Source organism: Cottoperca gobio, chromosome 14 (genome assembly GCF_900634415.1).
Source record: "Cottoperca gobio chromosome 14, fCotGob3.1, whole genome shotgun sequence".
Lineage (NCBI taxonomy): Eukaryota > Metazoa > Chordata > Actinopteri > Perciformes > Bovichtidae > Cottoperca > Cottoperca gobio.
In genome coordinates this window covers 19485540-19773897 of record NC_041368.1, presented here as the reverse complement: position 1 = coordinate 19773897, position 288358 = coordinate 19485540, and the positions used below count along the sequence as shown (strand labels likewise).

At 40.9% G+C, this 288358-nt stretch overlaps 2 protein-coding genes across 3 annotated transcripts in view; one reads left to right on the top strand and one right to left on the bottom strand.

The window, feature by feature from the left end:
• The window catches only part of rapgef6 (Rap guanine nucleotide exchange factor (GEF) 6), a 103420-nt gene extending 65859 nt beyond the window's left edge, over positions 1–37561 (top strand). The window contains exons 7-18 of one of the 2 annotated variants that reach the window (XM_029448110.1): positions 12975–13106; positions 17144–17324; positions 19049–19185; positions 21001–21159; positions 21906–22058; positions 23325–23489; positions 24719–24826; positions 25010–25213; positions 26321–26429; positions 26536–26779; positions 31563–31717; positions 37317–37561. In XM_029448110.1, the coding sequence (XP_029303970.1) occupies positions 12975–13106; positions 17144–17324; positions 19049–19185; positions 21001–21159; positions 21906–22058; positions 23325–23489; positions 24719–24826; positions 25010–25213; positions 26321–26429; positions 26536–26779; positions 31563–31717; positions 37317–37561 (1992 nt within the window). Of the gene's footprint in view, positions 1–12974; positions 13107–17143; positions 17325–19048; positions 19186–21000; positions 21160–21905; positions 22059–23324; positions 23490–24718; positions 24827–25009; positions 25214–26320; positions 26430–26535; positions 26780–31562; positions 31718–34530; positions 34852–37316 lie in introns of those variants that run through there. The other variant, XM_029448111.1, reaches the window with a different exon arrangement.
• Positions 37562–48452: 10891 nt separating this feature from the next.
• On the bottom strand, positions 48453–233145 carry fstl4 (follistatin-like 4). The gene is made up of 16 exons (XM_029449037.1): positions 232888–233145; positions 217620–217773; positions 207333–207366; positions 156001–156243; positions 110894–111084; positions 105171–105291; positions 74914–75080; positions 71972–72092; positions 68900–69061; positions 65121–65255; positions 64518–64544; positions 63294–63412; positions 60401–60550; positions 54810–54917; positions 49513–49622; positions 48453–49273 (listed from the first exon to the last, which is right to left on the bottom strand). The coding sequence occupies exons 2-16, from the start codon at positions 217761–217763 to the stop codon at positions 48571–48573; spliced, it is 2535 nt and encodes an 844-aa protein (XP_029304897.1). The 5' UTR covers positions 217764–217773; positions 232888–233145; the 3' UTR covers positions 48453–48570.
• Between the last annotated feature and the right edge of the window lie 55213 nt (positions 233146–288358).

Below are 288358 nucleotides of genomic sequence, written 5' to 3'. Positions count from 1 at the left end.
GCCTCAAAGCTTCGCTTTTTTTCTTCAACAAGGTACATGTTCAGATGTCACTATGACGGAGGAAGATAACACCTCGAGTAATTACCAAACTGATTTCAATTCCACGATGAAATGAAGTGATTGTTGCAGTTTAATTGGAGGAACAATTGGTAGAAACCCTGACCAAGAAAGATGATAACATGCAACACATACGGTATGTGGTTAGAGAGACTTTTCTCATACTGAGCAGGTCCAGGTTTAACTTTTAGAATTGCATTCGTTTTTAACAATATAGCAATAAGTCAGTATATTGTCAGTGAAATATCTGAAACGTGATTTGTTTAGTTTTGTAACCAAGGCTTTAGTAAACAGTAATCATACCATTCACATAAACGAAAAATCTAAAGCATTTAAATGTTTTCTCAACTTGGAAAACATATTTGTTTCTCATTACTTTGACCAGTGGTCCATATAAAGTGGAACAAAAACAAGAAGGTGACATTTAAATGCCGTCAGAGGCCGGTGCACTCGTGGTAATTGCTGTGTGTCATCAAATAGTCTTGTTTTGTCCGTCCAAAACCCAAATATATTCAGTTTAATAAGATCTCTCAGGCTTATGTTTGCATATATCTTCTTGTTTAATGTGTTTTTTCCTCTCGTGTCTGGTCTTGATGCAGCAATTTCCCTTTCTCCAAGACATTTTTTCCCCCATTGGAGACCATAAAAGTAACCTTTATATAAAACAGAGAGAACCAGGAAATCTCCATATTTGAGACACTGCATTTCCTGCCAGTCAGAGTAGCTGTCGGTCATAAAATGGGCTTTGTACTGTAATCCTCTGCATCATCAGATCAGCAGATAGAAACTGCAGCCCCATTGAAAGAGTATTAGATAGTTGCACCGTGGCTCCCCTGGTACCTGAATATGTCGACAGAACCTTTCTGTACACTAAGAGGATGACCTTTGCCAGGTGATATAATGCCAAAGCCTCTTAACATTGGCCTTGGCCGATTTACTCTGACCTCAAGCCCACAGACGAGCGACGGACTGACAGAAATCACACAGGGTGTCAAGGTAATGTGGCCTTTGAGTCCAGAGAGATGGGGGGGGGAGGGAGGGTGTCCAGATAAGAGCACGAGGAGAGAGAGAGTAAATGAGTGAGAGACCAAGACTGAAAACAGAGAGAGAGAGAAAGAGAGAGGCAACAACAGAGAGAGGGCTTTTAGCCTGCCGAGGGAGGTCTAGGATATCATATGCACAGGAAGTCGGGGTGATAAAGATCGATATGGGTTGCATTAGGCCAGGCCATGCCCAACTCACCTCCCATAAGTCATAAATTACTATTCAATCCTTCTCAACAAAAACATGCATTGTTGTTACATTTCTTTCCCTCCTTTCGATGCGCTTTTCTTATTTAAATATCAACAATTTCAATACCAGCTATGGTGCAGACAAAAGTCACAGGTTTAACCCCTTTTTGATGTCAAACTAGGAAAAGAAGAATGCAGTGTTATTTGATTGCTTCACCGGGTACAATGACACACAAGAACCAGTGTGTTGTCCCGAATGGTCTTATTGCTGTTCATTAGCTATGATAGGCTGACATTTCAGAGAGAAAAGCCCACTCAGGCCCTGGAAGCATTAACATGCCCAAGCTGGTTAACATTACTGGGCTAAATGGACTGAAAGTGAGACTGCTCGTGTGGAGATGCACTCTAGCCTTTGTGCACAAACCAACACACACACACACACACACACATTCATTGTCTTTACAATTATATACACCCATGCATGTGACCTATGATGTTGCTGGCATGTCACTCAGATGCGGTTTAACACCCACAAATATACACACACACACACACACACACACACACACACACACACACACACACACACACACACACACACACACACACACACACACACACACACACACACACACACACAGGCCTACATACTGGCACTCTGCTATGGTCATAACATAATACCCACATGCATATAATGCATGTGCACAAACACATAAATTACTCCCCCACACTTTATGCATGCAGAGCTCAGTCAGATATGAGCTGCAACCCCCACCCATATACACACACACACCCTAGTGCTGATATTTCAACCCACACTCAGACACACCCCCCCCCCCCCCCCCCCCCCCCCCCCCAATTTCACTTGCTCCCATTATCTCACTGATATTGATCCACCTCCCCGTTTCTGCCTGCAGAGAGCCTTTACTGGATAATTTTCAAGGGCATTTATAAATACAAGATGGGATGGATGGCGATCGCTCTGTGGGTGTTTGTGAATTTGTGAGAAAAACAAAGAGAAGGAGAAAGTGTGTGTGGGAGAAGCAGACAATGTGTGATATGAAAACAAAGGTTATCAGGCAAGAAGATGTTTGTTGGTCCGTTTGGCATTGCAAAAAACACTAAATGCTATTGATTAAATAATAAATTGTTCTTTTTTTTTTTTATATGCCAAATGACCAACCGACCCCTGAAGCCATGTGTCGTGTCTAAAGGGCAGTTTGCACATTCTTACAATAACACTTTGACTTGCTTCAGTGGAGAGAAAAGTCATTCTGGTCTTTCTTTGGGTTTGAATTCCAGTTTTTTCTCTGCTTTCAACTATTATTATTATTATAACCACATTTCAGCGTTCACATTTTCACACTGAATATTCATTAACACATTTAACTCCTTTTTAAATACAACAACTGTAGACTGTCACACTGAGACATCTTGGCATCAGCATGGAACATTCACACTAAAAGCAGCCAAATGATTATAAATTCCAACCATAATGGAAATAATTGCTTTGTTCAGCCATGCTAGCACCAGTTTAGGCTCATATCTAGCTCTGACTTTTATTTGTTCTCAGGAATAGTTTTTGTCAGGAGAAACAATAAAGTGTCCGATAAACGTTGGAGTTCAGGAAGCAAAGTTAATTTCCTGTCTGATACTGAAATTGTAGCGAGGTCTGTCTGAGCTGACGTGAATGGAGCACAAACCAAAACACCACGGGGAGAACCAACGGGTGGGACCGCCCCTAACACCCGGCCTCTGGGTTAACCTGTAGGGGTGCCAGGGACGTGCTGCATGTGTGTGTGTGTGTGTGTGTGCGCTTGTGTTTTCTGTATGTGTGAAATAGTGTGGGCTGGGCTGCAGGGCAGGAAGCATCTGTTAACAGAGGGGAGCCAGGAGGTACTAAGGTGTGTGTGTGTGTGTGTGTGTGTGTGTGTGTGTATGTAGCCTGTCTGTGCTCATGCATGTGTGTGCATGCACAAGTAGTGGTGTCGGTATGAAAGCCAAGTGTTTAGCCTTCCCTCCTGTATCCGGCAGACCTGGCCGTGGCCCACCTTCCTCGGGGGCCCAGACAGAGACGCCTTGCAGTTTCCTGTAGCACACACACACACATACACACACACACACACACACACACACACACACACACACACACACACACACACACACACACACACACACACACACACACACACACACACACACAGAACAAAAGAAAGAGTTGGTAGTGTACAACAACCCAGTTCACGGTATTAGAAACCCTACATACACACATTTGATTGGACCAGATGGACACATTCATCATCCAGTTCTGTAGTTGTGGGTGCCATCATTTTAATTAACATTAAATCAACCCCATCAAACACACACATATAGATTATTTATCGGAGCCGGGAAGATAAAAGAGGGGTTGCAGAACATAGAGGAGGTGGAAGGCAAGAATCGGCTGAAATAACATCAAATAAATCCCATTTTTTAAATGCACCTGGAGGAAAAGATGGAGGAGGTATGACCATAAGACAATGTGGACAATATTTAGTTTTTCACTGCTGATGGGCTTGAAAATGTCCTCACAGAGGCATTAAAACAAGTAGAGGAGGAGGGCAGAGGGGCTGCGACAGGTCGAATACTCCTTTCAGAAACATCTAACACTGTTTGGCAGCAACTAGCGTCTGCTACCCGCTGCCACACACTAACACTCTCTCTAGATGCCAACTGGAAGGAATTTCCGCGAAAGCCTGGCTGTAATACCTCCAGTCCTCCAGAGAAGAATACTTGACTCTGCACGGGTGCTGACCCATGCTAATTACCTTATTCACTGTATAAGCCACCAGAAAACTGAATGAGTGGTAAAGACTGAGAGGGATGAATGAGCATGCAGCCAATTTCAAGCCATTACTCACCACAGAAATCCAGACTGGGATAGATTATTCTGATGACTGCAGGCAGGCTGAGACATTATTTAATGTTTCGCGTTATTACATTAGCATGTTTTCTGTACAATCTATTTAACGATCACTTCGCTTCACAATCATGTTGTACAAGCATGAGGTAAAGGTACATTTGGCAGTGTACGCCAGCAGACAAACAACATAATGAATTGTTTAGAGAGCTTGTGGCGGAAGGTATAGGACTTTACTTGGAACTGGTTTCCTGTTTTGAATGTCTCGACTTATTTCAAGATTTGTCATTTTTCTGTGGAAATGTACACATTCAGTGTCATTTCCAGTCATATATTATGATTCAGTGGGCTTTTCCACTATGACACACACACACACACACACACACACACACACACACACACACACACACACACACACACACAGTTGTCCATTGTTCCAGGGTTAATCCCTTTCTTTGGTGATACAGTAATGTGAACAGCATTTTAAAACGTGTGGATGATTCATTAAACATTAAACGAGGGCAAAGAAACCCCACACACATGCACGCACGGTCTCTCTTTTCCCTCTTTCATTCCATGTCTATTTACTTCCTGTTGTTTCTCTTTCCTTCCTCCCCGCGTGTCTGTCTTCTCTGCATCTCTCTCCTTCATCACTCTCAGACAACTGGGGCTAAAGTCACAGGTCTTCGGCAGTACTGGTGACAGGGGCCATTCAGCATCCCGTCCGTCACAATACTGGCACGACGCAAGTGTTGAAACTGCCAACTAATGGCTGTTTATCAACGGTAAAGCCTTTGCCAGCCCACTGCCTATCCAGGCTAAAAAACTTGCCATCCAATTATTGTTGAACCTTGTACCTCGCGAACTAGTGCCTGCCAAATCACAGGATTCAGTTGTTTTCCATAACTGAGATTAAAATGAGTTTCAGACAGATTTCCAGGTAATGTGTTGCTGTGCCGAATCTCCTTATGTTGGCAAAAAATTATTCCTTTTAGAGCTGCCACACTTTCAGGCTCCAACCATCGCTGTCTCATTTTCTCTTCCAAAACAATTTGGAAGCGTATGTTGCAGAGAAAGCTACCACAGTTATGTTTTCCCTTTTTGTCACTTCACATAATGCAACCTGATAGCGACTCTCTCTGCCTGGTGTACCTCACATTTCAAACTCCATAACCTCAGTTTGTAACACAGACGTTCTGTTATCAACTGAGATCGCCCTGATGACGTCACCAAGCTTCCTGCAGAAGCACGGGAGACGTTCTTTAACCATGTAGTGCTTCTCATGACGAGGACAAGGATCTTTACAAAGAAGCAGAAGCACCACATTGACCTTGTGCTCCCTGAACTAACTAATAGAATAATTCTTCTCAATGCATCATCAAGGCTTTATTCTTTAGGAAAGTGGTTTGCAGTCCGGTATGAGTGCAGAAATAAATTTGTATTTTGTTCAAGGTTTTCAGTGAAAGTAGAGCTGGTTGGACATGGATGTAGTGAGGTGTGTGTGTGTGTGTGTGTGTGTGTGTGTGTGTGTGTGTGTGTGTGTGTGTGTGTGTGTGTGTGTGTGTCTCAGTGTCTCATTCTCCTTCCTTTTCCCTGCCTTTGCAGTTGTCACCTCCAATTCTAGCCTCAATTCATTACATCTCCCCTTTTCCCAGCTGGTACACACACACACACACACACACACACACACACACACACACACACACACAGTCACACACACAGTCACACTGCCATGTAGCCAGAGATATGGTAGTCTGGACTAAGGTAGAATTGGATTCTTAAGCGAATATTTGAGACTTTTTATCTTCATCGGGTCCCTCCCTTTCACTTCACCCGCATTCCACCTCTCGTTGTCAGTCCTATCTTTATTATACGCTATTCCCCACTTCCCCTACCTTTGCTCTCATATGCTTCACTCTGCCTCCCTCACTGTCTCCTCTTACACTCTCTCCATCTCAGTCATATTCACTTCTGGTCCCTCTAGTTTCTCCCCATCTCCATCTGCCTCCCTTCACTGTATCTTAATCCAACCGTCTGTGGACTTGCCAGTAATAGGGTGGAGCATTGCTGTGTGCTGCTCCTATTCAGTAAGCTTAGTGGATGTTTTACTGACTGAAGCCCATTGACTCATGCAGTTCACGTATATTATACTCTGTCTGTGTGTAGGATGCCTGGATGTTTTTGTTGTGTATTTATTTGTGGATGTTTTTGTCGGAGGCATAAATGTGAGTGTGTACCTGCGTGATTATATGTTTTCCTTTCTGTATCATGAATGTGTGTTTCCCGACATCGTCACCCTCTTATGACATTAGCCAAGCCAAGAGTGCCCTCGATTGATCAAAGCTTTCTGTACCGCCACAGAGCTAAATCTGGAGCTTCAAAATGGGTGTGTGTGTGTGTGTCTGTGTGTCTGTGTGTCTGTGTGTGTGTGTGTGTTTCCCGTTCCAGACAGCAGTGCCAATATTCTCACCTGGCTAGTCTCTGATGAGGCTACTTGCAGTCATTTCACTTTGCCAACTTGCTCCCTTTGATCCAGGATTGCGTGTGGGGGGGGGGCAGAAATGGATGTTTGATGTAGTCGGGAAAGAAATGCAAGAATAGAGAGAAAGGGATGAAGGCCGAAAGAGAAGGTGACAGAAAGTAAAGCTGGTGTAGTGACAGGGACACTGGAGAGCTGAGGCTGTATTGAGGGAGTGAACCATTGGACACGGAGATCGACTGCAGACCGAGTTAATAACCAAGACGATCTAAGCGAAGAGGTGAGATCGGGCGGAAAGAGACGATGCAAAGCACCTCAGACAAATGAGAAAACCAGCGGAAATCAAATTCAGACATCAAGTTAAGTTTTGCATCAAAGGAAGGATGCAACGTTTGTGCTTTGAGACTCCATTGTGACTTCTGCGCGAAGGTGGACTGCTGCTGTCTGTGGTGTAGCAACCTGCTCTGAAAGCTAACTCAACACATGGCGACAGCTGTTATGAGTGAAGGCATATGCTAACCGCTCGGGTTTCCTGTTTCAATGTGTAATTATTGCTATAAATGCGCAGTGGGAAGGCATTGCATGGTTCTCATGAACACCTTTTTTATTTATGAAGTTACAAATTAAAAAGCTGTTGCTGGAAAACTCTTGCTCTTTAACACTTCACACCTCACACACTTGCATAGTGCAACATGCTCATTTAGTTTGGATTGTATTGCTCTGCCTACCACTCGAGTCATGTCGAGGCAGTTTGTCACTGCTGACCTCTACAGGCCGGCCGTGCTCATGTCAGATACCCCACCAGTGACCTCACTGTCCATGCCTGCATTGTGTTTACTCAGCTGCAGGGTTATGAGCAGTGAAGCCAATAGAGTTATACACTTAATTGGTATTATTCCCTATGCACATTATACGTCAGTAGAAATGACCTGGCAACTTATCGTTTTAGGATATTCTTTTTGGGGGCGAGTAATTGAATGAGTCAGCGCGAGCCCTTTTGTATCTGTACCATCATAATCCCTTATTTTCCCAAAGGAATTGCGTTTGTGTGTTTTTTGATTGACTTGTTTCTCTCATTTCTTCCACCTTATTTCCGCTGTTCATCCTTCAGTATAGTAGTGCACAACTAAAGATATCTCTGTGATCAACCTTCACATATTCTTGCCTGACTACACTTTATCATTCGTTGACGAACAATACTTCTTTATCTATGATACTGTCATTTAGTTTTCTCCTGCCAAACACAACAACACTGCCTTTAAATATTCATGGAAGCTTTGTTTGTGTCATTGTTTGTTGAACCCGCTTTAATTATCATCCTCATCAGGATTCATCAGCCTCATCACATTTTCTTTAATTACTTAGCCAAGCCATTTGTCCTCTTTATTATTCATCTTAATGTGTTGTTCTCTCTCTTTCTTCGGCTCCTCTTTGTCTCATTGTGAATGTCGGTGCTTACGTCTCTGTCACGCTCCATCTCTTCTGATAAATCTTCTTACTTATCCTCCTCTGGTCTCTAACTGGTCTCTATTTCTGTCACTGTCTAGGTATCTGCCTGCGTAGATGTCTCTCTTTGTCTCTGATTAGCAGTGGTGTAGTGAAGTCTCACGTGTGTTTTGCCATTAATGCTTTCTCTGCATCCTAATGGAGCCTACGCTTCAACAATATTGGGTCACAAAAACTATTAACTGATAGTTAATGTAAAACATAATTCAAGGTGAGGTAGCAGCACTGTTGTCCCCTTCTGGGACCCTTAACCAACCGATTCCAGACTACAGTTCTGGACAGACCAGCCTTCATCCATTAATGTCTTCAAGGTTTCCCAAAACATCTCTGTGGTATTGAACTACAAGGTAGCAAAGATTGTCTTAGCTCTAAAATGCCTTTGGGAAACTCGGTCTCTTGTCTGTGTGTCCAAATGGCTAGTCTGGGCTTTATAGCACATTTTGTCACTGAGGAAATAGCGGGAGCAGAGCACTCAGGCCCACAGCTAGTTAATCTCATTGTTAAAATTGGATGCAGTAAGTGAAACAGAGTTAGGTTTTATAGAAGGTAAGAGAAGATACCTCCCTAATATGTCTTGACTGGCTTGTTTTGCGTCGGTCTGCAGAAAAACAAATGTCATAAAATGACCCAAAAAACTGCAGAGTGGCCGTTTGTATGTCGGTTAATGTGCTGCTCTCCATAATTGATGGATAGGTCGAGGGCAAGATCCTTATTTTAGCGGTGAACTTCCATTAACTATATGGCATTGTGTTAGCTTGTTGGTCTCGGACAACACAGTGAAAACACACAAATGAGAAATCATATTAAATGTGCCCTTTTTTTAGATTTGATACCTGAATGAACAAATACATCTAAGCACACATCATTGACAACAGTATTATTAACATATAGGGATTATATTACTAAATATTGCCCAACCCTACCAGTTGTTTTCTTTGTTAACCTCCATTAGCCAATTATTCATTTATAAGTCGCCACACTAGGGAACATCTTGATGTTCCTCTGACGGCTCCAGGCCGGTTCCTTGTGGATTTTCGCCCCCTTTGGATGTTGCATCTTTCTTGTATTTAATCTTTTCTCACCATTATTCTAATAGAGTTCATATCTCTGGAGTTGACCAGATTACTTGAGTGATTGCTGTTGCAAAGGCTCAGTATGTTTGACTGCGACATAACATTTACAGGCTGCTTGATCCCGCCACGATTGTGCCCTCTCGTTGACATGATAGATTTGTACAGCTGAAGGAACCTTCCACATTTATATTTAATCTCATAACTCTCATCCTTAATGCATGAGGAGAATGGGAGACCCCCCCCCACCGCCCCCTAAACCCCCACGCCACTGCGCCCCACACCCTCCCCACACCACCACGACTCAGAGGGAAAGAGGAGGATTAGAGCAGGATTAAGACTGTGGTGTGAATATGAGCCACGAGACCGCCACAATTATTCACTTCTCCCATCACTCCCTCACCCGACTTCCCTGTTCCATCCTTCCCTTTCTCAAACACTCTGTCTTTGCCCTATTTCATTCCCTAGTATCTCCAAAAACGCACACTTTTAAGGATCGTCCTCTCTCGTATCTAACCGTAACCTTATTGTATATAGAAAACACATCCAACAATCATCCAACAATCATCCATGCAGCCGGTGAGAGAACATTATTCTTCCTGGCTACTTTGAACTCACCACTTTTGTGTCTCTCTCTCTCTCCAGGCGTCAAATGTTGCACAAGCACGGGGCTTCTTTTTTTCTTCTCCATTTATGTGCTTTCATATTTGAATGAAGCCATTAGGAACATTAATGTAAAAGTCACTACCTGTCTGAATGACAAAAAGCCAATACTTTATCAGCTAGATGGAGCCGTCAATGTTGCATTTTATACGTCTGAAAAGGGCTTAAGTGTATTTCCCAAAATGTCAAACCTTTCCATTACCTCCTGAGTACCCTCTTTCTTACAGTACCTCTTTGGTTACCAAATATCAGTTTCAGCAACATTCAGCCGATAGAAATGTTGCTGCGGGATTTCCAAAGTTCTTCGTTTTCTCTATGATCTTGGCGATTAGAAGGTCTGTCTGTCCAATCATGTGCCATGTGTTCATCCTTTCAGTACCCTCTCTGTGTGTGTGCTTCTCTTCCCTGAGTCCTGATCGACCCAGCAGTTTGACACATTCATTTCTGTCTCTCTATATGTGAATTCGGGGGTGAATGTATTAAATGGATGCACGGTAGGAGCTTCATCATCGCCGGTGTAGAACTGCTCCATCACACAGAAATCAATATGTATTTACCTGCGAAGAAATTAGCAATCACTCTCTGTCTCCCCCCCCCCCCCCCCCCCGCCTCTCGCTTTTTCTGCCTCTTCCTATTCACAGACAAACACAACAAACTAGTTGTGATGAGTGTTGGTCAACAGTAAGCACTAGGGACGAGTGTAAAGGATTCTGTTGGTGTATATGTGTGATTTAGTCAATAGCAGTCTGGGATTAGGTGTTGCCTGCGCTCCAATAAGTGATACGCACAATTCATTACATTGCCCTACCTAATGGGAAATGGATTTCACTTAAATACTTAGTCAAACTAAATCTAATGCCAGAGGTGTGTGTCTGTGTGTGTCTGTGTGTGTCTGTGTGTGTGGATGTTGCTGTGGGCTAAAGAAGGCAGTAGATGCAGATAGTGTTTCAAGTTCATAGATGCTAAACTTACTGTAGTTTCTACAGTGAAGCATTTCCCGATGTCGCGTCTGTGCGAGTGAGTCTGTCGGGCTGTTCTGCCAGACTAAACAAAGTCATAAATTCAGTCGTGTAATGAAATGAGTCCAAATGAATCCTCAGCGATTGGATTACGGCTCCTCTTCTTAATTTCCTCCCATGGCCAGGGTTTGGTCAAAACAGAATGTACCGTAAATGACATGGCAGCTGATGGTATAAATACATAATCAGTTTGTCCATAACAAGTCAATCTCTGAATTGCTTTTGCTTTCACCGCAGTGTGTAGCTTCACATATCACATCTTATAGGCTTGAGTCTCATTTCTATGCACTACGTTGCCCCAGACTGTAGCAATAACATGGTCCAAAGTAAAGGTAGTGTATATGTAGCACACTCTGTATGTACTACTTTAAAATTGGCAACGCTTGTGTGTATATTCAGTTTACATTAATTCCTTACATTGAACTTCTTAAACTCCACCCCTTAATGCTGTGTTTCCCTGTGGGTTTGGGGAACAGGGGAGTGGGGGGCGGGGAGTTAAGTGCTGATGGGGTCGTACAGTACAACAGGCCTATTAGAAGAGAGCACTAAGGGGGCAGCACCCCCAGACTCTACGTCTTTAATATTGCATGTTGGCACCGCAGTTCCTCGCAACCTCGGCTAGCTTCCAAGCTTCAGTTTGACTTGGCGTGCGTGCGGGAGTGTTGGCGTGAGCGCATGGAATGGCGAACGCTGTCTGATGAGGCGATGGAGGAAGTGTGCTGTAGGCTTGCGCGGTGTCGCAGGAGGACATCTTCTCTCACCCTGACACTGCCCCGATGCAAATTGGTAAGACTTGAGAATTAGAGGTTTGCCTCCTTTGTCCACCTGCCATGGAAATAGAGATGAAAACCAAGCCGCCTCACTTTGTAGGCCATCCCTATAACTCTTTCTTTTAGTTTTCCTTTCGCCTTAGGGTGTCCTGTGCTGTGTATTTGGGGATTCATAATAGTGAGTGATGCCCTGTCTCTCTCTCTCTCTCTCTCTCTCTCTCTCTCTCTCTCTCTCTCTCTCTCTCTCTCTCTCTCTCCATGGTGCTGAAACATTCAAACCAAGTCTCTCTCCATCTCTCTCGCTCTCTTTTTATATCCTTTTTCAATTCACTCAAACACACAAATACAACTAAAAATAACTGTAACAACCTAGCAACGTCTTTGCAACCACTTACAGTGATCTAACAACTATCAAGTATCTTCTTCACAAAAAGTTGCTTTTATTAGCCATAATCATTCTAATGAGTAACCTAGCTTTATCTTTTTGAACTGGACTTTGAAATGAGTTAAGATTACATTATTGAGGTTATGTGTGGTCTGTTGGCGTGTGCAGTAATTGTTCTGGTGTCACTGGTTCTATGTCTTAGTGAAAGTTTACAAGTTGGCCTCCCCCCCTCTCAGATCTCAGAAGTCACATGGCTGCTTGACTGACAACTTCATCTCTTTATGAATCTGAGGGCTTTATTTGAGAATGAGCTCGAAGCCGTTCACATTTTGGAGTGTGCAATTTTCTATAAAACCAAAAGTGATAACAAAATATAAACAAATGAATTGTGTTTGTGTTGATGCTCAAACGTCGCCTCGTGCAAATTGTCTTCTTATCCTGAAGTAAACAAACTGACTGCCCATGAACAGATTTGTGTACGGAAGGAATTAATTTTCTTTGTGGCCATCTTGAAGTATTTTCTTATTCAGTTGTCAAAATGAAAATGGATCTTGATCCGAACGGGTTTGAGAGTTCTTGTATGATATATATGTTTGTCTATTTTATTCAGTGCAAACACATAACATGTAAGCTGTCTGCGCAAACGAAAGCCCGCTGTGTCATCCTATTAAGAACAAAACCCTCCTTTTGTCTATCAGAAATGATATCAAGCTTCAGCCCTGGATCATACTGTAGTATACATCCGTCTGAAAGTGTCTTCACCTCCGTCCTCTTCATGTTGGAGTACCAAACCAGCTTTGTGTGTGTGTGTGTGTCTGTGTCTTAGTTGAACTTATATCATTCTCTCTGTTTTTCTCCTCCTGTCTCTCTACCACTTCCTGTCTGTCTGAACAGCTTCCTGCTGACCTCAATAAGATGCACCTAACAGACCACGCCCATCAGCAGGTGATGCACATGCCTCCCAGCCAATCGGGATGCAGCATCGCCAGCGACTCGGGGAGTAGCAGCCTATCAGATATTTACCAGGTGGGAACTTCATTGCTTGTTTCAAGAATTCTCCCTTAGTTTTTTTACATTTACATTTACATTTTTGTAGGTCTGCACTCACAACTGACACATTTGTCTCTACATGTTTGTGCCAATGAGCCAACCAACATTAAAATCATGACATATTGATGATCTCTTTCAGTTCTATGAAACCTCAAGTTTTTCTAAGTTTTCATTCTTTCCCCCAGTTTGACGTATTTTAAGGTTTTTTAATTACATGAAGTTGAACATCGTTACAATCTAAAATATACAGAGCCCAGGCTGTAAAAGTGAAATGCTTCATCAGTTTGTTCGGCTGCCTCTTGTCTCACAATTAAATTTTTTGGAATATCCTCTAGCTTTTACAGTCAGTAAAAAAAGAAAGAAAGAAAAAGCTTTTGATGAATGAAACAAAAAAGTTTTTCTTACCCATGCCACCATTAATATATAAAATTAATGAAGCCTGCTCAATCCAGTGACAAACCCCTACTGTGCATTGCAGCGCGTCTACCACTGCACTGCGACATGTGGTCTGTGGCAAAAGTGTTTTAACGATGGTAGATCGTCCCCTCTTTGATTTGCTCCAATTCTGTCCACCTGTAGCATATCTGTCAACCCTTTGCCCTCCATCCTTGTAATCCTCTGTATCTCGCTAATTATTGTGCATCAGTTGTGCATCCTGGTGATCCGTCTCCCTCTGTACTTCCTGCTGCGGATGAAAGGTCACATGCAGGAAATTAACCTAACCTTTCAAGCTCTGTCTATACCTGTTCTGCAGGTATAAAAGCTGCAACATTGTCAGAGTCTCTGGCTTTATAGTGGATCATTTTCGCAGGTATTTTCCTTTGGGATGTTTCCATAGGTAGTATGCAGCAAAGAGTGCCAGGGAAATTGAGAGAGTATGACTTTGAGCATACTGGCTTGTTATGCAGATGATGTCAGACTTAATGCTCGATTTAGGATTTCTGTAAACAGGAATGTCAGGAATCCTTGTGCGTGGGACGACTGTAGGAAATTATTCACATCAGGAAATGTCCAATTTCCTACCAATCCTCTCAAACGATGGCGATATGTAAACATACATATCACCCAAAACAGGGCAAAGCTCTGGAAACACTTGATTGTGTCCTTTATAAATGTAAATTCATTCATTTAAAATCAGTTTTATTTGTGTGTCTCTGACCCTTGCACTTCTTACTGGCGGTTGCTTTTAATGTCAGCAAACTAGAAAGCTTATTCTGCGGGTGCACTTATTGCCAACAGTCATTTTATATTTTGCTCTCTCCTCTCGTAGCGGCCTCACCTTTTACGTGACATTTCTGAGCGTTCAATAGCTCAGTGTGCTTTGAAATGAAACCACTCTCGAGTGTAGGGTATTTAAATGGCTGTGGATCAATAATCCATAAAATGGTACATGACAAGGCTGTCATCTCATCATTGTAATCCCTCTAACCTCCTAATCTCCCCTCTTTACACAGAAAGTCGTACTAAATCCAAGAACCTTTTGATATTACTCTTCAGTCCTGACTCTTCTTCACAGGGTGCTGCAGTTTCCTTCACACATGTGTGTGTACGTGTGTGTACGTGTGTGTACGGGTTGGGAGTGGTCCTTAGCATTGTTGGCATTCATCGGGGGAACTGGTGAGGTCCATTAGCTACAAACTAATGAGCTAGTACCAGTTAATGAGCTGGTATGATCAATGGGTGCTGCTGGCCACACAACTAATGTTTCATTGAGGAATCTTAACAATGTTAATATCCCGATTTTTATTTTTAAAGAGTGTGTAGATTTTATTTCACTCAACAAATACACCTTACACAGCACAATCAAGAAGAACTTAAGTACACTTACACAGATTAAACTTGAGTTTTTTTTAAGGTACATATGTTTTCAGCCATTTATTTGAGTATTTAGCTGCTCTCAAAGGTAATAGTGCACAGAGCTGATGAATAATAGAATCCATTAGTCAGTGTCAGCAGAATCTCAATAGAAAACTGACGACATTCAGATATTTGAACGTCCTTATCTGCCACAACCCTTCCTCCCTCCTCAGCCTGTTTGTGAGCGTTTGCAGATTGATGTAAGTCAGGTCAACCTGGGCTTGTCGCTATTCTCTGTGTTTGTTTACAGCTGTCTTAAAGCGCAGACCCTCCAGTGAGCTTTTGTCCTCGGCTGTCAAGGCAACAGACTGTTTTTGTTATGGCTTTCTCTCTCGCTTACCTGAAGCTGGCTCGCAAGACGTTCACTTTACTCCAACTCTTGTCCTTGTCCTCTCCTGTCAGTCACCCTCTTTTTCTCCTATTATTCTCTCTCCCCTCCTTTCTTTCATCTCTTTATTTATTTATATATATATCCTGGACCTCTGCATTTCTTTCCTCCTTTTCTGTCTCTGGTATTCGTCTACAGCAGTGTAAAGTGCGGGGGTTCTTGGACAGATCGGATGTCCCTCGACTCTAGGAAATGTCCTCCTTGCTCAAACTCAGTCTGAGACCAAGGGGATTTGGACTGAAAGGGCACATCCTGCATTCTGAATGAACGGGCTTCTCAAAAGCCTTGGAAGATATGTCAGTGGCAGAGGGCGAGAGGAAAGGCGAGATGTTATTGTCTCAGTGATTGCACCGCCGTTCTTTCCTGCAACCCTGCAATCATTTTCCAACAAAGTTGTAAATTGAAGGCCACTTTTGTGCAAGATTTTTTAACAACCTCTATGTCAGCCTCTGACAATATGGACTTTTTTTTGTTGGGAACAATAAAAGATATCGCTGCACTTTTTTTAGCCTTTGTCTTGTTCTGCACAGTGTTGGCCTGATGAATACATGAGACACAAGACTCAATTAATCAGAGATGAAGCAAAAGAAGAAAACAAACGTACGCAGGTTAATACAAAAGGAGTATTTATCCCTGCATGTCAGTTCCATTTGAGCTGCAGTTCCAGGCAGGAGGCCAGTCAAATGCACTAAATCATTACATTTACATGCAGATGCTATTATGTTAGTCATTTATTATTGGAGACAAAGAAATCTTATTCTTGCTTTGTCTGTTCTTATATGTTAAGCCAAATGAAATGTACCCGGTGCAGAGCTGAGTGACTGCTCCTCTAAAGAGCTTGTCCAACGTAATTTATGAAAACAAGAGTGAACCTGCGCCTGAACTCGGGATGGACTGTTAGCTTAATCCCTATGCCTCCAGAGAAACCTATAAAACCCATTGGCCAGGTACCAAATCTCTAAAGAAGCCAAGAGCTCCATAGCATTGTTGGTTAGGGAGTTCATCCTGTAGTGTGCAGGGCAGGAAGTTAACTTTTCCCCACTAGCTTCATTCCACTGTTCTAAATCAACGACTGTCCCTTGGTCGCATTTGACTTTTAGACATGCTCCTTATTCCAAAACAACGCCTCAAGGAGGATAAAGGACAATTTTATACACACAAAAAACAAAAGTGAAAGTAAATGGACAGCAATGCTTGTTATCGTTCACTTATTAAAGATGGAAAATGCAAGAGTGAGTAAATGCACATTTATTTTAAGAGTAGACAATTGTCTTTGAGGCCTACCTGCAAGAGCTAACAGATGGCCTGCAATGCTGCAACGTCCACCGGGGAGCTCCTCTTTCCACCTCCAGGTTGATGGTTCAATTCCCACCATATCCAAAAGTCCCTATGCCCCATAAGAGCCATACTCTGCCAACCATCTGTCTGCCCCGCGCACGGGAAATATGGTTGAATATGAATTAATACGGCTTGATTTAAATATTTGGTTTCTGGTTTGGGACCTGGTGCCAGGGTTTTACCTCAGGGTCACAGCTACAGCTGCTCTTTCCAAGGTTATTCTTCATCTACACATCACTACGCCTATTCTAAGGAGAATGAAACCCAATCGAGTATTATTACATATCCTGATACATAAGATGCATTTTCTATATTTAACACGTAACACAATTCATACAATGCTGTTTTCTTCCGTTGAGCAACGACAGACGTCTTCCTTCAGTGACTGTTACCAACCACTGTGCTGCCTTCTCCTCTGTCTTTGCTGCAGGCCACAGAGAGCGAGCTGGGAGACGTGGACCTGTCTGGACTTCCAGAGGCTGCGGTGGACAGCGAGGAAGAGGAGGAGGAAGATGAGGACCTGGAGCGAGCTTCAGACACTCTTCTGGGCCGAGACCTGGTCCGAGAGTGTCTGGAAAAAGACCCAGCCGACCGCAACGACGACGACATCGGTGAGTCCCCACTAGTGTTTTTCAGCCCAATCTTTTTCTTCCCTTTAAACGGTATTTAGAATCGTAGAACAGCTTGTGAAGGGTATTAATCCTGCTCGTCTGTAATCAACAAATGAATAGCACTTTTAATAAAATTGACGTCATTGTAATGAAATAAGGCACTTACTCAGTGTGTGCCTGCACGTCACTGGATACACTTGAGGGACTGACAGTTGCTATTTTTAGATTTCATGTACTCTAACATACAGTCCTCACCATCTATCATTCAGTAAGCACAGAGGAGATATACAAATCTACCCTCTCGCAAGACACCAGTGCCCTTCCACTATGTATTTTAAATCAGGCAATCAGAGAGACAACCTCATTAGCGGGGGGAGAAGAGGACCACATCAGAGAGAGGAGAGTTGTAGAGGCCCGGTCTGCTCTGTGCCTGCTGGGAGGCTGGCCTTCTCATGGCCTTCACCACTGACTGGTTCACACTCATTTAGAGGAAAGACGTTGATATGAATACATAGATATGATTTTCTTCATCAATAAAGTTCAATTTAGTTGAGTTTTGCATTTATGAAACATTAGATTTGACAACACCAGTGAGAAGTACCTTCAGGGCGGAGGATCAGTGCGGCCAACATGATGGCGTGTGTGCGTGTGTGTGTGTGTGTGTGTGTGTGTGTGTGTGTGTGTGTGTGTGTGTGTGTGTGTGTGTGTGTGTGATGGCATGTGGCACCTTGTACGGTAGCCTCTGACTCTGTATGAATGGGTGAAAGATTGGAAAAGCGCTATATAAATGCAGTCCATTTACTCATGGAGGAAGTCATTTTTCCTTTTTTTTGGCTTTTATTCCATTTTATTTCCTGGAAGTCTTTACCTAAATAAATGGGCAGAGATATTTCCAGTTGGCTATCCCCCAAGGTGCACCCGAGGGGTGACTTCATAAATCTTAAAGATTGCACGATGGTTAAATCGCAGAAGAAATCCAGAAATAGGGTTATGTTTCCAGAATGTTTTCTATCCTTTGCCTTATTAATTAACGGACACTTTTCACCTCTCGTTGCTTCTAAAAAGTATTTAAATGAAACAATCTTGGAGAGGAAAAATCAGTGTGTGGTTGAATTGCTCACAAACTATAAACATATGCAAAGTGATGAAGACATTTGTTGGGTCACAATCTGGAATACTGTCAAACATAGGAATAGATTATGTTACTGCCTGATTAATATCATTGTGCTGGTTGAGCCAATGCACTATAGTCCAACACGAGCCTTATATGAGAAGTGTTTTCTTTCCTTTTCCATATATACTGGAGCCTCGTGTGGCTTTACTCTGCGCTGCTCAGCAGATTGTTGATTTACCACCAGAGGACACTTTCCACTCACAGTAACAACATGCACTAAAGTCAATCTAAACTTTCTCTGTTCCTTCTCATCTATAAACATCCAAACATCTGGCGCTTTAAACTGTTTAAAAACACTAAGTTTTCTTTTTTTAAAGAGCAGAAGGAAAGGGACAAAGAGGAAGAGAGGGGGGTGGGGGTGATGTATGTGAGAATAAACATTTAAAAGTCTGTTCTGTTTTCAATAGAAACAAATCAATGAGTGTTTTACCCGCACACATGGGAGCTAATGCTTTGCTTCGGTACATGCTCTTTACAGGTTTCACAAAGAGCTTATGTTTTTGTTTATTGACTTGCTTCTCTCTCTCTTAATCCTTTTTGTTCCAAATAGAGCAACTGCTGGAGTTCATGCATCAGCTGCCCGCCTTTGCCAACATGACCATGTCTGTGCGCAGAGACTTGTGTAGCGTCATGGTGTTTGAGGTGGTGGAGCAGGCTGGCACCGTCATACTGCACGACAAACAGGAGGTACGGATGAACTAAGAGCATTTGTAAAGTGTTACTGTGAAAGAGCTCAACCGGCCTCTTTTGCTCCATGTCCCACTTAGATGTGTCACTATGAGGGTAATTATGATATGCAAAATATGTTTGTTTGATTATGTCTTCTTCATTAACGCACTAACTCTGAATTCCCTTAACAATTAAATTGGTGTTTGTCTTTATTCAGTCAGACACCAGATTTGTTTGCTGATTCTTAATTGAGTTGTTAATATAATTACATTTTAAACATCTTAAATGTGTCTGTCCATGGCCTGCAAAACAGTACACACACAAACATGAAGGGAGTCGTGGTAGGCAAGCATGGGTCAACGTGCAAAGGTTGGTCAAATGGAGAATACAGAAAGGATGGAAGAAACACACACACACACACACACACACACACACACACACACACACACACACACACACACGTACACATAGAGCATACAGACATGCGAGTACAGACACCTCCTCGCCATCGTCCCGTCTATCTAGAGCTAAATCTAATACAGAAACGTGTATGTGCAACATCACTGCAGAGTAAAAGCACCATACACACACATATACATGAGGTGTGTGTGTGTGTGTGTGTGTGACTCCATACTGTCTGTGTCGAGTCAGGTTGATGAACAGGTCTCCGCCACTCTCTGTGTCTCTCTGTGGACTCCTGTTGAAGGTCAAAGAGAAGCACTTGGCTCCTCTCACAAATGAACACGACCGTGCTAAGTGAGCGAGGGAGGGAGAGGAAAATAAAAATAATCTAAAGTGGTCCAACAGAAGCTAAGAAAATAGGTGAAGTGCTTCACGAGACAGAAAGGAGGAGAGCATGCAGGTAGAGGGGCGAAACCAACCTATTTGAGGAAGTTGAGAAGTAATAATAGTTTACCCCCCTTGATATATGATATATATGATCATGATATAAATTCATAGTGTATATGCAATGAGAAGTGTTGGATTTATGCAAACTTTATCCAAATAGCCTCTCGTGTTCAATATATACTGCATGTGGTTCATTGCCTTACCTCCCCTTACTTATTAGAATAGCATAGAAAATACTTTATTGTCTCCTTTTTGTATGAAAAAGATCTGCTATTAAAAAGGGGGCATTAAAACACCCAGACCACACACATTAAAGGACCTTTTATATAAATACTCAATACACTATAGAAGCTACATTTGAAGCACCAGCTACTCCATGTTGAGGGCTGAATCGAGGTTAAATAAATAGATATAAGATGCTGTGTGTTGAGGGAGCAAGCTGGCTTCAAAGACAAGTGTCTGTCCTTACTGATTTAAGATATGTTATGGCTGTAGGGACAAACGTTTCTTTCATAGATAACCGTTTCATCATTGCTGAGAAATAAGGAGAGTGAGAAGCTGACTGCAAGAAAGAGAAACGGGGGAGGCACTGAGAGAATTGGAGATTTGCAGGCTGAGAAACAGTAAGAGAACGAAAAGGCAATGAGGAGGACATATCAGTTATAGCTGCGGCGGGAGCCCAGGGGCTCGTTCATCATCCCTCCAGCCGCTCACACGCGGGATGAATGGCTTGTTATATTATGCCTGCTGGCATTTCCTTTTCAAAAGCCACCACTAGAGACACGAAACCTCTTCACCGCCGTACTCGTACCTCACACAAAGCACATTATGCTCACATTACAATAAATGTCAGTTTGTAACATATAGCCATTTCAACCATCGTTGAAAAGCAATAAGAAGATCCACAAGCCTGCATTAGTGTTAGCATTACACACACATATGTTTTGATGGTTGATGATGTTGTGTCTGTGCGTCTGTCTGCAGCTGGACCTCTGGTATGTTATCCTGAACGGGACAGTGGAGATCAGCCATCCAGACGGAAGAGTGGAGACTCTTTGTATGGGCAACAGTTTTGGCATCTCGCCCTCTTTGGACAAACAGTACATGATCGGAGAAGTTCGCACCAAGGGGGACGACTGCCAGGTAAACATTTTTTATGTTATACCTTTTTTTTTTTAAATACAGAATCTTGCTTGTCAATTAAGCCGCAGGCCTGTTGTGCATCGTAACGCAGAGGTGTGCTTCTCAGACGTGTGCTTCTCAGACGTGTGCTTCTCAGACGTGTGCTTCTCAGACGTCTGCTTCTCAGACGTGTGCTTCTCAGACGTGTTTACAAATAACCACGCCGGTTTCTCACAGGAAGCCAGTCGTGATGAGCACAGATGTGCTGATATTTAGTTTACGAGGGTAAAAGTAGCCTAGCGTCTACTTGCGGTAACTTCCCCTCTGTCCAAATTGCCCGGTTCCTCCACTGCACGCATCATTTCCTGTCTTCAGATAGACAGGAAGTTACAGAAGGGGTTTAGCAAGACAAATGCAGAAATTGGTGATTTAGTGTAGGGAAGCGCACGGGGTGACGAGGCTGTAGGGTGGTGAAGAGTCACGTCTTGTCACTGTGATAATGGAAAGTTAGTTTAGCTCCAGTGCCAAATTTAAGTAAAGGATGCTTCTGCAAAATGTCTAGTATCTAGGATTGTGGACCACTATAGGTACTTAGAGTGAGCCTTATTGAGTTTAGTCAGAGTAATAGTGCTATTGGACCTCCCATGCCTCTCTCTGCCCGCCCTCATGCTGCGTCTCTGCTGTTGTTCGAGTACCCTACTGTGGTGCCGAGCAGTGTTTTGCTCTACTACAAGTTCACCCGCGTTCCCCATGTCATCCTCGACCAGTTCGTCTGCGTCGCCCAGGAGGACTACTGGCGCATCCTCAACCATGTGGAGAAGAACACGCACAAGGTGGAGGAGGAGGGGGAGATCGTGATGGTGAAGGAGCACCGCGAGCTCGACCGCAGCGGGACCCGGAAGGGACACATTGTCATCAAGGTCAGGGATTTTCAAAATGCTAAAAGTGTTGTGTTGAGCTGTTCTGAAAGTGTTCACAGAGCGTCTTCTAGTCCCAGAGGTTTCTGTTCTGTGTCTGAACACGACCTCTGACAAAGATCAATGAAGTAACACATTATTAGTGTCTCTTTAAAATGCAAAGGCTTGGGGTTCAAACGTAAGGTCAAGTTAGATTGGGTTCACTCAGAGCTCGATGTTTGCTAACTGACTCCATATACAGTATAAATACTTTTAACCTTGTTCAAGAATGTATCTTAAACAAGATGAGACGGGCACAACAGGAAGATTAGAGGTGAGGTTAAGATGCGAGGCATGTTTAATCTCACCGTACACTTAGCTTTACATAACTCATTTAGGAAATTATCATCCTTTGGTGTTTCTTTTCTTCATCGTTTTGCACTAACAATGCTGAAATGCCTTGAGTACCACCTCATTATTTATCGACCTCCTTAACAGTATCTTCCAAAAGCATCAATGCAGCTGCTCTGTGTTCGTAGTTGATCATTTAGAGGCACCGTTAGCACTATTAGTGTTTGCCGGAGCATTTCCTTGTACGCTACATTGCAGCGCACTCCAAGGCCTTTTGATGCTTTTCCCGAGCCTCCAGAGGCAGCCAGGTATTGATCCGATAATGAGCCTGAATGATTCTTTTGGCCACCGCTCCGAGGAAGGCTGTTGGCTCCAAAACATATCCAGTGGAGATGAGTCAATTCACAAGTGTTGGCGTTTCCTCTTCTGTTTTTGGCTTTGTTCTTTTTTGTGTCAGACAAAAGTGGAGGCCTTTCTACTTTCTGTTCCCTGTAAAATGAATCATTTCCCCAAGAAACCACCGCTCTGATGACATTAACAAACTCTCTGAAACCATAAGAGTCGTGGACGTCGTATATCTGACGCTTTAATAACAATTCAAAGTTGTCAAATAATACATTTAGATGTGGGTTCATACAGAAAAGATGTGATGCCTCAGTACAGTGTGTGTGTGTGTGTGTGTGTATGTGTGTGTGTGTGTGTGTGTGTGTGTGTGTGTGTGTGTGTGTGTGTGTTTATTGATAGGTGACTGACAGCATCTTTATGTCCTTGTCACTTTTATGATTTATTTCGACATGATTTATTGAAATTGGTGTGTGTGTGTGTATAGATTATGTGTGCCTTTGTGTCAGTTCAGCTGTCTTACATGTGTATGTATGAGTGTGCGGCGTATATTTTTTATCTCTATCCTTATGTGTGTGTGTGTATTTTTCACCCTAGGGCACCCCGGAGCGTCTGATCATGCACCTGGTGGAGGAACCGTCCGTGGTGGACCCCACCTACATCGAGGACTTCCTGCTGACCTACAGGACCTTCATCTCAAATCCCATGGAGGTCGGCAAGAAACTGCTGGAGTGGTTCGATGTGGACAGCCTCCGGGACACGGTGAGCTTTTGTTGTGTGTGTAGTTTGTACACGTATGTAGATGGATGTGTGTGTGTGTGTGTGTGTGTGTGTGGGTGCGTCCAGTGGGTTGCTTGGCTTTAGTGGGAATGTTTAGGTGTTTCTGTGGAAGTAAATGTTGCAGGGTAGTTGTACTGTATTGTAGGATAGTAAAACTATATATATTCTTCCACTCTACTATTTTATGTGTGCATTTTTTTAAATGATGGTCCTTACGCTCCGCTCAGCACTCCTAATGATTTTAATTCATGCATGTCGATGAGATTTGTTGTCGCACACATGCCGATCGATACAAGTTCAGCCAGCTCAGCTGTCCTTGAGCCCAGCAGCAATTTGTTTATGCGCGACACTCCCACTGTCCATAACTGCTTTAGCCTAAGATTAGTCTTGTACTGTCAATAGTCTTTATGTGGTTGTCATTCAGGCTTATACTAATCTTTAGCTCCATTAAACAGGATCTAATCCTGTACAGAACAAGCAGGGACAGAATGTAACAGAATGTGGGAAAAGAGGAAAAGAGATGGCGTGAAATGAAAAGAGAGAGTGGGGGAGTGGACATTGATTGATGCTCTGTGTTGAGGTATTATTTGTCACTCTGACCTTTTGCAAAGGTTAGAACAATGGTACCACGGGTGTATATTTGCAGAAATAATTGTTTCCAGATTCCTCTAAATTTTTGAGGGTGAAATGAAGCAGTCAACCTTCATTTAAACATTTTCTCTGGAGCACATGGTCATTATTTAGCCTCCCTGCTGTTTCCCATGTTTTACAGTACTAACTACTAAAGAGTTTTTTGTTTTTTTAACGTAAAACGAAGACAGATCTATAATTGAACGAACCCTTTTTAATGACCATAAGGTGTGCATAGTTTGGCAGCAATTCTAGGTATTGTTAACTGATTTCAGCATTATATATAGATGAGACAACATGATGAGTAAGGAGGACTGCACTAAAAGCTCATGTTGTCAAGCATTTAGACTTTGAAAGTGTTCCTGAGTAATTACCAGCCCCCGAGGTCCCGCAAAGTAGTTCAATAAAACCTCTGAACCCAACACCTACAACACAAGCACTCTGCGAGAGCTCTCGCCACGTTTCTCGTCAAAGCAACTCGTACTCAAATAGTGTAAGAAAATAAATTGTGACCGGAACTGTGCGAAAAGAAGTGTACGTCCTGTGGCGCCGCTAAATAAAGCTGTCATTGTGTCTCACAGGTAACGAGGATAGTGCTGCTGTGGGTCAACAACCACTTCAATGACTTTGAAGGTGACCCGGCCATGACACACTTCCTGGAGGACTTTGAGAAACATCTAGAAACCGCAGTAAGATCAAATCAGTCTTAGTTTTAACTTCCTTTTCTTTAAGTCATACCGGCAGTCCATGCCTGGTAAGAAACGCAGCTCAGATCAAACAATTATTGTGTTACCGTTCAGATTCACAGGAAAGCTGATTTAAATCTTTTAAATAAAGACTTCTCACGCTCATCATTTTCCCGTCCTTGTCAGAAAATGAAGGGCCATTTGCGGCTGCTGAACATAGCATGTGCAGCTAAGGCTAAGTGGAGACAGATCACTCTGCAGAAGGCATCCAGAGAGTCGCCGCTCTACTTCAGCGTAAAGGGCGGCAGTGAGAGAGGATTCGGCATCTTTATTGAGTCGGTGGAAGTAGGAAGCAAGGCTGCCGAGGCCGGACTCAAACGAGGAGATCAGGTGAGAAGACATAAAATACTAATTCTGCTTCGAGTACGAGAGTATTGCTATATCACGATCCTAGCATATATATATATATATATATATATATATATATATATATATATATATATATATATATATATATATATATATATATATATATATATATATATATATATATATGTGTGTGTAGATATATATATATATATATATATATATATATATGTATATATATATATACATACATATGTATATAAAAACATATGTATATAAAAACACAGGTATCCCGGAGCAGTAACATCACAGCATAATAACCTTTAAATAACAACAACTCCTAATGTTTCCCCCTTGTTTTAGTGCAAAAAGTACAAGTACATTCTGAAACGGTTCTAATTTAATCTTTTTACAAAACATTATGAACAACCTGAAATTTCTTAAGAAACAAAGGTACAATTTTAACAATATTATGCCTCAGTTTATCATTTACACATGTGCATTACAACGCACAGATCACAGTGTATCTGCGAAGGCACAAAGCATTTTATCACAGGTATCTGGAGCTGTATTTTACTTTATGATCAAAACAACAAATTTTTACACTTTGCAAAGTCATCCCGCGGGCCGGATCGGACCCTCTGGCGGGCCGGTTTTGGCCCCCGGGCCACATGTTTGACACTGCTGCTGTAGAGCATTTGTGACCTCAAACCGGCATAAACATTCAACTCTCTGCAGAATATGGATCTCATCAGTGGAATGTCTTTGGAAACAATCTCCTTGTTTTGATGCAACTGCTTTCCTTTTTATCATTTCTTTTTAAAAACAGTATTTCCTTATATGGCACTATTTCTGACTGCTTCTTTTATTATATTTAACTATTACAAACAACAGACTCATTTCTTCTAAAGGCTCCTTGAAACAACATCCAGCTCCCCAGCTGTCACTCTGCACGGCACACTTCTCTTTTTTGTGTCATTTAGAGACTGGAACCACATTTCTTACTCTTTGCATTTGGTTAACAAATATGCTGAGTCAGGAGAGTCTGGAATAACATCGTGACAGAAAAACCAGAACTAATGTTCTTCAGATTTCAGTCCAGGATAAAAGATATTTGTTTTCTTTTTTCAGATCATGGAGATCAATGGTCAGAACTTTGAGAACATCTCCTTCTCCAAAGCTGCTGACATCCTCCAAAATAACACACACCTCTCTCTCACCGCCAAAACCAACATATTCGGTGAGTGAAGTCAGAGTATTCGCACTCGCCCCACTACATGCTCATAGAACGCAATGTGCTCTAACACACATCAGTGACCTCCTTGTCTCTCTGTTCCTCCATCTAGTCTTCAAAGAGCTCCTTAGCAGGATCGTGCACGAGAAGAAGAATGGCGGCCCTCACATTCCCAAGATCCAGGAGAAAAAAGGCAATCGCTTCTCCATCCCCAATCTCCACGGAGACGTGGAGTTCCCTACAGACCACAAGAGCACCAGGAAAATGAAGGCCAACACTGTGTCAGGAGGACGAAACAAGATCAGGAAGATGCTGGAGAAGACGCGCTTCAGTATACTGCCTCCCAAACCGTTCAGGTAAGAGGACTTCTGTAAACTGCTGTCTTTATGGACGCAGGCTGTGCTTGAATGGGAATCAAATGGATAGAAATACCAGGCAGAAGGACACCAGGTGGCCAGAAAACACTGGTTATGTTGCTAACATGTTCTCCATAATAATTTAAAAGGTCGTGATATCAGTGTTGTGTTCACATCTGGTTTTCAATGCCCTCAAGTGGCCAACAAAATTGGTTATTGCAAGGGAAAAGATCAGCGTTGGGGTTCAGGTGGATTTACCTTCGAGCCGGCCCACAATCCTCTCTAACTGGATACGTCTGCTGTCTCTGCGTCGGTATTGTAGCAAGCTGTGACCATCTGCTGACAGAAAATGTTGGAGTCGTGAGCAGAACTCTAAGCCTCGAGGTTTACCGCTGAACTGAACCACTTACTGCACCTCAGGAATAGAGAAGCACATTTCAGCCTCCTCCTCGCAGCGTGTGTGAGTAGTAAACGGAGAGACTTCATGCAGCCTAAACTAAAATGCTCACCAACATTTTGTTTTCAAATTGGTGGTATACGCAGAAATAAATGAAAGTCCATCCTCATTTCACGCCGTGGTTACAGGAACGTTGCACTGAAAATGTGCCGTTTACTTGCTCTTTGTACTCTTTCCCTTGTCTTCAGATGTCGATTAGTTCCAGCCAAATCACCAAATTGTAAAAGGCATCTTCATATAACTATTGTCGTTGTCATCCATAAACAGCCGTTGCATTCGCAGCATCTGGAGCAATTGAACGCAATTGTGCAGATGGAGGCTCACACTCAATACTCCAGCCGTAACGTGCTGATGCAGGCTTGATTTCATTTCATCATTTTATGCCTCTCTAGGCCTCATTATACTCCATACTGTGTCAGTGTGTGTGTGAGAGAAGACGCTGTTCTCGCCCTGTTAATTACAGAGCAAACCGTCAGCCCTCACGCACTGTAAACTCACACACACACTGTCATCTCTACGTCCCCTCCCTCACTTTTCTCTCTCACCGTCTCCAACTCGACAGTCATTATGTCCACACAGTTTGCATGAAAACTGATTGTGTGTCCGCCTCGTAACGCGACACGCTATCAGGCGGCCATTGATCTGACTCTGTGCACAGCTTCCAAAGGCTCTGTGCCGCGTTCTATTTATCGACCAAACAAGCACTTTCATTGCTTTTTTTCTCTCTCTCTCTCTCTCGCCGGTCGGCACCATTCAAACCACTCTTTGGTTCAAAGGAATTGGCTGATTAAAGGGACTGGAGACGAGAACAGAGATGAGGCGGATGTTTTGGGTCAATCGGGATTCATCAGTGCCTGTTGTAGGATGAAGATGTGATGGGAGGCAACATTATAAAGTTGACTACTGGGTTTTTTGAGTACAAAAGGTACAGGCTGCTCTTTGGACAAAGATACCATGCAGTTTTAAGTATACACACACACACATACACACATGCACACACACACACTGGTCATTTTGAGGTAGACAAGGATGCAACCTGGGACCACCGTTGCCATGGTGCAGTCTCTTCCTCTCAAAATAAGGCTACATACATTCAAGCTTATGCTCACTTCTTAAACACCTGGCTAGTAACCGAGTTTAACTATTAAAAATCCCATTCGGCTTCCGCGCATACACAAACCCACCAACGCTGCTGCTGCCGCCGCCTTTTTCTGTTCTTGGCTGACATTGCGCTCCACTTCAGACGAGGATTTTATACGACAAGGACACGCTGGCTATAAACGGGTCGTTTTTCTGCCAAATGAAGATGTCCGGGCCTGTGCATGCATCTTAACACACATCCCATATTGACCAGCCCAGTTGATTTACATTCCACGGATTGGAAAGCAATAGAGCGAGGTTTTAGCCTTTAGTCAGTTTGTCTCAGAAGCCTCTGTGATTTAGTGAGATGGCGATTAAGTAGTAACCCTGCGTCCCATGATGCCATTTTCAACCTCTCTACTTCTTTGTGATACAGCCACATGCACTAAATCACGATGCATATCAATATAGCTTTTGTGTTATTAGGTTATGCATCTCGACAAGATGTCCACATTTTACTGCATGCTCACTGCAATGCTGCTGCAGCTCCGCCTGCCAGGAGAAGTGCTCAGGAAGCCAATACTCACTGACACTTACTTGAGAGAAGTGAGGAAGACGGACAGTGATGGCGACCAGGGCAAATGCCCTCATTAGTATGCGCACGTTTGGTATGTGGTCAAAGTTACAGTTGATCTTTCTGTTTCTTAATAGAGGAACAAAACTTCTCCTGGCCTTGAAGGTCTCCGACTGAAAGCTCGCTTATTAAAAAGATCTTTTCAACAGATTGTGCGGATGTTCTTTTTCATTAAGTTTAAAATGATTCTTCAAATATAATCCGTATGTGCTTCCTGCTTCTCGCTGACGGAGCATCTCACAAGTATTTTTTGTGAATAGGATCAAATAGTCCAGTTGGATTTCCTCACAAATCCTGCAATTTCCTGTCATGTGCTGTGTGTGACTCTGGTGTTATGGAATGTCTCTGCTTGTTTCTTCTTTGTATATTCTGTCAACCTACATGTATGTTTCTGTGTGTGTGTGTGTGTGTGTGTGTGTGTGTGTGTGTGTGTGTGTGTGTGTGTGTGTGTGTGTGTGTGTGTGTGTGTGTGTGTGTGTGTGTGTGTGTGTGTGTGTGTGTGTGTGTGTGTGTGTGTGTGTGTGTGTGTGAGAAAAGAGAAGCCTTAACACTCTGCTGCACTTGTATCGCTGTATCACTCCAGCAGAGCTCTGCTTCAGTTTTTTTGTTTTGCTTTCTTTTTCTTTTTCACGCTTTTCAATGTCGTCTCTCTCCCGTTTGTCTCCGCTGCTTCAGGGGCCTGTTTCGGTAAGATCTCTTGCGTAACTCCCCACCCTCCAACCCATTTGATTCAGTATCCATCTGCAGACCTGCACACAGCAGGCAGCCACACACACACACACACACCACTGACCTTCAGCAACATTACTAGAGGACTGCATTTGAGGATTTCATGCTAATTCCTGACTCCCACTGTTCTGCAAAGTCAAGGTGTTCCTTTCCTTCCTTTCTCCAACTTCTTCCCGTCTTAGATGTTCTGTTATTCAACCAAACGTACCGTATTCTGCAGGGATGTTTCAGAAAACGATATCAAGGAGACCTTGAACACCTGCCAGCTTAAGTAAATCAGATAACTACCTGTATCCATAAAAACTATAGCAGCTTGAGAAATGAGCGTTTATGCTTGTTCCTCTGCTGGACATCTTTTCTATCTCATGTTTAATGGACTAACTCTTGAAAACAGTATCAAACTTACCTCAAACCAAAAAGCATCTGTGTAATTTGTCTGTGACAGTCGGGCTATTCTCCAATCCCATGTGCTTGTCATCATCAGGTGTAATTATGTCCGTCATTGAGCTGCAGTCAAGTGAGAATAGCATCAGACTTGATGCAGTCGAGATCTTTCAGTTTCGTCAATAGTCTATCCTTATTTTCAATTCTCCTTTGCCTTGTTCTACTCCTTTGTTCACCACTCTCCACGTTATTTAATATTCTTAATAGTCTTTCCTTTTCATTATGTTTCTCTGTCTGTTGTAACTGCCTCGTGCATCTTGTGGGTGCAGAAGATTACAGAGGCTTTGCTTCAGCAGCACTCGGCTGTGTCAGTGGAAGCCCTGCATTACTGCACCGTGTCGAGCACATGCTGTGCAGACACACACCGAGAGGGAGCGACCATTAGTATGCAGGCAGAACGAGATGAACTCTCAGACACTCAATTACGGCCTGCGACTCAAACTCACCGAGACATCGTATTGAAATGTGGCAATGTGTATTTAACATCAATAAATCATCGCAGCTATCAAGTGGCAATTTTCTTTTATTCTGTTTCTTATAATGTTTAGTTGTAGACACTTTAAATCGATGAAGTCAATTCTAAAATCACAATACCTAACCTATCCGTCGACGAGTTTGTCTCACAAGAGTTGCTATTTTCCATCACATGCTTGCAGATCCAGGCATCTAATGAGGCCATTAATGTAAAGGTTAATGTTTGCATGTCCCTGAACGCAGCTGAGGAGCTGACAAAGGCGCCCGTCTCTCAAGTCCAGTTTCGCCTCATAATGTGGCCAGCTGCTGGACACCTCGAACTCCAACTCGCGTGTTCAAAAGGGAAGAGCAGGGACACAAATAAAAACACACACATCTGAATGAGCTCAAATCCTCATGACTTATCATTCCGTCTCATAAGCGCTCTGCTGTTTGTGTCTCTGTTGGCTCGAGGATACTCGTCTCCTTGTCCGGTGTCGTGCGTTTGGTGAACTTGTGTGTCTCTAACCCGTGAATGCTCCTCATCAGTTCCTGCCATTCATGAAACCGCCTCCTGGATTGAATTTCAGCCGTGTTACTGCTGCACATTAAAAGACAAATATAGAGATGTTGAGATTCTGTGTTTCTGCAAGAGTAGACATTTTGATGAAATCTCCTGATATGTGTTATGAGTTAGTATATGTTGTCAGGATGAAGGGAACTGCATTCAGTCTAATGCTTGTGCTTGAAACTCGTACAACAAAAGGGAAAACGCATTCAGACGGCTTTGAAAAATGTCTACTGCTGCAAAATAAAAGCCTTTATTTCATTTAAGAACATTAAGATATTATTTGATATATAAAATCTAAGTTTTCTGTTTCTCTTGTAATACCACCCTCTCCAACCTTCACCCCCTTATCCTGTCCCTCCTCTCTCCTACCGTCCCTGCTTTCCTTTCCTTTCCTTTCCTTTCCTTTCCTTTCCAGCGATGGGGGCATGGGTCAGTCTCAGGATGACAGCATTGTGGGTACCAAGCAGTGTCGTCACAGCGTGGCAATCATGCCCATCCCCGGCAACCTGTCGTCCAGCAGCCCCGACCTGCTGCACCCGGCAACCAGCGTCCTCGACTTCTCCAACCAAGGTAAGACCGATCGTCCCAGAGGACAGCATATGAACTCTCGTCTTTCTTAATATGTGCATTTGATGGTTGATTTATCTTTCTGAACATTTATCTTGAGGAAAACAACAGAAACCAAAGCAAATACATGCAAACACATTTCACATCAGGCAAAATCTGAATTCCTCCACAAAATCTGCAAGCACTTTGGATGTGAGGATGTAAAGGGAGCAAAACTTTCATCACACTCAGTCACATTTGTTCGTTACGGCCTCGTTCAAACAACTCAGGGCTTATTTCCCCGAAGCTGTTTGCCGACCTCGGCCTCATTGAACAGGAAAGCCACTTGTTGAGTAAAGGACTCCGAGAGACGCTGTGTAGACAACCTGTCATCCTTGAACATAATCATCTAAAGCAACCGTACGAGAGCGTATTGTGTGCACACTGTCCGGGACGAAAGCTCTCCCACTTTTCTTCTTTTGTCTTGTTTCTCTCCTTGAAATACAGACAAACTCCTCAAACATACTTATGCTCACTTGACGCTGACAAAGGGACACACACTCACTCTGAGCAAGAAACCTGGAGCCTTTTAACATAGGTGTACACACACACACACACACACACACACACACACACACACACACACACACACACACACACTCTGGGGTCTTTCTTTTTGAAGTGCCACAGAGCCGTTGCAGAAATGTGTCCATCTGAAAAGTATTAGCCTCGTGCACTATAAAACTTATTTATTCTTTTCCTGTCAGACGGGTTTCTGCACCCATCATTATGTAAACTAACATGGAGCACTTCCTGTGTGTGTGTGTGTGTGTGTGTGTGTGTGTGTGTGTGTGTGTGTGTGTGTGTGTGTGTGTGGGTGTACACGTGTGTGTGTGGGTGTACGTGTGTACACGTGTGTGTGTGTGTACACGTGTGTGTGTGTGTTGTGTGGGTGTACACGTGTGTGTGTGTACACGTGTGTGTGTGTGTGTGTGTGTGTGTTAAGGAGAATGAAATATTGAGAGAGGGGAGAACAAGAAAGAGAAAGTGGAAAGGTGAAAGAGAGCAAGGGAGTGAATATGGTCCTGATATATTCCACTGGCCATTTGTCAATGAGCTACACACACACACACACACACACACACACACACACACACACACACACACACACACCTGTATGTAGAGTTTGTAGGCCTATACATCTATGCCACATTAATCATCCAGATTAGATCAGGTTTCCTTCACCTTATAGTAATAATAGTGTTTCAGATGTAAGTCCTACCTGTAATAACATTAACACATTAATATATATATATATATATATATTAAATCTTTATGTTTATCTTAAATCTTCTGATTGTGTGGCTAGTGTTGTCGGTCTTGTGTTGTCTGTAACTTGCCAGCATTGGTCGGGATGAAAAAGAGATTCTTAATCTCAACGAGGCTTTAGTCAGTAAAGTTCCTGGTTAAATGAAGTGTGACTGATCCAGTCTCACTTTATCAGTGAAAAAGTGATAGTTCGATACGTGTCTCTGTTTTATGTCACTTTAAATGAATTATTCCTGGGTGTTGGCCGTTATTTGAAGACGTCACACTGAGCTCTGGAACATTGTAATGGGCTCAAACATTTAGAGAAGTGCAGCGTGGACGTGAATGCTGTGGTGTTCCATGAGAGGTAGAGCAGAAGCCTTCTCTTTGGTGGCTGCCGTTTAAATGTTGTCTCTTTGTTTGCAAAGTGTACTCTCAGATCTTTTCTCTCTCTTTCTATCTGCTGTTTAGTTTTCTCTCTCTCGTCCTCTCATATCTGTCTTGCTGTGATTCTAAGCAGATGTTGTAGTGTAGACATTATGAGTCACACTCCACCCCTCTGGTTTCCCATGAACAGATTAAGGATACACTAGAATCTCTGCTCTTCCCTCATTTTCTCTGATTTTGTTTGACTGCTGTCATGATGTTTCCAGGCACTATGTGTCTTTGTACTCCTCCCCACACGCCTTCTTTCTCTCATATTCACTGTGATTTCTCTTTCTCTTTTCTGCTTGCCAAAGCCCTGGGACTCTACTGTAAGTATACAAACCTTCAATGCAAAAGTTTGATTTTGTTTCATTGCATATTGCTCTTAGTTCCCAGTCTACATAGATGGAGAACTTCTTCTCATATAGCCAATCCAAGTGCTTCATTTTAAACCATATTTCCATGAAGCAGCAACTTCACCGTTCTATCGTAAGCTGACTAACAGCCAGACAAACAAACGGTCACCGGGAAAGGTTCCCTGCTAACACTGCTGCTGCAGGCTACACAGTCGGTTAGTTACTCAGCTGCAGCACATTTAACAGCAACAGTGGTTCTAACTCTTCCATACCACCGACACGTTGTCGGCTCGTGGTTCGTGAGCTGCACAGCAAATGTGTTTACTTGTTCCAACTTTGTCTCTTGTTCCACTACTGCGAGTAGCAGAGCTCAACCCGCAGGCTGCTGTCAATCAAACACAGCCACTGACACATCCTTCCAGCCATTGAGACGAGGAGGAATCTGCCACCTAATGAGACGATATGGATTCATTGTGTGTTTTTGGAAGACAGATTTCATCACATGGAGTAAGACATAAGTCGTGTCGAGCTCGGGCTACTGAGGCAAAAGCGTGTTAGTAGCATAAATCCATTGTTGGATTTAGTCTCTTCAGGGGGGTTGGTTCTAATGAAATAAAAACTTAAAGAAACGCTGAGGCTTCAGCTTTGGAGGATGAACATCCTCGTCACATGTACACGCGGAGACATTGTCTCATTCGTGTTGATTTATCAGAGCCCTGGTGGTAACTCCAGCTACTCTCCTCTCAGCCCCTGGAGCCACCGTGCCCTGCCCTCTTCTGCTTTGTACGCTTTCGCGACTGTATGATGGAGTGACTGGGAAATGCTTCGGCAAACGGTACAAAGGAGGACGAGGAATAGACTGAGGCTTGTGAGAAGTGTGTAGCCTATTTTAGTGCTGTATTTGCACAAAACAAACCCCAAGAAGACTTGTTCTTTTTCCTCCTGTGTGGAAAAAGCTCCTTGGCTTCAGGCCATGAATATATTCTGCGGTGTTGATGAAAATGAATGATACCTTTTAGTAAAGATGATAATTGATTGTTTGGCTAGATGGGCAGCGATTGTCCTCATGTGTGCAGGCCAGGTCGCAGCTCGTCCAGAGGATTAAACATAATTAAGCCCCCCGGATATTATAGCCAGCTATTTAGCCGAGAGCCTCCCACTCTTTAATCACAAATCACAGCTAATGAGACACAAAGCATTTAGCCTCCACTCAGCCCCCCCCATCACCACCCCGCTGCACATAAACAGAGAGGAGACAGCATCAACGCAGAACGCCACACATTAAACCTCTGGTGCAATCTTTATGCTTTTGTTTCTGCACTTATCGCCTTCTTCGGGATAAAAGTCAGCAATCATTTGACTTGTCATATTACAGTAAATGCACACGTCATGGGATTTTAAATCTATAAGCTCAGAGTCCATAGAGAAGTCGTTCATAACCAAGATTGGCCTCCGACATCAAAACATCAATATATCCACATTCCAGGAACCAATGAATGCAGAATAGAAAAAAACTCAAAGTAAAAATGCGCCACATTAAAGAAAGCAGAACAAACATCTGGATGCATAATAATAAGCCAGAAATATAACGATGCATTCAAGATGCACGTATAAATGTACAATATCCATCTACAATACATTTCTTTCAAAACAGCATCAGCAACATGGAGACATCCAGATTGATGCAACTTCCCTCAAAAAATGCTCACTTCTTAATTCTGATATTAAATACACAGTGAATCCTGTTCACACACGGTTCTCTTTAACCAATCATGAGCATTCACTCCAACGTTGTTGTTGTTGTTATTATCTCTGACTGCAGCTATTTATGTCTGCTTATTGTGCTGCTGCTCTGCTCCAGCTATTGTCATCTAACACACACACACACACACACATAAAGAGCCCCACAGTCAGGCCAGAGATCCGTGTTAATAAAGGTGAAGGTAATGACTTTGTGTCTGAGCACGCTTTACCCTTTCCTGCTTGGTAAACAAGAGGAAGCAGTGTGTGTGTGTGTGTGTGTGTGTGTGTGTGTGTGTGTGTGTGTGTGTGTGTGTGTGTGTGTGTGTGTGTGTTATGAACATTCACTTGAACAAACGCATCAGACACCTTTATTACTTTCTAGTTGCCATGATCTCCTTTCATTTTCAGTTAATGTGATCGAACTAAACCACATAGAACACGCACACACACACACACACACACACACACACACACACACACACACACACACACACACGCAGAGCTGTATGACCGCTTCATCTGGTCTGTCGGACTCCCTGTCCACTTGTCACCGTGCAGCGTTTATGACTCATTGTTTTAAAGCTCTCTGGCTGCCTGTGGCTAATGGGCCGTGCCCTCTTCCTTACTCAAACACGGGGCCCTTTAATGCAGTGTTTCACTCAGGGGGGAACGTTTCCATTATTTAACGCCTTGTGAGTCGCGTGCAGCTGCTCCAGCATCGCCGCTAACATTCAAGCTTTTAGTTTGGCCTCTTTCTATTGTTCTATTGTCTCAAATAAATGAACAATAATGTAGCATGGCATGTAACACATTACAGAACGTGGTGCAGGTCATGATTCAAGTTTAAATGATTCATTATTAATTGAAGAAATCTTAAATTCCACTTTTTTTTCTATTACTTTCTATTCAGGAAAAGATGCAAATGTGATTATGACATGGCACTAAACTCAAACCTTCGAAAGTTAGAGATGTGTTGACCCCACATGCGTGTTTGCTTCCGCCACCATTGTTACGCAGCTTCAAGCACACTAATGTTCCCTTGTCCTCTCTAAGTGCATGTGTCTGTATCTTGCTCAGTAACCTGATCGTGCCGCGTGTACACATTTCTTTGATGCACAGTATAAGAATATACTGCGTGTTCTTCCGTACTGTAAACATAAGCATCGCCCTGTCTGAGTAAATAACGTTATTAAACTAAACGTTAGCGTTGGAAGACAAATATCCTGACAGCCATGTGTGGCATCGTCATGACGGTCCATTAGCTTCACACTGACTGACTGGATTTACAGGAAAGAAGATGAAACAGTGTTTGTGATTTGTTTTAATAAGTAGGAGCATTTAGTCCTGCTTTTGGTGAATAGTTCATTTTATTTATAAGTTGCTGTAATACCAGAAACCGTTTTGATTCTTTGCCCATTTGGTTTTACACCAAAGACATCTTGGCGGGAGAGTAGCCAGCTCAGCAGATCTGTTCAGAGTCCAGGACATAAGTCTTGTCACTTGAAACCCTCAATAATGTAATGAAAGTAAAATATGGAAACCATAACCTGACGGCATTCCATGCATTACTGGCACAGCACACATTTCATCATGATCACATTATTGGTAGATTACTCAGACAAAGATAAATGTCTGCAAAACTGCTTTTTAATTACACTTTTATTGCCGTAGACTTCATTCCTTTTAGTTTTATTGCATTATTGGCATTTGTTACAGTATTGGCCTGCGCATACTGTAACAATCAATTCAACCCTTATTGGTCACTGACGGCTCTTCTCTTTCTCCTCCAGACATCCCAGACCAGGTGATACGGGTGTTCAAGGCCGACCAGCAGAGCTGCTACATCATCATCAGTAAGGACACTACCGCCAAGGATGTGGTCGCCCACACAGTCAATGAGTTCGGCCTCGTCGCAGCACCCGAGAACTACTCCCTGTGTGAGGTATCGGTTAGCCCGGAGGGAGTCATTAAGCAGCGCCGCCTGCCCGACCAGCTCTCCAAACTGGCCGATCGGATTCAGCTCAACGGCAGGTAGGAAATCCAAGAATCACACTGGAGAATGTAACACTGGGGGAGTGGGGGACTTTACAGTTCATTAAACTTTAAGATGATTTAACTGTTGATGATGGTTGTCGGTGGCTTTGTTTCTGATACCGAACGATGAGGACAAAAGTGTGTTTCTGTCTTTGCAACCTAAAGCACACAAGGCAACAAACAAGGAGGCCAAGAACCAGAAATCGTTCACGCTTAGGGAAGCATATTGGAAAAAAGGTCAAGGCCGACTTGAATGACTGCTGTGCTTGAAGTCAAATCCCAGAATCCTGAGACATGGGAGGATTCTCTTTCTTTGCTTTGTCAAATTGTATTAGGCTGCTTCAAATTACGCATAGGCCACACAGTGCTCAGTACAACTACTGTGAGCATTATTCTGTTAAAAGATGTCCAACACTGCACTGTACAAGAATTCAAGCTGATAGCACATCGTTCCCAACTCTCTACTAACAGACTTCACACCGTACAGCTGTACAGCACATATATATTGATCAGCTTATCCGAGAGCAGTGGTTCTCAGTCCTGTTCCTGGGGATGCAGGGTACCATACTGTGATGTAATTAATTCACTTTTCTGAGGTGTAAATCTGCTTCTGAGTAAATGGCTGGAATGAAAGCCAGCAGAGCTCCAGGCGCTGAGCAGCAGGATTCAGAGCCCACTGTCCTAGTTCAGCGGGATGATAAATCTAGTGGTGTTCCCCCTTAAAGGTGCTGGAACCTTTTTTTTTTTTTTGTTGCTACTCTGAGCAGAACACAAGCTGCAGTTAGTCCCATTAACAAAGACAAACAGCTTACTGCAAGTGATGCTGGTTAAGTGCTGCAGTGATATATTACAACTCCAAAGGATCAGGGACGCTGAATTTATTTAGTTTCATCTTGAAATCTTTGACTTTTTTTGGGTCAACACTTGTGAGGGGCATCTTCGTGTGACGATGTATGTGTGTGTGTGTGTGTGTGTGTGTGTTTGTTGCCTCATTGCCAGTATGTTTTTTGTCTGTCATCTTGATGTCAGACATGCTCCCTTTTTAAGATGAAAGTTAGTGGGACATCAAGGATAATTGCACCTCGGCCGTAAAGTCATTAAAGCAGCTTCTCCGTCACAGTTCTCTCCTTGTCTCCTGTGGTCCCCCATCAGTCCTCTCCCAACTAGGTTAGCATAAATATTTCATCCTCTGTCAGGGGCGGAGGCCTCAGCAGACAGCATGTCTGGAATTATTCATAAACACACTAAAATGCAACACAGGCACATACGAAGATATAGACGCAGACAGTCCCCTTCTTATACACACTCCCACGTCTGTACGCATATAGAAATGCAAATGCGTATATTTGAAGTCACAGATTTTATCTATACACGCAAACTCTTACCAAGAAAGTCTGCGACATGTTTGGACACGCATTCAGAGACGCACTCCCTCACTTAGAAGACGCTCACGGTAACACCTTCCCCGTGTTTTTGATGGATGGCTGAGCTGCAGCGGAAAGAAATTGCCATACTGTGAGATATTGGGTGGAAAAAAGATGGTCGATGGCTCCTCTCTCTAATACTCATTTCTTTACTTTCCACTTTTCCTCTTGTGGCGGTGACATTACTGGCATGTCATGTTTGGCAGTATTGTGTTATACATGGTGCAGTGTCAGCAGGATGTACATGTATGTATTCAGCACAGTAGCTGTATCGTTCAGGAGCAGGAGACAAATATATTTCCGCCCGTCTTCTCTTTCTCTGCATCTCGCCTCCTCCGTCTCTCCCTCACTGCAGCTGATGATTGACAGAAGGTCTAACAGGGGACAGGCCAAGCCAATAGCAAGCCTTGTTCACACCGCCAAAATACATAAAGATGCAGCTGGGGGAGCCGATGCTCAGCACGCACACGCACACGCACACGCACAGACAAACCAGTCTCTTCTCCTCTCCATATATGCAGGATTATTTATTATTTTCATGATGACAATTTATTAATGTCAATTTAATTAAGGTGAAAAAAAGTGAACAATTAAAGGCCTTGGTGTCCTCTTCTCTTTTGTGTTGTTTCCTCTCCTCTCCTCTCTCTCTTCTCCTTTCCTCTCCTCTCTTCTCCTCTCCTCTCCTCTCCTCTTTTGTGTTGTTTCCTCTCCTCTCCTCTCTTCTCCTTTCTTCTCGTCTCCTCTCCTCTCTTCTCTTCTCCTCTTTTGTCTTGTTTCCTCTCCTCTCCTCTCTTCTCCTCTCCTCTTTTGTCTTGTTTCCTCTCCTCTCCTCTCTTCTCCTCTCCTCTTTTGTGTTGTTTCCTCTCCTCTCTCCTCTCCTCTCCTCTCCTCTCCTCTCCTGTCTTGTTTCCTCTCCTCTCCTCTCCTCTCCTCTCTTCTCTTCTCCTCTCCTTTCCTCCTTTGTCTTGTTTCCTCTCCTCTCCTCTCTTTTCTTCTCCTCTCCTCTCCTCTCCTCTTTTGTCTTGTTTCCTCTCCTCTCTTCTCCTCTCCTCTCCTCTCCTCTCTTCTCCTCTCCTCTTTTGTCTTGTTTCCTCTCCTCTCCTCTCTTCTCTTCTCCTCTTTTGTCTTGTTTCCTCTCCTCTCTTCTCCTCTCCTCTCCTCTCCTCTCTTCTCTTCTCCTCTTTTGTCTTGTTTCCTCTCCTCCTCTCTTCTCCTCTCCTCTCCTCTCCGTCTTGTTTCCTCTCCTCTTCTCCTCTCCTCTCCTCTTTGTCTTGTTTCCTCTCTTCTCCTCTCCTCTCCTCTCCTCTCTTCTCTTCTCCTCTTTTGTCTTGTTTCCCTCTCCTCTCTCCTCTCTTCTCTTCTCCTCTTTTGTCTTGTTTCCTCTCCTCTCTTCTCCTCTCCTCTCCTCTCCTCTCTTCTCCTCTCTCCTCTCTCCTCTCTTCTCTTCTCCTCTTTTGTCTTGTTTCCTCTCCTCTCTTCTCCTCTTTTGTCTTGTTTCCTCTCCTCTCTTCTCTTCTCCTCTTTTGTCTTGTTTCCTCTCCTCTCTTCTCCTCTCCTCTCCTCTCCTCTCTTCTCTTCTCCTCTTTTGTCTTGTTCCTCTCCTCTCTTCTCCTCTTTTGTCTTGTTTCCTCTCCTCTCTTCTCTTCTCCTCTTTTGTCTTGTTTCCTCTCCTCTCTTCTCCTCTCCTCTCCTCTCCTCTCTTCTCTTCTCCTCTTTTGTCTTGTTTCCTCTCTTCTCTCCTCTTTTGTCTTGTTTCCTCTCCTCTCTTCTCCTCTCCTCTCCTCTCCTCTCTTCTCTTCTCCTCTTTGTCTTGTTTCCTCTCTTCTCTTCTCTTTTGTCTTGTTTCCTCTCCTCTCTTCTCTTCTCCTCTCCTCCTGTTTTGTCTCTCATCTCAGTTCTTCTCAACTTATGATAATTAATTTAGCCTACAAGTTCTACAAATGTCTCAAATCTAAATATGTTACTACAGCCTTCAATAACTTTAATATTCATATTCAATTCCACACATCTTGTGCTGTATCTTAGATGTACATTCAGCTTGCTCTTCTCACCTCACATGTATAGTTGATCTTCTCACAGCTCTTCCTGCAGAGTAACGGAGGACACTTTAGAGTCACAATCCATGCCAGCACTTTGCACTTATGGTGTGTGTGTGTGTTAGATTTACAAACACTGAAGCACATAACGAGCTAAGAGAGATGGCCTGGTGCCTGTCGTTTGTCTTACCTCTCTGTTGCCGAGAGCTCATCTCTCCTCTCTCACTGTGTCGCTCTCCTTCTCCTCTCCAAGGTAAATTATGGCTGTAATCTATCAATACCAGCAGAGTATGTTTCTCTTTTCCACAAACTAATGTTCATCCTTCAGGTTTCGTGGTTGTTGACCTTTTTTCTTTGGCGTGAGATTAAACTGGTGTTTATCTCTGAAGCAGGAGTCCTTTAAGAAAAGTGTATCACTGTAAAGCCCGCTGAAGTCTAGGGAATTGTTTCCCCCCCCTCAGAAACAAACAGCAGCCCAAATTAAATATTAATCATCATCTCCTAATGTGTAGTTGTGCCTGTAGCGCCCCGATGCGATGCGATGTGTAGGGGTAGACAGTAAGCTGTGTGAGAAAAGAGGAAAAAAAGAAAACGCAGGAGTCGAGCCGATTTGTCGTTCTTGTTTGTGATTTAGTTACTTGCTGCTAATCTGCCATGAAAATAAACTCTGGCATGAAATAACGTTTTGAAGGCAATGACTTAATGATAGACCACTGTTGCACTGAGGAGAGAAATCTTGACATACATTTATGTATATTGAATGGAAATTTGTCAAATTGGTAGCCCAGTTTTTTCACTGTATCAATGAAAAAATAATGTTAAAAAAAAATAATATTTAGGCTCTGATGCTTCCTGAAGTCACTGTCCCACCCAAAGTCACTCCCCTGGGGCTCCAACTGAGTCCTCTACAGTATTGGACAGCTCTGAGACATGCATGTGATGAAAATAGACCTTCAACATGATCATCATTGACCTCTCACATTCACGCACGCTTTACTTGTGAAAAAGTCACTTTCCCGCCCTCTCATCGTCACGTCCGTCAGCTTATCTCTTAAGGTCGATCCAGCAGTATGACATTGCTACTAGAGCCAAGGAGAGCAAGAACAAAGAGACTGCATCTGCGCTTGCTGATATAAGTACATTATCGGCTAGCTCATGTCGTTTGTTTGGATCTTCCTTCAGTGTCACATGACTATTCCCGTACCTCTCCTCTCCAGAAAGGGGCTGCAGAGCTGAACCGCTTGGTGTGATAGACATTGATAGGAACCACTGTTGTAGATAACATTGTTCATGTTTAGAACACGTTCAGACATGACTAAACTGACTGTACAGTTTTCTTTATGCATTTTGTGTGTTCTGGTTTATGAGGGAATTGTTTTGTAAGAAAAAATCGAATTAAATATATTGTTAAAATCAGTTGTTTCGCTGTGTCTTTCAAATGTATTGCAACAACTGAGTGTTGTCCATATCGATTAGTTGGCAAATTACTTTCTTGATTCATATTTAAGTATTTAAATGTCACTAAAAATGTGGGAAAAGAAATGCAACAAATCCACAAATTTGAAAGCGGTACGCCATGAAAATGTCACAATATACTATGTCATACAAAAAATCATAATAAAGACATAGTATAATATGCCATACAAAGTAATAATGGTATATTATGCCATAACAAACGTCATAGTATTGTATGTCATAAAAAAAGTTAGTTTAGTATGACATAAGAAATGTCATAGTATAGTATGTCATACAAATAATAATAATAAAAGTCATGGTAGGAGAAATGTTTCTATCACTGTCTGCATATGTTACAGTGAAATTAAAAGATGTTACAAACCATTATTACAAAGTTACTTTTACTTCACTACATTTCAGACATTAGATTTACTGCACTACATTTATTTAAGAGCTATAGTTACTAGTCAAATGAGCTTTTACATACAAAACATGTGATTAGTTGTGTACATGTTGCTGCCACACTTTAACTGAAGGGAAGTTTTGACGTTTACCTGCAATTATATGTTTTTATAATGTGGTTTTGCTACTTTTACTTGAGTAAATTAATTAAATACTTCTCCTGCAGAAGTCAAACTAGCCATTTTATAGTATGCTATAAAAAAGTCATAGTATAGTAATAATAATAATACACTTTATTTGTACAGCACCTTTCACACAAGAATTGCAGCTTAAAGTGCTTCACAGCAAAAATGTAACAATTAGTACAAAGTTAGACAGAAAGTATAAATAGTATGTAATAAAAAGTCTTAAAAAGATTCTTAGTATAGTACATCATATAAAGTCATAGCATAGTATGTCATACAAAAGTCATAAACAAAAAAGTAATTGTCTCGTGTACTATGACGAGGTGAGACGCAGTGACTTTACGATTACTGAACATTTGCGACAAGTCCCCGTGTGCGATGTGACCTCCATCCCCCGCCCACCTCGCAGACATTGTCATTAAAGGTTTCAGTGCACTGATGAGCATGCATCGAGCTGGCCTTCACTCCCGTAGAAGTTAATGTAATCTATTGTCTTTCTGCGCTCAACGTGTTTCGACAATCCATCGCCATTACTCGCTCTGCTGAAGGACTCTGTCAATACGCTCTCGGTCAGTTTCAGAGTGACGGAAAAAGGTGAGCGGCAGAATAAAAGACTTCCTGGAGCCAAACACCAGCGAGGGAGGAGAATCCGATCGCACACATAATTACCATCCTGTTCACCCCTGCTTCAATTTCCAATTAATCACATCAGGGTGGAGACAGGAAGACACCCACTTTCATCCGGTCTGCACAGCTCACTGACATATCCGTGAGAGACGGTAACATGATCCGCTTCTCAAGCTGCAAACAAACAGGTTTGAATTTCAGTCGGAGCAGACAGCAATGTGGAAGACATGCCATCACTTGTTGTTTCATTTCAACAATATGACTTTCAACTATTACTTTTTTTAAGACTTTTTTAATGGAATACTTTACTATGACAATATATTACTTTTTTTCTGACATACTATACGACTATTTTAAGACTTTTATGACATAATATACGACTATTAGGACATAATATACTATGACTTTTTTATAGCATACTATACAATGGCTAGTTTGACCTCTGCAGAAGAAGTATTCAATTCATTTACTCAAGTAAAAGTAGCAAAACCACATTATAAAAATACTTAATTGCAATAAATAGATGAAATATAGATGAAAGTGGATCAAACGTAGCTAATCTTCAATGTTTAATGAGGAACTTAGTAATAATTGTTTGTAAAATCTTTGACTTTCAACATGTAAATATGCACACAGTGATTTTTTTACTCTTCAGTTACAAAGTAAAAACTAATTATGCTGACTATTTAATATAAAATGTTGACTTTTCTACCATTTCTACTCCTTTTTCCAAACTTCAGTGTTGTTTACCTCGACTGTCATGCATATCAGTACATAAACACAAACTCTGAGAGGGATTATGCGTAGTGGATTAAGCGATCATCTAATTACTCCAACTTTAAATGTGATAAAAGCGAGAGCTGGGCGAGCCACTGTCATTTGTTTGGCGCATAAAAAGAGTCAAAAATATGTTTATTTTAGTGGAAATGATCTTGGTATTAGATAAGAATGAAACACTCAGACATGCATTCTTGTTCAGATGTGGTGGGAAGAACAGCTCTCTTAGTGCGCAGAGAATGTGTTTTCTTTTTATCAAGATCATCTGAGACTTTTAAAGAAAAACTAAAAAGACACACAAAATGTCCTTTTGCACCTCAGAAGACACGAGGAAGATCAAAACACCTGACAACAGAATTGCTGTAGTATCTTAAACACAACGGCGCTTTGAGCTAATGCTAACAACAGCATGCAACGTTAACATGCTGATTTTTTGAGGCCAGTTTTGTTGAAGTATTGCAGAACTTTAAGGGCGCTAGAGGAAAAAATCCGGGTCCTCTGAGCTTCATCCATATCTGTAGCGCATGTGATGTAATCCATCCAGCAGTCGTTGAGATATTTCAGTCAGGATGAAAGCAGTGAGCCGACTCACCAAGACAAATGGAAGCGCAGGAGGCGGTGTCCTCAGCATCAAGTCTGATACTGCAGGCCGACTGTTGTGAACACAGCACCAGAACACTCTGTCATGTATCATTCACAGCGTCCAGAAAAAGAAAAAAGAAAAAACCCCCAAGGTATAGTAACAAGTAAACACACGGAGAGCTGTCTCACAGCCAGCTCCCGTGCACCGTTGCTGTGGGACGTTGACACATTCGATACATTCAGAAAGGAAAACAAGAGTGATGTTTTCATCATTAGGGCTTCTCACGATGCAGAGCGTCAGAAATCCAGGTGTGTTCTGTTAGGAAGCTGTCGTCAATGCATTATTTATTGCAATTTAAGAAATATATACAAACGACAGTGCTGAATCTGAAAAGACGTGGAAACAGAAGCATCCCTGAAACATTCCTTTGCAAAGCCACAATGATCAGAGCAAAGATGCAACAAGGGAAGTGTCACATATCCAGGTACAGTATATTCTATTCAATAACAGAAAAGCAGACAAACAGCAATGCATATAAATAGACATATCAGCAAACATCATGATCAAAATTCAGGGTAACGGGGAAAAATCATGTGTGTGTTAATCAAAGATCTACTTTGTCTCCATTATCGAAGTTAGAAGCAATCCACCATCGACACAGTGACACCAGTAGAAGTCAGGTCACTTTAAGGTGTTTGAAAAAGCAAACTAAGCGTCTTTTTCTCTGGAGAGGACAGTTGCCTGTCTGGACAAAGCGTCTCTCATCATTGTGCAGGAGCCAAAACCAAATATAGACGTCAGCTATAAGTGGTGGCAGCAGCCCGACTATAGTGTTGAATGAAAAGTAGAGGAATCACAAAGTTGTTACAATTCATCTTAAGGGAAGAATGACAAAGTCTGTACCAAAGTTCACAGCAATCCATCCGATAGTTGTTGAGAATTCTCCCGCTGTAAGCCAATTAAAAAGTTAAACGGCTACGTACTCTGTCGACTCGATGTTCCTGAAGAGCTCAAAGTCTCTCATGGACAGCTGGGCAGCGACCTCCATGGTGCTGAGCTGCAGCAGAGAGATCTGACTCTCTCTCAGGAGATCCTGGGCATCGTCGTCTGAACACAACGTCTCCGTCTCCATATTGTTCTTCAGATAGTACCTGGGGGGGGGGCAGAGGTAAGAGGTTAAGAATGAACAATTGTTCTTAGTTTATTAACAGCTCAGACGAAGGAAGTTTATTTTATAGATAGTCCTGCTGTGGACTCAGACACATGAAAACTATATTCAATGAAAGGTGTTAAGAAACTGTATTTACAGTTATTCTCCTCAGAAATTGTCTAAAAAGTGTATATGTTTTGGATTATTAACTGCAAATAACAACAAAGAGAAGAGGGATAATTATGTCTAAGCCACCGCAGTGTGTCTTTAGAGCTGCAGTCTCCTCAGATGCTTTAATATTGGCTGCAGAGACAGACAGGTTGGTGGACAAGATCTAGTTTATCAGCCAGATAAATAAAGCATAAGCATAAACCAGATAAATCTCACATTTCATCTTAAAGAGGCACATGTTTATGTTCAATTGTATGAAGGCTGTGAGTATTTGTGCAGCGAAGAGCTTCCCAGGAACACATTTTCTCTTGCCATGCAGGGACTGAACACTCATGCTACTCTTTCTATTATCCACTACTTTAAGTTGACATTGTTCTCCTTCTGCAATATGTCTTCATATACTTATTTTGTGCCGGCTACACAAGTTCAATTGATAGATTTTGACGGGCAAATTCAAGAAATACGATTTTCTTTATCATATTTAGTGAGAATGCAAATGTAGCTTGCAATGTCAATCAGCTTATTGAAAGACAGAATGTAAAATCCTCTGCCAGATGGTGAAGGATATTAACAGCTGAATATCAGAGGACGTTCATGTTTTAGTTGGAGGCGGGGAAGCTCACAGCAGAGGCTTTGCTGCCGGAGAGAAAGAAAAAGCCATTTCCTCAAGACCGGCATTTATTCTAGTCCAATTTCTAGCAGCCATCAAGTGTCAGCGCTACTGTCAAGAAGCAGAGATGTTTAAGAGACACTACGATTCCAGATAACATTATTACATCTGCGGAGCAGCGGCGGCATTGTCACGCTGCTAATGAATCATCATTATGATGATTAGTGCAAATGGCAAAAGCAAATTACACAGAAGACGATTTAACCACAGAGAGAACACACCTGCTATTGTGAAGGACGAAGAGTTGCTGGAGTTTATTCAGTTACCGCCTAGAGACAGATAATACCGGGGTTTTCATAAGTACGGCATCGTTAACGTCTCCGTACTAACACGCAGCTGTTTTCATATGCAGCATCTTTATGTCCTGTGCGTATGTGGTTACTATCCAGATACTAATGGCCAATCCACAAAAGTTTTTTGCTGCCGACTAGACAGAACTAATGGAACTATATTCTCTTTGTATTACATTTCTTTGAGTACAGCTGAATAACTACCACATGGCAAGTCTAGTCTACCTACTTTGGAGTTAGCTGTTGATGCTCGGCTCTCTGGGAGAGGAAGTATAAACGCTCACAGCCAGCCGGATAGCGTGTTGATACCACTTTGGCGGCCTCAGCACGGTGGGTCAGAGTAAACTGGAGTCATCACCCAGAGGAAATCTGCTAAGTGGCATTTTCAGGCTCCACAGATCACAATTGTGCTGCAGGTGCAGAATAAATGTGAGAGACAGTAGGAGACAGATTATACCATCGCAGGAGACCACAAGATGTACTGTTCATTTCTGGTTAGGCTTCCTCGGCGAGCGAAACATCCAATGGAGACGGCTAATGGACCAATCGTGCTCTTTGGATAGACGATGTAAATAGAGGGTATTACACATGTGCATAAAGCCAACCTCTGCCGGCATGAGAAGGATGAGAGCTTTCAGAGGGAGGATACAGTACAATACCATGACAAAGGCAAAACAACAGATGGGCTGGTAGCTTTTATAAGGACTCAGAACACACACACACACATACACACACACACACTAAAGGCAGACAGGACAGACGGACAGTTTGTGGTGATTATATGCAGCACTGGTGAAAACAACAAACATTGTTGAGATAAACAAAATCAGAAAGCTTTTTACTCTAAAAAAAGTGAGCATTGTGCATAGTTCATAGTTCATTAATAACCCCTCTTCAGGTACCTATTTGCTGTGATAACATGGTAGGAAGTGCAATAATGTACAATTCTGTATAGTTAAGTGCACATAGATCACTGTTGCACTGAACGGCATTGACACTTTCTCCCAATAGAAATATCACAACAGGGTTTCTTAATGTTTTTCTCGATTACTCTATTTTTAAGTGTACTTTTGTTACAATAAACCTGGGCATGTATCCCTCTCGCTCAGTCCCAGGGTTGAGTCCACAACTTATGTTCACATAAATCTTTATAATAGGTCATTTGGCCTGATCTCTCCTTTTTTTTTCATTTACGTCTGTCCCTAATCCTACGGCTTTCTTTTCTCTCTCTCTGTTTTACTCATACCTCGCCGACCCAGACAACTGTGTTCCCTCTCTTGATGTCAGACACCTCGCAGTGCGGCGTTCTCTGTTTGCCATTCAGGACAAAGAGGGACTCGGCTGACGGTGTCACCAGGTACTGTCCGAACAAACCGCTGGAGACCACTACTCTGTTGGGGCCTCCCCAGGGCCAGGCTTTGGGGGACAGGGGCTCCTTGAGGCTCCGGAGAACCTCAGTGCGGCCCGAGGACAGATCGGCAAACAGCAGGTCCGTGCCTGAGCCTGAGGTGGCGACAACCACATGCTGGTTGGACTCCGTGAAGGAAGGCTGGAAAGCCAGATCAGAGACAGCTACAGGCTCGTCCAGTTCCTGGTTCAGACCCAGCTCCCCCTTGAAGGTCACGGTCTGTACTCTCAGCTTCGAGCTCTGCGGGTCAGGTGTCACAATGTAGCGGCCGTCCGGCGACACAAACGGCTGCCCTGTGATGTTCAGGTTCGGACCGATCACTGCGTCCGTCACGCTGTCGATGAGGAGCTGGGGCGGGGCTTGCAGGTGGCTCTTGCTCTGGCACTGGACGAAGTAGAAGCCGCTCAGGTGTGTGTAGGCCATGCTGACCGGTACGCAGCTGAAGTTCTTCAGGCTGATGGTCTTGACACGGTGGAAGGTCTCCAGGTCAATCTTGTGTACCGCAGGTTCGTTTTTGAGGAAGACAAAGGCAAACCTAAATCGACACAGTTCAAAGGAAAGGTTAATAGCCTTTCTAGATTTTTGGGGACTGTGATTAATACGCATCAAGATTCTCATTAAGCTTCTCATTTGCTCTTTTCTCCTTCACTTCAGAAGGACAGCCGTGATGGGCGAGCAATGAGGTCGTCTGCGTTTTAAGGTCGGTGGTGGATGAATGTGGTGTGTGTGTGTGTGTGTGTGTGTGTGTGTGTGTGTGTGTGTGTGCTGCTTTACCTCACGTGGGTGATGATGAGGTTGGTTGGAGGAATGAAGAAGTCGCTGACCCTCTGGAACGTTGTACGAATGGCATGATGGACTTCCCCCACACTGGCTTGAGGAATTACCTGAGGACGATGCACAAACAAACATGGATATTAAATAAAAAGATTAGAACCATGATGATGATCAGAAAAATGACATTAAATTACTTAAATTATACAGCAATCATTTTTACAAAAGAACAATCTTTGTCTTCATTGACCAATTTTCAGAAAATAATTGCAGATGGATCTGAAAATAACCTTTTTAGAATATATGCGGCACTGAATCATTTTAAAAATGTGTTAGTAACACAAAGTTAAAGTCCAAAAAGCTACATCTTTGCTGCCTCAATATTATAATGTTGCCTGAGACATCTTCTGTCTGCATAGAGAATACACCACCACAGTACTGCTGTCCATTCATACACATCTAACTACAGCCACACTCATTTTGAGGCAAATATAAATATCAAATACAATTTTTACCTAAACACATACCACATTACCGATATTGCAGCTGAAAATTTTTTGCACATATGACACAGAGACACTGTTTCTGAATAACCAGAAACAAGTCTTTGGCATCTTGCTACCTGAGCTGAGCTAATGTAAATCTTACATGTGTGTACAAGAAGAGGGAGAAACTGCACCGTGTGCCTCCTATTAGTGGGACCAAGACAAAAGAGTCACTTTTACTTGTTTTGTCTTATACTAAAATAACTAAAAACACATTTTACTCAGCTGCGAATCAATAAATGAGACATCATTTCAACCACTGTTGCATAAAGATTGAGATTTAGTGCCAGGCTGACATTTATCCAAGAGGAATCAGTATTGGTGAAGATGCCAATAAGTAATAAATTGCTGTGCGTAAATGTCAAAGAAATGTTAATTAAATGTAAATTTAGAAACAGTATGTCAATTATAAAGTTGTCCACCACAGAGCACTGACAACTTCATGTTCCAATATTAAAGTAATCATACCGATCCTTATTAAAATCCCTCAAAACTCCAGTATTGGTTGAGTGTCCTGCTCAAAACAATGCGACTGTTGTGATTGTTAGACCCGTGACTTTTTAGCTTCATCACAATAAAGGCTCATATCTCAGGATTTAACAGCCGGAGCTTGTCTCGCTGACATGCCCATAAATCCTGGAACAGATAAACATCTGTAGTGCATGACTTGAGCTGATGCAACGCGGCCCGACCTCAGTTCTCTGATAAAGAATCTTCCTCAAAAGATGGTTGTCTCGGAAAGCAACACCGCACAATAAAAGCCCCATCTCTCATGTCGTACACCTGCCACTGAATCAGCATGTTTGTAAAGTGCAAGGGGAGTGCGTACACTTTTTGATGGGCTGCCGATGCACCGCCTTGTCTCTGACACATGCTTCATCGTGCATGCCTGCATGATCAGGTCACAGTCAAGGACAAGTGAGGCTGTTTATGGGACCTACACATGTGAGACTGTGCATGTATTAAAAGCAAGCAGTCAACTCCTGCTCCTGCTTCCAGAGTAGAACCAGCTCTTTCCCTCCTGAGTTTTTAACCCACTTCAGAATGTCAGAGAAACTCGGCTCATTGAAGTGGCTGCAGGTTTAGACGCTCAGGCAAATGTTGCTGGAGAACAGAAAGAATATCAGATTAAAAGGAAAGAACTAAGCGTAAAATATATTTTGATGTCTACGGCTACGCATCTATAGCTGAACCCATCTACCTGATGCCCGGTGGGGGGCCAGACTCCTCCATCAGAACTATCACATGCAGGAAATAAAAATAGCTGCCACTTTTGTTGCAATACGTCTCAGAAGCGCTCTGTATCTCATCCATTTTTAACAAAAACATAGATCTGCCGGTTTCTCTCTGCTTGTGAGACATGAAACAAATCCTCATTAAAAAAAATAGTCATTACAACGGTTGCGGAATACAATGACGGAAGTTAATGAGGTTCAATGTAGTATCACTCATGTATTATTAGGCAGCCGCTGCGGTCCCCAGGGCTGCAGGTGCTCTCGACTTAATGCCACTGGCTTCTCTTTGTCATCGCTTATGCTTGGATTTCATATCACACACTCGGCAACGAGGCCCAATTGAGTTTTACTGTGCCCTTGCCTCGCTGGCTGCACTAATACCTGAGGGGGATTTGGAACTGACTGAGTAGCTTTTGCTTTTCAACAACATTCACTCAGCTTTAAAAAAAAAATGTTTTACTTTCCCATCTAACTACAGAACACCCATATAAGATGGGGCTACTCGAAAGATTCACTGTATTTGTGGAACTTAAATTCAATAAATCTTACAAAGAAGTGTAATATTATCCAGTGCACCACATGTTACATGTTTCTTTGTTGTATATACTGTCAGGATAACTCATCGTGTAGCTCCTGGGGAGCAATAAAGCACGTTATGGATTCCCTGGAAGACTCAAAGGTGTGTTTCTCAAGATCAGTGCAGAATTTAAAAACTTAAATGAATACTTTGTGTGTTTTACTCCCCGAGGCGTTTATCATTGATTTATAAATGCATGCAGACGAAAGAAAGAAGGAGGCAGATGTTTGCTGATATGCAGATCAGATATTCATGTCTTATACCCCGACACTAAATTCATTTCATTAGTTGCCTTCCAATGTCTGCTGTTAAATGTCCACTAAGCTACCAGATGCTCCTGATTTAAATGATACATTTGATATTGTAAGACCGTTTTATTTAGCTAGTTAAACAAAAGAAGTTTGGCTTAAATTGTGACTTGATAAACTATATAAAAAACGTTTTCATATACACAAATAAATAAACACACTAAAGAGTGACGGACAATAGGATAAATCAAATAAAACCCAAAATGTATTAAATTACTTTGTTTTATTAAGAGATTTAAAAACTGTTGGAGATTTTAAAATGATTTTGCCAGCAGGAATTAAGCCCATGTGGCTTCCTGTTGTGACAACGAGTTGTCGTAATAATGATTTAATTGCGAACCTAACAGAGAGATGAATTGTGAGAGAGCAGATGGGAAATACCGTGTCCTCGTGTGCGCAGAGAGAACAACGAAGAGTTAATGTCTTCTTGGCACGTAGCTGCAGACTGGACTGACAGTCTGAAAGGCCACGTTTCTCTCTGCCCGGCAGAGATTCCTCCATTTGTCTTCTCTAATGAATTGACAATCACACTCCCTCTGATGTTTACACAGAGATATTGAGCCATCCTAAAACTTGGCTGCTTAAAGATAACACACACACACACACACACACACACACACACACACACACACACACACACACACACACACACACACACACACACACACACACACCGAGCTGAACGCACGTCATGCGCAAACACAGACACACTCAAACACATGTATGATCCGCCGGAGCGAAGCGGTGCCTCTGCTCGTGACATGCTGCCGCCGAACGGGTCAATTACTTTCAGTCCAAATGATAATGACATCATCAACCCATTTATTTGTGGTGTGATCCACGCGGCCTGCAATCTATTATGCAGTTTCCCTACAATTGCATTTTTGAGTGATTCATCCCCTGCTCTATAATTATTCATTAGTACTGAAGAAGTGCAGGAAGTGGGGAAATTAATAAAAATAATGAAATGAATGTGTTTTCTGCAGTTCAGGCAGCAGCTACAAATGTTATGCAAAGCTGCTCTCTGTCCTCTGATAGTTACAAATTATATGAGGTGGAAATGGTTTTGTCTGTGATGAAAACCTCGGTTCATAGAATGTTCTGATTCATTTAAGACTGTGACCTCTGAGGAAAGTTAAAAAACAACTCCAACACACACACACACACACACACACACACACACACACACACACACACACACACACACACACACACACGTCGTCTACTTGGCCATGCAGATTGTAGATCAGTAGGAAACTGTTACAACCCACACACACAGGTGGTCTTTTCACTACTTTCTGTTGCCAGACCATAGTGGCACCTTCAATACAATCTACCGTTAAAGTTGAAAAACTCTGGAAATATTCGTGCAAAATGAAGCGTTATTTATAGGACCATTTGATAAAGACTGCAGCACCATAAACAGCTACACAAAATAAATAATTAAGTATTAAAGATGTACATCAACCACAAGTGTCCAAAACCAAACAAGGCAAACGACACCGAAAAAAAAATCATTTATGCATTACATTATGCAAGTGATTTCACTCCAAAGATCCTCTGAAGCATCATAAATTTGAGGGTTTATCATCCCTGTGCAATCCCCATAATGAAGAGACACGGCACATCCCCAAACAGTAAAGATGGAACACAACACCTCACATGGTAATAACAGGATCCGTCCCTCCAATGGGACGAAGCGGAATAATAAACATGTTTGTGTCTATTACTGAGATTACAATGGGATCCCTTGGTGGCTTTACTCATGGCAGTGTCCTGCACATGCACACACACACACACACACACAACACACACACACACACACACACACACACACAGACACACACGCAGGCCCTATAAAAACAGCTTCATGCCTCTCCCCCGGGCACCAGCTCTGTTCCCCTTCCCCTCCCCTCCACGTCCTCGACCCTCTCTGCATCCTCCTCTCTCTTCCCTTGCCTCACCCAATCCCCCGAGGTGGATTAAATACAATCACACCTGTGATCATTTCTCATTTGTGAAGCCTCCAACACCAGTGGTCCAAAGGGACGCCATGCACAAGCCGACAGCGCCACAGCTGTGAATAGCTGTTTTGCTCGGCTTAGTAAATGCTCTCAAACATGCATAGATTAAATCTAGTCACGTAAATACTTACAACATACGCAGGTACACAAAGGAGCTCAATTAGTTATTAGGCGCTGTTTTCCTCGCTTGGTGAACTTTCTACAGTTTATATTATAGATGATATTCTTTCAGGAAGATAATCGGTCATCAGAGTTCACAAATACACACACAGCGAAAGTAATAATAAGTAAAGAAGGGGCTATTTTGTACTTTTAAAGCTGCACTCGGCTGGATTCTATGTAAATAATCACCAACGTGATTTATAAATGAGGCTGTAATAGAGATGGATTTCCTGTACTTTAGTCACATTTATTAGATTTTCTAACATGTGATCCTAGAACACACTAACACTAACACTTTGCATACAGGAACACAACATATTGTCTTAACAGTAAACAGTAAGCAGTCAGACCAGTAGTCTGTTGTCTAGTGGAGGTAGTGGAACTACTACAGCAAAACTAAACTGCTGTCACACACACACGCACACACACACACACACACACACACTTACCTGAAGTGTTGGGTGTGTTCTGTCCATATCCCCCCATGTTAGGACCCACACCTGGTCATGTGACTTGTCATAGAGCATCTTCACTGGAAAAGAATCAGTCGTTACTGCCTAGAAGAGACGGACAGAGTGAGGAAAAGATTAAACAATGAATCGTTCTTGAGCTAAATAGAATCAAAGTTCTGTCCATTTGGGCTAAAATGTTTCAAAAGCTCAGCTGATATTTATGTAAAAGCCACAGAAACATGTTCATTATTGCCACATGTTACACTGAATATCGTATCGCTGTCCTACTAATTGATACGTCATATTGTTATATACTTATAATTCAAACAGGAACCAGTTTCACAGAATGGATTTGTGAATGCTGCTTAACGCACAACACAAATAGGGCCAGCATCCCATTTCACAAATGACTCGATTGCAAATGTATCTGCTATTTGCTACAGTCCTCTTGTATGCTCATGAGTGGGCTGCACTAACAGAAGCTTGTTTTAATTACTTCTACTTAATGTTTGCATGTTTCAAATGTGGTGAAACGGGCCGCAGCACATTACCCAACAGTCCTTTACTAATAATGAAACAAGCTCAGGGGTGAGGAGCACGAAGTACGTGTGTAAACGGCAGAAAGTAAAACGTTGCTCTCAACATCTTTCATACTGCCGGAGAGGTTTTTAAGCGAGGATATCTGACACACATCAGGCGAACGAACAGAATAACCTGCAGAAACGGTGAAAGGGAGAAAGGAAAGAATAGAACAGGCAGAGAGGAAAAAGAGGGAGATGTGGGGAGGGTGGGGGGGGGGGGGGGGTGGGGTGTGTTCAACCTCAGGTCTGCTGCAATGTCAACAACGAGGAATAACACAATCCATTACCCTGCTTCTGGCTGGGTGGACAGGGAGCTGCTGACACCTTCGCCAGCGGAGCGAGACCACAAGCTCTGTGTTCAGTAATGGGAGGTCCAGCCCTCTGCTCTGCACTGGTCAGCCAAGTGTCAACTCAGCATGTGTGTATGTACAGTATGTGGACTGCATGTCTGAATTTCTGCTATGCTTTTCCCATCAGCTGCTCCCGGGCAGAATGACCTCCCGTCCCCACATTAAGTCCTGTTCCACCATTGACAATTTAAATCAAGTTTAAAGACCCACCTTTTCCGCTTGCTTTTAGTTTAGTTTGATGCTGACCGCATGGCTTTGGTCAAATCCCCTCTTAACTTATTTCACTTCCAGTTGTTCTTGATTTATTTGCGTTAAGATGTGTTAGTAAGTTATTATTTTGATTATATTATTTGTATTATTATTAGTCTTATTTGTGTTTCTTGGTGCCTGTAAATGAGTTCTCTTCCTTTCTGTATTTCTGAGTCAAAATAAAGGGAGATTATTCTATATCTCCTAACTTCATTTTATTTGATCTCTCTATTATTGTTTTCTTGTGTTACTGCCTTTTATGTCTTTAATTATGTACACCTGTAGTGAGGCAGACACTAACCCATCTGGGTGAACTCGTGCCTTTTAAATGTGGCGTATAAATAAACTGACTTGAATTTGCCTTTGGGTGCGTTGAGCTTCCTACATGATGGGATCAGAGGTGAAGCCGAGGCCACGGACTGGATGTTGTTTCCACCTCCAAAAGTGCAACATACTTTAACTGTTCAGTTGGAAGTAAGAACATATTTGTAACAAATGATTGTTGGTTATCACGCCAACATTCATTTGTAAATTATGTTTTTATAGCTGGTTTAATTTGAGCTCAACGCAAACACATCTCTTATCAAACTTTCTTTTCTCGCTCTTTTATTATCAATGAGGAAAACATTTTGATTGCAGCTTCTTGTCTGTTGCTTTTGCCCGTTAAAATGACAAACATCATCAGATTATATCAGCTGGTGCCAACGCTGAAGTTTAATGTTGTCGTCTGGTTAATGTACTCTTTACAAGCAGGCAGGTGTCTGTACTCAACCAAAGAAACATCACGACTGATGACTGCGTCATTCTGTCCCTTTGAGACTGAGCGACTGAATCCATTGCAAATGCATCCAAAAGTTTCCTTTTAACGTCAGAACTGCAAATAACTAAACAAATACAGGCTCAAGAAAACTGTGTGAATCCATGGCAACATTATAATTCCTGTCCACTAAAGCATTATTGAAAATATAGTACACTATCGTATATGCACACTATCATATATGCACACTATCATAGATGCACACTATCGTATATGCACATAACATATATGCACACTATCGTGTATGCACACTATCATAGATGCACATATCATATATGCACACTATCGTATATGCACATAACATATATGCACACTATCGTATATGCACACTATCATAGATGCACATATCATATATGCGACACTATCGTATATGCACATATCATATATGCACACTATCGTATATGCACACTATCGTATATGCACATATCATATATGCACACAATCATATGCACATAACATATATGCACACTATCAGATATGCACACTATTGTATATGCACACTATCGTATATGCACACTATCGTATATGCACATAACATATATGCACATAACATATATGCACACTATCGTATATGCACACTATCGTATATGCACATATCATATATGCACACAATCATATGCACATAACATATATGCACACTATCAGATATGCACACTATTGTATATGCACACTATCGTATATGCACACTATCGTATATGCACATAACATATATGCACATATCATATATGCACATATCATATATGCACATATCATATATGCACATATCATATATGCACATATCATATATGCACACATAATATATGCACACTATCGTATATGCACATAACATATATGCACATATCATATATGCACATATCATATATGCACATAACATATATGCACATATCATATATGCACATATCATATATGCACACATAATATATGCACACTATCGTATATGCACACTATCGTATATGCACACTATCATATATGCACATACCATATATGCACATATCATATATGCACATATCATATATGCACATACCATATATGCACATATCATATATGCACATATCATATATGCACATATTATATATGCATATTATCATGTCATACAATGCTATCAATCAATCCAGCTCCGATGAGATATATATATAATAAAGATAGTTTGATTGTCAAGAGATACAAAACAGAAGTGAAAATACACATGGGTGCCAAAGATTATCAATTTCATCCTTCAGGAAACCCGAATATATTTACCTTCAAAGAACAATTTGTGTTTCTGAAACAGTTCGCGACAAGATGGGCTCAGAGAAAAAAAAAAAGCACAACTGAAAGCGAGATGATAACTGCATGCCGCCTCACCACTGAAGAGCGTTAAAAGGACTACTTAACCAGGGATCTTTGCCATCTTGCGTTTTAATTGGCCGATGCGCCGTTTGTTTTCGTACCCAACGGGAGGCTTACCTGGCGCAGGTCTGACACATCTGAGACAAGGTTGGATCCCTTTGTTGGAAACGATAACAAAAAAGGTGCAATTTCCTGACGTGCAACAGCATGAAAAACCATGAAAGCCTTTATTAGTGCAACTTCTCCGCATGTTTACGGCCTTCATCTAGTGCTGTTGGAAATCATGAAAGGATTAAACATTTAAACATTTTTAAAAAGGTGAACTTTTTCTAAAGACAACTTTTGCTTACACTGAGCAAAACCAGTTTTTTATACAGATCACTGACAGCAATCTGCTTCTCTAGGGTCTACTCTGCTGCTTTTCTCTGGATGCAGCGAGTATTTTAGGAAACATCTATTGTGTTTCACTCCAACACTTTCCCTCTTTGTTACAGTGGAAGTTTAGACAATTAAGTTGGGTGTATATACACAAACAAATCTTGGTGCTTTAATCTCATACTGCCCGCCGTCTTTCCTTAGAATATGTCAATCTAGTGTCTGGACATGTCCTACATACGCTTCCTGATCACTGTGTTTGTTCATTTCTGTGAGGATAATAACGGCAGCATTCTGACTTTACCATTAAAAGATTAAAGTAATGGTTTCGTCAGTGGATGAAGTGCATTCATTGTAGTCTGCCATCTTCTCTCTTATTCCAAAGGCCATTGTTGGAAAGAAGCTACAAAAGTGCTTTGTAAAAAAGAAGCTTTGAAATAAAGAAAGAGCAGAAAAGAAAAAAAGAGAGGACGTATTAACCTGCTGCACCCACAGGCCAGGGAGGGTCTTCAAAAAAGAGAGGGGGGGGAGGCAAGAGAGCGGAAGGGTGATCAAGGGGAGGAAAGACGTTTTACAGTGTCGGATGGAGAGAGAGAGAAAGGGAGGCAGCTTCTGCGCTACAGAAAGGTCACGACCTGGACTGTCCTCTGAAAAAATCTTGTGTGCATTAATTATATCACTTCTGTCTTTTTAGTGATAATATTTTTGTATTTGTATAATTAAGACAAGTGGAGCTGATATCGCTCAGTATGTTTTTTAACTAAACTTCTCAAAGGTGCATTGGTAAATGACTTTCACTTTAAACTGAAAACAAGGTCACGTTACAGGTTTATGACACTTTTTCACCGCTGCCTGCTCACTTTGCCGTCTCTCTCATTCTCTCCACTCAGACTTTCACTTATCTCCTTCTCCTCTCACACTTCCTTCTCCTTCAGTTAGGCCTATTTCCTCATCCTGTACCTCAGTATAAATGATGTTGACCCTGGGAAGAATCCCTGAGGGATTCAGTCTCTAAACAGCCGTTACAGGCAAGATGAATGGCGAGGCAGCCAGCACCCACCTGGGCACCATATTGTTTCAGGCGCTTGAGGTGCATTTGATTTATTTTCCCTTGCATGTGGTCTTCTTACATCTGTGGCAGTTCTAAAGCACGACAAGTTAAATCGGATGCATCTAACGTCGGCGATGACATACGCATGGATGCACTGTATATATCGACTGGATGTGTATTCTTTAAGTTGTGCAAAATGACTGATGCTAAAGCTTCGCGTTGTGTTACAAAGTAGGCATCCTCAACAGTTGATGATCCATGTAGAAGACATGGCAATAAATAAACAATATGCTCTTGTGTCGCAGTGTAGAGATAGTTAGGACTAACATTACAGGTTAGTTATTGTGTTCTAAGCCTGACTGATGCTTACTATAGAAAAACTAACTTGGCCCTGTGACACAGAAGTTACATTTGTGTTTCCCTTTTACCACAAAAAGACTAAGAGACTAAGCTGCGTGTAAACATAACGCTGTCTCGGGGAAAGAGTTTAGCTGCAGTATCAACAGTATAAACTTCTCAAAATCCAATACATAGCAGAACAGAGACACTAACGTTACCCTAAAGTCGGGTTATGGTTCCACAGGGGGTCGGGGATAGAATCGCCAACTAATGATATTTGTTTAATAATTGGAATATTTTGAGCCCTTATAATACTCGGTATGTACTGAGTCCAATCTGAAACTTGTATTTACTTCAATGTAAGAAATAATAGAGATAAACAAAGACGTTTTCTACAGAAGCTTTGTAATGTCAGTCCCTAACTGATAGATGAATAATATTTGAGATGTTCTGAGACTTTGGTTGTGTTTGACAGGCCTGATATCTGCTCCACCCACCTGCACCACCTTCTGGGCTTGTACATCGACAATCAGCAGTCGGCTCAGGAGGGGCTGGGTCACGTAGATGTACTTATCTCTGATGTTGACTGCTGAGGACCACACGCAGTGCTGAGGTGACACCCCTTCACCTTTAGGGCACATCTCCTCCTGAGAAGAACCAACAGAGAACAGAGAGGATGATGGGAGGAGAGCAGCAGAGGGAGGAGAAGGTTGGCAGGATTTCCTGGTGTGTCATATATCAAAAATCAGGGATGCAGCCTTTTGCAATTATGCACCAAAGCTATGGAACACTTTACCTGCAGACATTAGGGAGGCAAGCTCTCTCAATATCTTCAAAAGTAAGCTAAAAACATATCTCTTTACTTTAGCCTTTTAATGGTGATCTTTTATACAATCTTAAATGCTTTTATTAAAGCTGCTAATTTATCTCTTAACTATTAGCCTTTTCCACTTTTACTATATTTATTCTGCTATTTAATGCTATTTTTAATGCTATTTATTATTTTTATTCTGCTATTTAATACTATTTGTAATGCTATTTCACATTTACTTCAGCACTGTGATTATTGTACTATAAATGTATAATTTTGTGCAAATTATTATGTTTTTGCTGTGAAGCACTTTGGGCTGCAATTCTTGTATGAAAGGTGCTATACAAATAAAGCTTATTATTATTATTATTATTATTATTATTATTATTATTATTATCAGCAGTGTGATGCATTTTACTCCACTAAGCCTCACCAACGACAAGCACCGGCCGATAACTTTAAATGTTGGGTGATCTTCTTTCATGTGAATCACGTTGGGATGATAATTATTTGCAGGTTACATGGTTACATGGTTACATGGTTACTTTGTTACATGGTTACATGGTTACATGGTTACATGGTTACATGGTTACGTGGTTACGTGGTTACATGGTTACATGGTTACATGGTTACTTTGTTACATGGTTACATGGTTACATGGTTACGTGGTTACGTGGTTACGTGGTTACGTGGTTACATGGTTACATGGTTACATGGTTACTTGTTACATGGTTACATGGTTACATGGTTACGTGGTTACGTGGTTACATGGTTACATGGTTACATGGTTACGTGGTTACATGGTTACATGGTTACATGGTTACATGGTTACGTGGTTACATGGTTACATGGTTACATGGTTACATGGTTACGTGGTTACGTGGTTACATGGTTACATGGTTACATGGTTACGTGTCTCAGCCTCAGGAACATCTTGACGCCCCATTTGATGTATTATTAAGCGCTGGAACAAACATCCTTGAATTGAACAGCAAGTTGATAATTAATATATTCTTTTGCAATATCAGAGTAAGAGCTCTAACCATCGGGACGTTTGATTATTCATTCATCTGTTGACTATTCTTTTAATTAACAATTAATTGTTCAGGCCAGGAGATGAAAATCCAAAGATGAATGATATCAAATGGAAAGAAATCTACAAATTATTGATAAATGACAAAAAAAAGAGAGAGTACAATTTGAAAAACAGTAGCACTTTGAGTTTTGTTTACACAAATGAAAAGTGCAGCTTATAAATAAAATGTATTATTATTATTATTATTATTATTATTATTAATTTACTGTGCCGTGCATGATATACATAAATAGTCCCAAATTTAATTTAATAAAAGGTTTTAAGTCAAAAGGATTAAACTATTAATACAATAATGTTGCATGTTTCATTCCAATAATATTGTATTGTTGCTACTAATTACTAGTAATAATATAATTCTTAAGTCTTTTGATCTTAAGATTTTGCATCAGTTGGAAAACATCAACAGATTCTAAAACCTCGACTGACGCAAGAAACAAACCGCATGTACAAACTCTGCAGGCGGCAGTCTTTGCTGACAAGACATATATGTACACACTCCCTCACACACACTGTATACTGGTATGTAATCACACACACACACACACACACACACACACACACACACACACACACACACACACACACACACACACACACACACACACACACGTTGTGTTGCAAGAGTTTTCACCTTCTCTCCACCTCACCAAAGTGGATAAACTGCTGTTTACAGCAGGAACTGGCTAACACATGGCTTATTGAGTTTGTATTGATCTCTAATGCAATTACAGGCTCCTGTAAAACCCAAATCCCTCAGAGGAACAAGCAACTTTTACCATCTAAAGCCCATTGCTCCGGGAGAGGGATGTTCTCCGGTGGATTAAAAACCTCTGGGTCCGCAGTATAAACTCTATACAGTCTATTGGTGCATGCTGTCCACTAATGGACACAGGTAATCCCATTACATAAGTAAGGTGAGGAGCCCCACTCTGACAACAGGAAGGGTATCGAAGGAAACATGGCCTTCATTTTGGTGGCAATTTCCTTTCACACTGAGACCCGAGTGAATAACTAAAGGACATAATGTAGATATATAAATAGAACAGATTGTGTACATGGTGTCAGTGAGCCGAGCAGAGATGTTAAAGTACAAAACCTTCCATTTCTAATTCGATTATAATAGATAAATATTTTCCCCCTTGAAGAACAAAACAGCAGTTCTTTTTTATATTAAGACACAACAACCTAATTACTGAGAGCTATTACTAAGATGCTCTCCCTGATGTGTCATGATTGTGTGTCTGCATGCCTTTCTTAATGTACAAAGTCACATCTTTCTGCCTTGCGCATAATTTGATTTTGAAAGACATCAGCTCAGCAGTTACAGACGCCGCCATCCTGAAATCTATTTAGTAATATATGGATATAAAATATTGGCTACTAATTACCTGAGATGGCCATTTTTTTTAATGTACTTTAATCTTATTGAATCTATTACACCATTAAATCTTGACAGCAAGAAAATGGCATAACGTGCACTTACATAGGTAGCAACAATCCTCTCTGTCCGCTTCATGTGTCTGCGTATCTCACATTCACTGGGCTGAAGGACAGTGATGCCCTCGTCAGAAAACACGTAGAACATATTCCCCACACTCAACCCTGGAAGAGGAGACAGGAAGACAGAAACATGTTGACAAATGTACAACGCAAATTAAACAAACAGCCGAACATGCTGCTCACATCTTATCTGACATTTGTGATGGGCATTTCAATTCCCCTGCTGCAGGACTACTGTTAGCATGCTATGGTGTTAGCGGGGATGGGCACTGTGTGTCTGCCAGCCATTTTGACAAAGCCTACAAAGGGGCCAGTCAGCAACATGCCCACAACATACCGTAGCAAGAAGCATCACATTAAAAAGGCAGTGCCTCCGAGAAGAAACATTTCACATCTCGTGGTGTAAACAGCTGCTGATGAGTTAGCAAGGATGGCAGTCTGATGTTGAGGCATTTTGGATGAGCAACAGGCCATTACTGCCGTCAGCGAAACATCACATGAGCAGAGATGAGAAGCTCAAACACACTTGCGGCATGGACACAAACTGTGACGATGATTGATTTGTCAGGCTGTCATAATGCTGTGAGATAACCACACTCCATATACATGCACGCAATTCATGTATGAATACAGACACAAGAAATTGCTCTCACACACAAACACACTGTGTTAATGAGGCAACTCCGAGCGCTGGTGAGTGCACACTGTCGTCTTTTGGTTTTGTGGTAAGCCTGACGTGGTGATGATGTATATACAACAGATTGTGTTTGTATTGCACTCTACACCGCAGTGGCTTTTCCACTGCAAAGGGAAAGCTGTACTTGTGGTAATAATAATAATAATATATAGTATAAAGACAGGATGGGTTCGTATACTGCTGAAAAAACCCCCCACAAAGTAGTTTTCTCGTAGCCACCACACTGGGGTCTGTGGTATTATGTGCAAAATGCATAACAATCCTGCCTGTGTGTAAATGTCTTCTCCCCAGGTGATCTGAAAAATAGATTACAAAGCACTCCAGCAAAAGGATGAAACACCTTGGGCACGCAAGCGAGGAAGCAAGTAAAGCTTTGCTGGAGAGAAAACAGCGTTGTGATTCTTCTGGACAGTACGACAAACATTTGGGAAAGTGTAGATATCCAGCTGCAGGCTCTGAAGAGCCACAACACATGCACACAGTAGTTTCATAAGAACTGTAATGCTTTACCTTCTTCTCTCCACAGAATGTTTGCAACTGCAGATTCAGCCATCCGGCAATGGAAAGGAAAAGAGGGGGGACAACATTAAATCACGTGATTTATCTCACGCCATGCCAAGAGCAAACAATGTTTGACAGCGACACAATGTCACTGCTGTTGACAGGAACGTATTTCCTCTTAAATCAAGAGATCACGCAGCGATCAGAGATTATTATGCGGTTTACTCTCCACTGGCCCCCGTAAACTCTTTTCTAGGTGTTTCACTGTTAACTCTTCACGATGATGCAATCTAATGAAAGAGCACATATCAAAGACACATTAAATATGTGATTTGGGGGCTTGTCCCCCGCTATAAAATACGAGATAAAATGAACAACTGTGCTCCCTGCTGTCACTTGTGGTTCTCACATCTGTGAGGTTGGGACGACATCGAGGCTGACATTGTGTGGGCTGATTTGAGCGTTTCTATAAAAGGGTTATACAACTTACATCACTTAAGTACTACTTACAACTGTGTCTAACAGACATGCCATTAGGATTTACGCAAAAACAAACCAGCGAGGACTTGTTTTTGGCTTTATCTTTGACGGACATAACGTTCTTTGACTTACGGGTCTTCTTGGCCGAGTCTTCAACAAACAGAGAGGAGATATCCTCGTCCACTCCCACCTCGTTCTTGGCGATGCATGTGTAGGCTCCGGTGTCCTCGTATCGGACGCTGCCAATGAAGAGCTCGCTCCCATTTGCTACAGAGGAAACAAAAGGAAAGGAAGTTACTGTAACACTTTGATGTGGATACATTATTTGAAATCTTTACGGGGTTCATTACATACTTTTACGTTTGAAAAAGAAAACCGCATAAATAATACAAGCATGTCTTTCGTTTGGGACTAATTATCAACCTTAGAGGCACAACATGTCTGCACCAGACTCACTGAAAGACTCACTGCACACACACACACACACACACACACACACACACACACACACACACACGCTTTGGGTTAGTGAAATATTGCTTAATCTTGTCTCATTAAGTTGCTATATCAGACTCTTTTTGGTCTTTTCTTTAAAGTGTGATAAAAGCAAACTCATACTTTGTTAATGTGACTTTGTGAACTCATCGGCAGTTAACGATATTGCAAACAGATGTCTGGTGTTCCCTCCCCTCTGCCTCTAAAAAGTCTGGACTGTAAGAACCTTCTTTACACAAACATATGCAGTACACACACACACACACACACACACACACGCGCCTACACCCTCTCGCTACTTTATACAGAACACTACACTTACTCATCTTGTGCAAGGCATATTACTTGCAAATCTTTTTCATCTCTATTTGCACTTTTATGTTATTGTTTTTGTTTGCGTTGAAAGGAGCCAGTTGAGGTGGTTCATCTAGTAAGGATGCCACCTGGGCGCCTCCCTAGGGAGGTGTTCCAGGCACGTCCAGCTGGGAGGAGACCCCGGGGAAGACCCAGGACTCGGTGGAGAGATTATATCTCCTCACTGGCCTGGGAACACCTCGGGATCCCCCAGTCGGAGCTGGAGGATGTGGCCCGGAGAAGGCAAGTTTGGGGTTCCTTACTGGAGCTGCTGCCCCACTTTGTTTGAATACTTGTAACACCGTAGTCTGAGAGAAACTGTATTTCATTTATCTTCATGTTCTGTGTCAGAATTGACAATAAAGTTGACTTTGATAAACAACTGAACAATGACTGAGCGTGTTTGACACACAAGTAAAGCACATTTCTGTAAGCACACAGAGCTGCTGAATACTTTACTGTGCAGTAAAACATGATGCTTTTACATCAACATGACAATAATACTCAATACTTAACATTTCTTACATTCTACGTCAACATCCTGCATTGCTTAGTTACACTTTCCCCACATGCAGTACAATGCTGCATTGTTTGTTGCAGCTGATAGTGACGTTAGATGGAGGTGACAGGTGATGTTGGATGTTCGGACACAGAGGTCGGAGGAGGAGGACGCAGACTCTCTGATGTTTGCTGTAGCATCAATCTCTGTGATGTACAGCTGCACTCTGATCCTTCCTGTCCTGTATGCAACTCTACAGTGAACACTTTACAGCATTGGGGGAGTTTGTCTGATGTTGGGTATCACAGCGGTGCTCTTACAGAACATGTTGTGTAAGAACATAAAAGAAAGCTTCACTTTTCATCCCTTTCTGTACGTCTATGGCATCTATAGCATCTCTTCTCTCTCTGTCCTCTCTTCTTTTATACCTAAAACTTGAAGCTTACACACTGTAAATGTTTGTCTTTCTGCAGGAACAATATTTACCAAACGGCAATAAAGACTACGTTTGCAAATGATGATGTTGAAAATGAACCTATGTACTAATTTATGCCTACTGGGTTGTACAAGACGTTACAGGAGTTGACGCAAAGCTTTTCATATTAAGTGAAATGTCTTTTGGATTCTGATAATAATTCTCTTTTATCAGGAGAAAAGTGGAAAATGCTTTGAAGTGAAAAGTGCCTTGAAGCAGGCTGTCATAGAGTAAGACACCACTTTAATGACTTCTAATTCATAATTATGTTCTGATCAATTCTTATTGAAAACCACTGGCTCAACCACTCATTAAATTAGCCTTTTTATCCTTATTCTGCAGGCGTGTAGCAAGTTCCTGATGACAGGGATTTTCAGTTGGAGTGGTCTTTTCCTTTTAGTCTTCTTTACTCAAACCCATGGGCTTGTTACTGCAAGGGCAAAAGGGGCAAATGCCCGGCGCCAAGCATTCAATGAGGGCATAATCAAGCCCTCAGTTTAGAAATCAATTTAGCAGCTACAGTGAAGAGCAAGATATTTCCCTGAGGAGTTAGCGGACATACATTCGTCAGGTGTCCAGATGAACACGACTCCAAACGAATGCAAATGTTCCTCCGTACGTGATGTGATGTTGACAATATGTCAGTGTTGTGTTTACAGATTGCTTACGCTGACCCGAAGTGGAAACAAGTCGGTAGAATCGAGCGGAAATGAGTCATGTGTCCACCGACACTTCAACGTTAAAAAGCACAAGTGTAAAGTTAATCCTCTGCCATCTCCAATACATGATCTGATGATTGACTCCTGTCCTGTGTTACCCTCTATGTCACACACAATTGTTTGTATTTCTTTGGACACATCACAGTTCGTCTTGGGCGGCAGTGCCCCGTGTAAAAAAATGTGTTGAGCCTTCTTCCCACAATGCATCTGGATCAGAAAAATGAACCATAAAGTCACACGTCAGGGTATCCCTGTAGCTGTGTTAAGAGGTTTGCTCTGTAACAAACTAAACAACAGGGAATATCAGGCACAGATCAGGCTCGAGTTGTTCCAGAACACGGTTTCATTCATTCAGCAACACAAAGCAGTTTCTGTCTTTACTGTTCAACTGTGGCTTACAATCAATACTCCTCACGATCAACTGTCAGTGTGCGGCTCAGATCTTACAGAAGCCACATATGAGGATAGAGGCAACACTTTTACAGTGCTTTTATTGCCCTCCTGACATTATATGTGATGTGTGGAAACAAAACAAAATAAAATCGCACCTTCTCTGTGCTTTGAGCTCTTTTAAGCCTGGCGAGATACAAGCGGTAATCTAAACTACTTTTCACGTAACTAAATGTTTTCCAATGAAACCAACGCAAATAATCCCTGTAAGTAGGACTCCGGCCTCTTGCCTATATTAGTTAGCAAATCTGAAAGCGAAGCCGCCGCAGTGTTTATGTGTTGGTGAACCTTGCAGAACCTCCCATGTTTGAGTGTCTGTGGGTTGATAACAGGCTATTACCACAGGTAATGACCCACACACAGCCAATAAACTCTCCCTTAATGAGAACTAGGACATAAAACGAAAAGTCGTGCTCCACTCTGCTCTTTCTCTCTTATTGAGAGTGTGTCTTTAAGAAAAACCTTCTAGCCTGGATAAGTAGCTGCCATCGCCTCACACACACACAGCATCTTATGTGCACTCTCTTTATCTCCCTTTATCATTGGACTTCTAAACAATAAATAGATTTTTCTTTTTTCGTCAGAGGAGCAAAACAAAGAGAGTTGAAGAGGTTGAGCGTTGTCTTGGTTTCATCCCCTTGGTATTGGATGCAAATGAAATTAAAGCCCAACAAAGTATTACCTACATGTTTTCAATAAAGAAGGAGTTATTTGGACAGCACACCAGCTCTGTTTTCACTGTCCACATGCTTTGCCTGGGTTTATAAAAAGGTTTCTGCAGTGTTGGCATACTGCAGTGCTGTTGGAACGTAACACTGTAATGGAAAAAACACTGCACCAACGAGATGTGACATACAGTATCTGCTACAAATGCATAATATGCTGACAGCACTTTGCAAAATAATCAACAACTCCTCACCTATGAGAGAGAGCTGTGTGGAGGATCTGGGCAGCAGGTCCATGCCGTTCTTCAGCCAGAGGAGTTTGGGATTTGGGATGCCGTCGGCGTGGCAGTGGAGGCTGGCAGATACGCCGGGCTCCTGGGCCTGCGTCTCTGGGTACACCAGGATCACTGGAGGGACTGGACAAACAAACACAAACAAAACCCAAGACACAAACATGGAGAGAGGAGAGGCGCGAGTGAAAACCTAATTACACACTGTTTCATGGTAACTCCTGCGGGAATATAGCACAAACACCCACACACGCAGTGGGCAGACAGGAATTTGTCTCACCCCAGCATGGAATATATTCACACATAACAAGAATCCAAGAGCTCTGCGGCTGCTTTATTATAGCTCGAGTCCTGCATGAAATAGATGTTGGACGTATCTACCACTTACCACCTCCTCCGGGGAGAAGACGGCAAATGAATGTGGAGGAATCGAGAGGGAAAATGATGTATGAGGTAATAGTTTACAGGAACAGGTAAGATTTCGTTTTTTTGTGGTTTAGATGCCGGGCACATTTCAACAGTGGGGCTGCTGCCAGAACACTGAATCCCCCCCCCCCCCACCCCCTCCAGGAGTTCAATCACCTCTAACATTCAACTTACAACCTTCCACCTCATGCCATATGAATGGTGCTTACGTCTGTCTTTCCCCATTACTAGTATTTCTAAGTGTATTATATATTTCTTTCATTATTAAATGGTTGGAATGTAACTAAGTTATACTTCTACTCCTTTACATTTCACAGGAACATCGCAGTACATTCAGAAATATAGTTACTTTCCAGATTGAGGTTCAAATAATGATAAGCTTATATAATTTAATGCATTTTTCAAGGTTCAACCAGTGGCTTCTAACCTGTTTGATAGATAAACAGCGGAGCTCCTTGTCAGGTTTCAAACTTTTTGTGAATTTGCCCTTCAACTTGAAAATCGTCTAAACTTTGGCTTATTTGTAGCTAATGGTTGAATTCATATTCTATTGTTTCCGTATGTTGCACTTTTGTTTGGCTTATTTGAAGCTACTGTTCTGCACTTAAAGGATCTCACCTGTTTGAAGCTGATTCTTGCTGTTGAGTTGTATCCTCATGAGTGTTTGCACTGAGTGTAAGTCGCTAAATGAACTGTAATGTCATGTAAACTACCTAACTGCGTATAAAAGGTGTTATCTACATATATCTCGTACACACACATTAGCAAATAAAGTACACAAGTACTTCTACTTACACCTACGCCTCACATTTCCTGTTGTTCTATCAAAACAGTATTTTTGTTTTTGATACAGAAACTCTTTCTTCCATTCATTATTAAGTGCGTACTTCACGTTGCAGAAAACATTCATCAACAGCAGCGACGCCACACTCGGGGCTAATATAATATCATAGAAAGAGTACTTTCTATCCTGCGACTGTGGGTACCGCAGTGCCGTCATTCCTCTCCTCACAGTAAAAAAGAGGAGCATGTGTGTTATTCCTTTAATACGACACAATGCAAACCCGTCCACTTAGTTTAATGTGGCTCTTGGCTCCCTTCCATTCCACCTTATCTCACCTCGCCCTATCTCGCTTGAAATACCTCCAATCCCCCACACAAACATTTGGTAATTGCCCTCTCCTGATAACTCGCCCTTCAGGGCCTGAGTCTGTCTCCATGACTCCTTTCCCATCAGCTCCTCTCCCTCTTTAGTTCAAGGTCTAAAATTCAGCAGCATTAATTTTCAATTAGCATCTCAGAAAAACAAAAGATTTACACCCATTGTCTCTCTTAAAGGGATTTAATTGAATGCATTTCCCTTCCTCGTTTGCCACCCTGAGACAAAAGAGCAGAAATTGGAATCTGTATCTTTGATTTGTGATGTTACAGGTAGGGGGGGGGGGGGGGGGGCTTCTTCCTCCCTGGCGTTTCTTTCTAGAGAGATGCACAATAATAACTCTCAAGTCTAAAGGTAGTCCCTTATGCAGGTGATTAATATGAGTAAGAGGTTCTTTGCAGTGTGAGCGTAGATGTATTTTAGCTTAAAGTAGCTTTTGTCCGCTGAATAGAAAGAAGTGAAAGTGCCGCATGCACACGTGGTTCGTTCCCAGCCTCACGTATGCAATGATGTTGTTTTTTTTCATGGCAAAAGTCCCTTTGATGCAATGCTTTGAAAGCTGTGATCCTGTGAGCCGTGTGTATGAACAGCTCAGCTTTGTGGATGCTTTTTTATTTGTAGGGAAACTAATCCTTTAGACAAGCAACGTCTTCTACATCAAATCATAGCTTAAGCATAAAACAAAATCTGCACAGTACGGAGAAGCTGCATAAGGATAAAAAGAGTTTCCATTAATCGATTACTTGATCGCCAGAGTTTCACTGGTTTCAAATGTGAGGATTTGATGCTTTTCTTTGTCATATATGATTCATTAATTGTTTTTTAAGTGTTGGTCACACATCATCTCAATATAATGGACATTTTATAGACAACAGATATTTAATTATTCGAGAAATATTGGGCAGATTAGTCGATAATGAAAGTCGTTGTTAATTGCGTGTTTTAAAGAAAGTTTACCAACTTGACTTACTATTATGTATGTGTACGGTTACACAGGGGGTACGTGGAGAGATTGTAATTGTAATTGATCCTTAGTATATTTAACTTCAACATCTAACATGACATGCGGATAAATGTGGACGTAATATGGCGGCCAAATCTACTGAAAGAAGAGAGAGACCAAGCGTTAACATTGCCAGTTGCAGAATGACTGTGCGTGGATGTACATGTGTTTTATATGTGGAGGGGGGCAACGTGAGGGCTGCTCGAGGCCTTTTGAAAAGGCTGTGGTAGCACGGCGGACAAAGAACATGTTGGGAATCACGTAAGACAATGCTGCACATAATATCTATGGTTTTGTTTCCAGACATTTCAATCATCAGCATGTTAGCTTAACTTAGTTTGTCCTTGTAATGCAATAATTAAACCTTCACTGGGGAACCACAGAGTAACACAAGCAACACCAAAGCATTTTGTCCACCACTGTAAGTAAGAAATGAGCCACTACTGACCATTCACCTGCAGCACATGTGTCTGATAGAGGTCTTCATAGCCGTAGGCATGGCAACTGTAGTTCCCCATGTGGATGGTTGTCACCTTAGTGATGTACAGGGAGCCATCATCCCCAAAGTCCTGTAATACAGGAACAAGATGAAGGAGGACATTTAAGTAAACAAAGAAGAGGCTAAGGGGGTCGTGAAATGGCACAAAATAGGAAAAAGAGAAGGAGGGAGGGAGGGAGGAAGAACACGATGAAAGAAGGGAGAGGAAGAACAGGAGAGGGAAAAGTGGTGAAGAATGGGGTGCAGGAGAGAGCCACAGGGAGTGAGGGAGAAATGAAGGTAGCGTGATAGAATACATAAGGATGCTTGGAGAGAGCAGGGAGAGGAGGCGCACAACAGCAGGGAGTGATGGGAAAAGACAAGAGAGGAGAAGAGTGATGTGAAAGGGAAGAGAGACCATGAATCAATGGTTTCCCCTGTTGAGCCGAAGCAGGCGTTGGGGAATTTGATCCTCCTCTCTCCCCTCATCACGCTGCCTCAGCCTGATAAATGGCAAGGGTTAAAAATATAAAGCCCATTAGGTTGATGAATGGAGCTGGTTGTTGTTGGTGCAGCATGCAGCAGTCACCAGGGGGTTCCAGCCACAGCTTAGGGCGGATTAAGGCATTAAATAGTTTGCTGTCCCACCAAGTGGCAGAGCAGATGTCCTGATGCGGCTCTGTCGTGACATGGAAATCACAAGCGGCTGCTTTTGTTCCGAGGGCTCTAAAAATGAATGTGACCTGACAGAGGGTCGATGTGTGACAGGGACATGCGAAAAGACTTTCTTGTGAGATAGATGTGGAGTTTAGGAAGCCTTTAAAGTGAAAGATACAACTATACCTGTGAGGGCAATTAAAACTGAGCAGGGCCATTAGGCCTAGAAAGTATGCCTTTCATATATGTGGCAGGTTATGCCTAATATATATATTTTACTTTGAAATCTTAACTCTCAGTTGTGGTTCCTGTGAGAAAAGAATGATCAATCGAGGTGCTGTCGATTCTAACTTCACATTGTGAGCTGGATCATCTGACTCCTTTGACTATGTGCTGATCTGAAGTTTTTATATCACAGACGATAAAACGAAAAGTTAGTTTTATGGTTAAAACATAAGACTTGATATGCAGAAGTGTGGGGCGGTTAGGTGCACTTGACTGTTGTGGTATATCTCACATTGACGGCAAACTAAACGGGCCACTCAGAATCGACAGCCCGAGCATCCAAAAAGGCAATAAAATATTTAGACATTTGCCAAATTTGACCAATAATGAAGTTGTCTTTCACTCTGCTCACCGAGTAGCATCGTGTCTGGTTGGCTGCGCTCATTAGTGACTGAGAAGACATGCAATGGTAGACTTTGGTCTGCACAGCTCCTCATAACTTAATGGGAATAGTTGTTCACTTTATGCACTAATGGTCTTAAGAGTAAAAAAAGAGAAAATGACAGGCTTTTATTCCTATTCATGTTAAATCATATGCTTTTCTAATGAAAAGAGCAGGGGACAAATTATATATGAACATGGCTACATTCAAATGAATACAAATACAATGCATTTCAGATGTCTCCTTTGACCTATTCTCCATTAGTAGTAATCATTGCTTTTGCAGAACAATGCTGATTCAATAAACTTCAGCCTGCATATAAAGAGCCACATTCATGTTATGTTTACCAAGTGGTAGCAATGCACAAGCAAATAAAAGTAGCTGTGTAGTAATTATTTTTAATAAAGAAATATACATTATTCATTTCATTTTTGGAGAACCAGTTTCCAATCTCACTCGAGTCTCTTTGGCCGATGGTCGGCGGTAGCTGCAGTATACGCCGCTGTGGCAGATTATATTGCTGTTCTGTCTGCGTCTCTTTGTAGTACAGCCTGTGCTTTGTTTCGCTCTCATGCAATCAAACGTGGTGAAACAGGTCAGAACCCTCCAATATACACAGTGCAGTTATCTTTTGGAGAGCACAGCTCCACTCAAAATGTAAAATACCCAGTTTTGATTGAGCGTAAAACAGAGAGAAAGAAACAGACAGACGGAGAGAAAAAAAGAGCAGAAAGAGACTTTTGCAGCAGACGGATGGGATTGATTGTAATGGAGGCTCAGCTCTCAGGTTTAGGGGTTATATGCAGAAAGATCTCCGTCACTGTCGCATGGAACTTCCAAAAAACCAGCCTGGGTCCACTCGACACACTCGACACAGGAAAATGGTGGGCTGAAAGGACTGTGATAGGAAAGTAAGGTCTCCTCCCTCCTCTCACTCTGTCGCCTCGTTGATCTGCCGTCGACTTGTAAAAGTGCTGTTATCTTTTCTCAGTCAGCTGTCTGTCGCCCTCTTCTTCACCCTTATTTTGGTGAAATGTTACTATTCTAACAGATGAGGTTGCATAGACTCATCATAGTAAGTTTGAAAGAGAACTGTATATATATATATATATATATATATATATATATATGCTTCATCTTTGTTACGACTAACAGAAGGTCGAACACAGATGGGGCTCACTGTGCTGTGTGGAAATGCATTATTCAGGGTCAAGAGCCTGAGGGACTTGTGTTGCCATCGCCTCTCCTCCAGTCTCCACCTTAACGCTTGACATTGTTTATCGGCTCGTCATCACAGCAGACCAACAAGGCCGCTCATTAACATGCAATTAGTGAATTGTGATCTGGTAGTGGGGAAAGCAAGGCCAGTGCTGCGCTGTCACCTGTGCACAATAAATGTGTCTAAACAGGAGCATGACCACGTAGTTCATTAAGCACCGAGAGAACTTTAAGTCCACTGTTTCATGGAGAGAGCGAGGGAGTATTGTATTGGACCGCATATGTGCTAGAAAAGTGTTTTGTGCACTTTATGCCATCGCAATCAACTCCAGCATCCACCATGACCCAGAAAACTAAAACATGCACTCACGTTGATATCCTCCAGGTCCAAGAAGTTCAGTATGATGCCATTCCTCTTCCAGATGATTGGCGGACGCAGAGTCCCCTGGATGGCACAGGTAAGGACGGCACTAAGGCCCACTGTTACTGTTGAGACGCTGATCCACTGGTCCTCCGCCAGGCTCAGCTGGACAACCTCTGTTAGAATCAGAGTATGAAGGGAAATGATTAGTGTTGGTGAAATAACAGATTACAGCAAGAGGAAAAGATTTAGAAATATTTAAAGATTGAGAAAGACAGGGGGGGGGGGAGGGAGGTAGAGAAAATCACAAATCAAATTGAGTGTGCTGATGTAGTGGAACTGTAGCCAAGCTGCAAGCATCCATCTCATTACTAGTGGACTAGGGAGGGTAAACAGCTGTCCGGGAGAGAAGGATATCCTGTATGAAAAAAGACCACGTGTCCGAGGACATACAGCTAGCCAAATATCATTCTTCTCATTAAGGGAAATTTATGTTCATTGAAATGGCCATCCAATTCAATTCACCTTTACAGCAAATTAAGAATTATTCTTCACTGGCTCTCCCCTTGGCGCCATAAATAGTGGCTGTCGCCTAGCTGTATGGCCAGGCACCATGTCTACAGTTAAAGTTAAAGTCTGGGAACTTTGTCATCTACTGGGCTATGCAATATTTACAGTATGTGCCACATACTTTTTGTTTTTTCATCTTCTCTGTACGCACTATGCAAATGATGTCAAAATATGCTTAACTACTTCTGTTTTCATTTAGTAGAAACAACTGGGTATGAAGTTGCATAAATATGATGACAGTGAGATGTTGTGTGGATGTGGAGTTCAGGCACGCCGGCACTGACATGATATATGTCAGTGTGTGACCCTGGGTCGATATTGGCAGGGGACAGAATACACTTGGCTCAATAAATAAGGAGAAACAGAAGCCTGATGGAAATCTAAATGGAGCCTCCAAGCAAATCTCACACGGGGCATTTACTGGACTGATACCCTTAACTGCCCTTGATGCATGACCTTCCAGTGCCGAGATACACAAGGATAATGTAAGGATGTAATTAGAGCATTATCAAAAGAGAGGGAGAGAGAGAGAGAGAGAGAGAGAGAGAGAGAGAGAGAGAGAGAGAGAGAGAGAGATAGAGAGAGAGAGAGAGAGGGAGAGAGAGAGAGAGAGATAGAGAGAGAGAGGGAGAGAGAGATAGAGAGAGAGAGAGAGAGAGAGAGAGAGAGAGAGAGGGAGAGAGAGGAGAGAGAGAGAGAGAGAGGAGAGAGAGGAGCAGGGGAATTAAAAATGGTCATGATGATTGGATATGAACATTCATAGATAATAAAAAAGCTAAAACATTCACAAAGAAAAAGCACGAGATCAAACAAAGAGGAACGCAGACTAATTCACTTCTTCAAGTTTGTGAGCAAAAACCTGAACACAAGAAAATCCTAAACTTACATATTAATATTTAATATATATATATTTATATGATATAATGTGTATTCATATCAAATCAATAATGTTCTACTTAATGATGGCATCACTTTACTTATGTGGTTTCAGATGTTATAAAGAAATAGAGCTTAATGATGCACATTTACTTAAACCACAAACCATGTGAACCAGTCATCTTGTTGCCGTCAGATTTAAAACCTGTCCTTCTATAACAGGTGTTGTTTATTTCTTTCAGCTTCCATAATTAGCAAAGCAGTGCCAAACATGGCAGCTGTCCAACAGGAAGCTGTTCTTAGATCACAAATGAAGATGCAGAGTATGAGAATAAACTACACTGACTCCATTAATATAGGTTTGATAGAGTTTACATGAATCCACCACCTGCGTGTTTGTGCTGAGAAAAGCTTTTAGTTTCCCGACTTGTGCTTCCCCTCTCACCTATAATGGCACACACATCGTTATGAGCAAACAGATCTAAACATAAACGTTGGGCTCTAAGACCTGCAGTCGGTGATCGAACGATAGTGATTATACCAGAATGACAACAAAGTTTCATCAACCAGCCACGTGGAACAATATTTCACTGTCAAAACGAATTTCAAGTAGATGGCTAGTAGACTTTGAAATGTTTGTGGTGAACTTCCTATCCGGATGCGGAGTTTGACAAACGCTGTTGTAAAAGACTGCCGGCTATTAGCTGTCTGTTTCGCATAGCTCTCCAGGTGATAGATGCATCCGGGATGACAGCTCGTTCTGCCACAGATATTTCAGAATGCCTTGGGTACAGTACACTGCCAGGTTCAACAAAGTTATAATTCAGCAGAGCAGTAATTTGGGTGGCAGAACAGGCTTTGAGTGCCATGTGGACAGATGAGGGATGAAGCACATTGATCCGACATGGCTTGGAGGAGGTGGTTCCAGGGTGGTGCTGTGCATTTCAACTAGAACACAGCTGACATTCAATTGAAGTGCATTGGTTGTAAGACGTGTGTGGTTTGTTATGTCTTTCTGCAGCAGCTGACATTTTCAGATGGACATCTAGTACGAATGAATATAGATTATTTAAAAAAGGTATAACACGTCAAATAACTGCTACTAAAAAAGAAAAAAATAGCTCATTACAACTTCAGTGTAACGTTGTGTTTTTGAGGTGTGACTGGAGTTTAAGGTTGAGATAGCACAGTATCTATCTGGTGGAGAGATACTCTTCAGCTCACAGCTCCTAATGCAGGGATGTAACACAGCTGTCTACACACCAAATTAAAGAGAAAAGCTGTGTTTAAATATTTCCAGGAACAGCCTGCCAAACCTTTCATATGAGGTCAGTGTAAACGTTCAAACTTTCTACTGATAGTCCTCACTTTTAATGTCTTTCAGAAAGGCCACACACACACACAAAAATAAAAAACTTCTACCTTCCTCTTCGTGAAAGATGGAGCAGCAGAGAAATTAATCCTGACACCTTGAAATTAATCCTGATGCCGTCCAAACTCGACCCATTGAGGCTCCAGTTATGAGACCGAGAAAAAAGAGAAACATTTTCTGCCTTTTTTTACGTGATGAAAAACATGTTTTGTTGACGTGTTGATTGCTGTTCATGTCACTTTTCTAGGTCTAAGTCATTAAGGGACATTTTAAATGTTAAGATAAGCCTGCTGTTCCATTAAAAACGGCCATCTGGTAATCGCAGGTTGATATCCTAATAAGTGTTAAAGCTAACAGTCTCCTTTAATAAGCGGAAGATGATGATAGTCACACCTTTTCAACATTCCCTTTAAAAAAGAGGCAACATTGATCCTTATCCACAACATCAGTATCCCATATTATAAGCTAGCTGGCTCTCTAACGTACCATGAGCCAGTAAGATGCCTGGTTTGGTACCAACAATGCAATATTTTTAGATACGTACTTTGAGTTTAATGCTTACTTTTTATCCTATGTTGTGGAATCACCAGCTGTTCTGGAAACAGAACAGTTAAATTCAAGGCTTACATTCTTAAAAAGCACAGGGGGGCAGCCAGATAACTTTAGGTGTTTACCAGTTGTTCATTTAGGTTGTGAGCGTATAATGTCAGATCAGCTCTCTCGTGCTTTTTTTTTTTTTACATTATACATTTAGATGTATGTCTGAGACGACTTTATAAGTAACAGCAAGTACGTTTTTGTGATTAGCGCGTTTGGTCATTTTAACTCAGGCCATGTGTTAGTTTTATTGTGACATGTCTGGCTTTTGTCCAGCATATCTGTTAGTGCGGGAGAATTCTCTTTAGCAGGAGACAGAAATGTAATCAAAGAGCCTAACTTTTCAAACGCACCAGTGCTGAATCTCCTCTTAACACAAACAAGCCACAAAATAATGACACAAATCTATCATATCATATCATTCAATGCCAGCTTTTGATAGTAGCTCATCCACACAGATTACTTCCACTTTATGTAAGAGCAGCTACATATATATCTGTTAAATATACTTTCATGTTCTGTGCCATTCTCAGATGGCCCTGACAAATTACATGACAACAGGCAACTCCTGCTCTGCCCTGACTGGCTGAGGAAGGTTGTCATGACATTATCTAGTTAATGATTCCTACAGTTTCCCCTCTTTCCTAAAATAGCTCCACCGTGTAAGTTAGTAATTGACTTTCAGGGGAATTCAGGAGCTCCACTGATCGATCAGCCCTGCTAACTGAGCTATGGACGGGATGACAGGGCCACCACGGAGGTTTCTGTATCCAGCTGTGAAGGGATATACAGTAGAGTGCGAGTAAAGAGAGGACGAGAGAGGGAGAAAGAGATAGAGAGGGCCGAATGTGGGGAGAACGATGTAAAGACAGAGAGACAAGAAGAGGACTTTTAACGGCAGGAAATAAATAAATGAATGGATAAAACATGTGCGGTGGAAAGAAAAGACAGGAAAAGATCAAATGCGAGAGAAAAACAATGCGAGACGATGAGCAAATGAGAAAAAGAAAGACATGCTAAAAGATGGACGAATGCAACACAGGGGCATAAGAGAAGCGGTAAAAATGTGTGTGCGTGTGAAGACAGGAAGAGAGACACATTTGATGCAGAGCACGTAGAAGATCTCCCAGGGAATAACTAATGTGGCGAGCTCAAGACTGCAGCCGAGAGAGTTGTTCCTTTACACTTTCATGAGACCAACCCCTCGTGAGCTGGAGTAAGACATCAAGTCACAAAGCAGAGGAGCAGAACACAGTGACTTTTTTAGAGGGTAGGACAGATAACATCCTGACTGCAGACTGGAGGAGGGGAAACAGAGAGGCAGTGATGGGCACAGACTGCGGAGGAGATAGAGAGACAAAGACGGATGGAAAGAGGGCTAAAGTTGAAGGAGTGGGATGTGACGAGTCATGTGACCGGGGCCAGGTGGCAGGAAAACAAGCTGGCAGGCTTCATCATCAGACAAACCATCAATCATCTAGATTGCTGTATTGGGGAATGTATTACATAAGAAAACTGAATATCATTGGACTCTTTGATTGAACCTCCCTGTATAGGGACATTGCAAAATGTTACATAATATGATACATAGTAATTGTAATGTATGTAATTTAAAGGCACAGTGAGCAGGATTTTTACTATGTATACAGAATTATGGGATGTTGAGGTTCGTTGTCTCTGCGGTGAGAGCTGGAGCAGTAATATTTACGTGTTTCTGTCCAGAAATGGAAACAGAAGAAGTCAGAGTGACAGGTTGAGAGAGAGACTGACAACATTTAAGTCATAATAGATTACATTCTTCTTTTTTTTTCTTAATCAAGCAGTTCAACCTGCACATTTTAAATTGTGACACCCAAGAGAAGCGGCAATTCACAGGGTTAAAGCAAATCATTAGTTCACCACAACTATGTTGAAAGAAAGTCAGTAAAACTTTATTACAGCCCTGATGTGACACATAAAAAAGAGCTTTACAAAGGCTGTTTCCCAAAGCTACGTTTTAATTATTGAGCGAAGAAACTGGCCAGACTTGTTGTTTCTGTATGAATAACATTTTCATATTTTAATTCTCAAACTTAATTCATAAATCACACACCAAGAGTTTGATAAAAAGCAAGCTGGTCAGCCACTCTGCGTGTAACTAAATATATTATTGCTCTCCTTAGATCAGTTTCTGCCTGAAGATGCGTGTGATAAATCTCGAGCGAGCAACATTACTTAATATGGCAAATGCGCCTGTAGCAAGAGACCCTAGCTTTAGACATGTCTTCATAAACCAGTCCCAGAGGGCAAAACAACACTTTGCATGTCAGGAAACATCCTGTCCTCAGCCCTCCTCAGGTAAGCCTGTCTCTGTCCACTGATTTATGTGCTGTGCTCTCCGGTGACACCGCCATTACTGTGATGGCATCGTCGCACTGAAGTCAGTGAGACTGACAGTGAACTGCTCGTTTGGATTGGTCACGATCGGCGGTTACCACCTCTGACAGATGATGGTGGAAGTTATTTAGTCTGAAATTGGTTATGTTATATATTACCAGCTTTGGGAAAAGAAAAATACAATTGCTAACATTACCACTTTTGACCACACAATGGATATGAGCTTTAAGACATTTGGTAGAATGGGATTGAACATGATATAGAGTATGGTTTCAGACAGAACATGAGGATTTAATGGAGCCGAGGCTTGCACATTTTGCATCCCCTTTTTTGTGTTTCAAATGTTGAAGTTAGCCCAAAACAAAAAGATGTTTCAACATGCAACCTGCTTCTACAGGAACGCCAGCACATATTGGATCACGCTGTGATAAAGAAAAACGCGCACAGGTGACAATGATTGCTTATTTACTTACACCTTCTTGCTTGGATTAGTCTGTAGGTTCAGCAGAACTCTAGATGTGTGTTTGAGCACAACTGACGCCTCTGGCTACAACTGAGAGGAGACACACACTAGAACATGTACACACCGACACACACAGAAAAAGCCACACACATACATCCCACATTACAAAACCAGAGTGCTCTCTCTCTCTCTCTCTGAATATAAGCCTTAGTGGGGGTTTGTGTGTCACTCACTCGACAAGTACATCCTCCTCCCTTCAGTGTGTCATGTATGCAAATATATGCACGGCACACTCGATTATTCATATTTAACCCTCATGCAAAAAAATATAGTTGTTCAGTCTCATTTGATAAATGAAGATTCAGGCATTAATCATTAAGCTCATCACTGAGTGGAAAGCAGCTGCTACAGGAAGTGGACTTGATTTCCCAGCCTTTATATTTCCTACATGTTTCTACAAAGCTGCCAAACTACAGTACTTAGCAGGGGAGACTTGTGCGATTCAGAGTAACTCATGACGTTTTTGCACTTAGGTTCGCCCTCAACTAAAGGCACATTTTAACAGACAACAAAATGGATTTTCTCATTGTTGCTATGCAACTACTCCAAAGGCATGACAACAGGCAATCTTAGACCACCAGGCAATGCAGCACAATAGTACTGTGTGTCAGGTTGTGGTTAAACACAGGTTACACACCACAGAGTGCACTTCCAATCACAGGGACACATGCTGGCATCTGTCATCATCTTTCACTGGATCGTCACATCAGGAAAAATGCTTGGAAGCCATTAGGGCTGGCCCACACTTTTGATACATGTTACAGTTTTGATCTTATAGTACGTGGAGAGCAACGATTTGGACAAAACAAAAAACCACACACAAGTAATGGCGACGGCGTGGACTGTTGAGTGAGAACATATCAAAAGTACAACTTTATGCTTTGTGTTTTCAATGGTGTGGCTTAAGTCCTAATGCTTCATAGTGTGATGCATGGGGACGCCTACAAAGGTAGGTCGCATTTATGCATCAACTTCAGCTTATATAAGTGAGAAAGATGCAGGTGTACAAATGCATATATAAAGTACATCTACTTACTAAAAGAATACTTTTAAACTCGAGTTTCAAAACGTTTTACAATGTGCCACTAATTTACACACACACACACACACACACACACACACACACACACACACACACACACACACACACACACACACACACACAAATCGCAGTGGCGATGGAGATAGGGTATAGGTACAGTGTATCCTGCTCAAAGACACTTTGACATGTGGACAGAACCGACCCTGTGTTTAATGGATGACCTGCTCTACCTCCTGAGGCGAGAGAGAGAGAGAGAGAGGAGAGAGAGAGAGAGAGAGAGAGAGAGAGAGAGAGAAGATAAAGAGAGAGAGTGAGAGAGAGAGAGAGAGATAAAGAATAGAGATAGATAGAGAAGATAAAGACGACAGAGAAGTGATAGAGAACAAGATAGAGAGAGAGAGTGTGAGATAGAGATACAAAGAGAGAGAGAAGAGAGAGAGAACAAGAGGAGAGAGTGAGAGACAAAGAGAGAGACAGAGCAAGAGATAAAGAGCGAGAGATAAAGAGAGAGAGAGAGAGAGAGAGAGAGAGAGAGAGAGAGCGAGATAAAGAGAACGAGAGAGAGACAGAGACAGAGCGAGAGATAAAGAGAGTGAGAGAGAGAGAGAGACAGAGCGAGAGATAAAGAGAGAGAGAGAGTGAGTGAGAGTGAGAGACAAAGAGAGAGAGAGAGAGAGACAGAGCGAGAGATAGGGAGAGAGAGAGTGAGAGAGAGAGCGAGAGAGAGAGTGAGAGAGTGTGTTTGACGTTTCAAACACTGGGTATTAAGAATGTATGTAATTTAATATTACAACCTCTATACAGTGTATTGCTTTACAGAAGTATCCCAGATGTTTGGGAACATTGTATTGAAACTGTATAGATGAGATAAGCAGAGAGTCATGTCACTTTTCTGGCTCATCCAGTGAATTAATTACCTGTAAAGGTAGTACATCACTTTGAGCAAAAACCCTCACAAACCAATATTAGCATTGAGCCTGCTCACTGATTTGCATCACTGCCCAAATTGGTTTAATAAAACCACAGATATTAAAAGGACAGCTACCTCAATACAAACAGTACAGATAAAGCTCTGCGTGTGTGCTCAAGCAGAGACTAACTCAATTTAAAGATGCTTAGTTTACGTAATACAACTGATTTATACTGAGAACGTGATCTCTAATACTGAACAGTAGTACTGCACGACTGCTAATGTCGTGTGGCGGGTTTGTACAGTACATGTAGGGAGACAGGACTCCCACTGAGAGCCCACAGTGTGTACAAATGAACTCGGTGTGTCACTCACTGTGCATTCAGTACGAGGACTGCTCTCTACATCATCCATGTTTCAAAACACACTGACACGCTGAATTAATGTCATGTTGTATATCATAGTGGACATGCACTCACATGTTCTTATTCAATCAATAACTCTGCACTCTTGGGCAGTTAATTCTATACATATCACATCACATATTGTACATACATACCCGTTTACTGTCTCTCATAAACACTCATGTCTTATCCGTTATGTACGCGTATGCACTTATTATCTCACTCACACACACACACACACACAGACGCATGGAATAACTTAAGCCCTCTCTCAGAGAGTGCCGGGGTGGTGATTATTCATGGGAGGGAGATGGGGATGAGCAATCAGCGGCCAGCTCATTAATCACACTGGATGCAGACCCTTAATCTCCTCCACAGGTACAGTCTGCCTCTTTCTCTCCTCCACCCACCGTATCATCTTCTCTCTGATGCTTTGTTTGCATTCTTGGCTATTTCTCCGTCTTTGTCCTTCTCAGAGTCTCTCTCTTTTTTTTTTTGTATCTCTGTGACTCTCTGACTGACTGTCAGTCTTCATTCCCACTATTTGCTTTTTTACCCTGGTCTTAATCTGCCTCTCTCTCTCTCTCTCTCTCTCTCTCTCTCTATCTCTCTCTCTCTCTCTCTCTCTCTCTCTCTCTCTCTCTCTCTCTCTCTCTCTCTCTCTCTCTCTCTCTCTCTCTCTCTCTCTCTCTCTCTCTCTCTCTCTCCACTGTTGTTTTACTGAAAGTGCTTCCTTGCTTGGCTGTCTCTCAACTTGCTAGCAAAGCCACGATGGTGCTTCTTCTCCAGTAGGGCCCCTTAACTAGGCAGCGAACAGCCCTCGTTAGGATCACAAAGACAAGCCAGAGAGGGAGCGAGTTGAGGAAGTGCATCGGAGGAGTGTGTGCAGGAAGCCGTCTTCTAAAACAACGTGTTCCATGCTGTATTAATAAGCGAGGAGCAGCAATTTGGCAGGAGATCTGGCTCCCTGACTCGGCTTCTGCGGCTGCATACGCATTTAAACAATAAGGTTGAGAATACTTCACTTCACAGCAGCTGCATCGTTATTTGTGAAACAATCTGCCCCTGAATTAAAATAAAATAAGAAGCTAGTTTATGGTGAGTGGATGATAATGTGGTACCTCTTTGCTTTATGAAAAACAACTTCGAGCATTTCCCAGAACAGAACGACAGTGAGACACGATGGACAGATAAATTGCACTCCTGTCTTTTTGGAAAATCGCAGGTTTAAAAAGCCAACAAAAATGTAAATGCCATCGGCAGACTATAATAACATACTTCTCCAGCATACAGAAATAACCCTGCTGTTGTCAACAATATGTATCAATCAGGATATCTACCAGTCATCCTAGAACTGCAGGCTTCCCAGGCCATTTAAAGGGAACAATTGTCTCCCCCTGCATAACTTAAAGACCAATTTTGCAGGAACAGGCTGCTGACATTAGAGCTCATTTCTGAGGTGGGTGTTGCTGCTAAGTACCTGAGCTTATTGCAAGGTGGCAGTGGATTTACAGAGGGCGAGGCTCAATAATAAGCATCAGTTTGGTAACGACAAAGCAGAACACTCTTTACTGTGTCATCCAATCCCTAAGGGCAGGAGTAACCTGTGTGGAAAAGGAACACATTTAATTTCCTGGAGGGTTCACAGGCATGTTTACCAAAGTGGTAGACCTCTAAAATCTGCAGATACTAACTTTTACTATACATTGAGTGTTATTTTGTCGCTCACAGCCAGGTTTGTCATTTGAAAACAGAATCATTAACCTTTTCTGCAAAGTCGCGTTAATGCCAAGCCTAAAGTTACAAATAATTTCTTCTAAGCGTGTCACACTGCAAGTCATCTCTTTACAGCGTTTTCAATATTTCTTGCTTTATGACTCCTGAAGGTCAAAGATACTGCGACCCTCTGGCATTATCAAATTGCATTTAAAGAGATGAAAGAAAGCTTGTAGTCCATCATGTTTTATATAATAGAGCTTCAGGACCAATACGAGAAAAAGCCTTTGCAGAGCACTTTCAAAATTCCTTAAAGTTGAAATTGTATTTGCTGTAAAATATCTAAAGCATGTTTAACAAAATGTTTTGTTTTGACTTTCATTTTAAATTGTATAAGCATTTTTTTTCATCTGTCGATGAGCTAATTAGCAACTTTGTTTGGTGTTAAAGCTTGTCCATGCTCCAAACTAATAAGTATAATTAAAGGTGTATGGTATTAAACATTCTAAATAAAGTTAAAAACAAGATTTGCTTGCAGGCACAATCGGCGGATCGTATAACCTCCATGTGGCGATCCATTTGAATGTATTCAGTCTGAAAAAAGATTTAAAATTTAAAAAAAAAGAATAGATATGATAGAAAAAAATCCAGTTCGAGACTCAGCTTGGATAAAATGTGATCTTCACACCCTTTGGTTTGATAAAACATTTTAAGTCTCAAAGGCCAAAAAAAGTCATCCTGCACCGAGAGGCTTAATGGAAACAAGCTGACGGTCTGGAGCTAATCTCGCACACTTCATTTGGCCGGATGACCCAATTCATTAAAGCGATACTCTCATCTGATAGCAGCATAAGATCTCTGACAATCTGGATAATCTTTCATCTTTAAGGAAACAAAAAGGAGCCCCCCATACTCCGCCTCTATCTACTGTAAACTACCAAAGCATTTTCTGACGGGGTTGTCTAAGTGGTCTTTCAGCTTAGGAAGGAGGAGGGTAAGAGAGATTAGTGGTCTGCAGCAGAACTCTGCACTGCAGGAGCCACAGCTTGACCTGACCTGAGGGCCCGGCTCGATAGAGACAGAATGCTCAATGAGACTGAGAGCTGTATGTGCGTGAAGGACTGGATGCAGGAATGTATGTGTAAAGATAAAAGCATCTCAGTTTATGTGCAGGAAAAATCTATGAAAATGTTCTGCTGCAGACACACGCACGCTTTAAACAACAATAGTGTGAATAGAGCTGCAGGACAGAGGAATAGAAAGACCAATCATTTTCTTTCATGAACCTCTCATGAGAGTTCATTTCCCATGAACACCACTCCAAGGTTAAAGAGGTCAATGGAGTATCTGCTTCAGAGTGGTGAAATGGTGAAAGCAAAATGATAATACTGTATTTAGAATTTGTTTTTGATTCAGTGCAATTTAGAGAGGTTATCTTTTTTGTTTCTTCAGAGAGAAAGAGAGTTCAATGTTTGACAAGGCTAAATGTGAGATAAAAGCCCAAGCTAATGAGACTACATCTGCAGAGACAAAGGAAGCGGTCAAAGATCGTTTCTATTGTATTAACTCTCAAAGAAAGTGCCGGAACGAAGTTCTATGTTTGCGTTGACTGAGTGCTGTTTTACAGTGTGACACATTAAAAACACTTATCTAGCCTCACAGTCCTGTGCATGCTACTAAAGTTCAGAAACTAGGTTGTCCATGTGAAGCTCACACCTGTTCCAACAATCCACGTTCCACATAAGATTCCAGAGGACAAAGTCGTACGAATGATGTTCATCTGTCCTGCTTTGGTACTGCAGGAAGGTCACCGTTTCATAAAGTGATGAATATCACCATTTGTGCCATCAGTTAAATACATTTCAAGAATAGGAAGATATAATAATTCTAAGTGGGTTAACACTTGGAAATTGCAGCTGAATTGCTTAACAACACCTCAGGGTTACAGCATGTATCACTTCAAATCACTAAAACACACGGCAGCTCCAGCACCGTGTACACTGTAGGACAAGTTCCCAGACATCGGGGGGGGGGCAAGTATCGGAGTCACTTATAATCCAAGCTAAAGATCTCTGATGTCGCCACCTTTGCAACCAAGTAGTGTTGGGCTATATCTGGGGTGTCAAACTCATGTTAGTTCAGGGGCCACATGCAGCACAATTTGATCTCAAGTGGGCCGGAGCAGTAACATCAGAGCATAATAACCTTTAAATAACCACAACTCCAAATGTTTCCCTTCGTTTTAGTGCCAAAAAGTACATTCTGAAACTGTTCTAATTTTATCTTTTTACAAAACATTATGAACAACCTGAAATTTCTTAAGAAAAAAAAGGTGCAATTTCAACATCAGTTTATCATTTACACAAGTGTGTTACAACTTACAGATCACAGTGTATCTACAAAGGCACAAAGCATTTTGTCACAGGTATCTGGAACAGTATTTTACTTTATGATCAAAACAACTACTTTTTACACAAGTCATCCCATCGGGCCGGATTGGACTCTCTGGCGGGCCGGTTTTGGCCCCCGGGCCGCATGTTTGACACCCCTGGGCTATATGATGACTAAGCTATCACTTGGGTGTAATAAGCTATTATAGGTAATGTTACAATATTGGATTTTTCAATAGCAAAATATATCTGTTACACCCTCCCTGCCTTATAAAACACCCACGTCATCTTGTGATATCCAAGCCCAAACCAAGACAAGTCTGCTCTAGTGATATAGAAGAAATGTAAAAGTGATGTGCTCTTTAAAACAGTTATTATGAGCGTGAGTAAAGGAGGTACTACATAAATATATAAAACAAACATTTAACCATGAACCCGACAGTTAAATACTGAAGACCTTAAAGATCCTAATAAATACTTTCCTTTAAGAGAATGTCCTTCAGAGTGTCACTGAAATAAAAACATCTACTTGGCTCTGATGTTGGGATTATTTATTATCTAATGAAAAGCCCTTGACTTTGTAGAGTTATGACTCAAAATATGTAGATTAATAGAGTTGAGTGACAGTTCCTGCACATTTCTGTGAGGCTCATTTACTTTAGTCTTACACGCAAGATAATTGGAAAAAGCCTTTTATTTTTTAAATAACAACTGACTCATGTTAAAACCTGAATATATGCATATGATGTAAAACATGACCTATTCTTACTTTATAATGCTGGCGTCTCTGAACAGATTTAATAACACGACTGCTCTCATACCACAAACCTTCATTAAATCTTAAAAATACACCAGTTTCACCAGTGTGAAATATATTTCCTTCTTTCTTTCACACCTTAGTAAAATGTCGGCTGATTAATTAGCAGGAAAGTAAACCAACCAGGCATTGTAACATGGCACCATTATAACCACTAACAGAGTTTTTTTTAAAAAGCCGCTGATGAGTTGATGAAGTTGATTAATTGCTCCGTATTTTCCCCCGGAGTACTCTCACTCTGCCTACTGTGCAATGAATTATGAGAGAATAAGGTTTGTCTACCACATGCACACACCACCACACTATTAAATTATTATGGATCCTCCAAGCATGGCAGGAGTTTTGAAAATAATTATGAAAGTTTTCAGGCTAAATTCCTGCAAGCTTAATGATTACATTATATATGTGCAGCACAGACGCTGGAGACGCAAAGCGAGAAGGACGTGGACTTGATCCCGAAATGGAACCTTTACATACGGATCTGACCTCAAGCAAACCGTGACAGTGTGTGTTCACGGAACTTGTTATATGTTAATGTTTGCCCCGCACACACACACACACACACACACACACACACACACACACACACACACTAACAATGCATGTGTGAGCAGTTTGACCACAGGTATAGTTTTTTATCCAACAACTCTGCATGCTGCAAAATGATTGCATAATATAAGCTCGCCCAAAAAGCTGATTCAGACCTTTGTGTCTATTATGAGATGTAAACAATATTTTAAAAAGCATGACACCTCTGAATTTGTCCAAAATTCTCTTTCTGGCTTTTCTCTTTAGCGTCTGATCTTTCTCTTGAACGTGTGGGGAAAAGTGCTGGATCCACATGCCGTCAGCACAACATGTACTACAGACGCAGCTAAGTGTCCGTCAAAGACCTTCATCAGGCGGTAAACTTTATATATAGTCACAGGCTGCAACAGCTCATCACAACTGTTATCCCCTTACTTTACTTTAATATACAGTATGTTCTCCGCCTTCTTGTGTTCATTGTGTGGCCCGACACGCACACATGTGTGTGTCATCTCAGTGTGTTCCTTGCTCACGGCTGGAGCATCATTTGGACCTCGGTTTATAGGAGGCCATAGAGAGAGCTGCATTATTTGTGCCCTGTTAACTATAAATGTTTTCAGAATTGAGTCAAAGTGACTCGTTTGTCACAGACATTGAAATTTGGGAAAGTAAAAACCCTTATTGGATTCTCATCTCTCGTGCTTGAGGGCAAAGCAGTCATACTGTAGCTGTGTTCATGACATGGAGGCATCAAACTCAAACGCCTCTGAATGTCTGCTGTGCAGTACAACATCACATCAAGGTGTTCCACGTGCACAAAAACAAAAAAAGCACGCTGCATCATTTTGTTACAAAAAAGCCTGAGTATTAACCCTGAAGCCAGCTCAGCGCATGTTTGTTTAGAAGGCTGGGTTGTGTTGCCACAGGAGATATTGTGCTAACACAACCACTCTGCTGGGAGAGAGCAACACGGAGCTGAGCCGCAGAATCAGACCTCACCCCTGAGAATAAGGACTTGAGAGGTTTGGGATTACCTGCTCCTCCATCTTCACCTAATCTCTCCATCGCACTCGCATCTCAAAATGTTTGACTGTTTCAGCTTTCTGAAGATGTCAAAGTTGCACTTTCAAGGTCTGCTGAACAATGAACTCTGGGTCTCGCTAAATGATATTGGCTGCAAGTGTGGCTGCTTTTAAAGGAGCAATGCAATTCTAACAGATCAGGAAGGTTCAGGCTTACTGCATGGAAGCTGTAAGAAAACTAATCGAAAACTAATCTCTTGGTTTTCCATTAAATCCCCAGCAACTCAACCACACAGGATCTTACACACAACGCTTCAGTTGTCACTTCTGAGCTGTCTCAATAACAAAGATGATATTTGTAATTAAGTGAGAAATGCTATTGGTAAAACTTGCTTTTTTTTTTGCAGTTTCCTTGTGCTTGGTGTTTGTCGAGTCATGCTGTTTGTTGTGGATTTATTTCCTTACAAATGACATGTTTGAATACCTGCAGTGTGCCACAGATCCTAATATGAATGATTACGTTTCCTTATTGAATCTAGACCTTGAAGTAAATAAAGTAAGAAGGTCTGCTTGCTTGTTGGAGTGCAATATTTACCATATAAGACACATTCACAACAGCCAAATGCTGCCAACATGACAGTCCAGAGGGAGTGTGACTCATTCACTCGAGAGTTACTGTTGCTGTGAACGTGTGTAAAGACAGTGAAAGGGTGTGCATGTGATCTTCCGTGTCCATCCCACCTGCCGTTCACCCTTCCTCTTCCCCCGCCAGTCCCAGCTTTGTGTTTCTACCTTACGCACTCTTCATCCTCTCTTCCACCTGCCTCCGTCCTCGTCATCTCTCAAACCCTCCACATCAACTGCGTATTACCTACTCTTGTTTTTCTCCTCTCTTTTCGCTCCACCCCCCTCGTCTCTTCCCCTTCCCCTGCTGCCTTACCCCACCTGTGTACTCCTCTTGCACTTGACAAACGTGTGGAAACATGTAATTATGCATCATCTGCTCTTCTAAACCCTCTCCATCTCTGTCTGACTCCTTTTGGCTTCTCCCAGAATCCCTTTCTCTCTCCTGCAGACACATGTAAACCGGCTGCATCACTAAGCTAACATCAGCGACTTTTCTGCAACTCCTTTGCATTTGTAGTCCTTACTCTAAAACACAGTTTCATCCTTTTGAATATGGAGGAACTGAAATGAATAGCCCCCTGAGGTGTTTGTTTGGGTTTTGGATGTGTGCAATTTAGCTGTTTACAATATAAGCATTTCAGCTGGGAGCCACCACTCCTCACTTGTACTCTCATTCTTTCCCTGCTTTACCCGGTTCCACTCTTTCATCCCTTTATAAGATGTGAGTGTGTGTCGCCTTGTTTGTTGAGTTGAGCTTAGTGACGTCAGCCCGTCAGTTCCACGGCACAAGCAGGAGACAAAAACAACTCTTGTTAAAATATAACCTTTTACTATAACCAAGCCATCTGGACCCCCTCGCCGATGATTTACACAGAACAGATGTTGGCCCGAAGAAGACAACACAACGCTCCCCTCTGAGAGCATCTATGGGAAATATTTCTTACTGCTAACAGCAGAGCACCCAGAAGCTGAGGTTATCCAGCCAAAACGGATTATGTGGTTGTACTCTAACCTTGTTGGGGTGTTTTTTTTTGTTTTTGTTCTATGAATCTGCTGCTCTATTCTTTTTTTCCTTTTCCTGCCGTGTTTATCTCCTTTGTTCTGAGAGAACATTTTCAAAGCTGATGAAGGTGGATGCTGGAGGGGATTTCGTTGAGGAGATGAGGTGGGGGGGGGGGGAGAAAAAAAAAGGAGGAATCGTACGACTCCTCTTCGAGCACACACAAACGATGAAGCAAACACACATCTATATGGACACACACTTGAAATTCAACCAAGAAGAAAACATAGGGAGAAAGTAGGGGATTGTTCCACCAAAGAGGAAGGAGCAAGAACAAATCAATGGAGGCATGATAATTAATTATTTCCTCGCCAGAGACGGAGTTAGAGGAGGGAGATAAAAGCAGACCACATGCTGCGCCACTAACAGCCTGTGGGCTGCTGCCTGTGAATTATGAAGCGTTGGAACACACTTGCTGCCCTCGGGACCCGTCGGTTGCAAAAGAAAGAGAGAGGGGGAAACATTGAAGTAAGAAAGCTGCAAAGAGATGGGGGGGGGGGGGGGAGGGGGGGGCAGAAAATAAATGTCATAAAGGGTAATAGGTCAAAGCGAAGCCCCTTTTGAGTCCCTGCAGAGCATGGATTTACATCTCTATGGCTAATTACAGACGTAAAGATGAAATTAAAGTGGTGGAAACGAAGGAAGGATAGACAGATGAGGGAAACTGGAGAAGCGGGAGTTGGATGGGATTTTCAGCATATGTAATTATGAGTGATATTAGATATCAGGGAGAACAGTGAGTGTGTCACCAATGAGAAGCTACGTCTTAATGAGACTTAAATGAAGTTCCAGATGTACCGTGACACTTTTCCCCCATTACAACACGATCTGCACTTAGAAGGCTCAGATTACTCAGCTTCTGCGAGTCGCACAGTGGAGTGAATTACAAGTGCAACTACTGCTTTATTGCACCATGTTTAACATACCCAAGGCAGGGCAGGCATTTGTCTAACTCTCCCTCTTTGTTCTTCCTCAAAAAAGACATCCTGCTGAGAGCGTCCCAATTTAGGGGCTTGATTTAGATTAAGTCTTTTCCAACTTACTAAAAGAGTCATGTGAAGTATATCAATATATACTCGAAATGTTCAAATATCCTGTTGGTGACTACACAACGGTTAACGTTTTTAAATGATGAGATACATTAAGGCCCAATCTGTGGCTGCAACATGCTCGCGGCTGATTATTTTTAATTGATCTTATTGCGCGAGAAGTACAATGGTAACCTCAACTGCACTTCAGGATTTAATGAATATACTTTTTAGAAGAGAAAATGTGTCCGCAACTGTTACAGCTTTATACATCATCCATCTGTGACGTTAAACACTTTTTGCTTTACTCACTGTTGTAATTTAGATTTTTGGTGCAGCGACTTTCCTTCAACTTGCCTCATCTACTTCATTTATTAATTCACTATGTTTCCTAAAATTAGTTTCAATTTCCCTCAGAGAACATGGCTTAATTCAAAACATCCAGCTGTTGTTTTTACATTTGGATGGAGCGAGCAAACGCAATAGAGCGGTAAGAGAAGATATCAAGCTATAATTGCCCTCATCTTTATAAACGGATATCTGCATGTGAATGAATTCTAAAGGCAGATGAAGGATTCTGGTTTCAGTTTGTAGTCCGAGTAGTTTTGACCAATCACGTTCGAGCAGTCTGTGGTTGCAAGCAGGTGGAGTGTTTGATTCACCTTAACCACTCTATACTTCTTCAGAACTAATTAAAACATTTCTGTCGGTTACATTAAAAGACAAGGACTAAAGGAATACCATGACATGTCTCTGTACACCTTGGAGCCAGAGGGGATTCGATCAACCCAGAGTCTCTGCAGGCTCACGCTGATGACAAGATTCCACAAAGTAACAGCCCATAATATAAATGAATGAGCTGAAGTGTTGGTAGAGAACAGGGCTAGCTGTTACCACCGCTAAGCTAATCGCGTCCTGGCTCCAGCTCCACGCTAAATGCACAGACACACGAGAGACACATTGATCTTCTCCTGCAACTCAGGGAAAGCCTATCTCTCGAACTATCGCTTCACTTACACTTACATATAAGCACAAGGATCAAATGCATCTCCCACGTTAACAAGATTCTGATAATGACGGCAACAAAGTGAACCTCTCGACTGCGGTTTGTGTGACTTCAGACGTACGGCCCTTTGTTTTCTATCCCACCGTTGCACTCACAGTATATATACGTCGACACTGGCAGATGTTTACAAAGCCTGGATGTCTCACTGGAGGGTTTCACTGAAGAGTGCTTCATAGTTTCTCTGCGCACATTAAGTGTATTTGTATTATCATAAAGAACAAATGTATGGCCCACTGTATGGCTAGATATCCTTTGAGGAGCACTCATGTTTTTCCATTTGGATACAGACGGTTCTTCAAGGGCCTCAACCATCTGACTGTTTTCATTGTTGCTCTCCGCTTCTTATATGTTTCCCCCTCGTATGTACTAAAGATTTCTACCTGACTGTAGTGTTACACTCTGGGATTACATAGTCTATATCTCACACCACACAAATCACATCCTTAATTGTTGTTTGTGCGCAGGTTTCATATGGCTTATTGTTCTGTAGCTCCCCTCCTCCAGGGAATTACCTGCATCAGCTAAGTGTTGTAATAATAAACGAGTCGGGCATTAAACAAGACAGCCATAGTTGCCATGACGACTCACTGGGTACCTCTCACTATTGTATTCAGAACGGACGGATGACCACTGGCTGTGAGGTGGTATGTGAGGGTACAGTGTGTGCATGACTGCATGTGAAATGCATATGTATGCGTGCATAAGTGTACACTGTGTGTGTGAGGTAATACTCCAGACCTGGCAGGACACATGTACCAGCAGGTGGCTTTACATGAATGATGAAAGCTGAGCGATGAAGCACTTATATAATGATACATTTGTCAAATTACAGGTCAAAATAATCCAATACAACAGCAGATCAAATATTTGCAAATGTTGCCACTTTTGTATTGCTGATCGAGTTAACATATGATTACATTTGCTGCGTTCAACAGATGGCAAAAACCTGTACAACATGTGTTGTAATATGTGTAACGGCCGTGGTTTCTATGTTTTGATTACAAAGAAGATCTAAGCGGTCACCGGGAGCTGCAATAAGGCTGAATTTACATTTATTCACACTTTGTCTGATCAAAGATTCCTTTAATTTCTTACTTCCTAGAAAACAATACTGCAAATAATGCTATCGACTAAAGACTGAAATGTTACCGTTCACAGTTTGCTTCATGTGCCATCAAAATATCTAATTTCTACAGGAAATACATCTCGTTAAAGATGCAACATACTGTTAACATGCTGTTTTAATCATTTCATGTGATGAACACACAGTAGATCAGACGCAAACCAACCGCGTATCACAACAGCAATACATCTTTTCATCACACACAATCCATCTCTCTCTCAGTGCAGCATGGAAAGGTGCGACCAAAGCCTCAACAGTCCCTTGCCTGTTACTACAGCTACCTGACTCTGGGTAATTACCCAGGAACAGACACGGCACTTGGAAGGTGCCAGAAAGCCCCATATACACACACACACTGGCAATTAGCTGTAAAGGTCCATTGAGCGGTAATGAGGCATCAGACACTAGCTAGGGGAGATTGGGCTGGGGTGAGGGAAAGAAAGGAAAGGAAAAGGAAAAGGAAGGACAATGAACAGTAAAGAGAGATAAGGGCCAATGACAAGTGTTCAAAGCAGTAAAAAAGTAAACGATAAATGGAGAAAAGACGAGGATATGGTCGAGATAAAATGGACAGGAAACAATAGATGGCACAAGGGAGGAGACAGTGGAGGGAATGCTATGTTGTGGCTGCGGTGGGAACTTCCAAGATCTCCAGTTCAAAGTCACTTTGTTGTTAAGAGCTTAGCTGGAGGTCTCTCACCCACTTGGCTGTACGAGAACAGCAGGTTCTCCTTGTAAAAGATATCTGATCTCAGCAAGATCATTTGTGCAGATTAAGGGTAAACTTGAGAAACATGAAAGATGAAACCTTGACGGGAGCCGCCAGGCAGTAACACAAAGATATTATCTTGATGCAGAGGCATCAGGGCTTTCTTAGAGCTTCATTGGATACATACAAGAGGTGTAAAATGGAGACCGAGCCCAGCGGGAATAATATATAATATATTGCTGTTGCACCAGCTGTATGTTTGCATTTTACGTAACCTGCACTGAAATCAAATTAAATATTTCAAATACGATTTCAAATTAATCTTTGTGCAAGTGTAGGCGCTGAAATGACAAGCATCTCTCCTACAAATGATGTTTATATGGCACAACTCATTTGCAACAGTAACAACACATCCTGACATGGGTGTGCAGTGACTTGAAGCATGAGACACAATATCTTTACTTAATTAGAAAACCACAATCTTTTCCTAACCTTAATCTCATATCTAACCACACCGGGGATTCAGGATTTAATTCCAGTATTTTGTGCACGTCTACCTTACTACTTCTGTGCAGTGCTGAAACGTTGCACTGCCTGTGAAAATAATTAGGGCAGCGATTACATTTATTCCCACAATGTTTTTGGTAAAACAAATTAGTACTGTAATTTCTAGGAAGTCATAAATTGATTCAGCTAAACAAGACTAGGAAAACTGGAAAACTAAAATAGAAAAAGTTCCCCTCTGCCATAGCAACTCAGAATACCCCACTGATGACGGGGATGCACTTATACCCACCTAACACAGTGCGTATGTAAGGACGTAAATAGATGCTTTGGCGTGTGCATCTCTGAGTCCGAGTAGCGTTCAGGAACATCTATGTCCCACAGGCACGGGTAATGCTCACACACGGTAGAAACAAATGTGCCCCCTTGAGGTTGATAAAGTTTTACTATGACAACATTATCTTTTATTACCTACTAATCTTTAATACCATGCCATGTGTGAATAATATAACATGGATACTTTGCTCACAGTGTGGTCAGAGTTCCGTGCATTTGCTTGTTTTTCTCTGTTTATAATCAATGTGAGCCGACATCTTTATGTATTATTTCTTGTAAGGCCACACAGCTCCTGTTCATGGCCACATGTCTGTATTTGACATTTCACTGAATACATCATTTATTAAAAACTAATCATTTAAACGAGCCTGTTTACTGTATGTCGTTTCATTTAATGTTGCCCTATACAGATATGCAGTACATACACATTATACTGCTTGTCCACTCACACTTGTATACGTCCCTCTCTTCGACCAACAAACCCGTTGACCTTTCTCTGACACTTGCTGCTCTTTGTGTCTCACCCGCAGACCAATTACAAACAACAGCCCTTTCCCCTCCTGTGAATCAGAAGAGGCTCTTCTCCCTTCTTCAACCACTGGCTTTTAGCTCCTCGTCCTCCATTCCATCCCCTCTCCTCGTCCTCACACCAGTTCTCCACTTTCCTCACCATTTCTGCTACTTCAGTATCTTGATTAATCAGATCTGCTGAGCGCCCCTGCCAGAGCAGCCCAGCATATCCACATAATTCTTCTATTAATAGGAGTCATGGGAAACAAATAGACTCAGAGTGGAGGAAGTTGAGAAAAGATTAAGCGAAGAACAAGCTTGGAAGGAAGAGAAATGCATGTGTGAGAAAGATGGAGGAACAATAGGGGGAGAAAAAAAAGCCTGGTCCTAATTAGATGCTCACCAGCTGTGTGTTTTTGCAGTCAAATTAAAAGCAGGACCACTGGCTCATTACGTGGCACCTGAACAACTAATGGGTTTTTTAACGTACACTAACAAGGTCTACGACTCTATGTGCTCAAAAGAAATCTCCATTAGTCCAATAAAGAAAGGTACACTTTATAAATCTATCCGATAAGGACAACGGCAATCTTGACATCCATTTTTAAATACTTCAATAAGCATTTTAATTTGTAGCGAAAACGGTCAAACTGAATAAAATCATCTTTCAATGAAGATACAGTGAACAGTAAAACACTGCTCCCACATCGGTAACCCTACAGGAAGACGCAGAACCACAAACTGTTCAGTAACATTACAAGGGATGCGTCACAAAATAAAACTAATATTGTCAATGTAAAGACATGATGGTGGCAAACAAAGAGATTAAGACACATTTCTCCTTCAGCTGTCTCAACCCCGTCTTTAAAACATTCCACCATCTTCTTCCTCCTGCGTACTTCTACCACGTGCTCTTTTTTCTTCTGCTGTTTTCCTACTTTACTCCTCTGTTGCTCTCCCAATTTGCTGGCTTGATGACCCAGAGTCAATCATGAAGGTTTAGTGAAATAATCAAAGCCAGCGGTTCAGATATTTGAAAACGGCTTTGGGGCGCATCAGTTTGAATTCATGACCATCATTGTTTTATTTTTCAGTTTTCATGCTGATCTCTGCAGGATCTGGAGGGTCTCCAGCAGTCCCAAAAGTGTCTGCATCAAACACAACTACTTCAAAGTTTTTCAACATAATAACATACTAAGGCCACGAGTTTAATAGCGGTTAATTAAAGTGTTAAGAGCTCTGTGGCGGTGTGTCCATCCTGACACGGGTGTGTAATGAATTCCACTTGTGATTCACAACTAGCAGATAAGAGCCTTTCTAGAGCCTCTAGATAGGACACAAAGAGTCCCTATAGAATTATACCGGTATAGTACAGCACATGTGGGCCGGGGACACGATGGTGTTTGACAAGTGAATAGTAATATTCATAATTCAAGCTTTACATCAGATAAAACTCAATAATGTGAAACAAAACTTCCAACAAGAGATTCTTCTAGTTTGCTATTACACTTGGAATCATTTCATTTGAACAGCTGCATGTTTTGAAATGAAACAAACATTGTAATACCAAAGCAAGTCGATGAGTTGTATTGAATTCTCATGCTGCATTGCTTTCCAATGGCACCGTCCACCTTGCAGCAATAAAGGGACACATGATCTACTAAAAGTTTATTCAATGAACGCATGTTCTGTACAGTCGGGTTGGGCTGTATGTCAACTTTCTAAAAGGTATAGGTGAGACAATACCGTTTATATTGATATAGTTTGACGTTGGGTTACATGCAGGACTCCTACAGCTGGAGGTACATTAGATTCAAAACTTTATTAATGCCAATGGAATGACATTTAAGACAAATTGAAGGGCAAAATCTTTCCCATATCCAGATCTGCGTGAGGTTAATATGCGAGAGGCATTTGCTGAATTATAATTCAAAAAGTAGATGTTACCAATTATTTAGAGATTTTACAATGCATCCTACATCCCATGTCTAAGCATTTGTAAAACTTGAACATTTGATTTAAGACATTCTAATACCAATTAGGGCTTTATTTTTAGATTACTTCATTCACTGGCTTTCCGCAGAACCCCTGTACATACAGTATATCTCAAAAGTGAGTACACCCTTTAGATTTTTGCAAATATTCTGTTATATCCTTTCAGGGGATAACATTATCCTACTGAAACTTTGATATAACTTAAAGTAGTCAGTGTGCTGCTTGAATAACAGTATAGATTTATTGTCCTTTGAAAATTACTCAGTACACAGCTGTTAATGTCTAAACAGCTGGCAACAAAAGTGAGTACACCCCATAGTGAACATGTCCTAATTGTGCCCAATGATGTTGTTTTCCCGCCCTGGTGTCATGTGACTCGTTAGTGTTACAAGGATTCAGGTGTAAATGATAAGCAGGGCTGTTAAATTTGGTGTTTTGGGCACAATTCTCTCTGAATGCTGGACAACATGGCACCTCATGGCAAGGAACTCTCTGAGCGGCTGAAAAAAAGGATTATTGCGCTTCACAAAGATGGCCTTGGCTATAAGAAGATTGCCAACACCATGAAAATGAGTTGCAGCACAGTGGCTAAGATCATACAGCGGTTTTCCAGGACAGGTTCCACTCGGAACAGGCCTCGCCAGGGTCGACCAAAGAAGTTGAGTCCACGTGCTCAGCGTCATATCCAGAGGTTGGTTTCCAAAAATAGACGTGCGAGTGCTTCCAGCATTGCTGCAGAGGTTGCAGAAGTGGGATGTCAGCCTGTCAGTGCCCAGACCATACGCCGCACACTGCATCAAATCGGTTTGTATGGCCGTCGCCCCAGACAGAAGCCCCTTCTGAAACCGATGCATAAGAAAGCCCGCAAACAGTTTGCTGAAGACAATGAATCCAAGAACATGAGTTACTGGAACCATGTCCTGTGGTCTGATGAGACCAAAATAAACCTGTTTGGGTCAGATGGTGTCCGGCGTGTGTGGCGGCACCCTGGTGAGGAGTACCAAGACAAATGTGTTTTGCCTACAGTCAAGCATGGTGGTGGCAGCATCATGGTCTGGGGCTGCATGAGTGCTGCCGGCACTGGGGAGCTGCATTTCATTGAGGGACACATGAATTCCAATATATACTGTGACATCCTGCAGCAGAGCATGATCCCCTCTCTTCGGAAACTGGGCCGTAGGGCAGTTTTCCAACATGATAATGACCCTAAACACACCTCCAAGATGACAACGGCCTTGCTGAAGAAGCTGAAGGTTAAGGTGATGGACTGGCCAAGTATGTCTCCAGACCTAAACCCAATTGAGCACATGTGGGGCATCCTCAAGAGGAAGGTGGAGGAGTGCAAGGTGTCCAACATCCGTGCGCTCCGTGATGTCGTCGTGGAGGAGTGGAAGAAGATTCCAGAAGCAACCTGTGCAGCTCTGGTGAATTCCATGCCCAGGAGGGTTAAAGCAGTGCTAGATAACAATGGTGGTCACACAAAATATTGACACTTTGGGCACAATTTAGACATGTTCACTATGGGGTGTACTCACTTTTGTTGCCAGCTGTTAAGACATTAACAGCTGTGTACTGAGTAATTTTCAAAGGACAATAAATCTATACTGTTATTCAAGCAGCACACTGACTACTTTAAGTTATATCAAAGTTTCAGTAGGATAATGTTATCCCCTGAAAGGATATAACAGAATATTTGCAAAAATCTAAAGGGTGTACTCACTTTTGAGATATACTGTAACCCGTGTCTCCCATGAAGCCGTGCTGGTATTTGCATCTCTCCTCCCTCACTCTCTCTTCAGAACCCCGTCCCCCCTCTCTGTTAGCGTCCACACTGCCGAAGGTTTTTAATTGTTGATGAAAACAACTGCAGGAGCGTTCTCAGAGATAAGCCAAATTGTTATTTAATACAGGCTATTTATACCGAGATACATCTTGTATCGTAAAGCAGCCTTAAAAACACTGAGATATGATTTTTCGTCCACATCGCCCAGCTCTACTGTACAGGACACCACGAGTCCAGTAATGGTGTTAAAGATAATATTATGAAGTCGAGCTCAGATATTGCAGACTGCACACTTACGAAAGGTTACTCTCCATACGTAATGCAGTCCATGTATCACCGCAGGGCACCTTTATATACGACACATGTACCCACAGTGGAGCTTTGACATTGTGTGACCGTATATATTATATCTGCAGGCTTTAGATATCTCCAATAAGCCTGCTCACCTATCACCTCGTTCACTGTTGTCTTTACCGAACGGTTAATGTGAATCACCTCGCGTCGGGAATCAGCGGCAACGTCCTCCAGGCAAATTACTGCACACTTATTATTGTGTAATTACAGTGGTTCTAATTCGGATACAAAGGGCACGTGTAAAAGCAGTCCCATCTTTAATAACGTTGACAGGAAACAGAGCCCTGCGGAACCATACAGTGTTAGGGAACTACAGCTGATCTAAAGCCAGTATGCTGTTTTCTCTGCCCTGTGTTCTCCTTCTGGAGAATAAAACACTGAAACATTAATATATATATTATATATTAATATAGAATATAAGGTTTTGGGCTTGTCGGATAGAACAATCGGAGGATGTCACGTTAGGTTCTGGGAACTTGTGATAGGAATGTGTCACTAATTTCCATCAAAAGAAAAATGTTTAGAAACTCCCAACTACCATCATCAAGTAGAATTCAAATCGCTTTTACTTCAAACGTATAATGAATCAAACACACCGTTAATAAACAGCAAGTATATCTGTCTCTGTCTCTCTCTCTCTCTCTCTCTCTGTCTCTCACTCTCTCCCTCTCCATATTATTCTACCTGCTCCTCATCCCTTCCCTCTCATTTCTCACTCTCTCTCTCTCTCTCTCTCTCTCTCTCTCTCTCTCTCTCTTCTCTCTCTCTCTCTCTCTCTCTCTCTCTCTCTCTCTCTCTGTCTCTCTGTCTCTCTCTGTCTCTCTGTCGCTCACTCTCTCGCCACAATAAAGGCAAATAGAGCCAAAAAACGAAAGAGATTGTGAATTCCCCATCAGTTGATCTAGAGGCGCCAACATTGTCACATTTGCCAACCCTAGAGGATAAGATGCTTTACAAGAACTTTTTTCTACGATATTAGATTTAGAGAAATATTTTCTGAATCTCTTCTCATCATTGTGTGACTGTAACCCCACACTGCTGGTTACTTATTAAACTGATCATTTAGGAATTAAAGAGTATTCCATGGTTGTACTGATTACAACAACATCTAACTGTCGGAGACACAAATGTAAATGTGATTGCCGTCTCCTGGTAATTGCTAGTAATCCTTGAGACTACATCAGTAACATTCCTTTAGCATTATTCTTTAAATGTAATTGTAAATACTTACTCTTGGAGAAAGAAAGAGGTGTTTAAGTAGAATCTACTTAACAGAGGTGCCAAGGAGGCAGTAGAGAAAAGTAAAAAGGTACATATAAACAACCTGCTGGGCTTGTAAAAGGTAGACTAAGGAGGATAAATCAATAAGAATGCAATCATCTCAGGAGTATTCTCCCAGCATATATATATATATATATATATATATATATATATATATAAATAGAAATCCTTTGTGTGGCATCAGAACAGCGCTTTGTCTAGAGGTGTGCATGTTGGGGTTTATACACTAAATAATGCAAAGACAACAAGGCAACAAAAGCAACACAATCAGCGTTCCTTAACAGCACAAGTGACTGTAAGAGCAACAAGGATGCTGGAGTCGTCTTTTTATGGAAACAGCCAGATGGTTTTGATTCTTACATCAAAGCTGCAGAACATAAAGAAAGTCAACAGAGGAGAATCAGGAAAACTAAAGAAGGATTCCAGAGTACATTTTTAACTGTGTTTTGGGTTATAGCGCTTCCAAAGCATGACTAAGGATTAATCTCCAAATGTATTCCACCTGAGATCAGACAAATGCATCATCAATGGAATATGTTCCAGAGAAAAAACACCTTCTCACATCATTTAGGCCGGTTATTAATATTGTATTTCCCAAACTAATGACCATAATGTAAATTTCCACCCTACTAAACACACCTGTGATTCCTGGCTTCTCTGCTTCCCAGACGGCTCACTGGGGAGAGCACTGACTGCATCCCAGGAAAACACACACACACACACACACACACACACACACACACACACACACAATCTTACACAATTTAACACCATCAACATTATCTAGAACACCAGATGCACCGCTCAAACACAATGACTCCCACTTGGTGATGCCTTTCTGCAGCCTAACAGTTAACCTTGAGCGTCATCTGATCAATAGCTTGTTTTATTGGTCCCAACCCATTTTTTCAACTGCTTGTCAAACATAAAACGCATTGACAAACACGGCCTATAACCCTGCAGGCAGGCCTGTAGGTAGATAAATACCGTGCATCGTCTGCTAACTGCCCATCTGGAAGGTGAGGTGAGTCTAACGGAATAATAGCGGGATGCTTCCCACTAAAACCAGTCATTAGGAGGCTAAATTACTGGTGAGGCTTAATGGACCTGCACAAGCTGAAGGTAGAGCCTTCAAAATGGCCACCTGCCACAGCTAACTGCTGGATGAATCAACTTTAGCGGACTTTAATCGCCATTTTGTTTTAAGATTTGGGTTATTTCACTGCAGTTTGACGTAAGACAAGTGGAGAAATATATATATATATTAATTAAAGTTGCAGCAGGTTGCCATTGTGTCCAGCAATTTTGATGCTACGGAAAAATTAGTAGCTGAATTGTGGTTATTGGTCTTCATAAGGTGGAGCCTGTTTGTGCTCTCAGCTGCCGCTCAGCCGAAACCCCAAAGGCTATTATGGCTGTTCCAGATGCTATAATCATGGCTCGGTCTGGGCACATGGGCGAGTGTGCAATTATCAATTTATCTGTGGCTGAAACCCTTTTTATCCAGATGGCTGCTGTGGAGAGGCTGACTGCATGGGAGGTCAACAGGCTCTACATAGTGGTGACAGAAACTGTGTGTTTGTAGTTGTTAAATGCATGGGTGACATATGTTTTGCACGGTTTGTCAACAAAAGCAAACTAATTAACAGAACAGTGCACACTGGGCGTGTAGTGTTAGCAGACAATGTAGATAGGCTTTAATGTAAGTGCACTGTTTTTAAAGGGGACAGAGTATGACGTATAGTTTTACACAGTGGGGCCGTGCACTTCACACCTAGGCTTTCAGTGATGTCCTACACAGTCCTACCTGAATTATTCCCCCTCTTAATACCATCATTATGACGCCATGGCTCTAGAAACTATACATGTAGACAGAAACGCAGTATAACCGGGCGTTGCATCACCCTAACAACAGAGTTATATTAATATGTACGAAACATTTAGTTGTAAATAGCAGGCATTCCCAGCAGTACAATGTGCAGTGCCTCTCGGAGGCTGTGAGCCGGGGGCACCGCTCGTAGTTAGTCATTTGAAAGTGGCGGACAAACTCTTTTCCCGGCTGTGATAGGCTCGCTAGCGTTGGGAAAAGTTAGTCTTGAAAATGGCGTTGTAATTATATCTGCGACCAAATCGATCTCTTCTCCTCCTTCAGCCATTGTGGGTTGAAAAAAAACAGCTTGTAGAAATCTACACAAATTAGCTCGTTCAAAGTTTGCTAGCTCTGCATAGCTCTGCCTCTCAATAGTGCGTATCCAATCAAAAGACGTGGACGTGCTGACGTTATCGTACGCCTTCTAGCTGGCCCCGTGTCCCCAACTCGAAATCTGATTGGTTAACGCCACAGTTTGGTCTCCATTCACTTTAAACTACAGGCGCCCGCACTGTTGATTCTGAAGGCCTCAGGGCAGATCTCTTGGACCCTGGCAACACATTACGACTGACATATGATTGGATAAAAGCTCTAACATAAAGGCCAGACCTCCAAATCTTGATCTGAGGCTGGAAGCAGCGCAACCAAGAGGAAAGCTATGAAATGAAGAGAATAGACTATGGGGAATAATTTAATACATATTTGTGGAAAACATATATAAAAATTAAATAGTATATTCTGATGATATTTAGGCCAGCAGAGAAGGCCTTGCTGGCCCTGACGGCCCACCACTGGTTTTACAGGATAACATGGTCTCTGGGACAAACACTTTGTATCTCTGTTTTCCGACAGTACAGGGAAGGGGAAGAAGACTCACGGAAAGCTGTGTAGAACTCATGCAGGCTGAGGTGTCCATCGTTGTTGTAGTCATCGTAGCGCAGAAGGTCCTGCATGGTGCACTCCAGCAGGCTGTCCTCCAGGTGCTCCTTCATGGAGATCTAACACACACCAACACACACGCTGTGTTCAATCATATATCTGAAGAGTAAAAAAAACACTGCAGAGAACTTGTGGGGAAGCCAGTGATGTAGGCAACTATCATCCACAGCTACACATTTCTCACAACTTATCATAGCCTTTACTCATCATTCCTCTCGTGCCTTTATCAATTTTATTCTAAGCTATCTGCTGGGAGATAGAACCACATTATGAACATTCGGTGAAAATGGAAATCTGACATTTGTAAAGGGGGAGACACCACACACATTGAACATTTCAGTATTCTTCTAATTGGTTTGACTGCACTCAGCTGCCTGTGTGTTGGAGCGTTTTCACACCCGTAGTTCAGTTCATTTGGTCCGGACCAAGAGAAAGAAAATGATGCATTGTTGCATTTTAGTTCTGGTCCGGTTTCTGGTCACACTGTGTCTATTACAAACGGACCAGGAGGAGTTAGCGTTAGGACAGACCCAGGCCGAGAGGTAACTTGTTGATTGGACAGTTTTGACCAGTATCACCCTGCATCATTGAACCCCACATGGAAATCAAATTCCGGTGACTGAGAAGTTGCTCTTTGGTGTCACAAAGAGCTCCCGAAGAAATGACTGACAATCATCATTATTGTACTGCAAATGGACCACATGTTATGAATAATGACTAACAGGTAGAGACCGTTATGATTCGGGGCTTATTACTGTGGGATCACTGTCGCGCACTTTTTAATGCACTTAATGAACTGACTAAGTACAACGAGTCGGATACAAGCACAGCAGTCTTAACAGCTTTTGACCTATTAATTAGGTGACATAACCGGGTTGATTTGCGCACACATGTTACCATGGTTGCCAAATTATTTGCATAAATAGGTTATAAATGTGGCCTTATACACATCATTAGATCACTTCACTGAACAGACTAGAGGATCAGCAGATGTTTTAGTTTAGCTTTAGATATGTGCTATCCTGAAATCCTGAGGTTGGTTTTTCTTTTTGTACCAGAATCGAACCTCACCAGAGCCAGAGTGGACAGAGACCCACCATTTCAAACCGTCTTGTTTTGGTGGTTTGTTCCGCACCAGGGTTTGATTGACAGCTTTTACACCAGACCAAATGAACTAAACTAACCAGGCAAAACGACCTGAGTTTGTTTCAACTGAACCAGAAAACACACTTAAAGAGCCAAAGTGAAGAATCGTTGTGATTAAAACTATACACTTACCGACATTCTCCCTTCAGGAAAGCTTTTAAATGTTGCTGTGTGCTACAAGAAAGTGACCATTTGCGTTTCCAGCAGAAGCAATAGTGATTTGAAATAAATTGCCCCCCTGAACACAGTTAGAATTAGAAGGAGTGTTTTTGAAGTGGACTTTTCATTCCACCAATAATGAGAATAAGATTTCCATCAGACGGAAAATGCCTCATGTACATAAACACCTGAATCACAGAAAGTGACTCATTCTGAGAGTGATTTAATTCCGTTAAATATTTAATCTGTTGTGTAAGTGCTCTTTCTGATTGCTTTCCATTTTAGGAATATCTTTACTGTTTACGCTTGTGCACCTCAGTTAATTCAAAGATGTTCCCCTGGGAAGACGCACCACTCACTCCTCTATTGTTTGTCATTTACGAGCCCTCTCTTCTACTTTAGCGGTGCATCTTCCTCAGGGGAACCATCTTTGAATAGGTGGTGTTAAGCAGTTTTAGGGAGATAAACAGAAGGCTCAGCTTCTGCTCAATAACTCAAGTCGCAGTATATTCTGTTAATGCTGCTGCTCTCGTACAAAGGAATAGCAGTAACTAATAAAAGTGACAAATGCTCAATGCAGACCCTCATTTATCAAAAGACTGCCCATGCTGGACAAATGAATTCTGCATTTAAGTCGTTATGAAGCATGTAAACAGGACACTACACGTTATCATTTGATTTAAGAGTCTGTACTTTTGTGGTTTCAAATCATTCAATTACTTTTTCAAAGTGAAGAATGTCCTGACTACACATTGAAATACAGTATACAGTTATCTGAGGTAGTACTTTTCACTTTTCAACCACACTTACTCTGGTTTTAAAGACTCACACTCGCAGGCGTTTTTTTATTACTTTGACCAATTAGACCTCTAATCTGGTTGAAGCTGGGCGGAGCTATGGAGGAAATGATATGTTGTCACTAAACTCTATTAACTAAATGTGTTCATGCTGAGGATGTAAATCATCCTGCCCTCATAAGTGATACCACTAACGAGGAGGGAGCTGACAACACTTCGATTTGTGAATCATTATATTGATGCGATATCCTTTCCTGTTTTAATTTAAAATGGTACGGTCCAGTTAGTTGAGGTTTGATGTCTATATTTAAGCAAGCATGTGTTGACAGGGAACTTAAAGCTTGTACTGAGTTTGACTTTTGATAAACTGTTTTCCAAACTGGTCAGTTTCAGGTTAATTTAATAATTCATTGATTGATTGATTTGTTGACTGTATGCCTTTAAACTATTTATCAAAAACACAACTTTTTCTACACACTGAACAAAGCTCAAATCTCAGGAAGCGTTATATTTGACTTTATGTGAGTAAGTTGGACGTATCTAAATCAAAGTAGACCCGTGGTAACTAATAATCTAAGACACGTGATGCTACCTTATACGTTTTAATGATGCGACTCTACGCGACCGTCTTTATTTTAGTCATTAGGATTCTTTCATTTGAAGAAACAATTAGATTATTTTCTGTTAAGTGTTCTTGACATAAAGAGTGTTTTTAGGCCAAACTTTTAACACGACTATTACGAGGTAATGCAAGTTCAATGTTTAATTCCTTCGGCTATGATTTCAAAGCCTAAAAATATATCTCCTCCAATTGATTCTGTATGGAGCTGCACATGTGACATGGCAGATTAAGGGATGTGACAAACTGTTTCTCCTCTTGCTGCCTACAGCAGACTGCAGCCATGTGTTCACTGACACAGACTGATCTGTCCTTAAGCATTTAAGTAAAATATTTCAAACCCAAAGTACAGAACTTTACTCTCTAAGACCCTCTGTGACAATAAATCCCAAAATGGAGACAGTTTGGATGGATGACACAAATTCATCTTTGAATTCCTTTGGTTCTAAAAAGCATCATCTCTGTGAAACTGTATTTATGAATTCCTACAGGATAAGAATGTCTCATCTAAAGATTTCCTGGCAACATGTCAGCATTTGTAATTGCCAGCTGTGATTGACCAAAATCTTTTGTTAGATCTTTTAGAGCAGATCTGCCAGAGAGGGATTTGATTATTTATATGTGCTGCTAGAACCAAAAATCACTCAATCTTTTTAATTTTAAAAAGGGGACAAAGCGTGTTGTCATTTACAGCCGCAGAGAGATGACAGAAGATTAATTACTGTGGCATTTTTGAGACTACATTTAGTTGCACTTATTATTCTTCAGCCCCTAATTTGCTCTTTTCTCTGCTGCATCATACTGCCACTCTCTTTCAATTTCGACATAACGATAAGGAGCCGCAGCACATTAAAATGTTAAGACATTAGACCGTAAAGTATTTGACAATTTACCCATCGGGTCCCAGTCTGCAGTCAGGAGTGACTCTAGCATGGTTCACTGCATTCTGGCAGAAGTCGCTGAGATCACAGCATTGGTTGGAAAGAGTCTAATTAACATCCAACTCTGATGCCATTTCCTGATACCAGATGATGCCCACAATAATTTAATTTCCTCACACTGCTACTGTCAATGCCAATCCTTTCTACAGTTCCCCCATTAGACCCGGGTGGTAATATAACCCCAGTAAACATCTTTCTTTGTTAAACTAACTGATTAAATGTTCCAGCCAGATGTCGCTCACTCTAGTTTATACTTTGACCTCGTGGTCTTTAACGTTCAATAATAACTATGGATGTCACAATACCAGAAATCTAGTTGATACTGTATTAACTGTATTTATTCAAGATTTGTTTGCCCAAAACTACATTTTACAAGATTACATTTGAGCACATTATGATAACTTTTAAATGTACCACCGTCCAATACTATTTTTTTCTGAATAGAACTTGAACACATCATAATGTGACTAAATGGAACCTCGCTCTGTTAACGTTAGCTCTGTTGAGCCAAGCAGGACTGTGCTGCAGTCGAAAGTTAACTAGTTTTCCTGCTGCCGATTTCAACACAGATCTGTTTTTCACGACAGAGCACTATCAGGAAAAAAATATAGTGCGTCCCCAGGAGGCGTCGATAGTGAGTTTACTGCATCCTATCAGATTTTAACTCGTCTCCGGGTACCAAAGTATCGGTAATCGTGACATCCCTAGTAATAACTCTGGTGGGGAGACACACAAAGAACAAGATATCTGATTGATTGTCATCCAATGTGAGCAGAGATGGGTTCATATCTTCCTGTAGACCAGGGGGTGGGGAACCTTTTTCCTATCAAGGGCCATTTTATTTTTTACAACATCCTTCGAGGGCCGTACTAATTATTGAACTTATAACCTCTGCAACATTTTTTAAGACGCAGCCCATTCATTTAACCTTTCTTTTATGCTGTGCAAAAAATAAACTTTTATATCCATGTATCTTTCTGTTTTATCAGAAATCAACAATCCTTTATTAGTCCCACAACGGGGAAATGTATCTTGTCACAGCAAAAGAACATATGAAGTAAAAAGGCAGTACACAATAATTAAATAGAATAAAAAATAATATAAGTACCAAGTGGCTGATAGAAAATAAAGTGAGTATTGCACATGGCAGTGATAATTGTACAGCAGTGGTGGAACAGTCTGTTCTTGGTGTGGTGGTCTACCTCTCTATCTCTCCATGTGTGTATGTTCCGCTCTGCAGAGAGCTGCTTGTTGGGGCGAACTCCACCGAAGAGCGTTAACTTTATCCAAACGCACTCGTCCTTTCAGCTCGTGCAGTTCGGCATGTCTCGTGGTGTAATGACGCTCGAGATTATTTTTCATCACCGCAAGCGCGTCCAGACAAACTAGGACACACTGGCCTTTTACTTCCACAAAGAAATAATCATTCGTCCATTTGTCCTGGAAAGTGCGACATTCCAGCATCCACCTTTCTCTGTTTTACACTCGCCACGCTGCGTTCACTGATGTCAACGACAGCCTCGTTTAAAATTGAAGTTTTTTGACAAGGCGTGACCATGTGATGACACGTTCCGCTCATGTTGTGAGCTTGGCCAGAAAAAACAGTCAATTGCCCGTCTATTGCTGTCTGGATTTTTTATTTTATTTTTCTAGTGGATTCTTTTGCGTGTGTTTATGAATTACCTCGAGGGCCGGATCAAATGGTCTCGCGGGCCGTATACGGCCCGGAGGCTGGAGGTTCCCCACCCCTGCTGTAGAGGATCTGTCTTCAGAATTCTGTTTTCAAATGAGTTAAAATAACATTCTTATCCCCAATGTCTTGAGCGAGGTTTTAAATCTGTGTTTCTTCACACTCTTACATAATCAAACTAAGGTAATACATTTCCTTAAATTCAGAAAAACTGAATGAACGGAAAAAATGTCTTTCTCAATCAGTCTTAACCGTTCATCTGCCAATCCAAACAGCTATCCTATTAATCCGGCTCAGCTTGGTACACACCTTTTCCAGCTCATCACTGACCAGCCGGCCATCTTGGTCCACATCCAGGTATTTGAACATGGTGTCCACCAGTGCTCTCTTCTGCTCCATATCTCTTTGCTGGCTCTTTTCTCCAGTTTTCAGCACTTTCGGTTGCATATCCAGCAGCATGCTCTTCAGCCTGTTGTACTCTGACATGGTGCATGCATTGCCTGCAGAAGCAAACACACAGATATGGGAGAAAAGACATTTGATTAACCTCAATTATACAAGCCAAAGCCTTTGAATTATAGCTGTGAATTGCATTTAATGTGTTTGTGTGTTTTATAGAGGGAGGAGAGAAAAATAGGGCAAGAGGGATAGATAATATGTGTATTTGCGCATATATGCATGTGTGTGTCCTTGAGTGTTTACTCGTTTAAAAAATGTTAGTTTTTTGTTTGCATAATTAGTTTGACAGCTTTTCGGTGCAGGGGGTCCAATTAATTACAAGTAATCCTAGGATCCACATGAAAACAAAAGGTAAACATCCTCATTTAGAGCCTCTCAAGCGTCTTGTTCTCTTTTGCTATGGGATTAGAGCTCATGTTTCAAACCAGACTGGGCGTCTCGCTCCTGATTTGCCAGCAAGGCTTTGCCTGATGAGGATGTGCCGAGGAAATGAGAGACCACAAATTAATCAAGGGCAGCACTCAGCATTTTTTTCTTCACACTTGAAATCAATAATTATGCAAAACACGACTGTGCCATGCTATGAGGGATTTGATAATAATGGAGAGCAGAGAAGCAGGTTTTCCTTTTCTTTTCTATCATGTCCCTCCTTCGCTTTGGTATCAACTGAGCCGGATGACAGCAGGAGAGGTGCTGGCAGGAGGGTGGGAGGGAGCGAGACCTACGTGCAAGTCAGAAGCATGGCGATGAGAACAAAATGTGAAAAAACTCTCCGTATGAATAAATCATAAGGTGACGTCCTTGCCCTATCACGACAGAGTAGGAGACCACTCTCTGAGAGTACACGGGAAGGGATCTCATTGCCTAATTTACTCCGGCAACGAAACAGCTATTAAAACTAACGAATGCAAAAAGAGGGGACAGGATGGACCTAAAAGAAATAATTAATCCCAGCATCTCCTTTTGGTTTCAAACTCGTAGTCGTGGGGAGTGCTGGCAAAGCATATCTACATTTGTTAGCACAACTGTCACTGCAGGGAAGTCAACACGGGTTTCAACTAGGCTACAGCAGAAATACAATATCTCCTGCTGGGGTACTCTATGTTAAAGTGCATATTAAAGATGCACATATGTTCATGCGTATGCATATGCACACACATGGACAAAAAAAGTTTCCTGGTGTGCAAAATGCCTCCACAGGAAAAGCTCAGGGTGACCCGTGATAAAGTCTTCTATGACCTCTGAGACTACATGCTCTCCATTCAGCTCAACTGTTCGACCTGACACTGGGACAGCGAGCTGGGCTTTAGTGAAAGAAACAAAGTGACTTGATGTTATAATACATACAGCTCTACATGTATGAACATTGTCATCTTGTCTAAAGTCTAAAATGAAAAGACAAAAATTAGATTTTCAGGTCGGTGACAGATAAAAAAGGAAAATCCAATAACCATAACATAAGTGTGAGTGCTCATAACCTTGACCAAGTTGTATTAGTTATTTACTTGATACTTCACCGGACCTTAAACTCAGAGATGGAAGATCTCAAACTCATGTGAGTCGTTTTGGTGAGAGCTCTGCCAGCGAGCTCCTTTGTAGCTCTGTTGGAAATATCTTAAAAGATGAGGCTGGAAATGTTCTATATTTTTCTCACAGGCCTTGGTTACAAGTATAAAGCAGTTGGGCACCGTAGTTTTTAAGGAACGTCGTTAAAACGGGAGTAAATATTCACTTTGTTGGGGACTATTTTGAGGCAGTCCATTGCTTCATAAAGAGTCAAAAGACAATTTCAAGGCCGTTGGAACAACAACTTTTGGGCCATCGCTGCTTTGATGAATTGCATACAGGAGCGAGTGACAGCAAATATGAAATTATGAGAAATAGTTTAGTTTAGGTCAGGAAGGCTTCTAATCTGTAGTACTCAGACTTGGTAATCAAGTACATCTATCAAAGTGTTGGGATGTTGAGCTTGGTGGTTGAGGTCAACGCAGAAAACAGAAAGTTATAAAAGGAAGTCATCAATCCAATAAATCTCAGTTATCTTCCGTACATTTCTGGGAGGATTGCATGATATTTGACAAGAGCTCACAGTCACACATGAATGCACAAGCAAAGACAAAAAGCCAAAGAAACAATGACACACACACACACACACACACACACGGGCCTCAACACTGGCTACCCGTGTACTCATACGAGGACGCATCCACACAACAGAGACAATGTGCACTCTTCTCTAAAAGCAGGCAGTCAAGTCAAGGTCTTGGCTAAATCCTTGCTCAATGTTATTCCTGCGGGGGGAATGAGGCGTGAGTTGGATCCGACATGAGGGATCATCGCCTAGCTGTCATCCTTGTCCCTCCTCTGGAAGGACAGAAACAAATTAACACCCACACACTGATTTACATCTTATCACATATGGAGAGAACTATTTTCTCTTTGCTCAGACTTACTCTGCCCCCACAAGCGGGAAGAATGTAATGAAAATATATTAAAAAAGCATTTGGAGACACGCTGTACCAATGTTGCTGCACTGACAGAGGTGAAGGTCATAAATGACTGTAATGCCCTCCTTATTCCTCCAGGTAAACCTTCTGTCCTCTGGCCATGGTGAGAAAGTGAACGTTCCACCTGGATGTTACAGTGAATCACGCTCTCTTTCTTTGCTGCTGCAAATGTCCTTTGATTCAGTCGCTCTCATTCTGCTGAGCGCAGCAGCTGCGGCAGTGGCAGAGAAATATCTGTCTGTATTACAGTGCATCCACCCCTGACTCTAACACTGTTTTATTGTTCTAGAGGGACCAGGACTCTCTTTATTGCCAGTTTGAAATGTAGCTGTTTAAGTGAGTGATCCGAAGCTGCTCGCACCATGGACGCCCAATGTCCCGGAGACGGAGCTCCTCTCCACCGCTCAGAGCATGCTCCAAGCTCACACTTTATAAATGTCAGGCTGGGAAAAAAAACAAACAGAGGCAGGAAGAACCAGAAAAGAAAATGCCTGCCATGCTGAAGGGAAGGGATTGTATGAGAGGACAGAAAGTCAAGGACATTTAAAGGGCTGGAATCTCTCAAAGGTAAAATCATGAAACAAAAGCATGTGGAGCTGACGTGTGCAAGTGTTCACTCTGTCAATTTCTTTTGAAATAAATTCTAGCAGAAACAGATCTTTAGATTTCCAAATGTTGCCAATGTTTATTTAAAGATTATAGATGACAGATACTTTCTGGGATAAGAAATGACACAATTACATTTCCTCCATATTGTTCTGTTAACCAGAAGCATTTTCCTTCATCTTGTTGTGAGCAAGAAATACAACAAAGCAATACATCTGGGTAAAATAACAGTTAAAAGCGATCTGATTCATTAAAAAATAAATCTGGTGTATTTCTTTGCTCAAATCTATAAGCAGCAAATAATATGCCTTTAAAACATGTAAGACTCAAAGGAAAGATAATGTTTTTTATTAACAATCTAAACACTGTGTGAAACACTTTTTCCTCCCTGGAAGTCCTCCGGGTCTGACTTGACAAAAGGGCTTTTCTTAATAGCTCAGCATGACCTGCTGCTACTGAGGCATCACAACTGATTTGATGTTGGTCTGCTGTAAATTGTTGCTAGCCAGAACAATTTCTTCAGGATTCCAGTGGATCCACTGCAATTCAGATGTGAATGAATCAAAAAAGCTGTACTTATTGGATGACTTCTTGTCTCCGGCTAAAAAATGGTGAGAGGAAAAGGGGAATCCGAGGCATCAATCCTTCAGATGATGAAACCTCCCTACAATGCCCTACAGGATGTAAAAGTGCTCTGTGCTAAATTTATGTCTGCCTGACCTCCTCTGGCTGAAATGATGGGATTATTTACTGCCATGCCGTCTGTGTGCTGCTAATATGTGATGGTGATGGACCTCCCTTCCAGATAATTATGAATATGATGGATACTCTTTGCTCCTGAGGGAACTGAGCCAATCTTGCAAAGGTGACACGAGTCACAGGGGAGCCTCATATTGCATAATCTCTGTTGGCAGCTGTTTTAAAACGGCTTACTTTAAGCTTCAGTCTCTCCAGACTTTCTTCTGTAACTTAAAACAAATCTAAATTTACTACCAATATTCCCCATACTGTATATATTAGTATGTTTAACTTGTACTTCACGTTACAGTCTCTTGTATGACAAGTGAGGAAGACAAGTTACCACCCTAACTACCACCACATTACCCTTCAATATTAGCAGGTAAAGGGTGAATTCAGGTAATGCTGAAACAATTAGTCTACCGACGGAAACTTGGCAACAATGTTGATGATGGATTAGCTGCTCGAGTGATTTATAGGAAGAAACGCCAAATATGTGCTACTTCAAGCTTCTTTATTGTGAGGGTTTGCGGCTTTGCTCCATTTTTATTTCACTGTTATGTATTTGAATATCTTTGCATTTCAGGCAAAATAAACAATCACAAAATGTATTTTGTGTTCTGTGAACCTGTGACATTTTATAGAAGAAATAAGTAATAAAACAAACTGACTTTTGCCTTGTTATGCGGATGCATTTTTAGTGATCAATGGCAGTTAGTGTTAATCTTGGTGATGGCACTTCCTGTGGGTGTTTCACAATAAAAGCAGTAACTTAACACAGCTTTGAAACAACTCTAACTGCCTATCAATGAACTTTTATGAGTGAAATAAGATTATGAATAGTAACCAAAATTGTAATCCTGCACAGGAAAGGCGTAACAATGAACAATACTATATTATAAGCTAACCCTAAAATTCAGGAATATGCGTCAAAGAATGTAGTCGCATTTATTGCTGCAAATTACATTAGTATTTGACAGAAAAGACTGTGAGGACGCCCCGCAGATAAATCCAAGTAGCATGAGAGATATTCTGCAGGAAGAGCAATAAAAAAAAAAAACTCAGACATATATTTCCATAAATATGAAACCATGGCACAAAACCAACCAGCCATTATTCAGAAACAGCTTGCGCAGCATCCATCTACGAAGAACAGCAGGAGGAGGCTGGGGAGGTGGAGGGAATGTGCAGCAACCTGGGTCAACAGCAGCATGAATGATCAGCAGAGTAAGAGCTGTCAAGTTATTAAGACCTCGCTGGCTGTTTGGATGTGGCTGGGGATTGGATGAGTCAGCTGATAGGATCAGCTGTTCGCTGACCATGTGTGATATATCATGGTCAGAATGATGGGCTGAACAACATGTGTCCTTTCTAAATGAATGTTCCATATGGGACTGTTCTTGGGAACTTGTTTTTGATAGTGTGAGCAATAATCCCGTGTCAAAAGCAGTAAAAAGTGACGATTCACATTAAAGTGACTCCTGCATTTCTCAGCTAATACATTACTCCCACTGATTTAAAATGACATCTCTAGATTTCATGAGTACAGGCAAAGCTGTCTGCCAGTTTGCCTGGCCATACATTCAGCAAAGTGGATCAGTGTGTGCTCGGGAAGCCTTATCAGAGTCTGTGCAGCTTGGCACTGACTAAATGAGAAACCCATTGCAACACCAAAGCTATTGGCAAAGCAGTGAAGGAGAAATAGTACAGTAACATTCACTCACCCTGTCTGTCTGCAAGCCTATCGTCTCAAACTGCACATCAGCAGTATACACATCCGCCCTATATCTCTTCCTCTCTCTCTCTGGATCCGACCCTCTTTCACTCTTACTTACTCACTCTCACAGAGAATCCCGTCAGTCTGAGGAGAAGTATAACTGACAGGGAAATGCAGACTTTCGTAGCTACACTAGCTGCCCTATTGCCTTCTGTGGAGGATGTTCTCCTCTGAAACACTGATTATAAAAATGACAAGCATTATTGTTATTGTTAACACTGCTGCTGCTGTTCTTTTGCTCAAGTGAAAAAGCTTGCTGAGCCCCATTTTCCCACGTAACATTATCTGCCGTGTCTCTTTACACCTTTCCTTTCTTTGAGCGTTAATGATCACATTGTAAGTGGTTCTTAATCATACTGTAGCTGATTTACTCAGCAGGTACAGAGGTTTTTTAAAAGGGTTGCCTGAAAATAAGGTCGTAAGACTACTTTTTTTGTTCCTCATCAGTTCTAATTAATCACTTAATTGGTATAAAGTGCACTGTACGGAGGCTGTTCTGGGTTTGGTTATGTGTTAATGAGTTGTAGCTGTTTGCTTTGAATAATTTCTGTGATTATTTCAATAGAGGTTTGCATAGCAACGATTTAAAACTCTTTATTTCTGGTTTCAACTCATTGTAATAGATATCTTGGAGCTTATAAATAAGACTTCATATCGGGTGATGCATATTGTTCACAATAACAATGGCTTGTGAAGAGAGGCAGTGGCTGGGAAAGAAATAGCTGAGAGAGCGGTTTTCAAAGCAGCAGGCACCCAATAGGTGAGTCATAAGGACTGAAACATCAGTGTCTCACTTTGTCTTACTTTTTCAGTCTCCACGTATCGGGTGCTTCTTTGTCTTTATTTAGACTGGGGAACACACACCTTGTTGGGAGGTCCAACAGTGGGGACAGTGGTGCGTGTTGACTGACAGAGAGCTACTGAGCTCTCAAAACCAGGCGAAAGTCAAAAGTGTATATCTATAGTATAGTTTCCTCTCTTTAAAACAGCAGAACACTTTATATTTATCTATGAAAAGAACTTGCAGGAGTCTGCTGCATTTTGGTGTGGTGACATTGCTAAAAGGTCCGATGCTACATGAAAGGATTAAGGTTTTAAACAAGTCAGCCAGACTTATTTGGAAGAGAAAACGAATCACCATTGAATCTGTCCGTAGTGTACAACATTATCACAACAGATAGAAACAAAGACCGAAGTTGTAAGCAGAACTGGAGAACGAACCATATTCAGTCCCATCCAACAGCCTCCATTAGCTTCCTTCTGCCTGGACATTTTGAAAGCTTTTTACTGCAGAAATGTACAATGCCATAACCGCAGTTATTGGAATTTATTATTATTTTCTGCTCTACTTATTTCATGCTCAATAACACAACATGTGGTTTCTCACAAATTGCGGTCCAGTCAAACAGCAAACTGTCTCCTACCTGCATGCTAGGTTTGGCGGTAATAGAAACAGAGTACTGCTTAAGTGGCTTTCAGAGTCATTAACTATATGATGACCTGTTGGACCCATAAAGCACATAATCACAGAGTATGTTTGGTGCAGGGTCAACAACAATAACACAAAGAATAATCAGGCCTGGAATATAAATACAGTTGTTCATGCACCCTCCGCCCTGGTGAAGCGGATTTAGCGAGAGAAAATAATTATAAAGCCCGTCTCCTACTAATAGATTGAGACAGGAAACATGCTCAGCCGTTGATTACACTTTTAGCATCCATCTTCCTCGTTCCCCTACAGCTGCAGTGTAAATTACAGTAATCTCAAGGCCTTTCACAGCCTTTGCTGTGGCCTGCAAACTATTGCCTGGTAATCCCAAGAGTATACAGCTTTTAAATTGCCTGGGTGTGGGGACTGGAGGAGACTGCTGCCCCGGGCCGTATGTGGCCTAACTGAACCCCTCTGGCGACAGAAAAACCTGGACCAACATCGGGCATTACCCTGCCCAAATAGCACAGTGACCTTGCAGGGAAAGTTTCAGAGGCACAGAAAGAATGACACATTTTAAGTAACTCAAAGTGAGAGCTAAAGTCAAACAGGTGAACTGTTTGTGCACGTCTCCATTCGCAGACATACTTTTCGATTTATGATTAGGTTTTGGTTTTAGGGGAGAAAGTGTTCATTTTGCCTTTATGTCCATCCCTACATGACAAGTTCATGTCAGTTTCCCCTCTGACCCAGCATGACTTATTTGGGTGTGGTCAAAAGTGTGTAACCACACCCAACAGAGATGACACAAGGTCCTGGAGTACCCCTGCACATCACTGGAGGTGGGGGTGTTAAATGACTTTAAGTTTCAACAGCGTCTTGACGGCTCTGTCATTTTCTACTTCTTGGTTTTAAGCTGGAATTTAGAAGATTATTTTCGAATATGTCACCGCTGATAGCAGGTCATTAGTCAGTGTCCTCTAAAACAGTTATATATAGTGTACATAAAACACATAAAATCCTCACCAGAACAAACACTCTGATGCTTGGTTAAGGTTGTGAAACATTAGGTTTAGGCACAACACTGTATTGTGAGGGAAAGGACACAATCATTTTCAAAGAAAAACAATTATGTGCTCTAGTAAACAATTTAGTCATAAGCACAATGGTTGTATATATATGAATGGTGATTCGGAAAAAAATCCCGACCACAAAGCTCGGCAAAGGAGACGTGGTGGGTCTTTTAAGAATAGTCGAGTGGGTTGGCAAGTCCACGGCCCTGGGAAGAGCTGGGAAGGGTGCTTGGCAAGGGCCAGCCAACACATTGGAGAGGTCCAATCAGGGGAACCTCTCACACAGTTACACAGAGAGGCTTTCACTAACCTGCTGAGAACTGGGCAGAGTGCGCAGACCCCACCCGTACAGAAGTGCTAAAAATATTTCCACTTCATTATGAAACTGTGGCGGGCCTAACTAGATGGTGGCGGACCAAAACAGTTATTAATGGGAAACACTGAGTAGGTTATTAGTACTTTAGTGATGCAAATTCTACGACAAATTAGCAATTAATCAAATTACCAAAACTAATTGACATACAGTGAACTTTTAGGGCACCCTAGGGTAGCTTACTGCCATATCCCCAGTTGGTAATAAAGCCTTGGATCATATATTTAAATGGTATGCTAATCAACAAGGATAGAGGCTAAGGATTCTGGGGATGAGTTTGTTCTGTATAGTCAGCTCCAATCTTTGTATCATCCTCACTACACCATCATCAAGTACTTGTTGAAAAGAAAGTCAGTTTCAAAGCTACAAACCTCGGCTTAGACACGGATTACTGATATCATTACAAAGACAAGACAATTCATGGAATGACAAGTTTAGTTTGGCATTTAAGAGAAAACCATGCATCGTATTCAGTACAGGAAACAATTCCACAGAATTCTAAAGATAACTGAGGTGCAAGAAATTGCAGCAAAAGAAGAAACTCTTCAAATGATTATCACCATGGTTAAAATAATAGCGCTGTATGCTGTCCTTGCAGTTTCACTAAGTATGTTCCAGTTGGCAGGTGCGATTTCTTTTTCCCACTTGAAAAAACACCGAAAAAGGAACAAAAAGGAAGACGGGAACGTACGCCGAGAACACGGCTTTTATTCTTTCTCCTCCGTCAAAGAGAAAGCGATTCTTCCCTTTTATCTGCATTTTATCTTTCATCTAAATTCTGCCTGTGACGGTATGCCCTAAGAAGACTCTTCATCTTTCATTCTTTATTTTCTTCTCTATAGGTCACAACTTTCCTTCAGTGGCAAAGGGTGAAGTATTTTGTGTGGGCGTCTCTTTTGACAGATGTTTTTTTCTTTTTCTTCGCATAAAAGTAGCAACTTCAACATCTAACTACACATCAACTGATGCTGAAAGTGCAACAAGCCGTGAACACTATGACTCTGAAGTGTCATACGTCAAGTTTACTACAATTTTCTTTTTAGATGTCTCTTTGTGCGAGAAAGGTTCTGACTAGTTTGGGGGGTTATGGGAGATTTTCCAGTGAGAGGTGGCCGGTTTTACCCCAATTTCTATTCATTCATTCATTTAGGTGGGATGCCCATTCCAGTTTTGAGTTAACCCCAAAATATTAATAGTTTCCATCGGCTGAAGGCTTGGCGCGCCATGCCAGGTAAAATACTGGAAGGAGAAATGGATAAACAAGAGTATAAGTTTGTGTACTCCAGTGCTGTGTAAAATGGGAATTCAATAATGCTATCAAATATTCCAAGCAGAAGATTTCCTGCAAACAGGAAGTGTGTGACTTTTAACCGCATTTTCATCGAACCACTGCATGAAAAGGGAAATTAATATAGTCTGGGATGTCTACCAAGAGGCGAGTGAAATAGATCTCTACAATCATGACGTTTTCATTAGCATTAGACGAAGCAAACATAGGGAGGCAATTTCAACTTTGATGACAGCCCTCAATTATAATGACTATGTTTCCCCCTGAGCTAATGAGAGACAATGCAATCAGTTGATAATGTGGTCATTCATTTCCCTCCCAATAATTACAGTACAGTCATTTACTTGTTGGTACATAAAGGTTAATATATGTTGTCCCCTCTTTTCATTCTTTAAGTTCATTAATGGCTCATTGGGGAAGGTTGATTGCACGTTCAATTGAGAAACAATTTTTGTAGGTAAGACCTCGTTCTGTGTCAGTGTTGTTACATTAATATGTTGGTGTGTTGCGTTTCATTGTTTGATGTGCTGTCATATGTTTTTTCTTTGCATAATATTTGCATTCCTGCTACATTGAACATTTTAACTTTAATAGTGTAATACTTCCCACAATTGTTATGAGTGTTGAGATTGTTAGATTTTCAAAATCCTGAATCAAATTCCTTTCTGTTTAATGACCTACTGTTCAGACCAATTATTTTATTTTTTTAGGGGAGAGGAAATGGATAACTCAAACAGAACAAGGAGTCAGAATGCATGATTGCACTGCATACCAAATGCTTTGCCCCAAGGTACATTGACAGCAGTGGACTGATATTGACTCATTTGAGGTTTACAACTGGAGTCCTTTTCTCTGCCAGCAGGTACAAATAGTAGCAGAGCAGGCCATTAACCAGAAAACAGAACTAATGAAGGGGGAAATGAAGAAAACACAAACAAATAACAGGTATTTCTGAATTCCCTGCCTTGCTTCCGTTGATATGGCTTTCCTGTTTGCACTTTGCCTCTTCAGTTCATTATGTAAAGCTATCTGGGTCACACACATTTGCCACCGTTGGAGGAAATCCTCAAAGCAAAAGAAAACAACAAAAAGCAGTAACGTGTTTTTGTCAGAGTTGTAGTTGTAGAGGTGACCTGGACGGACAATGAGTTATTCTGATCTATCCGCTGCACACTATTTACAGAGATAACCACAGTACAAACGCAGGTCAATTTATCATCGGAGGCTAGGCAGTTAAAAAACATTTGTCCCTTCAGAGAATTTGCTTCGAAAAAATGTTTTGATGACTTTTAGTCTGTGATATTTATTTATTTATTTCCCCAATTGAACCCTTTCCTAACTGTGCTCTTTATGAATTCATACAGTATCCCTATCAGGGATGAAGAGCTTTCCGACATAACAATTTCATTACAGTGGGAGCCAGTCCTTCAGTCAGCAGCTTGTCAACTGAAATGACATGTTTCAAAGCCTTGGATCTACAGCTATTTAAATACCCATTGGCTTCCTGCCCCCTCCGGATCCTGGGCCAAGCCTCCATATCCCTCCTCTCATGCCAAAGACTGTCACTCACCACCCAAAAATCCAAGACGAGCTGTCTTTGAGCTCCAATGTGTTGCTTTATTTCATGGCATGCCAGGCCATTCAATTCTCAAAAGAAATTGCTACTCCAGTCTAGTGATAGTAGTGTCTTTTTACTGTTATCCTTCAAAAAACAGTTGATAAGATATTTCAACAGAATGAGGGAGTGGGTTAAGCTTTGTTCATAATAAAGACCTTCATGTTCAATGCTACTGCGACTTCCTGTTTATATCAGACTGAAATTAAAAATGTAATCTAGATGCAAACTTTTACTTTTCACACTGATCAGGAAAAAACAAGTGACATGCTCTTAATGCAACTATACAACATATGACTACATCAATGTATATGTATGTGAGTGAGTTATTTTTAGAATCCATGCTTCCTGTGTAAAGTGGAGTAGCGTGTTCAGGTACATTTTTAACAAATAGCTAAAGTCGGAAATGGGAGAATTAACTGGCAGGGTGTATTAAAATATGGGGAAGCAGATTTAGGCCAGTCGGTCACATGTACAGTACAGTATTGTGTAACACAATGTACCCTGGAGTACTCCTGCAGTGACTAATTTGAGAGCATTTGGGAAACACAGTTCAGCACTGTTCCTTTCTTTAATTACCAAAGTCCCTGTGTTTGGTGAAAGATGGTGGGTCGGCTCAATTTCTCTAGAAGAATGTCAGAACAGCAATGTTAAAGAGATAAATCGTGTCGCAGTTTATATTAAATAACTTTGGTCGGACAAAACAAGCAATTTTGATAGATTTATAATTAAAATAATTATTAGTTGCAGCATGTTACTTTCTCATTTCATTTCTCATCATTGTATTTCTTTCTGTTCTTCCCTTTCTTCCTATATCCTTCTGTTCTCCCATCTATTCTTTCTTCTTTCCTATTCTTTCTTGTGTGCCTTCCTTATTCCTCTTTCTTCCTCATTTCTTTTCTTCCATTACCGTTCTTTTCTTTTGTTAAGCGATTGGAAAGCATTAAAATACGACAACTACACACTTATTCACAATAACTACTTTGACTTAAGTACAGGATCTGAGTACTCCCGTATGTCATATAGGCATTTCACTGTATAATTTAGGGTATAATACCACTAGACACACTTAGAATAATTACAACATATATTCACTTGTCAGTAAACCTACAGTAGGACTACAGGCAGAGAGAAACTATGAAAAGAGGTCTCATTTAAAGTGGTTAGTGGCATCCTGGCACCTACAGTAAGTCCAAACGCAGCAGCAGGGAGCAGTCTTCGTTAGCAGTCTATTGCATCATCTGGAATAACTAATCTACAGGGATTAATGAATGAATAATGAGGAAGAAAATTCTAAGCAATTACTATTCCAAACAGTGGATTAACTGCCATCATCTCAAGGGGAGGAAGACAGAAGTACATATCGACAATTATGTGTTCAAAAGACTGAATAAGATGAGAAATGATCTGCCAGGTGTGAAAACATCATTTGTGGCATTAGTGAGTAGCAGGAAGTACAAGCGTTCAACACCTTCAATATTTCCTGTTAACATTTAAACAGGTAAACGTTAATATAAGTGTTTTCCTTCTAATTAATACAAATGTAAGGTCTTTGTCAGCTTTGCTTACTCAGCAGCATCTATCTTCATATTGCTTTAATTAAATACACAAAAAAAATAAACCATTAAAGCGCTGCTCCAAATTTGATCAAATTTCCACTGTATCCTACACAAACAGACAATTATAGATTATGTTAATCCAACACTCGATGCTGATACTTAGGTGTTCTCAGCCGCTCTAATCAAATTACAGTCTTAAATCAGATAAGCTTTGAATGCAGGTGTAAATAAAAATAAACGGCCTACTTATTTAAACTGAGTATTTATGATATTATTCCTCAAAATAAATGTTTATTTATAAATTAGAAACATATTTAATAAATGTTACTCTTTTATTTGTACTTTCAATTGAATGAATGTATTCAATCTACGTTCATTCACAATGTTATGTGTAGTTTCCATCCGATTTAAAATGCCTTTGTAGATGAGTGTCAGGCATTTTAGTATGCTGGATGAATCAAAGAAGTAAAGTTCACAGTTGGGAAGACTTAATATTTTAAGATAAGAGTAAAAGACTTGTTAGATGAGGCAGACGAGGAAGTGAGAAAAAAATGTTGAGTTTGAGAAAGTGAGAAAATCGTATTCCCTAAGAACTCTAAAAATCTTGCTGACACCAGTTAAAACCTAATTGGCAGTACTCTGCCTGCCGAACCACATTTTACATGAGATGTGGAGTCAAATGTGTAATTTAGTTGCATATCAATTTAGCTTCCTGCTGAGAAGCCTCTCATCCGTCTAAATTAATGGATTTGCCAACAGTGGTGGCAAAAGGAGAGCACAGTAACAACACTGTGGAATATGTACTGTAGTCATACCTCATTAGACATGACACACACACATGGAGAGGGAGAGACAGAGGGAGAGACAGACAGAGACACACACACACACACACACACACACACACACACAGATAGAGACAGAGAGAGGCAGAGAGAGAGAAAGACAGAGAGAGAGGAGAGAGATAAAGAGAGAGACAGAGACAGAGACAGACATACTCACACACACAGACAGAGAGAGAGTGACACACACAGAGACACAGAAAGAGAGAGAGAGAGAGACACAGAGACAGAGAGAGACAGAGACAGAGACAGACATACACACACACACAGGCAGAGAGAGAGCTGACACACACAGAGACACAGAAAGAGAGAGAGAGAGAGACACAGAGACAGAGAGAGAAGAGAGACAGAGACAGACAGACACACACACACAGACAGAGAGAGAGCGACACACACAGAGACACAGAAAGAGAGAGAGAGAGAGAGACACAGAGACAGAGACAGAGACAGACAGACACAGGGCTGAGATCAAGAGGTGGCATTACTGTCAGTGCCAGGACACAGTTGTTTCAGACCAGTGAAGGTTACATCAGGACAACAAATAAGGGACCACATGAGACTAATGTACAAACTAGACCTTAAAACAACTGTCTGTAATATTGTCGTATCAATAAACATGAGATTCCCTGCTATTGTCTCGTGCGTGTAAGGGAGACGTTATCGTTGCTGATCTCCATCGTCCTCTGACACAACAGTTGTTCAGCCTCCACTCAGCCGTCTCGCGTTTTGCATTTGTTTCTACACTCTCATAGGAATAATACTCAGCCACAGGAAATTATGCGTTTGATTGCATTTTCTGCAGCGTTTTGTTTGCAATGAATACAAGAACTGGTTGCTAACAGGAGCAGATAGAGCCGTCGTGGTGAGGATGACAAAGAGTGAGAGTGCCGAGCACCACAAACAGAAAAAAAGAACATCGTGTCAAGTTCAGTGCAATGACGTTGTGGTAATTCTGGGTTAATCAATGCTACAATCCTTTACTAATAATTAATTGTAAACTGTGCTATACAACTTTTGACCAACACTGAATCTGTTTGATGCCATGTGAAGTTAGAAATATCAAAATCAGGTCAACGGGAGATGAACTAGAGCCATCTGTATTTCCTTAATTGAGTCCAATAGAAAAAAGAAAAAACTGCTTTGTTTGACATAAAGCGGGCAGACAAAAACTCCTTAGAAACCAGATGGTACTGATGTTTGAGGTAGACCTGCATGTCAGCCTGCCTGTGTTTTTAGCTGCCCCTATATTGGGTCACTTACAACCTGCATCTGGAATCGCGGTCTGTAAAACTGCCCCTAGAATTGCTTTATTCTGGGTTTGCATGGAGAGTTTATTTGCCTCGTGAAAGTTTAAATGCAGTTTGAGAGACTTATCTGACCAACAAGAGGCAAAAAGAGAGAAATCATTGCCTGTATTAAATATTGACAGCTGTGAAAGAAGATATAATGTCTATATCCCCCAAACATGTGTACTGGTTGAAACAAATTGACTTAACTCAGTGCACTAACATCTACTGCTAATACTGTACCGTAAAACTGTAGAGTAAATAGACTGACGGATATTATGATGGCAACAAACAGCGTGTATCAGCTGCTCGACCATCATTGACGTGTGATGCCTATGAGAAACTGCATCAATTGCTCTTCAGTGTACTTCCATTTGAATCCAGTACAACCTCAAACATTTGCTTTCTCTCCACCCTCCAAAATTACAAACATTAAAACTGTATCCTCACCAAATGCTTTCTACCATTACGAACACACCGAGATGTCAGTCATTGTCAACAGGTCCCGGGGCCTTAATTTTGGTTTTTATCAAGCCTTAAAACACTACACCTCTGTTTTAGCTCATTGACTACAAATCATCTATGTTTCACATTACCGCAAGCTATTTTTCAAAGTATGCCATTAGTTTTTAGATTGATTTCTTACCTTCCAGGCAGCTATTTGTTTCAGTTCATTGCAGTATGAAAATCTACTTGCAGAGTCTCCATTTTGTTGCATTTATTTTCTTTTCAACGTTACATAATCATTTTAAAAACACAAAAGACAAACTATAACACAGTGTTCTGTTCTGCTGCACACTCCAAGTCTTTGGTTCATAAGTGTCCTTGAATGCATCAGCAAGGGCAGTTTTCTTTTTTCTTTTTTTTACAACAGGTTTAAGGACCGGGCCTTTACACACCTGTTGCCATTGTTGGCAGCTCACAAAAATGAAAGCTTCCTCCACATAACTAGAGGGAGGGTAAACATATGTCTGGTTAATAGGAGTTACAAGTGGGGGCCATATGATGTATTGCTGTGCTTGTTACAACATTAGCAGAGTGGAGTTTGAGTGATTCAGCCTGAAAAACACCTCATTTTTATAAACATACTGTCCTCACATGGTCAAAGCTGCAGGAGAATTAAGGTTATAGAAATAAGGATACTGGTGCATATCCACAACCTGGTCGGGAAACTCTGAGCAGGAAACCGAATGAGAAACAAGATTGTGATGAGATGGTTTTTCAGTATAAATTCCCTGGACATGAGCAGGAAAAATTGGTTGGTTGCAGGACATAATGAGTAATACTCCCCCCTTTCTTCAACCAGTGCTGTCAAGGTGTCCTTGTGCAAGGCGCTTAACCACCCACCTGTTCCACTGGAGCCGTTTAGTGGATCCAACGGAGATTGTACTGAGCGCTTCCCGAGGGGGAGTGTAATGATAAATAAAGGTTAAAAAGAAAAATCGTCCATGTTCAAAAGGCTACAGAGTCCAGAGCTATTAAAGATGAAGACATTTTAATAACAGTACATCCTCCCCGTGTATAAAATCCCTCAAAATCAATATCTGCTAGACCAATTTGTTTGTTAAATGTTTTACTAAAAAGTCATTTTCACTGACCGGAGGCCAATGAATAATACAATAGGTACACAACCTTTTCAACTACACCCAGATTCAGTTACCACCGAGAAAATTGAAGCTGTAATTCAATGACATCAATAGAGGACAAAATAAAACAGCAAATTTTATTAAATGCGTCGTCAAAATGGAAATGTGCAACAGTGTCTACAGGATTGTGGGAGGCGTGAGATGAGATAGATGATAAATCAGCTTTTGTTTGTTTGCTTTTGATGGAGTGCCACTTGGAACAGATGAGAGACTGAAGATGGGAGAAATCAGACCTATGAAAACACACACACACACACACACACACACACACACACACACACACACACACACACATTCTTTTCACAGCATCTCTCTATTTATCTGTCTCCCTCCCACCTCTAATTCTCATTTCCATTTCTTTCTCCTCAGTGTAATGCAGTGCTCGTCCATGATTGGGCATATGCCTGCGACTGCTTCTGCAGCCACTTCATGACTTAATCAGGAAGTCATTGTCTTCCTCCCTACCTCCCCGCTGTTGTTTCTTCATCCTATTGCCCCTTCCCCAAATTCCATCTGTGTTTAGTACCGAGGCTGCTGGCAGACGTCACTCGCATCACTGTTCACACACACACAAACATGTTTTAGCATGGGGCCCATCCAAACACACACACACACACACCTCTAACCCTTTAGGGAATGACACAGATGTCTGGGCACATGGTGATTCATTCTGAATGTTGACAGTTACCATGCCCAAGATCTAATTTACAGCCCAGGTAAACAGTTTCAAACCCACTTTGTTGGGGGGTGGGGGGGGGGTGGGGTGAGTGACATCAATCTTGGGTTAATTGTTTGCTCTTTCCTCAAGGTGTCCAGTCATGTTTAGTGGCCGTCTGTGTTGTGCACTGAACAACAGCGTGACTGTGGAAGCCAGAACTCAGCTTACATGGATTACTCTTTAAAAAACACACTTCATGTACGTTGTCGTTGATCATTGTTCATTCAAGGGATACTTTGCCGATTTTTACGGCCCAAATTGCAAGAATACAAAGTCAGTGGAAATTCGGCAGCTCTACTATCCAAAGAAAATGAAATAAAACGTGTTGCAATCACATTAGTCAGCCTGACGGGTGGTGAAGAAATGTCAGGGTTGCACAACTAGACACTCAAATACAAATATAGAACAACCAGTACAAGTGATGAGTGTAAGTCCCAAAAAGTAAATGTGTCTTTATTTTAGTAAACTCTGAATACCTCCCATGACTTTGCCAGTTGAATCCATGCTTTTGTGGGTAGACATGCACTTTGTAGGCAATCTCCATCACATGTTCTTCTACTGTGCAAGAATGTGAATTTTAAATGTGGCATTGTGATTGATGAGCAGTTTTCATGAACGCAAGGTTTCCCTCTTAAAATGACCATATAATCGACATGAATATATGCAGATTGATCAGTCCTAGAATCCCAGATCTGATGTCTTCCGAGGAAACATTAATACTAAATGTTATCAGATGATGCTTTCAAGCTCATTTTCCATGCACAATGCAGGCTCAACTGTTAGCGATTAATGGAAAGGGGGGAACCTTTGGCCCAGGAAGGAACGCACAGTAGTGGTAACAATGAAAAGGTGGCAGTGTAATTTCCTGAAAGTTTCCTGACTTCCACATGAAATATTTTGGAATCATTTCTTTGACGGGTTAATGCTTTTCTTAAATAGCCGTCTGTAGAAACTAATCCGTGTCTGCTCTTGATCACAGACAAAATTGATTCTGGGGAAGTAACCTTTAGAAACCAAAGAGATTATAAGTGAAAAAAGTGAAAAAGCCTTTATGCTTTATCGTTTTATTTTGTAGCTATTCATTGCAGTGTTGTAGCAAATGCATCAGGACAATCAGGAGTTTTTGAAGTTTATATATTAGGACTAGATTTCTAACTAGTGCAGCTCACAAAAAAAGTAACAAGTAACAGTCATTACTGAGAAAATCTGAGCAAATTCACTCAACTCCTGTGACCAAAGAGTAATGAACTAAAAACTTGATTTATTAGAGTTTGAAGGGGAAAGGAGATCTGACGTAGCTCGTGGTTAGTGATGGTGATATGATCAGCTTTTTAAAAACGTGTCAGCCTACAGTGGAGGATGGGGTGTGACGCTGCGGTTTTAATGGAGATGGAAGGTCACTTCATCATTGGGGACCGAGTGGCGTGACAACAGGCCTTTGTACTGATGGGAGGGCTGAGCTGCCAGTGGTGACAGAACGTGGCAACACATAACTAGGGTTGGGGGTCGTTTGGATTTTAACGACTCCAGTTCTGATTCCGGTTCTGCTTATCGATTTCGGTTCTTTGAGGGGGTCAAAAGATATCGCAAGCTTATTTCACAGGGGCAAAAAACGTTTTTATGAAAACCTTTAGAGAGAGAGCGCCAACGTGCGTGTACGAGAGCCGATAAACAGAACCGGGTAGCTGGCACTTTGTATTCGGTTGTTACTTGGAAATAAATGTTGGTTCCTGACCCTACCAATATCCATTAGCAGGCAAGGCTTTTTACTTTCACAGACCCACTTAAAGGGCACCTTGTATGGGCCAACTGGAACACCAGAACGTTTACTCTAGTTCATTTAGGAAGGTGAAAACATGCCATTTAAACTTTGATGGCAGCAAATGATTGTACTGAGTCTCCAAAATCTTGACCAACTACAGGAAGCAATCCCACAGAGCAAGGGTTGAAAAGCCTCGTATAACAATGGGAACTGAAGACAAACGTAGAGTTAAGACAAAGTGCCTACTTATAAATGCAAAGCACAATCACAATACGTTGAGATTCAGCTTTAATGTTTCAGATATTACAACCTATTAATTCCTCATGCTGGGTCAAGGTTACAGGTGTGGAACCTGAGTATTGCCAATGCTATAGTTTGCTTTCCTGACACCTGGGACAAAGTAATACATGTACTTTAAGAAGGACAAAGTGAACTTGTCAGAGCTGCCATCCTTCTTTGAATCCAGCCAACATTAAATGAGTAAGAATACATTTGCCAAAGTAGCTTTGCTTTTAAAATATCACACTTTAGAAGAAATATGACTCTAAAGGTAATATTAAACCAATACTATTATTGCACCCTGTCACTGCATAATGACTTTGCTCAATTAGTAATTATAATGAAAGTCTTTCAAATGTCATATTGGCAATACACTGGAAATAGGTGTGCATATTCAACTCAAAGAAGTGTCCTGGTATAAAAGTGAGTCATATGTATTAATAAACTACGTGATCAGATCCCAGGCAACACATGAACAATAGCAATAAAATATGAGGAGATGGTTTTAATACCATAGTGAACACACAAACACGCCTACACACACACCTGAACCACACAAAGGCTTAGAACATCAAAGCCACAACTCAGTGTTTTCATCATGTGGAGAGCCAGCTGCTATCCTATAACACCACCACAGAGCTGAGATGGGGGAGAAACAGTGAGGAATATTAAGAAATATCCCTCTGAACTACTCATTTTTGCCGTAATTCTCAGAGAGAGTCGAATGAAGCCCCCTCCATGTTCCCCTGCTGACCTGAGATTTAATCCTCCCACGGCTCCGTCTTGTTGCTTCTTCCCCACTGTCTCAATAAAAATATAATTTAAGAAAAACACAAAATACGGACCTCGACACTAAAACTCAGACAACCACAACAAGCAAATGTCTGGCAGACTTTCAATTGTAGTTTTTTCTTTTTTTAAGAACTCAAGGATTGAACATTAAAACCAGCTACTTGTCCTTACAGACCTGTTACAGAAAAGAAGCTCCTGTGCCAACACTCACATAAAATCAATATTCAATGACGATATGAAGATGGAGAAGCAATCACCATTAAAATTAAGAAAGCAGCTTCCTCAAAGATATTGGTCTGAGAGGGTTTTTAATTTAATTTCTTGGCAAATGATGTGCTACAATTCAACATCTTGAGACAATATTGATACACTGCATCCTTCAATGTTTTTTTAAATGTCCAATTGTACGCATCGCTTTGTGTTCATGGGTTCATGTTGGAGGCGGAATCTGCCAGAAACAATGACACCTACTATAGAGAGGAATGCACCCCAACGTTACCGTTTGTCATTTTAATCAGCATCAGTCTATTGGTCGCACTCTACTGCAAAAAAAAATAGAGAAACATAAAGTAAAACTAAATACAAAAGGAACAGAATGAAAATATAAGCTGACAATTGTAGTGTCATTGACATCAAGAAAGGGAATGTAAAACTACAGCTGCATCTTCCCCACTGAGTACGAGCTATCAACTTAACAGCAACACAAATCTCACCAAATGCATAGCGGCAGCCTTTTGGGAAACACAGCATTTGAAAGAAAAAAAAAAAAAAAAAGGAGCAGCCCTTTGGAAAACATGGGTACACTAACAAGCACTCTCCATCACACACACATACAAAGCACAGACTGTCCAGAATAACGCTTTCCAAATATTGTCCCAGTGCTCTATCAGCTTGCCAGCGGGTGTGTCATGATGAACAGTGTTTGCCTAGTTGAAGGCCATCATTAGCTACCTGGGGAAGTGTTCCGAGCTCAGATAGGCTGCGTCCTGGAGTCCCACCTGATCTTTGGGAAGAGACATCCTCAGGCGTAAACCACCACTGCCTCCTCTTCCACCCAAGCGGAAATCTATTCATCAGCTGCTGTAATGAGCTCATGGCACTGCTCACCCTGCTGTACATGTTGACCAGTGCACACACATATTTCTGGGTAGGTATATACACACAGACCAGCACTGAACGGGTAGTAAGGTGCAGGAAATGGCTAAATTTAAACGGTTAGGCTGCAGTCAAGTCAAAACAATACATTTCCTACACAGAAGAGAAATTAGGTTCAACAATCAACAGTTTTTGCCTGAGAGCAGTTGTCACAGCTGGTATTTTTGCAGTGAGCAGACAAGTTTCCCTCACAGATCCGGAGAAGCACGGCTATTTTAGGCTTTATCTGCACCGCAAAAACTGTATTTATTGGTGTGACAATCTTATATTTAGTTCAAATGTGCTTTGAGTATGGATTGGATTATGCAAAACTGTAAATGTCTCTCGCCTTGTTTCAATTACAAAAATGTATCTTTTATCTTGGGGGTTATTTTTAGCGATAAGGAAGGGACATGATTTTAAGCTCTGTGTCAAAACAAAAATGTCTTATTTCTGGTCCTCTGGCTTGCATGAGAGGATTTACTGAACTTTCTTGGAGGGAAAAATGTGACTTTAAGCTTAAGTCTTTTATTGTTCACAAGTGACATTTTAAAACCACATTCCACTGATAACAATAGTGGATTCAGATGGTTTATACGCATTAAGTTTTAGAATAAACAAAACTGTAGAGACGAAGAATAATCATCCTTCTCTGATGTTGACAATATTAACCAGAATGACGGCAATCTGTTCAATATTTGCTGAGATGTTTCCGTCGGCACCTAAGTGGCGGGTGGACGACTTTGCCGTCCCTAGAGCCGCAACGCATTAAGATCGGTCTTCAGTCTCTTTTTATATTGGGCGGCATAAAACTTGACAGACAGTTGTGTCTGCACTAATAAAACTGTGTGAACCCATAACAACACAATGAAAAAGACTGGTGTAATGAAAGATCAAAGAAATGTCACATGAAATTCTTTGTTTTTATGAACAGGACCGTCTCAGTGGACTCATCCCAACCTACACCAAAGCAGCCTCAAAAGAGGACGATAAAGAAGGGCTCCACATGTGGTGCTGATGGCTTTTAGTGGCGTCAGATACAGCATGGCTGATGGTTAGATGATATTCTCTGTACTCCTGCAGTGCCCGTGCTCGGGATGCTCTTGTGCCGCTTCCGGGCACCTGTACCGTAACGGTACAGAACACACGCACACACACACACATCTTCATTTCCATCACCGGTAATGGACAGGAGCGCTATTTTGTAAAAAGAAATGTCCCATAGTGGCCGTTAGAGAACTTGCTGTTGTGTGGATTTTGATGCACGTCTATTTGTAACTTTATGGTTTGATGAAAGCTTTGGAAGGAAAAGTCGAAGTTCAGACCGACACCATAGAGTAGGGCTCGTCAACTATATTGTTCAGGGGGCCACATTTTCAGAAAGCTAAGGGGACGCCTGGTTAAGTTTTAAAATAGGGGAGCATACTTGTAAAGATATATAATGGTGGGGGGTGACTGGAGGTCTTCGCCTAGAACATTTGAATTGTAATTTCAAACAAATTTCCTGCATTTCAACAGAACTAACCTCTTGGATTCACGATTCTGTCAATATCACATACGTAGTTTTATGTGTGTTATGGTAAAACAGCGCCCCCCGCATCAGTGCATGCACAGAGTGGTACTGCAGCACGGGAGACGGCGGGACCCTTTCAAATAGAATGATAATAAATTCAGTTCTGTGAGAAGTTGATGAGGGAAAAGCTGCTAGAATAAGGAAAACACCACAGTAAGTGTAGTAAGTGCTGTAAGTAAGTTTCTGTCCATTTCACATTAACGAGAAACGCGACTGTGAAGAGATGTGAATACCTGGATGGAATTAAAATAATACTTTAACTGGTGCTCTTTGGGGGATTACTGTAATGCTTGGACAGATTCAGAAAAACATGGAGAATGTAATTGTATTGGTATATTTAGTCGGTAATTAGAGAAACATTGTTATTTCCTTGTTTCTTGTAATGGAGCTGAAACAGCTGGCGAGCTGAGAAATAGAGAAGGGCGGCTTCTGTCAAGAGAGCCGGGAACATGGAAATAAATTACAATGTAATAGATTTGTGTATATTTCTGTTTTTCCCCCTAATGGTCTTTCGCTGCTGCACGGACGCTGCGGGCACCCGTAACATAACGAATAAATGTCTAACGTGTTCCACACACACACATATATATATATATATACTATATTCCTTGAGCTGGATTCAGTTTTCAAAGAGTTTTCCCAGGGATAAAGATTTTTCTGTATTTGGCACTCATTGTAAATCCTCCACAGGGGTCTTGAACGACAGGCCGCACAAAGGCTGACTTCCAGATAAACCACATATCGCTGGACTCCTGCAGAGATAGATTTAACAAGATTACACTGATGCAACAAAGGAAAAAGTCTTGGCCTAAGTGCATAGAAGTCAAGTTTAATGTGATCAATTCTTGATTTCTCTTTCACCCAACAGCACGTTTTTATTTTTCTGCAGAAATGGGTTAGACGTCTTCGGCATGTTATAAATGCTCTGCACACTTAACTCTCTTGCTCGTATGGCCTTGATAAATCTGCATTTTAAATGCAATGTTTCATTCAACAATCTGCCATTTCAGAAGGGAAATTAACATTCCTTACACAACGACAAGCTTGGCCTTTTGCAGTAATTGAAGCTTTAGGGAGGGTAATGGAGGACGAAAGAAGACCCCATACATGTTCATTAGGAGCATTGAGACTCGTCTTATCTTTGAAAAAACGTAAAACTGTAAATATAGAAATACAGAGCAATTATTCTAGCTTGTTATTCGAGGGTATTCAATGCACATTAAGAACTGGAAAAGGCAGACTTGCTACATGCTATGCTATGGTTTCAGTATAGTGTGAAAAGGGTAATTGATATATTATGTTATTTACCAATAGGACAACCAAATAGTTTTACTGTAATGCATCAGGTATTGGTGTGACATCAGGGACAGCAATTAACAGAGTGTCTTTCCATTGAACAGGTTATTTGGGGTTATTATACACACAAGATGAAATGTCACAACACAGCAGAAACCCTAGAGCTTTACTGTATCTATACTTAAACACAATACACAGATCAACCATCAAAATCAATGCCCCAAAATAATTAACTCAAGAAAGTCTAGCCTATCAAGTACAGAATCTCGCATCACTCATTCCTGCTAATTGTTTCACACTGCTCCACTGAACTACAGGTAGCACAGCGGTGCACCAGCAAAGGCCAGGAAAAAGAAGACATGGATGCGACAATGCAGGTTTCAAACTTTCCGACAAATCGGCTTTGCAATTAAGGAAATAAATGCATTCAATATGTTCGTCAGGCATCAAGGACACAGACAATGCAGAAAAGAGTGAAAAGAAATGCGGGTAATTGGTTTGTTAAAGATAAAAGTGTTGAAAACTTAATTTAACTGTTCACTACACAGTGAATATTCACTGTTTTTGGTGATTATGACAGCAAATGTAATACCTCTCACATTTGTATTTCAGTATTCAGTAAGTAGCATGGCCAGTTACATGCACACACAATTATCTCCCAAGCCTTATACATTTCCATATTAATGTAAATTAAATACCACACTTGCCGTTTTCCCCACACTGATGAATGCAGTACATACTGTATGGTGCGTATGCTCTATGCACGTGCGTCTCCCATACACCAAGTGTGCACGAATAGATACCATATTTGTGGAGTATTTTAAAGAAAATGCAAGGTGTTCCTTCCTTTTTGTCAATTGCATCTGTTCCCATGGCAACAAACCCACAGTAGTAAAAGGAACATGTTGGCCGTTGGATATCTTCCTGAGCAGGGAACCATTTTATCATTGCCCTTAAACTCTGTCTACATATAGCAGAAGTACTAATTCTACATAATTACTTTCATGAGCTGTGAAGTAGAATGGTCTGTTTGTGTTTTGAAGGATGCAAATGATTTTCCTGAGTGGCTGTTATGTGTTTTTGTTTTCAGTGTGAACTCCATCTTCTACCCACTTATCACGGTATAGGTCGTGGTGTGTCCATCTCTACGACCATGTCCTCCAGCTCTATTTCTGGGATTGCAAAGCATACCGAGACAACATAATATATGTAATCCGACCAGGGCATTCTTGGTCCTCCTGGGCTCTCCGGGCAGACCCCGGGGAGCAGGAACATATCTTGGTTGCATCCTGATCAAATGCATGAAGCACCTCCACTGGCTGCTTCCAACACAAAGGAGCAGTGGATATAGCCCTGTCCCAAAGGGTAAACGCAGACAATGAATGAAAAAGTTTGTTTTTGGCACTTTATATCTACAATATCCTTCTTTTGGTCACTACTTAGAACTCATGACCAGAGGTGATGGATGGAACTTGTTCTGGTTCATTCAGCCTCAGTTCCTACTTCACCACAACAGTCTAACACCTGCATCACTGCAGATTGGTGCCAATCAATCTCACACTTAACTGTCCCTCATTAACAAAACCCAGACAATGCTTTCACTTCAGGCAGAACTTTACTTCCAATCCAAACGGGGCAATTTGCACTGAGTGTGTGAACTTTGTGGAGTCTGATGATGATGATGATGATGATGATGAGACGGACAGACAAAGGAGGTTTTCAAACACACACTCACAACCCAAAGTGTCATCAACATGACTTTTTTTACAACTTCACTCTCCAAGCAAAAAAAAAGATTAGGAAATAAGGCGCAGTTTTGAAAAACGTGTCCTTTGTCCACATTAATATCCACTTTATCCTATGAGGTGAAAGCTGTGAATCTGCCAGCTAGCAGGTCTATGGTTCACACCAGCGGGGGAGCCGCACCATGAGGCCAGGCTTCTCCAGAAGGAGGTCAAACGGGAGACAAAGGCAGGGCTTTAGGGTGCTCTGGGCCCTGCTGATCAAATACCTGCAGCTAAAAGAGGCCCTGCAGGCCCTCTGCAGGGGTGGAGATGGGTTAAGAAATAGAATTTTTGGAGAGGCTTCAAGGTCTAATCAATGACCTAAAATAAATATTATAATACATAAAATAATATAGTATGAAGTATAAATTGTTCTATGTTTAAACTAATGTTCTATGAGAGGGAGGACCTTTTCCTCACAATGTAACATTTGGTTTTTGGCAAGAAACCTGAATAAATACAGTTGTTTGAAGGAAATGTTTTCAGAGCAATATGAAATAGATATTAGAGGGAATTATGACCTGTTGAACTGACAAAAACCAGAATACAAACTATATAAAAGGTGTTTTTTTACTGTGGTATCAAGAATCGTGGAATTTCACTGGTATTGGTATCGACTACTACATTTCTGGAATGGTGACATCTCTACTATGGACCCTGAGAGAACCCAAGGTAACACAGGGATGCGTTGAACACAGGACCCTATTGCTCGGAAGGTATGAGTTATTTAAGAACAGCTCTACCCACTGAGCCACTGTGCCGTCCCACAGTGTGTCATATTGAAGAGTTGATAATATGAAGCCTGGAGAGCACTAGCTTCTCCTCTATATGTCTTTTTGCCTAAGAAAGACTGACTGTAGGCTGCCAGGCAGAGCTGCACTTCCCACACACATAAATCTGACAAATGTCAGCAGCAGTTTATTGCATCCACGCTGCCATGTAGCTAGGCTTAAAAGGAGATTTGTATATCTGGATTTTTATTTTGGTTAGAGATTTCATGGAGAAAAAGGTTGTTCAAAGTTTGCTTCTGCATTGTATTCCCTTCCAGAGTAATTGGTTTAGAAATGTAGTTTGTCCACAGCCCAGGTTTAATTGGAATTAAACACACATGTATGGAATGGTGCACCGCTCTTGCCGTTAGATTAACTGGGTCTATAAATGTCTGGCGAGGTAATCGCATTAAAACATTTTTGCGTAGTTGTGTTAGTGTGTTCAAGCATTGGCATGTAGATGTGTATGCAAGTCTGTTTGCTGGCTGAAGGTTCCCATTCGTGCACATCAGCTAAGGTTAACCCATTCCACACAAGGTCAGTGCAAACCTGTAATTAGCTTCAGGACAGGGGACATTATCCCCCTCATTTTTCTTCCTACCTGCAAATGTCAATCAATGTCTATCATGTATGTGCTCTGCTAAGAGAGTCATGACAAAATGTGACATATTAATATGATATAAGTAGCTATAAGCAGCTTAAGCCTAAGCCACACACCAGAAAGTGGTAAAAGCACATGGAGTTGTCGTTCGGAGAGTATGGGATAAATGAATCACACCAGATGCTCACATTTATTTCCGATGCCCCTACCTTCTTGTAAACCTCTAATTAACACTGTTGATCCTTGTGTGTTGCTAAATTAAATCAGAGGAAGATCTAAGGGATGATTCACAGCCTGTTATTGATAATGGGCTTCAATTAATTGAGTGCTCTTGAGGCATCAATCCTGCCTCAGTGGCAAGCACCTGTTTGAGTAATTAAGCATCTTGTACATTCAGTCGTTGCTCTGCTCCCCTACTGACTGCATCAAAGATGAGGAATAAAAACTGCGTGTGCAGCGCAGGTCAGATTACCTTTTGGAAAGAAGAAAAAAATCATGCTGAGAAGAATGGAGGTGAAAGCATAATTCAGCATTAATCTAAATACTAGGGGTGTGTAGATTAACCTTTCAAGTACTACCAGATCAGAAAAAAGTAACACCAGTCAGAGATGCAGGTCCATTAATACACAACCACAGATCCAACCCTAATCTAATATGCTGGTGAAACCACAAACCTCACTACTAATTTACCAAGGCACTGGTGCATTACCAGTAAAGTCCCAAACAGAAACAATGAACCCGAGGAGAATAAAGATAGCGAGAGCAACGCTACAGCAAACTGGCCCCTAACTCATTCAGACATTAGCGGTCTCATTTGCAACAACGTGCACTCTTACAGCGCTGTTGAAATGACAAAGTTTAAAAAGGCTGACACTGACTCAGAAACCAGGGTATATATAATATATATAATACCTAACCAGGACCCCATCAGCATTTTGGTGAACATATTTTCTAAAAACAAATACATTTTAATTCATGAACAATGATTCAAAAAGTCTCAATAAGGCTTTAAATAAAAAATACAATCTTTCCAAAGTTCCAAACTTTCCATATTCACACATTTAGTATAATATTTAATACATGACTCACAGAGAGGTATTTGAGGTTAATGACACTCTGTTCTCTTCAGCTGTGAACCATTTGGGGAAGCAACGCAGTGGCCTGAATCACCGTCACAGAGCTCTGGAGACGGAAAGTGTCTCTCTGTGTTAGACACATTATTGTAGGCTCTTTGGAGGGTGGTTTTGGGTGTAACAGAGGGACAGTCATATTAAGCTGGGTTGGAACATGAGGGAGGGAGGGAGCACTCAATGCACTGACTTATTACAGAGGGCTCGCCTTCAGGGTGTGAGGGGAAGAAGGAAAAAGGGGAAGGTGAGAGAAAGAGAACAGTAAAGTCAGGAAAGAGGAGGAAAAGTAGAGCTGAACTACTGTATGATAGGAGTAGAGGTGTGAGTAAAGGCCGGGACGACAGAGGTAGAGACCTGCAGGAAAGAGTCGATGCAAAAGAGTGGGGAGGAAATCAAAGGGAGAGAGATTTCTTGAAGCAGATTAAAGTTTTTGTAATACAAACATTTGGTGGAGGCAGTGCTGCTCTGAAGGCACAAACAATCTCAATGGGTGTAGCAAGAAATTCAGTGTTTCCTGTATAAGTAATGATAGACCGAAGCCTGATTAAAAAGCCACAGGAGGAAAACAAACACCGAATAAATGAAGAAAAAAAGTTGTTGCCATTTGCCCAGACTTCCTACTTTAACATTGAAGTTGGACTGCACAGCGAGGTTTAACTCTCTCTAATAAAACAAAAGGGACCGATGTGGGTTGACTGGGTAAACGGGTGAGAGGACGAGAAAAAAAAGGAGAACATGGACTAGCAGGATGAGGCCTCAGGGATGTAGGGTGGAGTGGATGAGTGAATAACAGAAGGAAAGGAGGAAGGAGGAGTAGGCAAAAGAGGAGGATAAAGCAAAGGAGCAGAGGGGTAAGGAGATGAAAGAGTGGAGGGATTGGAAGCTAGGTTGGGGCTCCGGGGACACAGGAGTGAAGAGGCTGAGAGAGACACGGGTGTAGCTGCAGGGATCGTTGCTCCATTGCTCCGTTTGTGCTAGAAAGAAGGCAGAGATGGAAGTCACTCTGCGAGCTCAGGGGCATGGACGCAGCGTGCAGGTTTGTGTGTCACGGGAGGAAGAGTGCATTTGCCCTTTCATTGAAGCTCCCAAGCCAAACACCAGTGCAGCGTTCCATGGCAAATGACCCTGCAGGAAAGAGCTGCGTTTGGGATTTATTTATTTTTTTCCATGTGTGTTTAGTGCGTGCGTGTGCGCTTTCGCAAGGGTGTTTGCATTTTTCCCAGACTACTGCTGTATCCACTCTTCAAAAGCAATTACTGAAGATAAAGTATGCAGTGCTTGTTTGCTATGAAAGTGACCTGCCACTCAGGATTTCAATTATCATCCTCTCTGACTGTGAACTGGAGCTTACACACAGAGCAGAAGGGACACCTGAGGAGAATAACATTCTGCGTCTCGCACAGATAAGGTAGCAGACAGCAGCTCTGTCCACAATAGATACGACTACATCCAACTAGATAACAAGACCATTAAAACATTTGAAGTGATCACCTGCAGTTGCTGTTATCATCGTATCCTATTCTTTTGTTTGTATCGACAATGCTGGGAACTCTCCCGGTACAGAAGTTTGCCAGAAGGTGTTATGCAGTATCATCAAATACTTTAGTGCTCAGGTTGTGTAGTTTTCTAAATGACCTAAATGGGTGAATGAAACAATTATTATTATTATTAGTATTATTATTGTTGTTGTTGTTATTATTATTATTATTATTATTATTATTATTATTATTATTATTATTATTATGTGTTAGACTTGAAGTTTTTTTTTTTAAGCCAAAAACTGAAGTGAATATGTTGCGCCAATATTCAGTATAATTATTATTGTTAACCATAATATACTACTTCTACAAACAATACCTATTGTTACCAGTATAGAAAACACACACACACACACACACACACACACACACACACACACACACACACACACACACACACACACACACTACATACATACATACATACATACATGCATACATACCAGTAACACTTACTTACTTATTACACTTAATTATAACTCGTGCGTTATGAGCACACAGCATGTCTGCCTGTCCTGGAGGAGAGACCGCTCCTTTGTTACTTTCGCTGAGGTTTTAAAAGTTGAAGTGTTTTTGTTTTCTTTTTCCTTTCCTTAAAATGAAGAGGGGGCTCATATGTTGTAGCGCTCTGAGACACTTTGGGATATTTATTCTATTTAATTGAAATGACAATCAAAGTCTAACACTGGACAACTAATAACACACAGAGAAAGTTATGTTATTGGGAAAGACATTCACTGTCATCCTGAAAACCAGACAATGTCCACACAGAAGAAATCAATGTTATGTGATTCACTTTTAATCACAACAACACATCCCCGACCATCCAAATACACTGCTGTATATTGCCGTCGACATCAACAATTGTTTCATTCAGAATTCTAATTAAATCAAGCAATTGATGTAACTTCTGTACGAACATGCTGTGTGGATTTCAGAATTGTATTGTTTACTAAATATTCCTGAGTTATGAGCAAAACACATGATTGATTTGACATGATTTGTGAACACTACAAGCATCCCTCATTAAAGCTGGGGATTACAAATGTTTGCCTTCCTGCATTAGAAGTAGACCACATTCTCAAGAAATGGTAATGATGCCAATTAACAGTTTAGCTATCAATTACATGCACGTGCACACACACACAGACACACAGACACACACACACACACACACACACACACACACACACACACACACACATAAACAGATGTGGATCTGTGTTAAGTCTTAACTAAGGGTCTGCTACAAACAATTTGTTTTGAATAGAGTTGTGTGGAAGAGCAGAAGTCATTGGGTGATTAGAGAGTCATTTGTCACAGTAAGGTCACGGGTTTGACCACTCGAGTGAACAAATGTTCAATAAAGTGGCCTTTGGTAAGACACCGCGCCTCTAATCACTTGCTCTGACAAATGCTTAAAATGTAGAAAATGAATGCAGATGAGTAAGCAGCCAAAGTCGTGAAGCAAACAAACTGCGGCATTACTAACATGAGTAATAAGCAGCCATCGTCTTCCACCCAGCTGTAAGTAATTCACTTGAAGTGCAGTGACTAATTCATATGAAATAGTATCCATCACTGAAAAGATCTCACATCGGCATGCTGCACTCTTGAATAATGCGACTGTTTTGCATGATAATGAGCGAGGCCAGGGATCGCACTTCATTCCCCTGCAAACTAAATGTGTAATGTTACATAAAGAATGTAAGAAGATCTGGACTGCACAGGTTGAATGTAACTACAGCGGTGAAGTGAGGCCTGCTCAACAAAATAACATGTTTTTAATCCACGCACACTTCACGTAGTACAAAGAGTATTATTTAATAATGTATTATTTTAGTTTTCAGGATGTATTCTATTCTATTACTCCATCTTTAACACTGTAACTGCAGGGCTGCTGTTGTTTGTGATACTCTGATGTGTACATTTAACATGTGAGCTATGAGAAATTCAATGAGCGTGTTTGTGTTGGAGTATGAAGGGTCAAGGATAAGAAGTAATAATGTATTGGCAGATTGGCGTATATGGTTAAGCCACTAGTTATGGCTTTGAATGGTAACGTGGCTGCTGAAATGTTTCCACATCGTCTACAAAAAACTAACACCAACTCATAATGTAAAGGTCTAAGTGTCAGGCTTTTACATAACTGGTGCAGTGAAATGCCAAACCATAAACACTTAACTGCCAAACTTCGTTTTAAAAAGGTCCCTTTTATAAGCTGTCAGTTAGTTATGTTGTACAATTAAAGCATTCCTACAACAACCACTTTTGGTTAAATGTGAGAATATCTTCCCTGCGCTGACGAGGTGTAGCTGTCAGCAGTAACGAGCACGAGGAATGAAATCACTCATATGGTCACAAATGTGTAATTTATCACGTACATATGAAAATATATGGATGAAGAAGGTGAATGACCCTGATGATGTTATTGCCAATCTCCGTAGTTATGAATACTTTAATTGTTTATTCAACTTTTTTTTTTTTTTTTTCAATCTTTGCAAGACACATAGAGCATTAATGAAACACTATGTGACAACGTCAGACAATAGAAATCTGCCCGCAGGTACAAACACTCAATCTAAATGAATTACAGTAACTGAATTGGCAGCACCGTTGTGCATCATGCCAGCAGGCACAGCCACAGCAGCGGGACTCTGACCAGATGGAGTCTCACCTCAAGAGAAAAACACATCGGTCCCTGCTCGCGTCAGTGACACCTGTAACGCAGGCGCTAAAAACAAAAAGGTCAGCAGAATCCATCCATACTGATACTGTTCTCTGAGGAAATCATGTGGGATGAGCTTGAAAACAATAACACGGACTGATAACTTCCCTGAGGCAGCTGTTGAGGTTGTTACTCCCTTTGGGTCTTAGAATTACAGCACTCTCCATAGTCAGCGACTTATAGTAGAACGGCGACTCGATGATGCAAACAGGCCCTGCGGTGCCGAGATGCGGTGCTCTCTAATAATCGGCACCAAGGGCACAGTGTCACTCAATATATTGAAGCTCTAGTAACTTCTATCTTGTGGACGTCACCCCGCCTTTCTAAAACAGGGTGTGTATTTGTCATCATTCTTGTAAAACTCAGCTAAGTTGTTCATAAACACAAACGATGTGCCAGCATTTCAAAATGGCTGTTTATTGGGCACAGCAAAAGTCAAATAAAGATGTTGTCTTTACGAATGGCCTCTGATGTTGCTCCACGGTAGTTTGTCCCATCAGATATTAAATCAGCCATTCATATCGGGAGACTGACTCACTTTTTAGAGCCATTTTATATGAACAACCAATAAATAAACTCATAAAATGTGAGATGCCTGAGCCAGTATTATGGAAATACGCCGACTTCCCTTGTTTTCAAAGGTTGTGAAACAAGACAGGGATCTTATTTGAAAATACTTTAAAATACTTCTAAAGTAGTGATTTAAGTATAAGAAGCTCAAGTGTTTTGGTTGGATAATGTAATATTTGAGAATCTGGGCAGTCACTGAATTTATCATTCAGTCAGCTAGAGAGATGGAATATCAGTTGCGACAGCATATTGAGCTGCGCTAGTCGTCAATCTGGGCTCATTCTTTGCCCTCTGGTCAAACTGTTCAGCTGGCAGAGTGGAAATATATAATCTGACAGCTCACATTACAAAGGACAGGGGAGGGACTGTTCAGCTTCAAGATCAGGAGGAAGCTCAGAGGCAGAGAGGAAAAAGCGGGAAAAAATATGAGCCGAGCAAATGAAAACGTACCGAGTGATATTTAACTTGCTAACGTACAACCATGCACAAAGACGGGAAAGCAAATGACTAAACGGTGAATTAAATGTGCCGACTGTGATTTTCGCGTTATTAAAATGTAAATTAGCCGATGATTGCGTGCCAATGGCAGATCGACGGCGTGGCAGCTGCCACTCCTCAGTTAGTTTTGGAAAATCTAATTAGCCTAAAAAAAAAAGTTGAGGCTGGTCTGAGATTCACACGAGTGTCACCCTTTTAAGTAAATGCAGCATGAGATGACGCTCCCAGCATGTTTGACTGTGAGAGAGAAGATAATATCCAAATGTTCACCGGTGCTTACGAGTGTCTCCTGATTGCCTGCAGCTACCGACATGTCTGAAACTCATTCTGCAGACAAACTCCAAGTCACACAACAGCAACATACAAAAGCACCCAGTTTTAAATGCACTAAAATCACCGTCAAAACACATACTGGATAAACACTGGACATGTTGGATCGTTGGTAACATGTGTGTATGAGACACAATTGTTGAATATCGTCTTTATATATATATATATATATATATATATATACACACACCTCTACCTGGGAGCGAGTTGAAACCCTTAAAGAGAGCTTGCGTTGACATAATTACTGATCAATTGTATTCATTGAGGGGCATGCAGGAGGTAGGACTGTGAACATTAGATTTAGCATTCTTTTAGATTGATTTTAAGAACAACATGCTAAAAGCTTATGTTCAATGGAAAAGACAGGTATCGTTTGGTGTGTACTTTACAGGTGTGTAGTTGAAATCAAAATGAAGGACGTGTTGGAAAATGGGTGTAGTCGTATTCACAGTATACTGTATATATATATATATATATATATATATATATAGACATTTCTGCCACCACTTAACAGTCTCCATGCCACACCATGAGTATTTCTCGAGACTCGCCCCTGCTAAGTGCATAAACAGCAGGAAGCTTGGCTAAAGTCTTTTCTCTGGAATAGTTCTGATTATGAAATGGAGGTGCTGATTATAGGGTACTCTGAGTATTGCAATTTATTTCCTCGGCTCTCTTTGCTAAGAGTAGCTCTTTGAGAAGTCCAATTCAAAAAGGCAATTTTGCCAAATTATAATTTAGGGGGATTTAACTTGGATCAGCTTTTTGTACAGGTATCTTTTAAAAGTTTCAAAAGGGTTAGAAAAGAACTAGACGTGCGGTGCTGCACGGAAAGATAACTGTTTCAGTAACTGTAGTTCATATGGAGCAAACTGGTGTGCTCGGCCACAGCCCCATCAAATCTATCAGTGCACATCTTCTTCACTGCCATCATTAAATTACATCAGGCTGTCAGATTTCTGAAGGTTTGCATCACAAGCATACTTTGACTGTGATGACAGCTACCTTGCCTAATGGTAACGTCCGCCCCTGTCGTTTGTTTCTTTTCTGTCTCCACTCTTCCCGTGTGCATGTCGGGTTGCATAATATTCATTATGCAACATAAATCAAGAGTTCATTGTTGGCTAAAGAATACATTTCTAAACATAAGGTGGAAAGAACACATTGCATACAAAGCAACACATTGTGAATAAAAACTGTATTTGCATTGTTGAACTGTAACATTGCAGCAGCTACACAAACTCTTCAATGTGGAAGCAAAGATCTTTAAAGACGCTGCGATGGATTAAGAGTGAACACAGCTATACATTTTAGCCTCAGTGTGTGTGTGTGTGTGTGTGTGTGTGTGTGTGTGTGTGTGTGTGTGTTTTCTTTTCTTCCCAGGGTCACTTTGCCTTGAGGTGATGCTTGTATCTTTATTTTTTATTTTTCAGGCTCACACTCTACTTAAGCTCTGAACCAATTTAACACAGACCGGGGAATGTAGAGAAGCTTGACAGAGGCACTCAAATCCCCGTCTGCACCATATTGTGGGCAAAGTGAGAGAAAAATGAGGGCAAAAGATAGAGGAGAGGAAAATGGTCTAAAAGGGGGGGGGGGGGGGGGGGGGGGGGGTGGAACTGGAGAGAAATAGATCTGCATTGAGACTGAGCAATGCATTTCCATCTTGTATAAAAGGCAATTAACCACGAAGCTAGAGTTTCCTGGCAGAAAGTAAATGCATTACTTGATTACAGTCTAAAATGCTGTTGCAGTGAGAGACGTTAATAATCTCACTTGTTAGTAATTGGATCCCAACTTTGACAAAAAACGCACCTGATGAGCAAAGTTTTCACAGTTGGGTCCAGAAGCTCTGGCAGCCACCGTGCGCTTTCCTTTAATGCAGCCATTAAAGTGATGAAGGAATTGGGAAAGGAAGGGTCCAAAGACATTCATGTCACTTTCAAGTTTCTTAGTTGTTTGCCAACAGCTTTTAAAGACTGGTGATATGAACGGTAATAAAAAGCACACCATGTAGATAGAGTGCTCCAGAAACGATGCAGTACCACCTGTTAACTCAACAAGAGACGAGACAGAGTGCAAAATGGCTTCCCCCCGAACAGAGTTAACATTAGCGATCCGTTCAGAACGAGGAAGCTAATTTGTTTGTGTTTGTGCGTGTGTGTGTGTGTGTGTGTGTGTGTGTGTGTGTGTGTGTGTGTGTGTGTGTGTGTGTGTGTGTGTGTGTGAGAGAGAGATAGAAATAGAAATAAAGAAATGACATTCTAAATGGCACTGCAATTTCAATCTATTCATTCACAGCTCACATTTCAATTATCAATAAAGTCGTATGCGCCGGGCTGGGCAACATGCGTCAAAAGCTAAAGCCCTGCAGCTGCTGCAGTGCGCCGCGGAGTACCGCTCACCCCTGGAAAGGCAAAGTGATAGGCAATGCCAGTGTTGTGACAAGGATGTCAAAATCATTTAGGCATGAATAAACATTCTCTTTCAGAAGAGATTATTTTGTTTTCGTCATGACAGAAATGGTGTGTCTTCATCGCTGTGAGTGTGTGTGTGTGTGTGTGTGTGTGTGTGTGTGTGTGTGTGTGTGTGTGAGCAAAAGGATGAGTAGGCAGTCTATGTTAGAGGGGTGAAGAACAAAAGAAAAAAATGCATTTATTTCAGAGTTTGCAGAAAGAAAGCGACTGGGATGTGAGTGAATGAGGATCAGGACGACACATTGTGATCGCTTCTGCCATTTCAATTATATAATACATTAAAGATGCAGCTTATAAAACGTACCTTTAAATAGGTGCTTGTGAATCAAAAAGGGATTTACATACAAAGCTACAAACAAACAAACAAACAAACAAAACACTGGTATCCTACAAATTCACAAAATCTGCTTTATTGGTCAGAAAAGAGATGAATACGCAACAATACGCAACAAGCTTTGGCTTCTCCACCGCTCTGCTAGAGATTGCTGGCTAATTGTAATCATGTGTAATTTGTCCAAGCTTGTTCATCCAAAAGATGACAAAAGGAGGCCAAATAAGATTTCATTCTGTGTTCTTTCTTCTGTTGTCATTTGGGTTCATTCTTGTTGTTTTGTGAGGAAGCCAGAGTGGGAGAAAACCGATTAAAACGATACAAATATGTTTTTTACAAGTGACAACAAAACAAATGTTAGAGATTAGACATTTCTCATCACTACAGCGAGATAAATACGGCAAATAAATGAAGGATTTAACTGTTTTCTTTATTTGTTTGCAGTGTGGGGCTTGCTGAAAAAATATATTATAAAATAAATAGCGTAACGAAACATTAAAAAAGTTATATTATGGGCGTCCCCGGTAGCACAAGCGACCCGTATACTAAGGCTAAGTCCTTGCCACAGAGGCCGACCCGTGGCCATTTGCTGTATGTCGTTCCCCTTCCCTCTCTCCCCCTTTCTACAAGTCTCTCCATCATAAAGGCATGAAAAGCCCTAACCCTGAAAGAAGAAATTGTTTTTGTTTTCTGAAACTTAAATAACATTTATCCAATGCTTTGGTACCTAACCTTATTAAATACTAATCTATCACACTAATGGTACCATATGGCGGGCATCACAAATCCTACATTTCCTTTTCCTGAAGTACCACACAAGGTGTGCGCAACATATAGGCTATTGCCTTATCCATGGCTGATAGGAAAACGCAGTTCTTTTGGTGCAGTATCCTTGACGATGTCCCACAACCACAACAGCGGGGGACCTCAGTGGACAAAGAGAGCTTTCTATTTTCATAGGGGAGACTGATGTTTATGAGGCAGGGGACCCGAGCTGGACCAGGGGACATCTCTATCTGGGACAGGGCATCCATTTCATACAGCAAATACTTCCACCCTAATGAATCTGTGGGGAGGAAATCAACTTAATGAGGTAAGACCCACGTGACCGTTGAGGAGAGAAAATGCGGAGAAACATGTTGGGGAGAAAAAGCGTGAGAAGAAAGATGAGGATAGTTGGACTGCTCATTAATAAGCCCACTGTAACAAATAAAGGGCTGTCAGGGGAGGCCTGGAGGGTGTTTGGTGTGTGTTTATGCGTGTGTGTGCGGACGTGTCACACCTGGTAGCCCAGCCCGACTTTAGTCCTTATTAACCTAACAGAGAGTTGCACGGCAACTTCCGATCCAATGGATCATTATGTGACCTGGACAACTTTGCACCCTGCTGAAAACTGTTTAGTTCAATTGTGAGCATTTATAAAATGTGTCATTGTGATGTAGCGCTGAATGGTGTCACTGTATCGGGTGCAGCAGGATAAATGGGGGTCATTTTACATGAATTAAAGAGTCCGCACAATGAAAAACGGAGAAAAGTCTTGATGAATTGAAGTCAATGGAGGCCGCGTTTAACAACAGCAAAACTATGTCAAAAACATCCGTTCAAAAACTTGTGCAGTACAATCCAACTCCCATTTATCCAGTCATATGCTTACGACTTCCAAATACAAGTGGATAAAAGAGACTTTCAAGTTTAAGTTAACTGTAATTTTGATTACAATTTTCCGGATTGTATAAATAACACCAGACACATTTCATTTTGACAAAGTGATATGGCAGAGATGCAACCCACGTTTGTGACATAGTTGGTAAAGAAAAAAAAAGTGTATTTCATAGCAGTTCTCATATAAAAGTCAGTTTTGAGAGAATAGCACCATACAACAAAAGTTTTGCATGTCTATGAAAGCACAATAAATATTTTAGGCATTCCAGTTTTTGCACAAAAGGAGCTTGAAACAAAAAATAAAAAAACATCCTGCGAGCGCCCACAATTGGCTGGTATGTCTGCCATATTTTAAAGCCTCTTGCTGTGACCCTATCCAGCCTCTGTGTATACAACTAAAGCTGCAGGGCTAGAGCTCACGTCAACGCGGACCATCCTTATGTGAGCCGTGTGTTTGTGTGACCGAGTTAACGGCCTCAGTCACAGGAGGGTTAGCGAGCAATAAGATGAACGGCGGAGGCAGAGTGCTGCCACGGGCTGAGACAAGGGGGGGGGTGAGCTGCTTTGATGGCTAATGCAATAACCACAGCTCCCACAGAATGAGGTGGGATGATAAAGAATAATCAGAATGGTTGAGGAAGCTCTTAAAGTGAGAAATACGCCAAAGACTAAAAGATGATGGATGGCTAAAAGGGAGGGATCGAGGAAGCGAAAAGTCTCCAGAACACTGTACCTGTTATGTTTCTTCAAATGTGGCTACATCTTTTGGATCCCAACAAGACCAATAATGTCTACGACATCAATCAGGCTGCAACTATTATGCTCATTATCGATTTATCTACCGATCTGCCGTTATTATTATGATTTAATGATTCATCGTTGTTGATAAAAAGTCAAAAAGGTGTTTTATCAGGTCCAAAAACCAAAAATATTTGTACTTTATTACTTACTATTACTATTATATCATAAAATATTACATTGTGCAACGAAAGCAGCAAGTCCTCCTGAAGAAGCTGAAACCAGTTGGTTTATTTGGCCTAACAGTTGCAGCTCTATAATCATGGCTGGTTTAATGCATTGCTTCCCAACCTGGAGGTCAGGACTCCCCATAAGGGGTCTGCAGGTTAAATCATTAACAGCATGAAAAAGCAAAACAAAAAAAAAGATTCTACAAAGAATCTATTCTTTACAAAATAACAAGGCAAAAACATTGCGAGTCATGGACACAATGGATGAACAGCCAGATGGCTGGATGAGTTGATCAGTGCTTTGTCCTAACTGAAGCGCAGCTCACTGTGACCCTGGGGGAACTCGTGACTAATTTCTGTCTGGTCTGGGAGTCAACTGCATCCCGACCAAGTATCAGCACTTGTTCAAAACGAAGCGGCTATAGCGGGATACATTAAAGACCGCCTGTTGGGCGCCATGACCCAATGGAAACAGATGTCCGTTTGGTCTTCGCCGGAGCTTCCTACTCATCAGGAAGATGAAAGCGATGAATCATCTGTGTTATTTTTGTTTTTTCAAATAGTTTCAAACGAACGAGGTTGTAATCAAAGCCAGGGTCAAAAGAGAGAATCTGTGCTTGTGATGATAATTGCACGACGAGTGATTGGTTGTGGATTTAAAAAAAGGACCTTCCACAACTGCACAATGCCAAAGCCACACTGTGCGTGTTTGTGTTTGCTTTTAACTCTATTGAGTTTCAGTGTGATCTGGCCTTTGTTCAAATTAAAAATAGCTCAACTTCCAATCATACAAATTTAAAAACAACTAAAATCAATGAGAATGAAAATGAGTAAATGGCATTTATTTATTGCACGCAAGGTTAAGTCTTAAAAGTCAAAGGGGTGGCACCGTCTCTCTATTAAAAAGGTATTTCTATAGCATCATTATTTGGTGAGAGGGGGTGTCATTTTTCAAAAGAAGACATCCTCAAGGAAAACCTGTTTTATGACTTTTGGCAATTACAATCTAAATGGGTTAATGGGTTTGAGTGCAGCTGGCATATCAGCCTTTTTATTGACAATCTGCCCCTTATGAAGCCATTTGAGGGTCAAATAACGCTTAACTTTGGAGCTGTTTATCAATTTGCCATTCTTGAGACGTGATGACTTTCACTTGTGTGTTAAGACATTTGCCGTTTGTGCCGATTCCTCAGCAGAGTCTTTGTAAAGTTGACAGCTTGAACATTAAAAGTGCTGCAATGAAAACAGAATTCAACTTATTTAAAAGCTGCAAATATTTAAATCCGTTTATCCTGGTTTTCTTTTGTCATTTACTTGTGAATAAGGCATTTTCTAAGTGTTTCTTCCATTATTATTATTATAATGTTGTTGCACTATGTGCACTCATTGTTAAATCAATACGGATTGAAGTACCAGCTAAACGGACTGTGTGTACGTACAAAGAAGCCAGTGACAGGACACAACAAAGAGTCCCATCCAGAGGTTTACAGTCATCCTTTTCACTCTGTCACAAACCCCAAATCCATTTCCAAACACTTACAGTACACTCGTGCTATCAGGTCAGAAGCAGGCTACAGCCTCCTTCAAGCGGCATCAAAGGGAATATCTGCGTACCGACAGATAGTCGAGTGGGTAAATTCCTTTGCCTCTGCAACAAGTCTACAGTAGTTTGGACTATTAAACCATCTGCCCTGTTTCTCCCCTCGGCCTGAGGGAAAAGTTTAATACAATTCTAATTAAAAACATGAAACTAAAGGTAGAGCTGCCCTCTCTCATGTAAAAGAAAAACATCTGATGTTACATTATACTTACAGCATTCAAAAACAAAAGAAGAATTATAACAACACAAGAAAAACAAAGTATTCTGCCATGAAATAAGTTGCGTAACACAACCTGACTTAACCTTAGTTTTCTAAAACATGGACTAAGAATAGATTGAGGCAGGCAGCTAGAAAGAAAGAAAGAAGAAGAAATGTGTTACTTGCCAGAAACTATGTTTCATAGAAACTTCTTGCTCGTTGTGTAAAATTCATTGGAAAAACCCAACTTTGGGAGATTATTTACTGTAGGTGGATTCCTGTACAGGTAAAAACCAATGACAGCCAAGTGATTGGTATGTGTGTCCTATCAAGGTTCATGTTGTCAGTCATCCATTGTGCAGTTCACTTGTTACAGGATACTCTTCTCCAGGAAATGCCTCGCCAGAACATTGTGTAAATAAAAAAAGACAGCGGAATATGCGAAGCTTGACAGCTGCAACATGCAGATGTTATTTCAGATGGGTGTGAATGATGGATGGCAACAACAAGATGTCCTACATTGAGGTTTGGATTATGTGCCGACCCATTCAAAGCTTAATGACTAAACAACACCTTAAATGAACTCTGTAAGTGGAACCAGTGGAGGAAGGTCGGCGCAACACAAATGCGGTTCCTCTTTCTTTTGCCAAAGTGGAGAGATTTGGACTGGTTGTGCGCTGTGGATCACATTAATCCAGATACCATGAGACGAAAGCTGGCATTAGTACATGCCACTGTGACTTTGACTATAGCCCTGAGCTGAAGGAAATTGGTTTTCACAGCAAAGCTTTTAGGTTTATTAAATATGGGGGAAAATTACCAAAGATTACCCAAAAAGATTTTTGCCATATGGCATAATGCATGTGGGGACCAAAGAGTTCCATTTTCGTCTGTGAAGGTCTTGTTCTCAGACTGAAAGCAAGAGCCATTTAACAATTAGGGCACTAGGCTCTCGAAAAGGTTCCTGAAATACATATAGTAGTATTATATAGAGTAACAAACAAAGAAACTGAAGAAACTGAGATAAATGTGTTCAAAAGGGAAAATGTAGTTTCATCCACTCTTTACTCAATTTGTTCATAGAAGCACAACAACACAAGGGAACAACAATACACCACTCGGTGAGTAATACCTGTTTGCTTATACAATATTGTTGTGTTATGCCCGCGCACTGAGCCAGATACACTTTCTAGTCTTTTTATGTTGACCTATTTGATAATGATACACCTAAATACTGGAGCACCCCGGCTATGTGACGTACTGACGCCAACTCCAAGGCGTCAAGATGGCTCATTCTGCAGCGGCCAATATCAATGTTTGGATGAGTTACACAGGCTTCAGACCAGGGTCTGTTGTTATTTTCAAGGGTTTAAATGAGACGGTAAGGATGAAGTCAGGCAAACAAAGGGGAATAAGGACCGCATGCAGGACAGCAGAGACAACTCAACCACTGCGCCGCCTCTTTAGTTCCTCTGTTGTTTATACTGCAAAAACAATACATGTGGATAATGACTTATGCTGAGTGAGACATGCTTTCCAATTATGTCTTTATACATCAGGTGCAATAATGTATTACTTTCCAAATATATACACACACACACACAAACACACACATGATTCCCGTGACATCTGACTGATTTCCAACATTTTCTATCTCCTGCTGGTTTGCATTCAGACATCTCGGGTTTAAACCTAATGTGCCGACTGAACATCCCTAATGTGGATTAGCTATGCATGGTGGTGTCTGCCAGGAATCCCTGCCTCCCTAATGTGATAGGACTCAAAGTGTTGCCATGTTTGTGTGTGCGAGTGTGTGTTTTTGCACTGCGTTGACATTTAAAAGCATGCACTCTTAATAACCATAGCTTTACTTTCTATTTTAACATCCACACTCTGAGGGATTATGAAAGACGTAGACACTGACCTGGTCTGAACTGGAAACATACACTCAAAGAGGACGAGATACCAACAGGTACAGTGTACATATGAATGCTTGCAGGATTTTTTAAAGCCCTACCAAGACCTGTTACCTTCAAATCGAAGTCATGATGAAGCGACTAGGCTGTTTGTTGGATATAATGCTGACTTGTCATGCTGAGAGTGCACTTCTGCTAATGAGTGATAGCCAGGGAGTGTAGATTCGAATGATTGACTATACATAAATGGTGATCCGTAGTAACCCGGTGGTAATTTGTGAGTGCCAGGATATTGATGTGGTAGAGAGGAGGTGTGTCGTGTGTGTGTGGACACACAGCAGGGCTTGTCCTCCAATAAAGAAATTCTCAGTCAACTATTCGATTATGTCGACAAATCCATTAGTGGATTTAAAATTGACAGATCTGTAAAACTGAGTTTCAGCACCACTTTAAATATTGTGCTTCCCAGACATGTGCTCATACTATTTCCTGGAAACAAGTCATTAAGCATGAAAAAGTATTAAAAGAATGACTAATCGACTAAATAAATGACCAATTAGTCAACTAAGAGGGGACAGATGTATGTATCTATATGTATAAATGTTTGCATGAGCACTTACTAAATATCTGGCTAATGAAACAGGAAGTGTAAATTGTTGGACACAATCCCAGCATGGAAAGCATATTGATAACATGTGTACATTGATCCAACATTGTTTGGTTTCTTAATAGAAAATCACCATTAGAATTCCAGATTGATCATGAAATCAACTTTAAAGGGTGCCACTACGAAATGATTTAGATGCCAGAGTTTGTGATTAGGACCAAGTAAGAGTGCTGACTTAAATTGAAAATAGCCTTCAGTGCAAAACTACAAATGATTTCATGTGGGTCGAATAGGTGTCTGACAGCCACAGTCTGATTCCCACAGTGATTGATGCTTGTGACGAGAGCTTGACAGATGGCATCATGCAACAAAACAATTGCTTTATTTGTCTGTACAACTCTGTTTCTGTTTGAATGTTTCAACGTCAAACTGAAAGACAGAGCCCCACAGCAGCCTTCAAATGTATCCCTCACGGGTATTAGAACATAATTTGAGGGCAATGTTTGCTCAAACAAAGCATCAAAAGTCTTAACCTGTAACAAACTAAAGTAATGCAGTCAGACATCAAAGACAACAGCCCCGTCGCAGCGTCGCTGTGTTCCTGCATCATAGCAGCAGTTCCACTGCTAAAAATGTAAATCTTATTAACCTACATGATGTTGTTCATTTCTGTATATTGTTAAAGGGAGGTTAATCTCAAAGTTCATCTCAAATTAGATCATTTTTATGCAGCATTTATTTGATTTCAAGGTATTGGTATCAAATAAATATGGAAATATAAATATATTTTTGGATTAAAACTTCCAGTTAACTTTCTTCCAGTGTCCCAGTTAACTGGATGTTATAACCATGCAGCTGGCGGTTCCTTCACATAACTTGTTGATCAAAATCTTTCACACAGTGTGCAGCAGCAGCGCTCTGCAGTGTCAGTTTATCAGTGGAACAGTCAAAGCGATACCTTTGAAGAAGCAGTCCTTGCTGTGCACCACGTAGATCCTTCTCCTCTCCAGGCAGGCGGTGCGATAAACCTCGCAGTGGTTCTCGTAGAACCTGCCGTCTGAGCCGCACACTGGCACAAAGGAGGGCCGGCATTTTTCCTGGCAAACGCACTCAGCACGGCCGGTTTCTGCCATCAGCACACACTGTCGACCCCGTCCACAGTAAGTCATACGACAGGGGCCTCCGTCTGGGTCAGAAAGGGCTGGAAGAGCGAGAGAGAAAAGGAAAGGAGCAAAAGTAAATAAGCAAGTTCATAAAATGGTTTTATATCAGCAATGTTATTCCTGTCTTTATTACACTCTCGAAACAACGTCAGGTAAGAAGGTAGAGATCAGCTGAAGATTCACAATACGTATGTATGGTATAGTGTGTACGTATGTATGTATATACAACTTTATTAAGACCTCAAACCATACATACTAAATATCAATAATATCACCCCACTTTGATATGACATCAAGGGGCATTTTATTTGGTAAAAGCACTCAAACTATTCTTAACAATAAATCCACTGCAAATACAAACATTGAATTTTCCAATATGTCTCTTAACACGGCTTTCATTCATCCTGATCCAAACACAAAGCGCATTAGATATGAGAGTACAATAAAAACAAAGGGAAACGATTACAACAAAGTAAACAAAACAAATTGTCAGTAAAAGTATGCAAAAAACGTGCAAACTCGAGCCAAACACCTCCCGTTCGGATCACAGTTAGATTTTCACTGTGTGCCAGCTCACACATGCACGCACAAATGCACACGCCAGCATCCCCATCATCTCCACTCACTGCCTCACCTTGCTTTTCCCCACTGATTTAATCTATTTGCACTTAAAGCAAGCCAAAAAAGCTGCTGATCCAGCCAGACGCACCAGCTCAGATTGATCTTTCCTGACTCCGTGAGCTTGACCGAGACCCCCTCTCTTGTTGTGATCTGACGGTTGGATTTATGGGCCCATGTGGCTCGAGGTTATCGCAGTAAAAACGACATGCTCAAACAGGTACGCGCAGGGCATCTGGTGCCTCACAAACCCATCTGGCAAATGTCAATGGTAATAAATTAGAAATAAGAAAACCTTCCCCGAGTTTACACATTATTCATATGATCGTGAGAAAGCTAAATCAATATTAACAAAACATGAACAACTCCTTCTGAGGCAGCCACACGGTGTTGAATTCTTTGGCAGAGGAGCAACTCCAGTTCAGAGTTTATTTGATTGAAGATACATTTTCAAATGCAAAGACATTAATTGTTAATGACTATTTGAGAATCAATTTGACAGTTTAGTCGTACACTGAGGTTTCGTCCTTTGTTGATAATCCTCCCCGTCTAAGCTGCAGGCAAAGTGCTCATAAATGGCTCTTACAAGTTCTTTTTTTGTGGCTATAATGAAGTTCGAGTTCTCACCCTCCTCTTTTATTTTTAGTGCTGCAGCCATTACAGGCCTGTGGCTGCGTGTTTATCCTTCAAAATGAACTGTTCTCAGATCAAATAAAACATTTGAAGTTTCGGTGTAAACGCAAAGTTTCACCCTTAATTGACCCAGTTGAGTTTCAGCACGGTTTCATCTTCAAGCACTCCCGTCCGTCTACCTCACTTTTTTACTTTTGATGTTAAAAAGCTTTGTTATTTGCCATGGAAATCAGGGTACAGACCTTGGCTGCAGCGCCTTTGAATAAACTCGAGGTAGATGCAAAACAACACTATGAAAAGGGTGAGAATGAAATCACAATTGTTACAGCTAAAGAAACTTAGAAAACACAATCTGAAGTCGCTGCTTGTAACATTACATTTCGGCAATGGGACACTGAAGGCTGTTTTAATGTTACGAGGGAATAAATGCAACGTTTCTTGCTGGCCACTGTGTTTTGAGGTTGAGTTGGTTAAGATGCTGAGAAGGGGTCAGTTTTATTATCCCTCTGTGGGATAAGGCTACAAACCATTGTGGCTTAACATAAAAGAGCCCAGTCCAGGCTTTCATAATCAAACTGCTGAAAACTGAAATTGAATTTGCCCGCAGTATACACATATCTCAACTCTCAGCATATTCAATAATAGAGGTAATGCGCTGTTGTGTGAGGACAAAAGCCCCTTAATTATATAAAGGCAATTCCAGGGCGCACACACACACACACACACACACACACACACTTTAATACACTAACACGCGACTACTCAATTTGAAGTGTCAGTAAGCAGGCAAGCAGTGTTCAGTCACTGTTCGATACACAACACATGTGCTTGCCGACTCGGGCACATTGTCAAGAACATGCAACCACAGATACTGCTGAAGCAAGGAACTCATCTATCAATTATGCAATCAAAATAAAGATTCATTGACAACTATTTTAATAATCAATCCATTATATTATTATTATTATAGTCATTTATGAAGGCTTCTTACATTTGCTTCTTATTTTTGTTTCGTATCATTGAAGCGATTCCTTAAGTAACCAGATTACTAAAAATAGCACCCAGGCTTCGTTTAAAGCAATTATTGAAATAAAAATTTAAACATTTAAAAGAATCCTAATACTTTGAAGTGTGTTTTTATGCAAATAACCGCTGTAGATGACAATAACAACGTGAAGGAATAGCATTCAGAATGTTTGACAGTTTACACTGACTTTGGAACAGTTGAAATATTTGTTTTGGACGGTGATGAAAAAAGTTCATCTGGAGTCTTGAATGTAATTTGGGACTCAAAACACATTAAAGTGTTTCAGTTTTGGCAGAATTTAAGAAATCAAAATGTAGATTTTTCTCTAAAAGGAAACCAATAAGTAGTTCAGTCTTATGTTGGCTCTTGTATATTTCTATTGACTCAAGCAAAACTATTTGTTATCCAACTACTCGATGGAATAAACTGCTACTTGATCATTTAAGTAATCCATAGATGCAGCCAAGAATACAAGCAATTTGAAGATGTATGAGCATTCTTTGCTATAGTTGTTTACAAATTATAGACTAAATGTTTAAATTAATTAAAAATAATCAATTGTTGCAGCGCTATACAAAAAAATAAACAGGCACAGGTCATGTGTTGTCTAACATGACTGCTCTTCTATCATAATTAAGTATTAGGAATCTGCTGGAGGAGTGTGTGGGGTTGGGGGTGTGCCAGGTAGCCACCCCGAGGGGAGCCTGCGGGGGACAGAGGAGGAGCGGAGTAAGACAGACTCAATTCCTTTTTATCCAGTTTACTAATTGTTCTGCGCGTCTCGCCAAAGCATCTGTGGGAAATGCAAAATAGCCCGGCTCCCTTGCGACCTTGCCGTACATGTCAAGGTCGGGGACGATTACAAGATCGTTTGTATTCTCCAAGCGTGGGAGATTAAACGCTTAGCAACAACAGTCCAGCAGCGGTTACCCACTGGTGGCTGTACTTCCGCCTCTTGTTTTCGCTCAGTACATGAACAGCAGCCATTCAAACAATAGAAACAATAGCGCATAAAAGTTCCATCAACAATACGCGAGCTGTCTGACATTTAGCTGCCGTTCATCCTCGCTGTAAGTCCATTGTCTCATGTTCTCTTGGACCATGTTGGCTCCAATTGTGACTTGCTTAAGAGGCTAAAAGTGTCATTTGATAATCCTCCCTGTCTAAGCTGCAGGCAAAGTGCTTATAAATGGCTCTTACAAGTTCAGACGCTCTGCGGTGCCAAGACAATGCCAGGCTGACCATCCGGGTGTCAAGCCTCCCATTCTGTCCCTCTGGTCCGTTCTCTTTTATTCTTTGCTGGGTCCACTGTGGTTTTTTTCCTCTTTATTTTGCGATGCATGCGTGTACTCTCTCCGTCTCTTTCCTCTCTTTGTCAATACTCGTCTGGTGTTGAGCTCTGCTGGGCTTCAGGGAAATTGAGAATGGGCATTGTCCACTATAATCAAAGATTTCCAGGACATGTTTTGCAAGGAACATTGTAGATAATTGCATGGAAACATGAGGGATTTGTAAAAAAAAAGAAAGTGTAAAGACCATTTTGCTTTATCTTCCTGACATTTTTCGACAGACAAAGATAAGTTTCCCCTTTCATTTCCTTTTATGCAAGCCTAAGTGGATGAGAGCATAACTGGAGGCACAGCACGACCGTCTGCCTGACTGACTGACTTCGTTTTCATTTGTCGGGAGAGATCTTTTCAGTTTCAGCCTTCACTGTATCATTGTGATGAAGTCCAATGGTAATTTGAATCCGGAGCGAGGCATACGATCTGTATGCACAAAATAACATATGCACTGTATAAACGCTTGCATAAAGACCAGAACACACACACACACACACACACACACACACACACAGGCCGAGAAGAAAAAGGAGTCGATGTGTCACTTCACTCGCTTATGTCTAAACCCTTGCTCTATTTAGCAACTAAAATATGCCTCAATATTTTTTATACCTGAGGCTAGACTCCAAAGCTCTATAAATCCCTTTAACATTTAAAAAGGTAATCACAACTAACTTTATTTATTTTGTATTAAATCCAGCTCCGCAGAGAGAGTTTGTTGTTTTTGATACGTTCTCCTCAGAGACGGAGGGACACTGCAGAGCTTCTTACTAATTAGACTGGAAGAACATTTGCCCTGCTGATGTGGGACTCGCTGCCTGCAGCACCACCATGTTATAAACCACCCTGATCCATGGCAACACAGACGCTGCCGTCACAAAAACCTTCAGGATCTGACTATGTGACATTTACAGAAGAGGAGCGTGGACATTTTCTTGCCAGAAGACAGCTTTTGTTAGAAGTATTTCAAGTGTCCTTGTGTCGTCTTTTCATTTTCACTTGTGTGCGACTATAGTTATGTGTAGGCGTATTGTGCATGTGTAATAAGCACTTGTGTTCATGTCTATGAGTTTTGTAGCCCAAGAAAATCTCCGTCACATCCGCTGAACCTACAGATCATTCTATTTGCTCTAAAGCAGCTGTAGATAATTAAATTCAGAGACGCGCCGTCAAACACTGTCTCCCCAGTGCAGCGCGGTCGGACAAAGCACTTCTGACATGCACGCTGAGCTGGAATATCAATGGACAACAGCGGCCCTCGGTGCTAGGTGAGATATGCTGTGGCATACACACTGATAAGAACAAACTGTCCATTTTACTGCATTGTTGCCAAAATGATGTTATTTTTCTGAGCAAACAAGCAGAGAATGGAAACTGGAATACAAATAAGCAGAGATAGAATGAATTGCAGAGTTCATTTAAAGAATAATGAAGAGATATTTGATAGAGGTATTTCATACAAGTCACAGCAGAGAAGACTAGTAGTCAGGTATTGCCTTACACTGAAAAGGTTAAACCAGCGTGTTTAATAACGGTTTAATCCATATTTTACCATAAACGAAATCTGGGACTCACAGTTACGATTGTGTTTTAACTTACTTTGTACAACGGGGACAAAGGGAAGTAAAGTATCGACCAGAGAAGTGGAAAAATTTAACACAACCAACAATTATCTGCTATTTTAATTCAGCTATTATTATACATTATTCTGCTATTTTATATTATTTTAATTCTGCTATTTTATCTATTTTATATTATTTTAATTCTGCTATTTTATCTATTTTACGTTATTTTATCTGCTATTTTATACTATTTTAATTTGGCTATTTTTATAATGGTACTTCAGACTCATTTACATCAACACTGTGATTATTGTGCTGTAAATGCTCTTATTCTGTCCTTGTACTAATTGTTATGTTTGTGCTGTGAAGCACTTTAGGCTGCAATTCTTGTATGAAAAGTGCTATACAAATAAAGAGTATTATTATTATCATTATTATGTTAAAGTTGTAGTTTAGTCAATGTTTTGGAACTCTTTTAAAATAATTAAGAATAGACCAGGTTTCCCCTTTTTTCCAGAGCATCGCTGATGTTTGATTTGTTTTGAATGTACAAAGGAATAGACAGTTAATTCACACAATATGAGACCCAGAAATCCTTTGGCTGAGCATTAAAAAAAAATGTATTTGCTTACATAAACTGAAAGACACCTTGGCACATATTCACGTAGCAAAACAACCAGAGTCAAAGCAAAATGTATTGGCTTTTGTGGCGGGGTTTTTCTTAAGTAGAACTCACACTCCCTCATTAGTGCATTGCTACTGAAACAGGAAACAAATGTGAAAATAACAAACTTACACAGACTACAAACCTCACACACAAAAACTATTTCCACAAACATACAAAGAATTGTAGTCTCGACTGACAGAAAGGACCCGAACAGCGAAAGCGATTAAAGTCACAGCGTTCTCTAATGATGTGACTGTAGCAAAACAGAATAAGTCTAAATGACATGGAATGGAGAGATTCACATTTTATTGATATAACCCAATATCACATATGACACATTTGTCTCAGTGGGTTTTACAGACTGTAAAGCATACGACACCGCCTGTCCTCAGACCCTCACTGCACACGAGGGAAACCTCAGAGAGAGCAACTGAGGAATTCTGTCCACTTAACTCCCGTGACGTAAATTGGGACACTCCATCCCAAAAACTACAAGGCTATATCACGTTTCCTAAAAAAAAAAAACTAAAAACACAAATGTCAACGTCATGGTGGCGGTATAAAGTCATGGGATCACCAAAGTCATTGGGATTCATCCTCTGGGCACAATGAATGCCTAAACAAAATGTCACGGCCATCCATCCAATTGTTGTTGAGATATTTCAGTCTGGACCAAAGTGGCGGACTGACAGAAATTAAAGCCTGACTTTGAAACATAACTTCCTGACTCCGGAGACGACTACAGTAACACCACGACGCAAAGTAACTCCTGAAGATAATTACATTTAATATAAACTTCGGACCAGAGCCATTGTTCTCTATTAAGTGCTGCAAATTGCCCATTACCTCCATGACCTCTCTCTTAATGGCAGCCAGTAGCCAGTACCTTGGTGTTCACTGCATGGGATTGAATGGCGGGACGCTGAAGCCATTTCAGTCAAGTCAAGTCGTGGAATGGTTTTACTGAAATGTGAATGAGGAGAATGTACCTTTAATGGCATCTATGCTCGGACATACTCAGTCCCTATAGCAAACGTAAGCGTATGCAGACAGAAACACACCTCACACACACTTTAGGACACTATAATCAGAAGCTACTGGTGGAGGCAGTGGAGACGCTTCCACTGATTTCTGAAGAGGCAATGTTGATGGTAAGAATAAAGGCAGTAGTCATAGCTGATTAAGAAGTACTTGTCACGTCCCTTGTCAACACATGCTGACTGTTTTCCTCACGTCTTGATGTTTCCCCTGCTTTCCCCCTCCCCCTCTAGATTATTGATTGTGAAGGATGCAAATGGAAGAAGTTGTGATGAGCCGGTCGCTGCGGCCGTTTATGAGGTCTTACTGTGTGCTGGGAAGAAGTGGTTACGTCTTCAGTAATGAGGAGAGTAAAAGAGGGAATTTACTTTGCACTGGTGTTACTGCCACGAAGAAGACGTACCCACTTACAGATTCTCTCATTTCTTTAGCAGTGCAGAACAAAATCCCTCACCCGTGTCTGTGTAATCTGAGGACGCTGCAGAGTTACATTTGAAAAAGGATTTAAGGTATAAAACGTGCTTAAGAAGTAAAATGTAGCGAGGTAGAGGATGGTCAGTTGAATAAGAGAAAGCAGTCTTATAAAAAGGGACAAAATCATTCTAAAATAATTTAATTAAAGTAATGGAGGAAAGGACAAAGCCAAGATAATAAGCAGAGATGGACGAAAGCAGCAAACTGAGGATTGAGAAAGAAAAAGGGATCAAAAGAGGAAAAAGACAAACAAATGAGCTCGTTAACACAAAATGAGAAAATTCATTTAAAAAGTCAGTAAAAAGGATTTCTTTGAGACGCAGTAATGGAGCGGGGCAGACAGAAGGCCAACTCTGCCTCTGCAGAGCACGGCTGATCTGTTTGTGCCTCAGACAAAATGTCACTGGGCTCATCTGGCTGGTTCAGCTGATAGTCGGGGATCAGAAGATCAATACAGGACTATCTGCAGCCGCTGCATCGAGGCTCAGCTCTCTTGAAGGAGCGACCTGGGAGAGCCGGGCTGCTGTTACTGCTACCTGAGGCTTCCACATTATCTACATGCCAGACAGCTGGGGGATTCTTCACTTGTTAGCGATAGGCAAGAGGCACGGTCACAGGGCAGGCCGAGAAGATAAAACATGATAATACACAATTGCATATTGCTTTTTTGGAATCCGTCCGATTCTCTGAAACAGGTTTGATACTTCCATTCTTCCTAATGTTGTGCGGCTGTATGTTAAAAATGTTGTAACTCGATTATGTGACCCTCCTCGGCCCCTCGCTCAGACTTGTAGGACTTTTTCCTCTAAAACTCAAGGCTCTTGACTCTGAACACTACAAGCTTTTCAATCGTCAACTGTGAAGTGACAGATGTGCTGTTGTGATGAATCATGCTGGCCCTGAGCTACACCCCATTTTATACAAATATTCATTCATTTATTTCCATCTGCTGAGTTTTTTCCAGGGTCGCTATGGAGGCTGGAGCCAATCCAACAACTTGCTGACCAGAATGTACAAGAAAGAAATTAAAAACAGTGTTTATTGCAAAACTAACACAGACAGATCAATCATATTCATGAAATGTAGGAATGAAAAGAGACTTTGTGGAAGAATGTGGAAACAGGTTTTCTCTGGGCAACTTGTGTAGAGTGCGACTGCCTACAGGGTATAAAAATGAAAGCAGAAAAATAAAGGCAAAGTAAAAATCGAGGGAAGCATTAAGGCAAAAAGAGATGGGGAACCATCTGGGAGTACAAAGCTTTGACAGCAATGGGAAACTACTGTGAGACCAGAGTGAGCTTGAATTCACAGCAGGAAGCCGTCAGTCACATGGTCACCTTGGTTGAGGTATGACAGGTATCAGTTTCTCACTCTGTGGGCTGCCCTCCCCAGGGGACTGGAAATAATTTGGAAGGGTGGCAGGACGTCCTCTTGGGAAATATTGAATTTTTGATGCAGCCTCTGGGCTTTGGCCAATAATTAGGAATAAGAAAAGCTGGAAATCATTTTTTGGTGCAACAGTCTGACAAACTCAAAGAGTGAACTTAATGAAATGACATCATACTCAACGGTACGCAGGAAGATGTTTTTGGAATTCATAGATCCAAACATTCATACGGCATTATTTCACACCTCGCACTGAATACAAACTAACCAGAGTGTCGTGCTTTGTTCATGAAAACAACTGTCAATTTTAAGCAAGTGCAAATTGCACACCATCTGCTCCAGCTCAAGAGGGAGCAAAGTTCTGGAGTACTGCTTTGCTGTTTACTTACCCAACTTTGTGTAGGTGTGGATGCACGGGTTGTCTAAGTGTTTGCATGTATAGAAAGTACATTTGAAAAGATACACATAGCTGCCTGTGATGGATCTCAGAGACTCAAAGATGCTGGTTCACACAGTCTGTGTTATTATTTATTGCAATTTTACCGCTGCTGCAGCAACTACGGCTACTGCAATATACGTCTTAAGCGTCAGTCCTCTTCAGCTGCCACACTCATATTTTCACATTAATGCCAGCACGGTCAAGGATGAAATAAGCTCTTAAAAGTACTTTCTGCAGTAGGTATGAGCCAGCATGTGAGTGTGGGGAATATAATCTCTCCTGGAAAAAAAAAAACTAAAAACACTTTCCATTTGTATAGTGCACCAATGGAAAGTGTTTGAAAAGAACAAACGTCCCTCTTGTGTCCTATACACAAGTCTTTGGGGCAATGTGATCTCAATCTTTAATACAATATTCATTCGAGTTTGTGTGTCAGCAAACGTGCATGTATTTGTGTGAGGAAGAATTGGAGCACATAGCTGAACTCGCTTTCTGTTTAAACATGCAGTTTTCTCTTATTAACAAAATGCAGTTTTTCCTTAGCTGCAAAACCTTTCCATGTTCTGCTCTCGCTACACTCCATGGTTATTATCAACATCTTAATCCCTTCGATCCATCTTCAGCCTCATCTTGCTCTCACCTCTTGCCATTTATCTCTCTATTTATACATCTCTCTACAGTGCATGCTGTATTTCTGCTGACACCACACCTGCACTTCTCTTCCTGCAGGGATCTGGGAGACCAGAGACCAAGCGCCCCCAATGGCCTGGCTCCCACAGCCGAGATGACTAATAGCCCCCGCAGGGCGAGGGGCTGCAGAGGTGAGGCGTAAAGGTGAGAGAGAGAAGATCGAGAGGCTACGTCATCTCACACATGGCTTATAATATGCTTCCCTTACTGGGTGGGCTTTGGCTGCTTAATGCTCTGCTCACTTAGAGATAGCGCTGAGCACTAAGGCATCTCTTAACTCGGTGCTATAAATGGACTGCAGCTTAGTTCTATAGATGGTTCGGTTGTGTGTTACAGATGTACTGATTGGATTTATAGTTTAATGATTAATGCTTATGCCTTCCAGGAAAATGGGACACACGCACTTTGTTTAATGGTGTTATTCCATTTTTTTGTCCAAACCAACAACTCCCCTACTCTTTGGCACTTAGCACTCAGTTCCTACTGAAAAACATTTCAAAAGCCAGGTGACAGATACAGTTTCATTTTCTTTATAAAAGGCTCAGTTATTTCCTGAAACTGTTGTCCGACTTTTTAACAAATGCTACTCAAAGAGGAGTGTGCATATAGTGCATAATGTGTTTATGAGTGGCAATTTGAAGTTGCAGATTAATACACATTTAGTGCTCGTGTGTATTTGCAGCAGAGGGACGCTGAAGGCACGGACTCAAAATAGCAGTAAGATATCTCTAGAAAGCTCTGGAAAGAGAGACAATACTTGCTGTCAAGGTCAATTCATTGTTGATTTTCATCTTCCCATGGTATTTGTTGCGTGGTAGCTGTACGCTTAAATAAAACATTGCAGTTGTGTGGTAGTGCATGTTTGATATTCTAGGTTCTTCCAACATGGACTTTTGTTACCGTTCTCAGGCTGTGAACATAATCTATGTGATGATGAAATATATGCACATATGCTCTGCTGTATGTTGGCTGCAGTTAACACTTAACCTAGAGTGTATGCGACAGCCTGCCTTCTTAGAAGTGACTTTACTTCCTGCAGTCTGCCAATGGCTATTACAATAAGAAGAGGATTATGAAATTGCAATATATGCACATCGCAGTAACAGTACGGTTGATAGGAGATACATCATTGTGGTAAATTATTTTAAAGCAGTCATTCTTTTTTTGGTCAGACACAGCCGTCTAAGTAGAACACATTACAAGCTTCATCACACTTCCTGCATTGGCATGATCATTGGTATCAGACAAATATATTTCCCAGGGACACTGGGCTGGCACTGATGGTGTTTCCAAAAGCTTCTGTGACAGGAAAAATGTTTAAAAAATCTACAAGAAGAAAAGAAAGTGTGGCTGAGAAATACATCATGTTTGAGACCACCATTTGCATAAGATAGTATTATCAAGGGGACTTCTGCCTTGGCAGACATGGAAGATTACACAAGATTAAAATCCCAGATGATCTGCACTATTATTACAAATCACTGGGCGTCCCCCAGGTAATATTAGTCCCGTGTGAACGGAGCTTTTCACTTCACCTCATCTCGAGTTTTGCACTTACACAGACGGAGTGGAGGATATATGTATGCAGGCTCAATTACGGTGTGAAAAGTGTACGCAGATATAGATGCAGTACATCCCCTATTGATTTTTTTGGATGCCTTTGTGCTTGCATTAATATACAATGAATATATCTCAAACTACAACTGCCTGCTGTAATCTTCTTCTTTTTTTTCAGCAAATATGTTTGCAGTGGAAACAAACAGTCAATATTCATCAAGTTGTCTGTGTGTTGTCATTGAGGATTGAGATACAGCAATACATTGCAGTACAGCAAGATTGTAATACAGTCAAGTATGAAGGAATTTCAATTCACAGCACCGTTGTCATCAGTATGTAGATGCACCTGCAGTGCTTACAACTCATCTGGATGCTAAAGAGAGGCGATACATGAAAACAACTGCGAGGTACGAGCAGCTGAGAAAACTGGCTTTGGTTCATACATAATTACTGAGGATGCATCATTCTGATGGTAATGGTATTGGACTGTAGTATTAATATACCTGATAGTATATAAACAAGTGGGACTGGCTTGTTTGTTTGCACTTACCTTGCAAGGTTATTGTTACAAATATGTTTAAAGTTGTGACGCAGAACATTCAATTGCCTACGGCTTCACACTCTTAAATGGTTCAATTGCGAACCATATGTCAGAATGTAAAACTATTAACTAACATGATCAACAGAATGCCAAAGACGTCTATGTGTTCTGTTGCAGAGATATCTACTGAAGTTAGCATGCTAGCATGTAATACCACTTGTTCCTCTAGAGGCGACAGTGAGTCGGTGTAGCGACAGTCTGCCCTCAGTACAGAGGGAGAAGAAGTACAGCTGCTTGAATCTCTTTTTAAATATTACAGCCATGTCCTGTGTCTGTTTTACAGTTTTTTTATTGGATTATATTCAAAGTGGCAGAACTGAGAAAACCTCCCGCACCACCTCGCTCCGTCCTCACAGCTGTCGGCAGCCCCGGGAAACGACGTAGCTTCAGTTAGCAGTTAGCTCGAGTTCAGCCACAGCACCGGGAACTACAAACTCCCCGTTGCTGCAGTTACACAGATCCAGCAGCCTGCTGTGACTGCTGGATCTGGGGCTTCTTCTGGCTGAGCTCAAGTCTCTTCAATCACTGACTGGAGCTCCGTCTGGCGGGAAGACGACACACATATGCGGGTTGTTTTCTAGTTACTGCCACTTTGGATTTGGTGAAGATTATAACACAGCAGTGTTGTCTCTGACCGACTCTCAAGAGTTTTGCGTATTCTTGCCCACTGACTGACTGACATTACACAGGAGTAAATGCAATACACAATATAGAGAATAAATTAGAATAAATGCCAAACTACTACAACTCAAATATAAACATTAAAGATTGTATGGAGCCAGTTTAGAGGTGAGATACTGCCGCCTATTTCTTTGGAGCAGCTGGCTTTGAATTACACATTGAACCTTTAAGGACTGAAGGACTCTTTAGCAGAAACAGCTTGGGTGGCCTTATATAAATCTCTATCAGCAGAAATGTTGTAACCTGTGATTTTCCCATCACACCATGCTGAAACACACACACACAAACTAAAGAATGTGGTGGTATCACATTAGTAATAACTTAGTATGTTTGACCGATTTTGCTGAAGTCACACAGAGTGTTCCACATCTGTCTACAGCTTAAGTCTGCTTTAATGGCATATGCAGAAGAGCAAAATCCAATTACATGAACGATGAGTCAGATCTAATACCACAAGGAGTGTTAATCAGACTGATCCAATTAAGCAGAGAACTTGAATTTGAATTTGGCACTTTAAACCTGAGGTGAGGATGTTGCAAGACAGAGACAACAATGACTAATTACAGGCAAAGAAGGGGAAAGTAACTTCCCATCGCCTTTGCACAGAGCCAAAAGATGTATTAAACATGATGCTAGAATGTTACTGAATTGAGTTGGGTTATGGAAGGGCTCACTGAGGGGATTCTCCTCAAACAATAAAATGAGAACAATGGTTATGATGACACTGGGGGTGCACAGACAGTTTACAGGGAGAGGAATAGGAGATAGATGGCGTGCCGGAGAGATACAGAGGGAGAGGGTTGATTTAGACAAAACCACTGGATGAAACAGAGAGAGAGAGGATTCAACTTGGAAATGAAAGCCCCTCAGAAAGCTGAGTGGGCTTTTATTGACTATCTCTATAAAATAAGGTTACAAAACACCCTGTGACTCACTGTGCTTAAAGCTGTACTACAATCTGCCACAGAGCTTTTAGTTTTAAAAGCAGAGTTCCCCAAGCCCTAGAACACTGAGGGCCACTGGCTTCTGCTTATGGTGTTTGTTCAATAAAGTTTATGAGTTGTTTATAACAAAGAGTGTTGCCAGACTGGTAAACTAAGGCTGAATTATTAACAACGGATAATTAACTGAAACAAAAAGCATGTCAAAAGGCTATTTACATAAAAATCCTTTATTTTACTGGTCCCTGAAAGTTGGGAATTCCAATACTGTTTGTGAAGTCAGCCTAAAAAAACAGTCTATTAATCTATTCCAAGAGAATAGTCATATTTATGGCCAGCAGTAACCCCAACAGACACCTGGTACCACACAGGTAAATACAGAGCCGGAAAAGGAACGGCCCAGAATTAGACGTACTGAATAATACATTAACATTTTTCCCTCTTATACAACTGACAGGTCTAATGTTTAAATTATGATTTGCCTCAAGCTACCCAGGAGGCACCATGGAGAAAAATAGCCAGATACATATTTTTGTTTCTGGATTTAAATCATCGGGAGAGAAAAAGTAAAATAAAGTAAGAGTCAGACACACACACACACACACACACACACACACACACACACACACACACACACACACACACACACACACACACACACACACACACAACAGAGCAACCGTCATTTAAAACAGCTCTGCCCACAGAGAAACGTTCAGTGAGTGATCTCATCAGTGCTGCTGTCGGGTCTGCTCAGTGCTCAGGAGAGCCTGTGTGGTGTTGACAGCTGACTCCCAGAAGTGAGTGGAGACAGCAGGACACAAGGAAGGGAGCACGGAGGTGGGAGGACAGGAACAAAATGAGGGGCCAGAGGAAGAATGACAGAATATAAAGAAGAGAGAAACGTAAAGCGACCTCTTGACCTTGTTGGATTGGGACCAGTAATTCCCCAGTGCTTCAATGGGGTTAGGTTGATTTGTATTCCTCCCTAAATTAAAGGATGTGACATATACCTCGTCTACTACTGTTCCTCATTCAGGCCTTATTACTTTGTTCAATTGTAAGTCCACTGGGTATCTCAGAACATATTTTCAAAGTGAATTTTGCAGGAACAGATCAGAATGTTTAAAAGGAATTTTAAACATCGTCTAATAAGGTATATAATATACGTAATACAATATATCTAGATTGAGCATTTTTGGCTAAGGTATAAACTCTAGAGTGCTTTCTAGTTAGCACCTTTCATATGTACCTCAAATTGCTTTACATTTAATTGATTAAATGTTGCTTTTTACACTTTAACTGCAAGTCCTCACACATCTACATTTTCACCTCATAAACACCTTACATGCAAATTATTAGTATAAAGTTAACTCTACTCTGAGATGGCATATAGAAGAAACTGGATATTAGTAAGGTATTACGGCTTCAACACCATTAAAGGCTCACTACAATCAAACTACTTCCAGATGGCACACTGAATTTGACTCCTGAAGACAACAACACCATGTTAAATTTGCCATATCACAAAAAGAGAAGAAGAAAACAGGTGAAGGGGGATGAGGAGGACGCAGAGATGAGACAGAGCTGGGACGTAAGAGGAGTGACATAGGTCAGAGGTGGGAGAATTCATTTCAAAGCAGTGGGAAGGAGGAAGACACAAAGAGTTGAGACTGGAGGGAGAAAAAGATGAGACAATAGGGTGACAGACAGGAAGAAAGGGAGGTGTGAGAGATGACAGGAGGATGGAGGACTAAAAGAGAAGAGAGAGACGGGAAATCAGACAGGGAGAAGGTGGAAAGGGGGACGGCGGGTGAAATGAACGAAGCATCCAGGGGACCACCACTGAGCGGTCAATACGTGTGTGTTTGTGTGCCTTTTTGACCATGTGAGCGAGTATGAGGCATAATGTGGTGGCAGAAAGAGAAAGTGAGTGGGGACAAGATAATTTGACAGTGAGAGAGGAAGACAAATCATTTGAAAAGAGAGTGAGGTGAACAGAGACAGAGAGAGAGGTGGATCGGGCCCAATGTGTTGAGGATTAGGGATTTAGGGCTTGTTGGAACAGCCAGTGTGTTTACATGAAGCCAGAAATATGCCTCTTGCCTGGAGATGTGGGTATTCTGTGAATCCAAGTTGGATTTAGATTTAGCGGTTACATCTGAGGGAGGGAATACGGCAACACAAGCAGCAACATCCATACGACTTGTTGTGGTGGAAATGCCGAGGGCATTGTTTTGTGCAGACTTACAAACTCACACGGTTGAATGTGACTGCACATTCTGCACCGTAAAAGCAAGAATGCAATTGTCGTTTCGAGATAGTTTCTTTTTGCCACAGATGTTTACGCATATTCACGACATATTCAAGACAGAAAATATGTCAAACACAAAACAGGATGCACAAAACAACCTTAGAAGTTTAATATAAAGTAAGAAACACCATAACCTTTACTTGTGCTTGCATTGGAGACCAAAATGAGGCCGAATCCGGTTTCTTTAAAAACACCTGGTGCTTGTGTGATGAGTTCACAGAGGGGGCATGATGGGAACACTCAACTTCAATCAGATCACAATCCATAATAGATGGCCATGTAAATATCTTATGAGGGAGAGCTATGGAGAAAATGACTCTTTACTCAGGAACACACGGACACACAAAAAGAAACACGAGTGCAGACAGCAGAACCACAAAGAGCAGACATCCCTCACCGTCATGCAAGAAGAAGAAAAAAGTGTAATAGAGTGTATTTATCCAATATTTATGGACTAATGGATCTTTTGTCCGAATGCTGTCTTGCTGTTGCGGTTGTACGTGCTCAACAAAAACAGGACATCTTGTAGAAGAGCCGTGTTGGCTTCTGAATGCGATTTTACTTTAAATGAAAAACACTTGGATAACAAATTATCCATCGATCTTACTTCATCAGTGTTGGGATTCAAATGCAAATAACGATGGCAGTAGAGAAAGAAAACATACTTGTGTGAACTTAGAAAACTGTGCAACACTTTGTTGGATACTGCGACTGGAAGAACACACGAATGCACTCCTACACAGATCATCTGCTTGGATACCTTAAGAAGCTCGCGTACACTCGCGAGGTCAGCGACGATCTACACGTTTAAAGTTAGAAATCCTGCTGGTGATTTCAATACTAAAACAAAAGACTGTACTTAAGAAAAGAAATCGTCATGAACCCAGGATTTATCTTTGGACGGATGTTAACATATCATCCTGCACCAACACTGGGAACAATGAAATATCTTTTTGAAGTGAATGTTTTTTTTTTAGGATTGTGCTCGTCCCATAAAACGAAGCCGAGCCAATTAATCATTTAGTTTGGCTTCATTTTAGTTTAGTATGAATGACGCCGAGATGGCAAAATATTTGTACCATAAACACTAAAGTTACGAGGACATAAAAATGCTAAGATATAGTACAAGAGAAATTAGTAGAGGAGTCAATAAAAGTTAATATATGAACTCACAATAAAATGCGATCATTCAAATCTCGAGACACACATTCTAATAATAAGTCTCGTTAATTAAGCCCGACCACACTTTGGTTAAAGAAAGGTTTGTGGTTTTACTGCCGGATTCATTACAAGAGTTTAGGATATTCTAGTGTTTGATATTCAAGTTGAAAATGAGTCATACTGGTCAAAATGATGCCAATACTACAGAACCTTCACTTGGACAAAAGACCAATGGGAACAAGGCCAGCTGTGACATAAATAGTTGGTTCACAAGGCCAGAAAGACTTCGAGCGGGTCAATTTACTTCTCAAGAATAATAGCTCAGGGAAATGTGGCCACCTGAACAATATAGTTGTTTAGACCTAGAGGCTCGTAAAGCTATTTTTGATTTGTTGACGGCTTCAAAAAACATTATTTTTGGCAATTAGACACAGCCGTCTAAATCCACACATTTCCTGTAAACACGACACGATTTTCATAAATTGTTTATATGCATTAGGGGAAGAGGAAGAAAAAGTTAGAAATCTCTTTCAGCCGTAAGCAGCAAAAAGTTAAGCGTAAAGTTCATTTAATTAGAAATCAGCTGAAAAAATGTATTTCATTTTTCATTGTTCTAAAACACTCGAGGCTGAAGATGAAATATAACACATGCTCTCAATAACAAAAATGGAAAATGAACAAAGAAGTTCATTCAAATGTCAACAGAACATACAACATTTAAATATAGAGACACATGCACACCCTCACACACACACACACACACACACACACCTATTCACTTACAAGACCATTACTTTGCAACATGGAGGGTTGGCTGCTTTGAGTCTGTTCTGTGCCGTCTGGGTGGTGATGATATTATGAGTGCAGATGCGGCGCTAAGCCCTGCAACGCCCCACAGGGGAGCACTAAAAGCAAACCCTGACCCTGTTGACAATCAATAATTCAGCAGAAATCAGGGTTAGAAGTGCAGCGCCAAACGACACATCATTTATACAGCGTGCAGAAGAGACGACCGTCTCCGCAATCATAAAGTTTGCATAAGGCCCAAGACTCCCTGTTAGCTGTCCACAAGGCTGAACATTAGCTCCATTACGTTGAAAGAATGAAGGCGGATGGGACGAGAATGGGGGGGGATAAAGTGGAGGTGAGTCATCAACCAGTCACCCGATTTGGACAAAATGGAGCTGGACTCCAACACGGCCAGCTGAACACTCAGCCATGTCTGTATGGAGCATTAGACTCGTACACAGAGACGGCTGTGGGGACCGATGGCCAGATGAATAAGGGGGAACGAAGCGACGAAGGCAAGGGCGCAAGAAAATTACAAAGAAGTAAATGCCAAACAGAAAAGCATCTATTGTACGTCCTGATTGTCTACCCAGTTCACTTATGTCAAAAGACGCCAGTGACTAAACACACCAACTGTGACTGTAGGGAATACATGATGTTGGAGGATTAATATCCTGGTTAACTTACTTTTTATTTGTTATGATTTAACCATTGAGGAAGGAGGGTTGCTTTGTTGTGCTTTGTTTGTGTCCCACAGGCACAGCTTTCTCTCTCTGTACACACGGCAACTACTGCATGTCTGTACGTCCAGGACTCCTGAGGATTCTTCCATTTCTTCCCTGTTAAAAGGTTTTTTTGGGGAGTTTCTCCTTCGCCGATACGCGGGGTCTTAGGACAGAGGGTTTATTACTGTACGGATTTGTAAAGCCCTTTGAGGGAAACCTGTGATAAATAAAATGTACTTGACTTCTCCAAGTATTGGAATAATAAAAAAATGTTAGCATTTGAGCAAAGAAACAAATTAACAGGTGACACATGCAAAGGGTTTGCTGCACATTAGAATACTTGACATTTACCATAACAATACAGGAGCCTTTGGCTTTCTGTGTTTGTCTATATCACATTAAACCTTTTCCTTAACAGGGCAGACGTAAGGGCAGCAAGTAAAATAAAACAATTGTCTATTTTGTATGAGGAAGTTTAAATCAAACCGGATTCAGGTTGACTTCTGCGGTGCTTTGCATAAACAGGTGACTGAGATTTGCATTTTTATAGAGTTCCCATGGCCTCCTTTTGCCCTTAACTCTCTTTGAACAGGCGAGGCAGGAGATAGGGATGTTAATTATGGACCACACGGACCACAATGGGAATGATCTCAATGGCTTTTTTGTGTTATCCCAGATAGGTTTTAATTGAATTATGAACATAATGGTGGGAGCCCGTGCGGAGGGCTAACACTGAACACAGTGTTCCCTTTTTTCAAACAATCAAATGAACACAATCAATTATACGAACAAAAGTTTAGCTTCTTTTCAGAACAAAGCGTATTTCTGATTTCATGTACAGTATAACGTTGTTCGTGTGGAAAGACGGAAACAAGGAGGTCACCATTCAAGGTCATGGATGTTCCTTAGTATCATAATTCAAAGACTGGTGTTGGTGAATGGTTTTAAAATAATACAGCTTTTATAGTATGAAGAGTCATATTTAGGGATCAGTAAAAAGGAGAAATATTTAGAGCTAATACAAAGTGCTTTTCCTGAAACCAGACCAATGATACAGGAAACTGCTGGAGCGACAGAGAAGCACTATTTCATTATTTCTCAAAAAGATAAAATATGAATGAATATAATCTTGTATTATGACACTAAAATACAGCCTTACTTTGCATGCAGTGAAAGTCTTACATGTATAAAACTATTTGTTTATATTGCCAACTGGGTGCTTTGAAAAGTTACTTATCAAAAATGTATTAATGTGTAAATATATATATATTTTTTTAAATGTATTAACACTTCAATAGATCAGAAAAGTTTTGTTCAGCTTCAAGTCACCTAAAGCATTTGTCATATTCTATTTCAATGACAAATGTGTTCAAATAACTGTTATAAATATTCATTAGAGCAACTTTGTAGCTAGCGAGGCTTCAAAACTGACAGCAGCGAGTAGATCCACTTATCTGCTTCAATTTCTTTCAGTGCTTTCATCTAATATTGCTTGTCATTTTAAGAGGTCAATGTTTTCTTTTTACCCGTTTGGGAGGTAAAAGTGGTCCTCAAAGGAATTCTGGGATAACAATGCAAATGAGTTAGAAGAAAGTCTGAAGGCATCAAACATTTCATTTGCACAAATGCTGTCAGATGATGATCATTTTTATATTCTCATTACTAATAAATCAATGTCACTGTACTGTGGCTGCTCTGTATGTGCAGCACACAGGGCCGGGGGAACATCAGCCTCATACATGCATGTACAGTATATCTCAAAAGTGAGTACACCCTTTAGATTTTTGCAAATATTCTGTTATATCCTTTCAGGGGATAACATTATCCTACTGAAACTTTGATATAACTTAAAGTAGTCAGTGTGCTGCTTGAATAACAGTATAGATTTATTGTCCTTTGAAAATTACTCAGTACACAGCTGTTAATGTCTAAACAGCTGGCAACAAAAGTGAGTACACCCCATAGTGAACATGTCCTAATTGTGCCCAATGATGTTGTTTTCCCGCCCTGGTGTCATGTGACTCGTTAGTGTTACAAGGATTCAGGTGTAAATGATAAGCAGGGCTGTTAAATTTGGTGTTTTGGGCACAATTCTCTCTGAATGCTGGACAACATGGCACCTCATGGCAAGGAACTCTCTGAGCGGCTGAAAAAAAGGATTATTGCGCTTCACAAAGATGGCCTTGGCTATAAGAAGATTGCCAACACCATGAAAATGAGTTGCAGCACAGTGGCTAAGATCATACAGCGGTTTTCCAGGACAGGTTCCACTCGGAACAGGCCTCGCCAGGGTCGACCAAAGAAGTTGAGTCCACGTGCTCAGCGTCATATCCAGAGGTTGGTTTCCAAAAATAGACGTGCGAGTGCTTCCAGCATTGCTGCAGAGGTTGCAGAAGTGGGATGTCAGCCTGTCAGTGCCCAGACCATATGCCGCACACTGCATCAAATCGGTTTGTATGGCCGTCGCCCCAGACAGAAGCCCCTTCTGAAACCGATGCATAAGAAAGCCCGCAAACAGTTTGCTGAAGACAATGAATCCAAGAACATGAGTTACTGGAACCATGTCCTGTGGTCTGATGAGACCAAAATAAACCTGTTTGGGTCAGATGGTGTCCGGCGTGTGTGGCGGCCCCCTGGTGAGGAGTACCAAGACAAATGTGTTTTGCCTACAGTCAAGCATGGTGGTGGCAGCATCATGGTCTGGGGCTGCATGAGTGCTGCCGGCACTGGGGAGCTGCATTTCATTGAAGGACACATGAATTCCAATATATACTGTGACATCCTGCAGCAGAGCATGATCCCCTCTCTTCGGAAACTGGGCCGTAGGGCAGTTTTCCAACATGATAATGACCCTAAACACACCTCCAAGATGACAACGGCCTTGCTGAAGAAGCTGAAGGTTAAGGTGATGGACTGGCCAAGTATGTCTCCAGACCTAAACCCAATTGAGCACATGTGGGGCATCCTCAAGAGGAAGGTGGAGGAGTGCAAGGTGTCCAACATCCGTGCGCTCCGTGATGTCGTCGTGGAGGAGTGGAAGAAGATTCCAGAAGCAACCTGTGCAGCTCTGGTGAATTCCATGCCCAGGAGGGTTAAAGCAGTGCTAGATAACAATGGTGGTCACACAAAATATTGACACTTTGGGCACAATTTAGACATGTTCACTATGGGGTGTACTCACTTTTGTTGCCAGCTGTTTAGACATTAACAGCTGTGTACTGAGTAATTTTCAAAGGACAATAAATCTATACTGTTATTCAAGCAGCACACTGACTACTTTAAGTTATATCAAAGTTTCAGTAGGATAATGTTATCCCCTGAAAGGATATAACAGAATATTTGCAAAAATCTAAAGGGTGTACTCACTTTTGAGATATACTGTATACGAACACAAATACTTAAAGATAGCAAATCAGACAAACAAAAAAGGATAAGGCATATTAAGACTACAAAATGTGCAAAAACACTAAAGCAGTCACGCACACACATGAGCTCATGAACACGTAAAAAATATATAGAAACACACACAAAGATTTTCATTTCCCCGGGCCCCCCGGCAGAGAGAGAGAGACAGGGGTCCCACAGGACAGCGGTGGGTAGAAAGAAAGAGGATTACAGGAGAAAACAACACGATCACATGGCACTTTCAATAAAGTCCCTTTTCTCTCCTCCTCCTCCTCCTCCTCCTCCTCCTCAGTGTCTACAGTCTCCTTCTCATATTAAGGAATAGGAAAGAAAATGAGGAATAAGGCCTACATGTGTTTTGGATGCTAAAACCAAAACTGTATTGAAAAATCCTTATCGTAGTAGAACGTGACACCGAACGTATACCGCCCTCCTCTAACTGCATGTCCCTTTGCATGCCAATGCTTTCTCCATTCATGTTGTGTCGTTCAATCTTCTAATTAGCCTCACAAAAACACACCACCATCGCCACAGGAATGAAAAGGGAATATACTCATGCATGCATAAAGACAATAATTGTTTTCCCTCTCTTCATCATCAGTTGACAACACTAACAGCAAGAGAGGTAGACTGCTGATGGAGGTGAGAAATTACTATGTCATTTAAATAAAATCAAAATGGCATTATACTCACTTGGAATCAGGAAGTAAAAGAATGATAGCTGCTAATTGATGTTGACAGTTTTATTGACTTTCTTGCAGGCAGTGAAACCAATTAAAGCATTCTGGTACAGCGAGAACAACATCACAAATGCCTGCCTCTGCTCCTACTCTAATATATACACTTGAGTATGTACTGTAAGTCCTATTATTTGCACTCAGAGCCATCATGCCCATGCATAACACTAAAGCATTAATCACACTTCAGTACAGAAACTGACATTTCAGGAAGAAATCAAACTAAATAAACAACTACCAGAGAAGAAATCACTTCTTGCGCACACAAACGGCCTGTTGTTTAGGAAAGTTGGCCAGAGTTAAAGGGGCGCACATGGAAATAATGTGGTATGCAGCTAAACAAAACAGAACAAACAAAAGCCAAGGACGAGTGGTCTTGTGCTCGATTCAGGTTGTCAAAAAAATGCAAGTGATATTCATTATGAAACTCAATGACATTCTTGGGTGGGGGGGGTATGACCCTTTTTCTTTGGCTTTCAAAGCAGGGGTATGTCAGAAAAGGTTTGCAAACCCATAGAGTAGCAGTTGGAGCGATTGTTCAAACTTAGACATACTGTCTCGCCCTTGTATTGGTGTTACTAACAACACGGATGCATAATCTCCAGCTGGACAATAGGGGGGAATCATATTGGTGCAGCGTTGACAAGTTTTACAATAACCTTGAATCACTTCAGATTCCTCCCACAGGCGGGTTATTGAAACAATAAAAATGCATCAAAAGACAGAAATATCGAGACAGACATTTGAGGATCAGGTGATGTTCCTCCTCAGAGTGACTTACGATGGGTGAGTGAGCAGGCTTCAGTGTCTTGCTGAAGGACACATGGCTATTGATATCTGCTTTTTGGCTCAGCAGGGACAAAACCTGTAACCTTTCAGTTATGGGACAATCTCTGCATTAGACCACTCTGCCATCCCATCCATCAAAAGGGCACATATAGAAGGAGACGAATAAATCTAAGCCTGCCAGTACACATTGCAACAATTCACATATCCACAGACCTACAAGCAAATTAGATTACATTGATAAGATTGACTTTATTGTCCACCTCAGTGGAAATGTGTCTTTGGCTTCTCCCGAGTACAGCGAAGGTACAATAAACACAACACACCATTGAAACATACACATATAGGCTACAGTGTTGCAAATGGGCAGGTAGAACACATAAAACAACAAGTGTATCTCAAACTATCAAATTGTCTACTCAGCAAAACTGCACACTGTATAATGCACATCATTTAAATACAGAACTCATTTATAATATTGCTGAACATGTCTAGACACTATACACTCAACATGCATAGTAACAACTTCCCTCTCTCTCTTCTACATTACAGAAATCTTCCCCGTGTATACATACGAGCACACACAATCTCATTACCCAATTGAATCAGGACACCTACACATAAATCTTTCTCTGCGGCTTTATATTAACCTGCAAAGCCACACACACACACACACACACAATTGTAACATTCAATTATAGAATATGCAGTATACACACACACACACACACACACACACACACACACACACACACACACACACACACACACGGTGCATTCATAACTTTTCTTTCTTCAGCAGCATCATTTCTTTTGCTGGCTGACTTTGTGATACAATGGCCCCAACATCCACAGAGAATAATTAAGTGACTCCGAGCACTTTTGCTCCTCATAATGGCTAATCTAAAGATCATTAGTAACAGTATACGCTTGACTTGTGTTATTTATTATGCTGTTCTGTTTCCTATTAAAAAACTCTGGCTGGATCGTGATTGATGCCGAGGTGCCCCCATGCATGCACGTGTCCACGCAGGCTTGCCGATAACAGACGGCATGTATGATTTCAGCCAGTCAAGGATCTCGCTCGCGGATGAAATTGCTTTCATGTCTTGGTTAGCCGTCTTCTACGGCACATTATGAAACCTCAAGGTTGAGTTTTAGCCACTTGAAGGAAAACAAAATGTCTTCTCATGTGGTGACATTTATCTGCAGTGCTGGTATAAGACTATATTTGTGGTGGCAACATTTATGGCCACTCAATCTCAATAATAGGATCCCCGTGCTGGCTGTGTTTTCCTCCACTGAACTGCTGATAGTTAACTTTTATAAAGAACAGAGTATTTCCAGACTGAAGTATAATATAGCTTGTCCATCTCTTATAATAATCCCTTTTAAATGCAGCTGGATTGTGCGTCAAAGAGTTTTGAGTGTTTAAAAAAAAAAAAAAGTAGTTGCAGTGCATGAGATTCGACAAATGTCAAACTATGTTTTATTCCGCAGAATTATCTATAGAACAAAGAGGGTTTTTTCCTCTAATTAATGCAACACATTGTAGGATTAAAAGGGCTTCAGCTTGCAGTGAAAATGGTGTAGAGTTGGCAGGTGCTGATTTAAGATTAGATTTTTCTATCACACACCTGATACATATTTGGGCCGACTAAAACAGTGAGATCCAATCGTGAGGTAGATAAAATGTGTGCTTTGTAAATGACATTTCACACTGCCAGTTTACCTTTCAACATCAGTTTTAAAAATGTCATTTAAACAGTGCGATCCTCCAGGCATCACCAAAACAAAAGAAGACTTACAGAATCGAGTGCTATTCTAAAAGAAACTCAAGTTATATTTTCAACACAGCCCTTGGTCCGCAACACAACATTTCTCACTGTAAAAACAAAAAAAACAATGGTATTTTAACAATTCCATTAGAGAAGTGGGCATGGCACGAGAGAAACTACAATAACAGCAGCAATTCTCAAAAAGGTAAATGGCCGACCAAATCACCCTGACATTTCATGCTGATGATTTCTCTCTGATCCTCAGAGCCGCCTACTGTAGGAGCCAATGGAGATGGATAGGTCTGCCTGTCCCTGAACAATATAGGATGCACTCAACCATACAACCAGTGATAAAAGCCGATGTTATCACCCTCCAGACTTTTCCCCTGGGTGAAGCTTCACAGTGCTGACTCCACTTTCGCATCCAGGACCACCAAAATCTTCTTTTATATACACTAAAAACAGAACACTTTTCCCAGTAATTTTCTCTTGAATGATTGTGACATTGGCAAAAAGTCAGTGTCGAGGCAGTTTGTCACTTCTAAAATGTCACATATAGCAGTTTAACAAAAAAACAAAAGAGTATGCTACACATATGACTCGCATAATTCTTACAAACCTGTTAACGCATTCACAACTATCTACGGTGTTCTGAAAGTTATTTAGCGTGAAGACCTTGAAGATCTGACCTTTTTATGTCTCTTGAAAAAAGCCTGGGGGGGTGGTGATCATTTCTGGTTTTCCTTATGTCAACTTAATGTCACTTGATAGCAAAAAGCTTTAAAGAAAACAAGCTCATAAAACTCACGTCGGTGTATGTGAAGGGTCAGAATGAGGCTTTGCTGCAAGAGTGGTTTGAGAAGTCTGTTTGGACATGAATACAGGCCAGTTAGCGAGCAAGCTAGAACGTTGTATGGCTACCTTTCAAATCCACAGGTAGTTTTTATACTCTAAAGATACATGTTTGATAGAGTATCCCTTTAATTGAAATGGCTGGAGTAAGTTTTAAATGTAATCCCTATCAGCTGATGATAAAACTACAGCAGGGGGTGTGGTTTAAGTTTTGGTTGTTGAGGAATATTTGCACTGAGGTGTAAGACATACATTTCAAGAGGGATGACACGAGGCAACCATCACTCAGGGGAAACTATCTTTCATCTTCGGACAACTTTCAATTATTGGCAAATGCGTACAAAACCTTCTCCATCTGGATCTCCCTTTGCGAAGCCATATGACAGATAGTGTTTACTAGTCTCCACTGTTTGCCATGCTGTAAGCTGTAGTTTGTTTTTCTTGTCCCGCAAGCTGTCAGTTGAGGTCAGCACAAGTGGTAAGTGCCATTTTGTGGGGAAAAACTTTAAAAGTTGTGAAACCACATCTCTCCAGCATGACGCCAATCTGACCAGTCTCCTGAGAATGATTGTGTTGAATGCTGTTGAATAAGTACAACTTCTGGTTCATACACATTTTGGTGCTGTATGTGAGATAGGCTTAAACCGTCTGAAGATGACTTGATCAGCATACAAAAGTAGAGGATAAAGTTGATGCTATCTTTACAGCACATAAATTGCCATTTGTGATTTCTACCCCTTTGGGAAGGTTGCATTAACATATATTACCAGAGGGATAAAACAACCAAGGGCAACCAGTTCAAAACTAGCATTGTTTCTTCCGTACGCATGCTTTATCTTACAGGAAATGTTGTAGTTTCCTTTATGAAGGTCACTGCAAAACAGAACAATAATCTGTGTGATCAGAGGAACACTGAGTACAAAAAAACAATCTCTCTTCGGACCTAAATGATACTTATTCAGTAAATGTGAAACTAATGATGAAATGCTGATTCATGTTTACATGCAACAGAAACTCCAAGTTCTTACCTGAACACGATTATTTATACACCAACAAGGTTCTATCATTTTAATATAAAATATACACTATTGTTAGATGGAAACACTTCCAACTGGGTTTGCAGCCATGCTGTTGAGGGCAACAGAGGTAATGTCTTTTGTTCACTGACTTCACAAGCCAAGGCCAGTTTGGGTCCCTCGGGTAAAAGCACATCTTTCTATATCTACTGATGTAGCCAATTAAAATACACAGCACAGTAGAGTGTATGTTTGATATATCGGCTGTCTGGGCCCTGCAGCTTTAACCCTCACACCCCTAACTAATAATTCTTAAATGTGGGTCATATACAGTAAAATACATTGAAGCTTGTTCAACAATGGCAGTGCTTTCTCTGCAAGTAAGTGGGTACTGAGTCCTAAACTGTGTGACAAAGGAAATGTCCTCCAATTGACGGTTAGCTATGAGGCAGCTGTGTCCAACAAGAAAGCACTGGAAATAAATACCATGTTCTGTGTAATTGAGCTTTATAGTATTTCACTTTTCATATGATATATTTCTCTTTCATACGTCTCTCACTTTTATCTCAGCTAATAGACCAATGGGGAATGCCGTTTAATAATCGATTATCAGTGAGACAGGGCGTACTTTGAAAACAGTATTTGAAGTGTTTGTTTTAGCTGATTATTCTCTTTTTATTCTGCGCCACGGCTACCTGCACACCTGATAATGAAACCCAAGTAAGTAATGCTGTATAAGCAGATCGAGAAGAGCTGGAAATACAAACGTGATCTGCAGTGAAGTTGATTATAAATGGGAAACGGGACCACTCTCAGGCACCAGTGAAGCCAAACATTACCAGCGTTATTAAGCTAAATTATTGACAGAGTTAGAGACTGTTGGCTGTGTGGAAGAAAAAAAACACAGTGCTGTAGGTCACCGGAAAGTCTGTGTACAGTGAAAATGATGATTAAATGAAGGCTCACAGCAAAGATTTGAACACGAGGATAATATGAAGTACCACTTAAGTGCTACATAAAATGTTCAGTAACCCTCATAAATCAAAATGCAGATATTGTATGTTCATAAATGTTATAATCTGAAGTCAACTTTGATTAAAAGTTGAACATAAATTGTATTTCTCAAGAACAAGACAGATGTACAATGTTAGCGAGCAGCATAGATGGTTTCAGATAGTGGATCTTTCATTTTTCATTTTCACCTCTAATAAATCACAGGGAGTTGACACAAATTCCCTCAATCGACCCGAGCACTTGATGCCACTCCCGCATACAGTTCGATTTGAAAAACCCTCATTTCTCTTTGGCTTCTAGTTCAATAGGTTGCACTGAAACAAGCAAAGACATTTACAACCGTTTGGTGCGTCCAGGTATTTCAGGTGATCATCAAAAGGTGAGCCAACATCGATGCAGCACCACAGGAGCCCCAGCCATTACCATTATTACACCCCATGTCATCAGGGTTTGACCATCATCACAGGTGATTTATCATCTTCAATCAAGTCGTATGATTGCCTCTGATTAGAGGTGAAGCCAGCCAATCAGCTGCTCTCAGAAATCAAGGCAGCCAGATGGCTTTTGCCTTCTTTGACCTTAAAACTACCAACCCTCTTAACTCCCGGGGAAGATACCACACTGACAGTGAAAACATGTCTCTTCTAATATTTTCCACAGACACTATTTTTCAGAGAAAAATGATAACAGCAGTCAGCCACATATTTGTCCTTCAAGCCAAAACTGAGGAGAGTTTTTTGAGAGAGAGAGATCGAAAGAGTGAGAGAGACTCCCAAAGAAAATGAGAGGGACGACGAAAGCAATTAATAAAAACAAAGCCCCAATTCCCAGATGCCTTTGAATCGTCCACTCTCCCGATATGTCCCCGACTAGCAATGTTGTGCATGCTCTCCCCAGCTGCCATCATAGCTATAAATATCACTTATCAAACTAACGGACTTCTCTCTAGAGAGGGAGGGGGAGAGAGGGAGAATAAAGGGGCCCACAAATACTGGTGCAGGTATGATTGCTTGCCAAGACAAATGGCATCCATCAACTTTAGCTGAGCTCCATATTCATCCACGATTGGAATTCAGCCATGCATGTACAGGGAGGGAGGGGAGGGAGATGATAGCTGGTTTGGTTGGGTCATGTGTGCTCTGCAAGCCTAAAACCACAATCTCTGATTCTATTTTCCACAATTCTTAACATTGATTTTAATGTCACAATCACTTCTCGGAGACCGGAGTCGAGTGGAAAGTTGTCTTCCCACGTTTTAGTTTTTTTACTTTAAAACTTCAAAAACATTTAAATAGCTCTGACAGATGTGGAATTATATAAACAGTGGCAGGGTGTTGATTTTAACACTCTCAAAAGTGAAATTAACATTGATGATTTTGCTGTGTAGCGGAGCCCTTGCTGTGCCGATCAATGCGAGCGGGGAGAGAGCCACAGGCGTGTTGCGTATGTGCAAAGGCATACTGTACGTGTTACCGTGTGTGAGTGAAGCTTTGCCCTTCAACACACACACACACACACACACACACACACACACATGGAGGCAGCATGAGTGTGCTAGCACAAACATTCAGCAAAGGTTGTAAATCTTTTTTCGGTGCTGTGTGTCACTCCATTAACTGTAGCTACAGAGCAGTGCCTGGTCTCCGGCTCATCTCCCAGTGTCTGCACAGACACCGACCCTGGCCTACCCAGCATGGCTCAGCAGAACCTGGCAACACTGCTGGGTGCTACAGGTAAGCCTGAATCTGCATGTGTCCAGCGATACACCCAGCTGTAAATCTGGCTTCAGCCTCTGTATCACAGGAAGCCGTCAGTGGGAGATTAAGCGCCATCCATGTAGCACTAAAAATATTCAGGGCGGCTGTTCGGTTTTGCTCTCTAGATCCACTCGGTTTGTATATTTCTACTTTTCCAAGACTAAATACATCAAGGGTCATGTTATTTTTTCATGTCACAAGTTAGTCAGAAGTAGAAAAGTAAAGAAAGAAAGGAATATATCTTGAAACATACCTCCCTGTTGTCTTTTTGGGTTAACAACTTACTCTGTGCCTTATCCTCAGGAGAGGGAACAGTGTTTATTTCACAGCAGGGGTCAGTATGAATCATACAACCAAACATCGAGAAAGGTGTAATTAGTAACAGATATAATCTCCCAATATGATTTCTTTGTTTTGATTGTCGTTTCTCAAACTTTGAAAGTGGCATTTACCCCAATATCACTGTTTTTTTACTCTAAATACCCCAGAGAAGAAGTCTCACTAAGAAGAATAGAACAATGGGAGCCAGTACTTTGGAAGTACTGCGCTGTGATTTAGCTAGCCCGAAGTTACCTCGGGGCAATGAAAGAGCCATACCTCATTCATTCTCCTTCCCTGGCAGAGTCACTATAAACTTCAGAGACTCTTTAAAGGTGCCTTTGGGGGTTAACCTCCGAGTTAGGTGAGAGTATGTTGTGGACCAAATCCAATAGAGATCAATATAGCTTGGCGATAGAGTTAAAGCAGTGAGTTGTTCTTTTCTCATCTGCTGGCCAGGCCACCAACACCTTCATTGAACTAAAGAAAGGTTTTCCAAGTGCTGACACTTAAGCAATGTATAATCATAAAAAAACATACCCCAAGCTAACTCTTAACTTCTGCCCAATGCTTACCAGCTATTCAATTTAAAGTATGTGTGTTCCTTGAGGTATTGTTACCAAGGACCAACCCCCGTTTCCCCAGTCCACTCAACAGCTACTAGCTAATGAACATCTTAATTCCCAGGCAATACAGTATACTTAAGACATAAAAAGAAAAAAAGAAAATAGTGCAATAAGAAAAGTACAAGAGACATTATGGTGCAAGTAAAATGCAGTAATAAGTGTTTGTTTAGGGTCTATTTTTCTTCTCAGCATACATCGATAATTAGACAATAGATAAGTAGTCTTTATTGCCCTAGAGGGAGATATGTACTGTGCTTCCACCTTTGTGGGAACAGTTTGGGGAAAGCCCATCGTGTTAACATGGCCGTACCTCAGTGCACAAAGGCAGGTCTTTACAGAAATAAGAACTTAGCTGCTCTGGCAAAGAGCCTCCACCTCAACCTCATCATCAACATGTTTGGGATGAATTGGAACACAGATTGTGAGCCAGGCCTCATCTGCCAACATCAGTGCCCATCCTCACTAATGCTCGTGTGTCTGTATTAGAAACAGATCCTGCATCCAGCTTTCAAAATGGTAGAAATCCTTCCCAGAAGAGTGAAGGCCATTATAGCAGCATCTATGAAATGTTCATTGAGAGGCACCATGTTAGGTAAGGCCCTTGCTTAGTTGAAGTGGAAATATTTATTAAAGTTTCTGATGCACAAACACTAACAAGCGCACACAGAGCAGAAAACAAACATCAAAGTGTCTGTGACAAAACATGCAGGCAGGCATGATAGGTGAGCAACATATCCCAGGTTCAGTGCTCTTCTTTTATTGATCCCCGGACGGCAATAAAAAATAAAAACCTTTTTAATGTATTTTCTTTTTTTGCAAGCAAGGAGCTTCCAATTGTTTCTTTTTTGTTTCTCCGGAGCCTGTTTGGAAGCTCTATTCCCCTCTCTATTGCATGTGTATAACATAGAACATGAAGCATGTTAGAATACATCGTTAACACTTCCACAAATCAAACAGAATTTTCTACATGTGCTACTCTGCATTAATGACTCATCCTCAGCAGTGTTATTAACTATTTAACTATATATATATATATATATATATATGCGAACAAAGAGAGATTAGAAATATTTTTAAAAGTTCTTCTTCATTGGTATTCCATAGAAAGAAAATGAAAAGCCACAACAGAGACAGCAGATATGTTTTAGGCAGACACTATTCCATAGTAACTATCACAGGGTACGTCTTGCATAGTGATTTGGAAATCTATGAAAAACTGATACTGGCCAAAAAGTCCTCTGAATATTAAGTATAGAGTCAGCATAGATATGAATTCAGTCATATCCCATAATCTTTGATAAGAATGGCTTTGCATTTAAGAAAAAGAAAACCTTGGTTTATTCCAGCAGATGATGGAACATGACAAATGTTATTCCATTATCTCCCACAGCTTAGTGCATCACTTTCTTCCTCCTCTAGGCAAATATTTGAAGTATTTATAACTTTATTGAAAGATTATTAGTGTCATTTGCAATCTATCGGTGAAACGCACAGTGGGGCAAAAGTCCATAATTCTCTGCTCCCCATCTAAATAAGACTGAGATATGCTTTTAATCATACATGAATGTAATTACATCTCTCAGAGCATTTTGCTTAATATGCCAAATGAATGTAAAAGGAGAATGATGAGAACACAGCAGGCGTTAATTAGCCTCATCCATGAGCAAAAGAGCTTCTATTTTGCAGAGAGGCGATGTTATTACTTCAAGTTGATACAAGTTCAGATGACTGCAAATAAATGACTTCAAATGAATTTCGGCTCTCTGATTTAATTGAGGTCAGAAATGAATGCGTCTCTCCATTGCAGGAAGAGGGAGGAACCATTTAGCCATTTAACTCGGTCACACACTGTTTGAGTGGAGAGTAGCCTGCAGAAACGAGTGCGTCTTTTAAACAGGAGGGTTTATAAGAGTGTGACAGCATGGAGTGATCATCGAATGTCAAGAACCTGCAATGTGCACGACTGTTAACTTGTTGCAGGGGGGGGGGATAACCGGTGCAAAGGCTGGACAATAGCCAAAAGGTCTCACTCTGCGTCCCACTCTACATAGGGCGAAGGAAGGACAGAATTAACTTGACATTAAAGCAATCTTCCTCTTCCCTCTGTAATGAAGACTTAAATCACAATGACCAGGAGAGTGGAACCTCATTATCCACATTTCAAATATCCTAATTGAATGGGCATAATGAATCTAACAGGCTTACATTATGCAATAACACTGAAGAACTATAAAAGTAACTATAATATTAATTGTCAAGTTGCTCTTGCACCTGGAACCCTCTGCACCAGTCTCCGTTCTGAAAATAATTCAGTTTCCTCGGCGACGGCAGAACCAACAGCATCAAACACAACCCTGCTTGATAGTGCACATATATTCAAGATGTTGTTTGAGTAAAGATTGAAAAATATTAATAATTTCAACAGCAAATAATTAATGCGAGGCCTGGAAAACTTTGTTTTAAAACTTTAAAGAACATAAAGAATCTGAGCATATTAATGTGGAGGATAGAAGCAGGGAAACCTTTGGTGATCTATATCTATATATTTCTATTAAATAGGTTCCATGAACTAAGTTATTTTCATTGCCTGACCAGAGTTTGCTGGAAGATTTATAGTGGTGCAGTGCTCACTCATTTGCTAATGCTGGAGTTCGATGCTCCACTTCGCTAATGTCTATGGGTGATTTGCATGAGTCATAAATTACCGCGGCTACTCAACCAAGGCTCATGGGAAAAAAGGCAGCATATAGAAAGATGTCAACCCCCGTGACACAGTTCTGCCTGTTTCATTCCACCAACAAAGCAATGAGAAGCCACAATGTCACCACAGTACAAGGGTCAAATATAATGTTTTTGGAATCTGATTCAGAACCAGACAGAATAACAAAATGGTCTATTGTTCCCCCAAACATTGTGAGCTTAGCATTCATGATCTTGAAAAGTCAACAAGTTAGCTAACTAACCTAATCAACACAGCTATACACTTGCTGAGCGAGTGACTCAACAAGAGTTGGGTGTGTGTTTACCTTAACGTACATTAAGACAACAACAAATGCATATTCTTCAATACAGGGCACGCTGTCTGAATGAATGATTTGATGAGTAAGGAAATGTTGTAAACGTTAAGCCCCGACCTTTACAGTCACACGATTTCAACCCGACTGAACACCTATGGGAGATTTTGGACATTGTCCTCTTCCACCATCATCAAAACACAACATGAAATCATTATTTTTGGATCATCCTTCATTAGTGTTCACAGACGTTAAGAATCTATGGATGCACAAGAACTTCTGGCAACTCATGACAGACAAAAACCTAACTAACACACACATGTTTTTGTCTGTCACCTATTTACATATAGATACTACAGCTATTTTCTCATTTCCGTTAAGAATTGAACCGCTGAGCCACAGAAGCCAAACAGCCAGAGTGACTGAAGAAGAGACCTTTAGTCAGGACATAATATATGACCTCACCCTGTCCCATTCTTCCTTTAGGCCTTTGAGGAAACATGACAAAAGTAATTGTGCTTTCCGTACTTCTATCTTTGTAAGATATATCTGTGCTCTTCCGTTTCTCATGTGACTATAGTGGATGGGGTTTGCCACTCGGACATTTGCTGTGATAACTCCCACACTTGGACTAATGATCTAACGACAATTGCACATTTGTTCCATGTTAACTATAAAATATATGCCTCAGGTCTTTGTCTAAACTAAAGGCTGCAAGTTAATCAGAGTGCTCCAGTCCCTTTTTCTCTCTTGGAGAACTTTACATCCCCATCTGCTGATAAATGCTGAGTGCTCTGGGCATCTGTTAAACTTAGCACATTTAAAGTATTTATTGGCAGCCTCCATGCACCATTTTCTCAGCAGCTCATTTAATTATCCCTAAAATATTCTATTGACTTTTTTTGAGATGAAGCTCTACGTTTGTGTATGAGTAAGAGGAATGAGGTGTGAATGCAAGCAGCCTGGGTATATAAACATGCAATCCAACTATTCCATGAAGAAGTTAGTGCACTGAGATCGTTATGATGTACATTTTTGTTTTTTATACAAATCTATTTTTATATACCGGTAGATTTATGATAAACAGGCCAGTTTTGCTTCAGATGTGTCCAATTTAACAATCTAAAAAAGGTAATAATATATATTTTAGGGTTGTTAGCATGAATTTAAATACTGTATTATGAAGGTAGACACACCTTCATTACATAATTGTCTAAAGAATGTTTCACGCAAATGGAGCTAATGGAAAGTTTACGGTGCTCAGTCTGAATCTGTATCTCAGTGAAGTTTATAAAGTGTGCTTGCACCCTCTGGGTTATTGAACACATGGCAGACAGACCGATCAAAAGAGTGCAGCAGAAAACCGAAGAAAAGAGGCAACAATGGCAGAGCGGGAGAGTGGATGAGATCGAGAGCAACAAAAAACAAAGCAAAAGGTTGATTGTCCACAGTTGCTGGTGCTACTATGAATGCATATGCTTTCATCTAAAACTGATGGTAAACTATGATTAAGGTCAGCGCTCTGGAACACCCACTCCGAGTAAGAAAGGCCTCTGTGTGTTTGTTTTTTACTGTTCTGCGACGTGGGTTGTTATGTGGGCACAAACCCTTAGTGGATGACTTTCATTCTTACAGCTGGTCATTACGTGGCCCATTTATAATAGATGCAGATTACACTGTCTGCTGGTGCCAATGTACCGCTTGTCATCAGATTATTGAGGTACAATACAGAAGATGAATCGCACAACGACCAAGGAAGGACATTAATAAAAGTACCCTTTACCAAAGTGTATCATTTAGAAATGTGACTTAACTTCGATGTGCTGATTGTTTTAAAAGTTCTCCAAGGGGCAGATGGATTGGGTTTGCCACAGTCAATTCAAATCAGCCAAACATCGCTATTTACAAAAAAACTTACAGGATGTAAGAGTCATTATAGGCAGTCGGCCATTGTGTGAATGTAGAATATGTTTTGACCTGGTAAAATTCCAGATGAATAAAATATTTAACAAGACAGAAACAGCCACACCTTGTTTAGCTTGAATATAAATGATTAGCCTGATGAAATTAAATAACTAAGTCTGCGCTACTGTATGCAACAAATAATGTTAACCCAGTATTGAAAAGGAGAAAGTTCCAATGCTGAACATTTTAATGTTTAGCTTTAAAAAAACAGAAAGATTTGCTTGGTCCTGCCCCAAAAGATAAAATAAATAAAAGGTTCTGCCTCAAATTAGATTTAAGAAAAGTCTGCAATATAATGAATAAATGTGATTCCTCTGCAAAACACACACTAGAATATTAATGAGACACTGGTGCTTTGAGGAACAACAAAACATTCAAAGCGCTGGCTAGCAGGTGTGAGTGTGACGTCCTTTCTTTAATTAGTGTTATCAAAAAGCAGGGTTGGTTTGATTACTCTGAACCCTGCTCTCCATCGGCCATCTGAGTAATGCGTTGTTCCTGCCCTCCCACTCACAGTGACGGCTGAATTATCACTTGGCTCACTGAGAGACAGCTCATTCGTACAAGTCAAAATAACCATGCTAGCCAAAGCAGCTCTGTCTGATTTCACCCTGTACTTGCTGCTCATGCTTAGTATGGCAAGTAGCAATTTCATTACGGCTCTCTCTCTCTCTCTCTCTCTCTCTTTCTGTCTCCCTCTTTTTCTGTCTCTCTCTCTTCTCACTGATGTCCTTAACCATTGACACCATAATTCATGCACTGCCCCATTTCCGTGGGCCTGGGGTTTCGTTGCTGATGCATTTAGGGTGAAGAGCCTCTCCTCCAGGGCCGGCCGTCGCTCACAAACATGGGAGACTGCCCCACTATTACGCATGCTATTTGCACAAATTGCTCCATTTGTGTTTGAATATGAAATGCATTTTCCCAAATATGACTGGAGACCGTATCTATCCCCTAAGAGAGCAGTTGAGATGGGAGGGATATTTCATTCTTCATTGTGATTGCTTCTTCATCTCCTCTTTGCCATTAGTTCGAAGGGAAGTTAGAGGAATTGTATGTGTGAAAAACAAAAATCCAATTGCTGATGCTGGATTGTTATTGTTCAATGGATCTCAATTGGTCCTGTGTAAGTGTGTGTGTGTGGGGGGGGGGGGGGGGGGGGGAATCCCTAAATACCATGAAAGAGCACACAGAGCACTCAATTTAAAGAGATGACTGGAACATTACAGCTGCTAATTGTCTTGTCTTAAATCAAGACCGGTAAATCAGTGGCCTTTAGAATTACTTGTCCTTTATCTTTAATCTTCAGATAGTGGCTCTCAATTTGGTTACATACACGGGCAATTTAGCGGTGTAATTGTTGCATGTTCATTTTGAGGTAATGAGGTCAAGATGATGATAAATAATCATGGTATCGGTAAAATCAGTTGGATTTTTTTAATATGTCATTTTTGGATATATTTACTGTATAATATGTATCGATATAAATGAACCACCTAGTGTTGTAAATGCAAATCAACCCTTTAAGAAGAAACTGATAACACCGTTACTTTGTTATTCAAAAGGCGGAGTGCGACTGCATATAGAAACAGTGCATTGTTAATCAGTCAGGGTTGACAGAGTGGGGCTGCGTTACACAACGCCACAATCATGGCAGTAAAAAATAGATATGATGTTCGGTCTGATTTAATCTCAAAACTCATTATCACTTGGTTATGAAGCTGTATTACATTACTGTATTATTAAATTCAGCATATACAAAAAGGTATAGGTAGCACTGGCCAGCAACTAACACAGATGTGTTGAGTCCAACTACATGCAGATACATCCTTAATGTTTGCATTCATGTTTGCCCCCAGAGTTTCCAACCAAACTTCAAACCCAAACTGCGTAGCTTCATTAGGGCCAAGAACCTGAGCTATGAGACAGTAAATCATGTCTTAATAAGAATGTATTTGCTCATAGCACTTATCAGCTAAACAGGAGACCTCCAGCTGGACCTTGTGGAATAATTTTGACCTCTCTGGTCCGATACGGGTTTTAATAATGAGGAAAAACCTAATAATACGAGGTGATTTAACAAGCTGACATCATAATTAATCTTGTGATGCTGACAATATACCATAAATGACAGATGACCGTTGACCTGTCTTCCATTTCATCAGACCCCATGACCTTATCACATTACATATGCATGATTCTCGTCACCTTTTTGTACACAGGTGCAATCCAAGGCTCGCTGTGAGAGAAGAGCTGCAACAAGAAATAAAAACCCCTGCTTGTTATATTTGCTATTATTGCAGCTACTGTATTGCTCTCTCACCCAGTAGCTGGCTACCCAAGCCATTTTACATGTAAATTTGTTGAATAATAAATTATTCAGTGATTTAAAAATTCTAAAGAAAGTGGCAAATATTTCTGAGGACAAGCAACCCACCTGCCTAGCCACGGGTGCCATTTCCTCAGTGACTTGTTTTTAAATTACATCCACGATAGGATTCTCATTAATCTTCATGCGTTTCAAAAAGGCTTCAGGTATCATAACACATTTTTAAAATAGATTCCTGTATGGGTGTATGCTATGACAATGATCAGACAATCCTGGGAGTTTATTTCTGGAGACTCTTCTCTGTGGGATATGGGTATAGAGTAGTTTGTTGAGATCACAATGTCTGTCACAGCAGCTACGGTGCTTTCATGAGCCGTCTTGTCGCTGACAAAAAAGGAGTGCATGTGGACAAAGAGCTTCAGAGAAATCTCAAATTGCATATTGAATTCTGAAAGCCTCAAAGGCAGAATCCTGGCAGAGCCCTCTCACTAATGCTGCCAAATCCTAGACAATGGTAATTGCTTGTCATATTTAGGAAAATTATGTAGGAAACACAAATGTCATATTACATTTTTTTTTTTTTTAATTCAAAGCCCATTTGATTCATTTTCATCTCAGACTGTCCTGGAAAGGTGCACAGGTATGATCGCTGTCTTGATTCCTTTCAGACTTATTGCTATTTTTTTTTATCTTAGCCACACGCTTCATGCCCGAGTATCTCACATTTTAAAGTTTTGTCATTTAAAGACCTTTTTTTCCAAACTGACAGATCATCCATCCAGAGATACCAACTCTTACACACAGCTACAAAGCAACATATGGAAACACAACTCACTGATGGGACTCACAGATGGGGCGTAAAGGGTATTCTGATACACCAATGGGTCTTTCTGGGAAAATATGCCCATTAAGCTTACATTAAGCTGCATGTTGCATTTGGTCTTGTTCTCACTGGGGTTGTAAGGGTAGACCAATATTGCAATCTACCCCGGTGTTAAAGCACAAATAATAATAATAATAATGTAAACGGAGCCTGCAGGTTCATTCTTGACCTTGGAAATAGCAGGACAAGCATTTGAAATGCATAGGGTCACATCCAGATTGGAAACCAAAATTGCTCTTATGTCAGAATTAAAATCGCCGCTACAGACACCGAGACGTTTTCCAGATGGTCAAAGAAAGTGTGGCTACAGAGAGAGACTGCACATATGACCACTCAACGGTCAGAGGTAGCAAGTGTTGACAAGACTGCACAGACAGGGGCAGAATCAGGAGCACAGAAACAAGCTGGAGAAAGGTCACACGCAGAATCAGAAACACAGGAGACTGACCTCAGTGACCGAGCTCGAAAGGTCTACAAACAAACATGCGTGTGAGGTTATGCATGCGGAAATAATTCAACTGCTGGGAAAGAACTGGGCACAACAAATAAAAGCTGAAAGCTAGAAAAGAGAATGAATTAGATTTACTTACTTAGCCATGTGTATACATGCAGTAGGTACCCACAACTTCATTTTAAAAGCATTATTGTCACCATGTGTGTAAGACAAAGGGCTGACTGCGCTGATTGTATCCAACTACCTCACGTACTTTAACGTGTAAGAAAACACCTAACTTTATCTGAATGTAAACAGCTCAATAAGCTTTTGTAATTACTCACAGCTGTCCAGCTAATATTAATATTGGGACATGTTGTCTGCATAGCCTTGTGGTCAAGAGTGCACAGGCAGAGTGTGTACAGACAGACAGGCAGACAGGCAGACAGACAGTCAATCATTTCATTCTGCCGCCATGAAATTGGAAAGGCTCATTTCAGGCCTGCAACAGCCAAAGATTCCAGATTATTGTTCTCTTTCTGTCAAAGCATTAGATTTACTGTCTGGATGTAAAGAGAATTTCAACAAATTTAACAAAAAAATGGCCTACCCTAGCTTAAAGTGCATATAACCCACACTGAGTGGTTAACAGCTGATTTGTAGTTACTGGTTGAACAATCAATCTTTCATTTACTTTCTGCCTGATTGCAGCCGTCCCCTCCGATGACCCGTTGCCTGCCACAAGGACACGCAGCTCTTGCTAGAACTACCATACCTCGCAGTCATGGATCAGCTTCATACTCACTGTTGTGACGTTATTGCAACAAATGATCTAAATAGTTGTTGTTTTTCTAACTGAGGGATGCAAATCATGTTGAGTTGAAAACAACCACACATTTAGAAGTAAATAGCCTCTTTATCACTAAATGTAAGGGTAAATTGGGTACTTCAGCTTTAAGACTAATCCATCAGGGTGGGCACCTTTGCATCTTTTATAATTGTATGCCGTCTCTGATCCAATTTAAGATTCTAGGACAGAGGGCCATCTCTTCTGCTTGCCTAAGTTCCTGGCAAAAGTGCTCATGACTTGGCAGTAATAATAGCAGTCACTCTGAGTGGCAGACTCTTTCCTCAAAGTCTTTCAGCCACCTTTACCAAGGACTTGATCAATTATTTTTGGGGTAGTGAGAATTGGACACAATCCTTGTTTGCATGCCCTTCATGTAACAATATTATATATGATCACGTTACGACAAAACGTCTGAACCAGTCTGCAGCAACGGAAGAATTCAAGCCTTCATTAGGAACAAATAAGGAACACTTAACAAAAGAACAGCATTCTCTCATGAACAAATATTTTGCGATGTATAATTCAGTATAAACTTAAAACGACGTTGATGACATCTGGGGTATTTGAAAGTATTTAAGAGTGAATGTGTTTATTCAGTCATAGAAATGTGACCTGACAGCGGCTTATTAATATTTCCACGTCCTTTGGGGATATGCAAATACACCTTGTCCTCTGCAAAGTGCTACTGAGTGAAGACCTTAGTTGAGATCCCAATCACAATAACTTATCCTCAAACTCTAGCAGGGATATACTGTATATAAATGTGTATGTGGGGCTGTGTGTGCACCCCAGCGTGTGTGTGTGTGTGTGTGTGTGTGTGTGTGTGTGTGTGTGTGTTGGAGATGGGGAAGAGGGCTGGAGCAAAAAGACGGAGCGTCAGGAAAAGAAAGAGCTGAGCGCAGAGGCATATAATCTGAATTCAAAAGCAATCATTTTTGTTCTCAGCTCATAAAGCCGTCTTCTGTTGATGGGTAAGGCAGTAAAAATCATCGGGATGAAGGTAAAGAATGGATCTGAAAGGGTTTGCGGTGATGCTTGCACTCAGACAGCAGCAGCTGGCATCATCCAGGAGTTGACCTCCAGTGAATTATACGTAAAGCCTATTACAGTAATTAGATTACAATACAGTAACGTGCTTCGTTTCTATCAAAGGAGATACCCCTTACTAAAATCAGACAACAAATACATATTAAGTGCGACTGAGATTTTGGACACAAGCTTAATTTTTAGTACTAAAAAGCCAAGTTAATTCATTGATAACGGTAAATTAATCAGTTGGACAAAAGGAGACACTGAGGATGTCACCTTGGGCTGTGGGAAACTAAAGAGCAGCTTTTGACATTTTAGAGACTAAAGGATTAATCAGTGAATCAAAAAAAAGAATGAATTTTTAATGAAAGTAATCATTAGTTGCAGCCCTATCAACAGGAGATTAGGATCTTGGCAAGGCCAGCTACTGGCATAGGGAGTATAGGCATATGGTAGGAGAGCCAGTGTACTGTAGCGACAAGAGAGAGAGAAAGAAATCAGCACTTTTCTTTATCTGGGGACCATACCTCAACCACTAATTAATTTCGGAAAACTATAAAAAAAAAAAAAATTAAAAGAAGAAGAATTGACACAAGTTTTAGATAGAAAAGTATAAAACGTTTGGGTCCGAATGTTTGATGAAAAACAACCTTTGGAATCTCTTTTTTATGCAAATAGCCGTCACATTAGCGTTCCTGTGTCACATAGGAAAGCATTATAATGCAGAGATTAAGTCTCAAGCTGCGATGCTCCAATCCCTCTAACTAAGTGTCTAACTTCACCTGCTGATTCTCCTGACATGTCTTCCTCCACATAACCTCTGTCTGCTTTCAGTCTCCAGCATGTGTGTGTGTGTGTGTGTGTGTATGTGTGAGTGTGTGTGTCCAAGTAGGCCCACTGGTGCAGCTTGCCCCAGTCAGAGTAAAGAGTTATTCAGAGTGCCACCGTCGGTCCCTCTTAGTCCCTAGAGAGACTGTGTGCCCTCTTTAAGCCCTTCAGCGGTATCTGCAGGCACGCTCAACATGGAGCTTACACTGCTGCTACAATTCCCTTTGTCTTTGACACAAAAATTATCACAGCGTGAAACTTTGGCTGCCTATGAATTACATCAGAAAAGAAATGAACCATAACTCCTAGCCCGATCAAATTTAGCTTCATGACAAAGTGAAAATTGTGAGATTTATGGAGCAAATCATAACTTTACTTGAAGACATTCTAATTTTGTGACCACGCCTATAAAAAAGGTGGGTCGATTTTAGCAAAGCCCGTTTCATTTTACTATTTTGATTAAGTCCTCAATGAACTTTTCGCCTGGTAATCTTTATTGCTCTAAGCCTTAATGAAATCACATTTCACAGAGAATTACGATGTGACTGAGATAGTGACTTACAACCTTCGGCAGTAAAACGGTATTCTTTTTGCAGTCTAATAATGCAGGATGTCTTAAGGTCAGTAATCTATATGACAGTTTCTTGAGAGCTCCTTTAACTGGTTGTGATTGGAGAGCTTGTGTGTATGAAGAGTGACTATACTGTACTAAGTTGCATAAGCACAAGGCTCTTTGATGCACAGCATGCTTAAATTGATCAGGAGAGAGAGAACAAACTAAGTGATTAAAGTTACCTACAGCAGAGTATAATATAGTGCTTTACATTGCAGCCTTTACGTTGCTTCTTTAAGTGAGAAATCCATGATTGAGAAAATGTAAATGTTGCTGGGTTTTGTTTCTCACCTTCGTTATTTATTGATTTACTTCTCAACCTTGAATACAGTTAGAGGTGATCGCATTCCCCCCCCCCCCCCCCCCATGCATGTATACTGCATCATTCCTCAAACTCCATCACTTCTCCAACGATACATCTACATCTTTTCCCCTCTCTCATTACACCGTCTAAAAACTTGCAAACCTAAAAAATTATGAAGTACCACCTTGTGTGTGTGTGGGGTATACAACTCATTTGTACAGCTTATGTATGCAGTATGGCCTCCAGAAAGAAAACCTCGGCTATGTAGTGCATTTTGTATCAGTAATGTATTCAATGGTGTATTTCATGAATAAAATACAGAAAAGGTTTAATGAATTCCTTAAAAATAGTCTAGCAGTCATGTTCAGTACCATTTAATTAAATGTAATGGTATTTATTAAATAATGCACACACACTAGTTATCTTTCGTTTGAACAACTTATAAAACCACTGTCTTAGAACATCTAGATAATTGCCAACTTGGCAAGAACCTCCATTAACCTTTCTCTCAAAAGAAACTTGAGAAAAATCAATTAACTATTTCAGTCTAAAGGGGACATTATTAATGAGTCTCTTTTCAGTATTGGCAATAAATTAAAACAGTGGATGCTAATGCAAGTGGATTTGTGGTACTTGTTTGCACAACCCAGGGTTTCCCCCAGTCTTCTGTAAGCCCGGTGACCCCCCCGCCATCCTAAGTATCTTTTTTAAATGTATTTTTAAGATGTTTTATTAAGCTAAAGTAATAACTGTGCGCAGGTTGTGTTGAACACTAGCGAGTGCGGTTGAGAGACACACACAGAGACAGAGAGAGGCTGCAACTTTGAACTCTCCTGTTAAATCTGTTGTATTACATTTTAACTTGATTTCACAGATTTAAAATGATATTTAAATGTTATATTATTTTTAATTATTATTTTTTGTTTCTTCTTTACCTCGTCCTTTCTTATATAAAGCACTTTGAATTCCCTTGTGGTTTAAAGATGCTATACAAATAAGCTTGCCTTGTCCCCACAACAGTCTTTCATTTCCATCAGTTCAACAAATCACAATCCCATATATGTCAACAGCCATCATACGACAGTTACCTATAGACTGCTATAGTCGTTAGCTGCTCTATTTAATTAGCAACTGGCCAACAGCCATCTATTCCACACAAGAGCATTTATCAACATCAACTGTTTTTATCTCGTCAGCAAGAAAGCTCCTCATACTCCCTTGACAAGCCATTAATAAATAGCTTAGAGCAAATGTAATGTTCATGCCAGTTTACAAGTTTGTCTTTTAACTTTTTTGGTTTATTTGGGAAATGTCAGGTAAATGTCTGCAGCAGGGGAAACTAGGGAAAGTTGAGCAGAACGATTTTTTAATGCTACTCGGGCTGCAACTAACAACAGTGTATGTTATAGTTTGTCTTGCTGCAGCTACTCAAGACCCAAGTAAAGTTCCGGTGTTAGAGCCATAAGCAGTGTGCATTTAAGTTTGTGTGATTCATAACAATAATGTTACTGACAGCAGATCAGTAAGATTCATATTCAATGACAATAATACAGATAAGGAAGAAGTAGCTTTTCTTTGTAAATTCACACTAAATCAAACTGAGTGTGCTTTCTCTTTCCCCATTTCTTCTTCTGTCCTACATAACTTTACCATTTTCTGCTGTGCACCATCATCCCCCTGTTCCCCCCACCTTCCTATTCTTCTCTTTTATCATGTGGCAGGTTAGAGGAAGCAGTTTGACTGTGGAGGCATCAGCAATTATGGGCAGGATGTTGATAGTCAGTGTGGTCCACAGTTAAAGTAATTCTTCGCAATATAGAAACTATGAAGGTGGGAAATCTAGAACATCTGTTCCAGTGCATAACGACTTTAGAACATTACTGATTGGTGGGGCTGAAACAAGATCACTTCTCCTTCCTTCCTTCCTTCCTAGGTTTCCCGTCCTATACCGTTTTGTAACCCTAACCCTAACCTAACCCTAACCCTAACCCTACCTTTTTCCTCTCATCTACACCTAAGCTAAACATATTCCTATATTGTTTTGTATTGACAGTGAAGCAGAGGCAAAATATGTCACAGCATGCTTAATAAAAGACAACTAAAACATCTGATTTAATTGAGTAATTAAGCCAGGAGATGACTTGCAAGCTAACATATTTTCCCACCCCCTCCCGCTTCACCGAGCTTCCTCCACTCTCCTTTCTCCTCGTATTTTCTTCCTCCCAGCTCCCTCCCCAATCATTTGTTGCTTATTAGAGAGTCTCTCTGTCAACCTTGTCCCATCTCATTCTCACCCAATTACAATCTAAATGAACCACAGGACTGCTTAACTTGCTTTGCCTCTTCCCATTGTTTAATTTGTGACGATAACACACTCTGATTAGTCCTCCGCAAAAGGTTCATGAATTAAGCACTCAAGGCCAAATTAATCACCATTCCCATGGTAGATAAATGGGCAATATCCAATTTTTCATATGGATCCCACTGACAACAATAACATCTCTGTGGAAAGAAGAACACTTAGTGACAATGACTGCATATTTTCCAGACTGTGGCATTTTGACTAGGGATGGCTGTGCATCACCAGCCAGTAAAGTGTCACTTACTGACAATTTCTGTGTGAGCTAGCTGAAAACCTTCAGATGCAATGTTTGCACCAAAGCAATTTCCACTAGTAGCATATGCTTTCCAGAGTAAAACTGGGCCAATTTGATTAATGTCATTGTCTCAACGTCAAGAGCAAAGACGCCACAATAAAAAGTTTGCCAAAGAGGGAGAGGATGAGCGGAAATAACGGATGGACAAAACGGAAGGAGAGGTGGAGCAAAGATAAAAACATAATATAGGAAGAAAGAAAACAGAGATGGTAAAAAATAAAAATGAACATTTGAAAGTGGGAGAAGTAACCTGCCAATGGACAATCTCAAAGAGCTACACTGATCATCATCCAAGGAAAAGGAGAGCAAAACAAGAAATGAAACGCAATTGCCCGATTTTGACAGTGGATCTAGTTTAACATACAAACAGGCAGATAATTAGTCTCAAGAGGGAGATCAGCAGACACTCTGGGAAAAAGTGGGGAAAAAGCTCAATATTAAATAGCTGTCCTCAAATGGTAGGGCTGACACATTACATGCCTAACTGTCTGCTAGATTTCCCCCCTCAATTTACTAATTCATCACTTTTATCTCTGGTATATATGGAGTTACATATATATATATATATTTTAAAAGCATTACTCTGCTCCAAAAAAGATCTGTGTACTAAGAAGGAGCATCAGTACTCTATGAAAACATGAAGATTAAAAAAAGCTGCTATTAAAGCCCATAGGCTGATAACCTCCTCTATCACAGTCTGAAGACAACATCACAATATATTAACAATGGCTGGTTGGTAAAACTTGCTCAGGTTATGTGGCGTGAGGGAGCTCAGACTGAAGCCATTAAATGCCAGGCATTAGTGTTTTATAGCACTGCATTTTGCTGATTCCCCAGTTGTGAATAATGTTCTTGTCAATTATAGTATATTCTGTCAGCAGTGCTGAAGAGCCTTTCACTAAGCAATACACCTTATCTTGGTATGCTGATGCTGTCATCCAGACATACACAAAACAGGAACACACGACATGCAGGGAATAAATGATACCAGAGACGGGCACAAATAAACTGCACAGGCAAGGTGTGACGACCCCTTCTGTGTGTCTTCTCTGCTTGGCCTGTTTGTGCGTGTTCTCCTCCCTTTGCAGGCAGTGTGCTGACAGTGCAGGTTGTAAGTAGGGTTGGGTACCGAACGGAATACTTTTAAGGGTACTAAAAGAGTTATGTTGGTACCACCAAGTGCCAATTCACGTTAAATCAATCAAATGTTGGTACCAGAGAGCGCATCTGGGTGTGAGAATAACTTATAAAGATCATAGAGAGAAAGAGAGAGAGTAAGATGTGTCAGCCCTGCAGCTTGTTCATGTCACAGTGAGTCAGGGCAATGGTCAGCCGAAAGTGGTCACAAGTGTGGTTACACATTTCAAAACTCTACACAGACAACGCTCGCCGCAATATTTGTAATGTTAAAATGCAAATGTAGCCAGGACAGCAAGTCCAACCTGAGGAAACACCTGGTCAAATACAAAATATAAAAGCTGAAGACTGTACTATGTTTGATAGCCTGAAAGTTAAGTCCCCCTCAACATTAGCAGCACACCTGCAGCCAGCGGCCAAGAAGTTGAACCCTCCATGGACGTCGAAACTTTAAATGAGGCAGTTAAATTATTCGTTGACATTTATAGTATTGGTTGACATTAGCTTAGGTTAGGAAATGAAGTGGTGCGTAGTTCACTCCTCTCCTTTCCTCCACTCTGTCTCTGACTGTAGGTGCGTGTGTTTGGAGCGAAACAGAGCGGAGGAGGGAATGTGAATGCGCAAGGCAAGAAAAAAACAAAAAACTTGAATTTCAGGGGGCGTGGGGTTCCGTTGGGGGAATATATATATATAATATATATATATAAAAAATTAATGGTGCGCGATCTGCCCGCACTACACTCGCGATCGACCGACCTTTTGGGCACCCCTGCTCTAGATGGTGACAGAAATATTTGACTTTTTCCTCCCTTGACAGCAATCAAGGGACTCCAGAGAGAGGCACCCAAGCCATAATTATTCTTGTACAATGATCATCAGAAGATGAAAGGTTGTAAAGGTTGTAAAGGGCAGTTTCCACATAATGTTTAGACCAATTTATATCACAAGAGAAAACCTACACAGAAACAAGGAGAACCAAAAAATTAAGCACAGAAAGACTCCAGTCGACTGCAGAGCAGTACGACTGATCACAAATCCAGAACAAAAGTACTTTGACACTCGGGCTTAAAGCTCCAGAGACAAATATTAAAATGACATTAGGTCCAGTGGATGTAAATCCAAAGCCATGATCTCAATCCATTGTTTTGCTCATCTGATGTTCCCATAAACTTCCTTGAAAATGTTTTCTGCCAACATATGCTTATTTTGCAATTTGCTCTCAATGCAGAGCTAATCTTTCTGTTTGTTTTCATCAGCCCCATCCCCATCAATGTTGGTGTCCATTTCTTTTCTACACGCACATATGTCAGCATCAACATCTGTGAGGAGTGCCAGAGTATAATAAAAATGCCTGTCATAGAAACACCTCACAATGCGTTTCCCCATCAGGATGATTGTTACAGCAGCTGAATTATAAGAAGCAGGTGAGGAAAGCACACGTATCTAGAAAAGCAATTATCACTTAGAAGGCTACAATTCTGCACATAATGAGATGTTGAAAAGAAAATGAACCAAAAGAAATCCAGAGGTAAAAAATATAATAAAAATGTTTTTAAAAAATGATGCGCTATGATGGTGAATACTAAGCATGAACAAAATAAATCTTCTGGGGTCAGGTTTAGGTCAAATAGAAGCAAGCACAGAGAACTCTGCACTGCAAGCAGAGCTTCACTGTGGAGATGAAGACAACACTTAATAATGGGCCAAATGCTTCAGAGGAAGTCACTTGTCAAATAGGAAGCAGTCAGCCCTGGAAATATTGCTGTTACAGTAACTTGCACACAAATCGCTCAATCTCACCGTCATGCACTACAATACAGCGACATACACAAAACACAAAACAGCAGGCAAAGAAAAAACGTATGTGAAAGCTTAGGACAGAGGTAATCAACGCGGTGCCCACGGGCGCTTGGTCGCCTGCAGGGACTACGTGAGTCGCCTGCAGGGCATGTTCTAAAACTAGCACTAGTCACCATGGAGCTCCGTCTAAAATTAGTATTTAATTGTTTTTCTCTGTTTGTTTGTTTGTTAAATCAATAACACTTGAATCATTCTTTATTTTAAAATGACAATAAAACCAAAATGTTTTATGTATATGAACTCGGACCTTGTCTGGGGTCAGAGTTAAGCTAAATCTCCATTTCCCTTTTGGCTGAGACAAGCTAGCGGGAGCAGCTACGATGGGGCGCTTGGTGTGTTCTTAGGCTAAATACGGCAGAAAAGCGAAAGAAAACAAACTATTTTCACAATGATTATTGAATGAATTATTTTTTACAACAGTGAAAGAAAAGTGTGTCTGTACAAACCACTAACTGTGTAACATCGGAGCCGTCGCCACGCAAATGAGACAAACAGGATATGATTTGAAGATGTGACAGTTAATGATTTCCTTAATTGTTGGTGTGATTTTGAACAAAATGCTACAAATGTGCTCATTCATATAAAACTGTCAATAAAGATACTTTTAAAAACATCAGAGATGTGATAACTCTGACTTTCAAATGTTGACATAGATTGAGAACATAAATAATGTTGCATGTTTAAATATATCTGTGTTTCCTACCATGGTTAATCATTGTTAATAATTAACATTAATATGTGATCAGACAGTCTCTTCACATATGAATATTTATTATGATTATTATTATTAATGATAATATTATTATTAAAGGTGAACCGTGCAACTATGTTATTCAGGAAGTTTGTATCAAACAAGTAGCCCTTCGTATTACTCAGCACCCTTGAAGTAGCTCTCGGTATCAAAAAGGTTGGTGACCCCTGGCTTAGGCCATACAAAACATGGATTTAAAGAAAAAAGAAAAGACTTGCACCTACATGACAACACCTTTCACAACAACTCAAACTGACTCAAACGATTAAAATGCTAGATGGAAAGGCCGCCAGGAGTAAAAAAAAAAAAAAAGGATATAAAACAAACATTGCTGGTTGTCAGAGATACATTTAACAGCTGAGACCATCTTCTCTACAACAACATGTACCTTCAGCAACCAAGAACCTCTGACAGCCATAGTCCTTCATTGCATTGACAACAACCATTTCAGGATTGCTGTGACAGATGGCATGCAATACTGAACCAAAATTCAGTTTCATCATCACTTATAGTGGGCATTTACATATACCTGGAGCTTGAATAAAAATACAAACATTTTGTATTTCTGGGTTGCTCACAGAAAACAAAAGATGTAAACTTGTAGAAGAGCATTACATTTTTAGATTTATTCAACTCAGTATTGGCACTGGTATCATAATTATAGCCATGGCAGCTGTGACTTACATGGTTGAGCGGATTAGTCATTAATCGTCAAGTTAGTGGTACTTATGATGCCCTGCTTGTTCCCTCTGCTAAAGTCTCAACAGATGGACTTATTTGGGGGTTGAGAGTCAAGAATGTGACTGATGGTCTTTAAAAGGGAATCAACTGTCTTAGCAATCACTACAGAGTAAAACAACCTAAGGCCCAGGCAAAACTAATAGTTACTTCATCATTTCTGACAGGGGACTGAACATGGTTGACAGCTGAATAATTATTCACCTGAAACATATATTTTTCAACTTAAAGAAGGGTTGTCACTTGAAATGAGTGATTGTAGGTGCTTATGCTCGCCGTTTGTTGAGTTTGGAAAAAATGGTAATACATGGTGTAGTTGAGTTTCACACTATGAATGAAAAATATTCGTTTTTTAAAACTAGGCTACACTTCTATTTTCTCTCAGATGGAGTCAAATGCAACTGAATATACAAACGCATGCCTGCCAGTCCCACAGCCGATTTGTCGGATCTCTTGGCGTGCACAGACAACTGAAAGTTTTTAATCTGACATGCCTTCAAACTGGTCCTCTGAGGAGAATATAGCAATAAATTTGACGCAGTAACAAGTGGAATTTTTTAGATTGTCAGTTATATCAACATCATCAGAAGTCTTTTCCATAACAGGCTGCTTGGTCTGTTTCATGAGAGCCATTCAGATTAGAATACTTTCCAGCAACATTTCCCAGCAATCACAAAACCAAAGTGTATGCCAGAATAACAGCAGAGAAAAAAAAAAAAAAAAAAAAAGATTTTGTCATGGAGCACAACATGGCATATTTTGAAAAATGCTGTTTGGTTTGAACACAGTAAGTGTACTCACATTGATCGATGTTCCCGTCTGCTTTCCCCTTCTCCTGCAAACAGAGAGCACACACAAAAGTGGTTATTACAGGCATGAGGACAGAGACAAAAACAGCCCTTTCTGCAGCTTTTCGCACACCATCAGTTACTGTGCCTTTTCCTCTTTTCTGGGTTCAGAGAAATACGACGTCAGAAAACAAAAAGGTGAACAGACAGAAAGAAATGAAAAATAAAAGAACAGAGAGACAGAGAGGGAGTAAAAGAGAATATATGGTAGAGTCAATTCAATCACCCTAATTGGAAATACACTTCCCAACAGGCTACAAGATGGCAGTTGTCACTATATTGTGCTGGAATGTTATTCAGGATGTCAAACAATTGATGCCACAAGGATTGACTTGGATTTATTTGTCAGTCCTACCTGTGAGTATGATATTGACATTTATCTAAATAAATGTCACTTTCATTCATGGCTTTCCAACTACTCTACGCGTACATGTGGTTGGATGTCGGGTTGGAGGAGTATAAACATTCAAAGTTAAACAGAAACAAATCTATCAAGAACCAATCCTTTACCGAAAAACTTTATTATACAGAAATGTCCACCACAATAATGCAAAAGAAACACATCCTGAAATGTTCATAAAATTTCATTAAAAAATGAATAGAAATAAAAACAAGCTAAAGTAGAAAAGGACAGGTATAAAACATAAGAATAAAAGTTACAGTGCTGTGCAAGATATGAATAATTATATGATTTAATAAAAGGCAGCGGCAAACATAAAAGTCTTCAGCCTTGATTTAAAAGAAGTGAGAGTTGCAGCGGACCTGCAGTTTTCTTGTAGTTTGTTCTAGATACATGGAGCATAAATTTGGAACAAATTAATTGATTAATTCATGTTATTTCAGCCACTTATCATAATACAAGGCATGGCTGTGGACGCCACTAAAAACCCTGTTTTGAATGGTGATTTTTGCTTTTGCCTTTCTCTCCTCTGCGTTTGTGCAGCCCGCAGTGTAACTTCAGAGCGGAAGAGAGAATCAAGCTCACTTGACGTTATATTTGACTAAAGCCGACCATAATCCATATTTGAAACTAAATCCAGCAGTAGGAAAGACAGTACGAGTAATTTATCAAAAACCAGTAACAACATAAACCTTCAGAAATTCAACGTGTTGGACCGCCCTCATAGTACTGAGGTTGGCAAGCGAAACTTGGTTCCACATTAAAACCAAATCCAAAATGACAAGAACTTAAAAGCAATAAAAAAATCTGGTGCCGCGTTACGGCTGGAACCCCATTTTATTTCGTCCTCCGCACAGTTTAATACCAAAAGTTTACAGATTACGGGTTCCCTATTATCACTTGTAGTGGCCGCCGTCCGACTTATATGGACAGCACGCTTTGCATTAATGTTTTTTTCAATTGATGAACGTCGACGATGATACACAAAAATGAACAGGGTTTCTTTCCGGGTTTTTTTAAAGCTAAACACTGTTGGGAGCAAGTGTAATAGGTATATGCCTGAACACCGTGCAACACTAACTACCTTGGCAAGCCTATTGAGTGCTTGTTAGCTACTTATCCCTTGTACTTGTTACAGCACTTGTGATTGTTTCTCAGCATATATGCATCTGAACTTGAGACGCAATTTAACGCAAACTGGCAAAACAAAGGATTGATGTGCCATTTAAAAATAGAACAGGAGCTGGACTTCCAATGCAACACCGCTTCTGAAGCAGCCAATATGCGGCAGTAATTGAAGTGTTTTGACATTTTGCATTCTTGTCCCTCAGTGTGGATGTCACCGGTAATGAGGCTCAGTGATAAAACATGTGTGAGTCTGCAAGACCCTTTTGGCTTCCCAGGAGACTAAGAGCTTCATGAAAAACACAGCAGTTTTAGTGCCTCCTGTCATTGCCTCCTCCTTTGTCTCTACATCTCTATCCCTCTTTCTTTCTGCCATCTGTCCATCTTAATTGCAGACGTGCTTCCTCATGATGGCAGGATAAAATTGAGTGTGCTCATCAGCACCGCCTTCCATCATCTGGAGTGCCGCTGTTTGATCAATTGATTAGAGTATCAAACCAAGCATAGAGGTGAAAGAAAGGCTATGTGCTTCTTTCTATAAAAAAAAAAATGTCTACCATGTCTCTCCAGAGTTCTTATTGTCACATTCTTTATAAATTCAGATTTAGGATATTTCAAATTAAAAATTGAAGGCAACTACACTGTCACACATGTCACATGTCACATGGTAAGGTACAGTAGATTCATTCACAAACAGTTGATCAGGAAGCAGTTTGTATTTTTGTCTTGCAATGCAACACTTGCATTTACATTTTCAGCGGATGGAGAAATGACTATCACCAGAATTTCATATTTAAGCAAATAGGGCAAACCCACTGGGTTTCAATTATGGGGGATCTGATGCTTTTCTCTACCATAATTCCTCTTTGTGATAGAGGATGATAAGATGGCTGTACATTTAATATTTCTCGGAAACGTCCATCCGTTCCTCCTCAGCCTCCGGGGGTGTCTGCTCCTCGTCAGATGCCTCGGACGAAGAAGGGGGGCAAGCCAGTCGAGATGGGACCAGGTATTGCAGACCCCTTCCCCGGCGGCGGGAACGAAGGAGGCAGCGAAAGGTGTATACAGGACCGCCATCGATGAAGTGAGGCGGCGGGGGAGGCAGAGCAGCTGGGACCAGTGGGCTCTCCCGCACAGGTTTAACCCTGGAAACGTGGAAGGTCGGATGTATCCGCATGGAACGGGGCAACTTTAGTTTGACTGCTGTGGGGTTGATAACTTCCTGGATCTCAAACGGGCCGATGAACCGAGGCGCCAATTTTTTTGACTCTACCCGTAACGGGATGTCCCGAGTGGACAGCCACACTTTCTGGCCCTCTAGGTATTTGGGGGCGATGGTGCGGCGGCGGTTGGCAGTCGTGATGTACCGGTCCGTCGAGCAGAGGAGAGTAGCTCTAGTCTGGGTCCAGGTTCGGCGGCAGCGGTTAATGAAAGCCTGCACGGAAGGACAGGAGACCTCCTTCTCCAATGCGGGGAACAGTGGCTGTTGGAACCCGTAGGCACACTGAAATGGGGACAGTCCAGTGGCTGAGCTGACCAGGGTATTGTGGGCATATTCTACCCACAGGAGCTGCTGAGACCAGGCCGAGGGATATTTGGAAATCATGCACTGAAGTGCTGTCTCCATCTCCTGATTTTTCCGTTCTGTCTGCTCATTTGATTGTGGGTGGAATCTGGAAGATAGGCTGACGGTGGCCCCCAGGAGCGAACAAAACTCCCTCCAGAATATGGACATGAACTGGGGTCCTCGGTCGGAGACCACATCAGTAGGGAGTCCATGGAGTCGAAAGACATGCAGCAGAACCAGTTCCACAGTCTCCTTGGCCGACGGGAGTTTAGGCAGCGGCGCGAAGTGGGCCATCTTGCTTAACCAGTCAACTATTGTCAGGATGGTGGTATGACTGTTGGACATAGGCAGGCCGGTTACAAAGTCTAGAGAGATGTGGGACCAGGGACGATGGGGCACTGGTTAGAGGTAGCAGAAGGCCGGCAGGAGCTTGGTGAGACGGCTTGTGGTGACTACAAATGGGACACGCATTGACGAACCCACGAGTGTCCTCCTCCTGGGTGGCCCACCAGAATCTCCGTAGAAGGACCTCCTTAGTCCGTTGTATCCCAGGGTGGCAGGTGAGCCGGGAACTGTGGGCCCATTGAATGAGAGAGAACAATCTGGCACAGAGTAAGTGACTGGGAGAGGCTTAAATAAGGGCTTGATTAATTGGCAGCAGCCTGAGCCCAAGGTGAGGTGATGAGGTGGGAGTGGCTGGCTGGTGAGGTGAGAAGAAGGCGGGGTGTGGAAAAGTACCGGGATGATGTAGGAAGTACTGGAGCAGACTGTGACACTTATGGCATATTACCTACATGTCTCAGGCATGTCATATATTGCTTATTGATTTAACTACCTCAACCTCCGAGCAGCAAGTCATATGCACTCAATGAAAAATGTGCCAGACATGTTCTTTACATCTAATATATGTATAAACACGTAAGAGGAAATGGAAAACTGAGTATGATTGCGCTTATGCCAAGGCCTCCAACCACAGGAATACAGGTTGTGCTAATATCGTGATATAGTGCACCTACTCAAGAAGCAGTCTTGGTACTGTGAGCTACATTCAAATAAAACACCTTCCAAATGTTAGAGTGGCCTAATGTCATTGATGTCACGGTCTGTTTCAAGTTTGCCTACTTAAATGGTTTTTGTTGTTGCAAGCAATAGAGTTCAAGTGTACAAACTCAAAAATAATTGTTATAGCCTCTCAAAAAACTAGTACTAACAAATCTCTTAGTGCTACATGCCTCCATCTTGGATGCTATTTAAATACACAAACAAAACAAAAATATGACATTGCTGCCACGGAGATTGACATTTTGTCGGAATGCAATTTAAACAGCAGGGCAATTTTAAGCCAAGATATGTCTGTTACATTTCTTTAAATGTGCACACTTACTTTCTCTCAATCTCCCTCTGACTCTCAATTCCAAATCAACAACAAAACTCTCTGCTAACATTAGCTGCCTGTATGCCAAAACAGTGTTTCAATTTAAATAGTTTTGATAAGCAGCATCTTTTTATCAGTTCTTTTATGGTACGTGGAGCCTATTGGTACTTTGACCTTTATAAGATACTGCCTGATTAGGATGAAGAGACAGCCAGGAGGAGGAGCAGGAAAGGAAAGCTGAATCTATCAGTGTCTGTGTTTTCACAAGAGCCTTTCTACATTTAATATTTATTCCCTGATGTCTGTTGCTTAGAAAGAAGGGACCTGTCTTATCTAACAGTTATTTGTCAGTGCACCAACAATCTACTTAATGAGCTAAATGAAAAGGAGGCAAAAGAAGAAAAAAAGAAACATTGGCAATGTATGTAAGTGGCAATACCTTCACAGGCATAACTTTGATTAATCCTAAAATAGAAGTAAAACCTAACAAATTCCAGCTTTTTCCCTGCATCATTAGCTGGAGTGGTTTCACATTTCCAGTAATGTTCACTGGCACGATTGGTCCTCTAAACATCTTCATTTACTTAAATGTGTCCCTAGCTTCTAGAGAAAAAGTGCTAAACAACAGCTTCACTAAGTCTTACACTTTTTAACATGCTACCCAGATACAGTGCTTGTTAAATAATGTGCTAATCACCAAGGCACGCATTTGCTACTACCATCCAACCACCCTTCCCTTCCATTTCTGTGGAAAGAAAAACAAGATCAAATAAACTACATTTTCTTTTTATTGTCGTGTACTTTTCTATCATAATTTTATGTCAGCTTCACTACCTAGAAAAAAAGTTGTTTTATGGCATACCAGTTGGATTACACTTAAGGTGTCAAGTTTTATGTACTCCAAGATTTCTTTATGAACAACACCCACCTTACACTCTACTATCCGGTTTTCTTCTTCTTATTTATGGATATAACACTTATTTTTCAGATCGGGATTTTACAACAGCTCAAGATCATACACAAAAATCCCTCATTGTACTTCTTCAGCTACTATACAAAGGACTCATTTAAATGGCCAATGCTCCTTACTGTGTTTAACACATTGTAGGTACCTCAGTAAAAAAACGCAAGTACTCAAACGTAACAGAGGGTTGTGTTGAGTACAGAAAGTAACACCTACCACTTTAATTAAAGTAGAGAAAGGAGTACTATTGCTTCATATAATGGTAACCATTGCACATGCTCTGTATGCCTGAAAAGGTTTCTTCAGCTTTGAGTACAAACTCTCAAGGGACAGCCTTAAAGATTGTGAAATAACCCTCTTGGACTGCAGCAAAATAAAAACTGAAGCTCTGTACAAGTCATAATCAAAATGTAAATGTAGTTGTGGAGAGACCCACTGCTGAGGATTAAAAACACAAGATCCTGCGTTCGGGGAGAGAATGCTATTTTCATTCTTTTTGTTATGTTTCTGCATTTATTCTCGATTCATTCAATGCATAAACCTATTACTTCAAAACCTTTCATCCAATTAACACAATTCCTTCTTTCTCGGTTACTGCTAAACCACTTAATCACTCTACGCTTTTCCCTCTTCATATAGACCACTCCCAAACCACATTACAATGTCAAATATGCAGTATATGAAAACTCTACATGGTAATCAGTGTTGGCTGTCAGTATGCTGTGACAATTCGCAACACCAACACAAGAATCCGGGACCAAGACTGCCGCTGCATCAGCTACACCTGCCCCTTCACAGTGAAATGTTAAGAGTGTTTACGAATAGATGTCTTAAGGTGTGTAGATGGTTTAAAATGACATATAATGCAGTGTTTCCCTAGGGTTTACTGCTTTGGGGGGGTGCTGCCTGGGCTGGATGAGGGCGGTCCGGGCACACATGTTGCGTGTGTATAGTATTAAATTGTCCTCCAATAATGAAATCAGACTCAGTCAACATTTCAGTAAACATCCTATATTTCACAATTATTTAGTAATCTCGGTGTATTTGTATATTTATATTGTATATTTTGTACACGCCATATTTTTGTATATCTTATGCATTCGTTGGGTATTTGTTTAATACATTTTGTATAAGTAAGTGATACGCTTTTAATAGGTTAGACATGCGTATCTGTATATGTTCACTTTTCCGATCCGATGAAAAGTTGGACGTATTTGGACTCTGACACATTTTGAGCTAATTTTCATATATGCCGGCATGTTTCTGCCGTACGGAGCTGTGTATGTCTGACGTGTTCGGCGTATCGTCTGCGTCCTTCAAACGATTTATATCAACCTATTGCCGATATTTCGTATGCGCCGGCATACGTTTCTGTCATACGGATATGTGTGACAGGGCCTTTACACCCCTAAAATATTCTATTGTTCATCTGTGTACATGCTTTGGAGGGATAAAAAAAATAAAAAAAATAAAAAGCAGTCTGGCACAACTTAGACATTCCCAAAGGCTTTGAGAATGCATCCTGCATAATCATGCGAATTCATGAATTCGAAAGATTCACCCCAAGGTCGACCGTAAATTCTGGTGCCAATTGACAGCTTTTTAAGTTCCAATTCTTGCCAGATAGACGGAGGGAGGAATGCCTGGGAATTTGTTTTTTGCGTCAAGGGATTTCAGGGGACAGAATCACCAGGGCTAAATTACATTCCACTGCCTGCTGCCAACTTGGCAAAACCCAAAATGAGCCAGACTTATAACAGACCAGGGGGTGTACATGCTTCATTTCACAAAGAACTAGGACGACCGCGGGGCTGTGTGGTATGTGTCTGTCTGTGCGTATGTCTTTTTGACAACCTGTTAGGGCTTTATGTTTTTGTTATACAGAGAACATTTGTTTAAGTCTTTTTCCCTCCTTTTAGCCCATAATTCTCTTGTGTGCCATCATGATAAATGCAACCAGGCGAGCTCATGAGTGTTTAAGCAATTATCTCAAAACTGTTGTATATAGATGAACAAACAAAAGGGGGTTTGAAAGTAACCACAGCGACTCTCAAAAGACCAAAGCACCGTAGGCCTGCGTGTATTTCCAGTGGCGGCTCATAGCTTGTAGCTCTCTGACTACCAGCACTGCAGACGAGCACCTCATTGTCCACACTTGCGATGAGTGGTCACTGTCAGTCAGTGTCCCTCGTGTCCCCACACCCCTCACATCCCACCTCACTGAGACGTTTGCCCCCCCACCTACTCCCATTCCTCAGTTTCTTTTTTTTAATATGTTGGAAGATCCTGACACATATTAAGGAGCTTTGCCATTAATGAACGTAAAATATGTAACATTACGACAATACAATGTCTAAAAACGACTAGAGTAGACCTATGTTATATATTTTGTTGAGTTCTGTACTTGAATTTTCCCAAATGTTTCAAACAAAACGCCACCACACTCAGTCTTTTGTTATTGATTTGATTAAGAGAAGCTAAGTTAATTACATATTGAATTGTACATATTGAATGTCTGTTTTTGATTCATTTAAAAGTTGTTCGCCGAGGTATAAATAAAGATATTCAGGCTTTATTTGTACTTATGTAAAACTTTACTTTCATGGTACTGTACCGAGATATTCCTCTTACATTCATAGCAGACGACTCACAAAAATAACGCATTAGTTGATCAGATATATTTCAATTACATGTGTATGACTAATGCTAGAAATGACCACTAACACAGTTGAAGACGAACACAAATCTTTTTAAACATTGCCAACTAGACCTGTCTGTTACCACTTAACCTCTTAGCTGCAATAGTTTGGAATCCTTCCTGAATCCTAAGTACTAATAGATTCTGCCTTTCAACTAGGATGACCAAACGATGTCTTTGTGATTTTCAGACTAATTGTTAACCTCTCATCCTCACTGCCTGCTCATTTCTCCTTCAGTCAATGTATTCTTCTCTTCAAAAGTGAGCAGAGACAGAGAGGAAGTGGCCTTTTTCTCTCAACTGCCACCTAACTGCCACCTAACCCTAACCCTAAATGTATGAAGATGTCTAATCTGTATACTGTGCTTTCATATCTTAAATGAGCCCTGTGATGGCGATTTGGAGTTCCTCACATTTTGGGCAGGAGCTGATGATCACCATCACTATATTTTTGCATTCATGGCATCCTAATCTTGCACACTAACACAATCCTGCAGGTATTTTAATATTGTATTGTATAGTGTATTGCAATGTGTTTTGCACATTGGTGGGTATAATCATTTGAAGTCAGTTGGCTTAAACTGATTATAATGCTACATTACCATAAATCTAAAATGTTCAACAGTTGCAGTGTTGCCTTATGCAAGAACACACTTTTGAATACAGTAATCAGGGTTCTCAGAATAATTTGCCTAAAGTTACACTAACATTAAAAAGAAAGTGAAGGAAAAATATAAAAAAACAAAAACGGTTTCTGCATTAATCTAAATTTTTTGTTCATTTAATTTTTTTATATGAAAGTTTCAAACTCTTGATAATGAGCCAACCACTAATCTGTGACTATATTATCCTATATATATATATATATATATATATATATATATATATATATATATATGTCCTACAGCAGTTAGAGGTCAACATATATTAAAACTAGAATAGATGTTTTCTTAACTTAGCTAACGTTAGATAGCTAGTAAGCTAGCTAGTTTGACATCAGCACTCACAATGAGCTAACATTTAAAGACTGTATCGTCATGAAGGCTATATGACGTTATATATAGTTTTGACGGTTACAATGTCAACAATTAATGCTAGGAGAAATGTAGCTAGCGTTACACTAACATTTGCTTCTTAAATTATGGCGGAAACGTTAAATATTAACAACTTACCCGCTATCCTGTCTTTCTGTAAGCTAGTTGTGAAGACATTTGTAGGGTCGAAATGCGCCAACTGACGAGCGCATTTTCAGTTGAAACATTCACTCTACCCATTAAATCCAACTCAGTTGTGTCCTAACTCTAACCAAAATAAAAAAATATGTGTAATAATGGTGTAATCATTTATTTAACCACTAGTTATAGTAAAACATGTCGCTCGTCTAAAACAATAGATTGACAAACAATTCGCCTTTAGCTTTTAGTGTCACTGAAGTAGGTCGACGCCCAGACGCAAAGCGAAACAATCCGCATCATTCCATTGACTTTTAATTCGAACAGCCAATCAGAGCAGCGCATCTCTACCGGCCACCCACGTGCATTTCATTGACAGATAAAGTCATCCAGTAGTACATTTTCAGCAGAGATTCAATGCTAAACATTTGAAATCCAGCGAATTTGGAGCGTAATAAATCAAATCGGTGGTCCATCATCAGAGTAGTTTGGCCCCACCCATTTCGGACTGATTTTTACTGTACAATGTACAGTTTAATGTACACAGGATTTTGACTTGGTGATACGGTGCAATAAAACAAGAAAGTTGTCACAACAATGGGTATACCAATAAGTTAAAATGCACACACTGACTTCTGTCATGCTACAATAAATAACAAAGGAGACACTATGACAGGAGTGCACATAAGTTAAGCTGCTAAATTTGACAACAAATGTGTTTTGTTAGACTATTTTTATACACTTCATTTTTCTTTGCCACCCTGATTTGATTTATGGTTGATATGATTGATTTATATCACTGTAAGTGTTTCTCTAGCTTGATAGAGAGTGAAGGTGATGTCCTCGGTTGGAAGCAGCACTGTGTGTGTGTGTGTGTGTGTGTGTGTGTGTGTGTGTGTGTGTGTGTGTGTGTGTGTGTGTGTTGCACAGGATATTTACCATGGAGTGAGGTTCCTGGGAGGAGGTACGTGACATTGTGGCTGTATCAACGCTGCCTCGCCTGCTGCTCTTGTGCCCTTCAGCCAGCCAGCACCCTGAGGTTCCCAGCAGCGCGGCCATGGCCCAAACACCGAGGCTATCCATGAGTGTCTACCTGAAAAGGAAAGTAAAAGCACAATGTACATGGTCTTCAGGCTCACTTTGTTGTACACACAGCAGCTCACAAAAATAAAGTTACACAGTCCTTTCATATTCATAAGACATAATCGTTTTTATTATGTTCTGCTATCCATCAAATTAAATGAACCACGACACAGTTGTGTTGTTGTTTTAACTGTCAATCCTGACACCCTATTTGCATTTTAATGACCTTTTTTAACTTGCGATTTAAGTGTTCAGTCATTTTCAAACAAGCAAAATGAACATCGTTGTGTTGTGTAGAGCAGTGGTTCTCAACCTTTTCTAGTCGCGACCTCCCAGGTGTTTGCGACCCCCCCCCATGAAAATGTATTGATCGCTCATAAACTGTTTGCATATACAGCAGAATATTCACTGTGTGCTGGCAAATGTTTTAATGCTTCTTGGTGTCTAAACATTGTGACATATGAATATGGTATTTATACGATATGTGTGCTGTGAATGGTGAAATGAGCTTAATTAGGAGCTGTTTGTGATGTATCACAAAAACACTAAATCTATTCTAAGGCAAATTATTTTTAATATGTTGTTTAATATTTTTTCTCCACAACCATCTGGTGACCCCCAGAAATGATCTTGCAACCCCCAGGTTGAGAACCACTGGTCTAGAGAGAAGATAAAGACTCATTATGTGTTTAGGAGTGTGTGTCATTGTATCCATTGTATTGTACAGAATGTGTGCAGGATAAATAAGACAGAGGAGAGCACATTTCTAAGATCAGAGAGCCTTATTTCCTATTTCCAGGCATGACATGACAAGAGAAGATGTCTTGGCCTAAAGAAGGCAACTATTGACAGGTTAAAATATGATATCAATAACTCAATAACTCTGTTAACAGTATCTCCAACTGATTGTGTGTCATTTTACAATCCTTCTGTTGCTGTGAAATCCAGTGTCATTTGCAGGTATATTGTATTTTAAGAGTGCATACAGAACACGTACAACTAATACCTGAAAGGACACACATGCACAATTACATACAGTGGAGCAAATATTGTGCACACACACTAACACACACACACACACACACGCACACTGTAATACGACTATGCGAACATCAAAGCCCACACTGATGGGGATAATTATCTGTATTACAAAGGACACAGAACATCTTTTGATGTCAACAAAGAGACAACCCTCTGAAGTCGCAAATGCTGCAGTGTGTATAAACTCAGAAGATCAATTTCCCTGCTGTGACGCGTAGACCCTGACACACACACAGGCACATACAAACCTTCAGGAATAATATACAAAGAGTGTACGGCTGGAGAGTAAAAAGCACCTGAAGTATAGCTGAACCTAAAAAAAAACAAATCAGATAATGACTAGATCTTTGGTGAATTATATAAAAAATGGCAAACATGCAATTAATGATTAAACATTAAAATGTGTTTTAAATGGGAATGCTTTGGAGGAACTAAGCTCAAGAGTGAATGAACCAGCGAGCTATTCATTTTAACTGGAATAAGATCAGTAAATCATGTTCATAGGGGGGAAATACTGTAATATTAGTACAACCTCATATTAAAATGCAATCAAGAACACAAACTACAGACACATTAAATAGCAAAGTGTTGAATTAGCAGAACGATCTGTCACAGTGGCAACACACAATGAATATGTACCAGCTTTACAAAAATAGTATTTATTGCAGGATTATTCTACTTGGTTTGTATTGTTTCTGATATTTTGTCCACCCTCTGTACTGTCTAACATCCTCCAGAATAACTTTGCACTGATTAGAATTATTTATTGGACTCCTTAAAAGCACAGACTTCTGATGTGGTCTAATCAGCTGATGTGGGTCTTTACGGTTACACTGTGTGACACGGCAGTTTGTTATGTGTGTGTTATTGTACTTGCAAGTTAATGTGTTTATTGTTTTTATCGTGGTCTTATACTTTATTATGTGACTTTATTGTGTGTTTTACTGCAGAACCAGTCTGAAAACAAATTTCCCTTAGGGGGACATAAAGTTTGCAATTGAACTGAAACAAGGGCACAAAAAACATGCGATGCATCTCAAACAGTGCAGGAGTTTATGGTGTTAAATGTCTGCAGCAGCTCTTCACTAGAAGATTTAATATTAAAAGGGTGCCTTGATTCACCTTGACCTGTAGATGCCCTGTCTGGCTAGCTGACAATGTGTTACTCTATTTGCATTAAATAAATAAACACATCTTTTGAAACATTTGATCATATTTATCTTACATTAATGTTCACCGCCTGCCAATGTAATGTAGTAAGAGGCTGTTTTTGATGCTTTTTTCATACCACCAGATGTATTTAGATACTTAAAATCTGTAAAAGTAGCAATACCATAACCATAGAAATAGAATGAGAGTAGAAGAGACATTCGAATCAACACAGCAGGACGGTCAGAGCTGCGGCCATCTTTATGTGACCGTTGTAGCGGTGCTAACTCGTTCTATTTCTACGGTCACTGCCTGGTGCTGAACGCAATTTAGTTTTGAACTAATCAAATGACCATGGCAAACGGCTCAATATCCGCTCTTTCCAATTTGACACACTTTTAATAAAAGCTGCATTAATTGATTTTTTTTGGCCACTTGTGGGCAAAACTGTTGCCTGCATTTGGAAATGAGCTTAATACAAGCATAGATGTAAAGAAGAAAACCAACACAGTGACCCAACATAAGAGCGACCTCCTTCACATTACATGTAGTCATTTGATTGATTTGATTTGATTGATGAAATGACTACATATTATCATCAAAATTGTTATAAAGTATGTAAAGTAGCAGTGCATGCTGGAAGAACTGGCCCGTGAGTGTCAGTGCTAGAAAATCATTCTGTTTTATTTACTGTAAAACAATGCATCATCATTTTTAATGTTAATTATAGTATGTACTACACATCTCGCAGTCCTTTTCAGTAAATTAAGGCGGTGTCTTAATGTGAGATGTGGTTGAAAGCTCAGAAAGAAAGCTAGTAAGTGGACCTTTCAGTAAAAATAATGTAGTCACATTTACCACTTCCAGTTGGTCAAGAAGAACTTCTGTACCTAGAAGCTCATTATAGGTTTTTAAAAACATTATCTGCAACGTTATGATAAGTTTCAATTAAATGTAATGGTGTAAGAAATACAATATTTGCCTTTGACATGTATAATGTAGAAATATACTGAAATACTCCACAAAAATGTACCTAATTAGAGTATTTAAGTAAATGTTCTGCTAAACATACACAATATCAGGTCCTGTCAGTGTAAACATCCCTCGACAAGGACTCACCAACATCATTCAGCTAGCTAGCTTGAGGCTGATAGACCTTCACAGATGAAAGCCCGCTCTTGTTAAATTAAACACCAAATGAGATCCGCCAGTCACTGTCTTAATGTTGCCTGGCCTTCTAGCATTGGCCCACACACAGCTAAACACAATTCATACATGAGGACACACACACACGTACACCAGACACACACTAACACACAAACAGAGCCCTGGGGGTGTGGAATGAATGGTCCATTTTGAAATTCATCAGGAGAGAGAAAGTCTATGAGGGAGCCATTATTTGACCAGCATATTAAAAAGCTTAAAGAGACAGAGTGTCCCCTTTGGCAGCTTTGCTCAGATCAGACTGGTTCAGTGAGGGACTTGCATTATAAACAGACTCAATATGCTGAAAGTTGAATACAATATATTCACCTCCCTGGTACCTTCTAGCCCTATCTCTCCTATTTCATGTTTTTCCTAAGAACTTTACATTTTCGGGACACAAAGTTACTGTTATGGGCACCGAGGAGTCCCGTAGAGCTACCTGCAGCCGGCCTTTTTCCAGCCGCTTACTCACCAGAAGTCAATTTAATTCTCATATTTGTTGCAGAGAAATTGGTTTGAAGGCTTTTTAAATTATTAACCGAACCAGCCAGTTATTCATTTAATCACCAAGTTTGTAATAATCGGTTTAAAAAGTGAAAAAGTGTTGGGAAGAATACAAGGCAGGAGGGAACGAACACGCCATACAGCATTGTAATTTATTTCTGCATGGATTAAGGAATCTGGTTTTGCTGTCTCGCACTGGAGCTGCGTTTGGGAAGGGATCACTTTACAGTCAGTGTGGACTTGAAGAATGAGTACAGCAACCAATAACTGTCTCAATGTACATATGCAGTAGGCTGTGAGTAATGTGTTGAAATGGACCGGCTGTGTTCAATAGGGAAAAGAATAATGAAAAACTTGACTACAGGACAAGATTTTGAGTTCCAGTGGTTGTTTGGGGAGCTCCAGGACAGTCTAAGACCTAAAGCTTTATGTCTTTTTCTACTATGACACTAAAGGAAATAGTCAGCTTAATCCCTAAAATGTGCCGCGCTCAGGTACAGTAAAGCGGCATCTGCTCACCATCACATTTTAAGATGAGGCATTCGGAGCAAGGTGACATTTCACATGCCTTTGAGACGCATCAGCTACATTCAGCCACTCATTCTTTTCTAGGTCGAGGTAAAATATTCATTTTCAGTCACTGTTTAATTTTGAATGGCTGCAAAGATTTTCATAATAAATGCATGGATAGACACATTGAAACACACACACACACACACACACACACACACACACGACAAGATCCTTGCTTACGGCATGAAGCAAAGGCTGGCCTTATGAAGACAATACGAGACTACGGTTGTCAAATGTCTATGAACTGCACAAGAACATTTGAAGAGTTAATGTTTGAAATAAGATTTATCATGATTGAATATCCTTTCAATACATAGTTATGTGTTGGACACTTGTGTAGGTGGCTAATAGCAGCGTTTCACCATCACGACTGACAGTTTGCTTTAGATTAAATCTGGTATCTCAGTTAAAAATAGAGATTCTTTATAGGTAGTTTACAACAATACACACAAAAACTAAATGTTTATCTCAATATTCTTAAAAAATCTATTCATTTGAGTGTCAACACGCGAGTTGGTGAACTTAAATGTGCAGATCTTTTCAAAAGAATATGATTACACGCATTTAAAGCAGACATCAAGAAAGCATTTCGGACAAAATTAGAACTGTCTGTCTTTTGGTAGAAAATGATAATTGTATGATTATGTGACTATTTTTGAGACTTCCAAAATAACAACACAAAAGCCCTTTCTTCCTCAGCATGAACAAATACAAAACATCTGGCTGTGCTCTGAAGAGAACAAACAAACTGTCAGGCGGCGGCTAATGGTGATATGTGTCGGCAATATCATGTATGGATCCTAGTGAACATAATGTTCCCCTGGCAGTGATGTTGACTAATGTTTCTTGTTTCCTTTGTGGCAAGGTTTTTATACAATTTTCAATTTTACTAGGGTGTAGATCAACACGTCTATTGATTAAACTGATCCTAATCTATTGGAAAGATTCCCCTTTGCCAGCCATTACAAGTGCGTAGGTTGGATTTGGCCTTACAATGCAGTTACTAACTTTAGATAGCGTTTGTCGTGTCCTAAATCCTCACCTCTACTATCTAACTAACATGGAAGGAGTGTCCGTCTGTATGCATGTCCTTCATCCGATCAACTTCTTACTTGGCAGGTGTATTGCAGAGGACCCAAGGAAGTGCAGTGTCAAGTTCGAGCTCTTGTTCTCCGTCACTCAGTACAATATTAGCTGTGACACCAGTGAACGGCATGCTGGGTACAGCTCTCTCTCTCTCTCTCTCTCTCTCTCTATCTCTCTCTCTCTCTCTCTCTCTCTCTCTGTCGCTCACTACAGTACATCTAGGGGACATATTTATTAGTAATTGTCTCAACAACTTTTCATACGATTGACTTCACACTTCCGAATCCAAGGGAGCTTTTGAGAAAACTGCAAGCGGCAACACCGGAGGACAATCAATCGGCAGGTTCCCAACGGGCACGTTTTGAACGAGCACCGCACAAGTTACTACTCATCTGAACGCTACCAAAATGTTTGACTCTACCTCCTGTAGTTCCCATGTTCTTGCATTGCTTTGTAGGACATTTGTCCACGTACAAACCTTTTAGAAATCATTCAAATTTAGTACGCATACATTCGTCTTCGAGCACATATATACATTTATACACACACATATATACAGTGATTTGTAACAGCTTTGGAAGGAACTGACAAATGATGTTGTCCTGCAGATAGGGGCGTTGAATGTGGAGGACTTGTTGAGCAAACACCAGCAGTCGTGCTAACCTTTGTTGATTGCGATATTCCAAAATCAGATCAGAATCACGATTTTTGTATATACAGAACAAGTCACAACATTGAATCCATATGACCTGGCTAAAATAGGACTTAATGAGTCTGACTAAAGGGAAGTTTATTTATAGCAAAGAGGCTGAGTTTCCAACTAGAAATGTGCATGTAAATGATCACTGCATACAGCCCATACAGTCCTACAGCTCTCTCTCTGTAATGGCAGCATGGGACAGCCTCTAACTGAGCTCTGAGACAAATTCAAGTGATCAGCCTGAGCTCTCCTTCCTGCTCTCTGTCCCAGCTCTGCGCTCCAGGTTCGTTTGCTGTCACAGTTACAAATGACACATGCAGTTCCAGTACGACAATCAGTCCCCACTCAGCATGCTTCCTCCCTGCAAGTTGCTGAGTATTTAAAAGTATTACAGAGGAGGGCGGGAGGAACAGAAAAAAATAACATCTGTGAACGCTGAACACCACATGCTGAAACTGTAATGTTTGTAGTTCAGCGCTCTAAAGTAAGATATTTAGCATATGAAGCATTCTATTGAGCTAATGACATCTAGGTATTTTTAGAAAACATTCCTCCATTAGTGAGAAGATTGCTCTTTTTAAAAGAGTTACGCAGCTTAGTTAACCTGCTACCGTTTAAAAGTAGAATGTCAATATTTGCTGTCAATCATATTGTAAAAGTCACTTTTTCCCCCCAAATGGTGTTTGCCCCATTTTGGAACAAACCTCTGTAGCTGGTCTCTGAGTGCTGCCTCACACAGTTAAATCTCTGCTATCATCCCGCGGCTGCCGACCTATCTGCCTGCACTCAGGTTTCAAACAGCCCCTTCCTCAGACAGATGTCTATGTAGCATGAAATAGAGCCACAGAGGGCCTCGCCTTTGCCCAAAATGTTTCTGCGACGCTTGCAGTGATTCGTTCGTCTATGTTTCATTTATTCCTGTTCCTGTGTGGTTGGGGAAGATACCGAAGAGACCAGGGGTGTCAATCTGTCTGTCAGCCAGGCATCGGGATCACACGCGTGAACTCTAGTTATCTTCCGGACACTCCAGGTGAACAGGATACGCATCCTTTCAGTTTTTTTCCCCCCCCTTTTATTATTTTTTTTATGACAAGTTATGTGATAAATCTCAGGGCGCTCTGGAGTGGTGTTTCCCAAAAGGAATTTATTCAGCTCAGCCCGGAAAGATAAGGTTATGAACTGCACACTGTAGTGCAAAAGGCTCATAAGCGCTGCCCCTCGGAAAGGAGACGGGGTTGACATCTCACCAGTTCAAAGCTGACAGGCCTTATCAGCCGAGGATCCAGACAGCTCACAATTTACAATTTACTCTGACACTTTATAACTAATACAATAACGTTGTATTAATTATACATTTTAGCGATTGGAACTAATATCCAGACATTTTAGACGTAGCAGGTTCAGCGATCTTTACTTCCTGAAACTGTCCCACAGGTTTATTCAAGGACCTTAGCTCTACATGTTTTATCTCCATCACTAATCAATACATTCATATTAGCAATGGATCAGAGGATTGTGAAACGTGTCCCTTGTAGTTAGGAATCAACAGTACTCCCCTCAGCTCTATAGAGCCCTTTAGAGTCTTTCAGCTCGTTGTTTTTGTTTTACAGCCTACAACTTTGTGTAGCTGTTTTTGACTCTCCTCATCATGTTGCAGCTATTTTCAGCAAAAAGCCTCCGATAGACCTACTTTACACTTCCTGTCCAGCAACAAACCACAGACAGAAAGAGTTAGCTACGAGCTAGTGAACATAGTGGAGCATTTTAGTAGCTCACAAACCAGATTTCTTTTTTTTGGAGACAAAAGCAGCACTAACAGGATAATGAATATTGCATTCATCATCATATGGCAATGTTTGCTAACTGAATACAATGACAATACAAGCTGTTTTCAAAACGTTCTGCTGGCTCAGGTAGCCACAATGATTGCAGCATAATCTATGAATCATGTATATTTTACATTTTCAAGAGCACGCCGTAGAGTTCTAAACTTCCAAAGCCATGGGTTTCCATTCATCACTAATATGAAGAGTTCAAGATCTTGAAATGTGCCCAAGGAGATTGATTACACAAGGTAAAGGAAAAGGATACAGAACATTTGTTATCATCAAATCATTTCATTAAAACACCAAAAACAACAAAGCGGTCATTTACAAAAACATCTAGGCACTGCTTTCAGCAAATGTTCCTTAAACAAGAGTAAATAGTCAATTTATTGGGAGGCCATTTTCAGCCAATAATGTTGTGCTCTAGTGAGTATTTCAGCAGCAGGACGGGGATTGTGGGATTGTCTCCAAATTAAAGAGAGTTAGTATGATCATGAGTGACATTATCCTTCATTACCATGTTCATCCCCATGCTCGTGGTAATGAGGGATCAAGTCACTCACTGTTACTGTGTGGCTCGTTGATGTTTTTAACAGTTTTTAGACAACAATGGGCGTCACAGAGGAATAAGCTATAAAGTATTGGATTCATAAACAATACTTGTTAGTAGATACATTCAGTGTTGGTTTCTATGGGATTTTTTGATGAAAAAAAATAGTTTCAAGTGTTTGCTAATTGCTCATTTTTGTATCATATTGAAATTAATGGGAATTAATGGCTGTGTGGAATGTCAGTAAAATATATGTAAAAAGCGCCGTGGTTTGTTAAATGGTTAGCTGTGAAGTTAAGCATTTTTTATTTGAAGTCATTGGGGTAAAATATGCAAACCATTGGCGTAGTTTTTATTTATTTAAACAGTAAGCAGGGAATTAAAGAAAAGAAAAGAACAAAAAATGAGAAAAAGGGGGGAAAAGTCAATTTATTGGCAATTTGTAGACACAATACAACTCTAACATCAGGCGTAAGACAGACGGACACACACAAAGAAACAACAGAGCAAATAATGTGAGCAACAACAAGGGCGCCATTAAAGCAATTAAAATATGTGACAAAAAACATATGGCAGCAGTGATAGAAAAATTAATGTCTTGGTTTTGCAGAGAAGTAACCGCACGTATGCCTTTTCAAACAGTATGTAGTTTAAATGTACTTTTCAGAGAGAGAAACAATGCGTCAGCCTCCCAGAGAAGCCACAGTGACCTCGGAAAGAACACAATGCAGGTTTTAGAGCTTTAGCACGACCAAATCTCCTTATCAGCTTGGCTTCTTCTGCATTAGCTCAGAATGAATCATTGTCTGACACTCTCTCTTTGCCTTCAGGCTGTGAGGTAGTAATAAGACCCCATCTCGAAACTGGTGAGAGGAAGAACAAGAGGCTCCTCCTTTTTGTATCATACTCTTGTCTCCCTTTTTACCTTCCTTACTAACACTCAAATTGACCAGATAGGCAGCCCTTGGGTGTTAAATCCCCACGTCCTGCTTGTCAGGTGGGGCTGAAAGACACACAAACAGCAAGTGACTTGTTAAATCCAGAAATCCCCTGCAGGCTGTACGGCATGGCTGCAAGAGCAAAGAGGATATGAGGTGCATCAGCAGTGCCAGAACAGGGTGGTATGCCTGGCTAACAGGACTGCTTCTGCTAATTATAGAGCAGTGTTAGCAAACAACATGAAAGAGGTCTGCATTGGTAACGAAGAGAAAAACATCCTCTAAAGCATAAATGGCTCTTCAGAGGCACTTTGTGTAGAAAAATGTGATCTGTATGTATAATCATCACTGACTGAAGAACCACTAGAAGCTATAGTTGTGTGTTCTTTGAAGCCTCATTCATGCAGCAGCCAGAAATCAATGCACGTGAAGAGGCAGAGAATCCCTCTCTAATATCAGGTTCTGAAATATCGATGTAACTCCATCGTCAAATTCATTGTCTCCTTTGTAAACATTTCCCTAAATGCTCATGCTGGCTAAAAGATAGCTCCAACTGTACTCAAGTAAATCAAAATTCCCGGCGCATTATCTCAACAGATTAAAAGTTAATTATTTATTTTTTTAACCTTGTTTTTTTTTGCTTTCTTGACAGGCTGTCTCACTCAGCCCCCGGGGGTTGTCATGTTTGTCCTACTGCAGCTGCACCACACACTTCACATGAACAGCAGAGCTGGTAGCAAGGGGTAAAACCGAATGAATAAATCCAAAGGGAACTTTTAAAGCCTGGTCAGAACTTGTTTGCTGTATATAACAGGGTCTTCTCTCTGTTTTGTGCCATCACAAGTCCAACACTGTGGCACAAAGTGTAACATGTAGTATACAGACAGTGAGGTCTCATTAGTTTAGAGCATACCATACGCATGACTGTGATACTGATTGTTCTGTTTCTTAAGCATCTGGTCATTTTAGCGGAAGTGGAAAATAAAGCCCAACAGTCATATGACTATAATTCGTGTTAACCTTTGATACATATTGCTTTAAATATAAAGTTAAACACTTGACCTTGTGAGCAGTATGTGTGACAAGATAGTCTCAACACTAAAGGTCCACTTAGTACCGAGCGTTTTCAGAGCTTTCCACCACTTTCTACATCAGAGTTGCATCAAATACAAAATGTTAAATATAATATTCCTGTATTCACTGCCTCTTATACAGTAGGTATCTCATCTTTTACATTTGCCTTAACCAGTAAGCTTATCGTTAATGATGAACTTGTTGTTTTCAGTGAAAAGGAGGAATTAGAGGTTTGTATGTTAAAGTGACAGCGAGGTGACGTTTGTCTTCAATCACGCCACCTTTCCAAATGTGATATGACAAAACAACTCAAAGCAACTATAAAGTTTTAAGAAGTGGAGTGAGGGACAGGCAGATGGCTGACTGAATTCAGAAACCAGATATGCCAGGTGACCTTTGCGTAACCTCCGACGCATCTCTCAGTTACTCAGTTTCCTCCATTCAGGCAGAGGAGGCAGCGAGCACTCTTTGCTCAGAGCTGCGTTGCTGATGCTCTGAGCTCAGCTGCTGTGTTCATATGGGATACGGCGGTAAAGGTCATTTCTAGAAGTTCAACATTAGTGATCGGAATTTCAAGTGAACCGTATTGCCCACATTTTGTGGCTCTGCTCTCTGCAGGGAGTACAAAGGACTCCTCAGGTGATCTGACGGGAACGGTAATATGGCTCTGGAACAAAACAAAAAAAGAATACAGAATTTAATGGCGTAAGTTACTGATCCCCCTCCCTTTCAGTGTCATTCATATTAAGTGCTTCTCATTGTCATAAGCCTCATGTTAATCATGTAATATTTCTCTGGGTGTGAGTGTGTGTGAGTGCTAGTGTGGCCCCGCTTAGACCCATGAGAAAGAGTTTCATCAGTTCAATTTAAAACTAATCTTGTCAGCCCCATCAGGAAGGGGGGGAAAGAGCCAGCTCAGAAGAGTGTGACTCACCATCTGTAATGCATTTGTACCTTTGTTTTGAGTACGGCTCATTATAGTTCTTTGGAACATTTGCAAAGCCAAACAAATCAAAGTCACGAGGCGAAAGAAACAAAAAACAAAGGGGAGGAAGAGGGTTTGGTTTACCCGAGGGGATGGCTTTGTTGTGTGGAAATAAATCCTGCTCCTGATTAGACAAGCTCTGCATGGAGTTCAGTGCAGTGTGATGCATTTCAACTGTTCACGAGTGGGGCATTATTCTTCTTAAGTCTTATATGGACTTGTCATTTAGCGATCTTTATATGTGGATTGTTTAAAGCCTGCAAGACTTACCTAAAAAAAAAAGGACTGGTTCATGTCGAGCCTACGCTGTGTATATGAAAACATAATTAAATAAAAAAAGAACCTAGTTGCACACATGTCTGAAACTCCAAATATCTTCCATAGTAATAATTATTAATGTGCTCTGAATGTTTTAAATAAATATTTTGTTAGCCTGACTAAATATTTTAGTAACAAGCATTTTTTGGGTTTGACAGCTGGCCCGTGTGTGCGCACACAAAACATAAATCACATCTCCGGCCACCACTTGCTATGAAACGCAGAAACAGCAGTTAGAGCCATCAACATCCTTCTCTGTCCTGCAGCCTATTTCCTCTTTATTAGACTTTAATCAAACATTTGATCAAATACAACTTTAATGTTGATCTACCTGCTCGAAATGTACAAAATGCTAAAATCTTACAAAACAACTTGAATACAGTGCTTAGTGCTGCAGTAAGGAAGCAGTCGCTTGTGGCAGGTCAAGTGGGCAGAGAGACGGTGCTTGTTTTCAGCCTCTCATGTCAGCAAGCCCTCACTCAGCTGAAATGTCCCGGAGCAAGACACACTGACTCTGACCTCTGACCTTTCACAAGCTGGGATCAATGAATCACACTCATCTCACCATTAAATTGATTTCAAACCCAGCTGGGAGGTAGGGTTACTTTGTAAGTGTATACTTTATGTTCAGACCTTTTTGTTTCGTCCACGATCAAGCGCCGACACTGCGACTCAAAAACCAGTCATCCATTATGAACTTAACAATGACAAAACAAGCATTGGCTCAGTTTACCAGTTTAACTGTCACTCGAAAATAAATGACATGCTCACGTTGATATGTTTAAATCCAGCCTGGAGACAGTGAAATAGACTGCTGCACTAATAATAACCTAACATGCAAGACCTGTGGAAGCGTGTAGAACCTGGATACACAACAGAAGATCAGACATGTATTGCCATCCTTGAAATTGTTTTGCTTTATCCAACTAACTATCTATGACAAACTGCACACATGCATTTATGCACATACGCTGCTTCAAGCTGGTTCTGGCTTGTGCAGGGTTTTAAGTGCTTAGCGATAGAAGGTACAAAATGTTACAGTGAAGCTTTTCTCGTGTGCATATATTTGTGTGCGTGTGACTACACCGATGTGGCTATACGCTAGTGTGTCTTCAGTGTCAATCTGTAAGTGTGTGAGTCATCCCACTATTAGGCTGTCTCTGAAGCACAACACGCAGCCATAATCTGCTGGACACCGCGCAGTAATGGCTCTCTGTGAGACAGCTAATAAGTTACACACCATATTGCAAACTGTAATAAGCTCGACTGAGTCACTATTCTGGGCTACATCATTATTTTATCAACCTGACTGTAACCCCAGGGTGGGCTGCAGAACTGCTGTGACAGGGTTCAGGACATGATGCGAGTAAAAGAAAACCTGCAGGAGTCATTTAGAAAAGCCTGAAAACAGACTTTGTCTGTGATCGTGTTGAAATATGTTTTTGGTAATGTGCTATTGTAATGCTCTTATCCTTTGTTTAATCATCTTTTAATTGTAGTCAAGTAACCTCAGTGGTGATTAGCTGCCCTGTTCTGAGCTTTGATAAAACACAATAAATCAAACTGTTGAATCCAAGGCAAATTACTTTATGAACACAAATTGCCGCTTTTTCATCCGGACATCATAAATCACATTTGGCGTCTACCTGCTTGCTTGTTTATTTCCCCTGCAATTAATAACTAGGCTTAAACATAAAGGTTTTATGTGTCTCTAAACTACCAGTTCAGACCCAGTACAAACTGGTCCAGCTGAGAACAGATGACATTAATATTCTCATTCAGGAACAAGGGCAAGATATTGATCCAGGGCTCTCCATGTGCTTGCATGTGGGTCTGCTGTATGAATGTGCGTGTATGTATGTCTGTGTGTGTGTGTGTGTGTGTGTGTGTGTGTGTGTGTGTGTGTGTGTGTGTGTGTGTGTGTGTGTGTGTGTGTGTGTGTGTGTTTGTGTGAGTGACTACGTGCCTGAGTTGAGAGTTGGAGGGTCTGTTGGCTTGCAAAAAAAGCTGAAGGGCTAGGATTTACAACCAGCTTTTCACAGATAGCACAGTGTTGAATGGCAGTGATTGTGTTGCTGGATGTTAGCCCCATATCTGGTTCCAGGTGGAGAGGGAATCCAACAAACCCAGAACGAGAGGCTGGAGCTCGAGGGGAAGGCAAGGAGTGGAGTAGGGGAACAAGAGGCTGGAGCGTTTTCAGCACCATGGAGAGCTCCGGCGCAATATACGCCATATCACGGCGGTGTGCGCGCCGACCAATCCTCATTTCCTACCCCGCTGGCCGTCACGCAGGCTTTGCTGCCGCTGTGCCAGCTCTCTGGTGACACTGATAGGATTTTCCCATGAGAGAGCGCTGAACCAGCTCATTTAACACAATCAGACAAGAAAATCTCGTCTTGTTTAGGAATTTGTCCCCCCCTCCTCCTTCATTCTTGAGAGTTTATGCATAGTGCTGAGTAGATGAGGGAGTATATGTGCTTTATAAGACACTGATCTTTAAAAGATGAAGTCTTGCCAGCGTCCTGCCAAAGAAATTGGCTGATGTCAGGAGGACCGGGCGAGGAAGGGTTGGAGCTGGGGTTGTTGGGACCGGGAATCCATGCCAGAGAGCCCAACGAGGGATGTGCGTGTCTCACTATGTTATAATTTCAGCCCCTCTACTGCTTGTGCAAACCTGGCGCATCCGGGCAGAGGAGTCCTACAGAAGCCATTTATCAAACACTATCTTGCTGTTTTCGAGCAGGTAGAGCCTCTGCACGGCTATATGAGGTTACCAAAAGCTGGCATCTGGTCATATTGAATGATTAATCACAACCCGTGTTGCGCCACACAATAGGCGACATACCAGGGAGTGTATTTAAACACTGTCACAGATTGTCATTGACATCGCCCTGCGCTATGAGGCTGCACCGCACACATATCTTTCTGCCTTTAAATTCTGGAGCTCTCTCTCTCTCCCTCTATTATTGATGCATTCCTCCTCAGCTACTCACAAAGTAATTCAACATTAAAGCACGCCACTGCCATCCTCTTTACAGTTTGCATTCACTCACACTCCCAATGCAAATAGTCACGGATAACAGACACAAAACCAAACTTGTAAAACATATTAATACGCCTTAAAGCAACCTTGGAGCCCCTATCCTGCATTAGTAAATACAGCGTGCACCTTACCTGTGGTATTCCAAAGCAAGAGGGCAGAAAGGAAGGAAATTCGAGCAAATATGCCACAGATTTCCTCGCAGCGACGAGACCAAACTGCGCTCTTTTAGTTCCACTCCTCTCGTCCCGCTCGGCAGGGTTTAAAGGGTTCAGATTAATTATGGGCTGGTGTATCAGTAGCAGCTGTGTTTGTAGCGACGGGTAGTGCGTCCCAACTCTCAGCAGTGGCTTTCCATCCTTCAGCTCCTCCGGCTGGTTTTCCTCTCAGCGCTCCTCTCCTGCTCTGCCCTATTTCAACTCCCCTCACTCCGCTCTCCTCCTGACGTCAGCCGCTGCACGCCAAATGCGGTGAGGCTGCATCTGCAGATTCATCACACTGGAAAGCGACACCTGTGTGTGGACGCGTGCGCGTGTGTGTGTGTGTGTGTGTGTGTGCGCGCGCGTGTGTGTGTGTGTTTAGTCCATAGACTGTATAGACCTTAGTGTGGACCACAGAATAGCCAAGAATAAACAATCTGAAGATTATTTATTTGTTAATTTGATTGTTGGTTATCTATTTGAATTAAGCATTAGTCTGACATTTGGATTTGGAAATAGATTTAGTTTTGGGTAAAAGTTATGCATGACATTGAGTTGAGATTTTAAGTTAAAGTTTAGGGATTCAATTTAGTCTGTTTCTGCTTTTATAGTGTAATAAGATTAAAAATGAAGCCAAGCAATCTTTATATATTATATGCAAATCAGATTGTTTCAATAATTTAATCAAATCCTTCATAATGCAGTGATCCGCTGAATAACATACTGAGTATTATTTTTAATAAAAAACAATTATTTCTCACGACTAGGCAATTAGACAATGATTTTTAATGACACTTGTTTGAAATAAAAAAACAATTAAACAATTATGTGTCACAACTCAGCAGTGAAATACTGTGTGCCTACTTGTTAATGTTCACATTTATAGCATGTTGTCTTTGAAAAAAAGATCGAAGTAAGAATCAAAGAGATGTTACTGTTTTCTGGGTTCATCCGGTGAGAACGTCAAACAGTCAAATGTTGTCAAAAGTATCATATGCATATTTTATTTTGTTTTTCACGGATTGTTTTCAACTAAGACCCTGCAGAGCTTCAGTATGCAGTGACTGTCGGCTATATGACAAGCACTTGAAAGCATCACTAATCAACAAGGCAGCGATGATGTTCACAGAGGAATTAGACATGCAGGGGACAGGCAGGTATGTCCGAATCACTGTCACAGATGAGAGAGTTTACAGCGGATTACCTGCTTATATTTAGGTTCAAATATTTAAAGACACACGCAGTACAATAGTTCTGTACTTGTGCAGTTATACTGAAACATTCATCTCTATACTTCTCTTCACCTCTTTGTGTTAAAGTGAGAAGAGGGATAAGTGCACATGGCACAATTAGGCCTACATACTGTACCCTAAAAAAATTACTAGAATGGTGGAGACCCCATCAAAATTGCATGTGGCAGTAAAATATTCATGCTTGATGTAACATTTATCAAGAAGGTAATAAAAAAAAGACGGCTGGAAAAATAAGAAGCAAAGAAAAAAAAAGGGAAATGGAGGGGCAATAAAGGGGAGAAGAATAAAGTAAAGACAGGAACTTTAGTCATGGAGTTGCATTACTTGATTCCTTACAATGCTGTCGGCTTCAATAGAAGGAAAGAAAGGACACATAGCAGGACATCTAGCAGATAGCTGATGATGAGTGTATACAGTAAAGTAAAAGCTGCTGTAAGAGGTGATGTCTGATGAGATGGAAGATGGCCTTGTAGCTCAATGCTGCAACAATCTGTAGTGAGAAAACTGTCTTGTACATTTAATTAATGCTCATGAATTGTTGATATGAATGTCTTGTCACAAGGCAAACGCATTTTATTCTTCTTGTGCCTTTTAATAAATAACACTTTTCTTCATTTTTCATCAACAAATGAAAGACTTTAATAATAATTGTACAAAACTAAAAAGGTTTTACAGGGACTTAGTGACAGGGGGAAGTTCATTAAAAGGGTGGTGGGTTGACGTGAAGACGAGGTAGCCGTGTGAAGTGACCTGCGTCCAGCATGTGCATCCAAAGACAGAAGACATTTTGCTAAGTGCAAAACAGAAAACAGAAAAAAACATTCTCTCACTCTCCAGCGATTAAATACAAATATTAAAGTAATCATGTAGACATATTTGTATTAATCCTGGACTGTCAGTTTCATTATTCCTGCTAAATACAAGTCATTTAACATAAACCACTGAGAATAAGGACAGGACACTCTTGAAAAACACATTTTTTTAAAAACTCTGCTATCGCCGAAATACATTTATTTATTTTTTATTTTTTATGAATACAAATAGAAATTTTAATATGTTCTTTTATCGATCCAAACATAGAGAGGTCACCCGTTTAAATAAAATATCAGTTCAAATTAGTTGAATAAATCTTAAAGTTTGACACTGTTACAGGGTTTCAACAGTATTCCTTCCCTTTTACAGTATTTTCCATGAATCCAAAAAACTGGAAAAAAAACTAATAATTGCTGATTGAACTGCATGTTCTGCTGTATTATGCATGTGGTGCCAATGCTGTCTTTGCACCACAGAAGTGCAAAACAAGTGGAATAATGATATTAAATATGCAAGATAACAGACTTGTGTTGAACACGATCAACCGCACAACTGCAACATACAGCTGTTAATAAAGGGACGGATCTGTCTGTTGATGATTTGCATGATGCCTTACAAAAAGTGTACCACCCCCATCCTACATGTATGCAAAAATACATAATTTCTACTTACTCTAAGCTTAATCACAAATGGTTTATCGTGTGTAAAACAATAAAACATGCTCGTCTACAATCTGTTTTCCAGACAAATCTTCAGTAACAACAGGATCCTTCTTTGAAACACCACATTTGTATCACCTCTTTGGAAATGTCTGTAATCCCACCCCCCCCTCCCAGAAATGCTTTTCAAGGCAGTTGTGATGATTTCCTACCACTGATTGAGCACAAGCGTCTTTCTGCTGGAGCACTCAGCCTTTAGGCTCTAAGTTATAGTCCCCACAACTTTTCAGAGAGGTTTGCATTGTTTGCATCATAAGAAACAGAAACAAACAAAAAACTAAATCATAAAAATTCATCTTTCTTTTCATATTTTCCTGTGGTGGCATAATTTTGGCAACACAGTCACTCAGCTCACATCAGTGCATTTTCCCCAAGATGCACTTACGCAGCAAAGATCCTGAGTAATCTCAACATTCTGACATGATGGTTAGTTCTGTTATATTACCGTGACAGTAATAATACACCACACACTGTCTCAATGTGATTTTGCCTCCATCCTGAAGTCTGTCTCCCTAATGAGCACACACGCTTATTTCTTAACGCTTTACAATACACCCACATGAACACATATTTACACTTTAACACCATTTTAACAATAACAGCTTATTTACACCGCCCTACTCACACATAGACACATACAAGGTGCGCACAACCGCACGTTCCTTAACCCGTCTCTAGGCCGCGGCAGTGGAAATATTCGGATCAACATTATTGACGAATGCATATCAGATCTATTCATAAAACCAACCGCTCTCTTCGCAATGCAGAGACTAACTCAGACCACTGTAGGCGTACCCTGAGTGGCAAATCAATCACGCCTAAATGGCACAAATATGAATCGACCCTTGAGGGGCTCATATAGATGACAGCCCGTGCATGGCATTATAAGAGGACATAAGTGCATTCTACCCACAGCTACACCCACGGCTGAGCAAACTGAGTTTCAGACTAGCATGTCGGGATTGAGAAGCTACAGCAGTCATTATCGCTGCCATCATTTGCTCAGGAGTGTTTGTACTTGCAGTCATACGTCAGACACATAATTTCCTCTGCCCTCAACCTTAAAGGCACTCAGGCATGTGTCAGCACTAAAAGGTCTCTCTCACGTAGCTGCGCCCCCAGAGACAGAAACACCATGCAGGAGATAGAGCCATAACTCTTCTTTATTTCCTTTTTCTCCAGCTCACCACTGCAAGTATTGGTGTGATTCACACACATACACGTCTGCATCACGTAAAGTAGAAAGAACTCTCATGCTGCACCTATTATGAACTTTTCTAAGCATTTTGCTTCAGTTAATTGTTTTAAAAAGTTATGCAGATGTATGTTTTTTAGGAAAATATCCAAGATGGGATTCACCACAAGTACCGATATGGTTTGAACAACATGCCAGAGAAGAACATTAACATTGGACACACCTATAATTAAGGTACGGTTAGGGTAAACCAAATAAAACATCACCAATCACTTAAGCGCATTAAAAAGCTTGTAGTTTTTACTCTATTTTGTGCTGTAAAGTCCCATCATATAACTGAATTAAAACTGCACACACTCAACAAGACGTCATGGTGGCATCACTGGAGCGGTACGGTTTGCCTGTAACCACATGTGGACACGTGGCTGCCACACAGCGGTAAACAGGCACAGTCCTGGACTGCAGGAGAGTAGATGCAGGTTTCTCTGAATCCCATTGGACACTCATTGTGAAGGTCAGCACCTTTCGGGTGAAATGTCATTTTGGTTTTTAGCTTTTGCTAAACTTAACTTTTGCACGGACTGCATTGATTTTGGAAAATCCATACAATGCTTGCTGCTAGGGCTCATGATGCACCTGCAGGAGAAAGCCCAGCAGCTTCCTCCTTTTGAAGAAATGGCCTTGTTGGAAATTTTCAAACTTGAAATACTTGAAAATGAAATTTTTATTTTCACAGACACACAAACAAAGCAGTCAAACACTGCCCAACCACTTTGTGCACATGCTGTATGCCACTACCAATGACACAGATGTACTCACTCAAACAATTCTATATTGGCACACGTACATAGAAACACAAAGACAAAGGTAACAGTTACTTCATCCTATACTTTACAGAACAGAGCGGTCGGGAAACCTGCACTGTATCGGCTGCAATGCTGTTGCTTAATGAAACGACCTGCCACTGGAGAGAGAGGGGCAGTGCAGGACAGAGTGTTGTGCTAGCCTCTCTTTGTCGCCTCCAACCACAAGGCTTATTATGGACAAACCCGGGCTTTTGATAAGTTATGCAGCCTCCTTCTGCACCTCTTTCCTCTCTCACTGTGCTCACACAGCGGCTCTCAGACAAAAAATGCATGCATGCACCCACATACGCCGAAACATGCTCAGGTTCTTGCCCAGAACTACATTTATCACTCTTGGCCCCAAGCCTGTGCACACACACGCACAGACACACACGGACACACACAAAGACACACAGAAAGACACACACACCTTGTATAATAGTCTTTGTTTCCTCCTCTTGCCCAGCTCCAATTTGATGGCAGTGCGGCCGCCAGGTTCCCCAGATGACCATTGAGATAGAGCTAACAGATGAAAGCAGCAGTAAGACGCTGGCGGTAATGGTGCTACAGCTCCGGCTTACAGCCCATATTTCTCCCTGATGGCTCTGCTGCCCTGCCTCCCTCTGACACCTGCAGGAGTGAGCTGCTTAGATGAGTTGTTAGTACGAGAGAGGCAGAGACGCAGGAAACAGGAACTTGTATATAACATGCACACACATACGTGCAGCACAAAGACTTGTGTTGACAGTTAAAATGATATACTTTCACTTCACATTTTCATTATCTGTGCGAAGCAAGCAAGGAACTGTGCATGTACCATAGGATGTGGTGGGGTGCAAACAAGGCCAAATATGCGTTTACAAAGCTTATGTTCCTAACGAGACTGTACAAATATGACAAAGTGACAAAACCTTCTAGTGGCTGTGGGAGTTTTGACTCCTGTGCATCTGCAACAAGAGGAGGGAATAGTGTGACGTTGTTACAGAGCGACTGAGTCCACAGAGGTGTAGATCAGAACATTTATTTTTTATTCTGATTTGCAACAGTTCTGAACGACAGATTGTCATTCTGCTGACGGGCCAGTCCCATCAGAAAACCTCTAAATGTGCTAATCAGGAAGGCAATTACAAAGAACGTATTTTGTTGTTTCATTTGGAGGGCTTGCTGCTCCTGCATATTAGTGCAGCGGTGGACTTTGATCATTCCCTGTATGTGACTGGCTTGCACTTTGATATTAATGATGCTCTGCTTTGGCACAGCTCTGTTATGAATGCCATTTAGGTATTGCTAATTCCACATAATGTGAAAGTGACTGAGTGACTTTTAAATCGGAGTACACCATCTTCAATTCTTCATACACTTTTTAGTTATTAAAGGAAAAATGATATGTAACAACTCAATACTGTTGTATTATTTTAAGAATATATTTCAGATAAGTTATATTAATTAAAAGGGAGAAAAAAAAGAAATGCTGCGAAGGCTTTTGCTTTATTTAAAAGTAAAACATAAAAGGTTCAGCCTCCCCACACACCCCAACAACACAGCAGCCTAACATGCTTCAGATGCTGACTGGCTGACTTTCAGAGTGATGTGAGCCTGCAAGCCTGAATATGCTCCTCAACACACATTTATGGATCACCCAGACAGCTTTGTCGTAACAAATCTGAAACAGAGTCCTTATCTGAGATGAGTTATGATCCCTCTGTCTCTCTCTGTCACTATGCATCATAATGTGTCACTTTTGTTTCCAGGCGTTTCTTTCTCTTAACAACTTATTCAGTGTATTTTATTTTCAGTTTGCACATGGCCACCTCAGCCCTCTTCCTGCCATGTATGACAGAACATCAACGTGTTTGCTGTAATACTTTCCTGTTGAAAACAAAGTGTAATATTAGGTGTGAATTCAAATCTGTCACATGGATCTAGAATCAGTCATGATACTGTATATCCAGATACGACTGTAGAGATTCAGTCGCTTTTTCAGGGGGTTTTTTCTCACATTTATTCACTTGTTTTTGGTTCGGTAAGAGGAAAAAAGAGTGCAACGTGTGTGTATCATTGTATTTTTTATAGTAAATAACACTACAACACTGATATTCTCCACAGGTCAAGCTTAAGGACATAAGGTTAAATGCCTCTACTTTCAGGGTTATGGCCTGTGTGTGTGTGTGTGTGTGTGTGTGTGTGTGTGTGTGTGTGTGTGTGTGTGTGTGTGTGTGTGTGTGTGTGTGTGTGTGTGTGTGTATACCCATATATAACAGCATTAGCTGCTGTGGAATGAAGAGAGTAGTTACAGCTTTCAAAGCCATGTTGAGCCACACACATTATCCTCTTTCGGCGTTTTTGGTGTGTTCAGCCCCCTTTGACCCAGAGAAGCTATAAATCCTAACATGTCATTTTCCCTCTTTTTCTTGTTTTTAGGTCGTTGTCTCTGTGTTCGAAGCCAGCTGACACAAATAACTAACAACAACTGTAATTCTTTTTATTTTCACGCCAATCAGAGCTATTTTTGGATTGGTAACTGTAATATGATAACAGAAACCTGTGACTCATTACACCATTTGTTAGTGGAAAAAGCAATAATATTGCTGTAAGAAATTACAAGCCAACACTGACTAATAAAATGGATTTCCCAGTAAAATCAATTTTTTCAAAAAAGCACCAGTGTCCTTGTGGACAGCTGCAATAACAGGGTCACTATTAAGATTATGAGTCCCAGTAGCGTCTGACTACATTTCCGTCATTTAGCAACATAATTCCTACACAGGGACGGTCTGCCGGAGGGGTTTTGGCACATAAAAAAGTTAGATCATAATCTCAGTCAGTGAGGGCAGAGCGTAGTCGAGGATTAAAACTGAAATAATAGACATACAAAATAAACCTAACCAAACTTTAACCCTAGCGTTGTCAGATCAAGAAAAACTAATGTATTTTTAGTTTTGGGAGGCAAAGACAAATGATATCCTCGGATAAGTTTATCAGATCAGAATATGATGCAATGACTCGTTCTCAAAGGCATGACCAAACAACCTACAGTATTTTGACGTTTGACTTGTTCTGTGCTATGATCAAAGCTTCAGAGCAGCTTCAGTTGACCTTGTGGTCTTCCCCGCTGCTGTTTCCAAGGTCAAGGTTCACATGTTATGAATGCAATTCATGCGTTTTTTTTAACATTTCGCATGTCAAGTATGCTAAACATGCACAAACATGAATTTCACATGTGTGGGTGGAATTCAAGATGTGTGGATGTTATTATGTAACTGTGTGTCTTTAAACGTATAAATGCTTAATGTGACTTCTTGTGTTTGTGTCCACACTAGTGGCTTACAGTTAATGTGTCTGTACTGTCTGTTTTCACGTTCATTTGAAAAGAGCACTTTGTGTTGTTTCATATTGTCACTGGTGCAAAGCAACACATCCCTGAATAAGACCAGGCAACATGAAATGTAAACTTACAGCTAGCAGATGAAAAGCCGATGATCTCTGGTGGCCTCGCCGTCTGTGAGTCGTGGCTTCTTCATGTTTGTGTCAGATTAAGACCCGTCCTCATGAGCTTTGACCAGAACACACAGCGCACTGCTGTCAAATAAGCAAAAAATACTCACAACGCTTGATTTTTCCAACTGAGCTATGATATATTATTTAGTGTATCAAGGATTACAAATAAGAAAGGCCAAGAGTCAACAGCGCCCAGTGGGCTCCTGAAGAATCAAAAGAAAACCAAGTTCAAGATATATGATATTTATATTCATGATTAAAATCCTTAACTTTCCATTTAAAGTGTATAAATAGGTTGTAGCAACTTTGGACGTATGATACAAAGAGTTATTGTGAAATATTATCTTTAAATTATTCAGAGTTTGAGAAGAATGAACCTAAATATCTTTCCTTCGAGCTGTCTCGCACACACAAACACGTGAATAATGATAAATTACATAAATCATCTGTGAAATATCAAAAGCCAACACACCTGACCAAAGCAGCCCACAAATATTATTTATGTATTTATGATGCTGTACATTTCTTTTATAGCCATTACATTGTGCAATCAACATGAACTCCATAATGATAAGTTAAAGCAAAACATGTGTCTGTGACTAAACAAAGATGGCTCTCTCGTGCTCAATACTGCATATTCTGCTCCTAAGAGTAATATTTTAAACCATCATTTTCCCAATTGTCTATCTCTGATTTGCACATCAAACTACAAATTGAATTAATGTTAATTTCTTCTATCTCTACACAGTGAGCCTTTCATATTCCCTCCATGATCCCTTGGAGAATGTAGCAGCTCTATGTTTTATAATAAACATGCAAATAAAATCATTTTAAATGCAGTCACAATAGCACAGTTTAAACATGTATCCCTCAGATTGTGGAGGGACTGGAACAATGTAACCGAGAGGAGCTGGAGATCAGGAGGAGCTGCGGAGAGGGATTATAAACGACCGCTGGCCCTGCCAAACATGAGCCCAATCAATACTGAAGATGTGAATCTTTGTCATTAAGTTTAACCGAGAGCCCGCTTGGCACAGAGGAGTTCAATCACTCCCTCGGTCTAATTAATATGCTACAAGGAAAAACAACAGTTCCACATTCACTTGTCAATTCAATATAATTAGCAAAATCCAATCAAATGGGCCAAATTACATTAGATTCATTCAGTGTGGCGCTACACTCAAACACCACCTGAAACACCGAGAACAAACAGTTTGGTGTCCCAAAGCCATCCTGCAGTGCACAGATACTTATTCCCTAAATCAATGTTCTCAGCTGACAGTTGTGTAATTCACGAGGTTACTGCGACATAAAGACCAAAATCATTGGTAGCAAATCTAAACAAATGTCTTAATTAGCAAGTGAGCTAAATAGCTGGCAACCAGCTAAAATGCTAGCTAGTGGTTTTCAGCTGCTCAAAGCGAGTTTCTTTCTTCTCACAAGCTATGAAAGTAAGTATTCATCTAAGTATTAAGTATTTACTTAAAACAATAGCGCGTCACCTTATTAACTGATCTAAATGATGCCAGGGAGAGTTAAACACACTTCTGAATAGAACAACATTTCTTTGGTTCCCAAACTAGTCTTACCTGATAGGCTACGAGATAGAAAGTACTTCATTCACTGCTGAACAAATATAAACCTTAACAGTTGCATGTAGATGCCATATCCGAACTACATGACCATAGAAAATATCAAATCCGACAGATCCCATTTCATTTCCCATCACAACCACTCCTCTGCCACAGTGCCAGTCTCCCAAGGTGTCCCCCAAGGTTCATTACTCGGCCCCCTCCTCTTCACAATCTACATCCTCCCCCTCGGTCAGATACTCCGCCACTTCAACCTGGACTTCCACTGCTATGCCGATGACACTCAGATCTACCTCAGCACCAAATCCCCCCATAACCCACCCCTCTCCCACATCGAATCATGTCTCACAGAAATAAAAAACTGGATGCAATACAACTTCCTCAAACTTAACAGCAGCAAAACTGAACTCCTCCTCATCGGCTCCAAATCCACACTCAGCAAAACCTCTAACCTGACACTCACCATTGACGGCACCACTGTTTCCCCCTCTCCTCAAGCACGCAACCTTGGCGTGATCTTCGACCCCACCCTCTCCCTTGAGCCCCATATCCGCCATATTGTCAAAACTTCCTTTTTCCACCTCCGCAATATTGCAAAAATCAGACCGTCTCTCACCCGCCCAGCAGCTGAAAGACTGATTCACGCCTTCATTTCCTCCCGCCTTGACCACTGTAACTCGCTTCTATATGGCATCACCGCAAGCTCCATCAACAGACTCCAACTGGTCCAGAACTCCACCGCCCGACTCCTCACACACACCAAATCTTGGCACCACATCACCCCAGTCCTCAAAGAACTCCACTGGCTACCTGTCTCCCTCCGAATCAACTACAAACTCCTGGTCCTCACTTACAAAGCCCTCCACCACCTAGCCCCCTCCTATCTCACTGACCTCATCTCCCCCTACCAAACCACACGGTCCCTCAGATCCACCTCAGCTGGTCTCCTTTCCACCCCCAAATCCAAGCTGCGCAGCTTTGGAGACAGAGCCTTCTCCAGGGCAGCACCCAGGCTCTGGAACTCCCTCCCCCAAGACATCCGTGACTCTCAGTCCCATATTTCAGTCCCGCCTCAAGACGCACCTCTTCTCAAGTATCATTTGCTAGCCCCCTGATAACCGTATTATTATTATTATTATTATTATCTTCCCTCGTCCTAACCCCTCCCCCCACTTTTGTAAAGCGGCTTTGAGGTCTCGAAAAGTGCTATATAAATTCAATGTATTGTTATTATTATTAAATATCATAGAGGATGCAAATTAGATGCTGATCCTTGACAGATGTGCTTGTGCTGCTTATGCTTTTGTGATGTAAGAACTTTTCCCTTTATAATATCCTGACTAATGAATAACCTTGTTATGCGTTCGTGCTGCTTGTGATTAGGACAGGACACATAAACAACTCATTTTGAATATCACCTTAACAGAAACCTACTTTTATCTGGAAGACTTTGTGCAGGTAAACAAGTCCGATGTCATCATCTCTGTCAGTTCCTGAGATTTCTGTCTGTTCTCTGTCGCTATTTCAGGAACAAAGACACACCTCCATGAAAGAAGCAGACGAGGGAGTGACATAGAAAGAGAAAGCAGGCGAGGGAAAGAGAGAGTACGTGAATATGTACATCACAACTTTGTGTCCACTGCTCACACATGTACTTGTTTGTGTTTCTCTTCTCGTCTTCTTGAATTTTTGAACAAGGTTATGTGTTAGTCACAGCTCAGCTATCCTTGGCCTTCAGCACTTTCACAGTGTCTGTCCCATCTCATCTATCATGCTCGCTGCTTGTCGTGATACACATTCTCAGCAACCGCTGAAAAAGCCCCATACGACCTGAAACAGTTTATAATGATCATCTCACTTGGACTTCTGATAAGCAATAATTTCAGGATTCACATCTTAGGAATGTTTCCCACGGATTGATGAGCAGTTAGCGAGTCCCTCCCGTTAACTTTACGTTGACACGTTCAGCCCCTGCAGCGATCAGTAAATCTAACCTTACATATCCATCAGCAGCGGGCATCCTGTCAAATGTGTCCTTGAGCTTCTGAGCCGCTAACTAAATGTAAAAAAGCAGAATAATTCCTCAAAATGTAAAAAGAAGAATCATGACATCCTATATAAAATCCATTTCATAGTAATCTCAGCCAGAAAAAAAAAAATCCCTTCTTTAATCGCTTCTCCCTCCACTTCATTTATATCCTTCCTTTCATTAATGAAGCACATTTAATAGGTTAATTTAATAAAGCATCAGCACTTTCACTCACTTTCACTTTCGCTCCGTCTATTACAAGGAAAGAGCAGGTGTGCAGTCAATGCATTATCCACTTTGCTGTAAAATGTAGGATTTAATCAAATAGCAGTGATTGGTCGTTCTCTGAAATTGACCCTTCCTCCCGCCGTGGGTCGGCAGACTTCTGCCGCCCTGAACAACTGAAAGTCCGATGACACGTTCCTCACATACAGATTTACATACCGTACACACCCTGTACATTGATATCAGCGGCTAAATGCTTTGCTTCAAGCATGATTTCAGACTCTGAAAATGTAGTTGTAAGCAGAGAACTTCTATTAGTAATACATATTTTGTATCATTACTATATTGTCATTCACTAGTTTTACTTTGTCGTTATCAGTAGTACAGCAGCCTGTATTTACGGGATGTAGTTGTTAAACATTAAATGACACAGAACACTTATGTGCTTACTGTACAACTACATTACATTCTGTTGTATTACCAATAATTAATTATTATTAATAATATTATTTTATGCTGTAAATAAATGGTAAATGGGGGACTTAAGTAAAATGTTATTGGTGTTTTATTTTATTTACTTTTAATGTTGCAATGTGATCAAAAGAGAGTAAAACAAAACAAAGAATTTTAGGTAAAATTGTATTAATTAATTTCTTCACCTTAAATTTAGTTTGTTCTAACCCTTCTACAAAATTACATTCCCATAAAAATATAACTGCATTCTCAGTTACGTTTTTAAGAGCGTATTTTCTCCCTGATCACACACACACACACACACACACACACACACACACACACACACTCACACACACACACATTTTCTAACACGTGGTTAACGTTGTAAATTGAAAGTGAAAAAAACATACTTGGTCAGGTTTAGAAAAATACATTCATGGTTTGTAACATCATTTAAGTTACGGATGTAAATTATAAAACGTTTTGATTTCAGACGGGACTGGGTGTGAGTCCGGTGTTTGACCCACCCATCCAGCCCGTTCTACTCCCTATGAGTTTAGAAGTATGGGATTGTAAGTGTAAGACCAGTCTGTCTCTTCCCTTTCCAAAGCGTTTTTATTTTTGGTATAAATTGGTTACAACTGCAAACAGTTAGCCTTAAACCAACGCAAAGCTTGCCTGTCTACACACAGACCCCCACTCTAGCCCCTCCCACACACAATCACTCACTATACCGTCCCTCCAGGCTGTAACAGACTGCAGTGTATTCACAGTGAAGAGACAGATGAGAAGCCATCTATTGCGTCGTGACCCCCTATATCATTGAAAGTGTACAATCCCATCAAGAGATGGAGGGGTGAGTAGGTGAGGGGTTGTGGGGCTGCAGCTTTATAACACAGTCAGCAGTGACTCTGTTACAGCGACATGTCTCTCTTCTTTCCTTTATCTGGGGAATAAAGATGAGCAGAGGGCAACAAAGGCAACGCTCTTTAAATCTAACACAGGTTATTTGGGCTTTATTGGAGATTGGACAAAGGCCTGTGTGAGAGTTTTCTCCACCACCCATCCCTCCCCTAGCTCAGTGCTGTGTTATAGGTGTATACCATGTGCTGCAGAATGCTGTGCACTGTGTCATATAAAATATAGGCTTGAGAGTGGGACAAAGGTTCAGGAGCTGTGGAGGAAAGGGATCTTTTGTAACTAGGACTGAAATTCTAGGAAGTGATAAACGTACATGTTATTACTCTCACATTGTCCACAAAGAGACCGGGAAGAAAAATGTGAGGGAACATTTCTTTCAGAGAAACTTTTCTGCAACATATCACCAAAATAAGAGAGAATTAAGTAACTTAACCTCATATTTTCCTTTTAAGGCTCATTTGGGAACACACTGAACATTTGTAACATGCCTGCAAAACCCCTGACAGCTTATTGCAAAAGGCAAATTCAGTAATTAAGGAGCATTTTTATTTATTTTGACATATAGCAGACGCTCTTATCCAGTGTAACGTACAGATAAATACCTACAGTGACAGTCCCTCTGGAGCAATTCGGGGTTAAGTAGTAGCAGCCTGGTATCGAACTCATAACCTTCCGGTGTTGGAAGCCTAACCACTAGACCACCACCAACCATTTAATCCTAACCCATTGGATAGGATTAAAATTAAAGCTGAAAACACAGCAAAACACTGACACTACAAAGTTGTTATGGCATATTTTACATTACTGTTTGGCAGAAACCTATGTCCAAAGTAACTTACAAGTAGCAAACTGTTGCCAATGTACATTCCCAACAGACACTGAGACACATTATCATCTCCTTTTAGCTCTGATTTGGTCTTCACCAGTTCCTAAGAAAGATCTCTCTCTTTAGCAACTACATGTCTTCAAAAGCTTGTTGCTAACGTTCATTTGTATGGAGCTAAATCTCCAGCTATTTTTAATAGATACTCTGGGAAATGATCAAAATATTATTAAAATAGGTCATTTTGTAACATAGGGCCATAAATACAGGGAAAATACATGTTTAGGTGCGGAATTTGCCAAAGATGGACATTAAGTAATGCATGAACTAGCTTAGCTTTTAGCTCAAGTTCCTTCCTTTAACCTGCATTGTCTTTGTTATCGGTGTTTGACAGAGGGTCTAACGTTACTATAATGAGACAGTAGCTGCACAGAGTTATATAAATGTATAATAAATGTATAAATGTGCTCAGGTACAGTTAGTAAAGTCGACCCAAATGCAGTTCTCAGACAATAGTGTTTCAACAAAAAGTGAACTTTATTAAATTAAGCTTAACAAATACAAAAAGGTAAAAAGTAAAACTGAAAAGACAAAACAGGATTGAAACGATGGCACACGAGGGACACAAAGGAGCCATGGGACCAAACACCAGGTAACACAGAACCAATAACACGGACAGGTATATATATACACAGACACTAATCACAGGAATGAGACACAGCTGGAGGAGTCAGGTAAAGACACAAGGGCAGGGTGATTGGACACAGGAGGATCAAATCAACAATCACAGAGGGAGAGAAAGCTCAAAGACAGGAAGTACAACTAGACACAAAGGGAGTGAAGCTTTCAAAAAACCAAGATCATGACATGCGCACACTGAACCTCTAGTCTAAGTATAATAATGCTTTTCATACGGTTAGTTTAAATGTTATAACCTTTGTTAAACACAAAGCAGGACAAAATATATCTCTATACATACAGTATGTAAAAAGCGGAGTGTATATAAAGATATTTAATTAATTTAGCCCACACACTGTGTGTTGTATAAGAAAAAAACAGTGCTTTTATGTCAGTTTGACAAAGGTCCACTTACTAGCTTTTACTGTATCTCACTCGCCGTTATCAGTGAATATAATTTGCTTGGCTGTCATGGAGACGGAGCGCTCAGTATTGTTATCATCTGAGGGGACTTTGTGATATGGTTGAAGGCTCCAATTCAAAAAACTAGTAAGTGGACCTTGGATTTGTTTTGACAAACATTAATTTCTATACTCAAGGACAAATTCTGAAATGCAGAAGAAATATTGCTTCAGAAATGTTGATTAAAACCTCTTCCCGCACACGGGACATTTTTTAAATCTGAAAAAAAGATTTATTTTTTTATATTTTTGGAAAGCTTAGAATCTCGTCTATTTTAATATGGAGATGAAAATCACAACAACGGTACAATCAGCTCCTCAAACTAGTAAGTACACTCAAAATCAAAATCATAACTTTGAACCCACTTACCTATAAAGCCTCATAAATATCCTCTTTTCAGCAATATTTAGAAAAGGACGCTCCTAAGGCATTGCCAGAGGTCCACGCGTTCGTCTCCGGTAAAAAGATATCCACTGTGAACATCGTCACATCGATAAAAGTCCATGAACAGGTGTTGCAATCTGTGAAATCAGCTGATCGATTTTTACATTGTGTGATCATAAACAGTCATAACTTAATATCTCATGCGCTCATCACGGTTCAGACACGCTCTGGTTTTAGCGCGGGCTCTCAGCATTAGATTGACACTTCATTTGAGCCAATCGGAGCTTCGATGGGTTTTTACAACTATCATCAGCCAATGAGTGTCAACTTGATAAGAAAGTGCCCACCCACTTCTTTTGTTACCCTGGACCAGCTCAGCGTCCTGGTTGCGCACGCATCGTATAGAAAATGAGCGCCTCTTTCGTTAGATGCGTCATTTCCCTTGGTTTAAAATGTATTTCCAAAATAATATTTATTATTTATTGTACAAAAAAACATAAAAATATTAGAAATATTAGAAAAAAAATGTCTTTATACTTCACTTACTCTGTGTGATTACTACTAACAGGGAATATGGGTATATAATAGTTATTTATAAATAAATACAAATAATATTCATTAATAAATATTATAATATGTAGAGTACATGTACATATTGCACAGTTGGTGTACGCCTGGTGTTACTCTTAGACAAACTGTCTAATAAATTAAGTTTTTATCCCTTTTTATCTGAAATTTGGTGGTGAACTTGATAACACTTGGTTCTATGTTTCTATCGTGTATTTCATCTCAGGACTACCAGCTATACACATCTTCAGACATCTTTTTCAACAAAGAAATTCTGGCGGAGTGTATTTTCTTCAAATTCAGTATATTCAGACCACTATTACTCAGTGCCAGAAGCACTTGGAGTGATTCTTCACCGTTTTTCAAGACCAATAAGAGAGTTATCTTTTCAATGAGACCAAAATCATGCAGTTGGTGCAAATGGTTGAAGAGCAGCTTTCAATTTACTTTGGGTATGTCGTTTGTAGGTATTTTCGGGTAAATTCGCCCACCTTCTAAGAGGTTTTAATGGAGCTTTAAATATGTAATGCATAAAAGCTACTGTGAATTTATGAGTATGTGAGGCTGCTGCTAATCAATCAAATAATACATGTTTGAACTTGGTCCTTGTGTATTTATGTAAACCTTGTGAAATGTTTCACAAACGTGAACACGTGGAGATGCAATGTTTTTACTGGAGAGCAGAGAACACATCTAATTGCTATTTAGACACTATTTGCTGAAAAAAATCACTCATACCAATCTCTCTTTAAGACGGTCATGAATCATGATTGCTTTATACAAAATTATATCACAGCAATCAATGTCACTTTGTTGATGGATAACCTGAGTGAAAGAGGAAACTCTCATCTCCAGAAGGCAATAACATTAAAACTAAAGTCGTTAAGTAGTAATAAATGATAAGACAGTGTGGAGTTCAGGAAGGCGTTCACGTGCCAGCTCTCCTGCCTTATTTGCAGAGTAAAGAAGCCAGCTGGCTCTCTCCACGCGGCCCTAAACCTGTGTCAGCTGCAGAATCGACATAAATCTCTGCGGACACTCTTTGAGGTAATAGGAACCAGAGACAAGTCCAACAGGTGAATCATTACCAGTGAGAGACTCATCCACAGGGACATGTTATTCAGTTGGCAGTAAACACTGACTCAAAAGGGATGAGGGAACAGAAGATAACAAAACCTCCGTTCATGACCTCAGGTAGGGAAAAAGAGGAGGGATGGGTTGAGGGAAGCGAGACAAGTGTGAGAGCGGAAGTGGAAGCTGAAAAACGTGAGAAAAAGAGGACGGCGAGGCTAGAAGGGAGAGACAAATGCATACATGTTCCTGGGAAAGTTAAAGGAGAGCCCTAAATAAAGGAAGATAGGGTAAAGAGAGTGTTATACAGGAAGACTTTGAGAACTCACAGTAAGAAGGCAAGATAGAGCTTATGAAAGAAAATAAACTAAATCAATCTCATAAAATACTTACTTGTACTTTAATCATTCCTCTGAATGCCACGTTTCTTTTTTGTTCCGAAGCTTCCACACCAGAAACTAAGCTTTCACCTAGCCAGCTGGTGCACCGTCGCTACGGTCTCTTACATATGTTGATTGAACAATTGAACAATCCCTCTAAAAAGTCTGGTTAAAAACATCTTCACAGGAGGCGTAGCGTTGCTGTTGATTGCCCACACATTCCTGCTGCAAATGGGATTTCTTTTATGATCACTTCATGAAACGCCATTTTCAAAATGTAAAAAAAGGAAAGAAATTTGAAGTATTGCTGTACGTAAGAGGATAAAGAAAATTGAAGTGAATTAAAGTCTTTCTGATAGAATAATCAATAGAGATATAACATAAAAAGGACAGATATGACTTCTTGACAGGTTTACTGAATCTATGAGACTTCAAAACTCACGATTAAATGTGTCTCTGCCGTGAACACTTGGCTGTCATGCACATTATGTCCCAATAATATTTACATCTTTTAAAATTGACAGTAAACATTCCGTCTCGCTTGCCAATGCCCTGCTTATCCAAGCTGCATGCTGCCCGTTTGAGTTGTGAGAGCTCTGTTGGATCCACAGAGAAAACGTCTCTCCTATATGTTAATTGGACACACATTGCTTTACTCTTTGTTCTTTTAATTGGACAAAATGCATCGCTGACCAACTCCAGGAATCCTAATCCAGCTCTCTACTGTGTCTTATGCATTTTTTCACTAATTAATTACAAGCCAATATCTATGCTAATGCAAGTGTCAGTGTAACGTGTGACACCCTTCCTTATTTAAGGTGTCACCTGTTTGCATTGACCTGTGATCGGCCACAGAGAAACATAAAGATACAGCATTAGTATTGAAGGACACACAAACACTGGCAGTTTCTAAGACATGTATCCATATTTTAGTAGACAGTGACGGCTTATTAACTACTGCTGATTCCCTCCTCTAAAAGCCTACACACTTTATTGGTTCTCTAAGTGCACGGCAGGTCCTCCCCAGGGGCCACAGAGCCATTGGTGCCATTAGGAGGGCCCACAATGCCGGGGGAAGATGTTTCATGCCTTGAAAAATTGACAGTATTGAAAAATAAGTGCAACTATTTCTAAATCTCAATCGGTAAAGTAAACTTGCACTAAGTTCATGAACAAAATATCATTCAACTTGTCTGATTTTGTTATAACTAAGAGGTTAAAGCTCTGTGAAGCTGTACTGTACTGTGGTTGCAGATGCAATTAAAGGGAGAGGAGTTTGTGTATCTCTGGCCTGACATTGTGTTTTAATCAAACTTTAGCTGACAGTGTGAGGCTCTATCTACAATTAGAGGACAGTAAATTAACAGTTTCTGCTTGAGGCTATACTGTACTGTATACGTACTGTACCAAGGAATTCTGATAAAAGTGACGACTCCTTATTGATGAATTGAAGGAGAGATGTAACCAAAGGGAAAGATTAAGACGAAGGAGAGATTGAGGCAAGTAAAGCAGGTACTGTGTGAAAATAAGGGCCTGCAAGACGTAGATTTTACAACATCTAAACATGTCACCACAGATGACTTCCTTCTACCACGAAATGATGGAATTACAGCCCGAGATGGCCACCGCTTGGCTCTGAAATGATCCAGCGGGTTATTTCAGATGCTGGAAGCAGTTTGTGGGAACCACTGTAGCATGGGATAACCTTGGGATGGGAGGTATCGCATCATTTCCTCTACACCAATGAGATGAGATGGTGCCCACCTAAGCTCAGCTGGTGTCCTTAAGCACTCCCTCCTTTACCATGACAAACTCCCCCAACTACTTGATATTTGGTGGTCCAAAGTGACCTTACATCCCGTTTGGCAGCACAATATCATTGTGGTACCAAACACAATCAGTGGGTTCTTTCAGGCTCCAGCTGCTACAATAAAAACTCCCCCACCTGAATATTTATGGGCTGGTAGTTAGAGAACTTCCCGCAGAAAGGTCACAGGGGTCAAGCCAAAGTGACCTTCATACGAGATACATCAATAAAGTAACATTGATTTGCTGTTTTCAAAATAAGGTCTCTATCTATATAGACGGATACTTCGAACTGTATTCAGTCAAATTAATGCAAATTTTCCCCTTTTGATTTATGAGTTTTTTATTCAAAGGAGAACGCAGGGGATTTACAGAGCAGATATGAATGCTCTAACAGACAAAACAAATGCATGTCTGAATACTGAAAGCGTGCATTAAACCTGCACTTCTTCTCACATCCAGCAGGGGGCAACACCTCTGATTGTATAAAGAAGTCTGATTATATAGAAGTCAATGAGAAAAAGACCCCAACTTCTCTCTTGATTTATTAACTCAGTAAATATTTGCGTGATGAGTAATTATTTTCGACACAGCATGATGTTCATTTAGTAGATTACGCTCCCATTTAGAGAAAAATAGACGATAATGTAACATTAGCTTTAGGGCGGGGCTACCTTGTGATTGACAGGTCGCTACCACCATGTTGTCCGGTTTGGGTGTTTTTGTCCTTCCAACTTTAACCCTTTCACAATGTGTTTTCAGTTCATGAAAGTTAATTGTAACATTTTGTCTTTTTCAGCGTTCAGTTGTACTTTGCTCCACCCTCTCATGTAACTCCTGCTCAACATCCTCCTCCTGCAGAGCCGGACAGCCCCACAGTTTCAGACATACACATGCGCTGGTTGCAAAAAACAAACATGGCTACGGCCGAAATGCCCAGCTCTAGGCTCTAAAAGCGTAGTCAACACGTAGTCACGTTGACTACGTCCGCTTCTTGCATGCAGTCTATGGTTAACACAGACAGTGTATACAGTCCAGGCAACAGGTACAATTTTTGCTGCCAACCAACGCCATAAACGGTAAATGTAAAAAAACATTACTTGAAACTCAATTTAAGCACTTATAAATTGAGCTGTATAAAATGTCTGGCTGTTTGTTTGCATCATTTCAACAGAACATTACATCACAGAGTATTCGTGTATTATGTTGTTCAGTATAACACATCCGCCTTTCAATCACTTTGCATTCAGTCTCACAACTCGTAATCTGGGTGCTTTCAAAATAACTGTCAACATTAAATTCCAACAACAAAAGTGTTTCTGAAACGTTCCTGCTTTCATCATAACCTTGAGACTTTCAGCTGAGATGATGATGATGATGATGATGATGATGATGATGATGATGATGATGATGGCCTACTTTGGAGTGAGGTGAAGAAAAACACAGAGACAATCCAGCAAACCCAAACATGCCTCATACATTTGAGCATTGAAATATATTCCAGACCTTTTGGAGCAGTTTATGATTCTGTTGTTGTGATGTAAATGATCCAGGCTGTCTTCACTACTAACTGCTATAATAGAAGGGTTGAATGTGAGTCATGTGACACATTCTGTTGATATTACTGTTTCTTGTATATTTGGATTTAATAATGGACTTGTGTCGCATTCAAACTTCTATCTCTGGCTCTTTTTTTCCTTTTCATGTGAACACTATGTCTTACAGGAGAGTCTGGAAATGTGCACCATTATAATATACAATATAATAATTAACAGGCAATTGGTTGAAATTTGTTGGAAACATTTGGGATAAAGTAAGTATACTTGTCATTTTTAGACAATTTAATGCAGAAATATTACATATTATACTTTTACCTTATGGACAAGGCAAGGCAGCTTTATTCATATTTCAAACCCAGAGAAGTCAAAGAGCTTTACATATGCAAAGAAAAATGATAGAATGATGTTCAAAAACAATAAGCAATAAAAAAACACCGTAAAATGAATTAAGATAGAATAAAATTACTTTAAAAAACTTAGAAAAAACAAAAATAACACACATAAAGTACATAAAAATGAAAAAGAAACGACCAGAAACACAGTTAGAGTGCAACTAAAATGCAGTAATATGTCGCAAATTGCCCCAAATGCAACACAGGAAATAAAAGTGCAGCAGACAATATTATCGACAATGTGAGGTTTGTTGATTACGAAAGTGTGGAGGCTTGTAAGCATTATAATTAAAAACATTAACATATAATATAGGCATATAACAAAAAGAGGAACATAACATAACGGGATAGATTACATCATATAAAACTGAGTTTGCATAAGTGCTTGTATTCGCATTAACAAGGCTACAGGGGGTCAGATAATATAAGCAGACATCTTGACATGTTGAGAAAGCTAAACACTTTGCAGCTACTCTCATTTTAAGTAGGTAATATGTTCCAACATGTGCATTTGCCGATGGAGGAATCCTGTGTACATACTCAAAGACAGATTGATTGTATGCAGCCTTCAAGCAGCACTGAATGGATTCAAATCTTTTTACACTGTTAATTTTAAGAGCACACTTTCATCAATTACAGTCCCAGGGGTTGGATAAGATTAAACTACTCACTGACTCGCGTTCTAATGCAGAACTTGGAACAGAGCAGCTACACTTATATCCTCCTGCAAAAAAGGATCGATACCTGAATCGGATGAAGAATCACTTTAGTCGCAGAGTGCAGGGGAGCAGGATGGATTTGTCTTCGTAACATCAGCGCAGGAACACTTTGACAACTTGCAAGGAAAGACAAATACGTGCAAGCAAACCAGGAATAGGACACGCGCTCATAGGCGCAAAACATATACATATAAATAGCTTATCGACTGTGTACAGCTATGGAAATACATACACGTGCATTCAAGCAGCAGGGAAACGTATACTATGACTGTGGTGGAGAGAGGTCCAGTTGTTCACTGGTCTTACGCTGAATACAAACACGGAGTTAACATGAAATTACAAACACCAAACAACACTGTTGAATAGTTTCAAGATGTCTGAAGCCTGAGGTCACACAGACTTGCACAGACGTTGAGAGTCGGACACTTCCCTGCAGTGAGCTTTCCTAATACTCCAGTCTGGTCTCAGGGCCACTTAGCTCTAATTACTGCACCCTAATGGCAGGGCCAATCACCAGCAGGTTAATTGTTTGATCTCTGCCATATGTACAGCCTGCCGTAATGTTAATCCACCTCTCCACACATACATGAGCCCACCATGCAGCGTCCCACATCGCCCAGCTGCTCCTGTCAGAGGAGCGGTCTGTGTTGGTGCAGAGCAGGGAAGTGTGTCAAGGTCGGTTTAGATGGGAGGTCAAACCCAAGTTAAAAAAAAGTATTAACAGAAAAATAAAGACATTAGCAACATTTTCTTCATGATGAATGAGTGACACCTACATCCCTTGTTGCGTGCTACATGACCATTAGCTGTAACAGTAGGGTCTGGTGTACAGCCTATTCAGTGCACGTAAGTCGTTTTAAGTATCTGGTAATAAATATTTTATAACTAATTTGGAGAATCAATACATTTGGAAATATATTTTTTGGGCTGTTCAGATGCAGCTGTGATCTGCTCCATTTTATCGGCTTTGGACATGGACATGCCTCATCATGAAAAAAACAATAAAGCGGTCTTACCCAAATCATTTGTATAAACACACAGTTTGATGTTGTGCCATGGTTTTGCTTAAACCTGCGTTAACTCATTTATTGGCCACTTGGGGGCACTGAAAACAAGCTGTGAAAACAGCACTGACATATTACAGCGTATCCTCATACAACAGTGTGTATGATATTATAATTTGTCTTATGAGCTTTGTGTTTCTTTGCAAGTTTTCTTATGAATGTCCAGAAACACGTGTGATCATTGTGTCTGTGCAAGTCCCTGCAGTGTAGAACCTAATCAGGCAACACAAGTTTAAGGTTTCGGTAACCCTTTTTTAAAAACCATTAATGGTAGGGGGTATGTTGAATATTACAGCAAGTCAAAATGAAAAAGCTCCATTGTGCATCCACTCGACTATTTTCCTTCGACATGATGATAAACCAGCTGTGCACAGGAGATAATCTACCAACCAATCATGGCCTGTTACAATGTTCAGTCCAACTGTCTCCACAAAAAAGTAGAAATGTATGCAAGCCTGTCAGTATTTCGCTCCTTTCAAAGCAAAGAGTCCTTGTCCTTGTGTCGTTGTTTGAAAGGGTCCTTCATATAATTTGAAAAATAGATCACATAAGCACCCTCACACACCCCCCCCCCCACACACACACACACACACACATATTGCCCATACACAGTATTCCAAATAGCCTTGCCTTGATGGAAAACAGCACATCCGGGGGGAAAGGACAGATATTACACGGATCATTAGCTGCAAATATAAAAGGGAACATCACAGCGGCCTAATGACGCTTTGATAAGCTCTGTTCTGGAAGTAAACATAATCTGTTGACTTTCAATTCTTTTGTCACACCACCAATGATAGTTGAGGCAGAATGAAGCATTTTGCTGTAAATGGGCTGCTGTCGTGCGGAGCAAGGTAATGTGGGACCCTCTTGAAGAAAATCGGCGCTGGTGGGGAGGATAAGTTAAACATGTAAATATCTAACATTTTCTAGATGACAAACTCAGCCAAGTGTCTACAGCTGCTTCTCATCTGGCTTGACATAAATGCCTGCTGTCTTCGAGCCTTTCCGTTACTGTTGATCACTGAGTCACTCATCGCGCCTTTTGGCAGGACCGGCAGTATTTACCAGAATTTACAGAAACCTGCAAATTAATGCAGCATTATAGAGATGCCAACAGAAACTCCTCTTCTCCACAGAGATAACAAAAAACAACAACAAAGAAAAGCCCATCAATGCTGAAGGAAAGACCAAATCATCTTCCAAGACTCAGTCATCTGAGGACATGTCAGTATGGCAGAGAAATGCAACACAACAGTATGTGCACGTGTTTAAAACCAACAACGTACACGTATCCTCTCTTTGCTTTACATGTCCATAAATAAAACAAATGTGTAGGTTTAATGAGGTAAAACATAAACCTGATGTTTAAATGCACAGTTGTTAACGTTCTCAGAGAGGGAATGAAAGAGAAGCACATATTGTGGTGCCTGGAGGTGTGCAGCACACATAAAGTGCACATGGGAACCAGATGGAATTATATCAGTGTGTGTTTTGAGGATTGGCAACAATCATGGCCCATCACATTGATTTCATGGCACACTGACAGTTTAGAAGCAGAGTCCAATGGAGAACCACAGGAGCTCTTCCCATAAGAAAACTAATATTGTTGGATGGTAGACGGTGAACATACACCAACCAAAAATAAGGTAACTTTGAAGATGTGTCCTTCTAAGTTGAATTCACATTTAATTAATTAATTAATTTGTTTCATTTGTGCTGTTTGTTTAACAAAATGATGGTGCAGTCAGACTTCCCATTCATTTCTACGTGGAACTGGTCGAGACACATTTGCTTTGGGTCCCGGATTTCAATCTGATTGAAATTTGATGTCCAGTTGGTTCAAATGAGGGGTTGGGATTGACTTCTCATTCAGGAAAATATTCTTTTGCTTGTATTTTTGTTTTATAACAGCACCAGAGAAAGAAGAATGCTGGTTGCAGTCAGTACAAAGACACTGATGGAGCTTAAAAGTTTGACAAAACACTTTATAATTTACAATTTAGCAGACAGTCTTTAGCCCGCTAGCCCTGCAAGCTCCTGTAGGTTATGTTCACAATCCTACGCATGCTATTTCCAGTCGCCTCGTGCTTTTAAAACACCACACAAGTACATTTCACCTGGCGAAAAACAAGCTTTTCCCTTACTAACAAGGAACCAATAAGCAAGCAAGCAATAAGTGAAATGGACACAAGTTACCAGGTAGGAAATGCCAACACAACACATAAAAAAACCAAAGGTGTTGCGCTGGTAAATAAATGGTGCGTTCCATACTACAATACTATTAAGTATGCCAATTTTGTTTTAGTATGTACCATGATGTCCTACAGCATCTTTTCGCATTTTGCGGAATGCAAGCTAGCATGCTTTTCTTGTATATTCTGACCCACAATCCTTTTCACAGCGGATATCTGGGCAAGAGGGTCAAAGTTCAATGAGCAATGTTATGACAAAATAGTATGTCCCAATTATTTGCACGCTGCAGTAGTAGTACGTACTTTTGTAGGGGCAGCTGCGGTACATTTGATTTGGAACGCAGCCGTACTCTGGGACTAATTGGGTATTGTGGAGCAGGTGTGTAGGCAGGTGGAGAGTCAGGTGACTTGTAGAGGATCGGAGCACGCTGAAGACAACTAGTGGGCAGAAGAGGTGGGTATGAAATGACAGAGATAAAAAGTCAGATTACACAGATGGATGCGATGATGAATCTGACATGACAAAATGATACGATGAAAAAACAATACAAGTATTTGGCGATCATAAATTTAAGCAACCAACATAACTATCTGACTCAGCAGTAAAAACCCTGCGGCCATAGTTCCTCTCCCTGGTGTATCTGTGCATCAATCAACTGTACCCTGAATAAATAAATAGAGAGGCGTTATTGGAAAATGCCGAGTTTGGTCACAGAGAATTGAGGTCATAAAGTACCGAGCACATTACTTGTATAGTCGCCATCATTATTCCTCTCCACCATTAGTATATAAGTCATGAAATTGAAACTTTTGAAGGGGGCTCTCCATGCGAGGCCGCACGTTAATTGTTATGCCCCTCGATCAGGTTATGTGTAACTTGATCCCTCTTCACCTCATTACTCAAAATGCAAATCATCCTCAGGATCATTTAAATGCATTACGAAAACTGCCTTGTGGTGAAAGGATGCTTGCATTAGGAGAGGGTCAACTAAGGCATCTCTGGTTCCTTTATATTCATTTCCTTTATAATCGCTCAAATCCTCAACAGCGTTTAGAAAGCAATCCTCGCCCAGAGCAATGTTTACTTTGCACACAATCTGGAAAGTCTGCCGAGCAGAAAGGAGGCATAGGAATGCTGACGGCCCTGCTTCATATTCAGATCTCTCTTCTGCCTTTGAAGGGGCCATATGAATCCTAATAAAGCAGTAAAAGGCCTGTGCAGATGGGCAGTGTGGTCAATAATGTATGTATTGATCCAGGTAAATGTGGATAAAGTCAACATATTTGTCTTGGCATAATTCAATAATGTAGCAATCCTTAGATACAGTCCACATTCATGGTCAGACATACAGGAGTGCTTCCTTTGATATACAAAGATATACACATCATGGGATAAAAGAAATACAGTATATGAACATTTCTATATGCAATGCATGCACAGTTTTCCACATCAGAGTTACTAATGGCCTTCATGTGCAGAGCTCTTGAAAGGATGTGTGACACACACTGGGTTATCTTAAACTTAAAGTCAAGCCAAACCACTGACGGTGCAGATAACATAAACTACCTGACATATATTTATTTATTCCTTTTCCCGAAAAGAACTCCATGTGCCAAAAACACAACAAAGGGGAAAAACAGCAAGTGCAAAGGTTTCATAAAGTGAGGGGATACATGGTAATTGGTTGGTTAATAAATGAATAAAAGTGAACTAAAAGGTCCAAACAGGTCCACTTAGTTCCTGCTCTGCAAGACCTGAACTGGGACCCAAGTAAGTTTGGGTTGGCCGAGGTCAAATTCAGATGTTTCCCTTGTGATCTAATCTAATCTGATTTTAATTGGTTATTTATGGATTGGTTCCAGTAGTGTGAACAGATGCGGACCTGTGTAGACCTCTACTGTGAGTATATTTAACTGGAACTACAAATATTGACATTGTGCTCTGTCAATTATCCAGGGGCCCATTTCCGCTGAGGTTTGACACATTCCACTAATTAATACAAACATAACATACTTGCAACTCATAAACAAAGCATATCTGAGGCCTGTAAAAATCATAAATGTATCTGCAATTTGCAAGTGACAATTATTTGTGAAAACTCACTGCGTGTAAGCAACGTTCACATATCACATATTGTGAAATGGGACATTGTTTCTGGACGGACAAGTTGTTGTTGAGTTATTTCTTAATGTAATTTATCAATAATTGAAATTACAGATATATCTCAAAATGATAAAAAACAAAACGTAGACAAAGTGAGAAAAAGTGTGCTTTTGTAACTTGAACTCACCCTTCAAAACATGGTTTCCATCACACATAGATAACACATTCTCTATATTACAATTTGTGAATCGTAAGTGTAAGTTGTCTTGTAAAGTAGGACGCCTTTCATTCCCCGTGTTTCTGTCCAAAGTCAAAGCTGTAGCACCGCACCGCCTCAGTGCTCAGCGTATGCCTCAGTTAACCTGGACTGTGTTGTACACGCCCTGAGGCATGCTGTCAGAAAACCTTGCCTGATGACAACCTGACAACTCCATCCATCTTATTTACCCGCTGGACAGCGCAGATCTGCTGTGGCAATCAATAACGCTCACAATTAGTTTCCCTCCTGGGGGTGGAGGCAGAGGGAGGCACACGAAGGGGAGGGAGGGGGTGCAGGGGTTGGCCTGCAGTCCCCATCACAGCTGGACAGAGTGTACGTGTGGCCCGGGTCCATGCCTGCCACATGTCCTGACATTAGCGAGCATCTCTTGGGAGGCGATGACATTTCCATATGTCCGGTGGAAAAGAGGGAGAGCTGTGTGTGACACAGTCTGCAATCATGCATATCTGCGTGCATATCTTTGAGTGTGTGTTTTTCTCCGTTATGTGCGAGCACTCATGTGCATTGTTTAGTTTTTCACCTTGGCTTGTGACCTGGAAAATCTCTTCCAAAGGGCAGCGAGACGCTGAGGAGAGTTCTCCGGAGGACGCTCATGGATCTATATCAAGAAGTAAAAATAGATAACTGTCATTCGTCATCGGGGTGTCTGGAAGTTAACCCTGACCAACAGGGCTGAGCTAAACAGAGCAACCACAGTGCATACAAGTCCCAGCATGCTTCAGTGTCATTTGGATGCCCTTCGCAACCTGGCATGACTGCAGGCGGGTGATTGATAGCAGGCTTCATCTTGCGATTATCTTTTTATGTGATAAAATAGATTAGATCAGAAACAATATAGGGAGGGAAAAAAAATCTAATAAGAAAGACATATTGCCAGAATTCAAGTGATTCATTTCTCTGAGTAGGTGATATATGCTAAATATGACCTGTCATTCAAGAATGACTGAGATGAAATGAAAAACTATTTTGCTTAACCCTTATTTACCCTTTTGGTCAATGACATGTCATTTTAAAACAATGTTTTCCTCTGAATAAAGGTGACATCTTGGATGGATCATTGTGGAATTCAGCAAATGAGTTTGTCTTTATTGGTAATCAGAAATACTTTTGACAGCTTCCCTTCTGTCTCTGCTCTGTTTCCAGTATTGGTTCGGTTACCTGTCATGATGTCTTCGCTGCAAACACATTACCTTTCTTCAACCTCTTCCACTCACACTTCTAAACTCATCCAAATGCTCATCTGGCAGAAGTACTTGCGACACATAAAAAAAAAGGCACATTTCTTTTCTTTTATGTTTTGAGAAATTATTAATGTTGCTAAATCCTTTTAAAATCCTAAGAGAATTGCAAATACATATTCGATTTCCCTAGAGGGCAGCGAAGAAAGTCTGCACAAGCAAGTTGTTCTGAAGGAATACTGCACCGTGGTGAAAAATGTATTAACTCAGCAATACAAAAACGCTTAACAAATAAGAGATGTACCCGCACGTTAATAAATGAGGCTTCAGCAATGAGAACCTGAGGATCCTTAAGGCAGAGGCAGTACTTCAGGCAGGAGTAGGAATGTGCTGTTATGTAGTATTTAAAAAAGAAGTCTCATTTTTCCGCGTTCACTACAAAAAAAGTATCCTGACTGTTATTAAAAAGTAGACAGTGCCCCACTAAAAGAAGACTAAAAGAATTCTGAAAAAGTGGAATAATACATGAACCTTGCTGAAGGATATGACCTAAAAACTGAAGTTGTGTCAGTTTAACTTGTATATCTCATCAACCTGGATGTCCTTGAAGGTTAAAGACAGGGGTCCCAGTAGCCTGTGGCGCCATTAAATCACTGTGTGTCAGCGTTAAACTTTGATCATGACAAATAATGGTGTTTTCATGTGAGCCCACGCATTGGACATCAATAAAGCCTAATGGTGTGTCAGCCCTATTAATGGATTACTGCTCAGAGCTCATAAAAACACAATATCCCATCAAGTCTAAAGGCCCTAATGATCCAGCAGTGTCTTGTAAAGTCACTGTAGGTCTCATCCCCTGATGGATATCAGCTCTTAGTCCATTTCATCTTACTGCTGTTTAAGAGAACAGAGAATGTAAAAGGAGGACGAGCCAGTATGATTACCTGCTGTGGTATGCCAGATAGGAGACTCCCAGTGTAGTCTTAAAGGCAGCACATCTTTTTGAGAATATTAAACTGGTAGTAAAGGTGAAGATAAATGTGCGGGTTTATGTGATATGAAGGGAAAATGAAAGTTTTAACACCATTTAGTGATAAATTCAGACCCATAGTGGCTTTGAAGAAAAAGTTCAACATTTTGGGAAACACTATTATTTATTCGCTTTGTAGGAGAAAACACAAGCAGTCCAAGCTGACCTCTTACACTGCTTCAGTCTCCTCGTGGTATCTCTGTAGCCACCGCAGTTCCAAATCTGTACTTGCATTTTTAAGGATGTGCACAACTCTAAATCCTCCTATTCACCATCCATGTCATGCTCCCTGGCAGGTGAGAACCTCCTCATGCCACAGTGGGAGTTCTGGGAAACCAAAGAAAGAAAACAATAATGATGATGCCTATATATGTGTGTGTGTGTGTGTGTGTGTGTCTACATGAGTGTGTGTGTGTGTGTGTGTGTGTGTGTAAGTATACAAATGCTGGCAAAAAAAACAGCATTATTTGTAGCTGCATATTCTCACATGCAGTTATGCAGACATATATGTGTCTGGGAGCATTTTTCCTGACACCAGCATCAATACGGCTGTTTAAACCCTCTTAGACTGTGAAGCGTGATGCTCTTAGAAGTCTGATCTGGAATTAGCTCACTTATTCATTGGACAGGGATATCTCTATTTTGGGAAAGTACTGTTGACGTTCATTTTAAAGCCGTCTTCATTTATCTGTGCGGTATCCTGTTAAAGAAAGTACAGTATGAAACATCACTGCCTGATCCTTGCTATTGCACCCTGCAGGTCACGTTCACGTTCCTCTGTGGCTCTTTGCAGCACAGAAATTTGACATGGATTTTTCAAAAGATCTGTTCTAGATGAAGAATGCACACTTTGCAGTATTTGTGTTGCCTTAGTCTATAGCAGGGGTGGGGAACCTCCGGCCTCCGGGGCGTATACGGCCCGCGAGACCATTTGATCCGGCCCTCGAGGTAATTCGGAAAACGCACGCAAAGATAATTCACTAGAAAACTAGACGGCAATATTTTAAACGGTCGACTGATTGTTTTTCCTGACCAAGGTCAGGGTCCTTGAACACAACACGAGCGGAACGTGTCATCACGTGGTCACGTCATGTCAAAAAACTTCAATATTAAGCGAGACTGTCGTTGACATCAGTGAACGCAGCAGTGGCGAGTGTGAAACAGAGAAAGGTGGATGCAGAATGTCGCACTTTCCAGGAGAAATGGACGAACTGATTATTTCTTTGTGGAAGTAAAGGCCAGTGTGCCTAGTTTGTCTGGACGCGCTTGCGGTGATGAAAAATAATCTCAAGCGTCATTACAGCACGGGACATGCCGAACTGCACGAGCTGAAAGGACGAGTGCATTTGGATAAAGTTAACGCTCTTCGGCGGAGTTTGGCCCAACAAGCAGCTCTCTGCAGAGCGGAACATACAAACATGGACAGATAGAGAGGTAGACCACCACACCAAGAACAGACTGTTCCACCACTTACATTACTGCCATGTGCAATATTCACTTTATTTTCTATCAGCCACTTTGTACTTATATTATTTTTTATTCTATATAATTATTTTGTACTGCCTTTTTACTTCATATGTTCTTTTGCTGTGACAAGATACATTTCCCCGTTGTGGGACGAATAAAAGATTTCTGATTTCTGATAAAACATGAAAGATACATGGATATAAAAGTTGCTTTTTTGCACAGTATAAAAGAAAGGTGAAATGAATGGGCTGCGTCTTAAAAAAAATTGCAGAGGTTATGAGTTCAATAATTAGTACGGCCCTCGAAGGATGTTGTAAAAAATAAAATGGCCCTTGATAGGAAAAAGGTTCCCTACCCCCTGGTCTTTAGGTTATTGATTTATAGCTGCTCTGCATCCCTTGTTGTAACCAAAGTGAAATACAGTGTTTTCATCCGTTTTTCCTGTTTTCATATTTGTTTTTTGAAACCAGCAAAAATATGTCAGATTAGACATGAGTCATTTAATCCAACCTGTCTCAATATAAAGGTTTAAATTTGTGTTTTTCCCCTTTTTACTGGCATACACAGCTGTAGTTCAGCATTATGTGTGATGGGAAAGAGGTTTAACTTTCTATTTGTTAATTATAAATGTACTTAATGTACTTCCTGCAAAGTGATGCGACTCACAGTCAGAGCTTTTCTATTGCTTGTGAACATCCAGTTGATCAAAGTAACCAAATACAGACAGAGCCCTGGAGAGAGTTCAATCCAGCCAGCTACACCCAGAGTATGTAAAGTAACTGTAAATACTTGCCAGTGTACAATAGGATATGTGATTTGGACCATAGCTCTTCATTACACAGTAAAATAAATATTCCTCATCCTTCGACTTGCAGCTTGACCTCAGTGCAGCAGCTGTAGTTTTCTGTCTGTTTAACTGTTGTTAATAACTACTAGATATGAATCATCCTTGGCATTCACATTAATGCAACCATGAATGTCACGTGGCATTTCGCATAGCGTCATTATATAGAATGACTTTCTCTCAGCACCCCAAACTCTGATTAGCCTCCCTGTTTGGAAATGTCAGACACTTTTACTTTAATTACCTGTACTGTGGTTGACATCAAGCGAAATCCCCAAACTCATTCACAGTGATAGAGATGGAAAGGTGGCTTTATGACTACTCCTTAAATTCCCTTTCTACATAGGTAACAAATGACAAGCAATCACACTATTAATATCAGCATTACCTCAGTTAAAATAGAGGCCATGCATTGATTCAGCTTTGCTGGTGAATGGAGAGTGGTCAGCTGTGCAAACAGCGACACTGAATGCACAGCATGGCTCGACATGAGCACGCTCACTCCTAGCTGGTGCCAAAAGTCTCTTTCTCCCGATCCCCGGCCATCATCACCACACCCGTCTCCCTCTGCCTCCCCGGCTCAGGTGCAGCGTAATTATGTTCCAGGTGGCCAACACACCTGACACCACTCAGCTCATTATCCACACGTACATCCGCAGAGCGTCAAGACACAAACACATGAAAATGCGTCTTTCCTTAATTAAAGATGAGTTTATCCAGTTCAATGAGATTCATTGTCTACATTATTCCACAATATTGTTTCTAAGAAAGATACAGGTGGATTACTTTTCTTCTTTTTGGTTGCTCCTTTGTTATTGGTTAGTCAGTCCACCCCTTTGGTCCAGACTGAAATATCTCAACCAGTATTATTGGATGGATTGGCATAACATTTTGTATCAGGACCATTTCTGATAACGTTGATGATCCCTTTGCTTTACCTCTAAAGTCACTATGAAGTTGAAGAACTTTTATGGATAGATTGTCATAACGTTGGTACAGACATCCACGTTCCCTTCAGGGTGAAATATAACAACTTTGTTGATCCCCTAACTTCAAATCTAGCGCCATCAATGATCAAAGTGTGTATTTGCCGATACTTTATGACCACCTAGCTGCAGAACGTTGTTACATTGCAACATTAATGTTGAGCGATAATTAGCTCTTTTTAGCATGCTTAGATGCTAAACTAAGACGGTGAACATAGTAGCTATCATAGCTGTTTTACATCACTCATTGTGACCATGTTAGCATGCTGATGTTAGCATTTAGCTCAATGCACCCATGTGCCTAAGTACAGCCTGACGAAGCCGCTAGCATGACTGTAGACTCTTACGCTGTGTCTCTATTTGCGTTCCTCCGTACTTACACTTGCATTGGTGCGTTAACATTGAGTATGACAACATGCAGTAAGCGGAGGGACTAGCAGCTGTTGCTCCGGTGAAGACTGAACAATTAATGTAAGTTATACATGTGGGCTTTTTCACTGAGCACCACTATACTGGCTTCTGTCAGATAGAAACTATCAGGTTGTCTTAATTTAGCAGTCTGTAATGATGAATGATACTGCGGACGAAAACGCGAATGCTAACAGCGGTGATCGTCATTCCAGTAAGTGCACAACAGCAGTGTTCGATGTGAGACCACAGTGTATCACATGGAAGCGTACTTATGGTAGTATCCAAATTGAGCATTAGTTTTGTTTCTGTAAAGATGTTGATTTTAAAATATGTCAATAATGTGACTGCTATCTGGCTTTTTGTTTGATTGATTGCTTGGTGCTAAAGCGACTTTGAAAGACCTTAAATATAATTGTATTCTCATCCCACCTGTGTCGGCAGGCAGGTACCCACGCATTAGCAGCACCTCATTAACACGCACTGAAAAGCACACGTGCATGAAATAGTTGGAATGCAGCATTGCCGGTTCTTGTTTTTTTTCACAGGCATATTCCCCAATGTGGGATTACTAAAGACAGATCATGTTTACAGTGTTGTTTTTGCTAAATAATCCAGTGATGCTTTGTTTTAACATAAATAATACTCTGCATGCTAATTAAAAAAAACTAATTTACATCGTCGTTGCTAAGCTGAAACGGTGCTAATCATGTACCTTCTCAAAACTCATTATTCAAAAAGATATCTTAATATCTTAATAATGTATTAATGAAGAACCAAGCAATGGATTCTGCCTATTTCTTGTAATTATTGTCGATGTAAGCATTCTTTCTAATACAGAAAAGCATGCATGATAATTAGACAGTTTATTAAATATTGGTAATGCTGCCTGTACTAAAGCTTTATTTTACTGTTATTCTAAAAGTATTCCAGACCACAAATCAGCTCAATACTTAAAGAAGTAGTTCAACAATTTGGGAAACTTGCCTTCTTACCAAGTGTCACGTATGGACCTGGAGTCCGATTGTGGTTAGCCTAGCTTAGCATAACGACCTGGAATTATCTTTCATTGTATTACTCCTACTGAAATGTATATTGTCGTTTACACAGTTCTGTTCATCTATGGATTAAAAGGAGATACATTGTGTAAATTAATGAGCTTTCGAGGTGTTGGTGTACTCGACTGAGTCAAGCTAGCTGTTTGTCCAAGCGGTGTTTATGCTAAGCTAGGCTAAACATCTCCAGACTAGCTTGGTAAAGAGAGTAGATTGATAGCATTCCTTCCAATTTCAAAAAAGCAAATAAGCATAATTCAAAAACTGTTACCATAAAATGGTCTGGAAGGCAGATGATCTTTTCAAAGCAACGGCAGCTCCCGCAGGATGGATCGGCTGCAGCCACTATGGCTTTGAACTGTGTAAGAGACACTAGTGTGAGACTTCCTACAGGCTTTTCCATGGAGAGGTTTCAGAGAACATAAAAGCTTTTATTTTTTCTCACCATCTCAAACCTCCAGGGACAGTCAAGAGAACAATAAATGTATTTTGAGGGTATAAATGGTGTGTTTGCATTTCTGTTGTTCTACTGTATCTGAAACAAACGAAAGACAGCTGAAGAGAAATCTTTCGTTTTAAAATAACCTCAGACTTTTTGCTATTATAGCAACTTCCTGGTAGCTGAAATTAGAAAACATTCACCAATTGGGGCCTGAAAGATATATTTCATATACATATTCTTACTGTCTATCTGACTCCTGATAGTGATTTTAATGCAGTCCATGACCAAAGACGAAGCTTTTGATCGAAAGGCTGCATGTCAATCACTGTCTGTTTCCATGGGGATGGTAAATGTAACGTGAGACGCTAATAAGAGGCAAAATGTCAGCTGTCATTTGATAATCACAAATCTTTACATTGATGTGAAAGGCTCGCTTTCCACACCGTATATATGTATATATACAGAGCAGCCTCATACATTATTATAGTTTCAAGGGTTAATAAACATCTACGCTGGCTTGGAAACTTGGCTTTTTAAATGATTTGTATGAATGACCCTCTATTTGGATGATATTGCTTTTCCTAAAAAACATGTTTTCACATGAAGGAATCAGATAATATGATGCTTTTCTTATCTTTATTTTTTTCAGCTATGGTGCACCTACAATATCCACTGCTGCAAGTAACTTACCGCCTAACTGGAGCATTTCATCACAGCGCTGATTCAACACTTCATCCCAACACAAACTCCCAGACAAACCCTTTGATGATGGCCAGCCACATGGTTTACAGTGTATTTAACCTCTAAGGCAACACCATGACACACATGATACAATCCGGTATTTATTCATTTCAAAAAATCATTTTTACATTTATTTTGTGTGTGTGTATGTGTGTGTGTTTACTGTACTGGCAGCAACACTGGAGCAACAGGGGATTTCTTTGATCGTTAATGCATTTTCTGCTTTTCAGAATCCTGCCTTCGGTCTGGCATTTAAATTACTTGATATTCAAGTAAGAGCGCAGATGTTTATAGAATTATTATTATAAATAAAGTAAATTACTCCATGTAAAAAAACAAGAAAAAGAAACGAAGTGATCCACTAGGGCGGACTTGGATTGAGAACCAGAGGTTCCCAAACGGACCAGTTATGGCCTCATCAACTCACTGCCCAGTGTGCCCACAGTCATTTTGGAGCAACATGGGCACGACTGTGATGCCTGCTCTGTGTCCTCATGAACGTGAGGCTGCAGGCACAGAGAGGTCTGATTCGATGTGCTTTTGTTCAAAGACATTGCTTCAGGTATACACCACCTGTAATTCACACACACACACACACACTCTTTCTCTTTCTCTCTCTGTGTTATGAGAGCCATAGGGGTCTTTGCCATAATTCATGTGAATAAATGGAATGTTTTAACGGTGCGATATTTGATTTAGTATAGATGGAGGTATCCGCACGCACAGATAACACCGTCTTCAGGCATTCTCTCAGTCTCATCATTCATCATTACATGGCTTTTTACGACAGAACATATTCCAGGACAAAACAAGATGTGCATTTAGAGATTAGGGCAGAGTGTTGTCGGCTTGAAAAAGAAATGAGTCTCGAAAGACAAATTCTGATATTTATTCTGATTACGCCTGTATCCGCAAAAGTCGTACCTCTAACAGCAGACAGACTGTACGATCACCATAAAAGAGTGATTCTTTAATACAGAGAAGAAAGGGTTTATGACAATCTATAAAGACCCTGTGAATAACAAACAGGTGGATGTGCTTTATTTTACGAGAGATTGACAATTTAGATTTGAGAGGTTTGTGAACCTCTTACTCTGCAGAGACGGTAAGCACGTTCACAGATGATTGATTTCTGTTGTAATATTGTTCACATATCAGCTAATTATAAGGCAAGCACGACTCACCTTTGTAGCATGTGTTTGTAGTTGTAATACATATTTCCATGAGATATTTACACTATGTTGTCTACCCACTGAATGTTTCTTGTCGTGTACTCATGCAACATTTGCTTGCAGTTGATAAGGCACCACATTAACTACAGTAGGTAGAAGGGAGCTTCCATAAACCTTTCTTGCAAATATGCTGCCTTATGCGAGCCGTATGAGTCGCAGGTTGAGGTGGCGTGCAGCCTTTCCTTTGTTTCCTTCACATAGCAGTTGATGCTAACAGATGAAAACAGTCAATCACGTGCCTACATGAAAACACTCTCAGACATCCTGTCACATCTGGAACATACCAAGCTTACACGGTCAAAATGCTTCCTTCCACTTTAGCAGGATGTTTATCCACGACCACACATTAAAACCTCATTACACACACACACACACACACACACACATACAAGATTCAGGTTATAACTATATTTACTAAATCCATCAACGTTCTGCATAATGCAGATTCATGATGGTGGATTCTGAAATCAGTTCTCCATCCTTAACGTTCAGCTCAGAGGCAAAGCTACCACTGAGGACACTGAGATTAAGTCTTCTGTTAACATCCCACAGTTTAAAAACTTGCACATTCTTTACACTGGTTACAGTATTATTGACCCAGAAATATATAGTATGCCAGAAATCAATATATATTCAGCTCTTCTTTATTTTCCCCTCTGTCTGCTTGTGTCAACACTCTTGCTTTTACTGTGCTTTCCTTATTGATCTCTGCATCTTCAGCACATGTAAGACTGAATGCAACAAGTCCAATCACGTTCCCTTGGGGTTGTTGAACATAATTTTGCAAAGTGCAGCAAATCACGATGCAAATCAGAAATAGATGAGGCAGTTCGGAGGAAGGTAGGTACCAATATTTCATAGAGCAACTAAATAAATCCTAGAACCCACTGAGCTTCACAGATTGATGACATTATATTGAACCACAGGGTGGAATATTTGCCTTTCAAGCCTACACTCTGCCCTAAAGTACCGTAATCTAAAAGTATAGCACTGGCATAATACATGCACACACAACACATGCATCTTCATCACACAGGGGAAGATGCTGTTGGTTGAGAGCAAGACAGACAATGTGTGAGAACGTATCTAAAAGCCCCAGAGCATGTGAAGGAGGGAGTGTAGAGCCTTGCATACATGAAGCACATTAATAGTCTGGAATGACATCTTTAACTCTATTCACCCCCTCCATCAGTGTGTTTACTGCCTGACTCAGATACTATAAGAGAAAAACAAACACGAACACACAAGAAAGCACCAAAGTACAGTAACAGATCACACACATGGAAGCACATTACAACACAAGTGCACGCACGCACACACACACACACACACACACACAAAAGAAATACAATCAGATACAGTTTTGATCATACTGCACACACACACACACACACACACACACACACACACACACGCACTCACACACACACACACACACACACACACACGCACTCACACACACACACACACACACACACATGTACACACTCTCTAAGCGCTAACTGACTCAGACAGTCTGTGTGACAGCCTGCCTGATCCCAGCCAGAGCTCATCTCGCCCGAGCTGCTCGCTCACCTCTAAATGAGGGCTGTCAAGCGGAGCCATAGTGACGCCTGCCACCTCTAATTGGCAGTGCATTAGCAATCAAATCAGGCTAATTAGCCAGAGCGTGGCGACGAGGAATAAAGTTCTCCCTGTGTGTGATTGCGGCACATGACTACTTTGCCATCGACGTCCAATTTGCAAATTCAAATTTTCCTGGAACAATAGAAGCAAATTAGAAGACTGGGATAGTGATAGAAGAAGAGATCTGACGGAGAGTGTGGCAGGAAGGGAGAACAAGCGAACTCAGCTAAATCTGAGGTTGGAGGTTTGTTTGATTTCAATTTACTCATTTCTACAGTTTAGAACAGCAATAAATGTCTGACAAAAACAGGATTAAAGGCATACATAGAATCAATGTGTAGACATCAGTCTACATAATTAACTACATTATCTATTTGTATTTATTTCCATTGGTTGGCACTTCAGATACAAAGCTTTGTGACTGAATACAAGGCTCCTTTATAAAAAATAATGAGCACTATAGCAAAGATTAAGCAGTGTCTTAAAGAATCTAAAGCTAAGGCAGCTAGCCACACATGCAACAGTTACCTGGTCCGGCTTATAGTGTGAGTTAGTGTGGGCATAAGGATACTGGATTACCAACAAACCCCCACAGGTGTTTTCAGTTTTTCTGGTTGATTAAATCTCTGCTCATGCCAAACTCATGTAACATTAGCTGGATGGTAGAGATGTTTATGACTAGTGAGCGTTCACATCAATAGCTCAAGACCTGAGTTGGTTATATAAGAGTGAAAACTACTCTTGATTCACCTTGAACGACGGACTTTGGCCTTTATATTTACCAGCCGTGACAGCAATGCTGGGATTGTTTCCACTTTGTGAGTCTGTGTGTGTGTGTGTGTGTGTGTCATCATGTCAAAATGTGTTCCTGGAGACACCCTGCTGTAGCGGGAACTACAACAGAAGCCATTTTTATTCATTTGGTGTTTATTTTCTGTCTGTTTATCTGTGGAAAGATTTAGTCGCCGCAATAGCGTTGCAACCGCAGTCACAAAGCTCCACAGATGTATATTTTAGATCAAAATGAAGATCGAGTTAAAAAATGGGTGAGCCATGGTTCACTTCTCTTTATCTTCGTGACAAATGATACGTGGGCCCTAACATAAAGCTCTTTCTCCCAGTTCTGTATTAAGTCCACCTGCACCGAGAACATAAGCCAGTTTGGAGTGCCTTGCATAACCTATTCTAGATCATCAAGAAGCATCGATTGGCCACACTACATAAAAGGTCCATCCTTAAACAGGCTTAGGGGAGCCGTGGCTTCGGGTTTGGCAAGAGAGGAGCAGCCTGAAAACGGTCGAGCACAAAGAAAATGAGTAATGAATAGAAAAAATATCTTAGAATAAGTAACAGGATAGACTACCATCTCTATGAGTCAGCCAGAGATTCAAATGTGTCAACCCTTAGCGAAAGCCACGAGGGTGGGTGTGCCAATGTGTAATGCATGTGTACTTGTGTATTTATGAAGGCCAATTAGATCTCTGGACCCAGGGAAGTGCCAGCAACAACGCTGTCGGTGAGGACGACGGTTATCAGTGGTAAGCAGCGTATGAGTGCAGATCAGACCTTCACTTTTAATGGCTGCCAGTGTAAATTGTCAGTCTTCTGAAATTTCAACAAAGAATGTCACACTTGTAGTATGTAGGCTAGTGATGCAGTTATAACCACGGGCACTGGGATCGGGCTGGCCGCGTCGTGAAAATGAACCTTTCGGATTATTAGCGGATGGGTTGCATTTGGGTGAATTAATACATCATTAATGAGGAAAAGTATAAAACACAACGTCTGTGTGCGTAACGCATCACTAGAAGCCTGTCAGTCCAACAAGGGGTAAGTGGAGCACAGCAGCACATCGGGCTGCTCGCCATCGTAGCCTCAAATGTGAAAAAACACATTTTAAGAATTTACGACCCTGTTACTCCGTATTATGGGAAATACGCTTATTCACTCTCTCACTGAGTCTCTCACAAAATGTCCAACTATTCTGTTAGATGTAGATTTAGTGTGTGTGTGTATGAGTGTGAGATATAAGTTTGTGACACAGAGATGTGTGCATCTTTACAGGGACATTTACAGTGAGGTACAGTAAATGCTGATGCAGCTTTACACCCCCCCCCCCCCCCATGCATTTACCCAATGCCAGCATACATTAGTTATATTAGGTGATTCACACACAAACACACACCTCCTCATGCATGCACACACACTCACACACACACACACACACAACCTCGTTAAGACATTTACAATGAGAGAGACAAATGGACACATAAGCACACACATGCACCAATACTTACTCGATACACGCTCACACAAAACGCAAACACATTTGCTAATGTACAACATATATTGCATACACACCAGCCCCCACACACACACACACACACACACACACACACACGCACGCACACACACAAACACATTACTTATACCAGTCTTCTCACAGTGCTCAAGATGGATGTGATGTTTGCACTGATGTTATGCGGGACATTTTCTGCCCTCCATTTTATTTGTGTTTGGCCTGTAAACTGTGAGAGGCTGTGCTTTCAAATGAGTAATTAGAGAGCTGTAATGCAGTGCTTTGTTTTATTTGTTTTCCCCTAAAGAGTCTAATAAAGAACTAAAACGGAAAGAGGAGAGGCAGAGGGAGGGGGAGAGTGGAAGAGAAGGAGGCATGCGGGGGTAAGATGAACAGATTGGATAGATAGATAGATAGATAGATAGATAGTCTAGCCACATCGCACTGTGAACACTCACTTAAAACCACAACAAACCCAAACATTGATTGCTTTTTTCTCTCCTTCTTTTAGGTTCTCTAAACATTATCTGGTTGGATTGACGAGTTAGATTTCCTTAAATATCTTAAAGGAAAACAACTCTGACATAATGTTGACTCATCAAGTCCCTTTGGCTGACATGTAGCTCAGAGCCAACAGTTGACTATTTACAGATCGGCCTATACGGAAAACAAATGCAGCGTTCATTTGGAGCTGCGTCTTTGGTTATTTCACGGATTTAACTCAAATAAGTATTTACTTGCCCTTTAGATGTGTTTGGGTTTTGCAGTCTTTAGCTGTTAGAAGCTGTTGTTTCTTCACTAGTGACTCTGGTCTCATGTTACAATTCATTCTGTATGCAATGTTGCTGTTCACCTAAGAGGGATTAAAGCTAAAAAAATCTATATTCTTATATATATACTTTACTGTTTTGGTTCACTCTCACCTCCCTCATCAGATAATGTTTTTGTTTTAGCTCAAAAACTTCTACCTGCTCAGCACCAACCGGCAAATAGACAAAGTTAAAGACCAGCGTGTGAACACAGAGGAGCATTTAGCAGCTAAAGACACAGATATTTCAGTCAGCTACATGAAACCCTGACCCTGAGCGTAATCATGGTTCAAAATGCACATGCTTTTATTGTAGGAACACACACTATAAAGTGTTTAGTACATGTTATAAAGTAAACGTTTTACGAACAATCTTTATGCAAGCCCGATAACATATTCAAGGTCATTTCTGATAGATAAAGTCACCAAGTTTTTACAGTACCGTCCCTTTAAATGCCAATGCTGCAGAAATCTTTTGACAGTAGGTGTTATATTTTCCCGGTTGGTGGGGGGAAACTGGTGCCGGCTAGCGTTCTGGTTAATCCCAATGTACTGCTCTGAGGACACAAACTAAGTCTGTCCCATATGGAGTATTGACAAAGCCGTCAATAAGTGAACAGACTGAGGCAACATTATTAAAAGCTCTGTTCTGGACGTTCACTATATTCTAAAGTAAAGTAAGATGTTTTTTTAAGATGTTGATCCATTTGCTTGCAAATGACGAATCTCTACAAAATGTAACATCATTTTGTCAACACTAGATTTAAGGAACAAACATTTATTGTGTTTCTACAACAATATGAACACGGTTCATAATGGGAGTACCTTTTCAAAATAAAATAAATATGACAAGTGGCATTACAGCAGATGAGGTCATAAAGAAATCACTACTTTTAACAGTTTTTCTTTTGTTACCAATTATTGTGACAAATCTACTAATCTGCAACATACACAGGTCTGAAGACACACACACACACACACACACACACACACACACACACACACACACACACACACACACACACACCTTACCCTTTTTAATTTACTCAAATGCAAATTGACAAATATGTTTACCATCATTACCGAAGCTCGCCTGTGACTCGGTATGCTCGTCAGCACAATTAGCAACACGAGAGTAATCACAGCTCTTTGCCACAGCTGCTGAGCGGATAGAAGACTGAACACAATTAACAGCACCTAAATCCAATTAGCAGACAATGAAAGGTAACACAACCTGATGGTGCTAGTTAACCGCGGAGGAGCTCTCAGCTGATAGCTTGTTAGAAGAGAGGTGGGATGGAGGTGGAAGTAAAGACTGAGGGAGGGTTGAGGAAGCATCAACTAAAAGGTGAGGCTGCAACAAAGAGGAGCATTGTGCCCTCCAGCTTCCCTAAACTGAGACATAACTGCTCAGATAAAGTTCTGCTGTTGGCCATCCTGTCCACACACAGGATGGGATGTGTTGGAAATGTATGTGACACTTCTATGAATCATACTTCCAGTTTAATTCCCGGTCGGTCGATCATAATTAGAACCCACCCTCCACACTAAACACTGCCTCCCCTGCGATGAGTTATCATTAGCTCATAAACTATGCTTTAAACTTAACTTACAGTAGAGTTTCATTTAATTTCCAGTGTCAACACGTCTGCCAGCATCACACATTAAGAGGAGGCGCTCACAGACACACAATCCCAGGATATTAAAGTCCTCACAAATAAAATAAAGACTGCAATTATTTTTCTGATTTCAAAATGCAAGCTTTCATTTGAGCAGGGGGGGGGGGGAGATTTATTATTTGCAGTGTGTAAGCACAACAGACAGTTTGAAGTAGTCTCCTGGGTGTTCCTCACATCCGTCTGGGGTTACAGGGAATAACGTGTTAACATGGTAATTTGACTTCTTGAAGAAGTGACAGCTCTAGTGTTAATCATCATTCAGTTGTCAGATGTTAAATTACAGATGTTTAATCCTAATTTGGGGTAAATCATCTCAAAATCTAGAAGCTCTGTTCTAGTTAGACCTGAATTGGTGTAATGCAGCAAAGTAATCAGCGCTGTTCCCCCGCTGGCTGCACGTAATGTGTAATCAGTATGAAGATGGGAAAGACGTTGACTACCTGGCACCAGGTAACGGCTTCAGAGATTCAGATGAGACAAAAAGAAGCAGAGAAGATAGCGTTCAACCGGCACCAGGACAGAGACACATATCAAACGAGTGTGGAGATGAGGCAGCCCGATTTCCATCTGCAGATTTCTGTGTGATACTGCCTCAGCTGAGGGGCTTCGGTAGCTAGATGGTGCAGTAGGTGGTCGTATGACAATTTGAACTGAGACAAGGAAGAGGGAAAGGGTGAGGGTGGAAGGGGATTTGACATGATCAGAAATGAGGAAGGAGATGGAGGAGGATAATGAAGGAAAAGAATAGGAAGTGATTTGGGAGGAAGCTAAAGCGACAGAAAAAAAAAAGAGGGAGATAGAGGAGAGAATAAAAGAGGAAGTGCAGCGAGGAAAGGTGGACAGGTAATTATCTGGGGAGAGCAAAATGTTTCAATGGAAGAGGAGGAGAGGGGTAAAAGGGATTGTAAGGGGTTTGGCCTAATGAGCTGCAGTCTTGAGGGCAGCTATTTTATAATCACCATCTAGTGCAGAGAGATGGTTCTTTTGAATTGTTAAACTTTATTGCTTCGAAGATTTATTTAGGGAATTCAGCCAAGATCGTACAATCTTTTATATTCTTACTTTGTGGGAGAAAAAAAATGAAATATGGCCCCGAGTTACAACCTTTTGAGACACAAAGAGGTCACCGGCTACACGGCTGTAAGGGTGGCGGCTCTCCCTGATGGTAAATACACACGATGAAATACATACGTTCAGATTGTTTATAATGAAACACATTTCCCGACATAAAGATTGAACCAAATGCCCCCTTCACACACACACACACACACACACACACACACACACACACCTCTATGCTGTAACTCTAATATTCCCCAAAGCAGCCACAAATAGAAGAAAACACCATGAATCATCACAACAAATAAATCATAAGTTGTCCACAATCATAGAGAGATATGCTACCGTCAGGGACTGGGGGGAAGAATATACAGTATGCATATTCATGCCACCAGATTTTGTTGTGGGTCTGATTCTATGATTTGTTTTATCAACAGGGAGACACAAAAATAAATGTAAAACCACCTGACGGACGCTCAGCCCTGACAGCCATGTTAGCAAAACAATAACCCAGTCAGACATCCTGCCGACACAGAGCAGCAGCGTATATATTTGGAGTTGTGTTTCTGGCCACCTGATGAATGCGGTCCATTATTTTCTACTTAAGCTTGTCGTTATTTCGCTGTTTGGTGCCGGGCAGGTAGGATTTATCAAAGCTTTTGATCTGGAAACAGCTGCCTGCTGCTGCTGGAAGCGAGGCGGATAGCTGAGAGCAGTGAGACTAAAACAGTCAATGTTCCTTAAAACCAAAAACAATCATCTGAAAAGAGGTTAAAAAGCTCAATAGAGCTGTTAATTGTTTTTGGGGGGTTTGTCATTACACATAGTTATTTATTCATTGTTTATATATAAAAGCATATTATTTCAGATTTAAATCCAGGGAGTGAAAAGTAGAACAGCTGATCATTTCATATCAGTCCACATACAGTGATCCGTGAAGCAGATAATGATAATTATATATAATCATATTGTTACAAACACACCACAGAGTCTTAACAAAGATGAGTTGTTAACTGCATTATAGAAAACCCCACTGAGCAGCATCCAGATCTTTTAGCCTTTCTGCAGCTCAACCAGCCATGGAGTTAATATGAGCAGCAGTCTCCTCCCAGAGGGGGCAGCTGCCTCCCTGCAGCCTGTGTGTTCATGGTGGTCAAACAGCCCACAAGCATGTGGTAACGCTCTCAAGCACACAGACAAACCTCCGCTGCACGATGGAGGAACTGCTCATAATTAATTCCCAGTGTATGCCTGAAAACACACCAAACATCCCTTAATTTCTACATTAATATGAAAAGACAACAACTAATGTCCTATAGAACCCCTTCATTTCAAGAATAAGATTAAGATTTTAAGGGGCAAATAATCTTCCCCTTAATTTACACACTAATTTATATACAGTAATCCATTAATTATCAATTCAAGGTGTTTTTAGGTACAAAACTTTGTCACTCAAAAGTGCTCATCCCAAACTTAAGGTAAATTCAATATATTAATTGATTTTTGATTGATAATCTCTACAGTTTAAGGAGTTGTTAAGGGGTGACAATTCATTTTAACTAAAGGCCTCCATGTTATTTGATACATGTGAAGTGTTTTTAATCCTTTGAAAAGCTTTCAAACCGTGCGGAAAACTAATAAATACCATAATCTATCAAAATCCATATTTCTTTGTAATTAATTATACTTTTAAACATTAAAACATATGAATTACATCACTATTAATGAGTAAATATGTGGAATTATAATCAATTGTTAATTGTTAACTTTCACGCACTATAAGCTTTATACAAAGTACGGGTTAAACAGCGGCTGGTGGCTCAGCAAAACCCCCCTCTGTGTCAAATATACAAACATAAACAGACACAAATCATCTCACCCAACATGCAATGCCATGCTGGTTATTCATCTTTCCATGCCCTAATAGCATTGTTATGCTTCCTGCTGTGCATACACAGAGAGCCTAATCTAATCCCTTTTATACATTGGATATGGTGTATCTAGTATATCTGTGTAGAAATGCATGCTGTGGCCAGTGGAACATCAACATAAAACAGACCTGTTCCTCCATCTTCAGCCTTGGGCTCTGCTCTAATCATATTTCCTGAGAAAAGAGGCTGGAACGGGAGGAGCATTACTACTTTACTTTTCAGTTTAAAGTCAATCAAACGACTGCAAAGCGGCACAAAACGGATAAAAAGTGTACAACGCGGGACAGGAGACGCAAAAAATAACAGGGGGTACACAAAAAGATAAATAAAGGGATGCAGAACCACGACAAAAAGACGAGAAAAATGGCCACAAAAGCAAAGCTACAGAGATGCAAAACAAATACATCTGTTACGATCACAAAGACACAAAGTGACTGCAAAAGACAAACAAAATGACCACAAAGAGACTCAAAATGACCACAAACAGACTCAAAATGATCACAAACAGACTCAAAATGATCACAAACAGACTCAAAATGACCACAAAGAGACTCAAAATGATCACAAACAGACTCAAAATGATTACAAACAGACTCAAAACGACCACAAAGAGACTCAAAATGATCACAAACAGACTCAAAATGACCACAAACAGACTCAAAATGATCACAAACAGACTCAAAATGACCACAAACAGACTCAAAACGACCACAAAGAGACTCAAAATGATCACAAACAGACTCAAAATTACCACAAACAGACTCAAAATGACCACAAACAGACTCAAAATGATCACAAACAGACTCAAAATGACCACAAAGAGACTCAAAATGATTACAAAGAGACTCAAAATGATTACAAAGAGACTCAAAATGATCACAAACAGACTTAAAATGATCACAAACAGACTCAAAATGACCACAAACAGACTCAAAATGATTACAAACAGACTCAAAATGACCACAAACAGACTCAAAATGACCACAAACAGACTCAAAATGACTACAAACAGACTCAAAATGATTACAAACAGACTCAAAATGACCACAAACAGACTCAAAATGACCACAAACAGACTCAAAATGACCACAAACAGACTCAAAATGATTACAAACAGACTCAAAATGATCACAAACAGACTCAAAACGACCACAAAGAGACTCAAACAAAGTGGCGCAAATAATAAGAGTTCATAGGACTACAAAGAGACACAAGATGAACACAGAGACACCAAACGAAAGACGCAAAATGACAGTGCCTCTTTCAGTCTGGGTCTCGTCGGGAGGACACGGGAGGACACGTCCCTGTCCTGAGACATTATGGCTCGTTGCTGCTGCTTCCAACTCAATATGGCATTTTCTATATGATTACACTTATCCATTCTGATCCCTTGTGGTGTTTTTATTAACAGCTATGGAGACAGACCTGAATGGTTATGTGTGTTAATAAAACACATAATACTGTAAATGAATACGGCTGTCGACATCGTTCTCGCAGAGGATATGTACGTAAAGCTGAGAGCTCCATTCACACCAGGGAATATTGTAAACACATAATTAGCATGACGCTGACTCAGTAATTGTTGCGGTAGCATCAAGGTCAGGAGACTAATCAGCGTCTGTGTGTGTGTGTGCGTGTGTGTGTGTGTGTGTGTGTGTGTGTGTGTGTGTGTGTGAGTGAATGAGTGAGAGAGAGGCAATTACAGTTCAAGGAAAAAAATTGTGGCAGCAAGCTGCAACACTCAGACAGTTTTTTTTTTATATTATTGGAGGAAGAACACGTGAGAGGAAACCAGACGCAGAGAATGTGGCGGAGGTTCTTGTCAGAAGAGAGTAGCAGCGGGCTTCTAATGTCACTGCATGTCTGTCATGTGATATAATGGCCAGCTGTAGTGCAGTGAATAAGAGAGAGAGGGAAACAGAAGAGGGGAAAAAATACAGCAAAAGCCAAATAAGTAAAGTGGTGCATGCCCCTCTTCCCCAGTTTTGCCAAGTGCAGATTGAACAGTGCCAGGTTCTCAGGCTGCTCAAGCGTCTCTCTTCAATCTGTTTTGCAGAACTCGGGTCAATACATGTTTCATTTATTCAATGGAGCATCCTTGCTACAGGAAAACTGAAATTGTCCTGTGGAATAGCTCGTTGTGGTTCAATGGTTAAATCTATATACATATTAGCAATTCAAGTTCCAGTGTTTTCAGTCTAAACATCACAGTTCCAGACTTTTATTCACTCAGTTAATATTAGCGTCTCATTTAGAATTTCAATGTTTCACTTTCAGTTCATTTCTTTTAGTAAGTTCACATCTAGTCTTTGCTAACCCCGGTGGTCAGTTATGGTACTGCTGCACCTGCCTCAGATCTGAAGTAGGCTAGATAATTGTGGACGGCATGGCCGGGTGGCAGACACTGACACAAGGGAAAAGCAATACTTTTATTCCGCACCTTTCTAAAAAGCTTTGTGGATGTATTTGTTGTTGTTGTTAACACTGGACACTTATATGAATTGGCAACTGTATACACAGACATATACAGATGTATACAGTTGATTGCTTAACATTGATGCTATATCCTGACTCCAGTGTCTTTGTGAGAGTAACTCTGGCTGCCAGCTTGCTTACTTTATAGACACACAAGGAGGACGGCATAATCATTAAGAATAATTGGTCAAGTCAAGTAGATTCATTTGGCTGCCAATAGGAGGCTGAGTGGACTTTCTTTCTTGTTAGTATTTAGTGTAGTCATGAGTTCACAGGAAAGCAGACAACACTGTCCGCTGTCTTGGGAGCACCAGCAATAAAAGAATAAAGGCAATAATTCACGTCCACATCGTCTCCAGTCGCAGTCGCTTCACCGCACTGTTGTGACGAAAAGACAGCTGAGCCAGAAGGCGAAGCTCTCGATCTACCGGGCGATCTTCGTTCCTACCCTCACCTATGATCATGAAGGCTGGGTCATGACCGAAAGAACGAGATCACGGGTACAAGCGGCCGAGATGGGTTTTCTCAGACGGGTGCCGTCTCCCTTAGAGATAGGGTGAGAAGCTCAGCCATCCGGGAGAGCCGCTGCTCCTTTGTGTTGAAAGGAGCCAGTTGAGATGGTTCATCTAGTAAGGATGCCACCTGGGCGCCTCCCTAGGGAGGTGTTCCAGGCACGTCCAGCTGGGAGGAGACCTCGAGGAAGACCCAGGACTCGGTGGAGAGATTATATCTCCTCACTGGGAACGCCTCGGGATCCCCCAGTCGGAGCTGGAGGATATGGCCCGGAGAAGGAAAGTTTGGGGTTCTTTACTGGAGCTGCTGCCCCCGCGACCCAACCCCGGATAAGCGGTAGACGATGGATGGATGGACACATGTGGGCTACATGACACGACCTACACCAGCTCCACCCGCTGAACGTAGACCTTTAGATGTTGTAGAAAGCGCAGAGCTTCAAAGCGCTTTTTCCTTTGCTGACACGTAAGAACACAACTCTTGTACGGTACATTGTTAATTCTGAGCAATATGGTTCAAATCGTTGAATGTGTGTGAACAGAACAATTTATTTATTTATAAATCAATTATGTATAAATGATCATTATTTAGTATGAGACAAAAAGACAGTATGATTTATTTATGCTTTGCTTTGCTTCTCTCTGTGTCTGATGGGAATGAAACACAATATAAATCTTTCAGTAATCCCTGAATCACTTAATCTAAATTTAAGATTAAATAACCCACCTCTGTAATAACCCACTGTAACGACGCACATTGTCTTTATCACCAAACTGACAGAGGCTTTAACACTGACACCATGCAGCCTGAACACGTCTGGGGTTTCTAATAAATACACTTTCTAATATCAAAATGAATAATTTTTAATTAACTGGTAACAACAGCTACATATAAATATGCATTTTAAAGTATAAAGCATCGGATTGGAATCCAACTCGGCCATTTTCTGCCGGCACGCCAACAATCTGCACACTATCTATAATTTATAATGCACACACGTCTGCGATGCTGTTTTCGTTTGTTCTTTCTGCTTTACCGCACGCATTGTCTTTCATTTCCTTTTCTTATAACACACAGCAAAAATGTTTACGCTCAGAAATCCTTCTGCTGTTGTCCAGCAGGAAGTAAAAACATAATGCACAGGGAACATTTTGTTTCTCTTTCTTGGAGGAAAAGCTGCATGGCAAGCACACAGTGGAACACTTGTCGGTTACTGCTGTACTATCTCTGATTATAAAGCGTTCTGCACCAGATCAGGTAGACACACAGGACCGTCAGGCTTTGTCCAACATATGGAGTATTCTCTTCATGAGGTGCAGGAACTCAACGGCTCTGCTGTCATCTTTGACTGAACTGGGCTGTAATCACATTCACATTTACAGTCGTTATGTTTTAAAGTAGCTGGAATACTCCACAAACTTGTAACTGATTAAGTGTATTTTGTGTTTATAATAGTTCATAGCCTAGAGGAAGAACGAGCCCTTAACTGTACAACTAGATCTTTGATTTCTGGTAACGCAAGTTTGTACCAAATCAGAGCCATAGTTAGCTAAATATGTGTATGTTCTTAAAATGTATTTATAGTCCAAACGACTGTATTAGAGCTGCTCATTGGTTCATTTATGGTCATTTTATTACTGGATGAAAAATGTTTGTTATATTATTGGAAAAAGAAGCAAATAGTCTATTCTCCAAATTAAATATAGTCACAGATTACATGAATTTGTAGCATGTTGATGATATGATTGATCTAAACCTTAATTTAAAGTTGCACATATGATAATTGTGTGATAGCTACTCCATGAGGTCATTATCTATTTGATCTCAGCAGACTTTATTTTACACACGCCTGCAGCACAGATGAAAGTTTCCGCTTTCTACCTGTGAAAAACTGATTTTATTTCCCTTTAAGCTCTGGAGCTGAGCTGCCCCCCCCCCCCCCCCTCACACAATTTCATGGTCAATGAATAAACCTCACAAACAGCCCCATACCTCCTTAATATTTCATATTTAAACATTTTCATCTTTAGCTTGACCTTCTTATTTTATTTTATACATTTTTCCAGCAGCCAGAGGCATACTGTGTATCTACACTTTAACCAAGATATAATCGTTGTTGACACGTTAATCCAAAGTATATCAGGCTACCATGAGCAGAGGGTCGTGTGGGAGTTCATCTTTAACGTGACCTGCTCTGTGCTCAAAGTAGGAGTGAAGCATCATGGGTGGCATGTGTCCTACATTATTAAAATAAATAATTTTGACCTTAATTTCCAAAATATAGATTTTCCTTTGAAAATAATTAATATATTTATCATTGTTGACTTTATCAACCCAGCAGAAATGTGTTATTTTAGAGAAACCATAGTCGAGTCTATCCCCCACTCTGCTGACTGTAGGTGACGCTTAAAAGTTTAAACTAAACTAAACAGTCGACAGACTCTACAAGAAAAAAAAAACAACTGGGTCACACCTTTATCTTAGTCCAAGTGGAATAAAAGACTTCATGAATCATGTAGTCGGGCCCTACAGTGCATGCACTGTGTGACAGACAGTAATTGTTTGTGTGTGCATGTGTGTCTGGACTGGAGGCCGTCTCTTTTGTACTTTAGCCCATTTGTGTGTGTGTGTGTGTGCGTTTGTGCGTGTGCGTGCGTGCGTGCGTGCGTGCATGTGTGTGCATTCATGTGCGCCCAACACAGTGGCCATGTTCTCTTTCATGCCTGAAAACAGATTTTTCTGCAACGTAACTGCCAAAACCAGAGGAATATAAATGATTTTATCAAAGCAGCTTTTTAATTAGACTTGTATTTGTATTTTTAGCATGTGCACTTCCTAATGATTTCATGATATACGAGTATTCAATCTATTTTATTTTTGCTATTTTATATATACATTTATAAAGAACTAATCTTCAAAACCTGAAATATAAATAAATCTAATTTGCAATTTGAAAGATAGATGATAACAAAACCTCGTCCGACTTGTCTTATCATTGAAACACTAAATATAACACCAGTTTTGATGTCAGGATTATATTTGAAAATATTGAGTAGTGTCAAGTATACCACTAAATAAAAATATGCAGGAAGTCACTGTGCCCGGCCAAGAAATAGTCCGGCCCACAACCCCGCACAATGTAATTTAGCTAAGCTATAGCTAAGCTATCTGTCCCCCGACTGTAGATTAATACTTCACGTATACATGTGAGAATGATATCAACTTTCTCATCTAACTCTCAGCAACAAAGCAAACAAGTCTTCTCAAAATGTTTAACCATTTCTTTCACTGCATTTTAGTTTGCAGGCATAAGTAATTCAATAACAACACACACAGTGCAATGTTTCCTGTGAGAGTTATGCTAATGCTAATGCTAATGTCATATTAAAGGGTTTGTCCAAAATTCCTGAATAGAAAATGAAGATTTGAATGAACATTTCGGCAGGTTCAATTCTACAGACTAACGAGGGTACATGTGATATTATCTCTGAACACATGGTGATGAAACCTTCAGGCGTGACCCATCCATATGTCTCGCTGTAAAGCCCTTGTCCTCATAGTACACTCCAGTCAAAATCCTGACATGGGGGTGATGCACATTAATGCAAACATGAATTCCTTGACTGCATCTTTAGAGGTTAAGTCTTCTCAGTCTGTTCTTTCAGACAATCCTGCAGGCTGGACTAAGCCGGATAGAGCGAGTCATGAGTAGGAGTCTGTGGAGGTGTGACACATGAAAGAGATTAAGATTACGATCTCACTTCATCCCCCTGGGTTGAAGAGACCGACCACCATCTTGTTTGCATAAAAAGGCACAAAACAGAATACAAATTAAATGTAAGAATTTAGATTAGATCTTGATAAGATTACATCTTTTTGACTATTTGTGCCGTGTGATTCAGTTAATCCAATCCACAAACAGCATAATGTCTAAAAGATAGACACAGACAGTGATGCATAAAGGAAGCGCTTCTCATCTTCTGAAGAATCATGAGCAGCAGAATCTTTTACTGATTTGCATTCAACAGCATAAAACGTCTCATTTCACACATCAATACAAGAATTTGCATGATAAAGGAAATAGGTTGTCTTTAAAGAATTGAGAATATAAAATATGCCTCATGTTTGAAAGCTAAAAGAAAAATCAGTGGTACCCATTTCATTTAATCATGCCACTCTGACAAAAGCCCCGGGCAATGTAATTAAGTCTCTCTGTATGTCCATGCTGTGACTGACAGATTGTTGACTGGTGCTCAACAGTGCAGAGTCACAGGAAATGAGGCAAAAGAGCGAGAGCCATGAGTTATTGATAACACTAATTATCTGAGACCTGTGCAAGCTGTTTGTGGTAATTCAAGTAATTTAGAAGCAAGCAACCCTTGATGGCCACACACTTAGGGGGCTTTCACACTTAACCTGGTTCAGTTAAAACTCAAGTCAGTTTGCCCGGTTAGTACGGCTCGGTTAGTGTCAATCGAACCCTGGTGCGAACTCAACAACCAATTCAAGACAGCTTGACAAGTGGGTCTTGGTCTGCTTTCCACGCATCTGATTGCAGATATGTGAGTTTAACATGGTCTGAAAGCTAAACTACTTTTAGAATCCATCTGCTGTTTGTGAAATCTGTTCAGTAAAGAGATCTCATGTGTGATCTGTATAAGGCTATGTGTTCATCGTCCATCCCCGCAGGGAAAGATGGCGTAACGAGCATTGGCCCCAGGAGGTGGCGAGGTCACGGAGAGGACTGCTGTAAAAGCTCACTTCCGCAGCCACAATCTACACTGGCCCCAGGCTTGTCCGAGCCTCTGTGATCTGCGCCCCGCCACGGAGGAAATGGGCGAGGGCCAGCCAGCTGTGTTTGTGTCTGAGTACTTAGTCAGTTGATTTAGTACATTAACAAGTGTGCGAAAGGGATCCCAGCAGTAAAAGCCTCCATTAGTACTCTGTCATTGGTCATTATTCATAACATGTGGTTGATTTACAGTCTAATAATGCTAACAATCAGTTGTTTGTGACACCAAAGAACATAAATAAGCATTGAAGAGCTGCATAAACTGCTGTCAGTCATCAGATTTAGATTTTTGGGTTCTGATGATACAGGATGACAGTCGCCAAAACTGTCAAATCAACAAGTTAGCTGTCAGTCTTCATGTTTATTCCTCTTGGTTCGTCTGTAGAAATTCATTGTGAACAGGAACCGGACCAGAACTGAAATTCAGCGATGTATCAAATGAACCAGACTACAGGTGTGAAACCACCCAGACTCCCTACTGGTTCCAGGAAATAGCCACAGCCTCGTGGAACTGCTCAAACTGCAAGACAGCCGGCGAAAGATTTTGTTTAACATAAATCCAACTTATTGTCCGACAGCCAGACCGCTGATCGTTTGTTCCCCATCACAAAAGTACTATTCAAACATCTTTCCCGTGTTTTATCGTGTGAATTTAAAAAGGGGAAAAGAACGAGGAAAGAAACAGGAAGACCTGCTGTTGAGAGAAAGCTACAGATGGTCCATTAACCGAGACATCTATCATGAAGTCGAGGTTTCTTTTTATAGTGACTGAAATGTCTTGAAGACAGCTTGTTTTCCTGAGTCTGCACT

Bases quoted from the DNA above. Each gene is read 5' to 3' on its own strand.
- fstl4 (XM_029449037.1), bottom strand. From the start codon at position 217,763: ATGGATAGCCTCGGTGTTTGGGCCATGGCCGCGCTGCTGGGAACCTCA. The intron at 105,292-110,893 runs GTGTGTACCAAG...GGTGTGTGTTAG, and splicing joins TCAGTGATGAGCTGGAAAAG to ATCTCCATGAAGGAGCACCT. The intron at 49,623-54,809 runs GTAAGTGTGTGT...CATCGTCCTCAG, and splicing joins GAACACACCCAACACTTCAG to GTAATTCCTCAAGCCAGTGT.